The 248413-nt window shown below is 44.4% G+C and overlaps 1 protein-coding gene across 3 annotated transcripts; it reads left to right on the plus strand.

Annotated features, from left to right (window-relative positions):
* The first annotated feature begins 78327 nt into the window (after positions 1–78327).
* On the plus strand, positions 78328–242491 carry LOC311245112 (tumor protein p53-inducible protein 11-like). 3 transcript variants are annotated; one of them, XM_084334897.1, is made up of 8 exons: positions 78328–78437; positions 95395–95522; positions 173616–173751; positions 234465–234523; positions 234724–234772; positions 236478–236574; positions 238541–238642; positions 239484–242491. In XM_084334897.1, the coding sequence occupies exons 3-8, from the start codon at positions 173623–173625 to the stop codon at positions 239615–239617; spliced, it is 570 nt and encodes a 189-aa protein (XP_084191023.1). In that variant the 5' UTR covers positions 78328–78437; positions 95395–95522; positions 173616–173622; the 3' UTR covers positions 239618–242491. The 3 variants fall into 3 exon arrangements, with proteins under 3 accessions (XP_084191023.1, XP_084191025.1, XP_084191024.1); XM_084334898.1 differs by having other exon boundaries at positions 78416–78437; positions 95379–95522; XM_084334899.1 differs by lacking the exon at positions 95395–95522 and having other exon boundaries at positions 78353–78437.
* Positions 242492–248413: the final 5922 nt, after the last annotated feature.

Here is a 248413-nt window from a genome sequence, read left to right on the forward strand (position 1 = left end):
GGGAGTATGAAAGTATACAGTTCTCTGGGCAGCTCCCCAGTGGGTAGTTCCTCTCAGGCAGTATGAAGGTATGTAGTTCTCTGGTTTAGCTCCCCAGTGGGTAGTTCCTCTCAGGGAGTATGAAAGTATGTATTTATCTGGTTTAGCTCCCCAGTGGGTAGTTCCTCTCAGGGAGTATGAAAGTATACAGTTCTCTGGGCAGCTCCCCAGTGGGTAGTTCCTCTCAGGCAGTATGAAGGTATGTAGTTCTCTGGTTTAGCTCCCCAGTGGGTAGTTCCTCTCAGGGAGTATGAAGGTATGTAGTTCTCTGGTTTAGCTCCCCAGTGGGTAGTTCCTCTCAGGCAGTATGAAGGTATGTAGTTATCTGGTTTAGCTCCCCAGTGGGTAGTTCCTCTCAGGGAGTATGAAAGTATGTAGTTCTCTGGGCAGCTCCCCAGTGGGTAGTTCCTCTCAGGCAGTATGAAAGTATGTAGTTCTCTGGTTTAGCTCCCCAGTGGGTAGTTCCTCTCAGGGAGTATGAAAGTATGTATTTATCTGGTTTAGCTCCCCAGTGGGTAGTTCCTCTCAGGGAGTATGAAAGTATGTAGTTCTCTGGTTTAGCTCCCCAGTGGGTAGTTCCTGTCAGGGAGTATGAAAGTATGTATTTATCTGGTTTAGCTCCCCAGTGGGTAGTTCCTGTCAGGGAGTCCCCAGAACTGTTTGGTCAGTAAATTAAAATGCCTATACCAACAATTACCATCTGATTGATTGATTGATTTACGGGGCTGACTGAGTGATTGATTATCTGATTAACTGACCCCTGTCTGTATGTGTCTACCTGCAGTGTCTCCAGTCATAGCGATGAGTCCGAGCGTGTGCTCAGTGTCGTCGAGGACCAGCATGTGACTCTGCCCTGCGTCCTGCTGGCCGGAAACCCTCTACCCGAGAGACAATGGCTTCATGACTGGTCTACGTGCATAATGAATGAACAGTCGGCTTATTTGTTTTATTAGGAGATTGCAGATACTGCGCTGCCCTATAGTAGTCTACTAAAGTACAGTACAGTACAGTACAGTACACATCTTAGCGTGACATCTTAAGGCCACCACAGAGTCGGGCGTGAGCGGACCAGATTCCACAGAGGCGTTGCGCACCGGTGTCACACAAAAGGCTGCTCAGCGTGTTGGTTGACATCGACCTGCATTAAATGTAGTAAACTGGCATGAGAAATGTAGGAAATTGGTACGCAGTGGTACTCTTGACTGAAACCTCAAACGATTGCGGACATGCCGTGCAGAGTCCGGTCCGCTCACAGTACGCCCGACTCTGTGGCGGCCTTAAGATGTCATGCTAAGATGTGTAATGTACGTACTGTACGTACTACTATAGGGCAGCGCATACAGTATCTACTATCTCCTAATGAAACAGGTAATTAGAATAATATAAGCCTACTGTTCATTCATTACACGTAGGCTATACAGTGTGTGTGTGCGTGCGTGCGTGCGTGCGTGCGTGCGTGCGTGCGTGTGTGTGTGTGTGTGTGTGTGTGTGTGTGTGTGTGTGTGTGTGTGTGTGTGTGTGTGCTGAACAGGTGGCCAGGAGCGCGAAACAAGACGGTATAAATATGGAATATTAATACAGTCTATTCCACTATAGATATATCCACGCGATTAGCTTTAGTTCTTATTTATTTATCCACTGTCATTTGCAGTGTTGGTGTAGTGTTTTAATTTATTTTCGGACATCACGATGCCTCTTGAGGCATGACTGTAAATGGAAAACCAAATGTTTTATTATTATATTGTCATATTTATTATTATTTCCAAGGATGTTTGTAGAGTTGACATGAACGCAATCACCATGATTCCTCCCAAATAAAGCCCTTAAGATCACGGCACACAACAGTCTGTCCGACTTACGACTGCTCTTCAGCACTCCTAAATCCTGCTCTTAGTTAGGACCGAATCCAGAAGAAGGGACCGTTGGTGAATCCCAAAACCGGCCCAAAAATTTCTTAAGTGGAGCTAGGACTAATTTTGTCTGATCTTTTGTCTTAAGTCCGTTGGTGAATGAGACCCATTGACAACCAGCATTGGATGTCCGACTCTAGAATTTCAACCTCCTCCTCCTCCATGATGGGCCACACAATCTTTTCCATGATTGACTGCAAAAAATATTTTGTCTTATGGGCGGTCGGGTCGGGTGGCGTAGCGGAGATTGCGCTCGTCACCAATGCAAGAGGCTGCGGTCTCGACTCCCGGAGTCAGCATTGCCTGTGGGTTGGGTCGATCGTCATACTAACTCGTTTGGCTGAGTTAGCGGGTGGGAAGTCGTGGGTGGGAATCTGGCGTTGTGGACAGCGACTCCTACAGGTCAGGTCTGGGCGCCTGCTCAGCGAAAGGCAGGAAGTGGTGAAGGCAGCGTGACCTCCCACGTGTTACACTTCACCAATGAGAGTCCTCGCTGCCAGGTGAAAAGAGAGCCGCTGGCTGTCTCCGCATGTGTCGGAGGAAGCATGTGGTAGACTTCAGGGTTCCCTTGTACCGACCAGTAGGAGGAACATGCGCACAACAACCAGGTAGGGGAGGGGGGGAATTGGCATAATGACTAAATTGGGATGGGGAGAAAAGCATAGAAAATCAGGTGGAGAAAAAGAGGATAAAAAAAAATATATATATTTTGTCTTTCACCCTACCCTCTATGACCCACCATGGACCCATTTAGAAGCATTACATTATCTGAAAAATAGAAACCTGAAGATTAATTTTAGATTCAATTGTTTCTAGTCATGAATCTGTTAAACATGCACCTATTCAAATGTTGAATGTTTAGAGTGTATAAGGGCTTGATAAATGTTGAATGTTTACAGTGTATAAGGGCTTGATAAATGTTGAATGTTTAGAGTGTACACAGTATAAGAGCTTGATAAATGTTGAATGCTTGGAGCAGCTTTTCTCAGCTGCCTTACTTGACGGCTAGTTTGCCCAATAACATACAATCACAAATGTAAAAGCAAAAAAGCATACATGGAATAATTACAAGATAACAGATGAGTAGGCGGCTGGGTGGCGCAGCGGACATTGTGCTCGTCACCAACGCATGAGACACTGGTATCGAATCCGGCTGTCGGCGTTGCCTCCGGCTTGGGCCGTCCGTCATACTAACTCAATTGGCAGAGTTAGCGGGTGGGAAGTCGATGGGTGGTAATCTGGACGTTGTAAACAGCGACTCCTACAGGTCGGTTGGGGCGCCTGCACAGCAGAGACAGGAAAATGGCGGGGGCAGTGTGAGCCTCCCACACGTTACTCCTCGCCAAATGAGAGTCCGCGCTGGCAGGTGAAAAGATGTGACTGGCTGCCTACACATGTATCGGAGGGGACATGCGATGGGCTTCTATCCTCCCTACAACCGGCACATGCAAGCAACGATCAAGACAGGGGAGGGGAGAATTGGCACGGCTAAATTGGGATGGGAGAAAAATAGAAAAAGAGGAGAAAAAGTGGATAAAAAAAAGACAACAGATGAGTGGAACACTATGATTACTAAAAGTGTTTTATTATAATTCAGTGTTAGATAATACCAATATAAATTGTGTTCTTTGGCCTCTACAATAAATCATTCACGGTAGTCAATGTATTTTTGTTCTCTGCACCCTAGGATCTCTGCATTTCAACCTTCTCTATGCATACATGGAATAATGGCAGCTCCCGTGACAGAAGACACTTCTCTTCTCCTCCTCATCGGTCAACTCAGTATCGCCTTCTAGCTGGAAGACATCTGGAAATGTAACATCGACAAAAATAACTTTAGTTCACTGTTGTCACCAGCGACATTTATTTTAACCATCTTTCAGTTGTACAGTCAGTCACAGCCAGGCCCTAGTTGTTACGTCTCGGGGTATTGAACCCAATATGCAGATACAGAGCAAAGATAGACAGGTCTTGTTCAAACCAAGTTTGGGTATATTTAATAATAATAGAATGGTCAGGTATTCAGGCAGGGGTCGATACACGGGGGAGGCACTCGTACAGTCCAGGGGCGAGCGCGGGACAGGAGAGTCAGACAGGTAGGGGTCGTCAGCCAGGCAGAGATCAAACCGGGTGCAGGTCCTCATACGTTCCGGGAAAAAGGCAAGGAGAGTTGGCAGGCAGGCAGGGGTCAGAGCATGTCTTGTCGAGAGCCAGAGAACAGGGTGAAGAGCCAGGAAGGACTGCAGGGAAGGATGAGAACAAGGGTTAGACACGGCCGAAGAACAATGGGCTAGAGAACAATACGAGAGAGAGCAGAATAACACAACTAACTGGGAAATACAAAGTTACGATCTGGCAGCCTCATGACATCTGGGGCGGGGTTATATCACTGATGTAATTGGCCCACAGACGTCAATCAGCTGCTCCTCTGACAGCGGCACGCCTGTGCTCTACACCTGACTTAATGAGAGAGAGAGAGAGAGAGAGAGAGAGAGAGAGAGAGAGAGGGGCAAGGTAGGAGCCATGATACTAGTGTTCTCTGCTCTGTGTGTCTGCTCCCCCATCACAGCAGCTTCCTGTGACTATATATGGATATCTTCCTGTTCCTCTCCTCATCATGGTTCATCCCATTTACCTGCTCTGTATGTTTATCAAGCCAGACTCTTCATCCACTCCTTGAGTGTTGTTTCAGCTTCTGTGGTAGTAGCACTCTTTAGACCTCAAGTTAGCGTTCAGATTTTTGTGTTTTGTTTTAGCTTGAAATTATCTTCTCTGGTGTCGAGGACCACTCCTCACCTGTCTGCTTGATGCCTGCTGACCTCACCTGCCTGCTTGTTGCCTGCTGACCTCACCTGCCTGCTTCTTGCCTGCTGACCTCACCTGCCTGCTTGTTGCCTGCTGACCTCACCTGTCTGCTTGTTGCCTGCTGACCTCACCTGTCTGCTTCACTCAACAGTCTGAGGAAGGCCCACAGCATTGTCAAGGAAACCTCTCACCCCAATCATGGACTGTTTTATTGAAATCTCCATTCCAAGTCAACTAGGCTCAGGAACAACTTCTTCCTCTCAGCTGTCATCTCACTGAACTACAGACGCAGCGCTCAAAAATCAAACCAATTCTGCTGCTTGTCTGCTGCTTGTTGCTGCTTGTGTGCCACTTAAGTCTACTCAGGTGTTAATTTTCCGGGGGTGTTGGCTGGGGGAACAAAGGGAGGGTAGTTAACTTAAGTGCTTCCCCAGGGAGGGGGTCGGGGGCTACTGCCCTCAGACCCCCAAAATAATTTGTATAGTACCATGGTGACAACCCCTGTCCAACCTGCCTCTCTCTCTCTCTCTCTCTCTCTCTCTATCTCTCTCTCTCTCTCTCTCTCTCTCTCTCTCTCTCTCTCTCTCTCTCTCTCTCTCTCTAACCCACGCACTCACCATATAAACTCTAAACTCCATTGCATATGTCACGGGTGTGTGTGTGTGTGTGTGTGTGTGTGTGTGTGTGTGTGTGTGTGTGTGTGTGTGTGTGTGTGTGTGTGTGTGTGTACTGAATGTGCCTGCTGAACCCGGACGAGTCTACCTGGGAGGAGACGGCCAGCCTGGAGTGCTGGTCCTGTGAGGATCTATTCTCGAAGTCAACTTCCTGTCTGTTGTTGCTAGGCAACTGCAGCGTGGGGGGAAACTGCCCCGCCTGGTACATTGTGTACGGTTCATTTAGTGCAGAAACGGATCGTTAAAGCGTCAAATTAAAGACTATCAAGCGGAATCTTCTTCAGTCCTTCACAATGCCAAAGAGCTACTGTGTTACGCGTTGTACTAATGACAAAAACAGAAATCCAAATCGCAAGTTTTATACCATCAAGGAGGAAAAAGTGGCTGGTGGCTAACTTTCGGCTAACTCGCTCTGCTGTTGTGGTTGTGGTAGCTACATGCTAAGCTAACGTTAATTACATAATATCGAACCGATAGGAGCTTATCTTATCTAATCTTACGTGGATGTTTGATCGGGTAGTGGCACACGTGGTACCACCACGTAAGATTAGATAAGATAAGCTCCTATCGGTTCGATATTATGTAATTAACGTTAGCTTAGCATGTAGCTACCATGACCACAACACAGAGCGAGTTAGCCGAACGTTAGCCACCAGCCACTTTTTCCTCCGTGATGCATCAGCTGGTATTATATAAAACTTGCGATTTGGATTTCTGTGTTTGTTATTAGTACAAAACGTAACACAGCAGCTTCAATTTGGGTATTCGAGAGTTGGCCATGTCTGTATGTGTTTTGTATGGACATTATGTCAAGTCAATCAGGGGGAGATCTTTGACTCATATCTCGCCTTAGATTCACCAGAAAGGCTTTCGAAATAGTGAAATGCCATGTTGGCCTCAATATTTTCAAAACAAATCGTATGAAAATGTTATGAAATGAACAAGAATGTGATAAAACATGTAATAAAAACGGAACTCAACGCATGCATTTGATGGTAGAAATCCATATGGTCCCCCTATACCAAGATGGCGGCGGTCTCGTGACATCAGAGTGTCTTCGAGAATAGGCTTACTTGGCAGTGCGATCAGGCAAGTGCACATTCAACATATTAATAGATGGATATTTCCTGTAGCAGTACTGTGCTATGCTGTCATTCTCCTCTGGTTAGGCGAGGTCCATGGAGTTCCAGTGGAGAGGGGAGGAGCCGTCCTGCTGAGATTGTAATGCGCTATCAGAATACGGGCTGACAAGCGAACTGTTTCCCGAGCTGTCAGTGAATGGATTATGTGAACTGTAATATATGAAACTTTGGATTATACGAACTGTCATTACAACTGTGGAGAATTGGGAGCACAGTGTGCTGAAATGCTGCTACTCTTTGCACTGCCCCTCACTGTCAAGAGCAGTGAAGGTGCGCATATTGACTAGACACATGAACGTGGGAGCTTGATGTGTTTAATTAACTGTGCTATTTCCTTGCAGCCAGGAGGACACTACTGCATTGCGCTGGGAAGTGCCCTGTTTCCCGGTTTTAGACGGAATGCTTTTCAGCCTGAGGCCGTGGGAGAGAGGGAGGGGGGGGGGAGAAACCCTCCCAGCCCACACGCCTTCGCATTATATCCTTTTTCGTATTGTCTGTGACTGGCGCTTCCACTGCCCAAACCTAGGCTAGGATGTGGGAGGAGCATTCTGGCCCCAGGCCTAACCTCTAATAGTGCCCAACATCCACTACCCTAACGCCCTCTTGTTTTGCTGTGCGACACCAGTGTGTATTATTCCTAATATTATTAATTATGTGCTGTGACTCCCTGAGACCAGATGTGTGGTATTTATATTCTCAGGCCATGTCCAGACGAAACCGATTTCGGTCGTATCAGTCAAAGTATTTGATCGTATGTACCTTTCATCCACACGGAACTGCTTTCTGGCAGCCTGAAGACGCTACTTTCTGAGACCGGCTTCCAGAGTGTGCAATTCTGAAGACGGCCCCCTTGCATCACCATCTTTACAAGCGATACGCGTCTTCTCCTGAACCGATGACGCGATAGCCAACCTCTCCCTTAACCCACGTGTGCAAACGTCCACATCACAACAACAATGGCATCAGAGTAGTTGCGTTCGTGTTACAGAAGCTATTGAGCTTGATCGGGATGATGCAACTGTGTGTGATGCAATACACGATACTAGCTAGAGATTAGCGTCACATAGCTGGCCTTTTTCTGAAAACCACTAGTAGCCAAGCACATATTGTTCCATAGCATACCCCTTCAGTTGATCATGACAAATCCTCTCTTACCTTGATGATTAAAAAGCCAAAGCCGTTGCGCTCGCCACGAATGACGGAGACGCTGGGCTTGCCTGTTCGAGCCCAGCGCTCCACATTGCTTTCAGTTTAGCTGGCCGTCCGTACTAATACACATTGGCCGTATTAGGGGGTGGGAAACTGATGGGTGGGGATCGGGCGTTGTGGACAGCGACTCCTACAGGTCGGTTGGTGCGCCTGCGCAGTAGAATCAGGAAGTGTCGGGGGCAGCGTGAGCCTCCCACGCGGTACTCCTCGCCACTGAGAGATCGAGCTGCGCAGGTGAAAAGATGCGACTGCTGTTACCTCAAGTACCGGAGGGGACTTGTGCTATGTATGACTTAGTCCACATTGCAGCCGGCTTGTGGGAGGCAAGAAACAGCGTTCGTGACAGGGGAGGGTTGAATTGGATGATACGAAATTGGGATGGGAGAAAATATAGAAAAAATGGGAGAAAAAGTGGATAAAAAAAAAAGCCAAAGCCGTTGATGCTATCCAATGCTATAAACATTAGCTAACCAACTAAATACAATAGACAGTGGTATCCTGAGGTAAGGTTAACACATTGACCGCCATAAACGTTGTACGACGAGTTTGCTGGTCATGCGAATTCTGCCAAAGCACGGCGTACGACGTTATTGAGATCATATTTAATTTTTTCGCCATGGTATTCATAATTCCGCCACCCAGCCTCTGCTGAGACAGTGGGACTCTGCACAACAGTGCAACGCTTCAATACCGCCGCCTGGTGGATGATCGGGCGAGTTACAACCGGAAATGGATCTGGTGATCTTGGTGAATCTGGGAAATCCGTCCGGCAGTCACATATTGTTGCGGGACTCTAGACACACATCCGTGTATATGGATCGCTGCCATAACTCAATAATCGATATGATTTGGGGCGTTTATTGCGCCATACAAACCGGAAATGGATCTAGTCGATCGACGTCAAATAAGTGGGATCTTTTTCCTCCAGTCTCATCGGCGAACGGTAAGAGGACAGTAACGTTATTTTCAAGGCGATTGTACATTTCTTTATTTACAAACCATCTGATCAATAAATCAACCCATACTACATAAAGCATTTACTGACGATCACGGAATTATAAACGACCCCCCCCCCCCGTTCATCCGCGCATGATAAGTCATAACGTTTAGGATCATGTACAGTTGAAATTTTTTATATAGCGTGTATCGGCAATAAACGGCAGTTGATAATCTATATATGCGTTTATGCCTATAACTCACGTTCTAGGAATTACTGCAGAAAACGATAAAAACATACTTATATTCTAGACCAGGGGTGGCCAACCAGTCAGAGACTAAGAGCCACAAAAAAATGACTGTGGTACCACAAAGAGCCACACCATATACCAGCGTTTCTCAACCTTTTTTTTCAGTCACGGCACCCTTCATGTGTTTATAGGTCTCACGCTCTGGCCTCTGAAGTTGCTAATGTCTTTTTTATTTGGGCCTCACAGGGTTAAAAGTACCCTGTGAGACCCACGGTTGCAAAATTACAAAATCACTTTTAGCCATTTAAAAAAATAATGTTTATTTAAAAAATGTTAAAGGGGAACTATTTTACTATTTCTTTCACTATTTGGGCACTTTTACACAATTCCTGTGAGTCTATGGAACACCTAGGTTTTTTTCCAAAAAAATGCATTGTTTTGTATTTCTAATCAAGTACTAAAAACCGCATTTTTCTACCTCAAGATCTTAAGCCGTTTTGAGGCTGGGCTCCAACCACTGTGTGGCCTGGTGCCAACTGCCACATCAACTGCCACATTATTATGCAGCTGAGAAATCTCTGACATCACAGATATGCACATTTTCAGATGACTCAGTTCAGTGAGGGTGAATATTGTGAGAGGAGAATTGGAAGAATTCGCCAATATGAGAATTAGAGACATATATCCTATTAATATAAGTCCACATAGGGCTGGGCGATATGGCCTAAATATGATATCACGATATTTTCTGACCTTTCGGCGATACACGATACACATCACGATGTTTTTCTTTTTTACCCCAAACGATTCCAAGACAGTATTTGAGTTTGCAAGCTAACATTAAAGACAAAATAAAATACCCATGCATTTAGCATTTTTATATTATATATTAGATTTAGATTATTGGATTATTAGATTATAATATATTGCATATATTTAGCAATGAGATATTATATGATTTAGATATGAAATATGATTAATTGAAAATGGGGGACCCTGATGTAAACAAGACAAAAGTCTTTCTCTGGTCTGCATCCCCTTAACAATTGTATGTATTGAGCTGTACTGTACCCATTCTGCAATATGTTAATAAAGTTTTAAATCAATCAATCAATCAATCAATAGCATTTTAGCATTTTTATGAAACTACTGTATATTTGTATGTCTCTAAATGTTTTGATGAATTGAAAATGGAGGACCCTTATGTAAAAAAGCCGAAAGTCTTTTTCTGGTCTTCATCCTCCTGTACTGTATTGTACCCATTCTGCAATATGTTAATACAGTTTTCATTCATTCATTCTGACGGACAACAGCATAATTTTGATTGACAGTCGAGTCTGCCAATTACGTCACACCGCTTGCACCCGCCCTGCTGTTCTTAGCACCAATCGGCAAGCGCCATACGTTTTTGACTTCCTGAATGTCCGGTGTGCTGACATCAACAAAGCTACTTACATTAGCTCCCCGCAACCGACTAGTAGGAGACCAGTGCACCACAGGATTGACTAAATGAGCCATAATGATTTTACCTCAACGAATGTTATAATAAAAGCCTTTCCATACATCTGTCTGATTGAAAACTTTATTAACAGACCGCGGAATGGGCATATCTCAACACAGGCTGAGATATGAACGAGTAACGTGTGGACCAGATTGACGCGACACAATCCTATTGGGCAAAACATCACGATATCCACGATACGTTGAAAAAGTGTATTGTTAATGAACTGTACCCGATATTTATATAATATCGTCATATCGCCCAGCCCTAAGTCCACATAGCTAAGAAACAATGGTAAACACTGAAAAAAGCCATTTATAAGATAGTTCCCCTTTAAGCACATGTATAGTCAATTGGTCCTGTTGTTCAGCCTCACAATGCTATTTGATAGTACATGTGTTTATATGTCCCACCCTCTGGCCTCTGAAGTTGCTAATTTCTTTTTAATTTGGGCCTCACAGGGTTAACCTCTTAAGCCCGAGATATACAGTAAAAGTGTATATTTTCAGCATTATGTTTGTTTACCAATTATTTTAACTGTTATTAGTGAAATATAAGATTATAGAAATCTCAGGGCATTGAGTCGGAAACCGGCGCATATTGACAGGAGGAAGTGGCACAGCCAAAAGTGAGTGTAGTCTTTTGAAGGAAGAGACTCAGGGCTTTCAAATTTCGAAAAACTACCCTACCCAGCTCACACCAGCCCCTGTCAATCATCTGACTTCTGGATTTACTTTTTAATTTCTCTTATTTTTTGGGATTATCTCCCACAAACCTGAACGTTATTGCCATAAAACAGAACGCAGTTAGTTTCTCTACCTTTCTGTGAACGTCTTGCAAAAAACGGTGTTGCAATATGATGAAGAATGGTGGAGAAATTTACATTATAAAAAAGATGGCAGAATTCAGTACTGTATTTACAAAACCTTCTGTTTAATCATCTTCCCTTTATTCATTTGCTTAGATTTTTCAGGTCTGGTCAATTTTAGCATGGTGTTATTTACAGTCAAAGATAATTTTTTTTTAAATAGAATTGATATTCTCCTTTGGTTCATTACAATTTACTCAAGCCTAGTAACAGACACACTATTTCTGACACTGATCCATATATGTCCCTAGATTCAGATACCAAGAACATGCAAATGGACCATTTAAAAAAAAATTGTAAATGTTTATTCTACGTCCTTATGGAATGAGTGACATAAAAAAAAAAAAAAAAAAAAAGTAAAAAAAAAAAATATATATATATATATATTTTTTTTTATTTTTTTTTATGGATGGAAGAGCCGCACATTGACGGGCAAAGAGCTGCATGCGGCTCGTGAGCCGCGGGTTGGCCACCCCTGTTCTAGACGGTATTTTTGGAAGAATCTATGAATGAAAAAGTATAACGTTCCTACATCCTGAACGATAGATAATCGATGTTGAATGGGCCATAGTAATGTCAATTTAGCAATACAATTTAAAAAGTTATAGCCCTGCAAAGAAGGTGAACATCTCCATAGGCTTAGACTGGTGGCAGTGATCATACATTGATGGATAGAAGCGTGGCAGTCAATGTGTTAAATACAGACAACGTTTGCTAGTCGAAAGGACTGGACACAGGTACAAGTTAAACATCAATCAATTACTTTAATACAACACAGGTAGTTTGAGTCGTGGTCTCTCTCTCTCTCTCTCTCTCTCTCTCTCTCTCTCTCTCTCTCTCTCTCTCTCTCTCTCTCTCTCCACTCCCGGAGCGTTGCGCCGCAGTGTGTGTCTCTGGAAACTAGGTCAGCTCAAAAGCACAGAACCGGACGGCACAAGTAATAAAAAACAACGACACATTTGTGGCACACACTTATTATCTCGAGACATTTTCGTTTTTACGGAAACCTTTTTTTTAATGAAAACGAAACGAAAACGAAAAAGATCAAAATCGTTTTAGTCTGGACAAGGCCTCAGGCTATTTTGTAGTGAAGTGTGAGTAGTGTGTAGTGTGATTCTGGATTAGTGTGACAGTTTCCAGACCTGTGTGCAATATAAGCACTCTCACTGTTAGATCCTGATCAATCTGGCCAGTATCACGTCTTCTTGTGTTATCCTCTCTCCATCCAATTCCTCTGCGTTGTGTAATTTTAATGGTCCTGACCATAGGCGCCCACTTAACGGAGCAGACGATGCACGGGCTCCAGGACTATTGAACTTGGGGGAGCAAGCTTGTCTCTTTGCTCCCTCACTTTTTGATCATATCATATGATATAAATATCCCCCCCAATATATAAATCTTATCGAACCATAACTACGTAATTTCAATCAAATTAATAATACGCAATGACACTTAATAGCAAGTTTTTAAGTTTCCAAAGATTGTGTGACCCCCCCACTTTAATGGTTTGATCCAGTGCCACGGGCCACGGTTCGTCGGCATGACGTATACGACATGTTGGGGGAGGCGGCTTTTTCGAAAGCGTTTGAAAAATTCAGGCTGGATATTGGATAACATTGTGACTCGTGAGGATTATTCTTCGGCGTTTACATCAAAATGGAGCAAATCATCACGTAAGTCGAACACTGTGACTGTATACTAAATGCTCAAACAGATTGAAACTGAATATTTCTCGTATGGTGAGCCTCGGCGCTGCTGCACCGAGTGAATCCAGAGATACAGGATGGTGCGCAGGCGCTGTGATCACCCAACGGCGGAAATAATGCCGCTTTGAGCAGTTTATAAAAAAATATAAAAAATATTTATTAGCAACGCCGAGCTTTCAAACCATCCCGTATCTCTGTGCGAACCCCTCGTGCAACTGTGAGCACCTTTGTAATGTCTCTGATACTTGTATAACGAATGGTTCGGCCAGAACCAGTCCTTCATGGTAAATCTAGATTGGTTTCCCATTGAGGAGCAAGTGACTGTGGATTCACTCGGTGCAGCACAGTCACGAAAGGGGACCCTGATGTAAACAAGACAAACGTCTTTCTCTGGTCTGCATCCCCTTAACAATTGTGTGTATTGAGCCGTACTGTATTGTACCCATTCTGCAATCTGTTAAATAAAGTTTTCATTCATTCAGCCGCCGCGCTCACTGGGGCTATTGATAGTGTCAATTAGTTGTTCTTGTTGTTGTTGGTGCTGCGGATGTGAACGGGGCTGGAGGGGCTTTGGGAGGATGGGAAAGTTATTATTATTATTATTATAATAGTAATTGGCTATCATACGTGCCTAGCTAGCGTTAGCTAAAAGAGCCCTCGCAGTGAAGTTATTATTATTATAGCTATCATACTGCAATATAAACTGAGTTTTATAGTGAAAAGAGCAGCTTTATTTTGGTCAAGATTGAAGGCTCTATATTGCAGGAAATTGCACATACAGGTGTTCATTAAATGTAAAAAAAATCTGCCGTGGAGGGGGTCGTGCCGGACCCCCTCCAAACCACCCCTTGCAAAAAAAAAAAAAAATGTAAAAAAAAAAAAGAATAAAAAAAAAACTTGCACCCCCACTTTCAACTATAACTAGGCGGCCATGGTCCTGACGTCTCAGATACTGGCTGAATATAATCCGTATCTCTCCCCGTTAGTACGATCCGCAAACCATAATAATTCTCCACCTCCGTAAGAATTCGACACTTCGACACAGCGTAATACCTTATGAGGAAAAGCGTTGTTTATTGATATAAACAGAAACCTCAGCTCAGATGTTAACAGATTGTATTGTCCTTGAAGAGTCTATTCTAATGATCTTTCGGTGTGTTCAGTCTATTGTCCTTTTGCTATTCAGTCCACTGGTGGTCAGGCCTGGTCGTCAGCAAAGACCATCCTCGTGGTAGCCGAAGCTAATGATGATGTGGCATCCTTCCTCCCCCCCCCCCCCCCTCTGTGATAAGAGGAGAGAGTCTCTTCCCTCCTGTGGGATTCGTTTCTTTGGTCTGCCTTACACCCGGAAACACCGTTCGACTTATAGATCTTCGTCGTAGCAACGACGGCCCCGCCCCTCTCCTGGTTGTCATGTGATGCGCTGTCATGACAACCGCGTTTAACCTTTACACACATCAAAACACAGTTTCTACTGTTTTCATTAAGATGAACCTCTCTCCGCCCTGCTATGCTCTGGGCCCACACTCGCTATCAATGTTGTGTCTTCGATCGGAATTCAAAACAAACACCCTCCTAACGCGGCCTGTGCCTGTGAAACCACTGGTTCACCACCGTCAATATCATCCCGTGATGATAATGATATTACCCTCTTAAAGCGTCTCTTTATATCAGTTTATAAACCAAATATACATTGAAAAAACCACCATTTTCTCTCAATCCCCCCTTGATTCTTATCACCCCTTCAGAATCATAAATCATTATTTGGTTTTTTAATTAATCATCCCAAAAATAGACTGTGGTTGAAGCAACCCAACCTCATCTCTTGTGCACAAGAAATGAAGACGGCCCGCGGTCAACCCAGTGATCTTGCTGGCTGATGTCCGTTTGCGCCCCCCTTCATGCACAAAGGGAACCGAAGCAGACCACCAAAACCAACAACATCCAACGACTCATAACAATTAGGGCCCCCCTGTCTGCTCCCAATAATTATATCCTGTTGTTTTACTGTTTTCCCTCTTATCTACCTTCTATATATATATATCCTTCTATACATATATCTTATACATGAATCCTCCATTTATATCTCATACTCCTAATCAATGAACACAGGACTTCTCGCTGTTGTCTTGTCTCTCGATCTCCTGATTGACTCTGAAAGGAAGTCCCTGTTGGTCCATGATTCATTCAATACACCCGCCCATGCTCTGTTGTTTCAAAACGCCTCGAACAGCGTCTCCGCAGGAAAGCCCCCTCCGATGTCCGCCTCGTTCTCCCCTGGGCAACACCGCCTGCGACCGCTGGACTCCGCCCCGTCGGCCGCCTCTGCCCCGTTGGCCATCTCCGCCCAGTTGGCCGTCTCCGCCCCGTCGGTCATCTTGGTTGAGGCTCATCTCCACCGCCATCAGCCCTCTCCAGACTCTGAAAGCAGAAACACCACGCCAGCAGTTTTTCTGTACACTCGACCCTGTGTTTTCTATTAGTCTACCATGGCTTTGGGCCTGCAGCTCGTTCCATGGAGTTATCTCCAGTTCTCTATATATTTTTCCTCTGCAAGCCCCTGCCATGGCCACGCCCTTTCAGACTGTGGGACGGTGTGAGTGTCCTACAGCCCATGGTGCTATTTGTTCTCTATCAGTCCCCCACCTTCTCAACACCCATATCTATCCTACAGGGCTGTTCCCTGTTTGTTGTCTTCCGGCGTGACACCCGCAGCTAACCGATTCCCACTTCCGTCGCCCTATCTGTTCATCCCAGGTTGACCCCCAGTGCGCGCCAGTTCTTCTGGTGACGTGTCTTCTGAAGACTCTGCCTATTTATTAGGTGTGAGAAGGCCCCACTGGAGATCGAACTCCCTCTTATTTCATAATTAAACGTATTTAATTAACCGCATCTCATCTCTCTGTGCAATTCTATTCAACCCATTCAATAATTAAACAATTTAATTAACCCGTATATCGATATTATTATTATGATAATAACATCCAACCGAGCATCGCTCTAACATACAACAGAGCAGGTTGGTTCCCTGCCCCTAACTCACATACACATACTCGTACTATTATCTAACATACAACAGAGCTGTCCGTTGCTCTACCCTAAACGGGGCTGTCTCCGTCGCCCTGGAGCTGTACGTTGCTCTATACCCTACGGGGCTGTTTCCGTCGCCCTGGAGCTGTCCCGTCACTCTATACCACACAGGGCTGTCTACGTCGCCCTGGAGCTGTCCCGTCGCTCTATACCACACGGGGCTGTCTACGTCGCCCTGGAGCTGTCCCGTCGCTCTATACCACACAGGGCTGTCTACGTCGCCCTGGAGCTGTCCCGTCGCTCTATACCACACGGGGCTGTCTACATCGCCCTGGAGCTGTACCGTCGCTCTATCCTAAACACGGAGCAGTCCGTTGCTCTGGAGCGGTCCGTTGCTCTATTCTACACGGAGCAGTCCGTTGCTCTGGAGCGGTCCGTTGCTCTATTCTACACTTTGAGTTCCTTTACAAAGTTCTCACATAGACCACTGTGTATACACACAAGCAGTTGGTAATTTGAAAAAATTAAACTCCTTAATTAAATTAAACTCTAAATATTCCCCTATGGGTAATGGAAACTCCCCAGCACTACCCCCCCCTCCGCCACTAGGTGGCGACCTACTCCTCCTCCATTTGCCTGTATTATCCCACTGGCCCCCCTAGATGGCGGCCAAACTCAGTCTAGAGGATTGTAGCTGACGTGTCACTTCCTGGTTCTAATCTCCTCGTGGCTCTGCGGCCATTTTGTCTGCTCAATTTTGTTGACATTTCCTCTCATCTTATCTCGCCCATCCTCCTCGTGGCCCCTTTGCGGCCATCTTGTCTCTGTGCCTTTTTTCCTTTTTTTTCCACTGTCCCTTTAATGCCTCAAACATTCTCTCGCTACCGACCACACCTGTAACGTTTGCTCCCTTCACGTCACAGTCCCGCTTCCCGCTTTCTTGCGAGGAAAACAACCCTTATATTACAGACCAACAAAAATGGAATTAACCCCTTAGAACACTGCCTTCCTTCAACGGCCCGTTTGTTTTTCATTCCCTGTAGATAAAACCCATCTCGGTTTTTCAAAACAAAAACCGTGCCGCTCTGCACATATTATTACAGCTGGCTTCTCTGTCGCTACTTATTTACGGATGCACTATCTGTTCGTTTTTATTTGGCTTAAAAGATCAAAACAACCGTGTGTGCACAATGAACTCACATCTTTCTCCGGAGCGCTGTTTCTCCTACAGTGCTGGTTCGCCTCCTGACCGCTCGACTCGATGCTCTCTCCCAGGGCTGGCCGGCCTTGCTCGATCATGATTCTCCCACACACAATGACTGTTGTCCACTGTCGCCCCATTATTGAAAAAGTCTTTATCCGTTGTCCACTGTCGCCCCATTATTGAAAAAGTCTTTATCCGTTGTTCTTATCTCTTGCAAATCCGGCTGTCATCGGCAACCAACTGTTAGATCCTGATCAATCTGGCCAGTATCACGTCTTCTTGTGTTATCCTCTCTCCATCCAATTCCTCTGCGTTGTGTAATTTTAATGGTCCTGACGTCTCAGATACTGGCTGAATATAATCCTTATCTCTCCCTGTTAGTACGATCCGCAAACCATAATAATTCTCCACCTCCGTAAGAATTCGACACTTCGACACAGCGTAATACCTTATGAGGAAAAGCGTTGTTTATTGATATAAACAGAAACCTCAGCTCAGATGTTAACAGATTGTATTGTCCTTGAAGAGTCTATTCTAATGATCTTTCGGTGTGTTCAGTCTATTGTCCTTTTGCTATTCAGTCCACTGGTGGTCAGGCCTGGTCGTCAGCCAAGACCATCCTCGTGGTAGCCGAAGCTAATGATGATGTGGCATCCTTCCTCCCCCCCCCCCCACCTGTGATAAGAGGAGAGAGTCTCTTGGTCTCTTCCCTCTTGTGGGATTCGTTTCATTGGTCTGCCTTACACCCGGAAACACCGTTCGACTTATAGATAGCAACGACGGCCCCGCCCCTCTCCTGGTTGTCATGCGACGCGCTGTCATGACAACCGCGTTTAACCTTTACACACATCAAAACACAGTTTCTACTGTTTTCATTAAGATGAACCTCTCTCCGCCCTGCTATGCTCTGGGCCCACACTTGCTATCAATGTTGTGTCTTCGATCGGAATTCAAAACAAACACCCTCCTAACGCGGCCTGTGGCTGTGAAACCACTGGTTCACCACCGTCAATATCATCCCATGATGATAATGATATTACCCTCTTAAAGCGTCTCTTTATATCAGTTTATAAACCAAATATACATTGAAAAAACCACCATTTTCTCTCACTCACGTGTGTAGTGCCTTATGGGCAGGTAGTGTGGGTGGGTATAGCTCTGGGGGTTGGCCAGTAGTACAGGAAGCGCTTTCTCTTTTTAACATATCCTAGGCCTAAGGGCATTGTTTTAGTTTAGTCTAGTAGTTATTTATATTCATGAATTTGTATGCCATTATATGTAATAAAGTGTTGCCTATTTTTCTTAAAGCATTCTCTCCTTGTCTGTTTGTGGTCCTGGGGAAATCCATTTTGGTAGTTCAGCTGAGCCCTTTGGGAAGTACACCCGTGTGTTTGCACCTTCTAGTTGTAGACCGGGGTGCTTTCCATTGGGGTCTGGTGATCAATTTATACCTATCTACCGATATATATACTGCCTCTCCCCACTGTCTTACACTTAGAACTGCCCATATAACACTGTATGATAGCCATGTCCAATAATACTGTGCATGGTGTTTAGGCTTGACACGGACCAGAACAAACAATTTCAATGTCCACACAAGCACAATTTCAAAAAACTAAACCAAATTACCATCTTTTAAGAGAATTCCAAGTACAAGTTGACCTTGAAAACATCCTTTTCTCCCCATGTCCAGCCGCTGTCAGTTTGTTTTGTTTTGTGTATTTTGCTGGGACAGACCTACTACATGATCACTCAATCCCAAGATGTGTGTACATGTTTCTGAGTGGTGTTCTCGCAGCTGGGGGTTGGACGGAGGCCAGAGGGGTTGTTGAAGGCCCTGCCCCGTATGGGACAAACAGTCTTGCCACCTCATCTTCAGAATGTAAAAAGAAAAATTTAAATAAAACATTAGACAAATCTGATTAATTGGGTGCATTAGCTGTGCTTTGCAAACTTAAGCCCACTGTACATAATCTGGCTCAGTGCAACACCCAAACAACGCTGCACAAGGTCAAACAAAAGCTGAACATGTCAGGAAAGGAATAATTTTCAGAGGTCTGCCTGATGAATAATATAATGACCCTTCCTTTGTTTATAGTTTCCTTGGAACGCCAAGCATATGGTGTACTCGACTTCCCATGTCGAGACCGCAAGCTCACAAGTTCCATTTGAAGGCAGCAGGTGTCTCTTGGTTACTGCCCTTCTCCTGAAACTGTTATAACTTTGATTAGTATGCAATGAACAGTCTGAGTCTCGCAAATAATGAAAAGTCGGAGTGTGGGACATTATGTGATGGCTTAATGATTTGCTATGACTGGCATTCGCTCACACTTAGCCGCTCTGCTCCCTAGTGGAGTCCCACAAGCATTAGGTTGACATCACCGTCAATCACTCTTCCACATAACGTAGACACACAGTTTCCCCCCGGCATGAGCGCATTTGGTAGGAAAACACCATTACATTTGACTGAAATTCTGTTTATAGGGTAGCATTTTTCCATTTGTCCCAAACCAGGGTTAATGTGCACTAAGTATTTCTAAGTTAAGTTACTTACATACCCAAAGTGGGTGGTAAACTCCATCTAAGGCTAAATACCGGCACGAGACCGATAGTCAACAAGTACCGTAAGGGAAATTTGAAAAGAACTTTGTAGAGAGAGTTCAAGAGGGGGCGTGAAACCGTTGAGAGGTAAACAGGTGGTGTCCGCGCAGTCTGCCCGGAGGATTCAACTCGGCGACGGTCAGCCGGCGGGTGTGTCGGGATCCCCTCGTGGGACTCAGCCCCTGTCGCGCCCGTGCCGCCGCCGGGCGCATTTCCTTTGTTGCAGTGCACCGCGACCGGCTCCGGGCTCGCATAGGAAGGTCTGGGGGCGAAGGTGGCACGTGGCTCCGGCCGCGTGCTGTACAGCGCCTCTGGCTGGAATTCACCGCTTCTCGGGGCCGTGGAACAGTGCTCACTGCGCCCGCCTCCGGCGTGACTGTCAACCGGGTCGGACTGTTCTCAGTCCGCGCCCGACCGCGTCACGTCGCCCGGGCGGGGATCGGCTCTCGTAACATGGCGTCAGGGGTCTGCGGCGATGTCGGCTAGCCACCTGACCCATCTTGAAACACGGACCAAGGAGTCTAACGCATGCGCGAGTCAGAGGGTGTATCAAACCCTGTGGCGCAATGACTGTCATATTCCCAACACATTTAGAATAAGGGGGCCAGTACTCCGGTCTCGCTGGAGGTCGGGGGGAGCTCCTTTAGCTTGCGAGGCCCGGGAGAGTGCTTAAGTTTGGGGTAGTCGGGACGAGTGGAGGGCCTGGTGCTTCTGGGCCCAAGGGGAAGGCTGGAGCGCATGGTGCTCCTGGGCCCAAAGGGATAGCTGTGCACGCCACTTGGTTCACAGCTCCCCCTCTCATTGGGGGGCGCATGGTGCTCCCACTTAGGCGTCGGCGGTTGACCGAGGACGAGCGCGCGCCCGTGGGGTAATACGGGCGGTCAGAGCGTGGCACGGAGCCAATAGCAGTGACATGATGGGAATAGCCAGACTCTGAGGGGCGGTGATGGGCGAGGGCCCTGAACCGTGGGTGTGGTGGACCTGACCTCCCTGTGGTCCCGTCGGATACAAACAGGTCCCCCTCGCTGTGTGTGTGTTGGGGGTGGGTTAGGGTTAGGGTGTGTGTGTGTATGTGTGTGTGTGTGAGAGGGCATGCCCAGTTTGAGGCCCTATCTTGGGGGTTAGGGTTAGGGGGGGGGTGTGTGAGAGAGGGCATGCCCAGTTTAAGGCCCTATCTTGGGGATTAGGGTTAGGGGGGTGTGTGTGTGTGAGAGAGGGCATGCCCAGTTTGAGGCCCTATCTTGGGGGTTAGGGTTAGGGTTAGGGGGTGTGTGTGTGTGTGTGTGTGTGTGTGAGAGGGCATGCCCAGTTTGAGGCCTACTCTTGGGGGTTAGGGGGGGGGGTGAGAGAGGGCATGCCCAGTTTGAGGCCCTATCTTGGGGGTTAGGGTTAGGATTAGGGTGTGTGTGCGTGTGTGTGAGAGGGCATGCCCAGTTTGAGGACTACTCTTGGGGGTTAGGGACAGGGTGTGTGTGTGTGTGTGTGTGTGTGTGTGTGTGTGTGTGTGTGTGTGTGTGTGTGTGTGTGTGTGTGTGTGTGTGTGTGTGTGTGTGTGTGTGTGTGTGTGTGTGTGTGTGTGTGTGTGTGTGTGTGTGTGTGTGTGTGTGTGTGTGTGTGTGTGTGTGTGTGTGTGTGTGTGTGTGTGTGTGATGGCATGCCCAGTTTGAGGCCCTATCTTGGGGGTTAGGGTTAGGGTTAGAGTTAGAGTTAGGGTTAGGGGCAGGGGGGCTGTGTGTGTGAGGCTCCATCCCCGGTTTGAGAGCCTCTCATGGGGGTCAAATGTGAATGGAGAGCGGCATCATGCATGTTGAATGCATTTCAGCACCACGGACAGAGATAGATAAAAGTGTCCCCCAAAAGGAGACCCTCTTCCTGGGGTGAGTTTAGGGGGGTTAGGGGGGGTGTCCGTGAGACCAGTAAGGCCCACTCTCTTGTGGGTAGGCAGGCAGGCAGGCAACTCAGTGTTAGGGTTAGAGCACTGTCATGAAGCGCGGCTAAACTCTGGGAGTAACAATGACTCTCTTAAGGTACATAGTGACGGTCCACCTAACCTGACCTCCACATGGGTGTGCAGGCCCCCAAGGTCCCCTGACCTCCACTCGGGTGTTCATGGATGCAGCAGAGCGAGTAGCAGCGGCAGGAGTGCCCGAGACCCTCGTAAAGTGGCCAAACGGGGGTCCCCGGGGTTCCACAGGGGCATCCTTTCCCGGATCCACACGGGCCTTCTACCCTGGGTACCCCTGGGCGTGGGGAACCTTTTCACCAATCGCTTCTATCATCGAAAACGTCGGGAGAGGGCCGTGGGGGGCCAAACGGGGTCCCCGGGGGTCCTTATCGGCTACCTGGTTGATCCTACCCGTAGCATATGCTTGTCTCAAAGATTAAGCCATGCAAGTCTAAGTACACATGGCCGATACAGTGAAACTGCGAATGGCTCATTAAATCAGTTATGGTTCCTTTGGACGTTCACCTGTTACTTGGATAACTGTGGCAATTCTAGAGCTAATACATGCAAACGAGCGCTGACCCTTGCGGGGATGCGTGCATTTATCAGACCCAAAACCTATGCGGGGTCGCGCCTCCGGGCCGGCCCTGGTCCCTCTGGTGACTCTGGATAACAGTTAGCCGATCGTTGGCCCTCGTGGCGGTGACGTCTCTTTCGAATGTCTGCCCTATCAACTTTCGATGGTATCTTACGTGTCTACCATGGTGACCACGGGTAACGGGGAATCAGGGTTGCATTTAGACAAACATGTCAAAACACTCACACGCACTTGCTTTTTTCACCTTAGAAATATTGCAAAACTCCGCTCCATCATATCTCACTCTGAACTACAACTGTCCGTGCATGCTTTTATTTCCTCTAGGCTTGATTACTGCAACTCACTTTTCACCTGTCTCACTAAATCTTCCACAGACAAACTGCAAATGGTCCAAAATGCTGCAGCCAGGCTACTCACAAGGTCAAAAAAATCATGTCACATCACTCCCATTCTGGCATCCCTGCACTGGCTCCCGGTTCACAACAGAATTCACTTCAAAGTCCTCACTTTTACTTTCAGAGCACTCCACGGTCAGGCCCCTATCTACATCACTGAACTCATCCATCCCTACCCCAACACCCGCTCACTCAGATCTGCCGATCAGCACCTCCTGGTGGTCCCCAGGTCCAGGCTTATAACAAGGGGTGATCGAGCCTTTGAGGTGACAGCACCAAGGCTCTGGAACGCTCTCCCCCTGGACCTGCTAACTGCCCCCTCAGAAAACTCCTTTAAAAAACAGCTAAAAACACACATGTTCAGACAGGCCTTTGGTCATATATAGGCACCCTTTGTCCTCACTGTTCCTATAGTTTTTAGTTATTGACTGATGATTTTATTTAAATTATTTGTATTTTATTTTATTTGGTTCACTGTTTTTAACTGCTGTCTGTTATTGTTGTCATTTATTTCAGATGTTATGCTGTAGTGTAAAAAAGCACTATGTGCATTCGTGCTGTGAAGGGTGCTATATAAATAAAGGTCATTCATTCAAGATGGCGCCATCTATGGCAGCTGTGGCATTGCTGTGGCATTGCTGTGCATTGTGTTTTGTTTGTTTAGTTTAGTTTCAGTGTCCTGTGTCACTTCTTATTCTAAAGAAGAATTGCTGAACTTTGGGAAATCAATCCCACCTGACATTTTCCCTCAACTACTCACCCGCTCCACGTACAGTATCAGGTTCCATTGTGTTTTCAACATAATGGCGAATAAAGTAATCTGAATCTGAATCTGAATCTGAAGGGAAACGGCTCCCGCCTACCTCCGGTCAATGGTCTCGAACTACTCACTCAAGACCCCTCCGCTCTACATTCTCTGGCCGCCTCAGACCCACTCCTCTCCGAGCTCCGGGAGGGTCATCAAGGAGAAGTCGCCTATTCTCAGTCCTCGCTCCACAATGGTGGAACGAACTTCCCACCAGTTAGGACAGCCGAAATCGCAGTCGACTAAAAACACATTCTTACTGTCTTATACTATCATGCACTCTTCCTACTATACTAATATGTCTTTACTACTATGCACTCATCACTGCAGCACCCAAGTTTCATCACTCTTTGATGAACATTGTTACTCAGTTGTAAGAGTCGTACCCTTCGTGCTGACTTGTTGTACTGAACTTGTAAGTCGCTTTGGATAAAAGCGTCAGCTAAATGACAAAATGTAAAATGTAAATGTAGGAGTTGATTGCTAGTGTTCAAAACAACAGCTGAACTTGCTATTTTCTTGTCTGCTCTGATAAATGTGTCTGCTTTCCAAATCCCACATAGTTAAAAAAAAAAGCTTGGTACACTAAATTGCACCTCCACTGGCTTCTCTCTCTCTCTCTCTCTCTCTCTCTCTCTCTCTCTCTCTCTCTCTCTCTCTCTCTCTCTGACATATTTGTCCCCATGAAGCCATTTTGACTGAAATATTCACACCTCGAATTCATGCACCCAGTGAAATGTCAATAATGTCAGTCCGTCCCCAAGGCAGCAAACTGGTCACCTGACTACCTCCACCCCTTCGTCTTATTTGCATATTTAGCACATTTACACATGATTTACACGGTAGGTGGATTCTCGACACGCAAGATATAACCTAATACTAGTTTATGCAACCCATGGCAATGCAGCTGTTAGACGTACGGTGTACAATGCATGTGGCAGGAAGAGTTAAATGAACAATATGGTGGCTCTCTCTCTCACAGCCCCATTGTAATACTGGAGCAGCTGATTAGATTGACTTTGTCCTCGGTCTCAGTGTGTTCCAGGGGACTAGACACCCTGATTCACAGGTCACAGGAGGGGGCACACAGGGTGAAGTGTAAGAGAAGTCGCCTGTCCTTCAGTTTCCTCACTGCACGGCAAGCTTCAGAGGACAGCCAGTTTAGGACTTGTCTCACTTCCTGTCTGGGAGGGAAGAGACACCTTGTGTCCCCTTTCATCTCGTCGATGTAGCAACCTGCCCGTCGGCAGAATCCAGGACGAATCAATGTCAGCCTTTACATGTGGACATCTTTAATTAGCTGAGGCTCTGCTCAACCTGACTGAGTAGATGAGGAGCTGGGGGAGAGAGGACCTTCCAAACCTCTCACTCAGACCAGTATTTCCTTGAAGTCGTCTCGAAGTCGCCAACCTTTGAGTTCATTCTGTGAAGTTAGTCGTACTTTTTGTTCCACAGTAACAGCAGGCCATTATCTGAACAGAAAGTAAAAATGTTGCTTTGCTTTGATTTTTACAATTATGTGTTATATCTATTGGGCTCAAGAGAATTCACTCATTTTTTTGTATTTATCTTTCTTTGTACCCTTTTTTATGTGCCAGGACTGCTGGATGCGAGCCGATAAGGATGGAGGTATAGTGACCCCCTGGCTGAGTTCACCAAAGCATGGCTGCAGCTTTTATCTTTCAACTCACCTGAGATTCATCCCTGGGAGTCTAAATCTGTCTCCTTTATCACTGGCACCAGACCAGGCTCCACTCTAATCTATCTCCTTCCCTCCATTGCACACTAAAGACTATCTGTGCCCAGCCCAAGCTGTTTCTTAATGGATGGAACATCTTATGTTACTTCACTGCATTATTATTATTATTATTATTATTACCCTCCACAGTGATTCTCTATGGTTTATGACTACAGGCTCTGCAAATCCTTCTTGGCCAAATATAAATGGAAGTAGAATTTGGGGGCATTTCGTTTTCTAACTGAACTGTGCTGAACCGAAAATACCAAATGATTCCACTGCAATTTTTGTGACTGAACGATATTCCGTTGCTGTGCATGCAGTGGGCTGCCGTGTTGATTCTCTGCCCAACGGTGGAGGCGAGAAGCCACCCCACGTCAACTGTGAAATTTGTCACCTCTCTCCACTGTGCCATCATCTCCCCACGATGACAGAAACAGCATGAAAATTATGTGGTGACTGGAGACGTATGAAACAAAAATTTGGTGGGGAAATGTGAACAATGGACTAAAGGACTGATTGTAGAAACAGGGGAATAAGTGTATATATTGTGCTGAAAGAAGAGGGAGTAGGGGAGGGAATAGATGTTGTCGTCATTTTGACAAGCCCTGGTTCCTTTTTCTTTCTGCCTATGGCAACTTTTTATGGTATTTTCCTTTCCCGTTTACCAATAGATTTTTCTGTTAAATTGCATATGGGGTGAGAAGTAAACTTACCTTTTATAGGTTTTGTTAACTAGCCTAATTTTAAGAGCCACATTTCTAACACTAGATGAGCGGATGTTACAATTTCACGCCGGGTGACCTGATCCACAAGGCAAAGCTAGTTTTGGCTAGCGATTTTTCCTTTGCTTAAATTGCCGCTTCAAAATGTCGTATCTCCTGCTTTAGCAGAGAGAGAAATTGATATTAGAACAGAGACTTAGAGGAACAGAGACTGCACATACCACAGATGTGCCCTGTTCTCTTCCCAGCCCTACCACAGCGGACCCAAGAGGAGACAGTACTGCCCCCCGGAAGCACCTTACTAACTTGAGATGAAAGGAAAGATAAGAGATTCCTTTATTAATCCCCTTGGGGAAATTCCAGTGACACACGCATACAGCTCATCGTCTCATTAATAATAACAAAAAATATGTGTGATCAGACACTGTTGTCTAATCCCTACTCTGATACACCGCTCTCTAATCCCTACTCTGAGGGAAGTGCAAGTACCTTTTCAGGATTTCTCTGCAAGTGTGTATTAGAATGAGAATCGATTGCTGCTGAGTGCATTCTCTCTCTCTTGCCTCTATTCTTCCTCCCTCCAACTCTGCCAATACCGCTGTTGACGGAAGTCAGCCAAATAACTGTGTTCCCAAAACAAACCCAGTAGGTGGTAACAGCTATTAGGCAGTGGTGCATTTCCACTGCAGGGAGCAGGTCTAACCAGAAGTTGTGGGACATTATTCTGCATTTTACCCACCAAAAGTCAGTTGCCAGTGCAATGGGTGAAAAAAACATCTGTTGCACAGTCCACTTCAATGCGAGGACCAATATATGGCCAAATAGTATGCAGGAGGGTACTGTCTATTACAAAGATCTGATCTGATCAGATCACACACACACACACACACACACACACACACACACACACACACACACACACACACACACACACACACACACACACACACACACACACACACACACACACACACACACACACACAAACAGACACAAACACACACAAACACACACACAGACAAACAAGCAAACAAACAGACACACATACACACAAACAAACAGACAGACACACACACACACACACACACACACACACACACACACACAGATGAACAAACACACACGCACGCACGCGTTCAAGTCAGCTTGCTTTGATGCAGTCTCTCCTAGATTCTTATCAGAGTGTGTGTTGTTCATTGAATTCAGGTTGTGACGCTACTACAATTAGTCAACTGGTAACACCTGTGCCAATTAACTACCCCTGGCACTGCTCCCATGAGCCTCTCCCACACATAACGTTAGGTTATGACTATAACCAAGTTCTGTTAACACTAGTGGACGCTCTGCGTCTGTTGCATATATCTCGCTTCAGCATATATACACTGAATAATTTCACAAATGTACCTTTAAATGCCAGCATTCATCTGGCCACACCCCCATCTGCTTACCTATATAAGCAGGGGTGGTGCCACACACTCATCTCCTTCCCAACAAATTTCATCACAATGAAAAATCAAGGGCCGCAGCGGCGTCTAGACGCAGAGCGTCCACTAGTGTTAACAGAACTTGGTTATAATCATAACCTAACGTTCTGTATCACACTAGCTCCCGCTCTGCGTCTGTTGCATAATAGGAGCTGAGCGGGAGCTAGAAGCTCGACAAATACACCCCGCTGAGGCCCCCCACAGCCATCAGATCAGGGAGGGCCGAGCCCCCCCGACCCACCCTAATGGAGGGCACCCCCCCTATTGGTGGCCTCACGGGAGGGCGATGGACCCGACCGTGCGAAGAGGCACTCAAGCAACTCAACGCACAGGGTGAGCAGACCGTGGCTTGACCCCACGACTACACACACGCACAACCCGCATGCCACCCGGGAACGAACGGAGGCCCCAGAATCACGGGGTCAAGGGCAAACCCAACCCCGTGGCAAGGCCGTAGCAGCGGAGCGCGAAGGAAGACCCAGACCCACCAAAGGGACTGGACCCCCTGGAACGGGGGCCCGGAGAAGTCCATGATGCCAGCATCAAGACCCCACCAGGTGGGCACGTAGTGCCCCGCCCCCCACATCGCCAGCGTATTCGGACAAACGCCCCTCAGCCGAGCGGGCCCTGTCCCCCCAATAGCACACCGCCTGGCACACTGACCCTGCAACAGGCAGTCAGCATGGCCGTAAGCACACAAAAAAGGTTAACCAACGGAAGCAGGCAGCGCACCGGGGAAAAACCAGGCAACAGGCTATCAACCCTAGCCTGGAGACTGCGGACGAGACAGGCGCCAGAGGGGACAGCTGAACACAGCCGCCCCGGCGGAAGGAGCGGAAGCTGGCGGTGTTGCATGACCAAGCCTCCATTCAAAAACCCCCACCCAGAGGGGTTGAGGCAGAGAAGGCTGACACGATTGGCAGACGTCATGAACGTGCAGGGGCACCCTCAAACGGTGAACCCGGGAGTTGACACTGCTCCAACACACCAGGGAATCAACCACCTTGGTGTTACCCAATGCGGTGGTTGTTCCTATAACCCCTCAAGAAAAAACTCCAAAACACACCTGCGGGTATACACCGGCTATACCGCAGTACAAGTGTTTCAGTTTTCAAAAAAGGGTTAACCCAGGCCTACGGGTCGACGAAACATTACTTCGGACCGGGCCTGGCGATACGGGAAGCACAGGGTCACCAGAGGAGGTCAAAGACCACCCCAACAGGCCCCTCTTCGCCATGCGTGAGAGAGGAGCGAAAAAGAATGGAGAACCAGCCCCTAAGCACACCGTACTTGGTATTCCCAGGCGGTCTCCCAACCAAGTACTAACCAGGACCAACCTGTGTAGCGGCCGAGATCCGACGAGATCGAGCGTGTACAGGTCGGCATGGCCGTAAGCCATTACGACAGTGCTGAGTAAAAAACATACCCAACCAGGGTCTCCATAGCGCTTAACCCTGTGACACCCGGACCGACCTGGCATTTTTCCCCCTGAAAAAAGCCCAAGTCCCTCAGGGTACCAGAACAGCAGATCTGCATCCCCGGCGGACAACGGGTTCAACTGATCCGGACCAGCGTGACCAGAACCAGTCCCGTGCCCTAACCACGCCGACATGCCTACTCCAGGAGAAAGGGCAGATATGCGTGTCGATCTTAACATGAAAAGAAGGCGCCACCCAGACGTTCGGGCGAACCGCGCCTGGTGGCCCACCCCAAGGGCGTGAGACCCCTCTACATATGTTCAGATCCATTCCGTCATCATCCCCCAGACATGAACGAGAATCCGTCGATAACCAACCCAGGTCGTGGGATGTGGTCGTCGGAAGAGGAAAAAACCCCATCTCAGTCGCTTTATAAAAACGCCGTTTTAACCTCAAGCAACCAAGGCGTGCCAGTCAGTCGCCTGTTTACAGCGAGCTAGGACTATACGTGCGTCGGGACACACCCCCATCAATGAACAGGCTATTTAGACCTGTAATTGAATCCCCAAGGCGCCCAGGGGAACGACAAGAGGGGTGTGACACTTCCTAACTCCAACACTTTTTGAATAGAAAAGAAGGAAGCACCAACAGTATGTATCCCAGTCTACACAGCCGGGGGTAAAAAAATTTCACATTTTTACATCCCACCACCCTCCCATAGGAAGGAGACGGGGATCCCCAGAGAGACTTCCCACGCGAGCTGTACAGATTGAAAAGAATATATTGCACCTTGAGCCATGTAAAAAATTGGTTTTAGGGCTCTCCGGGGAAGAGGCACTGAACCCATACACACTCAATAATCGAATTGAATCGAATACATACACAATAGAATAGGACACCTTCTAGAGGGTCCACTCACTTTGACAATCTGAGGAGGAAGGCTCTGTACTCTGATGGAGGCTCCCTCACATGGAAGGAGGAGTCCGAACTCACAGAAGGCCCGAAAATGCGCTTGGTGAGGAGGAGCCCTGACCACCCCCCCGAAACAGATCCATCACATGGACCTGAACAGCACACGGAAGTCCTACCAACAGAGACGCGCACGGTGACGTACTCTATGGCGGGGGAATTTCTGCGGTGCACACGCCCAATATTCCAGGCCGTGGGACCAGGAAACTCCCCCCCCCCCCACCCCGTAACGTGCCGAACCGCAACGTGACAGGAACCTTGAAGGACAGGGGGTGTACCCCTGACCGACAGAAACAAGGGGGAGAGGAAAGGTTACCAGTTCACCCCTTTACGACCCCACACCCATGATACGATGTAATGACAAAAAGAGAATATGACACAGTCATAGTCAGCTCTATGAAGCGTTTGACAGCTTCACACAGCGCATGAGCTAACCTACTATCTGATTTTTACTAAGGAAAAAACACAGAATAGAGAGGGCTCTCTAAGAGCCCCGGTCCAACATACACATGTGCTTCTGTGGCCAGTCCAACCCAGTTGTAGGTCACATGACACACACAACCCATCATCACCTACAAAAAATGGCAAAAACACTCTACAGAGGAACGCCGTTTTTCATAATGAGAGAATACATAATTCTTGATTAGTATCGGCCACAGGCCTTGCTAAGCACACACGACAGCGACCAAACAATCTTTTCTTTTAGGAAAATAAAGTTTCTCCAGCTGTTTTAGCACAACCTCAGCAATCAAGCTAAGGGTTACATCGCATCCCTACCACACAAAAGACACAATGTAGTGCAACAACATGTCTGATAGGAGGATGAAAAAGTCCCAGGGAACCGGGGGGAAAACACAATCCTCCTGCTTTACCCTTAATACGGCCAGTTAAAACAGGAAAACCTGTTACTATGTGAACACACTGTTCATTGTCATCACAGGCTGAGAAAAGAAAATTCTTTACTCATTTGTCACTAAGCATAGCTTCATAGGTTAGTTACCCCTTAGTTGTGAGTACACGGTACATAACAACACACATGATGTTTCTCACACAACAACCAGATCATTTTCACATCTGTAACAACAACCCGATTTGCCCGGAGAAGCTATTTACCAGTGACAAGACAGTTCACACAAAACTCGCGTCGTATCCCAAATGTATTGCAGCAACACACGTTTTTGGAAAACAGCATTATTTACAAAACATATAGAAGGTAAAGCCAGAAAGACGCGTATAAGGTCTGGCCAAACCTTGTCCTACCCGGAGCGTAGATCAGCGAAGTGCAGTCTTAAGACACCGTAGAAAACACAGCCATCCTGTGTTGTTCGATCTGGGCAGCGTCGCCGCTCTACCCGTCGCAACGGTCCCCTTTGTTGACGCAATCCTTGCCGTCCTGGCTCAGGGCAGGATCGACGAACATCCCCTGTCAAAGATGACGTCGTAGTCAAGAGTGTAAAACATGTTATAATCAAAGCACGTTCAACAGAGTAGCATTAAGCTAACGGCCGCTCCAACCGTCGGTCGCTACTGCCCCTGCTCGCGAGACGCCGAGCGAACGGCGCCCGCGACCAGAGGGGAGCTCACGGCGGCGCGCAAGGAGCCGGAGCTACCCCGCGCTGGGCCTTGGCCGATAGCAGCAAGCTAACGTTTCCTAGTGATCACAGCAAGCTAGCGCCGCAGCTAACAGCTGACTGGCTAACAGTAGGCCCAACATATGTAGGCCACGCAGTGATCCCAGCAGGCTAACGCCACAGCTGACTGGCTAACCGTAAGCTAAGCAGCTATCACCTGAACTTGTACACAATGATATAACACTCACCCAGACAGGCCGCCGTTCTGAAACCCTCCTCACTTTTTAAGAGAAAAGAGAAACAAGATGTCAACACAGCTTTACAAAGGTGATTTTACCAACACCCGACGGAATCAGCACAATACCAAACTGGCCTGTGTAGCTGACTTGAACATAGATATTCCGCTATCGAACATCTTATGCACATATCTCCTCGTGAAGGAATACTCTCATTTGGATATGAAAGAAGGGGCTACACGGTGACAGAGAGATATCCACTCGTCCAGAAAACACAGGGATCACCAGTGTTAATGGTCGCGGCCCACTAGTTAAAACTACAATGGTCTTCAGACCAATGTCTTCTGTCGCCTAGGTGGCTGAACAAAAGACCCTAACCTGGGGCCGGTTTTCATAAACATTGTCAATTAGCCCCCATAGCACTAACAGACAAGTGAAGCCTGCCAGCGACAGTACTCACCCAACCTGAAACCCACCGCTCCTCACAACAGCGGCGCGTCTTACAGTTCAGCTGTGGCCTGAAAGGTTTCACCCCAACCAACACAGCAAGGAACTGCAGTTGAGAAGCATGCAGCGGCGTGCTCCCAATACGAAAACCGGTGGAGGGTTTTAGAATGATCACCATCTTCCAGACACTCCAGTGACGAAGACAACATCGCCATATTTTCTCGAAAATAGTGAGAGAGAAAATAAAGATATGATGTCAACGTATCTCCTTGTTCTTCCTCTCCTCGTAAACATTGCTTTTCCAGCCAATATTTTTCTCCACGTCAAGTGGGCATATGAGCAACACGTTGCTTGTGATGAAATTTGAGAAGGAGATGAGTGTGTGGCACCACCCCTGCTTATATAGGTAAGCGGATGGGGGTGTGGCCAGATGAATGCTGGCATTTAAAGGTACATTTGTGAAATTATTCAGTGTATATATGCTGAAGCGAGATATATGCAACAGACGCAGAGCGGGAGCTAGTGTGATACAGAACTCCCCTGCAGCAGAGCCCACAGCACACCTCAGTACCACAAGTGTGCTGTGCAAATTATTATTATGTAGTAGATGGTAGAATCTCCCTAACGAAGTGTGTAAAGAAGAATTTCTTTCATTGAGTGTATTTGTTGAAACGTAAATATTTTTCATTGTTTTATTAAAAATAAAACCTGTTATACCTGACTTGTATTGTGTGTGTTATATCTGACTTGTATTGTCTTGTTTGTTGTGTAATTGCTTGGGGATCCTACTAGGGTGACCAGGTGTCCCCCTTTTGGTTGTACTGTCCCACCATTTGACCGAACGTCCCACATATTGAGAGGATGTCCCTCTTTTTGAAGCAAAAAAAAAACATTGGTCTCGGTGAAGACCATGTTATTCTAATAAAAAGAAATTACATTATCTATCTGTCCCACTTTGTCCCACTTTGTCCCAACAAAATCTTACTGTTGTCCTGCTTTTGGACTTTTTGCATCTGGTCACCCTAGATCCTACTGACTACGCCAGTTGAATGTAGGTCGGAAATGGTGGAATAGATTTACCAACAAAAACGGTGTTTAAACTGCTCATACCTTATTAAAAGCGTGAGGCAGGAGCAGCACGGATAACCTGGTTCTGCATGTATCGTGCTTCCATTCAAACAGACGGCAACACACGTGAAGTCAAGTCTCACTCTCGTGAGACTTCCTCTCTAGATACTCTACCTGGCCAGGGTACTCCTGGGTCCTAGTGCGCCCCAAGTTACACTATATGTCATGCACATGTATTTTATATGTTAATACAATTGCATTTATCTTTAGTCCTAATTCTGTCATTGTTTGATGTCACAAAGAAGGGTGTATCCGAAAGCTGTCTACAACATTTGTAACATGTGATGAAAAAGTAAACAAATAATTAACTGTATTAGACATTTGTTAATGATGAATAGGCTTCACTTCAGATTGGCCCCCACAATAGCATCTGCAAATGATTTATAGATGTTTTATGAATGGAGATACGGTATAGTCGTTTTTTCATATCCATTTTTCAAAGCATCTACAAATGTGTTACTACACATTAAACAACATTATTTAATGATGAACAAATCAAGTACAAACAATGTTGATAATGAGTTATAAATAATGTAGAACTAATCTGTAAATGTTATACAAATGTAACCTGAGGTACACTAGGACCCAGGAGTTCTCTGGCCAGATACTGCTACTTTAGCCTTGAAAAGGAAAGTCCCGTGATACTTTGACCAAACTCACGTTTGTTCTCGTCAGCTGGCATACTCAGGTGATTACAGGTGCAGAGGAGGTCGTGCTGCCCCACTGGTTTTCAAGGTATGAGCAGGTTAAACACTATAATTTGATAAGATCTGTTCACCCATGCCAACGTCCATTTATCATTTATTGTATCTATCTTTTGTGTAGACCAGTGTGCGATCCATACCATGATTTTCGGGGGAGCTCCCGGGTGTGGGGGGGGGTGGGACAAAAAAAAAAGCTCAGAGCGCTTTTTCCTGGGTCTCGCGACTGCCGCAAAAACGCGAGGCGCGGCGCTGGGAAAAGGAACGCGCCGGCAGCGTCTGTGGCATAGAAATGAATGACAGACAGGAGCTGACAACTCATAAAACGTCCCCGGTCGACACGGGCCCTATTAGGCTATAGGTATGAGCAGAGTCATAGAATATGACTCTGGGTATGAGTAACGTTACAGAACCACACATAGTCCACACCACACAGGTCTGCAGGCATGATGGAGACGCACATATTAAAATACACATGCTCAGATTAACCCCTCTGATCCAACACTAAAATTCACACACAACAGTCCTATTTACACATAAACACACGGATGAACCAATACCGAACAACAAGTCCACGACCAAACACATCGAGTCTAACATTATTATAGTAGTAGGCAAATGCAACATTATCGATGGTGAAGATTTGCCCAATTCTCAAAATCTGCATGTGACAGAAGTAGTCCCCGCAGCAGGCTGCTTCGCATTCTTTGTAAAACCAGGCTTACTTCTTTGATATTTCATTTAACTTTCGACATTACGCTTGTTTGATGAAGTTTGATTTGTGCCTGCAGGCTGCAGCGCCGCCACGCTCCGAATGGTAAACGCAAGAATAGCATGTTGCCATCTATTACGAGTAGGGTATATCTGCAGTGCCGATATAGGGTATATCTGCAGTGCATATTTATGCTATTGTCTATTACAGTGAATTAGTGCGCAAATCATTAATGATACATCAAAATAGCATAATTGTATTATTATACACGATGATGATACAGATAATTACAGAAAGCTGATGTCTGATCTAGGGGAGCCATGGCTGCCCCAGCTCCCCCATGATTCGCACCCTGGTGTAGACGGTTGCATGTGGCCAACCACCCTTGCTGGCTGGCAATCAGGAGCTTGAGGTGGGCGTGACAACTTTAATTGATGTGTTTGTGTGACAATGGGCATGCTATGAGATGATATATTATGATGCCATAAATTAACACTTGTTTGTATTTTCAGGCTGTACTGACACGGCGTGTAGGGCAGCCACTGTTTTTCCTCTTTTTAACTACTCTGTGCGTCACGTGATTCCCTGTTTTAGAGTTTTTAATTAGTTTCCATTTTTACCTCTGTGCCATCTGACCGCTTTATTTGATTGTGTATTTTATCCAGCAGTGCAGTGATGTGTCATATTTATTAGACGTGCTGTGTGTGCTCTATAGAGGTGCAGTGTGGAGTTTGTGTGCAATCTTCTTTTTAATTATTAATGGTGGTCTAGCTTGGTCCAGTTGTGTATGATCCCTTTTTAGTGTTTTTATTTAATAAAGTGTAAAATCTTGGGAATACAAAAACCTCTGTTGTACGCCTGTTCTTTTATTAGAAAGCCTGTGTGGTCTGGGAACTCAGAACATAAATGTGTAACAATGAATGAGGGTCTCTCCCCTTAACGTTAGGTTATGGCTATAACCAAGTTCTGTTAGTTAGGGGTGACGCTTGGCATCACCTACTGCACTCCCTCGCGTACGTGCACGCGTACTGAATAACATTCCACAAATATACCTTTAATACCAGTATTAGTCTGACCACACCCCTCATCAGCTTACCTTCATAAGCAGGTGTGTGGTCACCTGCTCTCCTCCTTCCCAAGCTTTCACCACAAGGTGAGGTCAAGGGCTGCAGCGGCCGTCTGATGCCAAGCGTCACCCCTAACTAACAGAACTTGGTTATAGCCATAACCTAACGTTCTGTTTCGTTAAGGGGCTCTGCTTGGCATCACCTACTGCACAAGGGAGGCTAAGCGGAGCCGCTGGCTGACAAATACACCCCGCTGACAGCCCCCCACAACCATCAGAACAGGGAGGGCCGAGCCCCCCCGACCCCCCCTAATGGAGGGCATCCCCCCTATTAGGGGCTTCACGGGAGGGCGACGGACCCGACCGTGCGAAGAGGCACTCAAGCAACCCAACGCACAGGGTGAGCAGACCGTGGCTTGACCCCACGACTACACCCACGCACAACCCGCATGCCACCCGGGAACGAACGTAGGAACAACCTCGTCACTGCCCCCAGAATCACGGGGTCAAGGGCAAAACCCAACCCCGTGGCAAGGCCGTAGCAGCGGAGCGCGAAGGAAGACCCAGACCCACCAAAAGGACTGGACTCCCTGGAATGGGGGCCCGGAGAAGGCCATGATGCCAGCATCAAGACCCCACCAGGGGGGCACCTAGTGACCCCGCCCCCCACATCGCCAGCGTATTCGGACAAAGGCCCCTCAGCCGAGCGGGCCCTGTCCTCCCCAACAGCACACCGCCTGGAACACAGGCCCTGCAACAGGCAGTCAGCATGGCCGTAACACACAAGAGTTAACCAACGGAAGCAGGCAGTGCACCGGGGAAAAAGACCAGGCAACAGGCTGTCAACCCAAGCCTGGAAACTACGGACGAGGCAGGCGCCAGAAAGGACAGCTGAAAACAGCCGCCCCGGCGGAAGGGGCGTATGCTGGCGTTGTCGCATAACCAAGCTTTTAAACAGCACGTCAGAAGTGGGATCCATAGACCACTCGGCCCCTGACAGCTGCTCACAGAAAAAGCCCATACGATCGGCAGACGTCATGAACGTGCAGGGGCACCCTCAACCGGAGAACCGGGAGTTGACACTGCAGCAACACACCAGAGAACCAACCACCCAGGCATCACCCCATGCAACGGTTGGTCCCATAACCCCACAGGAAAGAAACCCCAAAACACATCTGCGGCACCGCCGCAGCCCGCGTTCCGGTTCCCAACAGGGCTATCCCGGGCCTACGGGTCAACGAGCATCACCCCGGACCGGGCCCGGTGATACGGGGAGCACAGGGTCCCCCGAGGAGGTTAAAACCCACCCAACAGGCCCCTCAGCGCCAAAACGCAAGAGAAGAGCGTAAAAATGGAAGACCAGCCCCAGCACCCCGCACTCGGTATTCCCAGGAGGTCACCCAACCAAGTACCAACCAAGACCAACCCGTACAGCGGCCGAGATCCGACGAGATCGGGCGCGTACAGGTCGGCACGGCCGTAAGCCATTACGACAGTGCAGAATACAACGCACCCAACAAGGGTCCCATAACGCTCAACCCTGTGACACCCGGATCGACCTAGCATTTTTCCCCCTGAAAAAACCCCAAGTCCCTCAGGGTACCAGAACAGCAGATCTGCATCCCCAGCGGACAACGGGTGCAACTGATCTGGACCAGCGCGACCAGAACCAGTCCCGTGCCCTAATCACACCGACCTGCCAACCCCAGGAGAAGGGGCAGATATGCGCGTTTGATCCCAACACAAAAAAGAAGGCGCCACCCAGACGTGTCGGTATGAACCGCGTCCGGCGGCCCACCCCTAGGGCGTGAGACCCTTCCCCATATGTCCAGACCCATTCCGTCATCATCCCCTGACATGAACGGGAACCCATCGACAACACACAGGATGTCGGAAGAGGAAAAACCCCCATCCCAATTGCTCCATAAAAACGCTGTTTCACCCAAGCAAACAAGGCGCGCTAGTCAGCCAATGGCCCAAAAGCACATCCTGAGCCAGCACTATGTGTGCGTTTGGACATACCCACATCAACAATAGGCCGTTTAGACCACCATATTGAATCCCCAAGACGCCCAGTGAAACGACAAGAGGGGCGAGATGCAATCAACTCCATGAATGAATGAATGAAAAAATTTACCCAACAGACTGCAGTACAGGAATACACACAATAGGATAAGGGGAGGCAGACCTGAGAAAGACGTTAGTCTTGTTTCCATCAGGGACCCTCATTTCCAATCCATCAAGACACATTCAACTCTTTATAAAAATAAAGAAAAGGCATCACCCGTATGACCCAACTGCACAGCTGGGAGTAAAAACCCTGTTTATCACATGATTTTAATCCAGTCACTCCTTTTAATCAGAGTGTAAGACCAGACCCTCCCAGAAACACCTTCCCACATGAGACTACGGTCAAGAAAAAAGATATGTAAACTGTGAGACACATGACCAATAGACTCAAGTTTGACACATAAACCGGGCGCAGCAGGCCCGTAAGCCCTGCGCCCAACCTCGACATCTTTAAGACACCAGCTCATGGAAGGCGTCGCCATAGCAACAACGCTACAACGGGTGGGGAAAAACCCACCGGATCCTGTCATAACAGGGGTCGGTAGAATACCCCTTCCCCCCCCCCCCCCCCCCCTGTCAAGCACTGGCTTGGCCCTGACTGGCTCAGCAGAAATGACCAAAAATCCCCTAAACCAATCAAGTGGGAAAGGAGGGGTTTATTCGACACCCCCTCCCGAAAACACACCCTTTATCCCTACACACAGAAACACAACCGTAGCCATCTTGAAAAACCTCCGGTAGAAAACAATGCATAGCATAAGCTAATACAATGCCTGCTACCCACAAAAAGTGTAAAAGGTTTTACAACAAAACATAAGTCGCCTGTGCGTGAATCCTATACCCGTTGCCTATGTCATACATAGAAAAAAAACGCCGAACGAGAGTAACGGCTATGCCGTGAAAAAGTGTGCGTACGAGCATTACTGCAACTAAACAACACAGCATTGTGAAAACACATATACTTAGTTAAAGCAATGGAATAACACCAGTTCTAATTGCATGTGGAGCATCAAGCTAAATAGAACCTATTACCGAGTGTAAGTTGCAGACCTTGCTTAACCTCGTAACACAACACAACTCACCCCCCAACGTAAACAGGGTAGATCCATATATACACAACCCCACCATATGATTTGTTTGAAGAAACACACAGTTTGTTCGGCCAAAACACAGTCCCCCTTATGTCGGGGAACTTTTTTTATTAAATAATAAAGTTTAAGGCACAAAATCATAGAGGGGCCGGGAAGGGTGTAGGAGAGGGGATACAGAGGGGAAAAAGTCACTCCTAACGGCGTCTGCCACCTCGCGCCGCTCGAGTCTTGCCACCCCGGGGAGCCCCGGAGGGACGGTAGGTTACAGTCTGCTGGACACGACGTTCCCTACCGTCTCCTCCGGTCTGGGATGGGCCGGCGGTGGCCGAAGCGCCGTTTCGTCCCCTGGCCCTCTTGGCAGGGCCAGCAGCGGCGGCGGAGGCAGTGGTAGCGGCGACGGAGACAGCTCGACGTCGCGGAAGCCTTCTGCCCCCACCGGCAAGGACGGGAGGCGGAAAATGGGGTTGGAGGATGGATCTCTCCTCTGCTATCTCTCTGCATGTTGAGGTCATCAATTGCAGGGCCTTCCCGAACAGGCCAGCGTCGGAGAGGGCGGCCGTCAGAAGAGGGGCTCTCTTCTTCTCTGGCACACGGGCCTGCTCCAGCCAAAGGTGACGCTGGCCCAGGGTGGCCAGGGCGCGCACTTTCCCCATGGCTATGGCCAGCACCTGGGAAAGGTGCAGGACAGCTCCCGCAGCCTGGGTGATCTGATCGCATTTTACCTCGTTCAGATCCGTGCCGCCCGTCATTATCCCCGATACAAATCTAGCCAGGTGGGCGATGTTAGACGCCGCAGCCAGCGATTGTGTACCAGCAATGAATGACTGGTCACCCCAATAAGCCAATCGCCTAGCCGACTTCCCCTGGAGGACCGGCTTGCATAGGGGTTCCCACACCATATCCGGACAGAGGAGCGCGGCCATCGGATTGTCAAGCCGAGGCACGCCCTCCCCCATACCTTTGACTAACCCCGACACCCGCGTAACTGGTACGTAGGCGGGAGTTAGTCCCATGATGTTGGACACCGCCTGACCCCGACGAACATAGGCCCCCATCGATGGGAAAAATGGGTAGACAACGTCCACCCCTCTCACTGGCGGACGCTGCCAGGGATGGCCTATGAGGTCATCAGGGACAGGTGCAGGCAATGGTAGCGGCAGCGGCACACCGTTTGCGGTGGCGGCTACCGCCATGAGCTCGGGAAACAAGGCCCGCAGTTCCCCCTGCGAACCTTCCTCCACCGACCCCGCATCCCTCGCATACAGCAGGCTGCGACTGGTCAAGGAGCCACAATCCGATGCGGCCGACAGTAGGGCATCCTGCTGATGAGGCCAAGGTGGTTCCTCGACATCCTCGAACAAGGCGCCCCATGGAGCCATTTCTCCCCCCTCCGGGGTCTCCGGAGGAGGGATACTCTCCTCCACGGGACCATCATACAAGAATCCGTCCGCCTCTTCCATGAAGTCCTCAGTTTCCATCAGAAATCCAGAGTCGGACGCATCCTCGCTGGTCTCCAGCAGCTCCCCAAACCCAGGCCGTTCGCGTCTGCACGCCACCATCTTGCGACGCGAGCGAGCAGACGCGAAAAGTTTGCGTCGCAAATCCTCCGGCTCCAAAACAATCCCCCGTTCATCAACGGGCGATTCCCCAGAACCAGAGGAACCAGAGTCGAGATCAGGCCATCGCCGGAGCGACGGCACCGAACCCTCGGCTCGTCGGTGAGGAAAACTATCCACCGGCAGTCTCCCGGGCTGGGTCGGCAACCACGAGAGTGGCAACAGCCCAGCACCGAAGCGCACGACGGAGGCGGGAATGGAGAACCGGTGGTGAAGAGTAGGTCTAGCGGGTCTACTCTCCGCGGAATACATTATGACCCAAACCTTTTCTTATACAACAAAGTGAGAGAAGAAAAGATTAAGCACAATGTAAACCAGTCACAACTCTTTTCAACTAACAACACGTCAAGTGGGGTACTACCGAGGCACTTCCTTGTGGTGAAAGCGAGAAGGAGGAGAGCAGGTGACCACACACCTGCTTATGAAGGTAAGCTGATGAGGGGTGTGGTCAGACTAATACTGGTATTAAAGGTATATTTGTGGAATGTTATTCAGTACGCGTGCACGTACGCGAGGGAGTGCAGTAGGTGATGCCAAGCAGAGCCCCTTAACGAAACAGAACAGAGAGTGGTGCAGTTTCTATAGTCAACCATTAAGGTTACACAAATATAGTTATAAATGATTTAATAATCATTTATGAATGTATATAAATGGTTTGTTCATGATTAGTTCATTATCCACTAATGCGTTATAAATACTTTGTAAATGTTATACAAATATAGTTATAAATGATTTAATAATCATTTATGAATCTATATAAATGGTTTGTTCATGATTAGTTCATTATCTACAAATACCTTATAAATGTATTATAACAGGGTGTTATTATAAAGTGCTACCGAATATTCTTTTTGGGGTACCTCCTAGTGAAGGTAAGGACTATATGACATCAATCCTGCTTTGATCCAACCATGATTTCACATCGATCGCAACGACCATGTGTAACGTACTCCAGAACGTATGGCGTTGGTGACGATCAAAGCATAAAAAAATTACCCCCCCCCCCTTTCATGCATTCATGATGAAACATAATACCTATTATATACATTTGATTTGGAGATCACTTTTAGTATTTGTAAATTCACATATTGCTCCATAGCGCCGTTTTCTGGTATTAGCAGGGATCACTCTGAAACTATACTTATATTCACCACGGTATAACATGCGAACGTATACATGATTTTATTTTTCACATATTGAACGATTTATAGTTGATGTAAATGAGCCATAGTATTGTATCCATAGCTATAATATAGAATATAGATACAGCCCTGCAAACACCGCCACGCATTCCTATCCCTTAGAGCGGTGGCGCAGTAGGAACAAAAATGGGAGAGAGATCATAAAAGAAAATATATACATTCGAGGGGGAAGAAACTGTACATTGGAGGGGGTTGGGTGGGTGGGGGGTGGTTTGGGCATTTACCGGGGCCAGTTCCGAATTGCAGCATTGTTGTGGCATAATTGCGAAACGTGTTTAGTCCCTTATTTGAGCCGAATCTGGGTTTAACATGATTTGTGGAGCTCCCTCTGGTGTTGGTACCTTGGTCGTGTAGTGTATCTTGTAGACCAGGCCCATTGCAAGTTGCTGTACTCTGTCGTCTACTCTAAGCCATCCTAGGTTGTCAAAGTGGGCAGGGGTGATCAAAGTCCTTTTAGCTTGGCCCTCAGAGCCCACCACTTCTAAATATTCTATTTATTTTTTAAAGTGACATATAAAAACGCCACTGTGCGTGCGTGCACGTGTATGTGTGTGTGGGGGGGCCTCCACAAGAATCTGGCCCAGGGGCCTCTGAAGTCTTAATCTGGCCTTGGGTTTGACGCTCAAGCGGCTGTTTCCTGGCGTCCATTGGAGGAGGAGATGGTGTCCCCGGCCACACAGACTTCAAGATGTCGTGTATACCAACATCTCAATTAAACAATGCAAATTACGATTTGGCCCTCTGATCACACATGTGATCCAGATTTGGCGTGACACCCAGAGAACTCGCACTAACCGCCATAAATGGCACACGCACTCCCCACTGTTCAATAACAATTTGCTCCTTATTGGACAACAACCCATTAGATTCCCCAGATGGGAGGGGAAAGGTATCCATGTATTGAGGGATATTTTCAACGACTCTGGTATCTGGTCTTTTCAGGACCTATCCAACGAATTTGATCTCCCCGGTAGCTCCTTTTTCTTTTATTTACAAATGAGGGCAGCTCTAAAGGCTCACGGAGTCCCATGGGACGCTCCACTAGAACGACACCGGTTTCACAAATTATTTTATGACAGAGAGACATCGAGAGGCTTCATCTCTGACTTTTATCGGCACTTACTTACGGCCTCATATAAAGACCTACCCTTAGATACGATTTGGAGAAAGGATATCCCTGAGTTGGATATAGATTTTGATTGGGATGCGGTATGGGAAAATATTAGGCTATCATCACGCAACCCAGATCACAAACAGATCCATCTAAATTTTGTTCATAGGACTTATTTGACCCCCAGGCGATTGAACCTAATGGGTCTCAGGCCTGACTCTCGATGTTCCTTGTGTCCAGACGGTGCCATTGGAACATATATGCATATGTACTGGGAATGCCCTCCTGTTGAGATCTTCTGGGAAAATGTCACCACTCAGTTATCAGAGATTTTCTCTCTAACCATACCGGCCTTGCCTTCTGTTTTGTTGTTAAATGATGTTTCTCAATTGCCGACCTCTGTACAAGTAAGGAGACTCATTTTGGCTGGTCTGACGGCTGCCAAAAAACTGATTGCCTCACGCTGGATACAACCAGATAAGTTATGTCCGAAGGTATGGATTCTCACCTATGTTATTTATTTGGAGATTTCCACTGCACGTGACATAGGTGTTAATGAAGCCAATATCGCGGTCTGGTGGGCTGTGGTGGAAAAACTAAAAGAGCGCATATGACTCTGGAAATTGAGTACTGACGAAATGTTATGTGGTGTCTCGCGTTGGGGTCCTGGGGCGAGAGGGGGGTGGGGGTGGGGGGAGAACGAGCGAATATTCATGTATGTTGGTGGTTATGGTGTTTTTTGTATTTTTGGTTTATTTATTATTTTTCATTCAATGTTGATCCTATGTATATTTTCTGACCCCCTTCCGATCTGGGTCTGGTGATCGTGGGCTCGGACTGGGGGGGGGGGGGGGGGGGGCGCGGTTTGAGGTCTCTGCGGGTCGAGGCACTAAAGAGGCGTGGTGCTTTGGCTCACAGGGGGGCCGGGCTGGGGGTCCTCCGGGGTTGTGGCGTGCGGTTGTCGGGCCTGGAGGTGGAGGGGGCTCGGTAAGCCCTTATTATAGTAAATATTTTATTTTATTACCCTTTTACTGTGTGACAACTTATTTTGACTGGTTGTGTATCCAATGTATAATCTGTCTAATTTATTGTCTAATCATCGTTGTGTTAGTTTATGTTCCTTTGTTATGTATTATTGTCATTATTGTGTTGTGTTGTTTCTTGTTTGAAAAAATTAAAATAAAAAAAGATTTGAACCAAAAAAAATAAATAATCTTGTTCGTTGGTTGACTTTTTTTATTACATTGGTTGCCATTTTGTCACAGTAAAGATTTGCCCCCAGCCATCCCATGCCCTAGGCCTCAGCCGGAACCAACCTCGGGCCCCCAGCCATCTCATGCCCTAGGCCTCAGCCAGAACCAACCTCGGGCCCCCAGCCATCTCATGCCCTAGGCCTCAGCCGGAACCAACCTCGGGCCCCCAGCCATCCCATGCCCTAGGCCTCAGCCAGAACCAACCTCGGGCCCCCAGCCATCCCATGCCCTAGGCCTCAGCCAGAACCAACCTCGGGCCCCCAGCCATCCCATGCCCTCAGCCAGAACCAACCTCGGCCCCCAGCCATCCCATGCCCTAGGCCTCAGCCAGAACCAACCTCGGAGCTGCAGCCGGACCTTGAACTCTTTGTTGTGGAGTCAGGCCCCACCTTGAACCCTTGAGCTCTTAGCTATAGACCCTAGACAGCCCCCAGCCACTGAACAGTCCAGCAATGAGCCACCAACTTCCAACTTCGCCCCTGCTGCTGTCGGAAGGAAGCCTGGTCAGTGACCAGTCCCCCCCTTCTTAGCCGAGGCCTCCCTGCGTCCAGACGAGGAGCTACCGAAGTAAAATTGTACGGATACACCGCTCTCTATTCTCCGCACGAAGAAACGCTATAAGTACCAGCCTGAAGAGGCCTGAATCAATATGGCGTGAATAAAAACAGCAGGCACTAAGTGCATTTTCTCCTCTCCCCCACTCTCTTTTGCTCTCCTCCCTTCCGCGCTCTCTTTCTCTTTGTCTTTGTCTCTACCCGAGTGAGGACCGTTTCTTTGTTTTTTGTTTTGTCATTTTAAAAGGCATGTTGTGCAAATAACTGTGCTCCCAAAACAGACCCAGTAGGTGGTAACAACAGCAGTGGTATAATGGTTTTGTCATTGTTGAGGGATATTACTAACTATAGCGTGTTGTGGAAAATGTTCTCTCTAATTGAGTGTGCTGTGCAAATCTTCATTTAGTAGATGGTATAAAATCTTCCCTAACCATGTGTGCTGTGATGATCATCTTTATTAAGTATATGGTTAACCAAGTGTGCAAAGAAAAAAGACGTAATTGAGTGAGCTCACCCCCCTCACTTTTTATTTATTTATTTCCCTTGTAGCCTGTTTTGTTGTTGTCCTTCTTGAGATTGACCCCTGCGTTGCCCTGTTGTTTTATTATTACACATGTTTATTACTGTTATACCTGACGTTGAGCTTGTTGTGTGTTGCTTGGGGATCAAGGTAACCCTCCGGGGATTTCCTCTCTGCGACATAAACAACACATGGAGCACCTGCACCAGCAGAGCAAGTCATATATTCATGCAGGAGGCTCCAGTGTGTGTCCATCTGGGCCACATCAAACAGTAACAAGACATGCATTTACATGTTATACCGTATGCAGAGCGGCAAGCAGGTGTCTAAATCAAAGAGACGCATTGCGTCATCTTTAATAACACTTGGTTGTAGTAAGTTTGCACTATGAAGGCGATTGATGTTTTACAGAGGTATAGAGTCTCATCCAACTGAACAACCAGGACCCTCAACGTCCCTCTTGTACCCAAGTAGACACCCGGCAGAATTCATTAGCCCTCTGTTTTCTATTGTTAGTGTTTGTGATAGCTTCCTATTCCGTACCCGACAAAATACCCTCTGTGTAATGCTTTGATCTACCTTATCTCACATGTAGCACCCCAGGAGGGCACCAGCTCATGAAAAATGAATGTTTACATCACATAAAGCCTGATTATGACCACATGGGTCTCCTCTCCTTTACTGCCTCCTGCGGCCAAGGCTGTGAGGTAAAACTGCCCTCAAACATCAGGTGAGCCTACGTTTGGGTTAATCATTTTCTCCTGCTCAGAACAAATAAGAGCCAGCGTGGTTCTTAAAATAGCCCTGTTGCATTTGGCGGAAACAAAGAGGAAATTAAATTATACTTGGAGAAAGGGCATCATTGTTTCCATAAGGAGACCAGATTAGGTGCTAAGTAGCCTATTTAATTTGATCCCACGTGGTGACAAAATGTGCCGAAGCCTCTGAGAGCTCCTGGAAACCACCTCCAAAAGGGATACGTCAATTTCTATTACTCTCCTTTTGACTACTCCAACATAAGCAATCTGTTGTGAAGGATCAGATTAAACCGAATATATATATTTATTTATGGATATATATTTAATAGTATTTGTATATCGTTTGATATCCCTTGTATATTCCTTGTACATATACACTGAATATCCCTTTAGTCTACTAACAGCCCATAATAGTTTCATTCTCTCATTGGACAAGAACTTGGCGCCAGCAGCCAAGCCCCTTGGTTCAAGTTCAATCGTGCCGACGAACATGTCGTTACTAGCCCGGTTCCGCGTAGGAATACGTCTGGCGAAATACGAATGGTACTATTTGTTCACAGCGCATATATATATGGCGCAAGTAAAGTAGAACTTTCTTTTAGTCCCTTAGCCCTTAGTTCTTTACCCTCCAACCTAGTGGCAAGACGTTAAGCCTCACCCACGATACACGTGTGGTGCAGTATGGTCAACTTGGCCTCAGAATGGCATTGAGACATCGTGTGGATTAATAGTTGAATTGTCATAGTTTGGCACTATACCGTCGAGTGGGACGTATTTCTATTAAGTTAATAATAGTCTATTATGTATGGTGCATCATTCGGTTAGAGTTATACAGTGAGTAGTACCCCCATCGTTTCCTCGCGTTATCTAGAGTCTTAACCAGGCTGGGCAGACCACGTGTGGTGCTTTCATCCGAGGAGTTCTGGGCTAGGACGAGTGGACCTGCACATTGGATTACCTTACCCGGACGACGGCGAGCCCTACACGGCTTGGATTATCTACTTGCTTTGGGTGCTTTGATTTATGCCATGGATAACAGCCAACACTGGTGAGTGTTGGAACTACCCCCCGAGAGGAGTCCAGGTGAGACGGCGTTCTACCCCGAGTGAGGTCGCCTCACGTCTCTTCGTTGTGGACCGGCAGCTACCGTCTACAAGAGGGCCCAACTGTATTCATCTGTGGACCAAGGTTCTGTGGGCACCGTGTTCAGCACTCTGAATTCTCCCAAGAAATCGTTGGCCAGATGGGATATCGCCGGCGGCTCTCCTAACCCCCCCCCCCTACTGACTTACAACCAGCAGGACCCCCCTTTAGTATATCCAGCTATAATCATTAAGTACCATCGCTATAGTTCCCTAAAGAACCAGGTTGTATACTTGCTTCCTGCGTAACCAGAGATTGGACATTCAATGTTGATTTGCCTACGAATACTCATTTGCCTTACAAGTGCATTCAAATCATAAATGTCATTAAGTGAACGTTGTATATACCCTTTGCTATATATTAAATATTCGACTTATACATTTGTGTGGACTTGGTTTCATGGTGGGAAAGTGTTCATCATATCTATATCATGTACTGTGTGGCCAGTAGTTAAAGTACATAAAGCGGTAGTGGTTTAATGATACCATACTTATCAATACAGTCAGGGAATTGTACCCCTCAGTTACAATTGGTCCTTCGAGCCGGAGGGTAACTAGTGTAATATTAATATAGTGTTATTAATATTGAAATGGCCTATGATGAACACTCCACGAAACGGTCCTCCTAACGTAGAACGCCCGCGGCGCAGACGACAGACACCTCAGTACTTAGAGGATTACGCTGTCAGTCAACTACCTAGCCTTCGACAAACGGTAAACGCGGTAAAAGTAGAAAGTAAAATTATGTCTGACCTTAACGACCAGGTTACCCCGACCACAGAGGCCCTAGTGGGTTCTAATGTAACTGACCAAGCTCACGGTGGGGACCAGGAGGGAGCTGACATGCCTTTACCCCCCGCCAATACCGAAGAAGTAGTCCCCGACCAGCCCCGGGAGGAAGAAAACCCTACAGAGAGAGAACTCTGCACGGAACAAGATGAGGAGAGCGCCGAGGAGATAGAGCTCCAGGACTCCCCAACGAGTACAGCCAGGAGCGGCTCACCTCTACAACCGTCTTCCCCCAGCGAAGCGGAGAGGATGCTATCACAGGCGTTCCTCGTCAGCCTGACAGCCTCTACCGAACGCGATCGACTCCAGGGTGAACGCGATCGACTTCAGGGTGAACGCGATCGACTCCAGACGCAGCAACGGAGCGAAGAAGAGCGCATACGCCTGGAGATGAGACGCCTTCAGACGGAAGAGAATATGGCAAGAGACCGAGCAGACACCCAGCGCGCCGCTGACGGTGCCCAAAGAGAGGCAGAGCGCGACCTCGCTCTCATCCAGCGCGAAACCGAGCGCGACAGACTACAGGGCGAGCGCGACAGACTACAAGCGCAGCTAATGGAGCAGCTGATCACCAAGGCAACACCCTCTCCCTCCGCCAGGGGTTCAAGGAACTCGTCGAGACAACAGTCAAGGGCAGCATCCCCTAACCGAGCAAGCGACCCTGAACTTGACCAACAGACCAAGCCTATACCCCCCGCAGACCCCCTTCCCCGACCGGTCCAAGCGAGACCCAGCTACAAGGAAGGAGCGGCATACACTGCGGAGAAGCTAAATAAACGACTACAGGATCTAGAGGACCTGATAGAAGAAGAAGAGGGAGAGGAGGAGAACCAAGCCCGACGACAGCACAGTACTCCACCGGACCAGGAGGTCCAGTACAGCCCAGGCTATACCCCCGCGGCGCTGCGCTACAGACCCCCGACTCTATTCACGGGTGAGCATGACGCACGACCAGCCCCGAGGAATAGCACCTGGACCAGCGGGCCATGGTACCCTGCCGGTACCAGCCCACAGAGAGGCGCAAGAGGAGACTCGCCTAGGAGGCCTCTCCCCCAACGCTCGCCGATGTATCAGCCATCCACGGCGTCATACATTGGCACACCGACATTTCCAGACTTCACCTATGAGAATCGAGCACAGTACACGGAGCTCCGGATGTGCTTAGAGACAATGATGGTGGATGTCGCTGATGAACGCCACAAGTATGCAATATTACTGAAGCACCTGAAAGTACCCCGAGCGCACAATATAGCGCTAGCCTATGCCACCTCTACGACCCCATACACCGCGGCTCTAGCAGCGCTGGACCAGAGATATGGACGTATATGGGATTACGTAATCCAAGAGATAAGGCATATTGACCGCCTACCCCCAGCAACAGACAATCGCTCATTAGACGACCTGTCTATAAAAGTGCAGTCCCTGGTAGGGATGCTGGGAGCGCAACGAGAAAAGGGTATGCACGAGCTATACGCCAACTCTAACGTCGAGAGGATTTTAGAGAAGCTGCCACCCGCCAGACAAGATCGCTTCAGGCGGCAGAGAGACCACCGTGATCCTAACGGTCCCGAACCATCCCTCCTCGATCTAGCCGACTTCCTGGCGAGAGAAGTCAGCAGCCTACGACTGGATACGTTCGTGCGGAGCACACCAAGCTCCAGAGAGGGACCCAGGAGAATAAACGATGGAAGAAGATCGGTGACTGTCATGCACCAATCAGAATCAGTACCGAGCAGTAAGAACCACAGTACCCCCTCGAGAAAAGAGAAGTGGAAGATGGTGTGCCCGTACTGCGAGAAGGAACACTGGCTGTCACAATGTGACCTGTTCACAAAGATGAATGCAGAAGAAGTGAGTCAATGGATAAAGTCCAACAGGCGCTGTTACCGATGTGCGCGCAGTCACATGGCAGCCGAGTGCCGCCTAAAGAAGAGGTGCAGTCGGTGTGACGGAGCCCACCTAGATGTCCTACACGACAGTAACAGAAGAAAGCCTGCACCTGCACCATCGAGCAGCACAAAGGCAAGTGTCATGTACATTGACCCCGCCAGCAGCAGCGGCGCCCAAGTGCTCTTAAAGGTAGTCCGTGTAACATTGAGCTACCAAGATAAAGTCATGGACACTTACGCCGTCCTTGATGACGGGTCAGAGAAGACCCTTCTGCTCGCGTCCGCTGCGGCCCAGCTGGGACTGCGGGGGAGCGAGAACCAAATGACGATTCGGACAATAAGAAGAGATTTAAAGACGATAAAAGGCGAGAATGTCTCCTTCACTATCGCAGCAAGCGGGCAGCCAGAGCGACGATATAGGATTACAAATGCTTTCACCAGCCAAGAAATAGGACTATCACAGTACACCTACCCCATCGCCAAACTGATGGATAAATATGTGCACCTGCGTCAACTACCTATCCCGCTCATAGACGGCGCCACCCCGACCCTGCTGATAGGCTCCGACCATGCAGACCTCATAGTCCCGATAGACCGGGTCCATACAGGACCCAGAGGCTGTCCTGCAGCAGTCGAGACCCGCCTAGGATGGACATTACAAGGCCCCCTCGCTAAATCTCTTAACCGAACAGCAGCCACTAGCTGCCTCCACTCCAGAGTGACAGAAGAAGACACCACTCTCCTGCAGCATGTCGAGAGGCTATGGACACTAGAGACAATGCCCTTTAAGAACGAAAAGAAAGACATTCGTTCTAAAGAAGACATTTACGCCATAAACCTCCTCGAGCAGGGGACAAAGAGAGTCACAGTCAGCGGAGTGATGAGATACGCAACTCCACTCCTGAGGCGAGAGGGAATGCCCACCTTTCACGCAAAGAAAGACGCTACGGAGCGGTATCTATTGAACACAGAGCGGCGCCTAGCCAAAGACCCCGCTCAAGAGAGTGTGTACCGCGCTGAGATTGAGAAGCTAATCACAGCGGGACACGTGACAAAGATTGACATTAAAGAGGCCGATCAGACGACCGAATCATGGTACGTGCCGCACCACAAGGTCCACCACAACGGCAAGGATCGCATTGTGTTTAACTGCAGCTACCAGATCGGATCCCAAAATCTGAATAAAGAGCTCTTGCCCGGCCCCACACTCGGCCCCTCTCTACTAGGCGTGCTACTACGCTTCCGCCAGGACAAGGTGGCTATCAGCGGGGATATCAAAGGGATGTTCCTGCAGGTGAGACTAGTGGAGGAGGACAAGCCCCTGCTGCGGTTCCTATGGAGAGAGAGGATCGGAGATGAGCACCCCGCCATCTATCAATGGGAAGTCCTCCCTTTCGGAACTACATGCAGCCCGTGCTGTGCTACATTTGCACTACAGAAACACGTCGCAGAGGACCCAGCAGCAGATGAAGAGGTCCGACACAGTGTGAAGAACAGTTTCTACGTGGACAACTGTTTACAAAGCGTTTCGACTCAAGAAGAAGCCGAGGCTCTCCTACTCAAGCTACGCGCCTCTCTGATCAAAGGCGGCTTTGATCTCAGGCAGTGGGCCAGCAGCGACCCGCACGTATTGCGCAGCCTCTCCCCCGCGGACAAGGCTGCCAGCAGCGAGACCTGGATGGCGACAATCCCAGGAGAAGCCCAAGAAATGACACTAGGACTAGTCTGGTGCTTCAAAACAGACTCGCTCCACTATAGACACAAACCCCTGACCACAGAGCAGGGAAGGTCGACGGCGATACCGACCACCAGACGGAGTGTGTACAGAACACTCGCCAGACAATATGACCCGTTGGGATGTATTCTACCTTACACCACCAGGGCAAAGATGATTGTACGAGCACTATGGGACAAGGACCAGGGCTGGGACGACCCAATACCCGCACACCTTGCCTCCACATGGAGAGAGTGGGAGACGGAACTCCGCTCACTCCCAGGCGTCAACATACGCCGCAGCTACTTCCCACCCACAGTGAGGCCAGAGACATGCAAGATGGATCTACACGTCTTCAGCGACGCCTCCGAAGTAGCCTATGGATCAGTGGCCTACTTGCGTGCCCAAGAGAAGGGAGGAGAGATACACACCGCCTTCATCCTGGCTCGCTCAAGAATAGCCCCACGAAAGCAACAATCTATCCCGCGTCTAGAGCTCTGCGCAGCCCTAGCAGGAGCGCATCTAGCCACGTTAATCCAACGTGAACTCACCATTCCGGTGCACAGAACAATCTTGTGGTCAGATTCCACGACAGTACTCACATGGATCAAGTCTGATTCATGCAGATACAAGGTCTTCGTGGGAGTCAGAGTCACAGAGATTCAAGAGTTAACAGAAGCAGCGAGCTGGCGGTATGTGGACACCAAACACAACCCAGCTGACGTCATCACCCGGGGAATGTCCCTAGATGACCTCACCCGTCACAACATCTACAGTGACGGACCAGAGTTCCTCAAGCTCCCGGAAGGAGAGTAGCCTACGCCCACCCCACGGGAGGCGAGTAAAGAGGAGGCTGAGAACAAGAAACCTATGTTCTGTGGACTGAGCACAGTCGCCTCCACAGACCCCAACATAGATGATTGCCTCACCCTACAGAGTGCGCAACTAAAGACATTCCTGTGGCACCACCCAGAGATTCAGCCCACTGCCGACATTTCAGCAGCTGACTACGAAGAAGCAGAACTTCTTCTACTACAACGAGCCCAGAGAGACTCGTTCCCCGACGAGCTAGACTGTCTACAGGGAGGAAAGCCCGTCCCATCAGACAGCAGATTGCTCCACCTGGCACCCGAGAGCGACGCCCATAATCTCATCAGAGTGGGTGGTCGTCTGCGGAGGGCCCCCAATCTACCGGATGACGTTAAGTACCCGATAGTCTTGAACAGCCGACACAAGGTCACAGAGCTGATCATGAAGAGATACGACGAGGATGTGCATCACGCAGGAGCAGAGAGAGTCTTTGCGGAGATCAGACGTCGCTATTGGATACTTCAAGGGAGAGAAGCAGTGCGACGCTTCCAGCGAACCTGTCTAGACTGCCGAAAGTGGCGCGCGCAGCCCAGCATACCCCGGATGGCTGACCTACCCCCCTGTCGCCTCCGACTCGGCGACAAGCCATTCCACTCCACAGGCATGGACTGTTTTGGCCCGTTGTATATAAAGAAGGGAAGAGGAACCGAGAAGCGGTGGGGTATTGTATTCAAATGCATGACCACCAGAGCGATACATATCGAACTCCTTCCAACCATGAGCACAGACTCATTCCTTATGGCCTTCCGAAGATTCACATCACGGAAAGGAAAACCGTCTACATTGTTGTCTGATCACGGGACAAACTTCAAAGGCGGAGAAAGAGAGCTGAGAGAGAGCTTCCAAGCTATGGGCCCAGAACTTAAGACCCACCTCGCTCCATCCCAGATTGACTTCCAGTTTAATCCCCCGAACGCACCCCACTTCGGTGGAACCTGGGAACGAGAAGTACGTTCTATAAAGACAGCCCTGTACGCCGTGCTTGGGGCCCAGACTGTAGCAGAAGAAGTCCTAATGACAGTCCTCACGGAGATCGAGGGAGTATTGAACTCCAAGCCCCTCGGCTACGTCTCCAGTGATATAGCAGATGTCGACCCAGTCACCCCCAACACACTCTTGATGGGGCGGCTGGACCCCGCGCTACCCCAGACAATGTACAGGCCTGAAGAAGCGAACGGCCGAAGAATGTGGAGGTACAGTCAAGTACTGGCCGACAAGTTTTGGAACAGCTTTCTACTCCACTACCTACCGTCTCTACAGACCCGCCAGAAGTGGGTAAAAGAGAGAGACAATTTGACAGAAGGAACAGTCGTCATGATTATCGACCAGTCACTACCCAGAGCTATGTGGCCGGCTGGCCGCGTAAGCAAAGTGATCACCGGTGCCGATGGCAAGGTCCGAGCAGCTGAGGTGCTCGTCCAAGGGCGAACTTACACACGACCCGTGGCGAGGCTAATAGAACTGCCCAGACTCCCAGACACTATCGATGACGACCATGACCCCACGACTTTGTGAGTTGACTGACCCTTACAGCGGACCTTGAGTGGTAGACAGTGCGGTTAATCTGTCTCTGCTTAGCTAATTAGGTGGGACTAATTAGGGGGCGGCTGTTGTGAAGGATCAGATTAAACCGAATATATATATTTATTTATGGATATATATTTAATAGTATTTGTATATCGTTTGATATCCCTTGTATATTCCTTGTACATATACACTGAATATCCCTTTAGTCTACTAACAGCCCATAATAGTTTCATTCTCTCATTGGACAAGAACTTGGCGCCAGCAGCCAAGCCCCTTGGTTCAAGTTCAATCGTGCCGACGAACATGTCGTTACTAGCCCGGTTCCGCGTAGGAATACGTCTGGCGAAATACGAATGGTACTATTTGTTCACAGCGCATATATATATGGCGCAAGTAAAGTAGAACTTTCTTTTAGTCCCTTAGCCCTTAGTTCTTTACCCTCCAACCTAGTGGCAAGACGTTAAGCCTCACCCACGATACACGTGTGGTGCAGTATGGTCAACTTGGCCTCAGAATGGCATTGAGACATCGTGTGGATTAATAGTTGAATTGTCATAGTTTGGCACTATACCGTTGAGTGGGACGTATTTCTATTAAGTTAATAATAGTCTATTATGTATGGTGCATCGTTCGGTTAGAGTTATACAGTGAGTAGTACCCCCATCGTTTCCTCGCGTTATCTAGAGTCTTAACCAGGCTGGGCAGACCACGTGTGGTGCTTTCATCCGAGGAGTTCTGGGCTAGGACGAGTGGACCTGCACATTGGATTACCTTACCCGGACGACGGCGAGCCCTACACGGCTTGGATTATCTACTTGCTTTGGGTGCTTTGATTTATGCCATGGATAACAGCCAACACTGGTGAGTGTTGGAACTACCCCCCGAGAGGAGTCCAGGTGAGACGGCGCTCTACCCCGAGTGAGGTCGCCTCACGTCTCTTCGTTGTGGACCGGCAGCTACCGTCTACAAGAGGGCCCAACTGTATTCATCTGTGGACCAAGGTTCTGTGGGCACCGTGTTCAGCACTCTGAATTCTCCCAAGAAATCGTTGGCCAGATGGGATATCGCCGGCGGCTCTCCTAACCCCCCCCCCCTACTGACTTACAACCAGCAGGACCCCCCTTTAGTATATCCAGCTATAATCATTAAGTACCATCGCTATAGTTCCCTAAAGAACCAGGTTGTATACTTGCTTCCTGCGTAACCAGAGATTGGACATTCAATGTTGATTTGCCTACGAATACTCATTTGCCTTACAAGTGCATTCAAATCATAAATGTCATTAAGTGAACGTTGTATATACCCTTTGCTATATATTAAATATTCGACTTATACATTTGTGTGGACTTGGTTTCATGGTGGGAAAGTGTTCATCATATCTATATCATGTACTGTGTGGCCAGTAGTTAAAGTACATAAAGCGGTAGTGGTTTAATGATACCATACTTATCAATACAGTCAGGGAATTGTACCCCTCAGTTACACAATCCATGTGCAATATTATTGGACAATTATTTACAAGTTACAGGCTATTTCAGACATTATCCAGTGACATTTCCGTCAATGAACAAAGCAGCTTTCTCACGAGTCTCAATCGTTTTACTGTGCCCATGGTCTCTCCCGGAGGTTCTCACGTACAAGTCATTCAGTGAAAAGGTAATTAATTCTAGGCTCTGTCTGATTATTATTGAATTAGCGGGTGTTCCTATTCTCTGCTGAATAGGATGAGGCAAATAATGATTATTCACAAAGCAGCTACAGGATGACTCAGACACATAATTAACTCAGAATGTGTGGTTGCCTTAGTCTGGCTGGAGCACAGTCCAACAGCATTGACATTCAGACAGAGTGGCGTGGAGAGGAGGAGAAGAGAAGAGAGGCGGCTGCGTTTAAACCAACACTTTACCTTTTCTCCTCTCTCCACATTGGAAAACAGTTGGGGTGAGAAGCAGAGCCTCAGGGGACATAATGGGTGTGAAGGTTTCGGCGTGGGTATAGGAGAGGAGACCCCACATGCAACAACACGAGCTGAGAGAGTAAAAGGCAGAGGCGACGGATGAAAGTGAACAGGCTTTTACTTGAACAGTTGCGACAAGGATACACGTTACAAAACGGTAGCAAAACAAAAGCGAACTGTAAACCCGAAGACAAACAATACACAGCAGAGCTGGAAGGATAAGGAACGGACTCACAGGGAAATACAGGTGACAAAGTGAGTATGTGGCCGAACACAACTGTGGTAAACAAATCAATGGTGCGACAATGAATGTGAGGAACGGGCAGGTCTAAATAGTGCCCCGTGATTAACAATTACTAATGAGTGCCAGCTGGTATGGGCCAGGCAGCGTGTATCACTTCCGCAACGGATTTAGTCGGATTTTGGTTTCCGGGTTCGCCTGATTGGCCGCGACGGCCACGTGACACGCGTGGCACGCCCCGCGGCAGCGAATCAGTCAGAGCAATATTGTCGCGTCAGCTTCTGAGTGCAGACGTGCTGCTGTTTAAGCAGGATGAGAGAGCGTAGATTTCAGTGTGTATCATTTAATCATTTATCATTTAACATTTGAAAGGCATACATTGTTGTCATACAGAAGTACAGAATACTTTTATCCAAAATGCTTCTTACTGTTACTGTTAGAGACTGTGCTAGACAAGATAAGTATGAAATAAAATAGTATAGCATGTAAAATAGAAGTAAAAATAGAGGTCACGCTGTTCAGTATAGACATATGTACAATGTTCGATGCAGAATAGAAGTAACTGAGTTACCATACAATATACAATATACTATGCAATGTACTAATATACAATACGCTATAGTGCAAAGCAGCAATGGGATGAGGTACAATTTACAGTAAAGTGTACGAGTTGCAGTGCAAATGCTTCTTACTGGCGCGCTCCAGAGACTGTTAAACATTTTGGATAAAAGTATTCTGTACTTCTGTATGACAACAATGTATGCCTTTCAAATGTTAAATGATAAATGATTAAATGATACACACTGAAATCTACGCTCTCTCATCCTGCTTGCCACAACGCGACAATATTATTAAACAGCAGATGGGCGCGACAATATTGCTCTGACTGATTCGCAGCGGCCACATTGCGGAAGTGATACACGCGGCCAGGCATGGCCAAGACAGGTGACACAAGGTATTTAGTAAAAGAAAACTCACATCATTATTAAAAGCATGTGTAAAGGGAATATCTTAAAGGAAAAACATATATAAAAAGAACAACCCTTAAGGAAACATATGTAAAGATGTTTAACACTATAAAAGACATGTGTAAGGGGTGAACCTTAAAGGAACACAAGTAAAGTTAAACACTTACAAAAACATATGTAAAGGAGATGAACCTTTTAAAGGAACACATATATAAAAAGAACAACCCTTAAGGAAACATATGTAAAAATGTTTAACACTATAAAGACATGTGAAAAGGGGTGAACCTTAAAGGAACACATGTAAAGTTAAACACTTACAAAAACATATGTAAAGGAGATGAACCTTTAAATGTAAAGGAGATGAACCTTTAAAAGGAAACATATGAAAAGATAAACCTTTTAAGAACACAAGCTAAAACGCACCATACAACATGAACAGATAAAACACAGCATTAAAGGAATGCAGCAAACCTAGACTAACATGCCATAGAGCAGGGGTGTCAAACTCATTTTCACAGAGGGCCACATCAGCATTATGGTTGCCCTCAAAGGGCCAAAGACTGTATACATGTTAATGTAATGTAAAATAAATGTAGCTACTCATTTACATATTGTTAAACATGTTGTTTCTGTATTTATTACTTATTCAAGTTATATATATTGCATATGCATTTGCATAGATGTAAAAATATATGTTAGCTTATGTTATTTGAACAAATAATTTTAGTTTATCAGAACCCCATATTACTCCATCAATCAATGATCAAACCATTCAAGTAAATAACAAAGAAGAATATCATCAAATACAAGCTATGACATTAAGTTGGTTCAAAACCTTTTTGTCACAGTCAAGAGGGGCAGAACTAACAACTGTGAGCTGCAAAGAACACGTGGGACAGATGTAGCAGATGTTACAAAAACAAATGGCTGCACACAACCTTGCAGAGGCCATACATCCAACTAATGGAAGATAGTTTAATTAACTTTAACAGATTGCAGAATGGGTACAGTACAGTACAGCTCAATACACACAATTGTTAAGGGGATGCAGACCAGAGAAAGACTTTCGACTTGTTTACATCAGGGTCCCCCATTTTAATTTCGTAATGAAATTGCTATTATGTGTCTGCATGAACACACAACTGTAACTGTACTCAAAAATAACAAAATAAGGGTTGTCTCAGTTCACAACTATATTGGTCAAGTTTTGGGTGGGACTTGTTTGCGTCCCTACAGCTTCTTATTCAATTGAGCGAGATGCTCGGTTATGTCACACAGCCAGTTTTCATCTGACATTTCAGACAATATTTCTTCAACCCTTTGTTACCTATTCCACCTGGATCTTTTTTGTATTTTGGGCTGTAAAATTGTCAAAGAATGTCTGAGGAATAAGTGCTTTTGGCTTTTTTCCTTTGTTACTTCATCAATACCTCAGATGTTCAACATACATGTATGTGTAAGAATGTGTAATAACCAAGGCTGTCAAAGTTAAAGCTTTATTAACGCATTAACCCACAATTCTTTTAACGCCGCTATTTTTTAACCCAAGATTAATGTTTAAAAAAATTTAAAAAAAAAAATCTTTTTTTCTTTTTTTTTAACCAGAGCTCTTGGGGGCCACATCAAATGACGTAGCGGGCCACATTTGGCCCGCGGGCCATGAGTTTGACACCTATGCCATAGAGAGTCCAGTACCTGGAGTTGCTGCGTTTGGCCACCAGAGGGCGGCCGAAAACCACTGTTCATATTGTTCGGGCATGATCCCTGGCTGGGACCATGACAATAGGTGGGGAAAAGTAGCCACACCCTGCCCTGGCCTGGGTACAGTTATGGTGAACGGACTGCATTTATAAAGTGCTTTACAACGTGTGCCTCACATTCACACATTGATGGCAGAAGCGACCATGCAAGGTGCCAAGGTGGGAGCAGTTAGGGGTTAAGTTACACTGGAATCGAACTGGGAACCTTCTGATATCCAGACGACCGCTCTACCGCCAGAGCCACTGTCCACCCAGTGTACTATATTTGTTTATGTTTATTTAACTGATATCACTGGCTACCACTGGAGGAGTAGTGCCCTCACTGCTCTCCACTGTGTCATGAACAAGATTACTGCCATAATGGACAATATTATCTGTAGAGAATACCAAGGTGTGCTGTAGGCTATGATTTCATGGTGGGCGTGTGACTGACTCGATAGTTGATTATTGCTCCACAGCCCTCCCCAGAAATCACCTCTATTGGTCCCCACTGTTTCACACCAGCTCATCCTCCACGTCTAATCACCTGGCATTTACCGGTCACACTTGACTAGATGATGACCGGCTTCCACTCTTTCGCAAGAAAATTGCTGTCTCTGTTGCGTTTCCCACACTCCTTCCTGTTGTGATAACTGGTGACAATTTCCCCTGCCCACTGGCGATGCACCCAGCCCCTCTGGTCCTTAGAATGAACGTACGGTTATGTATATAACCATAGTTATATGAGTGTAGCTCCGCTCTGCGTCATACTGCAATACTCTTCCATATCAGTATTAGCACTGAATACATTTTCACATGCACCTTTACATACCTCATCTGCCTGGCCACACCCCCATCCGCTCCTCTACATAAGCAGGGGTGTGGCCATACTATCAGCTCTTTCCCAAGTCTTTCACCACGAAGGCAAGACCACGGGGTCCTCAGTGAGTCCGACGCAGAGCGTCACTACACTCATATAACTATGGTTATATACATATCCGTACGTTATATTATCGTGTAGCTCCGCTCTGCGTCATACTGCAATACAGGAGCTGAGCAGAGCGGAGCTCGACAAATGTACCCGCTGAGGCCCCCCACAACCATCAGAACCGGGGATGACCCGAGTCCCCGGACCCCCTAGCGGAGGACGGGAGGGTATCGGATCTGACTGTGCGAAGAGGAGTTTAGCAACTCAAACGCACAGGGTGAGCAGACCGTGGGACTCACCCATGACTACACAAACGCACAACCCACATGCCACTAGGGAACGAACGGAAAGGAACAAAACCCCCGTTACAACTCCTAATATCACGTGGTCAAGAGCAAAAGCCCAACCCTGTGGCAAGGCCGTAGCAGCGGAGCGCGAAGGAGGACCCAGACCCAGGAAGGGACCCCCCCCGGAAAAGGGGGCCTGGAGAGGCCAACGACGCTGCAGCATCGAGACCCCACCAGGCGGTCACTAGTGACACCACCCCCCATATCACCAGCGTATTTGGACAGGGCCCATCCAAGAGCAGGCCCTTCCCCCCTACAGCACGCCGCCCCGAAGCACTCAAGAGGCTACACCCACAGCGGGAGCAGGCAGCGCACCGGGGAGACGACCCCCAAAAGAGGTCGATCCCTCAATCCAGGCAACAGGCCACTCGACCTGAGCCTGGAGCACTGCGGACTAGACAGGCGCCAAAGGGGTCTGCAGAAACAGCACCCCGGCGGAAGGGGTGTATGCTGGCATGTTGTGCACCATGTCACAGCCTCCACAAAAAACCCTCGACTCTCTAGAGGGGCAGAGGCAGAGAAGGCTGACATGATTGGCAGACGTCATGAAAAGTGCGGGGGCACACTCACAGGTAGACAGGGCCAAACCCGGCCTACCCCGAGAGTTGACTCCGCTACCAACACAGCAGGGAACCAACCACCCCCTTGGTTCTAACATGAGGCGGTTGTTCCTATAACCCCCCAAGAAAGAACTCCAAAACACAACTGCGGATATACACTGGCTATACCGCAGTACAAGTGTTTCAGTTTTCAAGAAGGGGTTAACCCAGGCCAACGGGTCGACGAAAACAATTTCGAACCCGGGCCCGGCGGACTGGGACGTACACAGGGATGCCAGAGGAGTTCTACAAGAACCACCTCAACAGCCCCCTCCCAGCCCTGCCTAAGCAGGAGAAGAGAAGGGCGAAAAAGAATGGAGAAGGACCAGGCTCCTTCAGCACAGCGCAAGGTACAACACAACATGGACCAAGCAGCAGTGAGGGGTAACACGTAGTAACATAACCACGAACATCTCCATAACGTCAAACCCTGCAACGCCCGGGCCGACCCGGCATTTTTCCCCCCGAAAAAAGCACAAGTCCCTCAGGGTACCAGAACAGCAGATCTGCGCCCCGGCGGACAACGGGTTAACTGACCTGGTCCGGCGCAACCAGAATCAGTCCCGTGCCCTAATCACGCCGCCATCCCCAGTCCCAGGAGGGGGGTAGCTACGCGTGTCGATCCAAAACATCATAGAGGGCGCCACCCAGACGGTCCCCTTCGTACCGCGCCCGGTGGCCCACCCCAAGGGCATGAGACCCCTCTACCAATGCTTTGATCTATTCTGTTAACATCCCCCAGATATGAACGAGAATTCGTCGAGACAAGCCTAGTACACTGGCGCTCGGAAGAGACAAACTCCATCCCGGTTGCCCCATAAAAACGCTGTTTCAACATTGCCAAAATCCGTCACTGCCTCTCCCCCCCTGCTGCTGAATCCCTCATACACGCCTTCATCTCCTCCCGCCTAGACTACTGTAACTCCCTCCTCACTGGTATCACCTCCCGCTCCCTCCATAAACTGCAGATGGTTAAAAACTCAGCCGCCCGCTTCCTCACTAACACCCGGTCCCACGAACACATCACGCCTGTCCTCCACTCCCTCCACTGGCTCCCGATCAAGGAACGCATTAACTTCAAAACATTACTCCTCACCTTCAAAGCCCTCCATAGCCTGGCCCCCCCCTACCTGACTGACCTCCTTCTCCCCTACCGCCCCACCCGTTCCCTCCGGTCCTCTTCCACTCTTTCCCTCACTGTCCCGTCATCCAAACTCAAAAGTTTCGGTGACCGGGCATTCTCACGAGCTGCACCCCGACTCTGGAACTCCCTCCCTCAGACCATCAGAGACTCTCCCTCACTCTCCACCTTCAAATCCAGACTCAAAACCTACCTGTTCTCCCAAGCATTCAACCTTCCTTACCCATAACCACCCTCCTCCAACTCGCCACCATTTCCCCCTGCCCCACGTTCTCTTCTCTCCTGCCCCCCCCCCCCACCCCCCTTGGTTTTCCCTTACTCTCCTCCCGACTGTCTCCCCTACTCACTCCCGCATTTGTTATCCGTTACTTGTGGTTTTATGTTTCCTGTGTATTCTTATTGTCCTCCGTTTCCCTCTGGTTTTTGTTTCTTTGTTTTCTTTGTTTTCTTTTTTTGCCTATTGTCAGTGACTTTGGGTCCTTGAAAAGCGCTATACAAAATAAATGAATTATTATTATTATGAGCAACCAAGGCGTGCAAGCCCATGCGTGGCTAAAACATATCAATGGACATTCTAACAAGAACCCAGATACCGTTCCTCCAAGCCGCCTGGGAGAACGACAAGAAGCCGCTTTTTTCACAGAAAAAAATACGGACATGGGTCCCATACGACACGGCTGAGGGAAAACAACACCCCGTCAACCATGCTCCATAAAAGAGGGGACGGAGACCGACGTACCCTATGACGGGCGGAAACCCATGACTCAACCGACCATTACAGGCGAGGAGTCAGGGAACTCCCTAAACAATACCCCGTCAACCTGCTCCATAAAGGAGGGGACGGGGAACCCCCAGAGAGACTTCCCATGTGAGCAATAAATTGAAAAGACATATTGCAACATTGAGCTATGTAACAATTGGACTAGGACTCTCCGAGGAGGAGGCTCTGAAACTCTGAGGAGGCTCCCTCACTGAGAGGGAGGCTCTGAACTCGCCGAGGAGGCTCTGAAACTCCCTGAGGAGGAGGCTCTGAAACTCCCTGAGGAGGAGGCTCTGACCCAATATACACACTACTAGTAGGGAGCAGAAGAACAAATCGTCTCTACTGCGTTGCATCACCCACCAAGCTCAATACACATACAACAGAGCAGAACTTCTTTTTAAGTTCTACTCACCTTGACAATCTGAGGAGGAGGCTCTGAAACTCTGAGGAGGCTCCCTCACTGAGAGGGAGGGTCTGAACTCACAGGAGGCTCTGAAACTCCCTGAGGAGGAGGCTCTGAAACTCCCTGTAACAGAGGTCCACAACATAACTCACGGAAGTCTAACCAATAGAAACGCGCCCAGTGACGTACTCTATGGCGGGGGGAATTCCGTGGCCCACCGCCCAATATGGCGTGGGACCAGGAAACTCCCCCCCCCCTACCCTGTGACGCGCTGATCCAGCAACGTGACAGGAAGCCCGAAGGACAGGAGGTTTTGACCCCTGACCAATCAGAAAAAGGGGAGGAAGGTTTTACCAGTTCACCCTCTCATGACCCCTGTGAGGGAAAATTATTTATGTATGATATCTCATTTATAATGTACAAAATTCACAATTAGATATATTTAATTTCAGACCATAAACACTCTGTCCCAAAACCTAGTGCAAAGGTTCGTTTATGCAAACAAGCCATTGTTTGCACAAGCTGACTGGCCCCAACTTGTACACCACTACTACCCCCCCACCTTTGTATTATCATGTGCCCCGAAGTAATTTCTATAAACCCTGTCTGAATCATACCACTATTATCACTGCCTTTGTCATCATGACCTCAAGATGACATGGCACATGTGTACCCCCTTGTATCGGCCCTGTGTAAACATTACACCACTGCTTTCCTTGGATGGGACTTCCTTAACGTGCATGTATTGGATTGGATGACACCGCTATCATCTATGTGATTGGATCAAACACTATCATCCTTGCCCACTTTTACTCTATATAAACTGTATTAAAATGTTCATTCAATTGTGCAACTCGGGGTAGAGCATTTGATGTGCTCTGCCTTGACTTGTCACCATTTGTATTCTGCAGAATATGATAATAAATCACTTTTAACTGTGAAAGACTCTGTATCCAAAGCTATATTCATTTCATGCATCACCAAGGGTTTATGACTTTTATATACAACACCCCTCACCCCTGATACGATGCAATGACAAAGCAGAGCCATGACACCAGTCATAGCATGCTACATGAAGCGTTAACAGCTTCACATAGACTCATGTGCGAACCTGCCATCTGAATTTTTCAAAGGAATAAAAACACAGACCAAGAGAGGGCCCCTTTAAGGGCCCCGGTACAAGAGCTTACACATGTGACTTCTGTAGGCCAACACCTAACCCAGTTGTGGATCTTAACGACACACACAACCCTCCATCACAACAAAAAAAGGCAAAAGTACACTCTCACTACCATAAGAGGAACGCCGTTTTTCATAACGAGAGAAGACACAAGTCCTCGATTAAGTACTGGCCACAGGCCTTGCTAAGTCCACATGACAGCGACCAAACAATCTTTTCTAGAAAAAATATTGCTTCTCTAAGCAGGAGCACAACCCCAGCAGAAGCTGAGGGGTTACACCGTATCCCCACAAACATAGTGAAACAATATATTGTAAACAAAATCATGTTTGAGGGGGGGGGGGGGCCCAGGGGAAAACCGGAGGGACCACCCCTCACCACCTTACCCCTGATACGACTCGGTTGAACAGGTACAGCCCTGTTAATATGTGAACACGCCACCTGTTTTAATTTCATCACAGGCTGAGAGAAGGACTCACCCCTCGATCCCATGCCACTATGCATAGCTTTGCAGGGTTATTAACCCAGCCAGTTGTGAGCTCAACTACGTTGCCTAACGTTACATGAACACACAATTTCTCATCATACAACAAACCAGTTCATTTTTACTCACGTAAAAAACAACGCCGATTTTCTAGGTAGAGAGAAAGCTATACCAGCGATCAAGACAATTCACACACAACACATGTCGCATCCCCAATGTAGTGAAGCAATATACGTTTTGGAAAAAAACATCGTTATTACAAAACATTCAGAAGGGAAGGAAGGAAGAGGCGTTAAGTGTCCAACGGACCCTTACCTGCACCAATGAACGCAGGCTGAGAGGACCGCAACAGGCTGGTCTCCTTACGTTGACTAAGGCCCTCGCTGGCGGGGCAAAGAAGCTCAGGCGAAACGCCCCCCCCTCCAACAGCCGATCATAGTGCAGGGTCGACTACATCTTCTGTCAAAGATGACGTTGTAGTCAGAGTGTTATGGCCTGCTATTCTCACGGCTAATGTTCAACGGTGTAGCGTAAGCTAACAGCCAACTCCAGGCCAACTGGTAGCATCAAGCTAACGTTCCTAGCCTAGCGAGCGTACAGAGCTAGCACCGCAGCTAACAGCTAACTGGCTAACAGGTAGCTCACGCAGCTAGAACGCAAGCTAAGCAGCTATTGTAGTAAAATCCCACAGACTTCCTACAATAATTTGTGGTTATTGTAGCACAATACAATGAGATTGATTGTCTGAAAGGAGGAGGAAAGATTCATACTTGATAGAATGGTTGGTCTCCTCATCTGGCTTAATGCAGATGAAGAATAAAACGTGTACGCCAGACAAACCAGAATTGTAGTTCAACTCAGCTGATTTATTTGATCAGAGCCAGGAGTTCAAGGTGAATAGAAGGTTGACTTCTACATACAACAGATGATCAGAGAATATTTAACAGCTGTCTGTTGTACAGAAATATCACAATCAGGTTTGCATCCCAAACCTAAATACTGCACATCAAACAGTCACTTGGTTAACATAATTTGAACATACATGGTTTACTGTACACATTGTACATGAGTAAATCTGGTTTACAGATCAGGGATCTGTACAACCTTACTCTAATCTATAAACAACCATTTGGTTGTTTCCCATGATTTTACTCACGTAAAATGCCATCAGCTCACAGTTGTTTCTGGGTGGTTTCGAAGCGGTGGGGGAGCCCCCAGACCCCTGGTTGGGTCCGAGAGCTCCAGAATAACCCTATGTCGGGCCCTATATACTATCATTTCTAGCCAATAATACATATGGCTGGTCCAATCCTAGCGTCTTCTTGTGGGGGGTGTCCGGTGGGCGCTGGCAGCCCCTCCCTCTGGGTTTCTCTGGGGGGAGGCTGGCTGCCCCCCCCCCTTTGATCTCCCGTGTGGATCTTGACTCAATACCCAGAGGGGGACGCTAGTGGCCCCCGTCAGTGTCTTCCTGATTGGGTCTGTCCCTACAGAAATCTCCTCTTAAATGAATAATATATAACTTTAACATTCCTTCTATATGGCTATAGATGTCTAATATCATCCAAGTACAGTCAGTGCTTTCTAAGACTGATACCAGACATCATATGATACTTTTTGATACTAAACAGTTGATTAATAGATTACTTTGTCTGTGAGTTAGTGTCCATGCCTCAACAAGTCTAAACTGGTCTGCCTTGTGGTCAACCCAGCTTTCTCTGATCAGCATTTACATATAGTCAGTTCGAGAAGGTGTCGTTTGTTCCCTAATTTAGTCATTGCTTGAGTGGGGGTTGAAGTAACTGTTGCAGCTGTTATCTGATACAGCTGTCTCAACTGACAGTTGAGACTGTAGCCACTGAGTCCACTCTGCTATTGAAAGGTACATCTGGCTTTACATTTATGGTTCTCTAATTTATTCACACATATTAATTATGAAATTCCAAGGCAATATTACCACATTTCCCCACTTTGACAATTCAATTGTCATATACTGTATATTGACTTGATTTTCTATACATACTAACCATACAATATAATAATAAAAATCATTTTTTCTTCGAATTTCTCAATTTTTCTTTTTTCTCATATTTTTCTTTTTCATTATTCTTTGGTACATATCATCAATTAGTTTCTTCTTGTCTTCTTCTTTTCTCCCCCACATTCCCCTGACTATGGCCCCCTCCCGGGGAATCCTGGTGACCCATTCATCCAGCTCCCCAATTAACATATTCTGCCTTTGATGAAACAGTGTTTACCACCTACTATCATCAGGCTCTGTTCCTCTGGGCTCACAGCCAGAGGCTTATTTGTTGAAAACAATTAAAACAATGTAATCTAAACATTTACACATTAAAGTAAAACACAATTTTTTAAAATTATGGTATCCGTTGACATGATCTGTGGAGACACAGAGATTATTCTTCATTCTTTCATACATTTTGCTTCTCCTCTCCTGTTAATTCTTTTTCCAAGTCAGCCCAATCACATTTTGCATAATCAACCCAGTTGGTCTTCTCACCTCTCCCCCCTTTTATGAACATCCCTATGGACATAAATCTTACCACCTCTGCGCACAGACGGACAGGGAGGGCGGAGCATCACGCAAGGGAAAAAAAAATTTCACCATATCGGCCATAACCTACACCTTACTTTTTACTCTACCTTTGTGTATGTGTTTAGTTTAGTACTCTTGCGTTGTGTCATAATCTATATCAGTCGTTACCGTTCAGTCACTTCCCGTCCAACACACCAATCAATCACACAGAGGCCCTTGTTCAACGCTTTGGTTGCACAGTCTCCGACCGTTTTCGCCCCCCCCCCTCCACCCCATGTCGGCCAGCCTCAGCTGAAGCCACTGTTTTTAGGCCTGGACCTCGTCATTTTCTGTCCCATGACTGTATTCCCATGGATCTACAGACGAACGACTCCGTCAGTCTGGAGGTATGTCTCAACCTCCGGCCTTTGTATTTGGGGCTATATTGAGGGAGGGGTAGAGTCCCAAGCGACCTCTCCTCATAATCCAACAATCTCCCACAGGAACTGACTGAACGGGTCACACCATCGTGTCATAATCTAATGAAATGTATTCCCACACATTTTCCCCATGTTCCCCCCACTCGTGATGGTCCATCCTCCCTCTCCGCCTGAACTGCAAGGGAACAAAAACACAGAACAAATTTTCCTTCAAATATTCCTCAAGAGAAACCAAATGTTTAATCATTATGCAAAACGTAATGGGACCACTTAACTGCCATTGATCTGTCCCAATGCATCTCATGCTCCAACAGTCCTCTCAGAGAAACAACAAACAAAAAACAAAAGGCAAATAATCAAAAAAAACATTCCAACAGATGTGACATGTAGACCACCTCAATGGTTATTAAAAAAGAAAAGAAAAAGAAATCTAAAACCTTTCAAGCCAGCACAGTCACCCTCTACAGGCTCCATTCACACCCATTCAGGCCACACAATCATAGATAAAAATAGAAAAGAAATCTAAAAATTTAAATTCAATACCTCATCCCTACAAAACATTCAACAGAAATCAAATCAAATGCAGTAAAACAAATGATATGAAACAAATGATAATGGTATAACCCAAGTGGTTCGATACACTCCTTACCTAAACACATTTTGTTATTTTTAAGACTAGTCTCACCTTAAGTGAAAGCTAAGTGGCGTGTGTGCATGCATGTGTGACCAAATTGTGTGAATGTGTGTCTGTGTGTGTCTGTGTGTGTGTGTGTGTGTCTGTGTGTGTGTGTGTGTGTGTGCGTGTCTGTGTGTGTGTGTGTGTGTGTGTGTGTGTGAATGTGAATGGGTGTGTGTGTGTGTGCCTGTGTGTGAATGGGTCGACAAAGCCTCCTTGCCCCCATCCCCCGCTCAATCATTCACTAAAGGACATCTCAATCTCACACATACATACAAAAATTAAATTTAAATAAAAACATTCATATTATAAACATATATCTCTCTCATACACTCGTTAATCAACCACAGACCGACAATGGGTTAGTTCCCCTGCGCTCATCTCTTCTACTCTCTCATCTGGCTACACTCATCCCTGGCTAATACAATTCACACTTAATTTCTACACTCCTACCTACTGCCAGAGAGAGTCTAGGAACTCTCCCTCAACGACAGAACCTCAAAGCAGTCCTAGTACCCTGAGAGTCTACCGCTATTCCTTCTAATCAAACAGGTAGCCCCCCAATGTAATTAACCTCATCTGAGCTGGCTATCCTAATTCAATTACTGTGCTCACTCCTCCATCAGCTGTGTCCTGTATTAGCACGCTTCCTGTCTCAACATTTCCCCTGTCATAAAAATAACTGCCAACTGTTCTCTCACTCTACAACTGTCTCCTGCATCTTCACCCCTCTCTCCTGTTGCATCTAATCTCACTCATCCTGTCATAAAAGAACAAACAGTCATTGTAAACAACAGCTGTACATCCTGACCCCCCTTGGGCCTATTGGCCCGCCTCAAAAGGATTCCTACCCCCCTGGGTAATACAACCCTTCATCTGTAAATCATTAAACGGTTAATCACACTTCTCATCTTCCCAAAGGCAAGCGCCCCCAGGTTTTTGAATTAATATAAAATTATTAAGGATTAATAAAACACTCATGTCAAAATTTGTCATCTTCAGCAAGCCTCCATCAATAAATTATCCTACTAGTCGAAGGCTTGTGTCAACACTTTAACACTATATCAAAGACTTCAACAATCTAAAACAAGCATAAACACATGTCCTAACCATATCAACAGTGTATTAAAGATTTAACAATCTAAAACAAGCATCAGTAAATTATCCTGCTCCACAACCGGGCTTGCATCAAATTTCACTATAAAACATTTAGCAACTAATATAAACATTCTCCTATTTAAATCTCCAGCGTTATTAAAGCTATAACAAGTATCTTACATCAAGCTACATAAAACACAACATTATTATCCCCAAGCTTACCATTGTACACGTTACACAAATTAAAAAACTGGAAATACGCTTTCAACTATAGAACATTTTACATGTAAGCATGTTTCATCTCAGCATAACATTTATAGTGGTTAGTCCTAAATTTGCACCAAGCCTCAATTGTTGTAAACAGGTTTAGGAATGTTCCTATATACAAACGTGACTATTTTTAATCAATCAACTACTCCTCCCCCCTTGGATAAAAATATTCCTGTGTCAAAATGTGCGTACGTAAACCAACCACTAACAATGTTATGTGTCTTAGCCCGTGCACTTGTATTAAATCGCCAATGCTTTCTTACACAGACAACAAGGCCCCACCAACAAATTATAATCTCCCCTAAAACTGAGACCTGTGTCCACATAATAACAGTGTACTAAAGATTTCCCTCATACAAACCTCTTAAAATAATCAAAACACACTTGTACATCCTAAAAAGCACATTATTTATCAGTTAAGTTCCCACCATGCTATGTCTGATAACTGTAAACAGGATATTCCGGGAACGCCTACCACTGTATACAGATGACATGTGACTATAATGTAGACGCTTTAATCAAAATATGACGCAAGCGATATGCCTTGGATAAGACCCCCCCTGTGTAACATATTTACTGCCCATTTATTACAAGTAAGTTAAGGGCATGTATTTTAAATCATCCCACCACATGCTTACACCTATATAATTTGTAGTAACACCACCAAACCCACTCCCAGAACATTGTTTACAACCCACAGAATGTACAATATACTTAATACAACCATTTTACATAACGCAGAGTCCATTATAATGTACAACATACAACTACCCACAATCCCTGGCTCCGAGCGAATTATGAATTACGAATGCATGGATCCACGCTGTACCGCGCATGCGCAGTGGCCAACGTTGCGACTGTCCCCATAACGTTGCTACGACAACCAAATTCTGCCACACATTCATAACCTGCCACGTTCTCTACCCCTCCCCAAACATCATTCTCAAAACTCGAAACGTAACATATGTCGCCCGCAAACGCCACACAACAACAGCCCGCAAGCTAACTAGCTTAGCCAGCTCTGATGCGACGTTCAAGGCCCTCACGGAAGCCGTGCTTTCCAAGATCCATTCATCCACGCAATTCGCTCAGTACCAATCAAAGCATAAACAACTCACACAAGCCTAAAATAACCAACCCCTATAAAAGAAGAATAATTTTTAAAACATTCTCACCAACCAACGCCGCACATATAGTCAACACGAATCCTTTCTCCTACCCTTCTCTTCTTCCGGCTCCATGGGCGCTTTCACACTCTCCACGCAACACCATGACGTCATCAAGCAGCGACTTCTTAATATCGTACACAATCGTTACCGCATTAATAATAACCCTCAAAACGGCCACAATTTCGCCACCCTGCGTCTCAATCCGCCTCTTACTCGTAATCGCCGCCACAGTGTTTAATCAATCCTCTCATAACGCCATTGTAACGTCCCCAGCTTCACAGCGGACTTTTCCACAGAGCTAGCCAGCTAGCCCCAACCAACAGCAGGGACTCGCCTCAAACATAATATGTCCGTTGGTCATTAAAATATCATAACAAAACCATTAAGTACTTATCAGTCAGTTCGACCGAATCGTTTTTGTATCACAGCGAACGTAATTAATCAACAGGCCGGTTTCGCTCAAGCTTAAAAAGGATAACGCACCCTGAACACGCCGGCACCCTACATTACCATTAACTACTACGTTTTAATCCTGCAATCGCACAGACCCCTGCGCTGATCATGCCAGGGTCAACAACCTTTCACCATACTTGACTCGTATGTTCTGAAATAGTAACAGAACCCTTAGCCCGACGCAATTCTGCCCATACTGACCCGTCACTCACGGTCCCCGTCCCGCTATCTGTGACTACAAGCAGGGACACAATGCACCTTGGACCCAGCTCCCCTTCCATTTCAGAACAGTCAAATCTCCTCGTCTTACCTGCGCCCTCTTCCTGAGAATAATTTTAGGGCAATTATATACTCAGAACGCGCCCCTGTCGTATACAACAGAATAACCGTGCTTCCTAGCAAGAAAAGCCTTTTACCTGCCGTCATGCGACGCTAGCTCCCACAACATGACCAGATAGTCTGTGCGCCACCACCCTTCCTGGTGCAACTCCCCCGTATAGTTCATAACGTACATTCCATACGAGTTAACTAACCCCCGTGGCCCGCTGGGCCGAGACCGGCCTCCTGTGTCTGAATGAACACACAAACACAAAAAGCCTACGTTTGCATGTTCACTGCACAACAAGCGCGATCGTCATACCTCCGGACACACAAGCTAAAATATTGTTGTTGTTGATATAGTCTGTTTTCAGTATAAAGCAGTTCTTTGTTGTCCTGGCTGACAAAACAAAGCAGTCTGTTTTTAATAATATTGCATTTACCGCTCCAGTTGTTCCCACCGCAACCCCCAACCCTGCATGCAGACGCCATATTCACCGCGGGCCCCAAACAGTGGCGTACACAACCAACCTCCATCCTTCTCCTCTCCCTCATCCATTCAGACAACAAGCCCATCGTTAATCACTTCAAACGCAGCAACACCCCAGCTCTTCGCCCCGTGTCCCCAACACACAGCAAGATCCAGATATGATACATATAACAAGACCCTACCGCACCTTTCCAGGGGGAGACACGAAGGGTAGGGCAAAACGGCACCATTTCTGTAGTAAAATCCCACAGACTTCCTACAATAATTTGTGGTTATTGTAGCACAATACAATGAGATTGATTGTCTGAAAGGAGGAGGAAAGATTCATACTTGATAGAATGGTTGGTCTCCTCATCTGGCTTAATGCAGATGAAGAATAAAACGTGTACGCCAGACAAACCAGAATTGTAGTTCAACTCAGCTGATTTATTTGATCAGAGCCAGGAGTTCAAGGTGAATAGAAGGTTGACTTCTACATACAACAGATGATCAGAGAATATTTAACAGCTGTCTGTTGTACAGAAATATCACAATCAGGTTTGCATCCCAAACCTAAATACTGCACATCAAACAGTCACTTGGTTAACATAATTTGAACATACATGGTTTACTGTACACATTGTACATGAGTAAATCTGGTTTACAGATCAGGGATCTGTACAACCTTACTCTAATCTATAAACAACCATTTGGTTGTTTCCCATGATTTTACTCACGTAAAATGCCATCAGCTCACAGTTGTTTCTGGGTGGTTTCGAAGCGGTGGGGGAGCCCCCAGACCCCTGGTTGGGTCCGAGAGCTCCAGAATAACCCTATGTCGGGCCCTATATACTATCATTTCTAGCCAATAATACATATGGCTGGTCCAATCCTAGCGTCTTCTTGTGGGGGGTGTCCGGTGGGCGCTGGCAGCCCCTCCCTCTGGGTTTCTCTGGGGGGAGGCTGGCTGCCCCCCCCCCTTTGATCTCCCGTGTGGATCTTGACTCAATACCCAGAGGGGGACGCTAGTGGCCCCCGTCAGTGTCTTCCTGATTGGGTCTGTCCCTACAGAAATCTCCTCTTAAATGAATAATATATAACTTTAACATTCCTTCTATATGGCTATAGATGTCTAATATCATCCAAGTACAGTCAGTGCTTTCTAAGACTGATACCAGACATCATATGATACTTTTTGATACTAAACAGTTGATTAATAGATTACTTTGTCTGTGAGTTAGTGTCCATGCCTCAACAAGTCTAAACTGGTCTGCCTTGTGGTCAACCCAGCTTTCTCTGATCAGCATTTACATATAGTCAGTTCGAGAAGGTGTCGTTTGTTCCCTAATTTAGTCATTGCTTGAGTGGGGGTTGAAGTAACTGTTGCAGCTGTTATCTGATACAGCTGTCTCAACTGACAGTTGAGACTGTAGCCACTGAGTCCACTCTGCTATTGAAAGGTACATCTGGCTTTACATTTATGGTTCTCTAATTTATTCACACATATTAATTATGAAATTCCAAGGCAATATTACCACACTATCACCAAACTGTACAACGAGAGAACACAATATAGGCCAACACTTCAGACAGCCGCCGTCTGTCCCCCTCCTCATCCTAAGAGAGAAGAGAAAAAGAAGTTAACACAGTTTTCAGAACGGTGATTAACAGATACAGCGGTGCCAGCACAATTCCCCATGGGCTGCAGCCGACTTGGGCGTGGAGAAATTCCGATAAAGAAACACCAAAACCCACTTCCCTCGCGCTGGGTAACTTTCATCTTGAAAGATGGGGCCATGCACGGTGACAGAGAGAATCTGTTCGTCCAGAAATCCGGGGGTTTGAACCGCAGATTCGGTCACGGTCCCACTAGTTTGACTACCGTGGGCGTCAAACCAGGACCCTCTCCCCGCCGTTTAAGGGGAGACACTACAGGTGAATAGGGTAAAATAATTAACTAATAGATATCACAATGAAACTTCCCCAGTTGATTACTTATATTAAGACAAGACTGTTTTGTATTACAAGTTTTCTGAAATTGTATGTTTAAATATGCAAATGAGGCATTATCTACTTAAATATGCACTAATTTGCATATAATTCCAGGACAGAAATCTGAACATTGGCTAAAGCCATTTTCAAATTTATAGTTTCATTTTGTTGACATATTAGAGCCAAAGGTTATTACAGAGGGGATTTTGGATATCTCTTTGTATCACTCCATAAATCAGAAAATACTCCATTCAGTAAATTTTTATGGTAAAATTCCATATTTCGCCATGTTTTTAGGAATGAAATGTGATATAAATCAGGGTATGAATGCGATATCAACAAACCCTTCTGTTAATACCTTCAGAACATAGATATGAATAGAACTGGAAGGTTTGGTGTATGTGAGTGCTACTGCAGTGGAGATTTCTGGCTCAGAGTATGAGGAAAAACTCTTAAAACTCATTTTTGGGAAAACGCCTTCAAAGTTCTGTATTGTAAAATGCCATACTTTTTTTTTTTAAACAGATATTTACAAACACAAAACCTAATCAAACCATTAGTAATAGACAACCTAAACACATGCCTGATAACTGAATAATAATAATAATAATAATGATGTTATTGAACTGAACAGAACTACACACAGGCTACAAACAGTGTAGTACAGTGTAGTACGCCCTAATAGGCAAAAAATATTTGAATAGATATCACTATGAAACTTTCCCAGTTTGTTATGTACATATAAACTAAGAAAAAATATATTGCAAGTTTTCTGAAATGTATGTTTATATATGCAAATGAGGCACTTCCCCATTAAATATGTGCACATTTATGGATGCAATAAGGCAAAATTAAGTAAAATAAACAACTAAATGTGTGTTATTGACGTTTTATTGTCACTAGTTCCATAGAAGACATGTTTAGGAAGCAAAATATAACAAAATCTCAAAATCAACAAAAAAAGGATATTTGCCTATTCACCTGCAGTGTCTCGCCTTAACTCTTTCAGTGCCACGCCTGGTTTTCCATTTTACCGCTTGAATGCCACCATCCGCGCCAATGTTAACGTTAATATCGCCTAATCTATGTTTTAAATTATGGCTATGTGTCTAATCTGCCCATCGCATTATCAAAGACTATTTTCCAGACAGTGCTGTGAAGGCAGATTGTTTTTTTATCGCGTCGTTGCCGTTTCAGAGCAGTTAGAAAAGCCCCCGTTTTGATATAAAAAACAGCTCATTCTGGAGCATTCTATGAAAATCGTCTTTTAGTGGAATATTCCACAACGTTGATATTCGTCGGCCTTTTTATGAATCGTTTTCAAATAAACGCTAGATGATCAATATTATACGTGCACGCACGCACATTACGGCCGCGCGCGGATAATCGCCTCGTTGATTTCCTCTCGGAGTTTTACATTGAAACCAAAAGAAGACATTTCACAAAACAGCTTATAACTTCATCAAACTTACTCTGATTATCCTACCACTGATAACATAGAGTCCTTACCTGACATCAGATGGTATCCAACTGGTATATTCCAATTCCTGATCACCATTCGAAAAAATCGATACGTGTATGGATCCAACGCGACACAGTGGATCTCCATGATCCGCGGGGATCTGAGGCTCCAGAATGAACTCTAGTAACCCCGGCTGGATCAGTGAACTGGAAAATGTGGAGTACCGGATTTTTTTCCCCATTCATTTTCATTGAGTCCATTCCAAAATCACTTATGTCATCTGGGAGACGACAGGGGGCGCTTTTTTCCACAGTGATCACCGGCGCAGCTCGGCAATACTCGGGTAGGCTCGGGTGATGCAATAATTTTTCAGATCGCAAAAAAAAAAAAATAAAAAAAATTCCGAGAAATCTCGTGAGTGGCTAGCAACCACCTATAAAAAAACACGAGAAATCTTGTGAGTGGCACTGAAAGAGTTAAGAGGCAGAAAAAAGGGTACCAGCCTGGGGCCGGCTTTCGTAAATCGTGTAGCTATTCCCCTCATAACAACACAACTGGCGCTCGCATATCAAAACCATCACTCACCTGGAGAGGCAGCTAGCTCTCACAACAGCCGATTGCCTCTCAACAAAATCCAGCTGCAGCAACGGAGGTAATACCTGTCCAGCTGCAGCTTGGAGGACTGCAGGTGGGGATTAGACCAGCGACGCGAGCCCCTAATACGAAAATGCCGGTGGAGGTCAGAATGATCATCATCTTCTAGACACCCCAGTGGCGAAGACATTATCGCTGTATTTCCTCGAAAAATAGTGAGAGAGAAAACAAAGATATAATGTCAACGTAGCTCCTTCATCATAGCTCCTATTCCCTTCTTCAATATTTCAGCAATCTCAAAGTGTGGTACATGCAGGCACTTGATGTGGTGAAAACTAGGAAGGAGCTGATAGTATGGCCACACCCCTGCTTATGTAGAGGAGCGGATGGGGTTGTGGCCAGGCAGATGAGGTATGTAAAGGGTGCATGTGAAAATGTATTCAGTGCTAATACTGATATGGAAGAGTATTGCAGTATGACGCAGAGCGGAGCTACACGATAATATAACTGTTACATCACACGTTCACCCTAGTTTAGTATATCCTGCCCTCCCAGGCCGTCAGAGGAAATAAGGCTCTCAGGATGAACTGAGCCTGCTCTCCGGAGAGTTTGTGTCGCACCTCGGAGCAAAGCAAATGCAAATCCCTTTTGCGACAGACAGGGCACTGCGTCTGAAGAATAGAAGAGAGGAGCATCTGGGAGTCGTTCCCTTATGCTGCTCTTCACCTAAACCCAGGGGTATGAAGTGAGACGCTGGCACAGCTGGGGCGGTTGGGGCTAATGTGTGGGGAAGGTTGTCTTAGAGGATTAGTGCGACAGAAATGATGGCTGGATGTGGGCTGATAACAGGCTTTAGCACCATCGCAGGCTACAGTATACTGTAAAGGACACAACCTCCACATAATTATTATCTAAGACTTTCCATGCCAGCATGGAAGGGACCGGCACCTTTCAATTATGACGGGTTCCCATCCCCAAATGATCTATGCATCATTATGGAAGAGAGGGTAGCAAAAAAAAAAAAAAAGCAAGGGAGGCAAAGACGAAACAGTTGAGTGGCAAGATAGATATCGAAGTCATAATTAATTCCCGCCTTTGTAGTCGGTGCTAAAATTGAGTGTTGTTGTTGTAATGAAGACCTGATTGGTTGCTGCAGGCAGGGGGCGGATGAATTGTGTTGTCTGAGAGTAGGTGGAGATAAAGCGCACATGACTCCCACACAACACCCCCATCCCTAAAGCCCATATTTCTAGTTCAGTGTTAAAAAAATAAACACTGCACACATCCACATTCCTGTGCATGGAGGCTAAAGATGCTATATTGATAAGTGATAGGAGATGAAATGTATGTGGAGATGGCATCTAATGTTGGTCGGTTAAAGGGGCACTTCACCCAAAAAAACAACAACGCTGATTTGTTTTGCACATAATATCACACACATCCAAAACTCTAAACAGTTTTGCACACATTCATTAAGTGTGACAGTGATGTCATCTGGGACATTGAATCCTTGTGTTGTGTTAATTACAGCTGCATGCAATAGATGAAAACGTAGCACCTTGTCTTATAGGGGCTGCTAACTTATCATTTCATTGGGCTGTAATTAACACAACACAATGATTCAATGTCCCTGGTGATATCACTGGTGGTAGCCATATTCAAACTCATTTTACTCTCAATAACTGCTGACAAACATGAATACAGACAGACTCCACTAAACACCTCTCTAACCTACATGGGGACTGCTTTATCATATCATTAATGAATCACTACAGTGAATGAATGAATGAAAACTTTATTTAACAGATTGCAGAATGGGTACAATACAGTATGGCTCAATACACACAATTGTTAAGGGGATGCAGACCAGAGAAAGACGTTTGTCTTGTTTACATCAGGGTCCCCCATGTTCAATTCATAGTGACTGACATTTATGACATACACAACATACATGACATTTATGGCATAGGGACATGCATGACATACAGGTATTTAGTACTGTGCAATACCACGGTGAGGATAATAAGGAGAATGGTAGCGTTTTTGACAAGGAAAAAAAGCATGTAAAAAAAAATCATGAAGTACAATTTGAAGGCAGATCATCTGTGTGTATTACGGTAGAGGTAGTCCGCGTTGCGCTTCTATGTGCGCACTTCACATTACGGTACGCTCCTCTCTCTGTCGGACTCTCCAGCAGCCAGGGTGCGTAGTACCTCTGAGCAGTGCGCGCACAGTTTTGCAACGCGTTTACAATTAGGACCAAAACTCCAAGGACTCTCTTCAGCGTTGTTCTGTAAGTAATACAGCGTTTGTACGATCTTTGTACTTTCTTTTCATTGAAAGAATTCCCTCGCAATTTTCTTCCCCGGCTTTTACATGAAGATTCGTCCTTGCCTTAGTTATAGATTTTGCGGAATTCTGATTTATTCCACACAGTTCCGTGACATTATATATAAACGTGACAAATAGTTTGAGAGTAATATTTTGCAATGCTTTTAATGTCGCCATTTGAAATAGTAGTGTCATGTGACTGTTATATTTATTGGGGTATAAGCTTATGTTAGGCTATAATAATATGAAAGCAAAACTGACGGACAATTACATAGACGTTCAGTGTTTTGAGAGAAAAGACTGCGTGTGACAGCAGGAGGAAGGCAATCATTTACTTTTTTCACACAATAGTGGCACACCAGGAAAATGATCAACAAACCTTCCGTTTCAGAACCATCCTTCACCCCACCCAGTTTAAAGTTGAAAGACAATGGTCTAGTGTCCAACTCTCCTCATAATGAACACCAGTAACTAAACGGAGACCTTTTAGGGGGGGGGGGCTGTCGATATGGAACACAGCCCACCTCGGAGTCGAGTGTTTTTAGTTCCATCACACCCTGAAGCATAACTTGCTTCCTTTGAAGTCATGCTTCATACATGACATGATGAGCCAACGACTGACCTTACGAGAGAACAATTGGAAGAGTAGGCAGACGCCTTGAATTGCGGAGAGAACTGGCTGTGACTGTGAGTGACATTGCTATTTAATAAGTCACAATGCACTGGTGTTGATATCGGGTCAGGAAGAGCGACACCAGAACTATTATCTATCGTCTTATGATGAATTGAAAATGGGGGACCCTGATGTAAACAAGACGAAAGTCTTTCTCTGGTCTGCATCCCCTTAACAATTGTGTGTATTGAGCTGTACTGTATTGTACCCATTCTGCAATCTGTTAATGCAATTTTCAATCAATCAATCTTGTCAGCATGAGGGATGTTACTTAGTTACCCAATCAAGGCAATAGTCCAGGCTACTTCATGAGAAACAAGTCATTTGTGCCAAGTATGTCATCATCATCACACATTCACACACCTCCAGAAGGGAGAAAACAGGGGAGGTGTGTGGTTTGCTGAAAGAGAAAATAGTCAGTGTACATTAGTTTGAATGGTAGAAATCGACTACTTTTTTGTCCTCACCCAGCAAGCTTTGTTGAGTCAGAGGCAGAAGTGGTTTCGGGGTGGCTGTTGTCCTTGTACCCATGGGAGCCGTAGATCACTCTGTGAGTGCATGGCTGACGCATACAGTTAAAGATGGTAGCTTGTACGTCTCAAGATTTAACCCCATATGATTGAACTGAGGTGTAAGCACAGACACTGTTACTGGTACCGAATGTAACCAGTACCAGGCTGAAACAGGCAGTGGAGAATTGACCCAATATACTAAAATCCAATACCAAGAGCCATTAATTATGTAACATCTGTTTGAATGTTACATATGGCTCTAGTACTTTAGAGTGGAATGTTGACTTTCCTGTTTGGATTCCTATCGGTGGTAGAACAGATGCCTTTATGAACACGCTTTGTTTACCCATTTGGAAATACAATTTCTTGAACTACAACACTGAGACCATGCTGGAGAAACAACACCAGCCTAGAACCACAACACTGAGACCATGATGAAGAAACAACACCAGCCTAGAACCACAACACTGAGACCATGATGAAGAAACAACACCAGCCTAGAACCACAACACTGAGACCATGATGAAGAAACAACACCAGCCTAGAACCACAACACTGAGACCATGATGAAGAAACAACACCAGCCTAGAACCACAACACTGAGACCATGCTGAAGAAACACCAGTCTAGAACCACAACACTGAGACCATGATGAAGAAACAACACCAGTCTAGAACCACAACACTGAGACCATGATGAAGAAACAACACCAGCCTAGAACCACAACACTGAGACCATGCTGAAGAAACACCAGTCTAGAACCACAACACTGAGACCATGATGAAGAAACAACACCAGCCTAGAACCACAACACTGAGACCATGCTGAAGAAACACCAGTCTAGAACCACAACACTGAGACCATGATGAAGAAACAACACCAGCCTAGAACCACAACACTGAGACCATGATGAAGAAACACCAGTCTAGAACCACAACACTGAGACCACGCTGAAGAAACAACACCAGGGCCCTGTTTCTCATACCTGGTTCAACTAAGTCGATCAAGATGTCATTATCCAGATTCAGTTAACCCGATGTTTGAAGCCGGGATTTTCCTGTTCCTCGAAGGTGGATTCAGTCTCGTTAACTCGATTCAGACTTGAGACCCAGGCTAAGTGCGCGCGGCCGCTTCAGGTGAAAAGCCAGCACGTATCGATGGCAGAGATCCTGATTCTCTAACGGCATTGATTGATTAATTGATTTAAAACTTTATTGACAGATTGCAATACGGCTCAATCGCCTCGCCGACAAGTTAAATGCGTTATCTATAGGCTAATTTTAAGTCCCTCATTACCTCAATCAATCAGATTATATTTCTTTAAACTTGCCTGCTGGATTGAATAATCAAATGAGATCTTGCTAGCGAAAATAATTAGTTAAACTGTTATACAGAATTACGATACGGCTCTCTTACCCATTGATTGATGTATAGTCGATCTTTAACTTATCTCCACTGTGGTCTAACGGGTTGTTCTTTTGACTTTCACGCAGACGACCGGGGTTCGAAACCCTAGTCTTTTCCTTCTTTTTGCAATATAGGAATAATTCAATTTGGTGCACGTTGAGAGCTATATAAAGAATGACATCCTCAATGCATGTAGATTTATAATATTTTAACTTAAAACCAGGCTACTTTGGCGTATAATCATTAATATTATATTCAAAAAAATTATATTGGAAACACGGGGTTTCGAACCCCGGTCGCTGGGTTGGCAGGCTTGAGCACTACCGCTGCACCACTGTGCCAGATGGGATAAATTCATTGTTTATACATTAATGAACGAGAGACCCGTGTTTAGAATATTCTTTATTTTGAATGAAGTTTTATTTCTTTATCCTCATTCATTAATGTGACGTCAACGGCTCATTCAATTTCTCAAATCCGTCAAACAGCGCATCTCATCAGACATCTTAATCCCAGTTACAATTAAAATAACCACGTCATAATGTGTACATCGCACCGAGCGAGCGCCACGGTATATATAACGTGCATTATTTAGGACAAAGTGAATTTAGTATCAGCATTTTGGGTCTATTTTACATTTCAAAAGCCCCCTCTGGAAGAATGGAGCACAAAAACGTAATTCAGAATGGTATAATGCAGATCGTAGACTGTGGGAATAATTTCAGGAAACGGGCTGTCACTTTTTTGCGGGGGCGTGGCGATGGTTCAGGCTAACTTGAACTTAAACTCTGCTTTCGACCAGGCTCAAACTTTTGGATCTGTTGTCATGGTGATTTGGAAAATCCAGGTACGGGGAGCCGGAAGGTCCGGCTTAAGTCAGAATTAACCGAAAGTTATCCGGCTAACTCAGTTAGCCAGGTACGAGGAACGGGGCCCAGGCCAGCCTAGAACCACAACACTGAGACCATGATGAAGAAACAAAGAACACCAGCACCTCTGGTCACTGGTGCCTGACAGAAATGCAGCATCAGTACACATTGCTGTGGCTTGTGAATTGTTATTCTGGCACCATAGAGACCATCCTGCTGAGTGGTGTTACTGTGTGGCAGGGCAACACCACTGCACAGGATCAGCCATCCAGAGGGCAGTGAGAAAATAATTGGGTGTGGACTTCCCGTTTTGTCACCTGAGACCCCGGTCACCCTGAGCATGAACTGTTCTCCCCCAATGTGGTCCGGTTGCCGCTACCAGTACCACAGCATCCAAACCAAGACCAGGATTGTTTCTTCCCATAGATTGCATCTACTGAAAACTAGGGGTGGGAATCACCAGAGGCCTCACGATACGATACTATCACGATACTTGAGTCACAATACGATAGTATTGCGATACTAAATATATTGCGATATGCTGAGTATTGCGATATGCTGAGTATTGCGATATTACTAGTGCGATATATTGCGATTTATTACCTTTTTTCAACTGCAAAGTAAAACTTTGTCAACATGTTTTATCTTTTATCTAATAAAATAAAGTTCAGTCTGTTCATCTCACTTCAATAATTTTTATTTCAGAACATGGTATTTTCTCAAGCAGACAGATGTAAACACACTGTAATCTGTACCTGACAAACTGAACTGTTTGTATTACAGTCATATTCCAACTTAACTGAATGCACGTGTGTGTGGACTACTGTACTATTACAGGTATTGAAATGAACAATGCAACTTCCTTATACAATTAAAAAAAATATATATATATTTAATAAATAAATATATAATTAAATATCGATACTTGGGGTCCCTGTATCGATACAGTATCGCCATGCAAAGTATCGCGATACTACTACGTATCGATATTTCCCCCCACTAACTCATACTGTATCATGAATTTGTACTTTGCACTAGGGCTGCAACGATTAGTCGACATAATCGACGACGTCGATTATAAAAAATCGTCGACGAGAAATTGTTGCGTCGATTAGTCATTAAAAAAAAAAAAAAAATTATTTAATTTTTTTTTTTTTTTTTTTTTTTTTTTTTGCACTACCTATCTTTGTGAGAGTGGCTTCTCAGGGTTCCAGACAACATCATAACATGATGATCCCATAGCAAATTTTGGACATTGAAAACATTGTTCCCCTGCAGGAGATGATGATCAGACTAGACACACAATACATTACACACGCACTCCTCTCACTCACACACAGCGATCAGAGTAAGACACACACATACACACTCCTCTCACTCACACACAGCGATCAGAGTAAGACACACACACATACACACTCCTCTCACTCACACACAGCGATCAGAGTAAGACACACACACATTCACACTCCTCTCTCTCACACACAGCGATCAGAGTAAGACACACACACATTCACACTCCTCTCACTCACACACAGCGATCAGAGTAAGACACACACACATACACAAATTACACAGTACACACCTCTCACTCACACAGCGATCAGAGTAAGACACACACAAATTACACAGTACACACACTCCTCTCACTCACACAGCGATCAGAGTAAGACACACACACATACACACACACACGGACTCCTCTCACACACAGCAAACAAAAGTTATTTAAAGTACACTTCCACTTTAATTTGTATTATTTAATTTATTTATCTTGTTATGAGTGATTGCTGTATTGTTCTTCAAATACATTTTCATTTAAAGTGGCTTAAAGATCCAAATTCAAATGTTTCATGAGTCATTATTTTAATTTGCTATGGGATCATAATGTTATGTTTGGTCCTGACAAGAGTCTCAAAGTCTGGGGTGATGGTAGACAAGCAACTCTGAGGTCATGCTCAATGTCCAATCTGTTCCTCTGCTCTGTCTTCAGCTGGACCAGAGCTGAGAAGCCACTTTCACAAAGATAGGTAATTAAAAAAATAAAATAAAAATCCTTTTTTTTTTGTTGTTGTTTACATTGGTTTTCGATTAGTCGACTAATCGAAAAAATTATCGGCAGATTAGTCGACTACCAAATTAGTCATTAGTTGCAGCCCTACTTTGCACACATCCATACTTATTACTGTATACCTGTCGCTCCATGCTGCATTTCTTAGCTATATATTTCTTCCCCACAGTATTTATTTATTTATTTGTATAATGTTATATGTTTTTTGTATGTTATTAAGGTGGAATGTTTACATTGTGTCTATTACTTACTGCTCTTCTTATTCATTTGATGTGAGTGAGCGGAGAGTCAGCATTCCATTGTACTTGTTACATACCACTAGGGCTGCAACTAATGACTATTTTGGTAGTCGACTAATCTGTCGATAATTTTTTCGATTAGTCGACTAATCGAAAAACAATTATATTAAGAAAAAAAAAGATATTATTTTTTTAATTTTTTTTTCACTACCTATCTTTGTGAAAGTGGCTTCTCAGCTCTGGTCCAGCTGAAGACAGAGCAGAGGAACAGATTGGACATTGAGCATGACCTCAGAGTTGCTTTGAGACTCTTGTCAGGACCAAACAACATCCCCAGTTATCCCATTAGTTCCCCCAAACTTACTGTCGGTCTGTTATGTTAAGCTAAGAAGTCTTCAGCTGGCTGGACCAGAGCTGAGAAGCCACTTTCACAAAGATAGGTAGTGCAAAAAAAATATTATAATAATTTTTTTTTAATGACTAATCGACGCAACAATATCTCGTCGACGATTTTTCATAATCGACGTCGTCACGTTGACATTTTTCTTATCCTGAATCTTGGACATGACAAGAATTAGAAACACTGCAAGTATAACACACAAAAGCTAGCCTGAGGCTTTAGCTTGGGTCAGTACAGTAGCTAATGACGTGCCAGATGCTCCACAGTGGCTGGACTGTCTGCTGTGTTAGTATAGGAGAACTGTACATCAAAGCAGAGACACTTGTGGCATTTTATCTCTGCTTGGTTGGTGATTCTCATAATTGAAACATAAATGGCAGGCTCAGGAGGTAGAGCGCGGTTGTCTGGTAATCTGAAGGTTTCTGGTTTGATTCCGGCTCCTCCTGGGCGCTTGTATGCTTTCTACAACGCAGTTGGGCGATTTGCGAATCTGATTGGCCAGGTCATTTCTGGTCATGTCATGTGACATGTACGCCCAATCCTGGGACCGCAAGTGTCTACACTGGTTAAGCTTAGGCGCTCTTTCGAAGTTGGTTAAGGTTAGAGTTTGTCTTAGAGCGTGGCGATAGAACGCCAGGTGCTTTGCAGGCTGTTCGACGCGGGAAATGGGCAAAGACACAGCTTGTCACGCTATTGGGCGCACATGTCACATGACCAGAAACGTCAGTGGCCAATCAGAATCGCAAATCGCCCAACTGCGTTGTAGAAAGCATACACGCCTCCTGGGCAGGGCGCCAAAGTGCCTTTGAGCAAGACACTTAAACCCCTGACTGCTACCAATGAGCAGGTTGGCACCTTGCACGGTTTCCTCCACCGTTGGTGTGTGAATGTGTGAGTGAATGGGTGAATGTGAGGCATAAGTTGTAAAGCACTTTAGATAAAAGTACTATATTAATGTAGTCCATTTACCATTTTGCTCTAATCATCCACTGATCAGGAAATAGTAGGCCTCTGGCATGCAGACAGTGTAGGCGGGCGCTTCTAAGTGGCTTTCTTCTTAGTTGGCCATGATGACAAGAAAATGCATATGGATTGATTTTAAGAGTGGGCAGTAGCTTGGCAGATTCATCGTAACGATATTGTGGCTCCGTTTAGTCATTAGCAGTGGTCTCAGTTCCAACTGCTTAGCTGCGTAAGCGTGGTTAATGGAGACAGATGAGATCTGTGTGTTGTGCTCTACCAATTAGATGAACTAACGATGACCTATGGATTGTGTGTTTTTCCATGAGAGCTTCTAACGCAATACAGGCCCCTCAACTAACCCTGCAAACAACCACTCTTTTTAAGTGATAGGGGATGTGGGCTCATCGTCCTATTGGCTCTCCTACTGGATGAAAGCGTGGATGATCTTGCTCGTTGTCACATAGACACAGGTCTAGGTCGATCAGAAGCCTTGTTTGTTTATTAAGTTTTCAAGTTTGTCTTTATTAATTGTCACAATAAAATACACATACTTTACAGTGAAATGCTTGGTTCTGTATGAGCCCCTGAGAGTGCTTCATACAGTGAAAAAAACTAAGTAAGTACAGAGGAATATACAATATATATACAGTAAAAATTAGTAAACAGTGAGGTACAATGCAGAACATGAGGTACAAAACTTTGAGATAAGGTGCAAATGAGGTATGAATGTAGTGTAAATCTCTTTAATAATAGATGCATATAATGTAGTGTTAAAGTGTCTAAAGTGAGTGTTAAGGTATGAGTGTTTGTTTACCAACCTACCACCAACCTACCACGTGAGTCTGTATTGACCATATTCAACGGGTGGAAAGGAATCCCAATCTGAGCATGTCATTAGAGCAAAATGGCCACCGTCTGAATATGGTCAATGAGATATCACAGTGTTCTTGGTGACCAACAGTCAGTAGTATCCGACAAGAATTAATAGTATTCTCCTGTGACGTGCCGTGACGACCAATATAAGACTGCTCATTTGATTTGATTTGATATGTTTTTGGAACAAAACTTCAATGCATTATAACAATATTACTGTATTGCAAAAAAAAAGCTTGTAAACAAGCCAGATTTTACCCGCCTGGAAAGTGTCCTTGGCATCACTGGTACCCCCTTGTCCTGGTTCACATCCTACCTTACCAACAGGTGGCAGTATGTTTCCCTCGGGGGTCCAGGTCAGCTCCAGCACCTGTTAAACAGGGTGTTCCCCAGGGTTCGATGCTAGGTCCGCTCCTTTTTATGATCTACCTCCTCCCACTCTGTGATATCATAAGGAAACATGGCCTCCACTTCCACTCTTATGCAGACGACACGCAGCTTTACCTCCACACCAAACCCTCGGCTCCCCTTCCTCCCCCCTCCCTCACTGCCTGCCTCCAGGACATAAAAACATGGATGACCACCAACTTCCTTCAACTCAACAGCAAGAAGAATTAATAGTTGTAGCCTCCCCAGCCCTCCTCCAAAAGATCGACCACCTTGTTCTCTCCGTGGATGGCTACTCCATCTGCCCCTCCACGGAGGTAAGGAACCTGGGCGTAATACTGGACTCAACCCTCTCATTTCACCCTCACGTCAAGTCTGTCACCAGATCCGCCTTCTTCCACCTCAGAACCATTTCCCGCCTCCGCCCCTCACTCTCCGACACCTCAGCGGAAACACTCATTCACACTTCATCACTTCCCGCCTCGACTACTGTAACGGAATCCTTCTTGGTGCTTCCAAGAAGGTTCTGGATCGCTTACAGTACGTCCAAAATTCTGCTGCGAGGGTCCTCACGCGCACCAAACCCTGGCAGCACATCACCCCCACCCTGCAAAAACTCCACTGGCTCCCCATCAACTACCGAATCCCCTACAAGATCCTCCTCCTCACCTACAAATCCCTGCACGGGTTGGCCCCTTCCTACCTGACCAACCTACTCCACCCCTACACTCCAGCACGAGGCCTCCGCTCCTCCAACTCTGACCTCCTCACCATCCCCCGCACCAGGCGTTCCACACTCGCTGTAGCTGCCCCCAGGCTAGTGTTGTCACAATACTGGAATTTGGACTTCGATACGATACCTTGAAAAGTATCGATACTTCGATACCATTTCGATACCAAAAAAAAATATATATATATATATATTTTTTTTTATAAACAAATTTTGCTTTTGTTGCTGGTTGATTTTCCTCAGCTTCTCTCTGGTACTATAAGAGAAGATAAATATAACACTTTTAAAACCCTTTGTTTATCTTTAGATCACACATTTAAAAATAACTGTTCATCTCACTTCAATCATTTTTATTGCAGATGCAGAACATGGTATTTTCTCAAGCAGACAGATGTAAACACTGTAATCTGTGTTGCATGTACCTGACAAACTGAACTGTTTGTATTACAGTTAGTAACAGTTTCGATTTTTATTTAAAGATAAAGAGAGAGAGAGAGAGAGAGAGAGAGAGGTAGAGAGAGGGGTAGAGCGAGAGAGAGAGAGGCTATGCTCGGAGCATTTTAGTAACGTTACATTTTCAACAAGATTGCTGCTATTTAAACACTTCATGGAAACGGGGTAACGTTAACCTTATGTCGACTGTAGTATTGTATGACCTCGACATAACGATTAAACGTTAACGTTACTCCGTTTCCATGCAGTAATTATAAAAGTGACCAGCTAAGCTAAGGGAGCTAACGGCTAGGAGTAGCTAACGTTAGCTGATAGCTGCCTGTAACGTTACTAACAACTTACAGTATCAGCTGTTGATATTATGTGCCATCAGTAGACAACGTATCATGTATTAAACTAGAGTTAATGGTTTAATGCTTCAGTCACAGTGACGTTGAAAGAGCAGCTGTCACGAACCTCTCATTTCTTTATGGAGATCCGCGTTGGCCAGGGTTTCCGTTAGATTTTTTTTTTGCAGGTCTGAGTGTCCGGTAGATTTCAATCTACCGGACAAATGGGATAAATTCCGGTCAGAGTTTATTGAGCTTAAAAACAATTGATAGGCCTATATAAAGAATGACATCATCAAGGCATTTATAATATTTTAACTTAAAACTAGGCTACTTTTGCGTATATACAGTCATTAATATATTCCAAATAAAATAAGTCCCTCGAGACTTCGTGCTGCTGCCGACTTGAGGTGTCGGTGGGCAGTCTGCCCGACCTTAATAAACAGCAGTCTGTTATAATCAAATTTTTATGAGCTAACGAATTCCGTTATATTGGACATTTGTATTAATTATATCAAGCGAAGAACTGAGAAATTTGGCAGAGAGAGACGGCAACATTATCGTGGGTTTGCGCCGTGATGTATATCTCCACCTCCCAACGACTTGGTGCTGCTCATAATGTCCGGTGAAAATAATTCCCTCTAAGCACAATTTGATTATTTGAATTGTATTAAAATAGGCTAAAATTAAATAGCCTATGCGATGAACGAAACAATCATTACATTTGTCGTTGCTTCACCAAGCAGCCGGTCTAATAATGACAACCTGTTGTCAGCGCGAGCTGGCTGCTGATATATTTACGTGAAGCATGGAGCAGGCAGAGCAGAGCAGCGGTGTCAGCAGCGCCCCCACCCAACAGCTGAATTGCCAATGGCTGAATTGGAGTACTGCACCCTGCCAAGCCATGCTTCTCGCAAATATATCAGCAGCCAGCTCGCGCTGACAACAGGATGTCATTATTAGACCGGCTGCTTGGTGAAGCAACGACAAACGTAATGATTGTTTCGTTCATCGCATAGGCTATTTAATTTTAGCCTATTTTAATACAATTCAAATAATCTAATTGTGTTTAGAGGGAATTATTTTCACCAGACATTATGACCGGAGAGATTAAATATGTCGGACTTTAACAGATTTTGCCGGTCAAATACCGGTAATTACCGGCTAACGGAAACGCTGGCGTTGGCACTGATCTGTAACACCGCTTGCAAATAGCATTGGGGCATCTTCTTTAGCTTGTCCTTCGTTGTTTACTTTAAACCCGAAGTACCTCCAAACAGCACTTCTGTTTTCTTTATCCACAAGCACAAGTTGCGGATGCTCTGCATTTGCCATCTTCAGCTAAAATGTTTGTCGGCTCTGTGAGGGGGAGGGCTGGAGGAGCCGGAGGGGCAAGCGTGCTCTGAACAGCGTGTCAACAACTTGCGGTAGAACACTCGCCAGCTGCAGTATCGGTATTTCGGGAAATGAGTATCGAAACCATTTTAAATATTCGGTATCGATATGTATCGATACTTCGATATTTTTGACAACACTACCCCAGGCTGTGGAACTCCCTCTCCCCCTCCATCCGAGGCTCTGACACCATCAACCTCTTCAAAACCCACCTAAAAACACACCTGTTCACACTTGCCTTCACGCAACACGGCCCCGCTCCCAAGTAGCCCACCCCTGACTCTTTTCTTTTAAGCCACAGATCCTGTTGTTTTGTTTTGTTGTTTGTTTGTTTGTTTGTTTGTTTTTGTTTGGTTTCTGTTTCTTTTGTTTGTTAATTTCAACCACTTCATCAAATTGGACAGCACCTTGCTTCCTTTTTTTATCTTATTTGTTTTTTCCCGTTGTTACTACTATACACATATATTCATAATTTTTATTTGTATCTTTTATTTTTTCAAACATTTAATTTTTCCACCCTTTCCTTGTACAGTGTCCTTGAGTCTGAGAAAGGCGCTTCTCTCTTAAAATCCAATTTATTATTATTATTATTATTATTATTATTATTATTATTATTATTATTATTATTATTATTATTATTATTATTATTATTATTATTATTATTATTATTATTATTATTATTATAGCCACAGCTACAGTAGTTTCCATCTGTTATCCCTTAACGATGATCAACTGGTAATTGGTTACAATCACCTGTTGTCTGCCAACCAAGAAGTCTGCGATGGACTACTACTATGGTATGAATACTAGAAGGTCACATGCCTATTGAACTAGTGGCCCGCGGGCCAGATATGGCCCTTTTGAATGTTTCTATGCAGGAGGCTGCCTGCAAAGCACATGTGCTGTGATTGGCTGTAACTTTTTGCACTTCTGTATTTGAAGCCATTAATTGGCTAATTATTCTCTTTGGCCCACGAACCCCCAATGTGTTTCCTATTCGGCCCATTTGCTATTGAAGTTGAATGTCCCTGCTCTACGTGCTCCTGTTTTTTTTTTTTTATCCACTTTTTCCTCCTTATTTTTCTATTTTTCTCCCATCCCAATTTTGCCTCGCCAATTCTCCCCTCCCCTGTCTCGAACGTTGCTAGATTATGCCTCCCACTGGTCGGTTGCATTGAGGATGAAGCCTTGCATCACGTGTCCCCTCCGGTACACGAGGAGGCAGCCGTCACATCTTTTCACCTGAACAGCGCAATCTCTCAGTGGCGAGAGTCTGCGTGGGAGGCTCACGCCGCCCCCGATACTTCCTGATTCTGCTGTACAGGCGCACCAACCGATCTGTAGGAGTCGCTGTCCACAACGTCCGATCCCCACCCACCAGCTTTCTCACCCTCTAACACTGCCAATTGTGTTAGTATGAACGACCAGCCAAGCTGGTAGCAACGCAGAGAGCTGGGCTCGAACCCAGCATCTCCTGCGTTAGTGGCGAGCGCCTTGCCCACTGCGCCACTTAGCCGCCCTACGTGCTCCTGTTTTAAATGTTGTTTTCTCTCTCCTAACTAAACGACACACAGGAGCGTCATGAGCTTAGGTTTTTTCTTCTTCGGAAAAAACCTAATTAAAATGTTTTCCCCTCCTCACACATTGCTATGAGTGAGTAACCGTGCAGTGCAGTTTGCCAGGCTTGGATCATCGATAAGAGAGATAATATGGTCCCCGCGGAGCTGACGGCCGACAGACCGGACTGGGCCTTTGAACAGCAGCATGGGTGCAGCTTCTCTCTATAGACTTGGTGATGGAGGAGCACTGAGGCGAGATTCAAGAGATTCAAGAGATGTATTCGTCACATACAGTACATGCATACATACATACATACATACATACATACATACATACATACATACATACATACATACATACATACATACATACATACATACATACATACATACATACATACATACATACACGAGACATGTAGTGAAATGAAGGTGGCCATGCCCGCCTTGATTGTGCAAAAATACAAATAATAAAATAGAATAAATAATAAAATAGACATGATAAAAAGTTATAAGAATAAAATACAATACAATGCTAAGCTTAACACTTTGAGTGCCACGCCGGGTTTTCCTTTTTACCCCCTGAATGCCACCATCGGCGCCAATGTTAACGTTAATATCACCTAATCTATGTTTTAAATTATGGCTATGTGTCTAATCTGCCCATCGCATTATCAAAGACTATTTTCCAGTCAGTGCTGTCAAGGCAGATTGTTTTTTTATCGCGTCATTTCCGTTTCAGAGCATTTAGAAAAGCACCCGTTTTCAGATAAAAAACAGCCCATTCTGGACCATTCTATGAAAATCGTCTTTTACTGGAATATTCCACAACGTTGATTTTCGTCGGCCTTTTTATGAATCGTTTTCAAATGAACGCTAGATGATCAATATTATACTGTACGTGCACGCAAGCACATTCGGGCCGCGCACGGATAATCGCCGCATTGATTTCCTCTCGGACTTTTACAGTGAAACCGAAAGAGTCCATTTCACAAAACAGCCTATAACTTCATCAAAATTAGTCTGATTATCCTAACACTGATAACATAGAGTCCTTACCTGACATCAGATGGTATCCAACTGGTATATTCCAATTCCTGATCACCATTCGAAAAAATCGATAAGTGTATAGATCCAACGCGATACAGTAGAACTCCATGATCAGCGGGGCTCAGAGGATCCAGAATGAACTCTGGTAACCCCGGCTGGATCAGTGGACTGGAAAATGTGGAGTACCGGATTTCTTTCCCCATCCATTTTCATTGAGTCCATTCCAAAATCCCTTATGTCATCTGGGAGACGACAGGGGGCGCTTTTTTCCACAATGATCGCCGGCGCCGCTCGGGTATACTCGGGTATACTCGGGTAGGCTCGGGTGATGCAATATGATTTCAGATCGCTAAAAAAAAAAAAATCCGGGAAATCTCGTGAGTGGCTTTCAACCACCTATAAATAAACCCGAGTATTCTCGTGTGTGGCAGTGAAAGTGTTAAGAATGAAAGGTAATGAGTGCTATATACAATAATATACAGTTTTTTTTAAGTGACCTTTTTTGTAATGTGTTTGTGTTTGTGTGTGTGTGTGTGTGTGTGTGTGCTTGTGTATGTGTGCTTGTGTGTGGAGAGATCAGTGTTCACCAGGCAGTAGCACAGAGCACAGCTCCGGGGCCATATCCCTGAGGCTCTTTGCACGTTGTACGCTGGGCAGTCCAAGCAGACTAGCTTTGGTAATCGGTTAACGGTTCACAATGCTTTGCCCTTTCCTCATGGCACACAACCAAGAGAACAAGGAGTTGGGAGGGTTTTGTATTCACGAGTGGTATAGTGTAAGGGACCGGGTACAGAGTAGACCAGTTAGATCTTAAAGGGGCACTTCACCGAAAACATTCCACAGATTCATTAAGTGCTCAAGTGGAGCCTTCTAAAGATATCAGCACTGTCCTCCTGAAGCCTCGAGACAAGATTGATTTGATTGAATGAAAGTTTTATTAACAGATTGCAGAATGGGTACAATACAGTACGGCTCAATACACACACAATTGTTAAGGGGATGCAGACCAGAGAAAGACTTTCGTCTTGTTTACATCAGGGTCCCCCATTTTCCCCCTGGCGAAAACTTGATAATAAGGTGCTATGTCTTTATCTTTATCTTTATCTCTTTAAATAAGGTGCCATGTTTTGTGGCAAAATGACACGTGCATTGAGAGGTAGGCCTGTTTCATTGCAGAGCCAGAGAGCAAGTGTGTTGTACACAGATGGGTTACAGATATGTTTTAAGGGCCACTAAAGCTGAATTTTATAGCCCGTTAATATCGTTCAGACTATCTTGAGTTTCTCATTCTGCCGATTCGTCAAGCCAGGGTCCCCCATTTTCAATTCATTGTGGATCTAGCCCTGTGTGTTACTGGGCTACACCTCTTGCAGCCTCTGAGGATGAACAAGTCGTTTATTTTTCATTACTGCCAAGGGTGAGCTTTGGAAAACAAGTCTGTGAGTTCCTACAGATCCCATACAGTCCTGCGTGCCGTAAACGCTTCGAGTCATCGGAGGACACTCAAGTCCTTGCGTTGTGTTAATTACAGCTCAATGAAGTGAAGGAAATGAGAGAATGTAAATTCCCGGGGGACATATTAAATCTCATTAACTCTCAATATCCGTCAAACTAAATGAATGCGTGCGAAACTGTGCTACAGCTTTGGGATATGGGTGAGATTATGTGCAAAATAAACTAGCGGTTTTTGCATATTTAGCTTTATCTTTCTTTCTTGCCCTTTGGTTTCTCTTGGCAAGCAAGGCTATTCCTGGCAAGCTCCCTTTTTAATTTCCTCACTGGTGTGTCAACAGGCTATAGCCACCGGCTTTAATAATAATGACCCCCGCAGCAGATGTGCTTCTGTTTACTTCCAATGGACGTGATTAGAGAAGCCATGTTGCGTTTCAAGCATGGCCATGCCCTCCTACCTCAACTGTGATATCCTCGGAGGATAGGAAAGCAATTATTATTCGAGGGAAAAATCCACCCTAAAACCGAATTTACATTGTGCTTATTCTAATGATCTTGGACGGCCCGGGTGAGGCAATATCTATGAATTTAAGACGACTCTCCCTTGAATTTAAGACGACTCTCCCTCGAAGATGGAAACCAAGAGCCCCAAGACTTGAATTTGTGCTGTCATCAAGTGACACGTTTTATACTGGTACATGTTTACATTGGTGCATTGACTGTGACATTTTTGTGGGCTGACGAGACATTTTCATGTAGTGGGCTACTACATCCAAATTAGTTTTATTTAAACGGAGGGCTTATGGCTCTGAATCGGAATATGTACCCATATCCCACCATGGGTCATAATGTTCTAGGAGTTGTTCCACTATTCACTGTCTTTTGAGTAGCTCTGGAATTTGTCTCTTGATTACATCAAGTTTTCTTTGGTGTTCAGCTTCAGGAGAGACTTGATCGTCAAATAGAAACTGAGCTGTGCAGTATAGAAATGGCATGTGTGGATTATATTTTATGGTGGATTTAAGTGGTGATGAAAAGCTGTGATACATGTTTCTCTGTAAATGGAAACCGTGTTGAATGATGGTGTCCACAGAAACAACAAATGATCCATGTGGTTTGTTTTGTGCTCTTATCTTTAGATTTGTCCTTTTCTCTTTTTTTCTTTTTATAATCCTTTGACTACTGGGTTTAGAAGTAATCGAATGGCTCTACTGCAGCAAATCCCAGCTATCTTGCACCTCGTTTCATGTGTTTGTCGACAATAGATCAGTGGCTGTGTCGGTGAATACACTGTTGCTTGTCCTATCTGTTTTAAAATAATATCCAACAAGACAGCAAAATAAAACGATAATGGTTGTTGTTGGGGTAAGATTTGCAACGATAATAACATTGTGAGCATTTGAGGATACTATCATTAAGTGAGGTCCATCTTTCTTTTAGCTAAAACCAGAGGATGGGCTTTGTAATGTTGGTTATTTTTGAAGTTTTGTAAATAGTTCATCTTATTTTATACCCATGTTGCCCGGCCTGATGTCCTCTAGTCTTTCCTCTTTACAGGCCGTCTCTTGAGGGGATCCCACCAGAAGCTTGGCTTGAGAGGAGCATCAGCGTCGCTGTCCTCCGCTGGGGCTAGGAGTCAGGCGTGAACCCCACATCCCTCTGCATTTCAAAGCTTTTTATATTCAGTAAGTTAATAGCTTTTGTTTTTTGTTCTTTCTCAGTTCCTCTGTGGCCATTATCTAACAGTGCTTGGTATGTCTGTGGTGAAAGGGCATTGACAATACGTCTTGATTCAGAATGTCTTTGAAATTAGGCATGGGTAGGGTACCTTGCAGGCACGTGCACACATAGAGCCCAAGGGGTGCTTGAGCACCTGCCTTTTTGAGCCTATCTATTTTTTTCCCGTTACGCATATAGACTGCCCTTCCAACTGAAAATGTCAGGATAGAATAAAAATATTAGGTAAAGAGAGAGAGATGCCCCATATTCCATTGCAGCGTGCCTCTCGCGGACCTATATATTTTATGCATAGCGTGGGTGGTGATCAGTGATGTACCTGAACGCGTTCAATGAACGATCGTTCATGACCGCGTTCGTATTTTGGGCGAACTTGAACTGAACGTACTGTATATCCGCTAAATGAACGTAATTGAGAACGCGTTCATTCTCAGCCCTGTGTAACGGAGTTCAAAAGTGCGTTCATTCTCAGCACTCTATTATAACGGCGTTCAAAGATGTGCCATATTTCATAATGCATTTCAGCCGAAAACTCAGTTAAAACACTGTAAACAGGCTTAAAAATTATGCGTAAAACCACCCGATCTGGCAACCAGCCTGTCACCCCCTGCCACGTCATCAGACTCCTCCTCACAACAAGCAGTGGAACAGGAATCTGCGCACAGAGCCGCAGAAGCAGCAGCACTCGCTCAGTCGGAGTCAGACTCTACCTCTAGACGTCACGTCGGCGTATGCATTTAAAAGAGTTTACAATTCAAACTATTTGATAAACTTCTACTTTCAGCCCGGAAATGCATTCTGATAAACTGGATTAAGGATAAGCCTACATTTTTACAAATGTGGTATAGAGAGATCTTCGGTGTGCTCCTACCCCATGAAAGACACTGTGCAATGCATAGAGTCAACAACGCTTCCTTTCAGGAGGTGTGGGCCCCACTATTAGACTATTTTCCTGCTGAAATGTATCGGATCCTTCTAAAGGCCCAGTGCCCCATTGTATGGACAGACCTAGGATAGGAAAAAATAAATATATGTATGTCTACATGTGAATGGGCTCGAGGCAAGTGCAATACTGTACAGTGCCTGTCTTGGTCTGCTTTCCTTTTTGCTTGTTTTTTTTTTTGTTTTGTTTTTGCTTGCTTATGGTGTGGATGATGGCATAGAGATGAACTGGAGGACCCCCCCCCCCCCCCCCCCCTTGTCCCAATGTGTGTTTTTGTAATGTAAGTAACTGTACGTGAAAAATCTATAATATTTTTTTTTAAAAGAACTAAAAAGAACTAAATTCGTTCATTTTTGAAACCATGAACTTTAGTTCAACATTTTGAATTATGAACTATGAACTGAACTAGTTCCTTTTAAAAATTTTGAACTGTGAACTGAACTAGTTCATGTAGAAAGTGAACTTTCCCAACACTGGTGGTGATGATGATGATGATAGAAACCGTTGTGGCCCATACAGTTGAATGCTGGTATTATACTCACTGAGGGACACGAAGAAGTCAAGTCCGATGGGATTTGGGAATCTCAAATACAAATCGAGATTGGAATAAAAAAGGCATTTATATTAAACAATACAGAATATACAGCACTTCTTGGAGTCTGTAGGGTAAGCACTTATTCCCTCCCCCCTGAACATTTATGGAGATGTATGGGCCTTTTAAGTCGGTGATAAAAGTGTCTTTCAAGGATAAGTGAGCTCCTGCACTGATTATTATAGCATAAAAAGGGGGGCCCCCCAAAAAGGGCCCTTAAAAATCGGGCTTGTGCGCTATGCATGCTCGGTTAAAACACACACGCAGCCTTTGAGCACCTGCCCCTCTAAAGTCCTGTGCACGTCCCTGGTACCATGGCCCCTTCTGTAGTGCACCGGGGGTCTAGTTTCTTGGAGCCAGTGTGTATTAATTTAATCAACGAATGCAAAACATGTTTGAAATTATGCCAAATAGGGCAAGGGATATATTTAAATCGATTTAAAGTGATTTTAAGCCGGTTGTCCAAATTCCAAATTGGAGTCCCCGTTCACTTCTCATCTGGCATCACTCATTATCACTAATTCAACCACATTTTCAACACTTTACTATCGACCCTGGTTGACCTCAAGGCATCCTTTTACCTGAAAACCCTCATCTCCGGTCTTTTATGACGAGGTATAATAAAAGGAAATCTATATATCTCCAAACTGACTTAGTATTCCCTCATGTGTCACAGTGTACAGCAGGGAGACCTGCCCGCTCACCTCGGAGATGACAAAGCCGGCAGTTCTATCTCTTCCCTGACAGACCCAATCGCCACGGAGATATCCCTGCAGAGGCTGCCTGGCGGCAATCCAAAGCCCACAGGACCGCACACGATTGCCTAGTGACTTTCATTACTCTCTTAAACTGAATTCATTAAGACGCGGGGGCTCGGCGGCGGATCATCATTCACGCTTCCACTGAGTGATCAGGCCACTTTTATAGATCACCTCACGCTTTGGGTCTGTGTGGGTAGCTTGACTAGCTTCTGCAGAGTTAGTCTTTGCATGCTGGGAAACGGCATACTTACAAAGACAATTTCAGTAATGCCTTATGGGAATCGAAATACAATGTTATTTTTGTGGAGTTCTGCAAACTCGCTGAGGCACACAAAATGAGTTTCAGAGGAGCGGAGAGAAATGCTTTTAGCGGATCAAAAGGTCTTATTTTTCACAATTCATCCGTGTTCTATAAATGGTTCACAAAAAAGATTTTCGGTTCAGCTTTGATGAGGATGGAATAGCCTTAATTGCTGTTAAATGTGTTTACTGCCACATTACGTCCAGGCCAGATACATTTTTGCTAAGCAAATGAGCTGCTTTTGTCATTTGTTTTCTTTTTGTTGTCCGTGTGTTTGTCTGTGCCAGTCCTGTGGAGCACAAATAATGAGCAGAGCGTGTATAACCTGTCTTATTTATTTATTTATTTATAATGAGCAGAGTGTGTATAACTTGTCTTTATTTATTTATTTATTTGCTTTTCATCAGTTTGTGGAGAGATATGAAACACACAGCAGCATGATTGAATCGTATGACTTCTTTGCTTTGTCGTTGGCATGTCCGTCGTGTCAGTTTGAGTCCCACCGTTTCCCTTTTCCCTCTCCACAAAGTGTGCAGGCCCACATTCAAGAATGTGCTTTTGGAAATCTGTTTCCTGTTGGTAGTGGTTTAGTTTAGATAAGGAGGGTAATCGCGCTTGTGTGACGCAACTCCCTAGCTCAGATCAGAGAATTTATGGTCTGTTGTTATGACCATGTTCTGTTGATGTTCTGTGAGGCCTTTGGTAGTTCCTGTCCCAGAAACGCCAGGTGAATGGCTCACCAAGTTGGATAAACACTGGGAAAGTCGGAGAAGGTTTAATTACATAGAAGGTTTTGTTACCCAAGTTGAATGGTGACATCATGGTCTTTGACTTGTGGTGATATGTGCCACCATTGCCTGGGTCTGCCATGAGACAAAACCACATTTGTGGGTTTTTTTACATTTTGACTGTATAAACCTGATTTTGACACGTGGATGCCAGCAGGTCTGATGAAGAAGTCACAAAAGAAGTCACAAAATTCACTAACTCTGAACTTCTGCCCTTCTCAGGACAGAGCATGCAAACATAGTATAATTCTGTATTCCAATCAAAGTCAGAGGTTGGAAGTTCCATCCCACTGTATTATTATTTGTATTCTAATTAGTGTAAACTGTATGTGATCTATGTGTTTACACACCATCCTGCAGCACCTGGAGGCCTCCACCACTTATGTAAGAATTCTGTTTATTGATTTCAGTTCAGCGTTTAACACAATTGTGCCTTTTAAATTATTTTGAAAAACTTGCTGTGCTATTTGATTCTAGATTTTCTCTCAGATAGAGAACAAGTGGTTAAGTGGTATGTTCTCTAGATCTAGGACCTTGAACACCGGGGCCCCCCAGGGCCGTGTGTTATCTCTCCTTTGCTCTATTGTCTATATACTAATGACTGTGCCTCCCACTCTGATTCTTTTAGATTATTTAAATACGCGGATGACACAACAGTACTAGGATTAATTAAGAACGGGGAAGAATTGGTCTATAGAGCTGAAGTTGATAGCTTTGTTGTATGGTGCAAGGAGAATGACCTGCTCTTAAACATCTCTAAAAGACGAAGAAAATTCTAGTTGATTTCCGGCGCGGAAAGGGGAGAAGGTGATTGGTGAGTGGTGACCCCTCTCACCCTGCTTACTACCTCTTTAATCCCCTTCCCTCTGGTATAAGACTCCAACGTCTCAGGTGTAGGACATCTCGTTTTAGGAATAGTACATATCCCAAGGTTGTCCATCACCTGAACTCAAGCCCTAATGCACAGGCACTTTGTACTAGAAGCTAGCACTTTAAGGCAATATGCACTCTAAGGGAGCACTGAGCTCTTTTATGCACTGTAGCACTGTTGCATTTTTAGGAACTCACGGGTCATTAGGGGTGGGACGATACATCGATCCAGATCGATACATCGATGTAATTATCAACAATCGAATCGGATCGATGCGATGTAATAAGATCGATTCATATCGATACTCTTATTTTGAAAATCCTGTGGCGAGTCTCATATCTGCCCAAGAACAACAGCAGTAGCTCCGTGTGTGTAGATGTTACAGCATAGCATTCTCCCTTTCTGTGTGTGTGTGTGTGTGCGCGCGTCTTTGGAAAGACAAGATGAGGTCAGAGGAGTTTGATGTTTAAATGTTATTTAAACATAAACAATATAATACATAATAAATGTAGGCCTATACATGATCATGCAACATCAACAAATTGTTGTAGGAACGGTTTGGGAGAGGGAGGTTGTGAGTTTTGAGTTCCAAAAAATGTAGCTTAAAGTTTAAAGCTCAATATATAAAAACGTGGCACTTTACAGTGAACAGGAGGTCTATTTGTATTAAAAACAATAGATTGATTTTCCTTTAAATGTCTGGAAGAGCTCAAAAATACAAATGTCAAATGATATTTTCATTACCTTTTTTTTGTTGATCTAAATGTTACCGATTGTGTTAAATGGGCATATGATATCATCTCATATCGATCGCAGGCACCTGAATCTAATCGTATCGTATTGTATCGTGAGAGACTTTGTGATATCGGCAAATATCGTATCGTTGTCCAAAGAATCGATATCATATCGTATCATGATGAAACTGGTGATTCCCACCCCTACGGGTCATATGAAATGTTTGTGAAATATTTCTTCTACTTCAGGGTATTCTTGTATGTTTTTTCCTCTGTTTTATGCTGAAATGAGCATTGCACTGATACAAATCCCAATCAATGTGTTGAAATGGCAATAAAGTATCTATCTATCTATCTATCTATCTATCTATCTATCTATCTATCTATCTATCTATCTATCTATCTATCTATCTATCTATCTATCTATCTATCTATCTATCTATCTATCTATCTATCTATCTATCTATCTATACTTGACCACATTGTGCACAATTGTACATTTACTTGTACAGCCCTGGCCTATTTTATTTCATAATTCTATTCTATTTATTTTATTCTACCTTAATTGTTTGTCCGTGTTAATGTCGCACCAAACGACCAAATCAAATTCCTTGTATAACTTGGGCAAAAAATACCTTTCTGATTCTGAAAAATGCAATGAAACCCTGTGTAGTCGAAATTCCAAGTAGGAAACATGGGGCATGATTTCTCAACAACAGCTTTGCTAAGATGTGGTATCGTCAACTTGGCGGTGTACACTATAAACTATATACACTATAAACCCTGAACACAAACACTGTGGGGGTCCGTGGTTCTACACTATAAACCCTAAACACAAACACTGTGGGGGTCCGTGGTTCTTCCATAGAGAAACTACATAGCCATGGTTTCGCCCCCTGTATTTACTGAGCTTGTTATTCCAACCTCAAAACTAGGCTCATTTTCTTTCTTTCTTTCTTTCTTTCTTTCTTTCTTTCTTTCTTTCTTTCTTTCTTTCTTTCTTTCTTTCTTTCTTTCTTTCTTTCTTTCTTTCTTTCTTTCTTTCTTTCTTTCTTTCTTTCTTTCTTTCTTTCTTTCTTTCTTTCTTTCTTTCTTTCTTTCTTTCTTTCTGTCTGTCTGTCTGTCTGTCTGTCTGTCTGTCTGTCTGTCTGTCTGTCTGTCTGTCTGTCTGTCTGTCTGTCTGTCTGTCTGTCTGTCTGTCTGTCTGTGTGTCTGTCACTGACTTCTTGGTTCTGACTTCACAGTACTGACTTCATGGTTCTGACTTCATGGTACTGATGTCACAGTGTTGACGGTACTGACTTCATGGTTCTGACTTCATGGTACTGACGTGACGGTACTGACTTCATGGTTCTGACTTCATGGTTCTGATGGTACTGACTTCAGGCTTCTGACTTCATGGTTCTGACTTCATGGTACTGACGTCACAGTTCTGACTTTATGGTACTGATGTCACAGTTCTGACTTCATGGTACTGACGTCACAGTTCAGTACGTCCAGCCATACGACAAATACTTCTTAGGGGGGACTATAGATACTAGGTGGAACTAGGGTTGAATACGTCTCAGGGGGGACTATAGATACTAGGTGGAACTAGGGTTGAATACGTCTCAGGGCGGACTATAGACACTAGGTGGAACTAGGGTTGAATACGTCTCAGGGGGGACTATAGATACTAGGTGGAACTAGGGTTGAATACGTCTCAGGGGGGACTATAGACACTAGGTGGAACTAGGGTTTAATACGTCTCAGGGCGGACTATAGACACTAGGTGGAACTAGGGTTGATTACGTCTCAGGGCGGACTATAGACACTAGGTGGAACTAGGCTTGAATATGTCGCAGGGCGGACTATAGACACTAGGTGGAACTAGGGTTTCACATTTTACAAAATTATGCTCAATATCTGTAGAGGCTTTGAACTTTAACGTTGAATATAAAGTTTGTATTGCCAAATTCAGATGATAAAGAAAAATGTTGACGCTTGTAAAGGCATGACGACAAGCTGACGGAGCAACTTAACAACCGGGCACTGTACACTAAGCTGTTTCTCCCCTCCTCCTCCCCTCCCCTCCCCTTTCTTTTATTGTCCCTGAAACAAAACCATGAATGAATGATACGCTTGTAAGTAACACAGCGGGGTCATTACAATAGGCTGAAAAGTCAGTACCGTTGGTACCGAATTTTTTTCTTTTCTTGTTTGCCCAATAATGTTAACTGCTGGAAACACACACACACACATACATATATTATACACCCACTGACCCATGAAGTTAAATCTATTCTAGAAGTGAAACTTAAACTTAATACTCTGTACTGTCTCCACCTATATAATACATATAGGTCTGAAATATCTCCGCTCTCCTCACTGATACTTTCAGTTTATAATGTTGTCTGACTAAGTATTGACAACACGCTTGGTATTTTACAAATGATAGTTTATCTTTTGATGAATGTTGGCAGTGATATGCAAAAATGAACTAAAAAAACGGTGGGTGCGGTGGGCAAGTAATTTACTTGGTGGATGCCTGAACACTGAGTGACACTGGTATCACAGACTAGTGGCAAGCCTACATGGAACTAAGTATAACTTGTACTACTGTCTGTTAAAAATGTGTGAAAAGAAACCTAGCCTTATACATTTGCGATTATTCTTCCATTGTACCGAACTCGTACTGAACCGTGACCCCAAAACCAAGGTATGTACTGTACCAAACCATCACTTCTGTGTACCACCCTGTAAGGGACCAAACAGCTTAGACACGAGGAGTCGTAGGTAGAGTGCTCAAAAGGAGGGTTATTTCCCCCAAAATATAAATACAGGGAACAAAAAAACACAAAAAAGTGCAACAATAAGAAATAACCATTACCAAACTATACAAAGCTGTTCTTGGGCCCAGCAGAACTCGGGTCAGCTTAAACAGAACAAACTAAAAATACATAACACAAATATCAACTGAACCAAACAAAACTGACCTCCAGACTGAGACAAGAGGGGGGTATTTATACCGGTTGACCAAACCAATACAGACACATGGGGAAAGACAAATCATCAATAATAAATTACATTAACCTTAATCACCTATAATTTATAATTAACAAATGAGTTGGAATACTATGTATTTATGTAGGGTTACAATAACTAAGTCAAGCTAAAACATACATAAATCATAGTAGACCATCATTCTCTGATAAAATCCCCCCCCCCCCCCCCCCCCCCTCTTCTCAGGGAGTTGGTATCTCCCAGCAAGCCTCTCCTGGTATTTAAATCCAGCCCCTCCCAATTACTGGTCCGACATTAGTGCTGATGTGCGGCAAGTGGTGTGGCCGTCACACACCCCTATTATTTACTGTACTTATTACAATTGGTTGTAGTATGCATATGCTTTGTAAGGAGCTCTTGTAGGTGTGTTGTCCCACACAATAGCTAAAATTCTGTAATATAAGTGTGCACTGTAAGGATAGACATAGGCTTTGTTTAGAGAGAATTAGCAGACTAATTACACCTGCTATGTTGTGGTGATTGCCACATGCTGATGGAATATATATACCCATATATGAAATGCCAACTATGCCACATGCAGCCTGCAGAAAGAAAATCGTCCAGTTATTTAGCTCTCACGTGTATGTCTTCATCTTTATTCATTGACGAAAATGAACTACATTAATCAAGATGACCTATATCCTTCCAGTCTGTGTATTTCTTCTTCGTTTCCCCCACCCTTTCTATTGATACTGTAGGCAAGTTAATATAGCCAGATATGTAATTCACTTTTCCGCAAGATTTCACCCACCCAACTCTGTTAAGTGAGAATGAGGAAGCAGAAGACTTGAAGGATGGGGCACATTTAATGCAGATGTATGCAAATTCATGCTTAACAACCTCGAACCCCTGCTGGGCAAAATTATTCAGACTCAGGGAATTCTTACATAATTCACCCTGGGAGCCAACCAAGAGAAGGCACCACATCTTGACATGTCAACAATGTGTGAGCGTGCATGCGCGTACTGTACAGCTACATGCAAACACTGTGCCTTGATGCTGCCAAGGAGAATCCTGGGATAGGGGCTGCTGTCTCTGGGTGCTGTAGCAGATCTGATCCTTTCTTCCCCTCTCTCTCTAATGCCACAGCTCCACTCCACCACACAGAGCTTTACCACTGAAGCCTTGCGCTGGTATAGTACTGGGGGATAAAATCGATAAAGCAATATATTGCAATATTTTCCATGCCGATATTATATCTATACAGTGATGGCAAGTATCGATATAAAAAATATATGTATATTTAAAATCAAAATTTACTGCAATAAAAATGATTGGCATGACTGAAAACATTATGTTATTAGAAAAGAGATGATGTATATATATCTTTATTGCAGATGTTACAATAAAAAAAAATCAGTTGGGGACATGATTTGCAGTAATGAATTTTGAATGATTTTGCATGATTTACGGTAATGAATCTCAGTATAATTATGGCAATATCGTGACTCGAGTATGGTGATAATATATCGTGGGGCCTATTTAGTACAACTCATGCTGTTTGTCCCACCTTGTGCAATGCTATATTAACTGCTCAATAACACTCTGCACAATTTCCCCTGGCTGTGTGTATTGTTGTCAGCATGAAACATTATCTTTGATAAGTTGTGCTGCTTATCTTGTTTCTCTTTGAGACTATATCCATTACTGTATATATCATTAATACCACAGCTCTGGAAAATAGCTTACAGTCTGGCAATATCGTTTTAAGGAATATTCACATTTCAGATATAAATGTTCTGTTGTGCGTCCCCTCCATCGTCATTGTTCCATGATTCTACTGTCATATTTTGATTCACCGTTTGGTTTTAGGAAAATCTGGAGGATGTCATGGGTAGAATTGTCACATAGCAGCAGCCTGCCTAAAGGTCTACCTGGTGTCTGGTACATAACTCATGTATTATTGTGTGCGGTTGATTTAGAGGCTCTGGCAGGCTTCCTTTTCTTTTTTTACTAGAACAAGTCGAAAGCTTCAGTCACAAGTGTTAGTATTTTAAATAGAATGCAATCAGTGCTCAGACAGAGTCTCTAATAGGGACGGGAGACAACTAGACTTTTCCCTGATTTAGATATCCACCTCATCAGGCTCTAACGTCAACCGTGCTGTGCAGCCACTGATTGGCCGCTGGGCAATTTTGTTTTCAAAGGTGGGGGGGGGACACATTTGGGTCGTGGTCCGGCGAAAATGTCGAACATTTAGAATTTTAAATGCATCAACTTGGTGCACTTTGAGGGTCAAGTAGAGATCAACATATGTATAAAACAACAGCCTAGAGGCTTTTAACCTCTTAAGCCCGAGCCCTATTTTCTGAAAATCTGCCTAAAAATACATACCTAAGCAAATGGAAGATTGCTCCACTTCTACCAGGTCCATTTGCATGTTCTTGGTATCTAGGGACATCTATGGACCTCAGGGAATGTATTCCCAGTGTCAGAAATAGTGTGTCTATTACTAGGCTTGCTTAAATTGTGATGAAACAAAGGAGAATATGAATTATGACTTTTCTATGCTTCTTTGATAGTGACACCATGCTAAAAATGACCAGACAGGTCTGCCATTTTGAATCCATTTTGAATCCATTTGGAACGCGGATTGTTGCTAAATGTTCACAGAAGGGAGACAAACTAACTGCGCTCCAAACTATGCCAATAACGTTCAGTTTTGTGGTATATAATCCTGAGAAATAAGAGAAATAAAAAATTATAATCAGGAGGTCATTTGCTAGTTTTTCGAAATTTCAACACTCATTGAAAGCCCTGTCTTTCCTTCATCATAATGACTACAGCAAAATGGCCGCTCGGATTTATTGCCGAAATTCACGATCTATTGAATACAATTCCTAAACTCATATTTCATTAATAACACTTTAACCTATTGGTAAACAAATGTATTGCTGAAATTATACACTATGACTGCTGTTGTGACATGGTTAGGATGTTTACTGTTGGATACATCTGAAAAAAAATGAACATTATGTCAATAGAAAAGTGCAGGGGACAAAAACTGCCTTCTGAAAAAGTGCCTGGGACATGTCCCGCTGGGTCACGGGTTGATTCCTTCTGTTTGTTTCTGTGTAAACTCACCTGAGCCCGCATTGGCATTTGTTGTGCTCTCGTGAAAACCTGATTAGCGAGCTGCCATGTGGTGGGTGGGTGCATTCGCACACTCTTTGAAGAGTTTGGCAACGGCATTAGTGAATGAATCATCGCTGCAGACCTTGACATTAATTGGCAACAATGAAACCAATGGTTAAGAAGCTTTACTGGGCGTAGCGCCGTAGAGCATGTGACGGATAACCATAAATATGTCGGCACGAAAATACCCTGAGAAAGAAAAGATGGTGATGGTGGCAGGGTGCTCGCTTGACACGTTTAAATAGACGCACACACATCCTGGTACACGCACGCGCGCGCACACGCACACACACAGCCTAGTAGTACAGCCACCTCTTCCTCATTCACCAACATGGCCTCAGCAGTTCAGTTCATTATTGAAAGGGGTCTAATTAGCAGCCCGGCCTCTGCTGATTGCTGCATTAGTGGGCTATTGAAAGGAGGTTGCCACCCAGCAGGCGGCCAGGACTCTTTCCTAAGCCTTGTGGTTTGAGCGTAGGGTATGTGGGCAGTGTGAGACGTCCCTTTGATCAAAGGACTGACTCATACGCACACTTCCAAGCAAGGGCCCCAGGCGGCTACATCCAGTGCGTCTGTCCGTTTTTTACGAGTGTCCGTTTGTTGGACAGGGCCCTGACGATGTGTCTGTCTCCGCCGGATTTGTCTCCATTTCGACGGACGGAAACATTCAGAGAAGATTAACTCTTGGAGCTGACGGATAGCTCATCGTCCATAGCAAAGCTGTTGCTTCTGTAAACGCATGCACGATTACATTAGGTTCTTCTGATAAAAAAAATTAAACAACAACGGACAGTAATGTATGTATGATAGGATGTAGGATGTAACACTGAACGGCACAGGAAGTCCTTCATTCCGACAGCCGTCAGATTCTATAACGCATCACTGTGCCTCACTGCATCCCTGAGCACAGGGTGACAGTACTATCAAATCTTCCTGGACTTTTACTTTACTTTCAAATCGACACTGTACAATTCCACACTTTTTACTGTATATTTCTGTATATTTTTTACTGTATATGTTATATTCGAATGAATATACATAACATAGAAAATGTATATCCCGGAACCCGGACCATATTTTATTCGTAGTCTTATTTTTATTCGTATGCACGTGATTTTTGTTTTTAACCACCTAAATGTTTACTGTTTACTGTGAGCGACCTGTAGTGCCAAATTTCCCTCTGGATGAATAAACTATTTCTGTTCTATTCTATTCTATTCTAGAGAAAAGTGAAATCCTTTGACGGTTGAAATGGAGGGTTTGTTTTTCTGAAAGAAATGGGTCGTTTCTCGGCTCCTTCTCGGCTAACTTCAGGCCACATTCCTCGTCCTCTATAAGAATGTCATGTTTTCGTGAAGTGATGAAGCCACAAAGGGAATGTTAGAAATATTTTCTTTGCTCTCATCTGAATATTTCACATAAGTCAATAACGTCACTACCAAACTATTTTAGTCATGTAAAAGAAAAGAAGAAATGTATATTATACAGTATATGTACAGTATGTTCTGTTGGAGTCAATGGTGTGCCATTCAGAGGCATTTGCTATACAGTATATACATGTTCTGTTGTAGTCAATGGTGTGCCATTCAGAGGCATCTGCAGTATCCATGTTATCCCTCTACACTGAGCTTGTGTCAATAGTCTGCTGACAGACGAGCTGACACTGTGCTCAGAAAGAGGTAATAACATGCAACATTATTGATTTTGTGTCACCCAGAACCTTTCCTTATTTGCACTCTGTCTTCAGAGGGAGAACACCTTGCCAGAGGCTGAATTGTAACAAGTGTGTACTGGTGCTGGTGTGTACTGGTCCTGGTGTGTACTGGTCCTGGTGTGTACTGGTGCTGGTGTGTACTGGTGCTGGTGTGTACTGGTCCTGGTGTGTACTGGTCCTGGTGTGTACTGGTCCTGGTGTGTACTGGTCCTGGTGTGTACTGGTGCTGGTGTGTACTGGTCCTGGTGTGTACTGGTCCTGGTGTGTACTGGTGCTGGTGTGTACTGGTCCTGGTGTGTACTGGTCCTGGTGTGTACTGGTCCTGGTGTGTACTGGTCCTGGTGTGTACTGGTCCTGGTGTGTACTGGTCCTGGTGTGTACTGGTCCTGGTGTGTACTGGTGCTGGTGTGTACTGGTGCTGGTGTGTACTGGTGCTGGTGTGTACTGGTCCTGGTGTGTACTGGTCCTGGTGTGTACTGGTGCTGGTGTGTACTGGTCCTGGTGTGTACTGGTCCTGGTGTGTACTGGTCCTGGTGTGTACTGGTCCTGGTGTGTACTGGTCCTGGTGTGTACTGGTGCTGGTGTGTACTGGTGCTGGTGTGTACTGGTCCTGGTGTGTACTGGTGCTGGTGTGTACTGGTGCTGGTGTGTACTGGTGCTGGAGTGTACTGGTGCTGGTGTGTACTGGTGCTGGTGTGTACTGGTCCTGGTGTGTACTGGTGCTGGTGTGTACTGGTGCGCGTGTGTACTGGTCCTGGTGTGTACTGGTGCTGGTGTGTACTGGTGCGCGTGTGTACTGGTCCTGGTGTTTACTGTACATGTACTGTAGGTGTGTGTATTGGTTGTTTTCCTTCTCCCAGTTTTGTTTTCACCCTCAACAGTTAAAAACAGTTACCAATGGCAACGGCCAGGTAGCGCAGCGGACTAAACGTCTGTCTACCACCGCAGAGACACTGGTATCTAATCCGGCTGTCAGCGGTGCCTCCGGCTTGGTCGCTCGTCCATACTGACACAATTGGCAGTGTCAGCGGGTGGGAAGCCGGTGGGGTGTATCCTGGTCGTTGTAAACAGCGACTCCTACAGGTCGGTCGGGGTGCCTGCACAGCGAGGGAGGGATCTGGGGGAGGTAGTGTGATCCTCCCACGCGTTACACTTCCCCAGTGAGAGTCCTCGCTGTCAGGTGAAAAGAAGCGGTTGGTTGACTCCACATGTGTCGGAGGAAGCATGTGGTAGTCTTCACCCTCCCAGACCGACGGTAGGGGGTAAGTGCGCAACGACCAGGAAGGGAATTGGCATAACGACTAACATTGGGATGGGAGAAAAAGTACGGAAAAAGGAGGGGGGAAAAGGATTTTTTTTAAACTATGACACGTGCATTGAGAGGTAGGCCTGTTTCATTGCAGAGCCAGAGAGCAAGTGTGTTGTACACAGATGGGTTACAGATATGTTTTAAGGGCCACTAAAGCTGAATTTTATAGCCCGTTAATATCGTTCAGACTATCTTGAGTTTCTCATTCTGCCGACTTTATGGGCAATCAGGCTGTGGTTATGTGTGTGGAGCTGTGTCCCTTGCATACACTGAGTGGTTTGTGTTATGCAACGATATAGATGGGTCAAGCCAAAGCTTCTATTGCATCTGGAATGATAATGATTCTTTCATGACTAATGTCTTCTGGTTAAAATAATCACAGATGACATGACAGTGAAAATGAAATCCTGTAGAAGAAGACGGTATATTAAAACAAACGATTGTGGAATGTTGCATGCGTTGCCAGGCCAGAAAAAAAGCTATCAAAACACAACAGAATTGAGTCTGTGTTTCTGACCTTTATCAAGCAATTAAGACCTTAATGAAGACATCCTTAGTGACGCAGGTTGAGTCACCCAGCTGGGCTGCCTAGCAACCAGGTAGAGCATCAGCAAACAAGACTGATTGAGCTGGGAGGGACAAAGTCAAAGACATGATGAAATAATGGAAGTGTGCCACCTCAGGGATTCCTGCCACTTTCTGCTTAATTATTTGTAAAGGAAAATTGACATTCATTGATTGACACTTGTTCTGCCAATAGTGTGGCCAGCCTGACAAACATGGCGGCAATGATGGGTGCTGGGTTGCACCGCATGGTCAGCAGTATGGCCTAGAGGCTTATAGTTCTGTTTCTGATGGTAACCTCAGATTACAGGTGGTCGAAAAATGTTGTCGATCGGTGACGTGCTTGATAAGAGTTTTTCCACTGGGCAAGTGTGACTGGATTTAAAAGATCAGCCTCTTGTGGTGAGATGTTTTCGCTGAAGGTTGAACTTGTTTACTCAAAGACGAGGCTAGGAAACAGACAGCCACTGTTCCCCACTGCGATGTGGTAGTGTTCACTACATCATTAAGTTGGCCAACCTGATGGCGGCTAAGTGGCGCAGTGGGCAAGGTGCTCGCCACTAACGCAGGAGATGCTGGGTTCGAGCCCAGCTCTCGGCGTTGCTTCCGGCTTGGCTGGTCGTTCATACTAATACAATTGGCAGTATTAGGGGGTGGGAAAGCCGGTGGGTGGGGATCGGACGTTGTGGACAGCGGCTCCTACAGGTCGGTTGGTGCGCCTGTACAGCAGAATCAGGAAGTATCGGGGGCAGCGTGAGCCTCCCACGCGTTACTCCTCGCCACTGAGAGATCACGCTGTTGCGGTGAAAAGATGCGGCGGCTGCCTCCTCGTGTACCGGAGGGGACACGTGATGCAAGGCTTGGTCCACATTGCAGCCGACCAGTGGGAGGCATGGTCTAGCAACGTTCGAGACAGGGGAGGGTAGAATTGGATAATACGAAATTGGGATGGGAGAAAAATAGAAAAATGGGGAGAAAAAGTATATATAAAAAAAAAAAAAGTTGGCCAACCTGACCCAGCAAAAACAAATTGTTGTACCACACCTAGGAAAAGACTGGCTCACCCTTGTTACTAAAGCCTGCTCTGCCAAGCCCTCCACCTTGTTCCATGATTTCTCTACATAAATCCTCATTATATGACCCACTACTCTGTACTTCCAGTGCATTTACTAATAATGTCTGAGCTTTTACAGAAACATGCTCATAGCTCCAACATTAATCCACAACTTGGACTATAAATCTCCTTTTTCTTTTTTTCATTCATGCCCCCAAGGCTCTCAATCGGTTTCAGAGGATTCCTGAGATGCCCCATTGGTCTGTGTGATGCTGTGTACAGTATGCTTTGTGTGTATGTGTGTGTGTGTATATATGTTAGGATGTTAGCTACATTTGTTCCTCGCTGCAGTGCTCTTGGCCACACACACTAACCAGTACATTAGCATCACACCTAGTGTCACAGTCACATGTGGCAGTGTTAGCTCTCATGACACCTGTTATCATGTTAATTTTGTAGACAGAATTCACATGAACAGTTAACATTGCAGGTCATAGGAGTATTTGTGGATAAGGAAATGTGTTTTATTTGGAGTTTTATAGCAGTTAGACTTGGCTCTCATATCTTTGTATCAGGGTTTCCGTTAGCCAGTAATTAGGTGGTGCAGTGGGCAAGGCGCTCACCACCTATGCAGGAGACGCTGGGTTCGAGCCCAGCTCTCAGCATTGCTATCAGCTTGGCTGGTCGTTCATACTAATACAATTGTATTAGGGGGTGGGAAGCTGATGGGTGGGGATCGGACGTTGTGGACAGTGACTCCTACAGGTCGGTTGGTGCGCCTGCGCAGCAGAATCAGGAAGCGACGGGGGCGGCGTGCCTTCCAAACGCAGACCCCCGACGCTGAAAGATCGAGCTGTGCAGGTGAAAAGATGCAACTGCTGCTTCCTCGAGTACCGGAGGGGACACGTGATGTAAGGCTTAGTCCACATTGCAGCCGGCTTGTGGGAGGCATGGCCTAACAACGTTCGAGACAGGGGAGGGTAGAATTGGAGAAAAATAAGAAAATGGGAGAAAAAGTAGATCAAAAAAATAATAAAGTTTGAATGGTAATCCATTTTGTCAATACATTTGTTGAAACAACATCTTTGTAGTCAGACGGCTCCTTCTTATCAACACTTCTATCTAACGTTAGCAGGCAAAGCGTGCATAGCTCGACCTGTGTAATGTAAAAGTAAATTGTGTTCCGCTGAGAAAGACCGCTCATCATCCCTGTGGTGCATGTGATGTGTCGGGAATGTAAACAAACACGTGACCAGCCCCCTCAGGAAATCAAAGTAATTATGGTAGGCTGCTGGGGTCAAAAACGGTAACATGATTAATTGTTACGCTTTTAAAATTAATAAAAAAAAATGTACAGTACGTGTTAATACTGACAGCCCTAGTCAAGTGCCGTCCTGTCAAAAAATCTGCCATTTAATGAGTGGAGAGAGAGAGAGAGCTGTTGCACTCACTTGTCCGGGACACTGAAATCTTCCTGGACAGGTGGACCTGCACCAATCTTTTCTAGCGGCAACCCTGCTTTGTATGGAGTAGGGTTACACATGGGTCTGAATAAATGATGGTAACTCTTTTCAATGGAGACCACTTTTCTAATGTATTATTAAGACTTGTACTATTATACTGTATATGCACAGGGAATTATAATCAGTCACACTGCTTCATGAACCTTCTAATAGGCACATATAATGTGTAATACAAAATAAATCCACATTATGTCTATAAAGTATTACCAGCATTGTTTTATGTTGTAAAGTGAACACAGTATTTATTACTGTCATATGGCAGTGGTTTTCAAACGGTCTTATAACTGACCCATCTCTAAATGTTTCAAACATTGTTGTCTTTCTATATATGAATGCAGGAGGACCTCACGCCAGAGCTGCTCTATGCCTGTATAATATGTCACACAACCTGCGGAAGCGGCTTTATGATATCCAGCATAGGGAGAGACCGTTGTCTATGGTTATAGATATTGACATAACCATCCAAGATCATTGGAATAGCCCAATGTAAATTCTGTGTGTAAATTCCCGTTTACACACACAATGTGATACCGCATTATGATACTTTACAGCACTTTATACTTAATCCCTTTTTATGACAGTATACATCTTTATAATAATTTAGAATCATTATAATTGCCCTTACATTGCATTATACATATGGTTTTGATGGAAAATGTTACTGAAATGGCTATCCACAGTATGAAGTTACTATAATGGTCGTTTTACATGGGGCAGGGTATATATTTACCATGCTGTATGGCAGTGGTTTTCAAACAGACTTTTTCAGGGGACCCACTTTTTCAGAATAAAAAGTGATTTGACAAGATTATTGTGCAGACTAATAGGACAAATAAATATCCAGTTTTTAGACTGCTAAACTGTTAGCCTACAGTGTTTTATTCAACATGTCTTATTTGGCTTTGGCTTCATAGGATGCTACCAGATAATCATTTTGGGATCCTTTCGAATGTTACCACGACCCACATATGGGCATCTTATTTTAAGCATAAAGCTTTTTATTTATTCAAGACCCTTGTCTTAGTTGTGCTAAATTACAAAAGTAAAAATGTCTAAATTAACAAAGTAGGGATATTTACAAGGAAATGTAAATTGTCTTTTTATAAAACAGTATATTGGCATACATATTTGTTATTGGATATTTAAAGGTGCACCGGGTAGTTTTTTTGGTGGTGGGGGGGGGGGGGGGCTCATTTCTGAAAAGTCTAAATCAAATATGATATATACTAGCGGTGTAACAGTACGTGTATTCGTCCCGCGAATTTACGGTACGGGTGTCACGGTGCGGTGGGCGCAGCCATACGGAGAATACGTCTCATACCACTAGGTGAAACTAGGGTTGCACATTTTACAAATCTATGCTCAATATCTTTACTTTACTTTACACTGGCTTACATTGATCTTTAACGTTGAATATTAAGCTTGGTTTGCCAAATGTAGATGATGAATAAAACGTTGAAGCTTGTAAAGAAAGGCACGATGACAAGCGGACAGAACAAATTAACAACGCGCACTGACACTCTGCACTGGGCCGTGTCTCCCCTCCTGTTTACTAGTCTAGTACAGCCTAGGTGTCCCTAAAACAAAACCATGAATGAATCCTCTCTACAAGTGAAACTGAAACTAAGTTGTTGCATAAGTTGTTATGGGGGCAGTAGGCAATTCATTTACTCTTCTTCTGTTTCTGTTTGTTTATTTACACATATAAAAACAATTACATATATAATACAATATAATCCACAAGGGATGTGTAGGAGAATTGCCTAAAAACCCTCAAGGGGCTTGCATGTGACATTCACCAGGAAGCAAAATTACATTATATCAAGATAAAATATAAAATCCCCCCCCCCCCCCCCCCCCCCCCAAACAAACAAACACACACAAGCAGGCCTGCATAGACACCGAAGCAGGCACCCATGCCATACGATTTCTGGTAGAGAAAACAATTAATGACAGGAAGAATATATAATAAAACGAAAATGCAATAACAAAATACAACAAGCCATCAGACCACAGTAAAGGAAGTCCAGATGAGATTTCAGTGCTCTTTTGAATTTCAGAAAAGAAAATTCCAAAATATGTGGAGGCAAAGAGTTCCACAACTTTGACCCTCGGTAGAGCAAACAAAACTGAGATTGGGAAGTGCGGGAAAAGGGTGGTCTAAGCAAACTGGAACTACGTGTGGGGTAATTATGAATTTGGTGATTGTGGGCAAACATGTCATGAAAAAAAGGGGGAAGGGCTCTGTTTAAAGAACTATGCACAAATAAACCAGTCTGAAGATGATTCACTTGATAAACACTGAGTATACCTAACTTATGGAATAGAGGCTGAGAAGAATGACTTCGTTGAACACAGCTGATTATTTTTAGAGCTTGTTTCTGCAGATGGTGTATGGGCTCAAGTTTGGTCTGATGAGTACTACCCAAACTAAATTACAGTAATTGATATATGGGTAAACCATAGAGTAATATAACATTGTGGCAACCTCGGTGCTCAGCAAGTGATGTGTTTTTCCAAGAATACCAATACTCTTGGCCATTTTTGTAGTTATGGCTGTGATATGAGGTTTCCATGATAGGGATTCATCAAGCAGAACACCAAGGAATCGTGTAGAATACACCCTAGCTATGGGGATGTCATTGATCACTACTTTAGATGAGGAGTTAAAAATCACAGATTTGAGACCAAAAAAAATGAAATTCGTTTTTTTAATGTTTAGTGATAATTTGTTGCATTTAAACCAAATTGATAGTTTGTTAAGTTCTTCATTTATGACCCTAATGATGGTATCAGGATCTTTATGTGAATAGAATACACTTGTGTCATCTGCAAATAAAATTTTCGACAGCCTATCTGAGACGTTAGGGAGGTCATTGATATATAACAAAAATAACAAAGGCCCAATAATTGAACCTTGGGGCAGACCGCAAAGTAAAGGAAGAAAAGGAGAATTTATCCCATTATAGGATACAGACTGATGTCTATCTTTAAGGTAACTGGTGAACCATAGCAGTGCATTGTTTTTTATTCCAAGATGTGAGAGCTTCTGCAGGAGGATATTGTGATTGACTGTATCAAATGCCTTTGATAAGTCTAAAAAAATACCTATAGTGTTTTCCTTTCTGTCTTTAGCTTTGTATATTTCATTAATTAGATGTGTTATTGCCATATATGTTGCATGTTTCTTTCTGAACCCGTACTGGTGAGTGTAAATGATATTGTGCTTATTAAGATGTTCAATTAATCTTTTATAGACAAGCTTTTCAAGTATTTTTGACAAGGTAGGAAGGATGGATATAGGTCTGTAATGGTTGAAGACGGCTGGGTCATCATCTTTATAAATAGGGATGATCTTAGCTATTTTAAGTTCCAGTGGGACGATTCCCTTCTCCAGTGATGTATTAAAAATATGACATAATGGCTTCACAATGGATTCTTGAATGGATATCAGTAATCTGCCTCCAATACCATCATAACCCGGAGAAGAGTCCCCCAGGTTGATCAAGATCTCCCGAACCTCATCCTCTGTAACCGGCAAGAAATTAAAACTGTCATTGATTGGAGGATTCATAAACTGAAGGGGACTATGGTTACTAAATGGAATCTTTGCAGCCAGTGTTGGACCAACTTCTGAGAAAAAGTTATTAAAGTTATTGGCAATTAATTGCGGGTCAGTGATAATATCCCCATCAACCTTAAATTCATTAGGCAACTGATTACGTTTATTTTTTGTTGTTGAGGATAGAGTTAATTGTTCTCCATAAGAGAGTCATGTTATTTTTGTTTTTAGATAATTCCATATTGTAGTAATGCTTTTTAGCTCCTCTGATAATGTGGTTTAATTTATTTCTATAGTTCCTAAATTGAGCAAGATAAAATGGAGTGGGATTGAGAAGATATTTTTTATACAATCTACGTTTAGTATTTAGGGATTTGATAATAGCTGGGGTTATCCATGGTTTGATCAGTTTATGATGAGGCTTGGGAGATGCCTGTACAAGGGGAAAACATAGGTCATAGGCCTGGGAGATACGTTCAGAAAACAAAGTAAAAGACTTTTTTGCATCAACAGAGTGGAGGATATCTGTCCATGGATACTCGCCGACCACTAGTCCAAACCTGGTCAAACTAGCTTCATTAAAGCTTCTCTTATATTTAGGATATAGCATTGATGGAGAATTATCCTGTTCCCTATATAATATGAGAAAGATTGGACAATGATCAGCAATATCCATGCACAGAACTCCTGATTTCATGCGCTTATCCAACACATTAGTAAAGATATTGTCAATCAGAGTGGCAGATGTCTGTGCCTGAACACAGAATGACACCAGTATCACTGACTACCACGGCAAGCCTATAGAATATTATTCTATTTAATAATAATAATAATTATTATTATTATTATAAATATATAATAATAATTATAAATATTTGTTCCCTGTTGTACCGAACTCGTTACGAACCTTGACCCCAATACCGAGGTACGTACCGAACTGTGGCTTCTGTGTACCGTTACACCCCTATTGAATACATAGTGTTACAAAAAACTGGATCCCTGGAACACTGTTGGAAACTAGAAATTACCTGTGGTGCTCCTACCCTCCCACCACCTTTACCATACAAAGAAGCATCCTCTAAGCATAATGTTGGTTCACTTTGTTTCAAAGAAGCATCCTCTTAAGAGCAACGTTGGTTCGCTTTGTTTCAACAAAGCATCCTCTAAGACCAAAGTTGGTTCACTTTGTTTCAAAGAAGCATAATTTAAGAGCAAAGTTGGTTCACTTTGTTTCAAATAAACATCCTCTAAGAGCAACGTTGGTTCACTTTGTTCCAAAGAAGCATCCTCTTAGAGCAGGGGTCAGCAACCTTTTTGACATGGAGTGCCTGTTTGAAATATAGTTGTAATAACTATTGTGCCTCAACAATATTCCATGCATCGTAATTTTTTTCTTCTCATAATCAGGTATTTTTAATGATAATTTTTACATTATTACATCATTATTGTTATTGTTATTATTAACAATATTATTATGATGGTTGTATCAACCCTAAATCTGAGTTGGGGGGGGGGGGGGTGCAATTCAGACAAACAGCTGCATACAGTGCGACCATTTCACTCACATTTGCCCATTCATTTTTGGACACATCACACACCATCGGTGTGTGTACTGTACGTGTGCTGTCATAGCTCCACCTACAGGCCTAATGGAGAACACCAGGATGTGAATGGAGGGTGAATGTGAGGTATATCGTGTAAATAAGTTTTGATTGATCGCAAGACTACACTGTAAAAAAATAAATAATAATAAGTTACCAGAACTTTAAAATATTGAGTTCAGTTACTGTGCATTAAGGTTTTCAGTTTTCAATCCATAATAAATTAACAGAAAAATAAGTACACAACCACATTATTTCAACCTAATAAAACTATGTTTATTGTCATTGTTTTAAGAAGACAAGTTGACTTGGTAATACTCACATTTTGAGTAAAAAAAATTGCTTTTAACATGTGCAATGTTCAATGAAATAGAAAAATAAATAATACAATTTGTTGATTAATCCCACTGGTCACAATGGTGACCGTAATAATGTTTTTGTTATAAGGCTCTGCAAATGTTACTGAATGATGTAGCAATGTATTTCCAGCTAAATTGAAATAATAAACAAATAAAGGGTCTCAATTAAATATGTGGTAGTAAAAAGAACCTGTGGGAGTATTTCAACAAGATAAATGCGACAACAGTGCAAAATATTTCACTATAATATTTAAAAAAGAAGAAATTATATATATATTTTTTTATTTTTTTATTTTTTAATGCTGCCCCCTGTGCCTATGAAAATGCCCCCGCGTGCCTATGCAGGCACGCGTGCCTAGGGTTGCCTACCCCTGTCTTAGAGCAACCTTTTATGTTTTTTCAGTGTTAGATGATGCACACTGACTGTAGCTGAGCTCAGGAACGCAGGCTGACCCTGAAGAATGAGGTGGTCATATGTGTGTGATGAGGAGACTGTTGGATGTTAGGTGTGTGTGGAGGAGACTGTTGGATGTTAGGTGTGTGTGTGGAGGAGACTGTTGGATGTTAGGTGTGTGTGTGTGTGTGTGTGGAGGAGACTGTTGGATGTTAGGTGTATGTGTGTGTGTGTGTGCATGTGCGTGCGTGACACACGTCAGTGGAACTAGCAGTGTCATTCATCGCTGTTAGATGCAGAAATCCAATCATCTCAATGCTGCAAAGGAAAATATTGTTTTCACATTTTCATATAAAGGAGGAGATATTGTGCTTCATATCAACCTTCACTGTGTGCCTTTTCTCAAAGATGCAACTTTTGTGTTTGCAAAGGTAACCGCACACTAACAATAAACCCATGAACTCTCCCATAATGATTCCTGAATAAACTAACCGGTAATTCCATAGGATTGCATGTGAGATGGTGTTCCTTTACACACCGCTGCAAAGGAACCCACAGAATCAAGATGGCTGACTATCAGAGTCTAGGTTAGGAGAGATGGTTTTATAGTAATGGAATATAATCTCTCGACTGTTTCCACTTCACACTGCTGCTATCTTATGTAGTCATCCTAAATCTTTAAATCATAGATAATGTGGTAAAATTGTAATTACAGAGACCAGTAAATGAGGGTGGCACTGGCACTTGCCTTTATGGTCTCACAAAGTGTTAGCATATAATCTGTTAGCAACATATAGGCGGCAGATCTGTGTATGATTAGAATTCCATCTTCTCCAGCATTGCTCTGTTGAACAGCACATTTCACAAACAGAAAGAGGTTCTGTTGATCTGCACCCTCCGGCGGCGTACTGTATTGGCTGCTGGACAGGCTGCTTTTGTATAAGAATTTGTTCTTAATTGCTTGCCTGGGTAAATAAAGGTTAAATAAAAAATAAATAAAAGTATAGGTGAGAAAGGAGCTTTTCTCTTTGGCACCGCCCTCAGCTTTGTTAGCAGGGGTGTAGTGGAGGGTAAACTGAACTCACCTAAACTCACTTCACCCACCACCTTTGGATTCCTGAAATAGTTTACCCACCTTTTTTTAACCCCTTTATGCTGAGCGCACATTTAGCATAAAACGCCTGACGATTGCATACCCAAAGTATTTAGCCATTTATTACTTGAACCACTTTAGCACATTAATGAGTGTTACGTGCCCCCGTGGGGAGACGCAACACTAGGCCACAGACAGGATAGGTGAGGATGCAGTGACACAAAACACCATAGACGGGTTGTAAAATAACAATATTTATTTTACACAAGTGAGGATCAGCAACACAGAGAGCAAAGAGGACCTACCAGTGAGCACCAAATAATATCAAAATAAAACAAAGCCCCCCCCCCCCCCCTTTACAGGCGCGGACGCCCCAAAGTACAGGAGGTGGTGCTCACTCTAAGCTGGTGTCTTTAACAGTGGTTCTCCTACGTGATGCAGGTGTAGACCCCAGGGTATCTTCACTGCCCTCAATGTCCCTGTGTGCGAAACAAAAGGTTAATATATAAGAAAAACAATCACCATAAGCTGGGTGACGAGAAATACATAAATACAGAAACAGGTTATGGGTAAAACAGAAATGTACAACAGGCAGGATCACAAAACGGTACAATACTATAGGGAATTGCTAGAAAACCAGAGCCTTGACCAGCTCTCACACAAACAACAGCTCCACAGAGCTTTCTACTAGCTCATGCACCAAAACATGAGCTCAACAGAGCTTTAACTAGCTCATGCACCAATCATGAGCTCAACAGAGCTTTAACTAGCTCATGCACTAAACATGGGCTCAACAGAGCTTTAACTAGCTCATACACAACAACAACAATGAGAGCTCTACCACAACACCACCAGATATAATTACCCACATACACCGACAGAGCTCTGGCTAACAATGCATACACAGGGATTATATGAAGGGTGGTGGAGGCCAATTAGGCTGATGAGCCTCAGCTGTGGTTGCTGCTGCTTCTTCTGTTGGTTGGAGTGGAATGGTGATTGACCCTGAGAGGTAGATAGATTATATAGGAGGGAGACAAAAAAAACACTACAACCTGCCTACATACATAACACATATTATATATATACATAATAACCCATACAATATAATATTACATGCATACATAATGAAATAAGGAATGAAATAAGGACAAGAGTCCGTAACACTTCCCCCCCCAAGGAGTCAGCCCATGGCCGACGAAAACACACACCATCAGTCACCACAGAACAAATAAAACAAACACCCAACCATCCCGAATAGCAAAACACCTGTTCCAACAGGCTACCCCCGAGAAAGGGCATCGGCAAACACATTCTCTGTGCCCTTCTTGTGCCGGACCACCACGTTATACCCCTGCATAAGCAGAGACCACCGCATCAACCGCTGGTTGTGGTTATACATGCGGTGCAAAAAAACAAGTGGGTTGTGGTCTGTGTGGACCACCACAGGCTCCACACTCGATCCCACATACACCTCAAAAAATTGGAGCGCCAGCAGCAATGCCAACGTCTCCTGCTCTATTGTTGAGTAGCGTGTCTGGCTGCCACTAAACTTCTTTGAGAAGTAGCCCACAGGATGGACCAAACCCTCGGAATCCACCTGCGTCAGAACCGCACCAGCACCCACACAACACGCATCAACCTCAATAGAAAAAGGCTTACTGAAATCAGGAGCATTTAGAACCGGAGCACTACATAAAAGGGCCTTACAGCTCTCAAAAGCCGCTTGACACATGGCCGTCCACTGGTATGGCACCAAGGGACTGATTAGGTCAGTCAGAGGGGCTGCAACCAAGGAAAAATTCTTACAGAACCCCCTGTAGTAACCTGTCATCCCAAGAAAACGACGTAGCTCTCGTCGTGTGGTCGGTACTGGGAACATGGTTATGGCCTCTATTTTGGCTCCTAGAGGACGCACCTTACCACCGCCCACCTGTTTCCCCAGGTAGGTCACTGTCGCTTTACCGAACTCGCATTTTGCCAAGTTCACTGTCAGAGAAGCGTCTGCCAACCGCTGGAATACGGTTCTCAATGAGCTCACATGAGCAGACCAACTCACTGAATGCACCACCACATCGTCCAGATATGCTGTGCAGTTGGGCACATCCCCCAACACTATGTTGACCAGTCTCTGAAACGTAGCCGGTGCGTTACGCATCCCGAACGCCATCACAGAATACTGCAGGAAAGCATCGGGCGTAGCAAACGCAGATATTTCAGAGGCCCTTGGCGAGAGTGGCACCTGCCAGTACCCTTTTAAAAGATCCAATTTCGTCACATACCGGGCTGCCCCAATGGTATCTACACAATCGTCGATGCGCGGCATAGGAAAAGAATCAGGAATGGTTACTGCATTTACCTTTCGATAATCAGTGCAAAACCGATGAGTGGTATCTGGTTTCGGAACCAGCAGGCATGGTGAGCTCCACGGGCTCAAACTGTGATGAGCCAAATCATGCTCCAGTAAATATGCCACCTCCTGTTTCATTATTTCCCTTTTTACCGCATTTATCCTATAAGGATGCTGTTTGACTGGCCTTGCATTACCGACATCAATGTCGTGTTCCAGAACTGTAGTGCGGGTTGGGACATCCCCAAACAAAATAGGATAACTGTTAATGAGCGCCACCATGTCAGCTTCCTGCTCCTTACCCAAGTGTGGCATCAGGGAGGGAAGGATCAACAACATCTCCGAGTTGCATAAGCGAGGAGTCTGCTGCTGGACCTCACAACCATTCAAACCATCCTCATCACTCAGTGGCAGAGTAGAAGGAACAGCAACCACAGTTACTGGTACTCCTCTCACTCCTGCTACTGCAGCTCCCACAGCGGCCCCTGGGGGCGTACTTTGTTTCTCCAGCTGCAGGTTGTCCCTGGGAAGATAACGCTTCAACATATTAATGTGACAAACACGGGTCTTCTTTCGCCTGTCAGGCATCCTGACTACATAGTCAGTATCACTCAACTTCTGCTCGATAGCATAAGGGCCAAAAAAACGAGCACTCAAAGAAGAGCCAGGGATGGGGAACAGAACTAAAACCAAGTCCTCAGACTGGAAAGAACGTGGAACCGCTTTTTTGTCAAACTGCCGTTTCATTGAACCCTGAGCAGCAGAGAGACTCTCCTTAGCGATACTACACGCCTCATGCAGCCGCTCTTTAAACCTACACACATAGTTCAAAACCCCTCTCTTTGGAGGTACGGTGTGCAGAGCCTCCCCCATTAACTGATCCTTTAATACTCTTAAAGGACCCCTCACTGAATGCCCAAACACCAGCTCTGCTGGGCTAAAACCCAGTGACTCCTGAACTGTTTCTCGCACAGCAAACAGAGCTAGGGGAACACCTTCATCCCAGTCTCTGCCGCTCTCCATACAATACTTGCGCAACACCGACTTGAAGGTCTGATGCCACCTCTCCAGGGCACCTTGCGACTCAGGGTGATACGCACTTGAGATCCTGTGAGAAATAGACAATGATGATAACACCTGCTCAAATATTCCTGAAAGGAAGTTAGTACCTTGGTCCGTTTGCAAGACTTTTGGCAGCCCGAACGTAGAAAAAAACTTGATCAGAGCTTTCACTACAGACTGAGATGTTATCTTTCTAAGAGGAATAGCCTCAGGGTACCGAGTCGCTACACACATAATTGTTAAAAGGAACTCGTTACCAGACTTCGTTCTCGGCAGGGGACCAACACAATCCACTATCACATGCTCAAACGGCTCCCCCATCGCTGGGATTGGGTGAAGCGGGGCAGGTTTAATAACCTGATTAGGCTTCCCTGTAACTTGACACACATGACAAGTATTACAGAATCTGGTCACATCCCCCTTTAACCCGGGCCAAAAGAAGTGCTTCAAAACCCTGTCATTGGACTTGGTGATGCCTAGATGTCCCGACCAAGGATGATCGTGAGCTAAAGACAAAACAGACTGTCGATACGGTGTTGGCACAACAATCTGGGTAACATAACTCCACTCATTACCAAAATCCATCCGTGATCTCCACCTCCGCATTAGCACATCATTCTCAACAAAATAGGCTACCTCCTTGTTCTCAGCTGTCTCTGGGGCAAGAGCAGCAGCAAAACATTTAGCTAAACTAGCATCCTCCTTCTGAGCAACGATCAGATTACCTCTAGTCATGGGTAAATGCGTTGTCTCAGAGGTGAGCGTATCCTGCTGAAGCGCATTACTGTCACTCGTCTCTATAGCAGGTGGAACAAACATAAGTGGGGAAATAGGCGCGCCAGACAACTGTGTAGCTAGCACAGACTCCGACAGATCAACTACCTCACCCAACTTACGTGCTTGAGCACGGGTGACTGCACAAACTGTAAATACCTGGGGGAACTGTTGCGCCAACACATCTGGACGCAAAACCTCAGGGCGCTCTAAAACCTCCAAAACGGGCATAACTCGGCCACCCGCGATGTCGTTACCCAACAGGAAAGTGACACCCCGTACCGGTAACGACGGGCGAATGCCCACTTTGAACACCCCCTGTGCTAAACCACAGTTTAAGTGTATCAGATGGAGGGGCACCGACACAAAACCCATCTCGATCCCCTGCACCAACACACTCGAGCCATTTGATGACTCATGATTAAACTGTAGCACGTCCGACAAGATAAAAGACTGCGCCGCCCCAGTATCCCTCAGTATGCGCACCGGACGCTGGTCCAACTCACTACCACTGAGAGAAACCATGCCGTCCAACATAAACGGTTCGTAACTGGGCTCCAGGTCACCACACATCTTTGTGGGGACTACTGACTGTGGAACTATCACCGTCTGCACCAAACCAACCTCCTTTGGCCGACCACTGGGCGTAGACTGTGTGCGTTTATACGCTTGACAGTTCTCTCTAATATGACCCACCCGGTGACAATGATAGCATTCCCGCTCCTCCCTGTAGCGGGGAGATAACAAACGTGGTGGGCTAGTGTGCACTTTAGCTGGAGCCCGAGCAGAGGGATAAAAACCTCTATCCTCCTGTCTTAGTGTACCAAATGACTGTTTATGAGTAAGCACAAACTCATCAGCGAGCACCGCCGCCTGTGCCAACGACTCAACTTTATGCTCATTGAGATAAGTCACTAAACGGTCATTTAGGCTATTTTTAAACTCCTCCAGTAACATTAATTCAGACAGAGAATCAAAATCAGCTACATCACAAGCCCTGCACCACCGATGAAATAGAGATTCTTTCTCCCGAGCAAACTCCACAAAAGTCCGGCCAGGCAACTTTCTGTGAGTTCTAAACTTTTGCCTGTACGCCTCTGGCACTAACTCATAGGCTCTAAGCACAGCCGTCTTGATTAAGTCATACGACAAACTGTCAGTCAGAGGGAGGGCAGACAGAATTTCCTGGGCTTTTCCCGTTAGCTTACATTGCAGTAAGAGAGCCCAGACCTCTTTAGGCCACCTTAAAGATGTAGCCACCCGCTCAAACGCATTAAAATAGGAGTCTACCTCCGCCTCACGAAATTGAGGAACTAAAGAAATCAGTCTACTCACATCGTAAGCCCCCACAGCCGTGGAAGAGGGTTGAGTAGGACTCCCAATCTTAGCAGCTTCAAGCTCCAGCTGCTTCATTTTAAGCTCGGCGTCCACCCGGTGGCGGTCAGCATCCAGCTGGCGGGTTGAGAGTGAGACCTCAGCCTCCAGCTCCATTTTTCTAATAGCCAACCTGTGACTATTCTCCTCCTTCTGCGCCTCGAACTGCAACCGTGCTAAACCCAATTTTAGACTGGCCTCCTCAGCACTCCCACTAGGGACAGATGCTGCACGTCCGTGCACTGGAGACGTGACACCCGAAAGGGGAGGCTTATCCTCTACCCCGTCTTTAACCGGGTCCAGCACCGGAGGATCCTCGCCCTCCTCGTCTGTGACTATAGGGGAAGAAACAAAAGACGCTCCCTCACCGACACCGAGCACCTTGTTCCACACCAATATGCGCACCACCTCTTCTCTCAGGTCAGCCTTTGCCAAACTTTTAGAAAGGGCGACCTGAAAATGCGAGGCGATGGCAAACAAGTCTTCCCTCCTACACTGATCCAAACGATCAACCGAGGGATCACCCAGGAACTCCTCCACCCCAAAAGACGACATCCCTACCCAGACCAGTGCACACACACACCAAAAACACACCTAATAAACTACCACCCAAAACCAAAACCAAGCAACGTGCCCACCGCACACCAACACCAAATGTCTGTCGCCCAACTACCGAGCCCCCATTTATGTTACGTGCCCCCGTGGGGAGACGCAACACTAGGCCACAGACAGGATAGGTGAGGATGCAGTGACACAAAACACCATAGACTGGTTGTAAAATAACAATATTTATTTTACACAAGTGAGGATCAGCAACACAGAGAGCAAAGAGGACCTACCAGTGAGCACCAAATAATATCAAAATAAAACAAAGCCCCCCCCCCCTTTACAGGCGCGGACGCCCCAAAGTACAGGAGGTGGTGCTCACTCTAAGCTGGTGTCTTTAACAGTGGTTCTCCTACGTGATGCAGGTGTAGACCCCAGGGTATCTTCACTGCCCTCAATGTCCCTGTGTGCGAAACAAAAGGTTAATATATAAGAAAAACAATCACCATAAGCTGGGTGACGAGAAATACATAAATACAGAAACAGGTTATGGGTAAAACAGAAATGTACAACAGGCAGGATCACAAAACGGTACAATACTATAGGGAATTGCTAGAAAACCAGAGCCTTGACCAGCTCTCACACAAACAACAGCTCCACAGAGCTTTCTACTAGCTCATGCACCAAAACATGAGCTCAACAGAGCTTTAACTAGCTCATGCACCAATCATGAGCTCAACAGAGCTTTAACTAGCTCATGCACAACAACAACAATGAGAGCTCTACCACAACACCACCAGATATAATTACCCACATACACCGACAGAGCTCTGGCTAACAATGCATACACAGGGATTATATGAAGGGTGGTGGAGGCCAATTAGGCTGATGAGCCTCAGCTGTGGTTGCTGCTGCTTCTTCTGTTGGTTGGAGTGGAATGGTGATTGACCCTGAGAGGTAGATAGATTATATAGGAGGGAGACAAAAAAAACACTACAACCTGCCTACATACATAACACATATTATATATATACATAATAACTAGGGGTGCACCGATATATCGGTCGGGTATCGGTATCGGCCGATAAGTGCCTTGTTGACTGCTATCGGCCTATCGGCCGATAAGCTCAAATGTGCCGATAGCAGTCGCCGATAAATACCCATCAATTTGTGTAGCGTCAAAAGGCAAAAAAAAAAAAGTTCACTCGAGACCTACCTGCACAACGCCCGCCGTCCCCCACACACACACACAATCTACTGCATCAAAGTAACTACTTATGATTAACAAGGCATTCGTTTTGTGGCATTAGCGTTATATAGTTAGTGTTACACGGACAATAACATCAGCATATTATTATTACCCATAGCAGCAAGGCATTACTCCGAGTCCGTTCATTAGCTCGGTTCCATTCCGTTGCTCATTCCGTACCCAACTACACATTCTGCAATCTGTTAATAAAGTTTTCAACCAGACAAATGTATAGAAAGGCTTTGTTTTATTATAACATTTGTTGCAGTAAAATCATTATGTCTCATTTGGTCATGCGTGGAGCGCCGGTCGGCGGGCCGGGCAGCTAACGTAGCTACGTTATTAGCTATTAGATGCAAGACTAACGTTACTGGTGAAAATGTGATTTGCGTTGGAATACTCCTTTGTCAACTTGCTGTACTTTGCTTGCAGGTCTGCAGTCATTATTGCTGCATTAAGAATAGCCCCAACTTTAGCCAAGGTAACGTTATGGCTAAACCTTTAACAATAGTTAACGCTAGCTTTCGGTTAGCTGTTCAATGCTATTAATAACACAACTCCCCGTCAACACCCTCTCTCGGGAAGATGGCATTTAAGAAAGTATCTGCTGTTAAAATGAAGTGTTACACGTAGGCCTGCCACGATAACACATTTTGCTGGGCGATTAATTGCCCCCGAAAATATCGCGATAAGCGATATTATTGCGACCGGTTAGAGAATTTTTTTGAGAAATTTATTTCCCAAAACTTTTATTTTGAAGCCCACCGCTCCGTCTTTTCCGGTGTTTAAGACTTTTATTTTGAAGCCCACCGACCGGACCGGAAGTATTGTTGCGATTATCCTAGCCGACAACTTGTCTCGTCCGGTTGTGTTTTTTAGTTTTAACGTTAGCTACTAACGTTAGATGCAGCTACTACAGGCAATCAACGATGAGGAGGAAGCGTCAAAGCAGTATTATAATAGAATAGCTGTGGTGCGTAGGCACTGCAGCACGACTCGAAAACGACCTGCTATAATAAATTAATTCATGTTTAACTTGTCCCCGTCTCCAGTCCTTTGACTAGCCCCACCCGTTCATTGTAAACAATGATGCATGTAATTGTATTAAGGTTATTCTGTGTTATTCTAACGTTACACTACAAATAACGCTACTTGGTTAAAAGGAGCAACACTATTGAGAAATGTAGTTAAGCTATGTGGTGTTGCCCCACGGAGCTCCTGTGCTGTGCTGTAGTAAAGCCAGCGGCCCGCCTCCCAACACGGACAGTGACTGACAAGGGGCACTGGTTCCGCCTCATTAAAACAAACGCGCAAATAGCAATTAATCGCGCCCGTCAAAATCACTGCATTCATTTTAATTATCGCGGCAATTAATCGATTTATTGCTTATCGCGGCAGGCCTAGTTACACGTTCAATAACAAGCATATTATTTACCCGAACATAGCAGTAAACAAGGCATTACTCCGTTAGTCCGTTCATAGCTCGGTTCCATTCCGTTGCTCATTCCGTACCCAACTACACATTCTGCAATCTGTTAATAAAGTTTTCAACCAGACAAATGTATAGAAAGGCTTTGTTTTATTATAACATTTGTTGCAGTAAAATCATTATGTCTCATTTGGTCATGCGTGGAGCGCCGGTCGGCGGGCCGGGCAGCTAACGTAGCTACGTTAAGTGTGTTCTGCAGCTGCTCTCGCAAACAGAACAATGGCGGCATGCCCGGAAGTAGAAAAATTTATAAACGCTTGCCGATTGGTCGGCAAGCGGGAGGTGGGTGCTAGCGGTGTGGCGTAATTGGCCGAATCGACTGTCAATCAAAATGGTTCCATTGCATTGGTTGAAAGCTCTGGTTGAGAGAATAGTATCCCGCTGCAGGCCGCAAGAATGGTTCCATTTCATTGGTTGAAAGCTCTGGTTGAGAAAATCGTATCCCTCTGCAGGCCGCAAGACGATACTGGGAGAGAGATAGTGATACCATAAACATATTTCTTGATGTTTCCTTTTTTTAAGTAAGTAAAGAGGCCTACAAATACAAACATACACATACAAATATACAGTAGTTTCATTAAAAAAAAAAATAAAAATTTTTTTTTTTTACAAATACGTATATACAAATATACAAATATCGGTATCGGTATCGGCCGATAGTGTTAGTTGAACAATCGGTATCGGTATCGGCGGCCAATTTTCATATCGGTGTATCCCTAATAATAACCCATACAATATAATATTACATGCATACATAATGAAATAAGGAATGAAATAAGGACAGAGTCCGTAACAATGAGTCTGGTCTCTTTTGAAAGGAAACATTCTGAACTTTCTTCCACAACAGGAGAGGAATCACTCTGAGTGAATGAATGAATGAATGAATGAATGAATGAATGAATGAATGAATGAATTTGTATTCACACGCACACACACGATACATTTTACATGCGAGTATCCTCATGTGATAACATGTCGCAAATTGTGTGCATGTGCCAGGTCTCCCAAGAAGCTATTTAAAGCTTTTGGAGGGAGCCTGAACACAGATACAAACAGAATATGAACAACAAAACAATAACAAAAAAACAAAAACAAAAAAACAAAAACAAAACAATACAACGTGGGTAGGTTTACACACCTACCTACTAACTGACATATAACAGAGATACATAATACAGACAATTTTATTCCTAAGTTATAATTTTAATTAGAGATATGATTTTAGCAGTTCCTCTTTCAGTGATTTTTTAAAGGTTTTAAAGGTATTAGTCATTTTTAGATTTTCATCAAGCTTGTTCCAGATCTGTGGACCCCTGCATGCTATGCTTAGGCTAGCACAATTTAGCCTTCTCCTCTTGCCAGATATAAGATGCTTGTTTCTTGTGTTGTGGATGTGCAGTGGTTGGCAGACTGGGACAAGCTCAGACAGTCTGTGATTCATGTTGTTGACAACTTGATACATAATTGATGCGTTTTGATGAATGTTAAATTCAGCGAGCCTCAGGAGACCAAAGCGATGGAAAAGAGGCTTTGAGGGCGCTCGATACCCGGACCATGACAGCACTCGTAGTACCCTCTTTTGTAGGCTTTCTAGTTTTTTGAGATGGCTGGGGTATGTGTTGCACCATATGACGTTACAGTAATTAATGAGGGGTTCAAACAGGGTTTTGTATAAAGTGAGAAGGGCAGGCAAGGGAAGAAAATTACGTATTTTGCAGAATAAGCCAACATATTTGGACAGTTTTGTTTGTAGGTATTTTATGTGGCATTTGAAGTTGAGTGACTCATCGATGATGACCCCCAGGAATTTTGTGGACGCCACTCTTGACAGCTCCTTTCCATTTATTTTTATGCACATGTGATGTGTGTGAATCCGATTTGAGTGGAAGACAATAAAGTTTGTTTTGCTGAGATTTAGTGATAACTTGTTGCATTTGAACCAGGTGTCCACTTTTTGTAGTTCTGTATTGAGTAGATCTTGTAGCTCGAGTGCTAATGTAAGAGGTTTGAACACACTGAAATAAAAATAAAAGTTACTCACGTTTTGTTTACTTGTTGCCAGATGCCTGTTTTTGAGTTCCAGCTGAGAGGTGCAGGAGCTGGGAAACATAACGGTTCCATAGCCTGAACTCTTATCTACACTGTACAGGCCCAAAGTTTATAACAATCCTGCAATCCCAACAAACACAAAATTTGTGTTTTACAGATGATTTTGTAATCCTTGTATCAGTAATAATTCGTCCAAAATGGCGACCGCTCATTCATTTGGACGGCGAGTGAGAAATTATCCAAACAAACAACTTCTTCGTCTTCTTGTCTCCCTTTACCGTAGGAGTCAGCCCTCACGTAAGATACCATTAGCACCAGGATTTCAGGACCAGCCGAAACCGGACGTGGTCACTTGTCTGAAACCGACGCTTGTTGGTTGTTCGGCCTTGTAACCCGAGATTGGAAGCACCTAATAGGTTGAGTTGGGTGTCAATCAAACAACTGCCATTTTAGCTTTTCCAACGATGTGTATATGTTGCTTGGCAAAAAGACATCGCTAGGCCGACAGACGAGGCCAAAGTGCCACGAAGTGTGCGCCACAGACCATTGTGGTCCCCCGAACGTTAACGGGTTAAAGCAGATGATAACATAAAAAAATTCTAAATTCGAATTATGGAGATTAGTAGCAGCATTGATGCAGAATGCAGGAGAAGGTTTTCTTTTGAGGAAATTTAAAGAGAATAATACCCTTCTCATAGGTCAAATGACCATAGTATTGTATCCATAGCTATAATATAGAATATAGATATAGCTCTACAAACAAGGTGACGCACAGTGAAATTATGTAATGGAAACCTGGCCTGGGCCTAACAAAAATAATAGTTGGTTTCAGGTTGGTTGTCAGGTCACATGGGTAGGTAGGGAATTTTTTTTTTTTTTTTTTTTTTTTTTTATTCTTTCCCACGGCGACTATGGATAGGGAATTTCTTTATTTAATTAACCCTTTCACTGCCACACGACAGAAGGTTAGCCCTTTACTATCACACAACCGACGGCGATGCTCCATCATTAGCATCATTAGCTCCGCGGATGCGGAGCTAATGATGCTAATGATGGAGCATCGCCGTCGGTTGTGTGATAGTAAAGGGCTAACCTTCTGTATTGTCACAGTGAAAGGGTTAACCGGCTGTCGTGTGGCAGTGAAAGGGTTAAAATGTTCACAACAACATGGATGCATGTACTCTGCCAGCATGTTTAATATCCATAATACTAAATGTTTGACTAAGATTTCTATGAAACTTTATTCTAAAAAAAAAAAAAAAAATGATTTTTTTTTTTTTTAATATATAATTTTTTTTTTAAACTCATAAAATATATTGGGTCGCACCTAAATCGGCAGGGTCGGTCGGCAACCTGAAACCAACCATTATTTTTGTTAGGCCCCCAGTGGCTAGAACAGGATGGGGAAAGGCCTCGGCCCTGAATGAGTTAACAAATGTCTAATCTTTTTATTATTTGTGGACATTTATGAATAAACACACCAAGCAATTACCAGACTTGTCTTTTCATGTTTAACACATTGGGCGCCAGGCCGCCAGCCATTAGCCGGGTCCCGTTGTAGCTAGGCCTAACAAAAATAATGGTTGGTTTCAGGTTGCCGACCGACCCTGCCGATTTAGGTGCGACCCAATATATTTTATAAGTTTAAAAAAAAATTATATATAAAAAAAAAAAAAAAATTTTTTTTTTTTTTTTTTTTTTTAAGAATAAAGTTTAATAGAAATCTTAGTCAAACATTTAGTATTATGGATATTAAACATGCTGGCAGAGTACATGCATCCATGTTGTTGTGAACATTTTAACCCTTTCACTGCCACACGACAGCCGGTTAACCCTTTCACTGTGACAATACAGAAGGTTAGCCCTTTACTATCACACAACCGACGGCGATGCTCCATCATTAGCATCATTAGCTCCGCATCCGCGGAGCTAATGATGCTAATGATGGAGCATCGCCGTCGGTTGTGTGATAGTAAAGGGCTAACCTTCTGTCGTGTGGCAGTGAAAGGGTTAATTAAATAAAGAAATTCCCTATCCATAGTCGCCGTGGGAAAGAATAATAAAAAAAAAAAAAAAAATTCCCTACCTACCCATGGCCAAACTGACAACCAACCTGAAACCAACTATTATTTTTGTTAGGCCCTATGCCACGCTTTAAAGAAAGGAGTGCGTCACCTTGTTTGTAGAGCTAGATCTATATTCTATATTATAGCTATGGGGACAACAATACTATGGTCACTATGGACAGTGACTTTCTTCCGGCCAAGATGCAAAAAAGAGAATTTTTCCATGCATACGTTCGAGCGTTATCCCATGGTGAATATAATGGGATAATATAATATAATTTCAGAGTGGTCTGGGGTAATTCCCGTGTGTGTGTGTGTGTGACTGCGAGCCCTAACGTGTGTGTGTGTGTGTGTGTGTGTGACTGCGAGCCCTGTCTGACTCCAGATCAGCGGAGGCGTCACAGTTTTCAGTCGGTGGTAGGGTGACCACCAGGTGTCCCCCTGTTGGTTGTACTGTCCCACCATTTGACCGAATGTCCTGCATATTGAGAGGATGTCCCTCTTTTCGAAGCAAAAAAAAAGCCCTCCCTACAGTAAACGTAGCAACCCACACACATTGCTCTGCTCGTGGCGCTACCTCATATTGCAGATCTGATTGGTTAGGTAGTAATTTAGCGCTCTGCTCGTGAGAGTCGTGACTCACTTCCTATATTTGGTCCGCGTTTGGTTCGATGAAGCGAACCGAGACCTACGTTTTCAGGCGGACCAGAGTTTGCGTGTTTGGTCCGCACCAGAGTTCGACTGAGCATTCACACCACCCCAAAAAAAGCGGACTATCCGAGAAAACGAACTCTGGTCCGATAGTCCGGACCAAACTGCTCTGGTGTGAAAGCACCCTAACACAGGGTCTGGAACAGGGTTTACTGCACTCTCGATACTGCCACCTGGGGAGATCTGGTCGGTACTGCACCCTCGGGGTCGCAGTATGCCTTCTAACTGTAACATATGGGTCCCTGACATTGAATAGAATATTACAATTGAAAAAAAGGAAAACGATCAAATAACGAGTATACTCGTTGTTGGCGTTCAAATGATGGCGCCCAATAACGAGTATAATCATTGTTGGCGGGGAATGAGTTAACAAATGATTTATTAAGACATTCATAAAACATCTATAAATAATTTGCAGATGCTATTACGTGCCCTAATCTAAAGTGAAGACTATTCATCATTAAATGTCTAATACAGTTAATTATTTGTTGACTTTTTCATCACGTTACAAATGTTGAACTTGACAGCTTTCGGATCCACCCTTCTTTGTGACATCAAACAGTGACAGAATTAGGAGGACTATAGATAAATGCAATTTATTAACATATAAAATACATGTGCACACATAACATATAGTGTAACCTGGGGGACACTAGGACCCAGGAGTACCCTGGCCAGATATTGCCAGAGTATGTAGAGAAAGCATCAGGCGAGTGAGACTTGACTTCACGTTTGTTCCCGTCTGTTTGAATGGAAGCTACATACGCACTGGCGTAACTCTCTCTCAATGTGTGCCGGGGACAGATTTGGGGGCGTGGCGAGTGACGTCGATGGGGGGGGGTTAGGGCCCGTAGCCGCATTTCTGCAGACCCCTCTCTGATTGGTTGAACTCTATTTCTGCAGACCCCTCTCTGATTGGTTGAGCGAAGCCCCTCTCTGATTGGTTGAGCGTGCGCATGCGCATGAGCCGCGACAAGCTCCTCCAGAAACTCCTCCAGAAACTCCGTTAAGCTCCAGAGAGAGAGGCTGAAAACCCACAGTTCTTGCCCGACGGATGGGAGCGAATCCCGGATCCGAGGTTTCTGATGACTACCCCCAAAACACGGAGGTTGCGAACGCAATTTATACGCATGGAAGTATTGATTACGCCATAACGAATCATTAAAAAAATATACCGTTAACTGGAATATGTTGTGTGTGTGCCTTTCTGAATATGATTTGGGAGGGTTATAATAGAAGAAAGACAGTGTAAACAATATAACGTTATGTGAATAAACTGCGAAATAATAACTAATTCCTTGGTCAATAGAAGTCTCTGTGATACTTTCTGAATATGATTTGGGAGGGTTATAATAGAAGAAAGACAGTGTAAACAATATAACGTTATGTGAATGAACGCGAAATAATAACTAATTCCTTGGTCAATAGAAGTCTCTGTGATACTTTCTGAATATGATTTGGGAGGGTTATAATAGAAGAAAGACAGTGTAAACAATATGTTTGACGTATTTTAACACACACCTAGGCTGACGACCCGAGCTATTATTATGCAAAGACAAGTACTTTAGCGAGTGGGTACTTGGCCCTTGCAGGGCAAGAATGCGACCCCCATCTACTGCTCTTTGCATAATAATAGAACAGGTAGTCAGACTCAGCTCTTTGGACGGTAAAACGTGGGGGGGACACTATCCGCCGTCCCCGGCGTCAAATACGCCCCTGTACATACGTTATACATTAGCAGAGCCAATGAATTTGTGCTGCCCCACGCTTTTAAGGTATGAGCAGGCTAAACACTTTTTTCGTTGGTAAATCTATTCCATCATTTCCGACCTACAACTCTTATATTTTGTGTAGACGTACTTGATGTGGTGGGCACTAACGTTACATTTGAACGTTACATTTGTTCCTAATGTGTGCTCAGTATATTGCGGTATGTGATGATGACATGAGGGTAATAATTATTTGTATTTTCAGGCTGTATCAGCGCCTATACAGCCTGAAAATACGAATAATTATTACCCTCATGTAGCATACACGTTGGCCCACATACTACATACATATATACCCTATTCGGAAACCACTTTATTTTACCACTGCATCACTGTTTGTTAGTTTGTAGATTTAAAGTCGGGGACTTGTTTATTCTGCCGTTGTGTTTCGGGAGGCGATACATCCCACCGCAGCGAGCGTCGGCTCTGCTTTACCTCATCAAGCCCCTGCTGCTCCTGCTCATGGCTTCACACCGAGCCGTCTGGAGATGGAGACGCTGAACAATCACAGCCTCAGTGACTCCGTCCCTGGGGGCCCCCCACAGGTGCAGCTCACTCAGGGTCCGATAATGGAACAGGCAGACATGGATCAAGAACATAAAGGTAGAGTCTGTAATGCCAGCATCAAATGGGGGCGACAGTAGCTCAGGAGGTAGAGTCTGTAATGCCAGCATCAAATGGGGGCGACAGTGGCTCAGGAGGTAGAGCAGTCGTCTGGTAATCCGGAGGTTCCCAGTTAGATTCCCGCTCCTCCCAGGCAGCCTGTCGAAGTGTCCTTGAACAACACTTAACCCCTAATTGCTCCCGATGAGCAGGTTGGCACCTTGCATGGTCGCCTCCGCCGTCGGTGTGTGAATGTGTGAGTGAATGGGTAAAACATTTGAGGAAAAATTGTAAAGCACTTTGGATAAAAGCGCTATATAAAATGCAGCCATTTACCAAATGGCGACCTCTAGGCAAAATAGCCCCTCTTGGTACTTTACTTAAGTTTATTTTTTTGGTTTTAGTCTGATGTGTGGGTTGGAATTGGGGAGGGGGGGGTTGCTATTTCTGGCCACACCTCAGGCTCTGCCAAGAGCGGTCTGGAGAAATTCACACTCAAATTATAATTCACATTCATGTATGGCTATATAGTAACTAGCTAGTAATTATATAGTTACAAAGTAACTTATTGCAGCTCAGACTTCTACCGTAAACCAACATTCAGCAGCTATCCGTGTCTTACTGTTGTTGGCAGCGGAGGAGGAAAGAGTAGTGAATGATAGTGAATCAATGTACTGTTGCTTCAGAGAGTACTTTTCCATTCGGTGTCTCGAACAAAACTATTAACAGTTCAGTCAAGTACTTAATTACTTTAAAGTGAAAACATTTGTGTCCCCTACTTCAGGGGTTCTCAACCTTTCTGCTGCCAAGGCACCCCTGTGTTCAATATAATATTCCAGGGCACATATGATAAAAAAAATTCCGGGCCTGTCTTTTTTGCTACAATGATGACAAAAGTGCTTGCTTTCAAAATAATGTTTATTTAAGAAACCGGGAAACACATTTGTGTGTATAGCAGGCTATATAATGCATTATTAACAGGTGTTTCAGGTCTAAATGGCTTAGTACTGTTGACATTACACTGCTTGTAGTAGTAAATCAAATAGCATATTTCTTTAAATAAAATTTGAGAAAATTATCACTAAAGTGCTATCTGTTGCAGCTGCACACTTTTCCATAAAAATAGCATATTTGGATAAGTGTGACCATTTCTCAAAAACTGAAAATCATGTATTCTTTTTTAAATACAGAAAAGGATCACTAAACGTTAAGTGCTATCTATTGCAGCTGCACTGTTCTCCATAAAAATTGCATATTTGGATATGTTTGACCATTTCTCAAAAACAGAAAATCATGTATTTTTTTTTAAATACAGAAAAGGATCACCAAGTTACCATTTCTCAAAAAATATAAATAAATACAGAAAATAAGCACTCGTTCACTCAGTGGACATTTCTAGCTCAATGCGAGGTCTGCTGCTGGCTAATAATACGGTCAATACGTGGGGAGATCTTTGACAAGGCAACACGCATGTCATCCTCAAGGCTCAACTTGGCCCTATATTTTGTTTTCGGAGCTGTCATGGATGAAAAGCCAGCTTCATACAGATATGTGGTGCTGAATGGTATCAACACCTTAACTGCTGCATCATGAGATACTTGGTACTCAGCACCACACTCTGAAACTAGCTCTCCAGGTGGTATTAGATGAGATTTCAATGAGTTCTTCCAAGAGTTTGGATGGAGATGTGTCAGGAAGCTTTGTCTCAATGTTGTCTGTAAAGTTTTTTTTTTATCCAGAGTAACTTGGTGATCCTTTTCTGTGTTTTATTAAATAATGATTTTCAGATTTTGAGAAATGGTCAAACTTATCCAAATATGGTATTTTCATGGAAAACAGTGCAGCTGCAACAGATAGCACTTTAGTGATAATTTTCTGTAATCCAATTTTTTTTTACATTTTTTTTTATTTTTTAATCTCAAGGCACCCCTGGCAGCTCTCTGCGGCACCCTGTTGAGAACTGCTGCCCTACTTGACTCTAAGAAATGTGAATTTACAACAAAACTATGATAAATAGTTGTACGGTCAACACAATGGTATTTTGACTGTATTGTACTGTAACTGAGTTATTTCACTCATTACTTGTGATAGTTTAGCAGTCTAGAACAGAAAAGAACAAACTTGATACCCAAAAAGCGGAGTGACTCAAAATATTTCTGGTAGTAGGTAGAGGTGTTTTAACTGTTATTTCCCACTTTTGTGGTTGGTTTGTTAGGAAGAATAGTGAAGACATTACATTACATTTACATTTAGTCATTTAGCTGACGCTTTTGTCCAAAGCGACTTACAAGTTCTGTACGATAAGTCATCAGGAAGGGCACAACTCTATCAGCTGAGTAACACTGTTCATCAAAGTGTTGAGTGCTACAGTACAGGTTAGTTTATTAGGACAAGTGCATGACAGTAAGGTTAGTTATGGTTAGAATTATTTTTTATTTATTTATTTATTATTATAATTTTTGAAGAGGGGGATGAGAAAGGATTCAGTCCACTAGCTCGAAGCACAGCCAGGGGGAACGCAGAGACCCAGCTGGGCCGCAGCAGTGCAGTCTCGCGTGGGGTTATTCGTCCCCTGTCACTCCCACTAAGCTTACTTGACAGCCCATGAAATTCTTGTCCAGGGATTTGGACATTCCTCCGTTCAACCAAACATACAGTGTTACTATAAGAGTCCCTTAGTGTTTTTAATTTGTAAACCAAAGCAGACGGGTAACATCGGCACTTACAGTATATTATCAGTATCATTCCTGTAAGGTACCATTGGTCTTCATCGTGTGACCGCTGCGATAGTTTAATTTACTACAACAGGCGATATTTCCCTTTAGCTCAGGGTTCCACTATCAGCAGGTAACATGGTAAATGGTGCATTTATATAACGCTTTTTTCCAAAGTGCTTTACAATTTTTGTTCCTCACATTCACTCACACATTCACACACCGATGGCGGAGGCAAAAATGCAAGGTGCAACTGCCAACCTGCTCATCGGGAGCAATTGGGGGTTAAGTGTCTTGCTCAAGGACACATGGACACGCTGTCAAGGAGGAGCGGGAATCAAACCAGGAACCTTCTGACTACCAGACGACTGCTGTACCTCCTGAGCCACTGTTGATCCCTATCCTATTCGATATTGGATTCTTTTTTTTTTTATCCACTTTTTCTCCCCATTTTTCAATTTTTCTCCCATCCCAATTTTCATATCGTCCAATTCAACCCTCCCCTGTCTTTGAACGCTGTTTCTTGCCTCCCACAAGCCGGCTGCAATGTGGACTAAGTCATACATAGCACAAGTCCCCTCCGATACTCGAGGTAACAGCCGTTGCATCTTTTCACCTGCGCGGCTCGATCTTTCAGCGTCGGGGGGTCTGGGCTTTGGAGGGGCCCCGCCCCGCCGCTTCTTGATTCTACTGTGCAGGCGCACCAACCGACCTGTAGGAGTCGCTGTCCACAACGCCCGATCCCCACCCTTCAGTTTCCCTCCCCGTAATACGGCCAATGTGTATTACTGTGGACGACCAGCTAAACTGAAAGCAATGTGGAGAGCGGGGCTCGAACAGGAGGCATCCTGTTCGAGCCTAGTCTCCAGCATTCGTTGCGAGCGCCTTGCCCACTGTGCCACGTAGCCGCCCCTCGATATTGGATTCTTATGGGCCATTGTAGCATGCCTACTGGGCTTGCATTTCAGCTGTTTTCAGTTATTTCTCAGGGATCCGCCACCCCTTCGGTAAACCCGTTACATAATCATTAGAGATGTTCCGATACCATTTTTTCCTTTCCGATCCGATTCCGATACCTAAGCTTTGGGTATCGGCCGATACCGATTGTTACAAAGGATCAGATTAAACCGAATATATATATTTATTGATTGATATATATTGCATAGTATTTGTATATCGTTTGATATCCCTTGTATATTCCTTGTACATATACACGGAATATCCCTTTAGCCTAGTACGGACCATGATGTTTCGTTCTCCTATTGGACAGCGGTCCACAGGCGCCAGGGCCATGCCTCCAGAGTCAGGTTCAAGGCTACCGTCAAGACATGTCTGTACATGCCCGGCCTTGCCCAGGGATACGAGACAGAAATGAGGTTGGCACTAGATTGTTCGCCGTGCATATAAATATGGCGCAGGTGAATACAGAAGTAGAGTTACCCAATAAGTTGAAGCCTCACCCACGATACAACGTGCGGTGAAGTATGGCCTGTTTGGCCCCAAATAGAGCATTGAGACCGCGTGCGAATTAATAACTGAATTGTCAGAGTTTGGCGCTATACCGTCGAGTGCGACATATTTCTATTAAGTCAGTAATAGTCTATTTGTGTATAGTGTATCGTGCGGCTAAAGTTCTACAGTGACCAGCATCACCAACGCTTCCTCGTACCAGCTAGAGTGCTTATCCAGGCTGGGCTGCTTTCATGGCGCTTTCACCCGAGGAGACCTAGACGAGAACCGTGTGGACATGTACACTGGATTAATCTACCCGACGACTACATAGCCCTTTGCGGCTGGATTATATTTGTTTTGGTCCTGTGATTTATGGAGCGGAGAATCGCCGACGCCTACATGTGTGGGATTTACCCTGTGAGGAGCCACGTCGAGTCTGCGCCTCAGAGAGCCTGAGGCCGGCTAGCTTTCTTCACTGTGGAGCTACAGTCTACGGAGAACAGCTGTATTCGTCTGTGGATCAAGAGACTATTGCACCGTCTCCTGTACTTGGAGTCTCCTTAGTCATCGTTGACCAGACTCTCTACTACCGACAGATCCTCTACCCCTGCTGGCTTACAACCGGGGGGACCCTTCCAGTATCTCCCGCTATATATTACTAGTGTACCATAGATATAATTCCCTAAGATTCAGGTTGTATAATTACCTCCTGCGTAACCAGAGAATGGACATTCATTATTGATTTGCCTACGCACATTCCTTTGCCTTATAAGCGCATCCAAAGTAAAATAGAGAAGTATATTATGTACCTTTTGCTGCAATAAATACTTAATTACCACTTTGTGTGGAACCGATTCATTGTGGGAAGTGTTCATCATATTTATATATCATGTACTGTATGGCCAGTAATTAAAGTACATAAAGCGGTAGTGGTTTAATGATACCATACTTATCAATACAGTCAGGGAATTGTACCCCTCAGTTACACCGATACTTATCCGATACCAGTGCATACATTAAAAAAAAAAAGTATAAAAATGATATATATATATATATTTTTTTTTACAGATACTGTTTTATATATACTGTTTTTTTTAGTAATAACTAGAAAGTAATGGTATTTATTCAACAGGTGATTGTATAGATTTGTATTAGTATCATTAATCAATGAGTATGGGGCTGCAGCACTGCAGATATACCCTACTCTAGATCCACTCGCTTTGCACTCGCTACCCAGTGGCTCTGCAGATATACCCTACTCAGTCTACAAGCTCCGTTGAAGTAGCAGAGGAACTGTTGTGATTTTTGCACAATAAATATTCAACATTCTCTTTTGAGACTCCGCCTCAGACTCTTATCATTTGGCACTAAAAGCTAAACATTGTCGCCGATATGGCTGTCCGCAACATGTCATTAATTGTGTACGCGACGTGCAATTGTGCAATGACGACATTAACGTGAGCTACTGTAGGTTAGCTAGCATGAGCTACCGGTATACGGAAAGACCATAGAAGACTGTAACGTTACTGGTGACATTGTGATTTAACTTGGAATACTCCTTTGCCAACTTGCTGTACTTTGCTTGCAGGTCTGCAGCCATTATTGTTGGATTATGAATAGCCCCAACTTTAGCCAACGTAACGTCAAAGCTAGCTTTCGGTTAGCTGTTCAATGCTAATAACACCAGCCACCAAGCGAACTCATCAGAGCTCCCTGTCAACAGCGCTCTGTCGGGACGATGGCATTTTAAGAAAGTATCTGCTCTGCTGTTAAAATGACAAATGGCAATTGACACTTTAATTCACGGTCGATTAAGCACACGTTTGTTTTATAATGCTCACTCAGCGAGTAGGGTATATCTACAGAGCCCAACGTCCGCAGTGTTGTTGATAAATTACGTCATATGGTATCGGAGCGCAACATTAGAGGGTACTCGCCGATACCGATACCAGCATTTTAGGCAGTATCGGCGGCATTTCCGATACTGGTATCGGTATCGGAACAACTCTAATAATCATTGCCATATATGAGTTCACCGGCCTACAGCGGTGTGAAATCCCAGGCCTCTGTGTCGAGCAGTAGTTTTAATCAGAGGAACCCCCTAACCCCCCGAGTTCATTAGGTTTAGTTCATCATACGGTTGTCGGCCTCTGTTGATTGTGTTTTGTTAGTAATCTAATCTACTGTGAACAATAGCCCAGTCATAGCAACCGAAGACACCAGTTCCCTCCACGAACCAGCCGCATACGCTCAGATAGTGTTTAGTGCTGGTGTACAAAGCAGGGTTGCCAGGATATGTAGCGGTGGCCTGTTCTAACTCAAGATGGTCTTCTCCATTGTCCTTTGTGTATAACAGGCTGTCAGAGGCGCTGCCTTGTTTTGTTCTTCTGCTTTCTCTGCCCTCTTGCCACCACTGCTCAGTCTCATTGGCAATTTCCATTGTGTCACAGCGGATCTGCGGCCATTGGAGGGGAACACCTGTTGTAGGTGACAGAGCTTCAACACCCCCAGGAGTATGCAGGCTTCCTGTGGCTAGTGGGGAAGGTATCACTTTATCACCATCTACTGTATGAATGAAGGAATCTCTGTCCATCTGCATCTGTATGTCTGTCCTCTCTGTCCTTTGCATATGTGGATAACTGTTCATCCACTTCACACTTGGCACGTGTATTGCTGAGGACCCAAGAGAGTCGAGTGTCGAGAACGCTGGAAGCAGATATACCGCCGTTCTTGAGAATGCAGCAAGTAGCACTTCTGGGGACCAAGCAAACACCAAGCCCACTCTAAACGGGCAAGCGCTCCAACCAGGCACGGCACTAGTTGATTTGAAGCTGTGGAGTTGTGAATGTAGCGCTGAGCACTCACTGCAGGCACTTGCAGGGTCCAACAACAACCCTGGTCCCTCTACGGCTTGTAAAAATGCCTCTTCCCATGTGTGTGGTTGCGGTCACACATACTCTGGAATTCCACAGTTTAATGTAACTGATGACTTCAGTTTGATTCCACTTGTTGCATTATAGCTCCAGCCCTCGGACCATTAGCTCATAAAATAATGAAACCACTTACCCATCCACGATCTGTAGCTGGAATTGTCTTATTGAATCACGCATGAAAGGGGTATATAAATCACATTACTACAGATGTACAGTTTAATCCAAGCCAATAGAAATAGTCTCGGCCTGTGTGTGATTTTTTGTGTGGGTGGGGCGGGGGGGGGGGGTAGCTCTCGCCAGCCCATTGCTGCTCCCCAAGACCAAGGCTGAGAGACGGCTAGCTCTGGTACTCCAGGAACACAGAGAGACAGCACCTAACACTGTTAGGACATCTGCAATCCAATAAGGCTCTCAGATGCCTGTCCTAATTCCATCAGTACACTGGAGACTGGATCTTCCTGTCGTCAACACCCACTCTCCTCCACTGTAAGGCAATGACAGAGAAAATGAAGTTAAAATGAATATGAATTAGACTGCTGTGAATGCTCCGTGGCATATACTGTAGAAATTGAACAAGTTGTGGTCCTGTTTTTGTAAATGTCAACAATGCTACTGTTGAGACCAAACGCACTAGAGTGTCTTCACGATGCACTGATCTGGAACAGGAAATAATACGGAGAAATAATCTGGCACAAAGAATTGTGTGTGGGGTTGAAAAGATTGTGTAGAATTTACGGTACGGCCATTACGGTGCGGTACGTGCAGCAATACGACGAATACGCCCCACAGCGCAAACACACAAGTCCCACATGCAGGCACTTGCGAGGTTCCGTGCGAGAACAGCGCGCGGCACACCGAGTCCGACTTCAGTTCAGAGCGGGCGAAAGTGCACGGAGAAAGGCACATTATATTGGAACAGCTGCAGGGGCATTACAATTTTACAGTTTTCTTTCGTTTTCTTGTTCGCCCAATAACGTTAACCAAATGAAACCAACACACACGCATCGCCGACAAACACATCAACATTCTCCCCCGCCGAACTCACAGGCACAGCTCATAAAAACATACTTTTCCGGACAGATCATCTGAGCTCCACTGTGTTTAAATCCAAATAATCCTCTGCCATTGTTGTAATAATGTCATCTGTTCTCTAGTATTCAGTCTCATTGTGAAGTTAAATTCTCTCTAGAAGTGAAACTGAAACTTAGCAAGGATAAGTTGTTAAAAGGGGCAGTAGGCAAGTGGATGCCTGAACACAGAATGACACCAGTATCACGAACTACCACGGCAAGCCTATAGAAAATGATTCTATTTAATAATAATAAGTATAATAATTATCATAAATATAATATATAAATTTAAAAAATAAAAGATTATATGAATAATAATTATTATAATTTTTTTTTCTGTTGTACCGAACTCATACCGAACCATGACCCCAATACCGAGGTACGTACCGAACCGTGGCTTCTGTGTACCGTTACACCCCTAGTAGCAACCATCCACTCGATACCTCAAATGTCGTTCCTTTTGTAAATCTCTGTCTTACACACAGTATTTGCACACTACACAGTGTGTGTGTGTTTATGTTTATGTTTATTTAGGATCCCCATTAGCTTTTGCACTTGACAAAAGCTATTCTTCTTGGGGTCCGGCACACACAACGATACAACAATATTCAATACATTACATCATTATCAACATCAACATCAATTACATCATCAATTACATCATTATCAACATCAGTTAGGATGATATTGTACAAGATATTTATTAGTAAAAAGTATTAAAATAAAATAATTAAAATAAAATAAATAGTGCTTCCTAGTGTGTGTGTGAGAGTGAGACAACAGAGGGATGTCTGTCTATTCATACAAATCTCACACATAGTATTTGCACACTACACAGTTTGTGTCTGTCTGTGTGTGTGTACTATATGGTGTGTGTGACGTGTATGGTATGTGTGGTGTGTATAGTGTGTGTGTGTGACGTGTATGGTATGTGTGGTGTGTATAGTGTGTGTGACGTGTATGGTATTGTGTGGTGTGTGTGTGTGACGTGCATGGTATGTGTAGTGCGTGTGTGTGTGTGTGTGACGTGCATGGTATGTGTGGTGTGTATAGTGTGTGTGAGACAGAGGGCTGTAGTTAATGGATGTCTAATCCACTCGGGCATGGTCTGGTCTAGTGGTGTCTGCCTCGTTCTTTTCATTCTCTGTTATACTCACACACACACGCAGTGCTCTGCTAATTCTTGGCAGGTTCGGTTTGACACACCTCTCGATCAGGGGTGTAAAGTACTTGAGTGATTGTACTTCGTTACAATACTTAAGTACTGTTTTGGGGGATTTGTACTTTACTCAAGTATTATTAGGTTTGTATACTTCAATTACATTTCACAGAAAAAAAACATACTTTTTACTCCTTACATTTTAAATGCAGACCTACAAAGTACAACTCTCGCAGGTTCAACCATTTTAATTAGTATATTTGTTTCTCTGGCCGAACTAACGTTAACGTTATTAATCCTGCGGCCGCACTTTATTTAAAAATGGCTATTCAGCATTGCAGGACTGCTATTCAGCCCCAGAAGGGCAATAGGATGGGTACCTTTCACATTTGAACCGATACCGGTACCGGTACCTGTGAATCGATACCGGTACCCAACGGTACCTTTTTTCGGTACTTTAGTCTCAAGAAATTTAATTGACCTACCTCAGTCGTAAAAAAGAAAAAATCCAAACTTCAAATAACTACAATTTCGACAGTTTTCGGCTTGTCATTGCTCCGACTGCTTTGTTGTTGAATCAAGTCAAATCCTAGGTAAGCATATATTGTGCGTGTGAACGTTGACATGAAAAGAAAAAAGTAAAACTTTTTTCTCTCTCTCGGTATCTCACTTGATTCGATACTCGGTAGTACCGACGTGTTTCGGTTCGGTACCTCAAAAGTACCGAATTCGGTACCCATCCCTAGGCAATACTAGACTCAAATCAGTTTGAGCATCAGCTACTGCTGAAGTTAAACCGAAGGTTTTACAGTTTTGAGTAAATACAGCTACTGCTGAAGTTAACGGGGAACGTTCTGGTCTTGTGAGCAATTCTTTTTATGTGTATTTTTCTATGGCAGTGGTTCCTAAACCTGTCTTCGAGGCACCCCATGTATTTGTTTTGTTAAATTCCACCAACAGCACACTTGATTCAACTTAACCCTTTAATCGCCAAGGACGACTTTAGACGTCATTCCTCGCCATGCGTAATCTGCCAATGACGTCGTACAGCGTCTTTGAGATCAATATTTCAAAAATCTGTCATGGCAATCATATTTCACCCACGGAGACTTGAGACCTGCTGTTGATCTCCTCTCAACTCTCCAACGGTTCAAGACCGCCATCTGGTGGCCAATCGGCGAATCGCCAAAACCGGAAGTGACGCGCCGGAAGTGGTGCTCACCCATATTTCGTCCGGCCACTCGATATCGCTAGCGGGACTCCAGCTTGATACACTGGATAGCGATCCGTTGCCAATAACTCGATAAACAACATGATTTGGACGTATATATTATTATACAACCTGGAAATGGATCGCATATATCAACATCCCATAATAGCGAACTTTCTGCTCCACGCTGATCGCCCAACGCTACGAGGAAGCTGCGGTGAGTTTCAGCGTGTTTGATTATTATTAAACATACACACTGCTCCGATCAACATATCACCCATACTAAATAAATGATTTAACGTCGGCCATGGACTTATAAACCCCCCCCCCCCCTCCGGTCACCAGCAGATGATGAGGCATGACGTGTAGGACCTTGTACAATTGAAATTTTTTATCTGACGTCAATCGGTATCAAACTACATTTGATGATCTAATATATGTATTTAGGGCTATAACTCACGTTCTGCAGAATGCTGCAGAAAACGATAAAAACATATTTATACTTTAGACCGTATTTTAGTATGAATATGTGAATGAAAAAGTAGAACGTTGCTACATCCTAAACGATAGATACTTGACGTTGAATGGGCCATAGTAATGTCAATTTAGCAATACAATTTAAAAAGTTATAGCCCTGCAAAGAAGGGGAACATCTCCATAGACAAATAGAGCTGGCAGAGGACGGTATAAGGATGGATATAAGCGTGGCAGAGAAAAGGTAATCAGGTCAAATAGTTGAAAACCATTTTAAATTCTGCACTACGCTTACTGAGAAATGTCCACTGTAAGCTTGTTACCATTTTGTAGCAATGCTAGTGGAGGTGAATGGGGTCAGCTAGCCAGTATCTGGTTTTGGTAAACTGGCAAGCTGAACCCATTTGTTACCATTAGCATTGCTACAAAATGCTAACAAGCTTTCAGTGGATATTTTCATTAACCACTAACCAGTGCAGATTAAAAAATTATTTTCAACTAGGGCTATACAGAACCTTAGGATGTGCAATGTCGAACCCACATATAAAATTTAAAAAAAGAACTAAACCCTTAATTTCTTCCAAGGCTGTAGTTCGGCCAACTTTACAACTGAATGCTGTGATGTGAATGCCGTCCATGTTAGTTTACCTTGACATGTTTTTTCAAATTCGATGGAGAGGTGCATTAAATCATTTTAATGTAATGTAAAAAGTGTCCTCTGTTTCAGCATTGTCTATCGCAGAACACATTCCATTGTGGGCTGAGTGTATGCTTGGTTACGTGTGCCTGCTGACCACCGCGGGATCAGAAGTCCAGACGGGGGAGGCACTAGCGTAATACCCGGCCTGGCGAGGGCGGGGCTGGGGGGAACCCACGCTGCGACTTCCTGGGCCTAGAGTTCCCCCTCCGACAAATTTTTTTAGATACAGGGAACCCTGCTCCGTCGACAGATACAACACCAGGCTCACCAAACACAGACGCAGGAGGTGTGGTGTGGGAGCCGCTTGACAGCACAGCATTCTCATAGACAGACCCAGGCCTAGCTAGCAACTGGGTGTCAGCCCCTGTCTCCATGAGAAGCGAAATGTGGGTCCGCTTGCGCTTCACTGGAAGAACGCGGCCCGCAGCCAAAGGGAACAAATCAGAGCCCTGTGTCCCGTAGTGTAGCGGGGGGGAGTAACCGGACTCCCCTCCTCCCTGGCTGGGGCTTACGGGCCCTCAGGGGGTGCATTTGACGTGGCCACGCGTCCGCTCTGCTCTTTATCTCAGTAGACAGAGCGGGACGCGATAGCCAGTTGATATATAACGTAAGGTTATCCTATAACCCTAGTTATATGATACTGGCTGAGCGTCCCGCTCTTAGCGCCCTGCGGTCCCTTGGATGTTTTCCGCTTATGGAAATCGAACTGGGAAGGGTGAGGCGTGACCACTTCCGGCGTAATATAGGGCGCATGGGAGTGGCGTGGTCACGTGCAAGTGGGTGCATTTGTTTTGTTTCCTGGAGCACACTAGGTGCGTGGAGATAAGGGGTTATCTCAGTAGGCAGAGCGGGACGCTCAGCCAGTATCATATAACTAGGGTTATAGGATAACCTTACGTTATAGCCCTATACGTCAATTCCACTAGACATTGCCATTTCTTGCCTGTATACACTATTATCCCGAAATCAAATCTATATCATAGGTATTATGTTCCATCATGAATGCATGAACGGGGGGGGGGGGTGGGTCGTTATTATTTGATTGTCAGTAACGGCATTCGTATTGAACACTAAAAACGCTTATCAGCCCGATCGGTATAAAAGCATTGCAGGATCAAGCAAAAATGTACGTCAGATCGTTCTTACCTGTGATTGGGAGTATTCCAAAAATAAAATTCCAATTGTTTGATCGCCATCTGGTACATCCAATGTCCATTTGGCCCACGGCATAATCCACCACAACATATGGATCTGGGATATTTGACGCGCTTCAATGGAACCGGCAGAACGGCTGCCCTCGCCCAACAAGGAAACATGAAACCGGAGACGTTTGGCCATTACACAGGCCAAGATACAAGGTTTCAAAGGGTGCTCGATACTGCCATCTAGCGGGATGCGGCCGATATTGCACTTTGGCGACTTCAGACTCATTCTCTATGGTAACACAGAGGTCCGTGGATGAATAATGAATAAAAATATCGAATAAAGGAATAAACGGGTCTTGGCGCCCAACGCACGGCGAGTTAACCCGGGATATCTCGGGTCTGGCGCAGAATGTGTTAAGAGGGTAAGCCTCCTGCTTCTTACACTCATAGTGGCATTGTGATGGTCCAAGGCTTCACGTGTCTTGATTTATTCATCGCTCAAGGTGGACTCACCCGGCCTCGCCCCACTCCCACTCACTGATTCATATGCTCTGCTGTGATGAGTCTGTCAAATTGTTCATTAAGTCCCACGGGGAGCTACTGTAGATGCATTGACATCCTGCTAAGACCAGGGGTGTAAAAAGTACCCACCAACGGAATACGTTACACACACACATTACACACATACGGTCGGATCGCAGTGAATGGATTCTTGGATCAACGCAAGATTGATACAATATAGCCCTTACCTTGACTAGGATGTACTCCAAAAAGAATATTCCAATTATCTGATCGCCATTCCAAGTATTGATGTCGATCGTATTGCCAACATAATCCACAAAAGAACATGAACCGGGAGTGCTTGATTCTCCTCGATCCATGAGTTATAAACGCTTCTCCTGCCCGACAAGGAAAACCCGGCCCGGATTTTTTAGATAGACGCGCAGCCCAAGCCAGAGAGTTTCAAAGGATGTGCAATAGCGGCCGCAAGGCGGCAGGCGGCGTATTGGACGTTTGCGATCTCAGACTCATTCCCAATGATAACACAGGCTCCCTCGATGGATTATGAATGGGAATATCGAATAAAAGAAATAACGACCAAAACCTCTGGCGCCCAACCGCTGGCGAGTTAACCCGACTTATCTCGGGTTTGGCCTCCATTGTGTTAACACATTCAAAGCCGGCCGGATATGACCAAATTAGGGCTTGTAGGCCAATGGGAGGACGGGGAAATTTGCGAGTCCTTAAAATATATCTTAAATTATAGCTATGGATCTAATACACCCGTCGCTTATCAATTACTTGCTTGCAGTCAACATGTACAAAACGGATAGTTTTTTCATCAGTACATTTCCGTTTTATACCGTTTTGAATACGAGTATAGTTTTTGAGATTTCTAGTAATTCCAGAGAAAGACACGATAATAGCCCTTTAGTGGAATACACAAAACACGTTGTCATTTTTCGGCTGATTCCCGAATCTTCCTGAAATCAACGCTAGATCATCATTATTATCCTTGCTCGTGCATACATGAAATGGCCCTCGTAGCGCGCCCCCCCCCCCCCACCTCCTGCACCCAACGGAAAACAGCCACACATACACACACAGATACAGCGTAGATCGGGCTAGAAATACATATCAGATCAACGATCAAATTTATATATAATGTTCTTACCTTGTATCTGATGTAATGCAAAAAGATTAATCCAATTCCTGATCGCCATTCCAAATATTGATCACATTTATTGATCCAACGTTATAGTCCAAAACACATAATCCACGCTCCTCCCAGCCTCCCCAGTCAATGTGGTAACACGATACTGCGTGCCCGAGAAGGGAAACCCGGACCGGAGTTTTTTTTCTGATGCACATTCCCAGCCAATCCAATCCAATGATGTGCAATACCATCCGGGAGACGATAGGCGGCGGTATTTGCCCTTTTGTGAGCTCAGACCCATTCCCAACGATAACATCAGGTTAAATGGATGAAAATGAATGGATATCACTAATAAATGAAATAACGATTAAAACCAGACTATACTCGTGATTGGCACGCAAGCGATGGCGAGTTAACCCGACTATCATCGTGATTGGCATGGAATGGGTTAAAGGTCCCATGCATTATAAATGGCCTTTTCCAGTGTTTAGCATTGTATCCTAGCAATTCGGGATTATATCAATGTGGTCTGTGTCGTTAATTATCATATTGACTCATCAGTCTAGTCTCGAGTTCACGAGATCTTCCCTCACTCAACTAAGCCGTTCTGATTTGACTGTCTTGCTGACGTGAATAAGGCACTGATTGAGCTGATTGTGATCTGATTGGCTCTGTGGTTGTAGTCACCGCCCACAATTCGCTCAACAGAGCGAGCATAATTACTTCCTCAAACAGGGTGCCGAGTCCGACAGACAGCAGAGAACGAGCGAGGGAGAGAAAGAGATAGAGAGGGAGAGAGAGATAGAGGGAGGGACCGTAAAGATTTGATAAAAAGAAAAGAGAGGGAGGGACCGCACGCAGGAGTGTGTGTAAAAATGTGTGTGCGCCGCGGGGATGGGTCTTCTCTCACACATGCATGAGAGAGAAGCTCCTGCCCCACGCGCACGGTCGGGAGGTTGTGTGTAAATGCTCCGTGTGTCCCCCTCTCTCTATCTCTCTCTCTCTCTCCCTCGCAGTCGGGAGCACTCGCATATCACTGTCAAAATATCTTTGCGCATGCTCCCACGCGTACGCCCGTATTCCGATCCGTGCAATAATATTCACAGAGGTATATATTGTCATTTGAAACAAGTTACCAATGCATTGTCCCATGGGATTATGCCCCCCGCGGTGAAATTAATTAGTATCCCCCTCAATCTTTCTATATCTCTGTCTGCCAGTCGCAGACTGTGTGGGTGACTGTCACTCAAAGCGCTTATGGGCGGAGCCCATCCAATAACAGCTTGAAATCCTGAGGTAGAAAAATTATGCTTTTGAGTACTTTATTAGAAATATAAAACAATGAATTATTTTGAAAAAAAACCTTACAGATGTGTTCCATAGACTCACAGGAATTGTGTAAAGTTGCCCAAATAGGGCAAGGAATAGCAATGCATGTCCCCTTTAACATATTGAGTAAGCAATATTATATTATTTAGAGAACAATGCTTTGTTCAATGCATTGTTCTCCCCATATTGTTAAGTATTTTTTTATAAATAAAATAAATAAAATGTATTTAATTTCACAGCATAAAGGTGTGGTTTCCTTGTGCAGAAAAGACAGAACTATTGTCCGTTTACTTTTATGTTCAGACATGGTTAACTTTGGGTTATCTGTGATACTCTGTATACACCCAATTCAAAGTTATAGCCACATTTTCTTTCAAACTCATTTTGTCGCAGATGTCCGGATTTGGTACAGATTTTTGCTCTTAGGCAGAGGTGTTTATCAGGCTGTGACATACAGGCGTAGAGACAGCTCTGCGTAGGAGTGTGGTACTGAGTAAAACTCGGGAAACGCAGCAGCGAGACACAATTATCTCTCTCTCTCTAGCTCTCCCCAGCTGATTTTAGCTTGATGTGTAGCTCCACACAATACACATCCATCTACTGGACGCCCGCACAACATAGGCTACACACAGCGATCATCCATGATTTAACTCAATAGACAACCCCCCCACCTTTGTTTCCCCTTTCAAAACACATTTTGTTCATTCTGGCATACTCACTTTAATTTTAAGTTTATTATAACTGCTCCCCTATGTGTAACTTTGTAATATTGTGTTTTTACTGTGTAGTTGTATTTGTTTAACCCTGTACGGCGACCTTGGGTGCTTTGAAAGGCGCCTTCAAATAAAATGCATTATTATTATTAGTCCTCTAGGCGACAGTGGCTCCGGAGTTGAGCGGTCGTCTGATAATCAGAAGGTTCCTGTGTGCCCTTGAGCAAGACACTTAACCCCCTAACTGCTCCCTGTGAGCAGGTCGGCACCTTGCATGGTTGCCTCCGCCATCGGGGTGAATGTGTGGGTGAATGTGAGGCATAAGTTGTAAAGCGTTTTGGATAAAAGCGCTATATAAATGCAGTCCATCTATTCTATATCATCACAACAAGGACTGGTGCTTTACTGTTACATTTGCACTCTGGTTGGACGACAAACGTATTTTCGTTGTACTGTACTGTATAATGACAATAATATACTGGATTTGTCCAAGGATCCACGAATGCTTACATATTGTGTAATTGTTTTGAAACATTGAATCAGTCTATAGCCTAAATGTGGCTGGTGCCCCATCCAGATAGAATAAGCTCCTGTCTACTATGGGATCATAAAGCTGGGTGAACATAGCACTATCTTGTCTCTATATCTTAGTTTTCAGCATCGACTCTTATCATGATCCATCCTCTAGCCATCTCAATAATTCATTGGTTCACACAACCCACCTCCCCTCCCCCCATTCTTAACTCTACTATCCATTTCACTCCACCCCATAGAGAGAATCTGGAGTGCTGAGGTAAATATTTATGCTCCTAAGCAGAAAAACTGAGATCACATGATGCCATGGGCCGCCATCACAATGCCATATTTTATTTACTACCAAGAAGATAACATTAGCATTCCTGATTGCTTTTCACCTTAAGAGAGACGTGTTTTATTTACTACCAAGAGGATAACTTAAAGGGGCACTTCACCAAAAAAACATACCAATTTATTTAGCACATAATCTCATTCATACATATCCCAAGGCTCTAAACTGTTTGGCACACATTCATTTCGTTTGACAGTTAATGAGTTTGAATATGGCCACCGGTGATGTCATCAGAGGTTAATTACAGCTCAATGAAATTATGTAGATGAAAAGATAGCAATCCCTAGTGCAATCCTTATCTCTATTTGTTTCATTTCATTCATTTTTATCATTTCAAGAATGCAGTGTCCTCTGATGACATCACTGGTGGTTGGCATATGCAAAGAGCCTTGGGCTATGTGTGAGATATGTGCAACATAAATAGTTTTTTTCTTTTTGGCATAGTACCCCTTCAAGAGAGTCGGCCCCTCTCCAAGCCTTTCCCCCTCTGACAAGAAGCCACTCATTGCGAGAAGACATCTCCTTCTGCATTCACGGAAAACATCATTCTGACAGCAAAGAACAGCGAAGGAGCCACCTGTGGCTCTGGAAAAAAAAAAAACTCATCATCAAGGCTAGGTTCAGTAATGAAGAAGCCGCTGCTCCATTGGTGGTTGCTAAGCAACTGCATCAGCATTACTCTGGTAAGTCGAAGAGCACCAGCAGGGAGATGTAGGGGGAAAGATATGCACTGGTCTCTGACAACATCTGGGAGCAATGTATAGATCTCATTTGCTGCTTCGTCATGGCTTTTGATGGGGTCGTGGTGCTGGAGCAGAGAAATAATGACCTGCAGTGTCATTACTGGAGTTTCACCTCATTGCCAGGGACTCCTTTTGTATCTTTGGTCAATGCACATTTAGCCTCCTTCCCCGTAGAGGCCTAATGGTGTGGCAATGACAGAGGCCACTGCCAATTTTTCCTGTTTAGTTTTCTGTGAACACACCAGGCTGTGTGGAGCAAGATTAGACTAGGGATGCACCGAAAATTCGGCCACCGAAAATTATCGGCCGAAAATGGTTAAAAAGGCTCTTTCGGCTTTCGGCCGAAAGGGTTTTTAGCACCGAAAATATATCACCGAATGTCAAAGAACAGGGATACGTAACCGAAAGTGTTGTTGTGATGACGTAATCAAAACACGCAACGTGTAACGTGAGCAGCTTGGCAGCTCTTACTGCGTTCTGCAGCCTGTGATAACTAACTCCTCTTGCAAGTCGCGCTGTTTCTATGTAAACTCCGCAACCGCGAGCAACGCATCCAATAAATGCGTCTTTAACATGCTTTATATCCTCGCCATTACTATATGCCCGTCGCGGTTAAAACATTTTGAACTAACGTTAGCGTTAAGCTAACGCTTCCATTCCTCCTTGACCCGTCTCTCGTAAGCTACGTCATCCCCCGCTAAGAGTCATGGGAGATGTAGTAAATACAACAGTCCTGTGTGTGTGTCTTTATGCAGATCGTTATGCAGTTTTAAAGCACCTTGGCTTTGTTCTGAATGCACTTTGTTGTAGTTATCCTACAGAGAAAAGAAAATGCACTTGACTTTAATGCACATTTTGTTGTATGCAAAGAGAAAATGTTTAAATTGTACAATCTTTCAGCAGTCAGTCTGGAATTAATGTATGCATTCAAAAGTGCTGAATAAATGTTTTATGGGCCCATAATAGTGATTATTAATATTATTTAAGTTAAGTTTAGCCATAATCATGTCTTTTGCCATAATCCGGTAGCTAAAAAAATATATATACATTATATATATATTTATATTCATCATTTTCGGCCTTTCGGCATTCGATTTTCGGCCAAGAATTTCGCATTCGGTGCATCCCTAGATTAGACAGATGTGTTCCATAGAGACTGATTCATCAATGTAGACAGGGGGGTGGGGGTGGTACAAGGCAGTAGAATGGACCCTCTACTTCTTGGAAAGAAGCCGGGGGCGAGAGTGGGGGTTGGGGGCGGCTGGGCGTAGAAGAGTGAAAGCTGACGTCCAGCAGATTGCATTCCCTGGGATTAGGAATGGGATCACCTACAGGAGGACTGGTGTTTCTCTACTCATTCCTCCTAACCTTCTACGGGTCTCCTGCCTCCTGATAGATCGGTGAGAGGGCAGGCCTGGTGCCCCAGTGTCTCTGTGGGGAAGTATGAATAGCATCAGTTGGCAGCAGAAGCCCAAACACATGCTGTGTGACCTCCAGTGACCCTTGCACCTCTATGCATGCACGACATTTACAGAGGAATGTCCATTAGCAGTCATTCAGGAGGAATTGCACCAGGTTCAGCAGACCCCCCCCCCCCCCCCCCCCCCCCCCCCCACCTCTCTCCACTCTGTGTGTACTGTGTTTTTGCTAAGGCTGAGCGATATGAACGAAATATCATATCACCATATTGTTCTTGGTTTTGATGGTGTAACGGTATTTTATGGTATTTAGTTTTGCACTACAAATTACAATATAATATGACATGTCTATTTTTCTTTACTTTTTAATATACTGCTGCAAGCTTATAATACGAATATAATAATATAATAATGTGTATATATCATGGATGACGTTAAAGTAAAAATCCATACCTTTGCATGGATCCATGATGGCATACTTTCATATTCAGTGTACCTCCCAGCCCTTGTTTTATCATATGACATCACTACCGCAATCTAGGACTGGGCGTTATGGAGGAAATGTAAGTTATGCTAATCGTGAGGATTCCCCCCCTCCGAGTCGATATCGATATCGCAGTATCTGCTTACCCGTGCGGAATCACATGTAGAGTAATCCAGTTGATGATTCATCACATTGAACTGCATGGTAAAGAGAGTCGGGAAGAGAAAACAATTGACTTCTTTATATGAACAAACATACAAATGTTTTTGGCACATAGTGATGAATAGATGTGAACTAGGTGCAGACAAAAGGGGTAGAATTAAGGAAAACACTTCCTTTCATGGGATGATTAAGAACATGGCAAAAGAAAACGTACGTATACTGTATATCGCCCTCTTCCTCAGTTTTCGGATGCAACCCTGGGCAAGTGCTCTTCTTCCTCTCTTCTTCCTTTGTGTCTCTAACTGGGTCCATTTAAGCTCCTCTGTAGAAAATGTTGCACTGTGCAGTTATCCAGTAGTCCTGATCGTTTCTCTCATGGAGAGAGCTCAGTATTTACAGTTACTAGTGTTTGTTACTTTGAGGGAGGAGATCAATAATTCCTCTTATTTGACTCCAATAAAGAGCTGCCCTGCAGAGTGTAAATAGTGTGTGTGTGTGTGTGTGTGTGTGTGTGTGTGTGTGTGTGTGTGTGTGTGTGTGTGTGTGTGTGTGTGTGTGTGTGTGTGTGTGTGTGTGTGTGTGTGTGTGTGTGTGTGTGTGTGTGTGTGTGTGTGTGTGTGTGTGTGTGTGTGTGTGTGTGTGTGTGTGTGTGTGTGTGTGTGTGTGTGTGTGTGTGTGTGTGTGTGTGTGTGTGCCAACTGAGAGGAGCAAAGCGGGCTGCTGGAGGCCAAAAGAGACGTTTTAAGGACTACACCAGGGACCTCCTAAACTTTCCTAAAGTGTGCAAACATCACGCAGCTTGAAACTCTGGCACTCGACAGATCAGCCTGGCAAGTCACTTGTGCCACTGCAGTTTCCCAAATACACCAAACGAACCAAGACCGAAGATCTGAGAGGCGCACGCAACGACACCAGTGGGCGGCTGGCATCCCCCAGGTATCTGGCTTCCCTTGCGCCATCTGTGGACGAGTGTGCGGCTCAAGGATCGGACTCAACGCCCACGAGAAGTGGCACCAGCGGCAGCGTCGCTAACCCCCCCCCCCTCACCCCATCCCTGGAGAAAGCGTCATCATCGAACACGATGGACAGCTAAGAGAGAGAGAGTGTGAGTGTGTGTGTGTGCGTGTGCGTGCGCCTCTGCAGGGCCAGACTAGAGGTCACACCACTGAGTCGATGCCTCTTTTCTTGATCCTTGTGGCAACAGTCATGATTGGTGAATCAAGAGAAGAGGGTGGGCACTGGGGCTTGAGATAGGTAAATTCCCTCTTCATTCCACTGCCACTTGTTCCCATTGGGTCCCTATTATCATTAACCCTGATCAATAGGAACATCACAACATGTCACTGCCAGCATTAGCTGGTCTCTTAGACAAGAGACAACAACTACAAAACTACATTGATTGATTGATTGATTGTTATTTTTCTTTATCTCGAACACAACAAACGTACAAATCATAGTAAAGACAAAATGTGAACATAAACAAATGAGTCCAAACAAGGATTAGTTTGAGAGAAAGCAAAACTAGTCCTGCCCCTTTCTTACAATATCATAACATTTAACCGAAAATTCTCCTACTACCTAAAAGAAAAGGTCATCATCAATGGTTGTTAGATGGATGATGTAGAGGGAATTACAGAGAACTTTGATGAGGTGTAATGAGTGATTGCTCCAGGTGTGGCCAATGCCTCTTTAGCCTCTCTGGCATTGGGAGCCACTTAGCTGACTGCCAAGTGGCTCTCTAATCGCTCCCCTACAAATGTATTGATCTGTAGTGTAGATCAGGGGTTCCCAAACTTTTCAGGCCAGGGCCCAGAAAATAAGGCGTCAGAGAGCCGCGGCCCAATGGACATCGTCAGGCTTTTTTTTTTTTTTTTTTTGCCAGGTGACCGATTTTTTAAGCCAAATATCACTTCAATCCTATTAAGTTAGTTCAAGTTAGTTATTCATTTATATGTGCTATTTATGAGAGGGCTAACTTGTTGCAAAATAATAATGATAATAATAATAGCCTCATTAAAATACTATTGTTGCTTCGGTTGTTTTCAGCGTTTTATGTGCATAATCTGTTATTTAGTTTAAAATGTTCGTTGAAATAAGTAGATTTTTCGTTTTTGTTTATTTATTAAGTTAATATAAAACCATATAGTCACATTTTAGAATACAATAGAATAGAATTTTAGAATACAACTAGAAACACTGTCCTGGCCTGCTTCTAAGTTCAGTGGCATGACAAAAAAATTTAATAAAATAAAAAAAAAAAAAAAAAAAAAAAAAAAAAAAAAAAAAAAAAAATTTATTTTTTTTAATTTTTTTTAATCATCTCGCGGCCCACCGGTGGCTGCTCGCGGCCCACCTTTGGGTCGCGACCCCGACTTTGGGAACCACCTGTAGATGATAAGCGGGCGAGATTTTTTTTTTAGATATTAATCAAATAAAACCGAGGAAAAATATATAGTAATAGGAAGCTCCTTGAATGCAGCAAAATGTTTATTAAAGCTATAGTTTATATAGCTTATATAAATCAGAAACGACCTTCGATCAAAACAAAATGGACACATATCTCAATCAAATTATTCTCCCTAAACTTTCAGAGGATGACGCTAAACAGTTAGAAACTCCGATCACACTAGAGGAACTCAAGAAGGCCATAACCGCAATGAAAAGTGGTAAAGCTCCTGGAAGAGACGGTATCCCATCAGAAATGTACCTTTCTTGTTGGGACATAATTGGACCCTTATTACTAAATATGATCTTATACTCAGTCAAGGAGGGGAACTTCCATAAGAATGACAATATTGCACTCATAACAGTCCTCCTTAAAAAAGACAAAGACCCCAACGAGTGCGGTAGTTATAGACCTTTAAGCCTCCTCGGAACCGATATCAAACTGTACTCTAAGGTATTAGCCATCAGATTACAAAAGCATATGACGTCTTTAGTTCACCCGGACCAAACTGGCTTCATAAGAGGCCGCCTGATCACTGATAACATAAGACGAATACTGCACGTACTATATGCCGACAAGGATGACACCATACCTAAGGCGATGCTTTCCCTGGATGCTATGAAAGCCTTTGACAGGCTGGAATGGTCGTATCTATGGGCAGTATTAGAAAGGATGGGGTTAGGAAAAGGATTCATTGATATGATTAATGTAACTGAGGGGTACAATTCCCTGACTGTATTGTTAGATATGATACTTACTACCACTACCTCTTGTACTTTAGACTCTGGCCACCCAGTACTAGGCATAAATAATTATGGTAAACACTCCCACGTAGATGAAACGATCCAACACAAATGTACCAAGTCGAAAGTCTGCGTTTAATAATAATTAATACATAGCAACGGTATGTAGAGCAATCACTTAATTACATTTATGATTTGAAATAGGATGCACTTTTATGGCAAATGAGTATTCGTTGGTATATCAATAGAGAACGTCCAATCTCTGGTGGCGCAGGCGGTAAATATACAACCTGGAATATCTAAGGAATAATAGCAATGATACTTTAATGATTATAGAACTGGATACACTAGGGGGGAATTCCGGTCGCTTGTAAGACAACTGGAGAAGGGGGGGGGGGGTAGAGTCTGGCTGTATCCGTCTGGCCGAGGGTATCCTGGGAGAACCCACGGTTGTGCGGCTCGGTGCCTCAGCGATCCTCGATCCACAGATGAAAGCAGTTGGACTCTCTGTGGGCCGGCTTCCTCCGGTCCACGATGGAGAGACGTGAAGCGACCTCGTCGTGTAGAGCGTCTCCTCACCTGTCGTCCTCTCCGGGGGGGGGGTTTCCAACACACGGCAGTGTTGGTCTTTATCCATAGAATAATCACTGTATACAAAGCATAATCCGTGCCTGGGAAGGCGGGCTGTCGTCGGTAGAATAATCCGGTATGCAGGTCCACTCGCTCGTCGGCTCTGGGGCTCCTCGGGTGCAGCCTCACATGGGGTCGGCCACCCTGGATAAGCAGCCAGTTCTACCCGAAACGATGGGGGTGCTGACTACGATAGTATTCTCACCGCACGAAGCACTACATATGAATAGACTATTATTAGCTTAATAGACTACGTCCAACTCGACGATATAGTGCCAAATATGACTATTCAAATATTAATATACACGATGTCTCAATACCGATGGTAGGCCGAACTTGGCCTTACTCCCACACGTGGCGTCGCGGGGAGGCTTTACGTCTGTCACTCTATTGGAGGGTAAGAAACTGGACTAAAAAGAAAGTCCTACTTTAGTAGCGCAGTATATATACGCACTATGAACAAATAGTACCATTAGTGGTGCGGTAGCCAGATTCCTACGCGGAACTAGGACTTGTTCGTACATGTTGAGCGGTACGTTTGAACTGGGTCTGGGGGGTATGGCAGCCTGGCACCAAGGTCTCGACCAATAGTAGAATGGAGACTATTATGGGATGTTCAGTAGGCTAGAATGGATATTCAATGCATATTGTACAAGGAATATACAAGGGATATCAGGGAATATTAGAGAATATACAAATACAATTAAATATATATATATAAATAAATATATATATTCGGTTTAATCTGGCCCTTCACAACAATTAAAGTATTATACAAAGACCCTTCGGCCATGATTACAACAGGCACAATCATCTCCAAAATCTTTCCGGTATCACGCTCTGCCAGACAGGGTTGCCCTCTTAGTCCCGGTCTATTCAATTTATCATTAGAGCCTTTAGCACAATATATAAGACAATCCCAATCCATAGAACCAATCGTAATCAAGGGCACACAACAACAAATTTGTTTATATGCGGACGACGTAATACTGTTCATGCAAAACCCCAACACCACATTGCCTCATCTGCTCAAGTTGATTGAGAACTTTGGTGATTTATCGGGATTTAAGATAAATTGGCCGAAGTCGGCTTTCCTTCCACTTAACACCCCTGCAAAAAAAGATATAACCCTCCCAGGAGAGATACCGATGGTAAAACATTTTAGATGCTTGGGAGTGGAAATATTCCCCACCATAAGACAAACGGTGAAGCACAATTACACAAAAATCCAAAACAAAATCAAAGACGACCTTGATAGATGGGCAAAACTTAAAAACACAGTACAAGCACGGATATCAATAGTTAAGATGGATGTACTACCTAGAATCAACTTCTTCAGTTCAATGCTACCGTTACCCCCTCCAGAGGGTTACTGGAAAAGATTACACTCCTCCACATTTATTTGGAATAACAAACCACCACGTATAAAAAGATCCACCGCACAGAGAAATAAAGCAGATGGTGGCATGGCATTTCCAGATTTTTTCCAATATTTTAAGGCGTACACATTAAGACCATTGACAACATGGTTTGACCCCCAAGCATTAGTATCCTGGAGAAAATGAGAAGAAAACATAGTAGCCCCACATAGACTGAAGGACATAGCACACACTAAACTACCAATCAAGCACTGTGAACGGAAATTTGGCCCCATAATTACTCATGCGATCCGGATATGGCGTGAATCACACAAAAAAAATCCTAACCCACACAAATGGCACAATCATACTTCCTTATTCAATAACAATGCACTCTTAATTAAAAAACGACCTATAAGATTCCCTATCAAGTCAAGAGTCAAGTCAAGTCAAGAGTTTTAATTGTCACGGCATACAGGTATACAATGAAATGCGGGTGGTCTTGCCCGCAACGATGTGCAATACAGTGGTACATATAATAGAATCAAAAGAAGAAACAACATTGTGCAGTAACAGGTAGCAGGTAACATGGAGTGACATCTCGGTATCTGTACATAGTTATTTACAGAGCATGTGTGACATGCTAGTTAGCTTTGGTAGTGCAATACACTGTTCCTGTTATTCTAATTTAAAGTGTCCTTTCCTTTGGCCATAAGTGTGCGTGTGTGCGACATGAGTGTGTGCCCGCTCATGTTAAAGTGTTAAGTGGCTGCTCGTGTGTGAGCGTGCACAGTGTGCGTGTCGTGTGTGTGTTCATGTGTGCTTGTGTGTGGACAGTTCAATGTTCTGAGCACTCAATGTTCATTGTTCATGGCTCTGATGGCCTGGGGGAAGAAGCTGAGCCTAAGCCGCTCTGTCCTAGTAGCTGGGGTTCGCAGGCGTCTGCCTGACCTCAGCAGCTGAAACAGGCTGTTATTGGGGTGGTGAGGGTCTTTCATTATCCTGCAGGCTCTGGATTTGCACCTCTTGTTGTATAGAACCTGCAGGGGGGGTAGTGCAATACCTGTGGTACGCTCGGCTGAGCGCACCACTTTCTGTAGGGCCTTCTTGTCCTGTGCCGTGCTGTTTCCATACCAGGCAGTGATGTTTCCGGTCAGGATGCTCTCTACAGCTCCTGAGTAGAAGGACTGGAGTATCTTCCCCGATACTCTGAACTTCCTTAACTGTCTCAGGTGGTAGAGACGCTGTTTCGCCTTCTTTACTACTGTGTCTATGTGTGTTGACCATGTCAGGTCCTCTGAGATGTGGACCCCCAGGTACTTGAAGCTGCTCACCCTGTCCACGGTAGCCCCGTTTATCATCAGTGGTGTGTGTGTCTCCTGCTGTCCTCTCCTATAATCCACGATCAGTTCCTTGGTTTTGCCAATGTTCAGGAGCAGGCTGTTGTCCTGGCACCAGCGTTCCAGTACCTCAACCTCCTCCCGGTAGGCCTTCTCGTCGTTGTCCGAGATCAGCCCCACCACCACCGTGTCATCTGCGAACTTCACTATGGAGTTGGAGCTGAACTTGGCCACACAGTCGTGTGTGTAGAGTGAGTACAGCAGGGGGCTCAGAACACAGCCCTGGGGGGACCCGATGCTCAGGGTGATGGTGTTGGAGGTCTGACCCCCCACCCTGACCGCCTGGGGTCTTTCGCTCAGAAAGTCCAGTACCCAGGCGCTCAGGGCGGAGCTCAGACCTAGCTCGATCAGCTTGTCCACCAGTCTGGTGGGGACTATGGTGTTGAACGCTGAGCTGTAGTCAATGAACAACAGTCTCACATAGCCCCCCTTCTGACGGTCAAGGTGCGAGAGGGTGCTGTGCAGTACCTGGGAGACCGCGTCGTCGGTGGACCTGTTTGTCCTGTATGCAAATTGCATAGGGTCCATATCACTGGGGAGGGAGGCACAAATGTGGTCCTTGACCAGCCTCTCGAAACATTTCATGACCACAGAGGTGAGTGCCACCGGTCTGTAGTCATTTGGACATGCTGGGGAGGGTTTCTTCGGCACAGGGATGATGGTAGACATCTTGAAGCAGGCAGGGACCACTGACTCCGCCAGTGATTGATTAAATATGGCGGTGAACACAGGGGCCAGCTGGTTGGCACAGGTCTTGAGTATACGTCCTGTTATGCCATCTGGGCCAGCAGCCTTCCTGGTGTTCACCTGCATAAATGCTCTTCTCACACTGTGTTCCGACAACGAGAGAGCGTCCCCCCCCCCTCGCGGTTGCCCCCCCCCCTCCACAACAGCCGGCGCGCCAGTGACGTCCCTAGCCGGAGAGCCAGCAGCGCCACTGTCTACACCAAACCGAGCGTAGAAGGTGTTGAGCTTGTCCGCGAGGGAGGCGTCGTCGCTCCCCATTGAGGGGGCGCTGACTTTATAGTCAGTTATTGTCTATATGGGAAGAGCAAGGCATACACTCATTAGGGGATGTTTTTAACAAACAGGGTTTTTGTAGTGATAAAGAAATACGCAAAAAATTTAATCTCACCAAGTCCACATGCCTTTTTTACATACAGTTACAGCTATGTTTGAAGTCTCACGGTGTTCCATTAGACATACCAATTGAACACCACAGATACCACAAATTCTTCTACGAAAGAGAGACATCGAGAGGTTTTGTTTCAGATTTTTATCATCAATTACTAACGTCCTCGTATGAAACCCTCCAACTAGACTCTGTCTGGAGGAGGGATATACCAGACCTGGAAAATGACTTTGATTGGCAAGGAGCCTGGGCAAATGTCCGACTTACATCAAGGAACCCGGATCATCAACAAATCAATCTTAACTATATTCACAGGACATATTTGACTCCTATAAGACTGTGCAGAATGGGGCTTAAACAAGACTCCAAATGCTCCCAATGTACAAATGGGGACGAAGGGACATTTATGCACATGTATTGGGACTGCCCACCAGTTAAGGCATTCTGGAAAGATGTGACCCAACAATTATCAAAACTCGTATCTTGGAATATACCTGTACACCCCTCGGTATTACTATTGAATGATGTTTTTGAGTTTGCAGTGAATCCACAGCTAAAGAGATTGGTTTTATCGGGTATCACAGTAGCTAAAAAGCTGATCGCATCACGCTGGTTTCAACCGGAAAAAATGTGCCGGAAAGTTTGGTTTCTTACATATCTCGATGTGATTTATCAAGAAATATCTACAGCAAGAATTCTGGGTCTCAATGAATCCAAAATGTCAATGTGGTTAGAAGTGGTGGAGAGAATAAAAGCTAGCTTATAATGGTAGTGTCTGGTTAGGTGCGAGGGATAGTGGAGGTACTTCCCAAGGTGGGGTCCAGGAGGGGGGGGGTTCGAGCTGGAGCATATGTGTGTAGGTTTTTAGATAACAGGTATTAGGGGTATATCTTATATAAGACAATTAACTAAAATGTGATCTCATTGGATGTGCTCTGACAATTAATGCTTGTATATCTTATCGTGTGTTGTCATGTTTGTTTATGTGTTTGTTTAAAAAATAATAAAAAAAACAAAATACAAAAAAATAAAGCTATAGTTGTGCACAGAATCAAATAGGCACTAAGAGGCCAGGAACACACGTGGCTGTAGATATGCATGTAGTTGTAGCAATACGTTTCAACGTGTGTTCTTCCTCAGGCAGCATTGCATTCATATTATTGGGCCTGCTTCGAAGCCCTTTCCACAACTGTTTTTGTGGTTAAAATAAAACCCAACGAGGAACATGGGCCAGGTCATTTGGTAGATGTTGGCATAAAATAAATACATAAATAATAATAGAATAGGTACATGACAAGACAGGAGTCACTCATTTAGATGTATTTCTTCTCATGGCAACCAGAGCACAGATTTTACCCAGACGTATAAACAACCCAGCTATGGATGTACTGGATGAACTTTCCGATCGGCATCATGCTTCACTCTACAGCACCCAGACACCCCCTGAACTTGTGTTCACTCTGCTCCCATCTGGCCGCAGAAACAGATCTCTGATCAGTAAAAAAAACTAAAAAAGAAGCATGTTACATTAAGAGCTTCCTACCATCACTGCCCTCAGCTAATTGTAGCAATAACATTTAATGGACTGTTGTTCTTGTGAATGGATTGTGTTCCCTGTGGCTATGTTATTGTGTTGGATTGATGTTCCTTAATTGGTTTTGTTTGTACTGGCTGTGGAAACACTTTTCCTCTTAGGAGGATGCTGAATTATCTATCCATCTAACCCGGTTGCAAAGAAGATTAGCCCCGTTTGGAGATACGAGTCATCTGGACTCAAGGAAATGTGAACGTGAAATGCGTATTATAAGTTGATAAATCTCATGATCTTCCATCAAATCTCTTAGTTACAAGAAGATTATATAAGCTAAGCATCTGAAGTGTTAATTGCAGGTTAAATTTAGATTTAAAGATTGCTATTGCCTATTACTAGGCAACTTGGGCACAGAGAAGATCAACAACCTACTAAACCCCCGTTTGAAAATACGAGACTCATCTGGACCAAACCCCCGTTTGACTCTGGACTCCTGTGAGCCGCCAGTGCATTGAGCGGTCTGTTGCACGTTCCTGTTCAATGTGACGACCAATGTTATTATTTAATTTATTTAGCAAAAAATTGGCTTCCTATACAGAAACAGAACCAGCTTTCATTTGATTAGTAGAAAGCGAAGCAGTTTTCTTTTCAGTCCTGGACTATGGTGATGTAATTTATAGGCATGCTGCGGCCTCCACCCTTAAATCCTTGGACTCGTATATATGTATATCACCCTCCCTGCAGATTCATCACTAATGATAGATACAACACTCATCACTGTGTCCTTTATGAGAAGGTTGGTTCGTCCTCGCTGATGGAGAGGCGCAACAAACACTGGTATTTTTAATTGGTTGGCTTATTGGTAAGCTACCTCCTTATACTACATCATTATTGGAATGAAATTTTGTTCGGAAAAGGGTAAATCTGCATTTTGCTATGATGCCCCTTGCGCCAACCATTGTCAGTGAAGTTGTACATGTTTTAATTGATTGTTATCCTTACTTGTCTCATTGTTATGATTTTATATACCGTGTGATTTTTATATGCCTTTTTTCTGTATGTACACTCGACGTGACTGTAAATGAGGGAAACCTCAGTTGCCTTTCGAGTTTAAACAAAGGTTTGAAATGAAATGAAATGAAATTGCATCACATGTCACAGTCAGGATCAGAAACAGGAGCAAACATCTTGCATAATATTTGCCAATGATTAGTTTGAACTGGGTTAAAGGAACATAGTCATCAATCAAGCTGAAGCTTTGACTGAAGATTGTTCCAGGACCAGGGTGCAAAATAAACAAATGCCTTTTCACCAAAGACAGTTCTGACTCTGGGGACTTTTAAGAAGAATGCAGGCCTGTGATCTTAATCCATCTGTGTAGGTAGATATGTGTAGAGTGGTCAAGTAAGAGGGCAGTTTACCAATGATGGCATTGTAAATAAAAACTTACCACTTTATGACTATTTTGGTGGCTAATGAGTTCCAGTGTAGTTTCTGATACAGGACGCGTGAATATTTTCGGCAACCAACTTGTGTTTAGCGTTTCTCTGATTGGCCACTACGCCCATGTGACCGCGGCAGCGCGAGAGAGCTGCAGCGCGGAAATAGGCTGTCTATTGCCATTCTCTAAGACAAACTCTAACCTTAACCAGCTCCTTAACAGCGCCTAAACTTAACCCTTCTAACCTTAACCAACTCCGAAACAATGCCTAACCTTAACCTTAACCATAACCAACTCCGAAAGAATATTGCCATTCTCTAAGACAAACTCTAACCTTAACCAGCTCCTTAACAGCGCCTAAGTGTGTCACTCCATCCTCCTCCAAAGGCTGCACCAACTGGGTGTTGAGGGCACAGCACTTGGCTGGTTCTCCTCCTACCTCACAGACCGACACCAATTCATCTCCCTCTCCGGCCACACCTCCTCCCCCTCCCCAGTCACACAGGGGGTCCCCCAAGGCTCAGTCCTTGGCCCCCTGCTCTTCATCTGCTACATTCTCCCCCTTGGTCACATCATCCGTAAATACCACCTCAACTTCCACTGTTACGCTGACGACACCCAAATCTACATCAGTACACAATCCCCCCACAGCCCACCCCTCAGTCACATCGAATCCTGCATCACCGAACTCCAAACTTGGATGACTCACAACTTCCTCAAACTGAACAGTGACAAGACTGAACTTCTCATCATTGGCACCAAAACCACCCTCACCAGATCCGGACCCATCACACTCACCATCAACGACTCCACCATCACCCCCTCCCCCCTAGTCCGCAACCTTGGTGTCCTCCTTGACCCCACCCTCTCATTTGACCCCCACGTCCGCTCCATCGTAAAAATATCCTACTTTCACCTCCGCAACATCGCAAAAATCTGTCACTGCCTCTCCCCCCCCGCTGCTGAATCCCTCATTCACGCCTTCATCTCCTCCCGCCTGGACTACTGCAACTCCCTCCTCACTGGTATCACCTCCCGCTCCCTCCATAAACTGCAAATGGTCCAAAATTCAGCCGCCCGCCTCCTCACTAACACCCGGTCCCGCGAACACATCACTCCTGTCCTCCACTCCCTCCACTGGCTCCCGATCAAACACTGCATTAACTTTAAAACACTACTCCTCACCTTCAAAGCCCTCCACAGCCTGCCCCCCCCCCCTACCTGACTGATCTCCTTCTCCCCTACCGTCCCCACCCGTTCCCTCCGGTCCTCCTCCACTGCCTCCCTCACTGTCCCGACATCCAAGCTTAAAAACTTTGGAGATCGGGCCTTCTCTCGCACTGCACCCCGACTCTGGAACTCCCTCCCCCAGTCCATCAGAGACTCCCCTACACTCTCCACCTTCAAAGCTCGCCTCAAAACCCACCTGTTCTCCCTTGCCTTCAACCCCCCCCACCCCTAAACCCCCCCCTCCCCTCCAACCTGATTGATGTCTGTCTCCAGTCTTTTTTGTGCTATCAGGCTGTCTCCCCTGTTCCCCCCATGGTCTCATGATCCTTTTGTTTTTGTTTCTTTGCTTTCTTTGTTGTTTTTGTTTTTGTTTCTTTGCTTTCGTTTCTTTGTTTGTACTCCTGCTCCCGACTACTGTCAGCGACTTCGGGTTATTGAGAAGCGCTATATAAATTAAATTAATTATTATTATTATTATTAAACTTAACCCTTCTAACCTTAACCAACTCCGAAACAATGCCTAACCTTAACCTTAACCAACTCCGAAACAATGCTTAAAGTTAACATGCCTAAACTTAACCGGCGAAAGAATGCACGTTAAAAAAAGAAAATACAAAATTTAAGGGAATCGAACTTGTCACCAACGGACCGCAGGATGCCTATTCCTTAATGACAGGTCAGTAGTGCTGCTTTTGCTTCCGCGTTTTCCCTGATTGGCTGCGCCATGCCCCGCGGCAGGCGCGGCAACCGCAGAGCAGAGCGGCGGAGCAGCAGAGCGCGAGCGGAATTAGGTAACCGCCGCAGGAATCCGCCATGATTTTCATTCGGCGCTTCAGCTCACCTGGCATAGCAGCGGTCCGCGGTCCTGCGGTTCGTTGTTGACGCGTTCGAATCCCATGATTTTTCTTTTTTTAACGTGATTTTTTTTTTAACGTGTATTCTTTCGCCGGTTAAGGTTAGGCATGGTTAAGGTTAAGGTTAACCTTAACCGTTAGCCTAGCTTAGCGTCAGTCACTGGAAGTAGGTTCCTCCATTAGCCTAGTTCCCAACGTCTTCCTACTCCTACTGCATGCACAGAGAAGAAAAAGGTATGCATCTTCTTGTCTAACTCCAGGGTAGATGGCAAATAAGCTAATTTCCCAAAATGTTGGAGTTTTCCTTTAAGGTAACAAATATACAAACATTTTCACTACATCTACGGTAGTAGTCCAACAGTGTCCTTTAAGGAAGGTGCAAACCGTGCCAGAAACAGGCAGGGTTCTCCTCGACGTCCTTAATTGTGCCAGAAACAGGCGGGGTTCTCCTCGACGTCCTTAATTGTGCCAGAAACAGGCGGGGTTCTCCTCGACGTCCTTAATTGTGCCAGAAACAGGCAGGGTTCTCCTCGACGTCCTTAATTGTGCCAGAAACAGGCAGGGTTCTCCTCGACGTCCTTAATTGTGCCAGAAACAGGCAGGGTTCTCCTCGACGTCCTTAATTGTGCCAGAAACAGGCAGGGTTCTCCTCGACGTCCTCAGTGTGGGCAACTCCCAACGTGTCGGTCACGCATGGGATGGCCAATGGAGACAGGAAACCTCCGGGGTCTCCGCTGGGGCTTGTATGTCCCAGCAGGACTGGGTATTGCACATCAACCACGTGTTGACGTTCTGTCATTGTCGATGCCTCCCACTTTGCCGGCGTAAGGGCCGGTGTATGGGCTCTCTTCTTCAGGGCCTCCTGGCACCTCACCGCCATCCAGAACTTCACTGCTCTTCTGACCACTCAGGAGCTTGCTCCCGGCGCCTCTAGCAGCAGCAGCTTCTTTGGAGGCTGACTTCTTGGGCTTTTTGCCCACAGGATCGGCGGGAAGGTCAGGCCATGTTGCCTCGTAGACCTCCCTCCGAGCATTTCAGGGGTGCAGCAGCCTCTTGTGGGGCTGGGTAGCACCCGGCGAGTCAAGGGGCCTGGGTCTGGTGTCCTCTCCACAATCTCTCCTTTGTCCAGGTTGGCTTCCATCCTCATCTTCTCCACTCTTCCAGAGAAGTGGATGGACGCTAGTGTTGTCAAAAAATATCGATTTTTTGATACATATCGATTCTGAATATTTAAAACTGTTTCAATACTAATTTCCCGCAATATTGATATTTAATTATTCATAAAGAATGTTTTTGTATAAGGAAGTTGCATTGTTCATTTCAATACCTGTAATAGTACAGTGGTCCACACACACATGTGCATTCAGTTAAGTTGGAATATGACTGTAATACAAACAGTTCAGTTTGTCAGGTACATGCAACACAGATTACAGTGTGTTTACATCTGTCTGCTTGAGAAAATACCATGTTCTGCAATAAAAATGATTGAAGTGAGATGAACAGACTGAACTTTATTTTATTAGATAAAACATGTTGACAAAGTTTTACTTTGCAGTTGAAAAAAGGTAATAAATAAAATTTGATAAAAAAAAATGTATATGTTATGAGGAATTGAAAATGGGGGACCCTGATGTAAACAAGACGAAAGTCTTTCTCTGGTCTGCATCCCCTTAACAATTGTGTGTATTGAGCTGTACTGTATTGTACCCATTCTGCAATCTGTTAATACAATTTGCAATCAATCAAGCTTAGCCACGTTAGCCTCCTTAGGAAGCTGTGGCTAGTTTGCGTTAGCTTATTAAACAGTGAAATTCGCTCAGAAAACAGTCAATTTAACACTATAATGTTCCAACAGTCTTATCCTATCACTGAGGTTATAAGCACAGCGATCACTTCCCTTGACTGCGTTCCTTGATGTCCAGCATCGTGAAAGGTCCCTCCGTCGTGGTCTTTGTTACCACGACTTCCGTCAACAATTCACGCGTGGGTCCTTTCTCTGTTGACCGTCTTCAATGGCAGTTCCACGGTTGATTATTGTCATTGTGAAGATCCTTCCGTTGTGACTTCGCCACGACGTTCTTCCACACTTACAAATTTTGTACGACAAGTCGGCACTCGGCAGGAATGGTCAGACTCAGCTGAGTAACAATGTTTATCAAAGTGTTGAGTGCTACAGTGTCGGTTAGTATATTAGGACTAGTGCATGACAGTAAGACGTTTTATTTATTTTATTATTTTTATATATATATTGATAGCCATATTTGATAGGCATATAGATATTTTGGGCTTATCGCCCCGACCTTACATCTTATCTTATCTTATGGGGAAGGGGGGAGGGGAGGTACAGGGCATGGTAATAGTAGAAAGACATAAATATAGGCAATAGAATTTGATCTGAATTAGGGCTGGGCGATATGGTCTAAAAATGTAATCTCCAATTTAAGATCTTTTATCGACTTTTATCTCTTAAAAACTAGAAACACCAAGGAAATCATTCAAATAAGCTTTGTTTTTATTTGACACAAAAATTATCAAACCAAGATGAATTTCCCTATTGGGATTGAAGTGCAAACCTAACTTTCACCAATCTTCACTTAAAACAAATAAAAGGTGCCTCTTGATCATCAAACAAGAATGAATTTCCCTATTGGGATTAATAAAGTGCAAATCTAACTTTCACCAAACATACATTTTTGTAAAATAAAAGGTTACTCCTGAAAAAAGAAAAAAAATCGATATACATTTTTTTAAATCGTCCTAAATCATGAATTCGAATTAATCGATATAATCCTAATCTGAATATAAAAAACAGGAGAAAAAAATAAACGGTAAAGCGGCGAGTACGTGAATAATCGATTACTCATGTCCATCCCTATTATCCAACCAAACTTCATGTTCAATATGTGTGAAATTCATACGCTGTAAAGGGCTGAGTTGCAGGGGTACGGGACTTTGTGCGAAAATGTCATAACCATAATCTTATAAGTATTCAGCACAAGACGGCAAAAGAGTAATGTATGCAGGGAACATTTAACCGTGATCTCCAAGATCTGCTCCTTCCATGTTCTAGTGAGACACTGGAATGCCTAGAGACCTTTTTCACAAATCTGTGGACTAATTCGACTCATCTTCGCGGGTCTTTGCACCGCACCAAATGTTCAGGGTAATTTCAGCCGAAAAGGGGCATATTCAGTATTTACTGGTGTGTGTAGGATTCCCTTGGGCTATTGGGACTAGTGCTGTTGACAGTGGAGCATAATCAATGGTCTCTGTCTCTGAAGAGCCCCTTGTCTGCTCCATTTACACCCTGTCTGTGATGTAATGCAATAGCCTGTGCCACTACAAAGCCACCAGCTCTTTGACCAGACACCTGATTCTATTGGCCTCTCACCAGACATAAAGGACAACTGACTGCAGGTCACAGACTGGAGGCAGAGGAAGTCTTTTATTGGTTTTCCTGGCATGTATTAGTTAGCTCCATGTTATATAATAGTGTTGCATAAGTCGGCACAGCTGCCCCTCAGGGGTTACTACCGTTTGATTCGTAGATGCCGCACCTCTCTCTCCTCATCTCATTTAATCTCTCTCTCTCTCTCTCCCTCTCTCTCCCTCCATGTGCTGTAGGCAGGCGACTGCTTCACACAGAATTAAAGTCGGGACACAAATGTCATCGATGTGAAGCGTTCGTAGTGACAACATGAGACGTTCAATATCTCCATGATGGCATAGGCTCTGCGTAGTCCTACTTTTAGATGCAGTATGTATAACCTAAATATTGAACATAAAGTTAGATGTATAAGAATAACTTTGCACAGCATCAAACGTCCCAACTTTAAATCAAACCTGGACAAGAGCTTTTTAATTTAAATTGGCATTATTATGCCATGGAAATATTTGAGATATTTCTTATTTATTTATATACACAACAGTTATGATTTCAGTTGGTAATTTTCCAGATGTACGCTACCTGTATAAGACAAGCATTTGCTCGCTTGCCATAGAAAAGGAATCGAGGCCTCATAGCTTGTCATGGTCAGGACGGCTCAGTAGAAGTGGTTTACTGTCTGCCACGGCTGAGGAAAATCATTGGGGCAACAGTGGCTCAGGAGGTAGAGATAAGATCAGATAAGATATTCCTTTATTGATCCCCTTGGAGAACTTCAGGATAATGGTTCTCTCCCCGTCGGCGTGACAGGCAGGGATACTCACCACTGAACCGGTAATCTGAAGGTTCCCGGTTCGATCCCGCTCCCCCCGGCAGCGTGTCGATGTGTCCTTGAGCAAGACACTTAACCTCTCACTGCTCCCGATGGGCAGATTGTTACCTTGCATGGTTGCCTCCACCGTTGGTGTCTGAACGTGTGAGTGAATGGGTGAATGTGAACCACGGATAGGCAGTGAGTTGAGTGAAATCCTGACCCTATGAAGGGCTTATAATAAAAAGCTCTCTCCGCTGAACATCTTCTGAAGTTCTCTCAAATGTACTTTTCTCTCTCTCTCTCTCACATGTCCTCCATATCACTCCCACTCTCTCTGTAAAACATTCAAACACATCCTATCTCCCTCTCATCCCCTCTCACTCTCACTCTCACACACACACCCATATCACGCCTACTCTTTCTCTGCACACACACCCTGGCTAACCTCCCGCTCTCTCTGCCAGGTGTACCATGACTAGTAAGCCCCACCCGCCCCTGATGAAGAAGCACAGCCAGAGCGACCTGGTCAGCCGCCTGAAGACCCGCAAGATCCTGGGCGTCGGAGGCGAGGATGACGACGGGGAGGTGCACCGCTCGAAGGTCAGTTTCCTCCCCCCAAGTTAATATCCCACTCATTGGAATGCATTAGGGGGAATTATGCCCACGATGAGCACAAACAACTAGCATGGCAAGCATCTTTAGTCGTGATGGAATCAATGTTGCTCTGGTCGTATGTTATCATCAATTAAAGTTATGCCATACTACATAGGCAACAATGGCGCTGTACACCAGATGCATTTATTAATGGCGCTGGAGGGTTATAGATTCCTTTTTAAAAAGTCACTCGCTATTGGCTGTTAATTGGTTCATTATTCTCATGGCTTGCCATTGTGTGCATTTGGCTCCTCATGCTCCAGTGAATCTAGATCACTTTATCATACGGGTTCAGGCAGCGCCGCGGAGATGCAGCAGCCTCCTTTGGGAGAGTCCCTGCTCATCGCATCTCATGCTCACATGTTTGTGTTACACACACACAGTAGTACAAATGCCGGCTCTCGTGCACTGGCACAAGCATGCTTGTCAGATGTGTGCATACAGAGATGCGTAGTTGCAAATCAATATTAAATCATTTTATTTGCATCGAATCAAACTAGATTAACGTCTCAAGATTGATTTTTAATCTATGCCTTTTTTCGGTGGATGTGGGAAGATTTTCACTAAACGTTATTTCTAGTGCACCTTCTGTCTTGCATGTCTCTAGTTTGCCTTGCGTGGGTTTTATGCTGAACTATTACAGAATACTCAGTCGACCAAATTCTCTTTTGACAATAATGGCAGGTGCTGCTGGCCCTCTGAAACCAGCGGCCATCAAGCCTGACTGAATTGATATAAAATCAAATCGCCCTAGTTGTAAACCGATACTTTTTGGTCTACCATGTGGAACTCTTGAGAGAAGAAGATACTGTAAAGGGTACTGTGGTTGGGAGCATGTCTATGTTCCCCGGGTTCTATGTTCCCCGTTTTTTTATTTTTTTTGAAAAATTGTTCTATGTTCCCCCTTCCGCTAAAGGGTTCTATGTTCCCCCTTCCGCTAAAGGGTTCTATGTTCCCCGGGTCCTATGTTCCCCGGATCCTATGTTCCCCGGTAGCCGCAAAAGGGTTCTATGTTTCCCGGGTCCTATGTTCCCCCTATGTTTCCCCGGTAGCGATAAAGGCTCGCCCCAGGCTTGCCACAGCAGTGGATTTCAAAGATAGCCACTTTTATAGATAATTAATTTGTATCGCAACTGAGTCACGGATCTAGTCGGGCCACGTAGCATTATGTAGAGAAAAATCGAATACAATAAACAAGTGTAAAATAAAGAATTTAAACGAAGTTTAGCCTATTAAATCGTTTTATAAGCGTTAGTTCTTATTTGCGGTGTGAGAAGCATCCATCTGAAGAACGTCAGCCCAGCACTCTCTGTCCCCACGCTGTCAGGCCATCACAGGCCCTCTCAGCAGCGCCACCCACCCAATGGCTGAATTGGAGTATTGCACTGTGCGGGATTGATTGATTGATTGAAAACTTTATTAACAGATTGCAGAATGGGTACAGTACAGTACAGCTCAATACATACAATTGTTAAGGGGATGCAGACCAGAGAAAGACTTCCGTCTTGTTTACATCAGGGTCCCCCATTTTCGATTCATCATAAATGTACAGTTCCCTCCCCCTTGTATATATTTACTGTATGTCACAAATGTAACAGTACTGCATTGAGTATGTCATAAATGTCATTATGAATTGAAAATGGGGGACCCTGATGTAAACAAGACGAAAGTCTTTCTCTGGTCTGCATCCCCTTAACAATTGTGTGTATTGAGCTGTACTGTACTGTACCCATTCTGCAATCTGTTAATAAAGTTTTCAATCAATCAATCAATCCCGCACAGTGCAATACTCCAATTCAGCCATTGGCAATTCAGCCATTGGGTGGATGGCGCTGCTGAGCGGGCCTGTGACGGCTTGACAGCGTGGGGACAGAGAGTGCTGGGCTGACGTTCTGCAGATGGATGCTTCTCACACAGACCGCAAATAAGAACTAACGCTTATAAAACGATTTAATAGGCTAAACTTCGTTTTAAATTCTTTATTTTACACTTGTTTATTGTATTTGATTTTTCTCGACATAATGCTACATGGCCCGACTAGATCCGTGACTCCGTTGCGATACAAATAAATTATCTATAAAAGTCTTTGAAATGCACTGCTGTGGTGAGCCTTTATCGCTACCGGGGAAACATAGGGGGAACATAGGACCCGGGGAACATAGAACCCTTTTGCGGCTACCGGGGAACATGGGAAACATAGGGGGAACATAGGACCCGGGGAACATAGAACCCTTTTGCGAAAAAAATTAAATAAAAGCGGGGAACATAGAACCCGGGGAACATAGGGATGACCCCCTGTGGTTCAGGGATAGTTGGCTTCAGCAGGCACACTACCTGTTGCGCATTGAGGTTAAATCTGATATCCCCATTCCACACACACACATGAGGGAGAGCTTCTGTCATGATGAGTTTCCATCTGCTCTGGCGTGTACCATCTTGCCTGACAGCATGGCTAGATGGGTAGAGCTCTGGACTCAGAAGATCACCGGTTCGAGGCCGTTGTCGGAAAGTGGTGTTGTTGTCCAGCAGGGAGCACTCTGTCCTTAGGACTTGGCAGTAACAATGGCCCTATTATGGGGATAGGGACACTGTACAGTTGTTAGTGCCGTCCTTTGGATGAGATGTTAAACCGAGGTCCTGACTGAATTTGGTCGTTAAAGAACCCAGGGCACCTATCGCAAAGAGTAGGGGGTTCGCCAAAATTCCTAGACAAGTTCCAAATCAGGTCTCTCACGTCAAGACCACGTAATCATCCCTTCCCCTTAATTGGCTGGTATCAATCCCTGTCTCCTGAGCCTTTCAGCCATTGTGTAGTGTGATGTGTGCCTGGTGCCAGTGTATGGCAGCCATTGAGCCTGCGTAGCCCAAGGTTGTGTGCTACACAGTGGTGGTGAAGGAGGACATTTCCACCATACATTGTAAAGCACTTTGAGTGTCTACAAAGGCGCTATATAAATGCAATTACCAGTCATTCATTCATTCGATAAACTGGTCTGCTGTTTATACCATCTCTGCATGTGTCCCTGTGTCAGAGGAAAAAGCCAGGTGACTTAGGTGACATGTGACCAGTTAAATCTCATGAAATTGCATTAGACGTTAGACACATTATAAATGATGTGGAACAGGCTTCCCCTATAGCTGACATATTCATCAGGCAGGAGGGAACAGAGGGAAACGGCAGAAGGGAGCAGACGTGTGGTGGTGGTGGTGGCTGCTGGCTTCTCTCTCACTGTTTTAGCAAGGATGCCGTAGCCCCGGCATCTGTCACTCTGATCCGTCTTAGTCCCTGAGAAACGTACTGAGAGAGACGCAGACCAGACAGACACTTGAAAGATTAATGTAGACAAGAGATACTGTCGGGGTGAGGACTATGTTGGCACGTGCTGACTGTGCCACGGTATAAATAATAAATGAGTGCACTGTGATGTCATACAGAAGCACAATGCAAGGTAATAAATAAGGCAGGTGAGTGTCATCCGTTGTTATGTTGTGGCCTGACCAACCAATTTTTTCCCCTATTTATTTATTTATTTATTTATTATTTATTTATTTATTTATTTATTTATTTATTTATTTATTTATTTATTTATTTATTTATTTATTTATTTATTTATTTATTTATTTATTTATTTATTTATTTATTTATTTATTTATTTATTTATTTATTTATTTATTTATTTATTTATTTATTTATTTGTATCACGTTTGTTCATCTTCAGTGTTGTTTTACTGGAGATGTTTTGCCACAGGTGTTTATGGTAACAGAGGCCCATGGGACTTCACATTAAGACTCGCTACAGAGCAGGAGGTGCGTTGGAAGATAAGAAGGGAAACTTGACTTGAGCCTTGCGGTTAGTCTAAAACAAAGGAGGGAAGTTCTCCTGCAGTCTGCTGCCGGCTTCTCTTCCTGCCTCGCTCTCTCTGCCCAGAAAAAGACAAGGAGGGCTATTCCCGTTTCCTGTAGAGAGGGAAAGAGAGAGAGAGGACAGGGTTTGTAGTTATGTGTTCCTCCAGCAGTGTGCCAGGGATATGGTCGCCCCCCCCCACCCCACCCCACCCACTAACTGACCCAGTGGAGCTGTAGAGATAAGGTAACACAGGATGAAGCAATGTGCATTGCTCTCAGGCATTAAAGCGTTCCGTCTTGAGACTGATTTCCGTCAATTTGATTATATTTATATAATATTTTGATTTATATATTTATATTTTTTTTAAATTAAAAAAAAATTACTTTTTTTTTTTAAATATAAAGTTTACCAATAGGGATTGATCAGTAGTATTGGCAGTGGTAGTAGTCATAATAGTAATCCAGTCTATTTTTATTAATTTTTTTCAACACAGGTAACCACTTTTGCTTAATTTCTTTGATGGCTCAAATGTATGCTCTAGTGTCTAGTCGATTTTGTGTTTTGAGCACAAAGTTCATCATAGATCTAGCCTCTTAATTTAGCTCTCAAAGTGCACCAGATTGATGCATTTAACTTTAAAACTTAAAAAAAATAAAAAGGGGCCGAGGTTCACCCACCACCACAGTCTCACTAAATCCTGTGGGAAACACTGAGGGATTCAAAAAATGTTACGGCTGTGGGTAGGGCGTTCCACATTGTTGTGGCATAATTGCGAAACGTGTTTAGTCCCTTGTTTGTATGATAACAAGCTTTTTAGTTCATGGTTCAAAGTAATGGGAAAAGGGTGCTAGCTCGCCATCAATCAGTAGCCACAAGACTTGCATTCACGCTCTCCAGCACACAGCCTCCCTGCCTGGCACAACAACCACAACAGTAGGGTCTATAGTCACAGTCAGGACAGTAGGCTCTACAAGTAGGCTCCCTTAAAACGCTAACGCTATTAAAAAGAAAATACTGTGAAGGTTAAAATAAGAATATGACTTGGCCTGAAAAAAAAGTTCAGTCAGGAGATTTTTTTTTGCTTTAATCCCTGCACTCTGACTCTGTGTCTTCTTCATACTCTCGTAAAATAACAGATTTCTTCACATTCCTGTTTTGTGTGCTCGCTGAAGATCCCTGTGCCGATTTCAGACGGAGAGACGCAATCATTGAAATGGTGATTGTTATCTTGCCAATCTTGTGGTCTCGCATTGCAAGTGATGGCAAGACGTGAATGGCAAGAATGATTGAATAGCTGAATCTTGAGGATTATGGATAATGTGGTGTATTTCTGTCTATCAATTTTTACACTATCTCGCTGATGGCTGGCCTTTGTTTGCTGTGGCTGACTATAAATGATTGATGCTATAGCCGACAAAGGCTCCAATTATGCAGCTTTCTCCACAAACAGCATTGTGCATTTCTTCCTTTTCCTGTCCCTCCCCTCTCTTTCTTTCTCTCTCTCTCCACCTCCCCAGCCACTCTATCCATCCCAGGCTAGCCTCATGCCATCGTTTCAGCCCGGGTTCTCATGCCAGTCATGAATATTTATGTGTTCCTATCAGCAACAGCCTTGGTGGCACAGGAAGCCTGATTCACCTGGTTACATGACCATTGTACCACTGTCAGCACAGGGAGAGTGAGACAGATATGTGTGCAGGCGTAAACCCCCCCAAGGAAGGGTCTGTAGTGGAGCTATAGTTTATCATTTGAGGCAGTAGGGTTGTACTCTGAGATCAAAGCTCTTAGCAGCCGCAGGCAGAGGAAACATTGGGAGAATCTCAGGAGACATGAGCAAAATAGCCTGGACTTTAGGCTGCTATTAAAGAGTCTGGACTTTAGGCTGCTATTAAAGAGTCTGGACTTTAGGCTGCTATTAAAGAGTCTGGACTTTAGGCTGCTATTAAAGAGTCTGGACTTTAGGCTGCTATTAAAGAGTCTGGACTTTAGGCTGCTATTAAAGAGTCTGGGCCCTCATTTATCAACTTGACTTACGCACAGATATGTGCGTAACCCGTGCGTACGATCATTTCTAAGCAAAGTGTGGGATTCATCAATTTGAACTTGTGCTTGACTTTGTGCGTATATTTAAGCACAGGTCGGACCAAGCTGTAAGCAGAATACAAGTCATATGAACACCCTTGATATAAACGCATTGCAACGAGAACAGACAGAGGTTATTTGTTGAGTGTATGTGTATACAAAACCCTTGCAATAAATGTGTCTTAAATGAATGAAAAGCATACATGCTCTGGACACAGAGCATATATCGTGTGGGTGATATCATGACTTGCATTCTGTGTCAAAGCCTAAATCAAAACGTCCCCGTATTTCTGCAATCTATGCGCAAATTAATAACGAGTTGAGTTCTAACAAAGAACGTATTACATGCTGGTAGGCTGATAGAGTAAACTATGATATGAATATGAATATGATATGATATAAAGGTATACTGGTCCGTCCGCGAGGATATCGAGGACTCGAGTTGGGGGACCCTGATGTAAACAAGACAAGTCTTTCTCTGGTCTGCATCCCCTTAACAATTGTGTATTGAGCCGTACTGTATTGTACCCATTCTGCAATCTGTTAAATAAAGTTTTCATTCATTCATTCATTCAGCCATTAAATGCAATTTGAGAATATAGGCTAAAGCGACGGCCTAGCCTATACATATTATTTAATGTTTTCATAAGCGTAAAGATACAACAGCTAGATTAATGATCAAGTTAGTTTACTGTATGCAGGCTTCGCAGGGCTGTGTTATTATATGCGCAAGTTACTGTTGCATAATGTAGGCTATGGGCTGGCTGCTATTATATGTACTTCATATAGGCTGCCTAATACCAACAACAAAATAGATTGTAGCATATGCCTCTACACACATATTATACACATCATATTATATCTTGGTTCGGCAGCGCCTCTGTGAACAATCTCTCAGAGTTTGCTCCATCAGTAATCAGTAATGTGAACGGGATTCCACTTGGTCAATGTACAGATAATCTGCGATGCGCATTTTGGCTGATAATGTGCCGGTGGCCGGAGTCTCATTCATATTCACTTAAATGCAGATCATAGTTATCCACTGAAGCCATATGACTCTGACCAGAACGGGCTCATGACGAGCGCACATAATAGGCATTAGAGCGCAGAGTTGTCTGTGAACTTGGCAACTTCATTGGATTTATTTATTCTCTAAAGATATCTATAATCATACGATTAAATATTGTTTAAAATAAAACACTAAATACTATTATTCTGTGTGTCATGTTTCCAAATAAGATTGTTCACAACGGGAAATGCTGTATACGTTCAATTTGTTGGTTGGAGGACCTCGGTGATGAATCTCGCTCTCAGTGAAGTCTCTCAGAGTTCGCTCGGTTAGTCCACTTTTCCACATTTCATGGGGGTGTTCCATTACCGTATATGGTTAATCGGGGCGGTTCTGGTATGCAAATACTTAAAACAGTGCACGAGCTCAAACGTAGGATCAAAGTCATATTTATCAAGACAGGTGTGCGTAGGACCTGTGTACGCACGTGTGATAAGTCCCGTTTTTTTTGTGCGTGCGCACATTCTAAATTCTGTGCTTACGTATGAAAATAGAATACTTTCTGAGAAAAATTTATGAATGAGGGCCCTGGACTTTAGGCTGCTATTAAAGAGTCTACTTTAGGCTGCTATTAAAGAGTCTGGACTTTAGGCTGCTATTAAAGAGTCTACTTTAGGCTGCTATTAAAGAGTCTGGACTTTAGGCTGCTATTAAAGAGTCTGGACTTTAGGCTGCTATTAAAGAGTCTGGACTTTAGGCTGCTATTAAGGAGTCTGGACTTTAGGCTGCTATTAAAGAGTCTACTTTAGGCTGCTATTAAATAGTCTGGACTTTAGGCTGCTATTAAAGAGTCTGGACTTTAGGCTGCTATTAAAGAGTCGGGACTTTAGGCTGCTATTAAAGAGTCTACTTTAGGCTGCTATTAAAGAGTCTGGACTTTAGGCTGCTATTAAAGAGTCTGGACTTTAGGCTGCTATTAAAGAGTCTACTTTAGGCTGCTATTAAAGAGTCCAATCTGCACAGAGACTTATCTGTCTCTACGCACTCCTGATTCTCATTTCCTGTCTTCTTCCTGTGTGTGTGTGTGTGCGCGCACCTGCGTGCCTGCCTGCTCTCATAGCCTCAACCGCTCAACACATAGGCTCACACCAGCTCCTGCCACTATTGTCATTATTTGGATGAAGAAAAGGTGTGTCTCAGTCCCATGATGCCCCCCAACGGAGAGAGCCTAGTATTCCATAACGAGGTTGAAACCTTGCAATGGTAGCAGCCCCTTGGTGTAAACTCACTCCCCAACGTTTAATTCTCTCCACTTCGCCACCTGAATTGGATCCTCTTCAGGTGGCAGAATGGATAAGACCATGGTGTTTATCAACACACGTGGTTCACATGGTGCTGGTGAGTGGAGGGTTCGCGGTTTGAGGCCGTCGGAGGACAGGTGCAGAGCGCAAAGTGCCTAGTGACCACCGTTACAAATGGTGCCCGCTGACTCTGATAACATGGTTGAGCACAGCTCCCTGTTCCAGGCTGTCGGAGGACAGGTGCCGAGCGAGAAGTGCCTGCTAGTACCTAGTAGGGCTGCCACTTTAAGAGGAGTGCCTGCTAGTACCTAGTAGGGCTGCCACTTTAAGAGAAGTGCCTGCTAGTACCTAGTAGGGCTGCCACTTTAAGAGGAGTGCCTGCTAGTACCTAGTAGGGCTGCCACTTTAAGAGAAGTGCCTGCTAGTACCTAGTAGGGCTGCCACTTTAAGAGGAGTGCCTGCTAGTACCTAGTAGGGCTGCCACTTTAAGAGGAGTGCCTGCTAGTACCTAGTAGGACTGCCACTTTAAGAGGAGTGCCTGCTAGTACCTAGTAGGGCTGCCACTTTAAGATAAGTGCCTGCTAGTACCTAGTAGGGCTGCCACTTTAAGAGAAGTGCCTGCTAGTACCTAGTAGGGCTGCCACTTTAACACTTTGAGCGCCACGCCTGGTTTTCCGTTTTACCGGCTGAATGCCACCATCGGCGCCAATGTTAACGTTAATATCGCCTAATCTATGTTTTTAATTATGGCTATGTGTCTAATCTGCCCATCGCATTATCAAAGACTATTTTCCAGTCAGTGCTGTCAAGGCAGATTGTTTTTTTATCGCATCGTTTCCGTTTCAGAGCAGTTAGAAAAGCCCCCGTTTTGATATAAAAAACAGCTCATTCTGGAGCATTCTATGAAAATCGTCTTTTAGTGGAATATTCCACAACGTTGATATTCGTCGGCCTTTTTATGAATCGTTTTCAAATAAACGCTAGATGATCAATATTATACGTGCACGCAAGCACATTACGGCCGCGCACGGATAATCGCTCCGTTGATTTCCTCACGGAGTTTTACAGTGAAACCGAAAGAAGACATTTCACAAAACAGCTTATAACTTCATCAAACTTACTCTGATTATCCTAACACTGATAACATAGAGTCCTTACCTGACATCAGATGGTATCCAACTGGTATATTCCAATTCCTGATCACCATTCGAAAAAATCGATACGTGTATGGATCCAACGCGATACTGTAGATCTCCATGATCAGCGGGGATCTGAGGTTCCAGAATGAACTGTGGTAACCCCGGCTGGATCAGTGAACTGGAAAATGTGGAGTACCGGATTTTTTCCCCCACATTTTCATTGAGTCCATTCCAAAATCACTTATGTCATCTGGGAGACGACAGGGGGCGCTTTTTTCCACAGTGATCGCCGGCGCCGCTCGGCTATACTCGGGTAGGCTCGGGTGATGCAATAATTTTTCTGATTGCTAAAAAAAAAAAAATCCGAGAAATCTCGTGAGTGGCTAGCAACCACCTATAAAAAAACCAGAGAAATCTCGTGAGTGGCACTCAAAGTGTTAAGAGGAGTGCCTGCTAGTACCTAGTAGGGCTGCCACTTTAAGAGGAGTGCCTGCTAGCACCTAGTAGGGCTGTCACTTTAAGATAAAACCCTCTAGAGTCTAAGCTATTTTCTTCTACTTTTTTTTTATCACTTATATGACCTGACTGTTTGTTTTCATACTGTACATACATACTGTATACGCTGCATACTGTACAACACAAAACACAAAAACCATTTTAGAAGATGTGTTTTTCTACTATGAGGCTGAGCAAATGTAAACATGCTCTATGAAGCATTAGAAACAATGAAAATGTTGCCTATCTATGTACAAACATTTATATGTATAAACTAGGGATGCTCGATATTGGCTTTTTTACCTACTGTATACCGATATTGTCCAACTCTTAATTTCCAATACCGATATCAACCGATACCGATATATGCAGGGTTTCCCACACCTGTCACAGATATCGGGTGTGTCTGGAAAAAGGTTGTTAAGTCTAGCTTTTGTAAAGTGGACCCTGTGCAAGATCTTAAACTGAATTAAACTTAGAGGAGCACACAATGATGTGTTATTGACTGTTCTGAAGGATCAGATTAAACCGAATATATATATTTATTTATATATATATATTTAATTGTATTTGTATATCCCCTGATATCCCTTGTATATTCCTTGTACAATATGCATTGAATATCCCTTCTAGTCTACTGAACATCCCATAATAGTCTCCATTCTACCATTGGACGAGACCTTGGTGCCAGGTCGCCATACCCCTCAGACCAGGTTCAATCGTACCGCTCAACATGTATGGACAAGTCCTAGTTCCGCGTAGGAATATGTCTACCGCACCACTAATGGTACTATTTGTTCATAGTGCGTATATATACTGCGCTATTAAAGTAGAGCTTTCCTTTTAGTCCAGTTCCTTACCCTCCAACAGAGTGACAGACGCAAAAGCCTCCCCGCGAACCACGTGTGGGCAGTAAGGCCAATTCGGCCCAGTATCGGCATTGAGACATCGTGTATATTAATATTTGAATAGTCATATTTGGCACTATATCGTCGAGTTGGACGTATTCTATTAAGCTAATAATAGTCTATTCATATGTAGTGCCTCGTGCGGTAAGAGTTCTATAGTAATCAGCACCCCCATCGTTTCGGGCATCAGCTGGACGCTTATCCAGGGTGGTTGACCCCACGTGAAGCTGCACCCGAGGAGCTCCAGGCCAAAGAGCGAGTGGACCTGTATATTGGATTATTCTACCGACGACGGCTAGCCTTCCCCGGCTTGGATTATGCTTTGAGTACTTTGATTATTCTATGGATAAAGGCCAACACTGCGGTGTGTTGGAAATACCCCCCCCGGAGAGGACGACAGGTGAGAAGACGCTCTACACAACGAGGTCGCCTCACGTCTCTCCATCGTGGACCGGAGGACGCCGGCCACAGAGAGTCCAACTGTTTTCATCTGTGGATCGAGGATCGCTGGGCACCGGGTCGCACGACTGTGGGCTCTCCCAGGATACCCTCGGCCAGACGGGATACAGCCAGACTCTACCCCCCCCCCTCCAGCTGTCCTACAAGCAGTCGGAACCTTCCCCTAGTGTATCCAGCTATATAATCATTCAAGTATCATTGCTATTGTTCCCTAAATATTCCAGTTTGTATATTTGCTTCCTGCGCAATCAGAGATTGGACATTCGATATTGATCTACCTACGAATACTCATTTGCCATAAAAGTGCATACTATTTCAAATCATAAATGTAATTAAGTGATCGTTGTACATACCTTTTGCTATGTATTAAAACTCAAACTTTCGATTTGGTACATTTGTGTTGGATCCGTTTATCAGGTGGGAGTGTTCAACATATTCATACCTAGTACTGGGTGGCCAGAGTCTAAAGTACAAGAGGTAGTGGTAGTAAGTATCATATCTAACCATACAGTCAGGGAATTGTACCCCTCAGTTACAATTGGTCCTTCGAGCCGGAGGGTAATCAGTGTAATATTAATATAGTGTTATTAATATTAAAATGGCCTATGATGAACACTCCACGAAACGATCCTCCTAACCAACAACGCCCGCGGCGCAAACGACAGCTCCCTCAGTACCTAGAGGCTTACGCTGTCAGTCAACAACCTAGTCTTCTACCAACAGTAAACGCGGTAAAACTAGAAAGTAAAATTATGTCTAACCCTAACGACCAGGCTACCCCGACCATAGAGGCCCCTATGGGTTCTAACGTAACTGACCCAGCTCACGGTGGGGACCAGGGGGAACCAGACATGACTTTACACCCCGCCAATACCGAAGAAGTAGTCCCCGACGAGTCCCGGGAGGAAGACAACACTACCGAGAGAGAACTCGGCACGGAAGAAGATGAGGAGAGCACCGTGGAGATAGAGCTCCAAGACTCCGCACGGAGTACCCCAAGGGACGGCTCCCCTATACAACCGTCTTCTCCCAGCGAGGCAGAGAGGACACTACAGCAGGCATTCCTCGTCAGCCTGAAAGCCTCTACTGAACGCGATAGACTCCAGGGTGAACGCGATCGATTGCAGATACAGCAACGGAGCGAAGAAGAGCACATACGCCTGGAAATAAGACGCATTCAGATGGAAGAGAATATGGCAAGAGACCGGGCCGACGCCCATCGCGCCGCCACCGGTGCCCAGAGAGAATCGGATCTCACCAAGCGCGAAGCCGAGCGCGACAGAGCACAAGCGCAACTAATAGACCAGCTGATCAGAAGGACAACATCCCCTCCCTCCACCAGAGGCTCCAGGAACTCGTCTAGACATCACTCCAGGGCGGCATCCCCTAGCCGAGTAAGCGACCCTGAACTTGACCAACAGACGAGGTTTATACCCCCCGCAGACCCCCTTCCCCAACCGGTCCAAGCGAGACCCAGCCACCGGGAAGGAGCAGCATACACTGCGGAGAGGCTAAATCAGAGACTACAAGCCCTGGATGACCTAACGGAAGACGAAGAGGAAGAGGAGGAGAACCACGGCCGACGACAGCACAGTACTCTACCGGACCAGGAGGTCCAGTACAGCCCAGGCTATACCCCCGCGGAGCTGCGCTACAGACCCCCGACGCTATTCACGGGTGAGCACGACGCACGACCCGCACCGAGGAACAGCACCTGGACCAGCGGGCCATGGTACACAGCCGGTACCAGCCCACGCCAAGGAGCAGGAGGAGACTCGCCTAGGAGGCCTCTCCCCCAACGCTCGCCGATGTATCAACAATCCGCGTCATACATTGGCACACCTATGGTACCAGACTTCACCCAGGAGAACCGGGCCCAGTATACGGAGCTCCGCATGTGTCTGGAGACAATGTTGGTGGATGTCATTGATGAACGCCATAAATACGCGATACTACTGAAGCATTTAAAGGTACCCCGCGCGCACAACATAGCGCTCGCCTACGCCACTTCCACGACCCCATACACCGCAGCGCTGGTAGCGTTGGACCAGAGATATGGACGTATATGGGATTACGTGATCCAGGAGATCAGGCACATCGACCGCCTACCCCCAGCAACAGACAATCGAGCACTGGACGACCTGTCCATCAGAGTGCAGTCCCTGGTAGGGATGCTGGGAGCGCAGAGGGAAAAGGGTAGGCATGAACTATACGCCAACTCAAATGTAGAGAGGATCTTGGAGAAGCTACCGCCCGCCCGACAGGAGCGCTTTAGGCGGCAGAGAGACCACCGAGACCCTAATGGCCCCGAACCGAACCTCCTCGATCTAGCCGACTTCCTGGCGAGAGAAGTCAGCAGCTTACGGCTAGATACATTCGGACGGAGCACCCCTGGCTCCAGAGAAGGAACCAGGAGACTAAATGATGGAAGAAGATCGGTGACTGTCATGCACCAATCGGAGTCAGTGCCAAGCAGTAGGAGCCACAGTACCCCCTCAAGAAAGGAGAAGTGGAAGATAGTGTGCCCCTACTGTGAGAAAGAACACTGGCTGTCACAATGTGACTCATTCCCCAAGATGAATGCGGAGGAAGCGAGTCAATGGATAAAGTCCAACAGACGCTGTTTTCGCTGTGCGCGATCACACATGGCAGCCGAATGCCGCTTAAAGAAAAAGTGCAGTCGGTGCGATGGAGCCCATCTGGACATACTCCACGACAGTAACAGACGGCGGCCTCCACCCGCACCATCAAGCAGCAAAGCAAGCGTCATGTACATCGACCCCGCCAGCAGCAGCGGAGCCAGAGTGCTCCTAAAGGTAGTCCGTGTGACATTGAGCTACCAGAATAAAGTCATGGACACTTACGCCGTCCTTGATGACGGGTCAGAGAAGACCCTTCTGCTCGCGTCCGCTGCGGCCCAGCTAGGGCTGCGGGGGAGCGAAAACCAAATGACAATTCGGACAATAAGAAGAGATTTGAAAACGATAAAGGGCGAGAATGTCTCATTCTCTATCGCAGCAAGCGGCCAGCCCGAGCGACGGTACAGGATTACAGACGCTTTCACCAGCCAAGAAATAGGACTCTCGCGGTACACATACCCCGTAGCCAAGCTGATGGAGAAATATGTACATCTACGCAAGCTACCGATCCCACTCATAGACGGTGCTACCCCGACACTGTTGATAGGCTCCGACCATGCAGACCTCATTGTCCCGATAGACCGGGTTCATACCGGACCCAGAGGCTGTCCTGCAGCAGTCGAGACCCGCCTAGGATGGACTCTCCAAGGCCCACTCGCCAAATCTCTCAACCGAACCACAGCCACTAGCTGTCTCCACTCCCGAGTCACAGAGGGAGACACCGCACTCCTGCAGCATGTAGAGAGGCTATGGACCTTAGAACAAATGCCCTTTAAGAACGAAAAGAAAGACATTCGCTCTAAAGACGACATCTACGCCATTAACCTCCTCGAGACGGGAACAAAGAGAGTCCCAGTCAGCGGCGTGTTGAGATACGCCACGCCACTCCTGCGGCGGGAAGGGATGCCTACCTTTCACGCAAAGAAAGACGCCACAGAGCGGTACCTACTAAACACAGAGCGGCGCTTAGCCAAGGACCCCGCCCAAGAAAGTGTATACCGCGCTGAGATTGAGAAGCTCATCACAGCGGGACACGTCACAAAGATTGACATTAAAGAGGCCGACCAGACGACTGAATCGTGGTACGTGCCCCACCACAAGGTTCATCACAACGGCAAAGACCGCATCGTGTTTAACTGCAGCTACCAGATCGGATCCCAAAATCTGAATAAAGAGCTATTGCCCGGTCCTACACTCGGCCCCTCCCTACTAGGCGTACTACTCCGCTTCCGCCAGGACAAGGTGGCTATCAGCGGGGATATCAAAGGGATGTTCCTGCAGGTGAGATTAGTAGAGGAGGACAAGCCCCTGTTGCGGTTCCTATGGAGAGAGAGGCCAGGAGATGAGCACCCAGCCATCTACCAATGGGAAGTCCTCCCTTTCGGAACTACATGCAGCCCATGCTGTGCTACATTTGCACTACAGAGACATGTCGCAGAGGACCCAGCAGCGGACGAAGAGGTCCGACACAGTGTGAAGAACAGCTTCTACGTAGATAACTGTCTACAAAGCGTTTCGACCCAGGAAGAAGCCGAGGCTCTCCTACATAAACTCCGCGCCTCTCTGATCAAAGGCGGCTTTGATCTCAGGCAGTGGGCCAGCAGCGATCCGCACGTACTGCGCAGCCTCTCCTCCGAGGACAAGGCAGCGAGCAGCGAGACCTGGATGGCCACAATCCCAGGAGAAGCCCAAGAGATGACACTAGGACTAGTGTGGCGCTTCAAAACAGATTAGCTCCACTATAGACACAAACCCCTGACCACGGAGCAGGGAAGGTCGACGGCAATACCGACCACCAGACGGAATGTGTACAGAACACTCGCCCGACAATATGACCCGTTAGGATGTATACTACCGTACACCACCAGGGCAAAGATGATTGTACGAGCATTGTGGGACAAGGACCAGGGCTGGGACGACCCCATTCCCGCACACCTTGCATCCACCTGGAGAGAGTGGGAGATGGAACTCCACTCACTCCCAGGCGTTAATATACGCCGAAGCTACTTCCCACCCACGGTGAGGCCAGAGACATGTAAAATGGATTTACACGTCTTCAGGGACGCCTCCGAGGTCGCCTACGGATCAGTAGCCTACTTGCGGGCCCAAGAAGAGGGGGGGAGATCTACACAGCATTCATCCTCGCCCGCTCGAGAATAGCCCCACGCAAGCAACAGTCTATCCCACGTCTAGAGCTCTGCGCAGCCCTCGCAGGAGCGCATCTAGCCACGCTCATCCAACGTGAGCTCACCATTCCGGTGCATAGAACAATCCTGTGGTCAGATTCCACGACAGTACTCGCCTGGATCAAATCGGATTCATACAAATACAAAGTCTTCGTGGGAGTCAGAGTCACTGAGATTCAAGAGTTAACCGGAGAGTTAACCGGAGAAGCAAACTGGCGCTATGCTGATACAAAACACAACCCAGCTGACGTCATCACCCGGGGAATGTCCCTAGATGACTTAACCCGTCATAACATCTACAGTGACGGACCAGCATTCCTCAAGCTCCCGGAAGGAGATTGGCCCACGCCCACCCCGAGGGAAGCAAGTGACGAGGAGGCTGAGAATAAGAAACCCATGTTCTGTGGATTGAGCACTGTTGTCTCCGCAGACCCCAACATAGACGATTGCATTACCATAGAGAGTGCGCAGCAACGGACATTCCTGCGGCACCACCCAGAGATTAAGTCCCCCGCTGATATGTCAGCAGCTGACTACGAGGAAGCAGAACTGCTTCTACTGCAACGAGCCCAGAGAGACTCGTTCCCCGATGAACTAGACTGTCTACAGGGAGGAAAGCCCGTCCCATCAGACAGCAGATTGATTCATCTGGCCCCCGAGAGTGACACACATACCCTCATCAGAGTGGGTGGTCGCCTGCGGAGAGCCCCCAATTTACCGGATGACATTAAGTACCCGATCGTATTGAACAGCCGACACAAGGTCACAGAGCTGATTATAAAGAAATACGACGAGGATGTACACCACGCAGGAGCAGAGAGAGTCTTCGCGGAAATCAGACGTCGTTACTGGATACTTCAAGGAAGAGAGGCGGTGCGACGCTTCCAGCGAACCTGTCTAGACTGCCGAAAGTGGCGCGCGCAGCCCAGCATACCACGGATGGCTGACCTACCTCCATGTCGCCTCCAACTCGGCGACAAGCCATTCCACTCAACAGGCATGGACTGTTTTGGCCCGCTGCACATAAAGAAAGGAAGAGGCACCGAGAAGCGGTGGGGTATTGTATTCAAATGCATGACCACCAGAGCGATACATATCGAGCTCCTTCCGACCATGAGCGCAGACTCATTCCTTATGGCCTTCCGAAGATTCACATCACGGAAAGGAAAACCGTCTACATTATTGTCCGATCACGGGACAAACTTCAAAGGCGGAGAAAGAGAGCTGAGGGAGAGCTTCCAAGCTATGGGCCCAGAACTTAAGACCCACCTCGCTCCAGCCCAGATTGACTTCCAATTCAACCCCCCAAACGCACCCCACTTCGGTGGAACTTGGGAACGAGAAGTACGTTCTATAAAGACAGCCCTGTACGCAGTACTTGGGGCCCAGACTGTGGCGGAAGAAGTCCTAATGACAGTCCTCACGGAGATTGAGGGAGTATTGAACTCCAAGCCCCTCGGTTACGTCTCCAGTGATGTAGCAGATGTCGACCCAGTCACCCCCAACACCCTCCTGATGGGGCGGCTAGATCCCGCGTTACCCCAGACAATGTACCGGCCTGAAGAAGCGAACGGCCGACGAATGTGGAGGTACAGCCAAGTATTAGCCGACAAGTTTTGGAGCAGTTTCCTACTGCACTACCTACCGTCTCTACAGACCCGCCAGAAGTGGGTAAAAGAGAGAGACAATTTGACGGAAGGAACAGTCGTCATGATTATTGACCAGTCACTACCCAGAGCTATGTGGCCGGCTGGCCGCGTAAGCAAAGTGATCACCGGTGCCGATGGCAAGGTCCGAGCAGCTGAAGTACTCGTCCAGGGGCGCATTTACACCCGTCCTGTGGCGAGGCTCATAGAACTGCCCCGACTCCCAGACACAATCGATGATGACCATGACCCTATGACTTTGTGAGTTGACTGACCCTTACAGCGAACCCTTGAGTGGTAGACAGTGCGGTTAATCTGTCTCTGCTTAACTAATTGGGTTGGGACCAATTAGGGGGCGGCTGTTCTGAAGGATCAGATTAAACCGAATATATATATTTATTTATATATATATATTTAATTGTATTTGTATATCCCCTGATATCCCTTGTATATTCCTTGTACAATATGCATTGAATATCCCTTCTAGTCTACTGAACATCCCATAATAGTCTCCATTCTACCATTGGACGAGACCTTGGTGCCAGGTCGCCATACCCCTCAGACCAGGTTCAATCGTACCGCTCAACATGTATGGACAAGTCCTAGTTCCGCGTAGGAATATGTCTACCGCACCACTAATGGTACTATTTGTTCATAGTGCGTATATATACTGCGCTATTAAAGTAGAGCTTTCCTTTTAGTCCAGTTCCTTACCCTCCAACAGAGTGACAGACGCAAAAGCCTCCCCGCGAACCACGTGTGGGCAGTAAGGCCAATTCGGCCCAGTATCGGCATTGAGACATCGTGTATATTAATATTTGAATAGTCATATTTGGCACTATATCGTCGAGTTGGACGTATTCTATTAAGCTAATAATAGTCTATTCATATGTAGTGCCTCGTGCGGTAAGAGTTCTATAGTAATCAGCACCCCCATCGTTTCGGGCATCAGCTGGATGCTTATCCAGGGTGGTTGACCCCACGTGAAGCTGCACCGAGGAGCTCCAGGCCAAAGAGCGAGTGGACCTGTATATTGGATTATTCTACCGACGACGGCTAGCCTTCCCCGGCTTGGATTATGCTTTGAGTACTTTGATTATTCTATGGATAAAGGCCAACACTGCGGTGTGTTGGAAATACCCCCCCCGGAGAGGACGACAGGTGAGAAGACGCTCTACACGACGAGGTCGCCTCACGTCTCTCCATCGTGGACCGGAGGACGCCGGCCACAGAGAGTCCAACTGTTTTCATCTGTGGATCGAGGATCGCTGGGCACCGGGTCGCACGACTGTGGGCTCTCCCAGGATACCCTCGGCCAGACGGGATACAGCCAGACTCTACCCCCCCCCCCTCCAGCTGTCCTACAAGCAGTCGGAACCTTCCCCTAGTGTATCCAGCTATATAATCATTCAAGTATCATTGCTATTGTTCCCTAAATATTCCAGGTTGTATATTTGCTTCCTGCGCAATCAGAGATTGGACATTCGATATTGATCTACCTACGAATACTCATTTGCCATAAAAGTGCATACTATTTCAAATCATAAATGTAATTAAGTGATCGTTGTACATACCTTTTGCTATGTATTAAAACTCAAACTTTCGATTTGGTACATTTGTGTTGGATCCGTTTATCAGGTGGGAGTGTTCAACATATTCATACCTAGTACTGGGTGGCCAGAGTCTAAAGTACAAGAGGTAGTGGTAGTAAGTATCATATCTAACCATACAGTCAGGGAATTGTACCCCTCAGTTACATTGACCCTAAAGACTGCCTCGTCCCACTGTCCATCAGCCAGGTCGAGCTCCGCTTCCCATTTACCTCTAACCCCTAATTTCAGGTAATTAACATTGCATATCTCTTGTTGTGGAATTAACACAACAATATGCATACTTTTGACAATAAATAAAATCTGAATTTGTTCTTACTTGCTTGCCTGGGTAAATAAAGGTTATAGAAATGTAAAAAAAAAAAGAAAAAAGATTAGAAAACCAATACCGATATTTTCCAATATCACATTTTAATGCCGATATCGGCCGATAATATCGGTAGGCCGATAATATCGGACATCCCTAGTATAAACAATAATTTTCTTACCTTGCCTCATAATCCTCCTCTGAAACGGCACAAAACAACTCCAAACGCACTCCAAAAGACTGACAACTATAGTGTGATCACTAGTGTGATCAAAAACGATAATAATACAAATGGAGTACAATTTACGAATGCGTAAAACCTTATTTAGCATCGAATTGAAATTATCCTGTTTCAATTATTATCAATTATCTTCTTTATTTCAACACCCAATCAAAACGAACTACTGTGTAGTTTCAGGCCTGCTCTTTCGATCAGGAAATTCTCCGCTAGACCTCGTCAAACAAATGACGTCACTTAGTCACGCCGGCGTTAATTCGAAATTAAATTTGAACATCAAAAATAACGTGACAGCCCTAGTACCTAGTGACCACCGTTACATAGGGAGACCTGGAAGAGGTTCACAGGAGGTAGAGGTTCTAGTGATTTGAGGTCTGAGAGAACGGAAATAAAGATAGAACTTGACTTTGTTGTCGGAGGGCATTATGTAACAAACATTGAAACCGTAATGCAGTCTTTCCTTTCTTCCTTACTTGCCTTTATGTTTATTCTATTAGAAATGCTTTCATAAATGAATTGTGGAAGAGTTCCTTTGTTGCCCTTTTTTTTATATATATATTTATATATAAGATATATATATATATATATATTTTATTGGTGAAACATAGGTGGTACAGAGAAGCAAAAGTTAGTTATCAATGTATAACATAGGGCTGGGCGATATGTTTTTTTAAAACAACAGATGTATGCTTATTTTGCAGCAATTCTTTGTCGTTGCCGCCATCTTTAGTGTTACATCCCCTCACACTCCATTTCTCAGGCTGCAGCTGGTTTAAAAGCGAAAGTAAACCGGCTTCTCTGCTGGCTGTGGCTCCAGGGGAGTTGAACAGTTCTGTAGAGCTGCCGCGGTATTGATGTTTTCCTTACCGCACAAATTTGCGAAATATCTCCTACCGCGGGGATATTATCACAAAAAAAAAAGAAAAAAAAAGTTTGAATGCATTTTTTTTTTGTACCATATAAGTGTTCTATAATTATACTTGTAGTTGTATTATCTGCGAGACATCGCCACCACGCAACAAGTCAAAATGCTTGCTATCTGCAAACAGCTCCAGCCTCCACTGTCTGTGTGTCAAATCACATTCAGCATTGCCATCTTCCCAGTGTTGTTATGAAGCATGATAGCTAATTAGCCAATGTTTAGCTGCAAAAACGAATAATGTCAATTATGTTATAAGACATTGATATCAAGCCAGTTAGACAACGCCTCATCATGTATTAAACTAAAAATAGTTGACTGTGAAGTTTTGTTTAAACAGTAACGTTAGCTCGGTAGCTCATGAGCGATAGCTAGTTAGCCAACGCTAGCCAGCACTTGCGAAATGAATACCAAACTGATTATATCAGACGTTGATATCAGGAGCTATCAGTAGCTAGATAACACTAGACAACGCGTCGCCTCATGTATTAAACAAAAGTGAATAGATGACTGGGCCATTTTGTTTAATGCTTGTTAAATGTTGAAAGGAGCTCTGAGGACGGTGCCCATGCACTCGAGGGTTTGTTTACAATATGCCACGGGTCTGGGAGGAGGAGGAGGAGGAGGAGGGGCAAGACGGTCAGCACAGTGTGGCTGTGAGAGAAAAAAAATCCTCCGTCCCCGTTTGTGATGCGGTATTCAGCTTAACGCTGCGGTGGCCGTGATGTAACAGCGATACTGCAGTTCTGGCTCTGCTAGTTTCTTTTCTATCTTTTGGCGTTTCTTTGGTGGACAAACCACCGCACATGTGCACCGTGACTCGTGACTGGAGTCTAGCTCTGCTAGCACACATAGCCTACTGTGTACAGACGGTTTCAAACTGTATTTTAAATTAGAAAGCAAACAAAATAAATGGACAAGAGAAAAAGAAATCTCAATTTGGTCAGTATTGTCATTTGGACAAGCAAAGCCATTACTTTAAGTTGCAGGCAAGAAAGACAAGTCTGTCCACTGTCTCTGGTTTTAAAACGGCCCTGTTGCAGGTCACACAAAAAAAATATATATATATATATATATATATAAAAAATCCGATATATTTTTTTTTTCGATATCGATTATTAAAATGTATCGCGATAATTATCGCTATATCGCCCAGCCCTAGTATAACATATCACCATGTTTCTTTTTTTGCTTTTATGGGACATGGCGAGACACGGACAGGACTGAAATTGAACAGGGACGACAAAAAACAATAAAGACAAGAACTAAACAAAGTCGAAAACAGGCAAAAAGAAAGCTAAATAAAATTAAAATAATAATGATAATAAAAGAAATAAAAATAATAATGGTGATAATAATAATAAATAACCAGGATAGAATATACAGTGGGGCAGAGTTTACAACAGGGTATCTAAGGTGCTCACCTCAGAGAAGAAGTGTTTCTTTAGGATCAGTATTTCTCTAGGATCAGTCAGGGTCAAGGGATGTGAGAGTGTTTGTGAATGTGATTAGAGGTTGCCATCTGTCATAGAAATTGGCAATTGAGCCTCTTAGAGAGTACTTTACCTTTTCCGATGAAAGATATGACATCAAGTCCTTGAGCCAGGAGGTGGTGGACGGTGAGCTTGGGCTTTTCCACTGCAGGAGGATACGTCTACGGGCTATGAGTGAAGCGAAAGCTATGACATCTAGTTCCTTCCTGGAGAAATCAGCGGGTGTAAGGGGCACCCCAAAGATGGCTACCAAGGGGCATGGCTCTAGGTTGATGTTTAGGGCTTTGCCTAGCATGTCAAAAAAACAAGACCAGAACTCAGCCAGCTTGGGGCAGGAGAAGAACATATGGGTGTGATTGGCAGGTGACAGGCCACACCTGTCACAGATATCGGGTGTGTCTGGAAAAAGGTTGTTAAGTCTAGCTTTTGTAAAGTGGACCCTGTGCAAGATCTTAAACTGAATTAAACTTAGACGAGCACACGATGATGTGTTATTGACCCTAAAGACTGCCTCGTCCCACTGTCCATCAGCCAGGTCGAGCTCAAGCTCCGCTTCCCATTTACCTCTAACCCCTGCAAGTGAGAACACTTCCAGTGAAGATATGAGATCGTATAGAGTAGAGATCCCGCCTTGTGACTTGGAAGGACCACTGAGCCTGTTGGGGACTGAGGAAAAGGTACAAGGTGGGTACGAGCGTAGTCACGGGCCTGAAGATAGCGGAATAGGTGAGAATGGGGTAAACTTAGCTTGGAGATCTTCAAAAGAGGCAAATGAGCCCTCTAGATATAAGTCTAAAAAACGGGTCAAGCCTCTCTCTCTCCATAGGTTAAAAGCTGTATCTGAGCTGGAAGGTTTAAAAAGGTGATTGTTGCAGATCGGGCTGTGCGTAGAAGCTGTCTTAAGCCTAAAGTGTTTCCTAAACTGGTTCCAGGTTTTCAGTGTGGAAAGTACTACCGGGTTTTTTATGTGATCAGGACAACGAGAGGTCAGGGGGGCACAGACAAGCGCCATTAAATATGACGGACATGCAGAGTGGCTCTCCATTATACACCAGTTGAGATTAGGGAAATTGTACCATTTTTGAATTCTCTGAAGGTTTGCTGCCCAGTAGTAGTGTAGAAGGTTGGGCAGTGCAAGACCACCTTCACTTTTGCTTCTCTGGAGAAGCGCTCTGTGTGCCCTTGGGCTCTTGCCCGCCCAGATGAAAGTAGAAATAGTTTTGTCTAACATTTAAAAACATTATTTAGGTAAGAACACCGTGAGGGATTGAAAAAGGAACAAAAATCTTGGCAGAATATTCATTTTAACAGAGTTAATTCTGCCTGCCAAAGAGATAGGGAGAGAGTCCCACCGTATCAAATCAGATTTAATATCCACAACAAATTTTGTGATGTCCCTAATTAACGAAGAGAGGGAGTGAGCTATGTTAATACCCAGGTAACGGAAACCATTCTGCGACAAAGGAAAAGGTAAAGGGCTTTGGGGGATTTGCTCAGCTGCCTCATTTATAGGAGAACACTCACTTTTGCTAATGTTTAACTTATAACCTGAGAACGAGCCAAAAGATGTTAGGATTTGTAAGATATTTTCTGCAGAGTTGCACGGATCCGAGACATAGAGCAAGAGGTCGTCAGCATAGAGAGATACCCGGTGTTCCCGTCCAGCTCTATAAATACCAGTGAAAAGCAGGGAGGACTTGAGGGCGATTGATAGTGGTTCAATTGCTAAGGCAAAGAGCAGAAGAGAGAGTGGGCAGCCTTGTCATGTTCCTCTCGTTAAGGGGAAATAATCAGACCTCTGAGAATTGGTGATTACACAGGCAGTAGGGGCGGAGTATAGAAGTTGTATCCAAGAGATACATTTCGGCCCGAAACCAAATTTCCTTAAAGGTGCTATGCATTATAAATGTCATTTTTCAGTCTCTAGCATTGTATTATAGTAATAGGAGTTCGTATCAATGTGTTTTTGGGCCTAAATACTATATTGGCGAATTCCTCAGCTACAGCCCATCCCCTCTTTGCCTCTAGTAAATCAGGTCATGTTGATTTGACGACCTGGTGCACGTCACAGGGCGCTGTTTATAGCGCACGGTGATGTGATTGGCTCTGGTTTTAGTAATGCCCGCCTCCATTCTTGCTACCTGCAGGGTGGAAGGCTTGTCCAGAAGATCACTAATCAGCTGAAGCCTGATGCGGTTCCCTCGGTCTTCGACAGACAGACCGGCGTTAGCTCTCGGGACTCGGGAGCGATCGCTAGCTACTTAGCACCAGCCGGGGCCGGCGTTAGCAACCGGGAGCGTCGTTGAGCATTCAGCCTGCTGGCTACCTAGATCCACTTCAACCAGCGTCGCGGAGCATTCAGCCTGCTGGCTACACAGCTTGTCGGTGTGCTAATAGCCTCTGCAAGCTAACGGTAGCTGGCTCCAGGCTATTAGCACATCGACAAGCTGCTGGAGCTCCCGACGCTCGGCTGGTTGAAGTGGATCTAGGTAGCCAGCAGGCTGAATGCTCCGCGACGCTCCCGGTTGCTATCATGTGCAGGTCCTCTTCTCAGACCTGTGTGGCAAAGCACTGCACACGCATCATGCAAGCTACACATCGCTGCATGTTGATCAATGGTGGCCCACTCGGTGCATCACAGTGGGCTACTATTGTGCTAACAACAACCGCGGTGTCCGGCTTGTCGGCCGGCATGAGTGCTCGATTTGGGGTGGTTCTCTCCTCCTTGTGTGCCCCCGTTCTCGCGGGTGTCCTGCCGGGGAGCTTGTGGACGCGACAACAGCGGCGGCCGTAGCGTTAGTTAGCTCATAGCTATTGTGTACCACTAGCGTTACGGCGGGCTCGAGCACCCTACGGCTGCCGCCGTTGTCGCGTCCATGGGCTCCCCGGCAGGGTACCCGTGGGGACGGGGGTGTACAGAGAGGAGAGAACCATTTTGTGTCGGGCGTGCATGCCGGCCAGCGAGCCGGACGTCGGGATATGTTGTTAGCACAATAGCTACCAAGCTAAGCTATGTTAGCTTCTAACGGTGTATACACAATATGTACAACGACACAATGATTTACATTATTACAAATATGGTAACGTGGTTGTGGCTTTTACAAATAGTGGTAACATATATATAGATAGACAGTACTGCTACATCTCTATATTTATGACATACCATATTTGTATGTAACCTGAAACCTAATCTCTGACGGGGAGATGGGCGGAGCTATTTGGTGGGTGGCTGTCACTCAAAGCATTCTGCTAGTATGGTTGGAGCCAAGCCAATAATAGCCTGCTTTCATGAGGCTGAAAAATGCTGGTTTTGAGTACAAGATTAGAAATATAAAACAATGATTATTTTTGGAATAAAAATTACAGATGTGTTACATAGACTCACAGGAAGTGTGTAAAGTTGCCCAAATAGTGCTAGGAATAGCAGTGCATAACCCCTTTAAAACCGAGAACAAATACTCCCACTCAACGCGGTCGAAGGCCTTTTCTGCGTCCAGTGCAATAACCAGTTCCGCCGTTTGCAAGTTGTCAGGGGAGAGCACAATATTTAACAGCCTACTGATATTGGTTGATAGTTGCCTTCCCCTGAAAAAGCCTGTTTGGTCTTCAGAAATAATATCTGGGAGACAAGGGTCCAAACGGTGTGCCAGAACTTTCGCCAGCAGCTTTACGTCTGAATTCAACAAACTTATTGGTCTCCAGCTGCTTTGTTGCCTTTTAAGCAATGGTATTATCAGCGCTGATAAAAAATACTAAAGGTTTTATTTTACTGGGGATGCACCGATATGAAAATTGGCCACCGATACCGATTGTTCAACTAACACAATCGGCCGATACCGATACCGATATTTGTGGCAAAAAATAAGTATTTGAAATTTTTTTTAATATATATATATATATATATTTATTTATTTATTGTCATTTTTTTATTTTTTTTATGAAACTACTGTATATTTGTATGTGTATGTTTGTATTTGTAGGCCTCTTTACTTACTTAAAAAAAGGAAACATCAAGAAATATGTTTATGGTATTAATTCCACCATGCCATGTAGCACTATCCCTCTCCCATTATCGTCTGGCGGCCTGCAGATGGATACTATTCTCTCAACCAGCGCTCTCAACCAATGCAATAGAACCATTTTGATTGACAGTCGATTCGGCCAATTACGTCACACCGCTAGCACCCACCTCCTGCTGTTCTTACCACCAATCGGCAAGCGTTTATTCATTTTCTACTTCCGGGCATGCCGCCATTGATCTGCTTGCGAGAACCACAACAAGCTAATACGTTAGCTGCCTGCCGACCAGCGCTCCACAAGATGACCAAACGAGACACAATGATTTTACTGCAACAAATGTTATAATAGAACAAAGCCTTTCTATACATTTGTCTGGTTGAAAACTTTATTAACAGATTGCAGAATGGGTAGTTGGGTACGGAATGAGCAACGGAATGGAACTGAGCTATGAACGGAGTAATGCCTTGCTTACTTGCTATCTTCGGGTAAATAATATGCTGATGTTATTGAACGTGTAACACTAACTATGTAATGGATAATGTATAATGTACGAGGTCATTGTCGCAAAATAATTGACCGACACAGAGTTTAAAATACAGAGGCGCAGCACCGAGGTGTTTTAAACGTCAGTGAAGGTCAATTATTTTGCGACAATGATCGAGTATAGCTATACATTATCCCGCTTATTACATGGCTAACTTACTATCAAATATACCTAATTCATTGAACACCATCGACAAGACGAGATCAAATGCAAACGCAGTTGTTCTGTGGCTCTGTCAGCCCAAATAAAGTGATTATTATTATCGGCAGTCGGCAGGTCTGTGGTCTGATTGCACTGATGACTGAGTGCAGCTGTGCATATGCTGAGCAGCACTGATACAGTGTTGTAGTGGGCTTGATTGCGAACAGCTGCGCACAGCGGTCATTATTGCTTGTCACACGATAACGGACCTCTGACGCGCGCTATTGACCAATCACAAGCAAGCATTTCGGCGATTGTGAAAACGCCATGTAATAAATAACGTTAATGCCACAAAACGAATGTTTGTGTCATTTTAACAGCAGATACTTTCTTAAATGCCATCTTCCCGAGAGAGGGTGTTGACGGGGAGCTGTGATGGGTTCGCTTGGTTGTGTTATTAATAGCATTGAACAGCTAACCGAAAGCTAGCGTTAACTAACGTTAAAGGTTTAGCCATAACGTTACCTTGGCTAAAGTTGGGGCTATTCATAATCCAGCAATAATGGCTGCAGACCTGCAAGCAAAGTACAGCAAGTTGGCAAAGGAGTATTCCAACGTAAATCACATTTTCACCAGTAACGTTAGTCTTCCATCTCCCGGTAGCTCATGCTAGCTAACCTAGCACATGTTAACGTAGTCACTGAACGACCACCTCGCGTACACAATTAATGACATGTTGCGGACAGCCATATCGGTGACAATGTTTAGCTTTTAGTGCCAAATGATAAGAGTCTGAAGCGGAGTCTCAAAAGAGAATGTTGAATATTTAGTAGTAACTTTGATGCAGTAGCTTGTGTGTGTGTGGGGGACTGGGGGCGGTGCCGTTGTGCAGGACGCGACTGAATTTATCGGCTACTGCCATCGGCACATTCGAGCTTATCGGCCGATAGGCCGATTGCAGTCAACAAGGCACTTATCGGCCGATACCGATACCCGACCGATACATCGGTGCACCCCTAATTTTAACCTCTGAATGTACAGTTGTATTCAAGACATGAATAGATGGGAGTTATAGTACAGACTGCCATTGCTTTTGCATGTGCTCCAAATGTTGTGTCCAATAACATTCACATGTTGGGAGATCTTCATGGCTCTAGCGTATCGCATGCATCATTCCGGTTCATTCACTCGTGACATTTCATCGGCCCCTCATGCAGAAAATGACTTTCCAAATGATGGTGACTTCACTCTAAACACTGGCAATTTTGTTATTTGTGGTTTTCATGCTTCAATATGTCTTAGTTTCTGTGGTTATGGGTCTCTAATTCCAGTGATATAATGTGAAGTGTTATTGTAAGGGGGCGTGGGATTGTTATTAAATGATAAAGAAAGGTTGTTCAGTTGGAACTCAACTCAATCGCAGGAGGGCCACTTTTGACATTTGAAAATGTAATGTATGCCAGATTGGGACTTCATGGTGATTCTGTGGTTCACAGTGATGCCACTAACACGTTACTAAGTAACGCGTTATTGTAATCTGATTACTTTTCCCCGAAAATAGTAATCTAACGCGTTAATCTTTACAAGCCAGTAATCTGATTGCAGTTACTTGTCCAAGTGGCTGTGCGTTACTATTTCGTTACTATCTCATCATAATGCAGGCGGAATGCAGTATTTTCTTTCGTTTTCGACAGTCAAATATACGTTTGGAGAGCTTTTCCTAGTATTGGGCAGTGACGTCACAGCACGCAACCTCGCGTGTTGATCCATGCTGGTGGGCGCGGCTGTTATTGTTATTATCAGGCTGACCTAAACTGCGAGCTAGCAGGGAGACGCTCGCGCTGGTAACGCTTTCTTGCACTGGAAGTTCACTAGTCTACTTAACGTTTGTGTCAGCTAAGCCGGGTGAAAAAAACATTCACTTTGCGGAGGAAACAAAATACTGTCTACCGCATATGGAATATACAGCACAGCACGACCATCGACTTCTACAGGACTCGGAGCGTCGGAGGTGCACCAGCCAAACAGTATGTTCCACCTTTGAGTTAAACATCTTTTGCATTGCACTATTCATGAACATGGAACACCATACTGCAGTATGTAGGTTGTCAGTACAGCTACATATCAGCCTACATGTGGTGTTATTGACCATTTATCTTTTGTGAAATCTATAGATCTATAGATTGATTGATTGATTGAAAAGTTTATTAACAGATTGCAGAATGGGTACAGTACAGCTCAATACATACAATTGTTAAGGGGATGCAGACCAGAGAAAGACGTTCGTCTTGTTTACATCAGGGTCCCCCATTTTCAATTCATCATAACGACACACACGACATAGAGATAGACAGTACTGCTACATCTATACATTTATGACATACCAGATTTGCAAATACAGTACTGTTTGTGATACAAAAAGTGTCCAGAAAAGAGTGTATCATCTTCATCAGTCTCCTCCCTCCCTCTGTCCATGCATTCATTTGGGGGCATTTGAGTGGCTCAGTGTTCTGGGGTGCATTTCAAAAGTGTCTCATGACCCCTCGTCACCAGGATTGGTAGGGTTACTCTATTTAAATGTATTCCGTTACAATTACAAATGACCTGTTGAAAAATACATTCAGTCCTGCAAATTTTGCATAAAACGCCTGTTGATTGCATACCCAAAGTAAATTGAAAGCTATTCTTGAACCATTTATAGCACATACCTGAGTCTGGCCTCTTTTGAAAGGAAACATTCTGAATTTTCTAATAGTTTGATTGATTGATTGAAAACTTTATTAACAGATTGCAGAATGGGTACAGTACAGCTCAATACATACAATTGTTAAGGGGATGCAGACCAGAGAAAGACTTTCGTCTTGTTTACATCAGGGTCCCCCATTTTCAATTCATCGTAACATATATGACATACATGACATACAGATAGACAGTACTGCTACATCTATACATTTATGACATACCAGATTTGCAATTACAGTACTGTTTGTGATACAAAAAGAGTCCAGAAAGATAGGCCTACATGCCCTATTAGTACATTTTACTCAAACTGAGTACATTTTACTAAAAAAAAATTGTCATTCTTATGTTGTGGCAACAGCAGGGGGGACGACTTCGTAACCTAGTTACTTTCAAAGTAACTAAGTTACTCTGATAATCAAGTAATCAGTAAAGTAACTAAGATTACTTTTTAAAGGAGTAATCAGTAATCAGTAATCAGATTACTTTTACAAGTAATCTGTGGCATCACTGGTGGTTCAGTATATAACATTGCAGTCTTAGCTTTACAGGTAGGTAATAAAGAAACAAGTGAAATGGTTTCAACCCTTAACACTTTGGTTGCCTAAGGTTAAATTAATGATATACCATAGATTGCCAGCGCTATTTGTCTATGGAGAAAGTCCCCTTCTTTGCAGGGCTATAACTTTTTAAATTCTATTGCTACATTGTCATTATTAGGGCCCATTCAAAGTCCTATATGTATTGTTCATTGTGTAGCAACGTTAAACTTTTTCATTCACATATTCATAGTAAAGTATGGTCTAATGCAGTGGTTCCCAACCTTTTTCCCCCCAGGGACCCCCAAACATCTCTGATGAAATTCGCGGACCCCCTCCTAATAAGATACCATAAAATACGTTTTTTTTTTTTCATTTTAATAACAAACTGCTTATACACAGGCATATGCATCACAATTAGACCCACTATGCTTCTTTGACTTGTGCCTTCAATCAACAAATCTCATCTTGCACCATATGCATTTCAAAATGTTTGGCCAATATTCAAATGCTGTATTCATCCTCTCAAATCAGGCCCTAATGGTGAACGGTTTGCATTTATGGAACAAATCAATGCAACAAATTAAACTAAATATGAGACAGGAAATTCCAATCAGTAGCAGAGAGAATCTGTCCTAGCTGGGTTTAATACCTTTTTTTTGTCATTTTAATAACAAACTGCTTATACACAGGCATATGCATCACAATTAGACCCACTATGCTTCTTTAACTTGTGCCTTCAATCAACAAATCTCATCTTGCACCATATGCATTTCAAAATGTTTGGCCAATATTCAAATCCTGTATTCATCCTCTCAAATCAGTCCCTAATGGTGAACGGTTTGCATTTATGGAACAAATCAATGCAACAAATTAAACTAAATATGAGACAGGAAATTCCAATCAGTAGCAGAGAGAATCTGTCCTAGCTGGGTTTAATACCTTTTTTTTGTCATTTTAATAACAAACTGCTTATACACAGGCATATGCATCATAATTAGACCCACTATGCTTCTTTGACTTGTGCCTTCAATCAACAAATCTAATCTTGCACCTTATGTATTTCAAAATTTTGGCCAATATTCAAATCCTGTATTCATCCTCTCAAATCAGGCCCTAATGGTGAACGGTTTGCATTTATGTTGAATGAAGTAAGAATCCACTGCAGTAAAAATATCCTCACCTCGAGTGGTGGTAGTAAGGTTGACTGACATGAGAATGTCCTGCTTCAGATCCTCATTTTCAATATATTGCACATAAACGATGAGCACAGCCTCGTCTGCGACAGTTGTAGTTTCATCAAGTTGTAGGGCAAATGGACCCTTTCTAAGCTTTTCTGACAGCTGCTCGCAATCACTTGACATCTTATCAATTCGGTATTTCACTACATTGTTCGAGAGTGGTACTGATTTTAGTTTATCCGCCACCTGTGGGCCGCACAGTTTCTAAACCATTTTGATGCAGGCTGGTTTGATGAGCTGCTCGCCAATATTGTGCGGTTTCTTTGCTTTTGCAATTAAAAGCGAACACTCAAAGGAGGCTTCGGTAGCCTTCTGTAAATCACTGCCACCCCTGCTCCACGCTACTCTAACATCAACAGGCTTGTTCGCCTTGAGAGACTGTTCTTTCCTCCGAAAAAAGTCTGGATCCTTCCCAACGGTTTCTGGGTGCTTAGACGCCTGATGTCTCTTCAGCTTGCTGGGCTTCAGGCTCGAGTTTGCCAACTTTTCTCCACAAATCACACACTCGGGTCGTTTGTCTGGTCCCTCAGTGAAGCCCATGGTGATGTAATTTTCGCGATTGCTGTAGGTCCTAACTTTTTTTGCAGATGAGCTGCCATCATCTCCTTTTCGTTTGTCACACATTTTTGCCTCTGGCGGCTGACTGCAGACGAGCCGAGAAAGTTAACTAGCGTGCTAGGCTAGCTACAGAAAGTGATACAGTCAACTGATTCGCGTTTTAGCGGCTACCCGGTAGCCTACTGTTAACATTCAAAAATCATGTCTAGATGTTTATTTATTTATCTTTATTTTTTTATTGTAGTGGAGAGACTATTCATGCTTCTGATGATAAAAAAAAAAAAAAAAAAAAAAAAAAAGACCTCAAATCATCTGTGGTCTGGCGGACCCCCTGCGCCCCCTGGCGGACCCCCAGGGGTCCGCGGACCCCAGGTTGGGAATCACTGGTCTAATGTATAAGTATGTTTTCATCTCTTTCTGCAGCTTTCTCCAGAACGTGATATATAGCCCCAAATGCATTATATTGATGATGAAATACAGTTTGATGGCAATCAGCGCGATATAAAAAATTCCAACTAGACGTACTTCTAGAAGTTACTACACGTCATCTGATGTTGACCGGATGGGCGAGGGGGCGTTTATAATTCCGTGGGCAGCGTTATACCAATCATCTAATGTGGGTCAAATGTTGATAATATCAGTTATTATCGAAGACGGTAACGTTACACGCTGAAACTCACCCCAGTCTCCGCGCGCCGTTGGGCGATCATCGTCGAGTAGAAATTTTATCATTATGGGATATATTATTACCCGGTCCATCTCCAGCTTGTATAATGGTATATACGTCCAAATCATGTTGTTTATCGAGTTATTGGCAATCGATCGCTATGTAGAGTGACGAGCTAGAGTCACGGGACATGTACCGAGTGGCCGGAAGCAATACGGACGTCTAGCAAAACCTCTAGTGCGCTTCCTGTTAAGCGCTTGCGCCGATCGGCCACCAGATGGCGCTCCTGAACCGCCAGAGAGCTCAGTGGGTCCTGCTGGTGGATCTCAGGCCAGCGGAGGGACATTATGAATCCGATCGCAGATTTTTGAAATATTGATATAAAGACGACGTACAGCGTCCCCCGGCAACTTTAGCATGGCCAGCAAAGACGTCTAAAGACGGCTCCCGGCACCCAAAGTGTTAACTGCATGGAACTAGCATTACATTGGATTGTGTGTGTGTGTGTGTGTGTGTGTGTGTGTGTGTGTGTGTGTGTGTGTGTGTGTGTGTGTGTGTGTGTGTGTGTGTGTGTGTGTGTGTGTGTGTGTGTGTGTGTGTGTGTGTGTGTGTGTGTGTGTGTGTGTGTGTGTGTGTGTGTGTGTGTGTGTGTGTGTGTGTGTGTGTGTGTGCGTGTGTTTGCCTGTGTGCCCTCCCATAAAACGGAGTGTGATTGTTGTCTAAATGTATCTTGTGTATCTACCCTCTGTACAGCACTTTGGTTGACACGCGTCATGTGAAATGTGCTATATAAATAAATCTGATTGATTGTGTGTGTGTGTGTGTGTGTGTGTGTGTGCGTGTGTCATCATAGGAGGTAGAAGCCTCGGAATTTCGGTAGGTGAATTGCTTTCCTAGATGTTACTTATGTGTCAGTTATGTTTTTACTTTTAACCTTTATTTATACAGGTAGGTTATTGCTAACAAATTCTCTTTTGCAATAACGACCTGTTGAATGCAACTACAGTTCAATAGATTAAATTAGTTCTCAAATACATTATTTTATTTAAGTGTATAGTTAATTTCTTTTTTACAGTTTTTGGATTTTTCTGACATGGGGGCTCAACAATAAATGATAAATGACAATCAGAAATGTCAAGTTGCATGTTGTTATTCTAACCATCTTAGTTCTGTTGCATTTCCAATTTATTTATTTAAATTATAAATGTATCCGGAATCGATAAGGGAATCGATAAAGAATCAGATCGATAAGCAGAATCGATAATGGAATCGTATCGATACAATCTTATCAATTCCCATCCCTGGTCACGGGTCACTGAAAAAGTGAGTATTAATGATATGAGAATGATATGAACTGAAGGCTCGGAGTGAAAGGGGTTCAACCTCACTGAAACTTACAGTACTGTAGCAACAGTTGTTTTTGTTCTTTGTTCGCTACAGTATCTGGCCATGCAGAAAATCCCTTCCTCCACGAACCCTACATGGAGTGTGTTTTCTCTGGATGAGTATATCTATCTGCTTGTTGGTTTTCCGGTCATCTTGTCTTTGGGCGGTAACACATTGTCTGTCCTGAAGCCTGAACTTTTACGGACTCCCACACTATCCAGTCGGCAGCATCCAGGCTCAAGGATGCCGGTTTGATTTGGACAGTGGTGGGGACGTAGATTTGGTGGGGGGTCTGACAAATGTCACAATTCTGCATTGCATTTCCTGCAATTCTATACAATATACTTTTTTTTTTTTTTTTTTTTTTTGTATTTTTTTTTTTTATTATTTTTTAAACAAACATATAAACAAACATGACAACACACGATAAGATATACAAGCATTAATTGTCAGGGCACATCCAATGAGATCACCTTTTGGTTAGTTGTTTTATATAAGATATACCCATAATACCTGTTATCTAAAAAAAAAAACCTACACACATATGCTCAGCTCGAACCCCCCCCTCCCGGACCCCACCTTGAGAAGTACCTCCACTATCCCTCGCACCTAACCAGACACTACCATTATAAGCTAGCTTTTATTCTCTCCACCACTTCTAACCACATTGACATTTTGGATTCATTGAGACCCAGAATTCTTGCTGTAGATATTTCATGGTAAATTACATCGAGATATGTAAGAAACCAAACTTTACGGCACATTTTTTCCGGTTGAAACCAGCGTGATGCGATCAGCTTTTTGGCTACTGTGATACCCGATAAAACCAATCTCTTTAGCTGTGGATTCACTGCAAACTCAAAAACATCATTCAACAGCAATACCGAGGGGTGTACAGGTATATTCCAAGATACGAGTTTTGATATTTGTTGGGTCACATCTTTCCAGAATGCCTTAACTGGTGAGCAGTCCCAATACATGTGCATAAATGTCCCTTCGTCCCCATTTGTACATTGGGTGCATTTGGAATCTTGTTTGAGCCCCATTCGGCACAGTCTTATAGGAGTCAAGTATGTCCTGTGAATATAGTTAAGATTGATTTGTTGATGATCCGGGTTCCTTGATGTAAGTCGGACATTTGCCCAGGCTCCTTGCCAATCAAAGTCATTTTCCAGGTCTGGTATATCCCTCCTCCAGACAGAGTCAAGTTGGAGGGTTTCATACGAGGACGTTAGTAATTGATGATAAAATTCTGAAACAAAACCTCTCGATGTCTCTCTTGAGTAGAAGAATTTGTGGTATCTGTGGTGTTCAATTGGTCTGTCTAATGGAACACCGTGAGACTTCAAACATAGCTCTAACTGTTTGTGAAAAAGCCATGTGGACTTGGTGAGATTAAATTTTTTGCGTATTTCTTTATCACTACAAAAACCCTGTTTGTTAAAAACATCCCCTAATGAGTGTATGCCTTGCTCTTCCCATATAGGGAATCTTATAGGTCGTTTTCCAATTAAGAGAGCATTGTTATTGAATAAGGGAGTATGATTGTGCCATTCTTGTGGGTTAGGATTTTTTTTTTGTGATTCACACCATATCCGGATCGCATGAGTAATTATGGGGCAAAATTTTCGTTCACAGTGCTTGATTGGTAGTTTAGTGTATGCTATGTCCTTCAGTCTATGTGGGGCTACTATGTTTTCTTCTATTTTTCTCCAAGATGCTAATGCTTGGGAGTCAAACCATGTTGTCAATGGACTTAATGAGTACGCCTTAAAATATAGGAAAAAATCTGGAAATGCCATGCCACCATCTGCTTTATTTCTCTGTGCGGTGGATCTTTTTATACGTGGTGGTTTGTTATTCCAAATAAATTTGTATGTGGAGGAGTGTAATCTTTTCCAGTAACCCTCTGGAGGGGGTAACGGTAGCATTGAACAGAAGAAGTTGATTTTAGGTAGTACATCCATCTTAACTATTGATATCCGTGCTTGTACTGTGTTCTTAAGTTTTGCCCATCTATCAAGGTCGTCTTTGATTTTGTTTTGGATTTTTGTGTAGTTGTGCTTCACCGTTTGTCTTATGGTAGGGAATATTTCCACTCCCAAGCATCTGAAATGTTTTACCATCGGTATCTGTCCTGGGAGGGTTGTATCTTTTTTTGCAGGGGTGTTAAGTGGAAGGAAAGCCGACTTCGGCCAATTTATCTTAAATCCCGATAAATCACCAAATTCCTCAATCAACTTGAGCAGATGAGGCAATGTGGTGTTGGGGTTTTTCATGAACAATATTACATCGTCCGCATATAAACAAATTTTTTGTTGTGTGCCCTTGATTACGATAGGTTCTATGGATTGGGATTGTCTTATATATTGTGCTAAAGGCTCTAATGATAGATTGAACAGTCCGGGACTAAGAGGACAACCCTGTCTGGCAGAGCGTGATACCGGAAATATTTCAGAGATGATTGTGCCTGTTGTAATCATGGCCGATGGGTCTTTGTATAATACTTTAATCATATCGATGAATCCTTTTCCTAACCCCATCCTTTCTAGCACTGCCCACAGATACGACCATTCCAGCCTGTCAAAGGCCTTCATAGCATCCAGGGACAGCATCGCCTTAGGTATGGTGTCCTCCTTGTCGGCATCAAGTACGTGCAGTATACGTCTTATGTTCTCAGTGATCAGGCGGCCTCCTATGAAGCCAGTTTGGTCCGGGTGAACTAAAGACGTCATATGCTTTTGTAATCTGATGGCTAATACCTTAGAGTACAGTTTGATATCTGTTCCGAGGAGGCTTACAGGTCTATAACTACCGCACTCGTTGGGGTCTTTGTCTTTTTTAAGGAGGACTGTTATGAGTGCAATATTGTCAATTTTATGGAAGTTCCCCTCCTTGACTGAGTATAAGATCATATTTAGTAATAAGGGGCCAATTATGTCCCAACAAGAAAGGTACATTTCTGATGGGAAACCGTCTCTTCCTGGAGCCTTACCACTTTTCATTGCGGTTATGGCCTTCTTGAGTTCCTCTAGTGTGATCGGTATTTCTAACTGTTTAGCGTCATCCTCTGAAAGTTTAGGGAGAATAATTTGATTAAGAAATGTGTCCATTTTGTTTTGATCGAAGGTCATTTCTGATTTATATAAGTCGGAGTAGAATACTTTGAATGTATCGTTTATTTTTACAGGATCTGTTACAAGTACTTGTTGTGCTCTAATGGTAGTTATATCTGCAAATGTTGCATTAATTCTTAATCGCATGGCTAATAGGTGGCTGGGTTTGGAACCATGGGAGTACTGCTGTTGTCTTGTGCTGCGTATTTGTATTTCCGATTGTTGTCTGTATATGGCATTGATCTCTATTTTTAGTACGTTAACTTGATTTTCTAGTCGAGTTGAGTTGTTGTATTTCAGAGAATTAAATAACGTTGAGTAAAGCGTTTCCAGCTCATCCAGTTTTGTGCTTTGATTCTTGCGCATTTTGGAGGAAAAGCTATCCGTGAAGTCTTTGATCATTCCCTTTACCGACATCCATATTATTCTGGGGTCTTGCACCGAGTTTGCATTCTCCCGTTGGAATACTATAAGAGCTTCTTTGAGTTGTGTAATGAATTCCTTGTTGTTAAGCAGCAACGAGTTAAATCGCCATCTTGGGGCTCGGGAGGATAGTATACCAAATGTACCTTTAAGGAGTAAATAACAGTGATCTGATAGTGCGTTGGGTATCATTTCCACTTCATAATTATCAAATAGTCTCTGTGATGCAAAGACATAATCTATTCTGGATAGTGTCTTATGTCTCGCAGATCGACAAGAGTACTTTCGGGTCGTGGGATTAAGTAACCGCCATAAGTCCTTTACACCTGTAATCTTTGACCAATCCTTTAATGCCTTCGATGAATTCTTTTGTTCGCTGGAAAAGGCGAGGTAAGATTTGTCTATCCTTGGGTTCCAGATGGCATTAAAATCCGCTCCTATTATAAATGAGTAATCGGGAATGTCTAACATTGCATTGGTTAGTGTAGTGAAGAAATCTTCTTCGTACAAATTTGGGGCGTATACCGCTATCAACGCTATTTTCCTGTTCTTATGTTCAATCTTAGCTATAGTTATCCGACCTTCTACATCAGACCATACTCCCTTTAGTACAATATTCAACTTACGTTTAACGACTATTGCTACACCCCGAGTTCTCGTACCAATAGAGGAGTGACTGATATTATGGTATATGTTGTCCGCTAAGTTACCTATGTCTTTCCCTAGAATGTGTGTTTCGCTTAGCAGAGCAATGTCCACATGTTCTTTTTTCATCAGTGTGAGCACGCTTTTGCGTTTGAGTTGGTTATTTATTCCCCCGGTGTTCCATATCATTATATTCAAACTAGCCATAGTCTATACATGTTGCATTGTAATTTTTGGTAATGCTTCTAGAGTGCGAGGCAATAATAGATATACATCCCACTAGTGAGGTCCCGTTGAGAGCCGAGCTTAAAAACATACATATATACAAATAAAAATCCCCTACCCTTCCCTCCCACCGAGAGTCGTACAGGATTGTGTTCCATGAACACAACCTTTGCGTATGACTCTCTCCCTTGCACCACCGGATATCCCAGAATGATCCAATTATCCTTAACATTCCTATGTATACCATAGGATCTAACACTCTAAATTCTACCATAAGTAGAATGTCGACTGTGGCTTGGCCACTTACCCGTAAAAAATAAATAAATAAAAATTTAAATGAGATAAACTAAAAATAAAGACCAAAAATAAGCTTCAATTGTCATGCCTTAATCACTTACATTTTATATGAACTTGTAATTTATAGTAATTTATAGTAACCCATGAATAATATGAAGGTATTGAACTGAAGAGAGAGCCTCAATAAATCAGAGAGAGCGGATGAAAAAAAAAAAAAAAAAAAAAAAAAAAAAAAAGTAAAAGGAAGAGAACATTAACTTAGATCTTACAAGAGCATTGCTATGCTTAAACATCTAAAGTATTAATTGGAGAAGTAGTGAAATTATTTCCCATTAATAAAAAACAGTTTTTAAATACGTATATGCAGCATTTCCCCCGACCGGGGTGGGCGATGATCGTTGTGTAGAGTGATCTTTCAGCCGGCCGGCTATGATGGCTCTGTGGTTCTGCATCTAGATAGCTGTTGATTATTCCCCCGAGGGGCTTCTGGTAGAGTGAATGACCACGTATTGCTGATATTCCAGAATGCTCCATATATCAAAGAATGCTTCGATGTTCTAGATTATTCCAATATGTCATTTTTACATTGTCTGAATGTTCCAGTATGTTCTGGAGTGTTCCAATCTTAAATCCAATATGTCCGCAATAATATAAACCCGACGGGGAAAGCATTCAAAAACTCTGAGCACGTAGGTCTCTCTGTCCCAAATCCTCGGTTATTAAAGGTTGTACTATATGGTGACCTTGCATAACTGAGATTTAAAAGGCCATTTATACACTATTCTGCTCCTGTTCAGACAGGAATTTGGCTGCATCTTCAGGCGAGTTGAGGAGAACCTTTGCTCCTTGTTTGTCGACGACGCGAAGTATTGCAGGGTATATTAGTAGGGGTCTGTATTTCCCCAGGTATAGTTGAGACATCACCGTCTTGAACTTGGCACGCAGATCCACTACCTCACGACAATAATCTTCAAAGCAGTGTATTGGTACCTCCATGTATTTCAGATTGCCTTTCATCCTGCGAGTTTCACGCATAATCATTTATTTTATTCTGACTTGGCGCAGTATAACTAATATCACTCTGGGCTTAGCGTTATTGCCAATGGAGCGGGGACCCAATCTGAAGCACTGATCCACCTCCGGTATTTTAGGAAGGATTCCTGTTCCCAAGATTTTCTGTAATTCTGTGGCAAACTCTTCAGGGTTTTCACATCTCACTGATTCGTCCAGACCGACAATACGAATATTCAGCCTGCGTTTTTGATATTCCATCTCGAATATTTTGGCTTTCTGTTCTTTATTGATTCGCGTGAGCTCCAACGTTATTTCGCTGAGCTCCGTCTTGATTTCATTGTAGTTCCCCTTCATCTCAGCAGTTAGGTTAACTTTGTTAACCTCTACTTCATTGTAGATGCGAACGAAATTTTGTTGGTGTGCTTCCAAGCCAATTTCCAGTGCCACGGTGCGCTTAATATGTGCCTCGGCATCCACCCTTAGCGCTTCTATTTTGCCTTCGATAGATTCTTTGATAGCATCTACTTTTTCGGTTATTGTTTCGGTTATTGACTTCTCCATTTTTTTCATTTCATTTTTCATTTCCCGGATGATATATTCCGAGTCTGAGGAGGTGATTATAGGGGTTGAACTTGGGGTGGACATCCCGTCAATATCCTCTGCGATTTTGCGAACGTGTCCCGCGGCCATAGGGGGGTCTTCTGCGCTTGGTTTTGGAAGCGTTTTATGATCTTTCCTTGTTGTTGGCATCTCGAATCTTTCAGTCAATATAGTTAGTTGATAATCTCTGTTGATATATGCGTCAAGTTTTAAACGCATTGGTGGTCTATAAATATGTTTTTAAAACGGAACAAAAAATAACGGGTGAGCAGCTGTGTCACATGCGACTTACTCCATTCTATAGCTGACCGGACAATATACTTTCTTGAACACTATTAAAGGTGAGAAATTATCAGTAAAGTAACTGGTAGATCTGCCGCTGGCGTCTGTGCTCCTGAATCGTGGATAAGCCCTACAGGCCAGGGCACATTGAAACTAAGTACACACGTGTCCATGGGTCGATTTTAGAGCACTGATGACGAGGGGTGAGGACTTCACGGTACGGACGTCACGGTTCGGTACATCCAGCCATATGACGAACATGTCTCATACCACTAGGTGAAACTAGGGTTGCACATTTTACAAATGTATGCTCAATATCTTTACTTTACTTTACACTGGCTTACTAACAGTCGTAACACAGGTCATTCATTTAGCGTTGAATATCAAGCTTGTATTGCCACATTTAGATGATGAATAAAACGTTGAAGCTTGTAAAGGCATGATGACAAGCCGACGGAACAAATTAACAACCGTGCACTGGGATGTTTCTCCCCTCCCCCTTTACTACAGGTGTCCCTGAAACAAAACCATGAATGAATGATATGTTTGTAACACAGCAGGGTCAATAAAATAGGCTGAACATTTTCATCGTTTTCTTGTTCGCCTATTAATGTTAAGCAATGGAAAGACGCGCACACACACACACTAACGTTCCATTCCTACTTTACCCTCACAGCTCATCTGAGAAATAATTTTAAAACACGCAAACATACTTTTGCTGATATGGACTGGTCCTCTGAGCTTCTCTCCAGTCCAGCTGCAGTGTTTAAATCCAAAATATTGATAAGAAAGGTTTCCTGAACACAGAATGACACCGTTATCATTGACTGACTACCACGGCAAGCCTAGGTGGAACTAAGTATAACTTAATAAAAAAATATTATATTTAATTATTATTATTATTATAAATATATAATGATCATTATAAATGTTTTTTTTCCTGTTTTTCCCAAAACCGAGGTACGTACAGAACCGTGGCTTCTGTGTACCGTCAAACAACCCAGAATGCTTTCCCCCCCTTGATTCCTAAATAATAATGAGTTCTGCCAGACCTTTCTGACACAGTGCGGTACATAGTGTGAAGAACGGTCTGGGCAATAGGATGCTAGGTGTGGACTGGCAATGGTAACGTGGAAGGGTAAAAGCGAGGCCTCCAAGCAAAGCCACATTTAGGGGAAATGCTAATGACCATTGGAACTCAAATTCACTTTGGGCATTAGAAAACTTTGCTCACACAAATTCAATAGTATTTCATTTTAAATCAAAGATATTTTAGCCAGACCCAGGGCAGCGTGGGGGTAGCGGCCTACAATAGCGAATGTCCCTAACTGACTGGCTGACTCCCCATTGTTGAAACATTCATGCGTGACTGTCTGGCTTAACTAGGCTTGCCTAGTCTGGTTCCTCTTCCTCTTCCAAAACAATCATATGACTGAGGGAGTTGAATAAGTGTCATTGTTGCAAGTAAATCCCTCCCAGCCTTAGCCAGTCACTACAGGAGAGTTTGAAACATGGTGGTGAGAGAACACAGCGCTGCCTGGAAGTCCCCACTGGCAATCTAGTCAATTTAATTCCATCAAGAAAAGCAAGTACTACCGCGTTCAATGGTTGTTTGAAAGTGAAAAGAGTTGGGAAGTGTGCTACTAGGATGTTGGGTACTTTGAGCTCAGAGGCTGCCCTCTGCAAACAAGCCTGAAATACAGAAGGAGAGGGAGGATGTTTAATGACTGTATATTTTAAGTTGAAGGAGACTGTGGGTCTGTGGGATCAGAGGAGACGCTCCAAGCTGCACTTGAATGCACAGACTGGAGCGTGTTCCGCGAGAACACAGACAATATTAATGACTACACTGAAACAGTGCTGGACTTTGTCTGTACTCTGGTAGAAGAAACAATCCCCTCTACCACAATTAGAGTTTACCCAAACCAAAAGCCCTGGGTGGACAAATCCATCCGTGAGGCTCTGAAAGCGCGCACCTCGGCCTACAACGCCGGGCTTGTGACAGGCAACATGAATGAACACAAGGCGGCAAGATACAACGTAAGGAGGGCAGTAATAGAGGCAAAACGGCGCTACAGGAATAAAGTTGAACTTCAGTTTGAACAGGCTGACTCTAGAGGTATGTGGCAGGGCCTCAGGACGATGACAGATTACAAAGGCACCTCCCTCAAGCTGAACAGTGACATCTCCTTGGCAAATGATCTCAATACCTTCTATGCGAGGTTTGAGGCTGTGAATAACAACACCAGCCTACAAACCACTGCAATGGAGGGGGGGGGGGGGCACTGCCGATGGAGACTCAGTGTTCAGGTTAACAGAACATGAGGTGAGGAGAAAGTGAATATCAGGAAGGTAGCAGGACCGGACGGTATCCCCGGCCACGTCCTAAAAGTCTGTGCCGACCAATTGGCCCCGGTATTCACTGACATAATTTACCCTGTCCTTAGAACAAGCTGTCATCCCCACCTGTCTGAAGAAGTCCACCATTATCCCTGTACCCAAAAAGTCTACGCTCGCTTGCCTCAACGACTACCGCCCTGTAGCTCTCACCTCCATAGCCATGAAGTGCTTTGAGAAGCTTGTGAAGGGATACATCTGTTCCTCCCTCCCCATCAACCTGGACCCCCTGCAATTTGCATATCCCCCCAACAGGTCCACGGAGGAGGTCATAGCCCATGTGCTGCACACAGCAGCGTCACACCTGGACAAGAGGCAGAACTATGTGAGAATGCTGTTCATCGACTACAGCTCAGCATTCAATACCATAGTCTCCTCCAAACTCATAGCCAAGCTCAGGGACCTGTGCTTGAACTATGACCTCTGCCAGTGGGTCTTGGACTTCCTAACTGGTAGACCCCAGGTGGTGAGAGCAAGCAACTGCACCTCCTCATCCATCACCCTCAACATAGGGGGCCCCCCAGGGCTGTGTTCTGAGTCCCCTCCTCTACTCGCTGTACACACACGACTGTGTGGCACAGCGGAACAACAACACAATCATCAAATTTGCTGATGACACAGTAGTAGTGGGCCTGATCTCTGCAAACGATGAGTAGGCCTACCTGGAAGAGGTAGAGAATCTGTTGCATGGTGTCAGGAGAACTGCCTCTCCCTGAACGTCAGCAAAACAAAAGAGCTGATTGTGGACAAAACAAAAGAGCTGATTGCATCAGCATCGACGGGGCACCGGTTGAGAGAGTGAACAGTTTTAAGTACCTCGGAGTCCACATATCCGAGGACTTGACATGGACCACACACATTGACAGTGTTATCAAGAAGGCACGGCAATGCCTCTACTTCCTTAGGCGCCTAAGGAAGTTCAAAGTGAGTCAGAAGATCCTTAAGAACTTCTACTCATGCACAATAGAGAGCATCTTGGCAATATCACCTCCTGGTTTGGGAATAGCACCGCACAAGACCGTAGCAGACTACAGAGAGTGGCCCGTTCAGCCGAACGCACAATTGGAGGTGGGCTTCCCACTCTCCAAGACATTTACAACAAGCGTTGCATGGGTAAGGCTGAGAGAATAATCAAAGACTCCAGCCACCCAAACAACTGCCTCTTTGAACTGCTGCGGTCAGGCAAGCGATACCGGAGTCTCATGGCAAGCACAGAGAGACTCGGAAGGAGCTTCTATCCCCAGGCCATCAGGATGCTCAATGACAATAACACTATGTAACAAACCATCAAATACACTCACAGCACACACATCCACACACACACACCCACTTTAAATAAACAACTCACTGCAGCACCCACTTTACCCTCTTTAGACACTTTAACACACTTTATATTTATTGGTAAAGAGATTTGCACTACAACTCATACCTCATTACACCTTACCCTAAATTGTACCTCATCCCATTTCTGCATTGTACTGTATATTGTATTAATAATAATAATAATAATAATAATAATAATAATAATAATAATAATAATAATAATAATAATAATAATAATAATAATGCATTTTATTTATAAGGCGCCTTTCAAGACACTCAAGGTCGCCGTACAACAATTTAAAAAACAGTTCATTAACAATCACAATACATTTAAAAAATAAAATCAGACATACGCCTGCCTAAACAGGTGGGTTCTGAATGGGACGATGGAGTCAATGTTCCTGATGTCGGGGGGAGGCAGTTCCAAAGGCGGGAGGCAGAGCAGCTGAAGGCTCTTGGCCCCATGGTGGACAGACGGGCTGGGGGGACGGTCAGGTTGATGGAGGAGGCAGACCTGAGGGACCGGGTGGGAATGTTGATGTGTCGGACAGGTATGGAGGGGCGAGGTTGTGGATGGCCTTGAATGTATGGAGGAGGATCTTGTAGTCTATGCTGTGTTTAATGGGAAGCCAGTGTAGTTGGCGTAGGACGGGGGTGCAGGGTGCGAACCATGGGGGAGCTAGGGGAGCCATGGCTTCCCTAGATGAGACATCAGCTCCCCTGAAAACATGATTTGTGAATTTTTGGGGGGTCTCTAAAATACTGACAATAATCTTGCGTTTACCATTCGGAACGTGGCGGCGCTGCAGCCGGCAGGCAGAAATCAAACTTCACCCGCCGTTTTAAAAGAAAGAAAATACAGGTATTCAGGATAATGTCGAAAGTTAAACAAAAAATCAAAGAAGTAAGCCTTCTAACCAATTTTAATAATAGTTAATAATTTTAATACTGTAAAAGCAGTCTGGAATAACTACCCTGCTTTAGCGCGCCACTTTAAAACAGCAAGTGAGGACGCATCTCGCAGGCAGCTGATCCCAGGCCTTTGTGGTCGCTTCTGTGTTAAGGTAAGACCTTCTTTTCCTAATTACAGTAACTGTATTATTATCATTATTGCTCATTTATAAAATGTCTATGTTATGATTATTGTGCGTTGGTGGTTACATGCGCAGCTGCGCTTGTCTCGTGTGTGGGTGCGTGCGGCTCTCACCCTGTCTTTTAGTACTGACCAGGGTGCTGACTGGTGTGATAATGTTGCATTTGCCTATAATAATGTTAGACTTGATGTGTTTGGTCGTGGACTTGTTGTTCGGTATTGGTTCATCCGTGTGTTTATGTGTAAATAGGACTGTTGTGTGTGAATTTTAGTGTTGGATCAGAGGGGTTATTCTGAGCATGTGTATTTCAATCATAGCTGTCAACATTGGGATTTGAAAAAACTGGAGATTTCGCCCCCGTTTTCTCAGCAACAGTCTTCCGGTCTGCTTCCTGTGCTAACGTTCTAATCTACACTGCTGCCATCTGTCGTCACGGAGGGGAAATGCAGCCATTTTGTATAAATAAAAAAAAAAAGGAAAAATACGGAAAAATATTTAAACGGAGGACGGCGGGAAAGAAGGCTGAAATATGGGAGAATCCCTGGAAAAACGGGAGGGTGGACAGGTATGATTTCAATATGTGCGTCTCCATCATGCATGCATGCAGACCTGTGTGGTGTGGACTATGTGTGGTTCTGTAACGTTACTCATACCTATAGCCTATGTCAGCATTGCAAGCGTCACAGTAAATTCCTCCCTGTGAGGCATGCGCGCAGCACTGCTGACCCCTTACTTTACAAAAGTTATACTGGCACATGGGTCTAATACAGCAATGGATTATGGGCAAATGCAACGTTAAAGCAGTGCCAATGTAAGATAATATAATAAGATAATATAGTATAAAGTAGGGTATTTGGACTAAAGAATGGTGAACTTAATGAACTTAAAACACAGTTTGGGCTGAAAGACACAGAATTGTTATCTTATTTACAAATTACAATCTGTTATTAAATCATTGTTGTCTAAAGGCATAGCTATAGGAACAAACAGAGTCTTGGAAGAGACATTAAGGGGAATTACAGGCAGGAAAGGCATTGTCTCTGCAATGTATAAACTATCATGTTCAACCACCCCTGATACCAATACCCAAACTAAAGTCCAATGGGAGCGAGACATGGGTATACCCATATCTGAAACACAATGGGAAGCAGCACTTAGGAATAGTACTAAAATATCAAAATGTGTTAGATGTAAAATTATACAATTAAAGATACTACACAGGGCCTATATAACACCCTGACCCTGTACACTGAATAAAATGAATCACACCCTACCCAAATTGTGCTGGCATGGGTGTGGAGTAGAGGGTACGCTCATGCACTTGCTGTGGCACTGCCCGCTTGTTAGGACATTTTGGTTGGACATTGCTGAGGACCTGTCAGTTACTCTCCAAATTGACATTAATCCTTGCCCTATAACGTGTATATTGGGTGTAAAAATGGACACTGCTCAAGCAAAGATTGTAAATAATATTGTAGCACTGGCTTTTCTAGCATGCAAACGGATTATTTTAATGAACTGGAAAGAATGCAAACCGAACTGCTTCAGTTTGGAGAACTGGCGCAAGGACTTCATGGACTTGTTATCAATGGAACAGGCTGCTCTATCTCTTCAAGAGAGTGATAGGCCCGATGGCCTTCAAGGTCCCCTGAACTTTATTAGATCACTATCTGGAATATGTTTGTGTACTGAACCTTTGTAACACTCTCACCCCTTGTTGTTATTATTATTATTATTATTATTATTATTATTATTATTATTATTATTATTATTATTATTATTATTATTTTTGTCTTAGTTTGTCTTGTCATGTATGTATTGTCTTGCTTGTGAAAAATAAAAACTTTAAATATGAACAAAATAGCAATTAGGCATAAAAAAAAGTTTAGAAATGCATCAGAGTATAGCCAAGACAGCCTATAATACAACATCAACATACTAGGGCTAATTCGCAAAGTTTGTCCGAGGTAAGCGACAGTTGTGATTGGAGGATCAAGAAAAGAGGGCAGGGTTTGAGATAGGTCTATTGGAAATATTAGGCCTATGTATTTTAATGAGGCAGACCATTAAATAATTTTTATCATAGACAGACAGTTATTCTGCTTAGATGCAGCCAACATGTAGAAACAAGTCCGAGTAGCCTTCCACAGGGGAAAAAAAAGAAAAAATAATGGTGTTGTCTCACCCTACTCGCATGTTGAGGGAGAGCACCATACATTATACACTGAGAAACCACGGCAGAGAGTGAGCTCTCCGGGAACAACCCCACTTTGCCCGACAGTTTCTCAGCAACCGTCTTCCGGGCTGACTTCCTGTGCTAACGTTCTAATCTACACTACTGCCACCTGTCGTCATGGAGGGGAATTGCAGCCATTTTGTATAAATAAAAAAAAAACAGGAAAAATACGGGAAAATATTTTAACGGGAGGACGGTGGGAGAGAAGGTTGAAATATGGGAGAATCCCTGGAAAAACAGGAGGGTGGACAGGTATGATTTCAATATGTGCGTCTCCATCATGCATGTGTGATGCCCACTAGAAGTGGTATCATGTTAATATCTTTAGATTATGTGTAAAAACAGTGTGAACATATTGGTACAGGATTACCTCCATCAGAAACAAGGTAGAACAAGTCATTTATATGTAATGGGAGACATTAACATAATCTGGTCAATAGGTGGCGGTATAGGACTGGTGTTTAGTGACTTTGCCTTCCAGGGACCCGTTACTGTGTGCTTAGGAACGCACAAGGCGATCTCAGCCTCACAACCGGGAGGAGCCAGAGTCAATAACATCGTGTCTGCACCTTCCTTTGTCAAATGATTAACTACAACCTGTTTCATAGGTGGGTAATATACTACAAAACACACATAAAGGTTAACAAGGATACATGCAATGTCGAGGGTTCAAATGAAGTAACTATTGTCGATGTTTGAGTCAAGTTTAAGAAGTTTAAGACGACAGGTAACGTGGTTGAGAAGCAGACCGTCTATTGATGGCGCCACGTTTCGTTGGTACATTTAAATAGTGTTGGAACACAATTGTCCATTTAAGCACTAACGTGTCGAAGTTAAGTATCTCCAAGGGGATTATAAAGGTTTATGTTTTGAAATACATACTGTGTTGGGTTGAATTGCTGTGTAGTAAATGTGTATATTGTGTACAAGATGGTTAGAGGGAAAGTACTTTAGCTTTCTCTCTCTCTCTCTCTCTCTCTCTCTCTCTCTCTCTCTCTCTCTCTCTCTCTCTCTCTCTCTCTCTCTCTCTCTCTCTCTCTCTCTCTCTCTCTCTCTCTCTCTCTCTCTCTCTCTCTCTCTCTCTCTCTCTCTCTCTCTCTCTATTGCGCCCTCAGTTAAATGTAAATATAAATCTATTCCCTTGAGTTATACCATGGTCACGGTTTAGCAAATTCCTAGTAGGGTTGAGAACGGCCCGATACAAATATATATATAAATGTACTATCAGTGCACATTTGAGTTTCAATAGAACTTGAGACCGGAACACAACTATGGATAACACTGAGGTGTGGAGGTATTTCGGTATACTAGAGAATAGTGGATATGACTGATGATAAGTGACTGATGATAAAGGTAACACTTATTGGTGATTTAAGGAATTGTTTGACAGACAATGAGAATGACAGTGTTGGTTAAAAGACATACTATGGTCCCTTCCAACATGCCTAGACATGTCTAGACAGAGGTTAACAGGATAATGTTTCTCTTCTCACGTGCTTATATTTAAGACGCCAAATATGTATAAAGACATAAGTAATCACAATGTACAGTATATAATACTGGATAACTACATTTAAAAGGAAAATGCTATTGAAGTGAACCAGGGTATCCTAAAAGGGTAGAATGTGTGTTGCAATGATGAATATGCTTTTGAATTAATAACAAGTATGGGATTATAATTGAATGTATTGAAGTAATGTAACTAAATGATACAATGATGATACAATGATGATACAATGATTATACAATGATGATACAATGATGATACAATGATGATACAATGATGATACAATGATGATGATGATTGGTTGATTATTCTATTGCATGAATAAATGTTGTTGAAATACACAACCGGGAGGAGCCAGAGTCAATAACATCGTGTCTGCACCTTCCTTTGTCAAATGATTAACTACAACCTGTTTCATAGGTTAAACATATATCTGCTATCAGGTGCCATATCCTGGTACCTGTAACACATGCATGCAGACCTGTGTGGTGTGGACTATGTGTGGTTCTGTAACGTTACTCATACCTATAGCCTATGTCAGCATTGCAAGCGTCACAGTAAATTCCTCCCTGTGAGGCATGCGCGCAGCACTGCTGACCCCTTACTTTACAAAAGTTATACTGGCACATGGGTCTAATACAGCAATGGATTATGGGTAAATGCAATGTTAAAGCAGTGCCAATGTAAGACTGACTTTACATTAAACGAATGACAATAATTAGAATTTACCCAAATCAAAAGCCCTGGGTAGATAAATCCGTCCGTGAGGCTCTGAAAGTGCGCACCTCAGCCTACAACGCCGGGCTTGTGACAGGCAACATGAATGAACACAAGACGGCGAGATACAACGTCAGGAGAACAGTAATAAAGGCAAAACGGCGTTATAGGGATAAAGTTGAACTTCAGTTTGAACAGGCTGACTCTAGAGGCATGTGGCAGGGCCTCAGGACGATGACAGATTACAAAGGCACCTCCCTCAAACTGAACAGTTACATCTCCTTAGCAAATGATCTCAATACCTTCTATGCGAGGTTTGAGGCTGTGAATAACAACACCAGCCTACAAACCACAGCAATGGAGGGGGGGGGGCGCTGCTGATGGAGATTCAGTGTTCAGAATAACAGAACATGAGGTGAGGAGGACCTTTAAGAAAGTGGATATCAGGAAGGCAGCAGGACCGGACGGCATCCCCGGCCGTGTCCTAAAAGTCTGTGCCGACCAACTGGCCCCGGTATTCACTGACATATTTAACCTGTCCTTAGAACAGGCTGTCATCCCCACCTGTCTGAAGAAGTCCACCATCATCCCTGTACCCCAAAAAATCTACGCCCGCTTGCCTCAATGACTACTGCCCTGTAGCTCTCACCTCCATAGCCATGAAGTGCTTTGAGAAGCTAGTGAAGGGCTACATCTGTTCCTCCCTCCCCATCAACCTGGACCCCCTGCAATTTGCATACCGCCCCAACAGGTCCACGGAGGACGCCATAGCCCATGTGCTGCACACAGCAGCATCACACCTAGACAAGAGGCAGGGGAACTATGTGAGAATGCTATTCATCGACTACAGCTCAGCATTCAATACCATAGTCCCCTCCAAACTCATAGCCAAGCTCAGGGACCTGGGCTTGAACTATGACCTCTGCCAGTGGGTCTTGGACTTCCTGACGGGTAGACCCCAGGTGGTGAGAGCAGGCAACTGCACCTCCTCATCCATCACCCTCAACATAGGGTCCCCCCAGGGCTGTGTTCTGAGTCCCCTCCTCTAGTCACTCCAAGCAGTGCTGGGAAGCACAGAATGGAGTGTATTCCGTGATAACACAGCCAATATTAACGAATACACCGAAACGGTGATTGACTATGTCTGTACTCAGGTAGAAGTAATAATCCCCACCACCAAAATTAATATCTACCCAAATCAAAAGCCCTGGGTAGACAAATCCGTCCGTGAGGCTCTGAAAGTGCGCACATCAGCATACAACACCGGGCTGGTGACAGGCAACATGGAAGAACACAAGATGGCAAGATACAACGTCAGGAGAGCAGTAATAGAGGCAAAACGGCGTTACAGGGATAAAGTTGAACTTCAGTTTGAACAGGCTGACTCTAGAGGCATGTGGCAGGGCCTCAGAACAATGACAGACTACAAAGGAACCCCCCTCAAACTGAACAGTGACATCTCCTTAGCAAATGATCTCAACTCCTTCTATGCGAGGTTTGAGGCTGTGAACAACAACACCAGCCTACAAACCACGGCAATGGGGGGGGGGGGGGTCTGCTGATGGAGACTCAGTGTTCAGGGTAACAGAGCATGAGGTGAGACGGATCTTTAAAAAAGTGGATATCAGGAAGGCAGCAGGACCGGACGGCATCCCCGGCCGCGTCCTAAAAGTCTGTGCCGACCAACTGGCCCCGGTATTCACTGACATCTTCAACCTGTCCTTGGAACAGGCCGTCATCCCCACCTGTCTGAAGAAGTCCACCATCATCCCTGTACCCAAAAAATCTACGCCCGCTTGCCTCAACGACTACCGCCCTGTAGCCCTCACCTCCATAGCCATGAAGTGCTTTGAGAAGCTAGTGAAGGGCTACATCTGTTCCTCCCTCCCCATCAACCTGGACCCTCTGCAATTTGCATATCGCCCCAACAGGTCCACGGAGGACGCCATAGCCCATGTGCTGCACACAGCAGCATCACATCTGGACAAGAGGCAGGGGAACTATGTGAGAATGCTGTTCATCGACTACAGCTCAGCATTCAATACCATAGTCCCCTCCAAACTCATAGCCAAGCTCAGGGACCTGGGCTTGAACTATGACCTGTGCCAGTGGGTCCTGGACTTCCTGACGGGCAGACCCCAGGTGGTAAGAGCCGGCAACTGCACCTCCTCATCCATCACGCTCAACATAGGGGCCCCCCAGGGCTGTGTTCTGAGCCCCCTCCTCTACTCCCTGTACACACATGACTGCGTAGCACAGCGGAACAACAACACCATCATCAAATTTGCTGATGACACAGTAGTGGTGGGCCTGATCTCTGCCAACGACGAAAGGGCCTACCTGGAAGAGGTAGAGAACCTGTCACAGTGGTGTCAGGAGAACTGCCTCTCCCTGAACGTCAGCAAAACAAAAGAGATGATTGTGGACTTCAGGAGGTCGGGGGTCAAGGACTACAGCCCCCTCAGCATCGACGGGGCACCAGTTGAGAGAGTGAACAGTTTCAAGTACCTCGGAGCCCACATATCCGAGGACTTGACATGGACCACACACATTGACAGTGTTGTGAAGAAGGCACGACAACGCCTCTACTTCCTCAGGCGCCTAAGGAAGTTCCAAGTCAGTCAGAAGATCCTTAGGAACTTCTACTCATGTACAATAGAGAGCATCCTGACCGGCAACATCACCTCCTGGTTTGGGAATAGCACTGCAAAAGACCGTAGCAGACTACAAAGAGTGACACGTTCAGCCGAACGCACAATTAGAGGGGGGCTTCCCACCCTCCAGAACATTTACAACAAGCGGTGCAAGGGGAAGGCTAAGAGAATTATTAAGGACTCGAGCCACCCGAACAACTGCCTCTTTGAACTGCTGCCGTCAGGCAAGCGATACCGGAGTCTTATGGCGAGCACAGAAAGACTCAGAAGGAGCTTCTATCCCCAGGCCATCAGGCTGCTAAACGAACAATAATCGCTAAACGAACAATAATCACTATGCAACAACCATCAAATGCACACAGCACACACATCCACACGCACACACTCACTCAAACAAACAACACACTGCAGCACCCACTCTCCACACTTTAGATCACACAAACACACTTACACTTTATATTTATTGATAAAGGATTTGCACTACAACTCGTACACCTACTGTGAATTGTACCTAAACTGCACCTCGTCCATTTATGCCTTGCACTATATAGTATTGTATATTAGTACACTGCACAGTATTGTATATTGTATGGTAACTACGTCTACGAACATTGTACATATGTCTAAACTGAACACTGTGACCTCTTTTTTTACTTCTAATTTTTACTATTTTTACTATGTTTTTATTTCATACTTATCTTGTCATGCACAGTCTCTGGAGCGCAACAGTAAGAAGCATTTTGTACAAAAGTATTCTGTACTTCTGTATGACAACTATTAAAGAAACTTGAAACTTGAAACTTGAACTCCCTGTACACACATGACTGTGTGGCTCAGCGGAACAACAACACAATCATCAAATTTGCTGACGACACAGTAGTGGTGGGCCTGATCTCTGCAAACGACGAGAGGGCCTACCTGGAAGAGGTCAAGGTCCTGGCGGGATGGTGCCAGGAGAACAGCCTCTCCCTGAACGTCAGCCAAACAAAGGAGATGATTGTGGACTTCAGGAGGTCGGGGGTCAGGGACTACAGCCCCCTCAGCATCGACGGGGCACCGGTTGAGAGAGTGAACAGTTTCAAGTACCTCGGAGTCCACATAGCCGAGGACTTGACATGGACCACACACATTGACAGTGTTGTGAAGAAGGCACGACAACGCCTCTACTTCCTCAGGCGCCTAAGGAAGTTCCAAGTCAGTCAAGATCCGTAGCAGACTACAGAACCTTAACCAAATTCGAAAGAGGGCCTAAACTTAACCAGTTGGAAACAAGGCGGACAGTAATAAAATTAGCAATCAATCAATCAATCAATCAATTCAATAACCCACACTCACTTAAAACAGCGCACCTCCCTGCAGCTGCTTCTATAGAAAGTAGGTTTACAAAAAAATATATATATCTTATAGGGCAAAGAAAACTTTTTTTAATTTGTTTTACCTACTTTCTATAGAAGCATCTAAGAATGAAGTTCTATAGAAAGTAGGTTAAAAACTAAAGAAAAGTTGGATGTGTTACTGTATTTGTAAATCTGGTATGTCATAAATCTTTCTCTGGTCTGCATCCCCTTAACAATTGTGTGTATTGAGCCGTACTGTATTGTACCCGTTCTGCATCTGGTAATAAAATGTTCAATCAATCAATCATTCCAATAACACACAGTTGGATGTGTTAGTTTGTTGGATGTCTAGGTGAAAGACAGTTGGATGTGTTAGTTCGTTGGATGTCTTAGTTGAGAGACAGTTGGATGTCTTAGTTTGCTGGATGTCTTACTGAGAACAGTTGGATGCACTTCCAAGCTGCTTCCACATGGAGGCAACTTCTCTTTTTTGTTGTTGTGGGAACTACTTTTTCTGGCGGATGGTTTTTTCAATAAATCTTCGATTAATGTGTGTTTATTGTATAGCAATAAGGTTGGATGAATGTGCCAGTTGTATAAAAGCATTACACCACTTGTAGTAGTGGTTTGTGAAAATTAAACCATGCCTAGGGGTGGTTGTTGACACCCCTAGGCATGGTTTAATTTTCACAAACCATTCCTGCGCGTGATGTAATGCTTAATTATCTCACAACTTGTAAACTCGGGTACTGTCCGACTAGTTGTATTTACAACTTGTACAGTCATTTGAGCGCAACTTCCTGATGGTAAACGCAGAAATTGCCGACTTTACGAGGACCGGCTGAACACACACCCATCAGGTGCTTCGCATCTAATAGAAGGAGTAGAACATGGGGAAGCTGAGTAGTGTAGAAGTCTAAAACACTCGCCTACCACGGCAGAGACCAGGATTCAGTTCTCGGTAGCGGTACTTTTGGCTTGGTCAGACGCTCCAATGAACACAAATTGGCAGTGTTTGCGGATGGGAAGCCGATGGGGTATTAGTCCAGCGCAGTGTGCTCAGAGAGCACGAGGCGGCTAGAGCACAAGACAATCCCAAGACAAAACACGTTAATTGTTCTGTGATATGAAAGACACAGCTGTCCTGGGCTGGCTAACTCACTACAGACCAGGGATTGTAATAGTCTAGCTAAGGTTAGCACTGTACACACACAAATATGCTAGTAGATACAGTAGTATATTTAGCTAACATTTAGCTAGGAAACTAAATGTAACAGGGTGTGCTGTAAAGTGATTTTCTGCTTTACCTTTGACTTGGCTAACATTAACGGTTCTTGTTCTTCTCATGTTGACATTTTTCTTGTTGGACAAACAAGAGGAGCATTAGTCATTCTTACAGGATTACTAGTTTGCTATTTTGTCTTTCCCAGTTTCAAATCCCATCTGTGTGGCTACAGGGTTACTGTATTAAAGGTTACAACAATGAATTATTTTCTGATTGAACCTCCTTCAGATTCAGATTATTTTATTGTCACAGCTTTTTTCTCCTTTAAATATACATAGGCCTACATTCAGAAAAACGTGAGATGCTTGTTTTTCCCGGCTCCTCAACCGTAGTAGTTTTGTACAACGTATTCTATCTATACAAACTATACTATATTAACTGTATAAATAAACTATGAATTATAACTATAAACTAAACATACAGTAATACACAACGTATTATTCTATCTATACAAACTATACTATACTATATACAAGGTATATGTTAGCAGCAGTGTGTGCGTGTAATAAGTGTGCTTGTGTGGTGTGTACTATGTAAGTCACTAAGGTGCACTAAGGTTTCCTTTTAATTTAGCAGTCTGGATTAGCATCATGGACGATAAGAAAAGGAGACATAAGGTCTTGCTTCTTGGTGAATGTAGTAAGTAGCCATGTATGCAGTAAAAGGCTGAGTTAGCTTTTTGCACATGTAGCACACAGCATGTGATCCATAGCAGATGCGTTCTCACGGATAGGAATACTATGCTTGGTTTAGGTGACGGCTGGCATCTACTAGGAAGAGCGAAGGCATGACACAGAAAGGAAACTCCTCCGCCTGTGTACGGACGATCAAAATATGAACTGGCATGCAACTCAACATTATAGCAAAAGAAGCATTTTTGATGTTAAAATAAAGGTTTGAAATTAAATTTAAAAAGGGGTCAACGGTATTCAGTAGAGTGAAATAAGCGACCAACTGTGTTCTGTACAGTGGATTTTACGCAGTGAAACTATATTAAACTGTTAATTTATTTACAAGAAAACAGCATTTAATATCAGACAGCCGAGAAAACTGGCCAGCATATCATCTGGACTTGATATTTAAAAAATGTCAAAGCATTATTGAGCAAAAGCTGACCTATTTAACAAATGATGTATTAATTAATAATTTCATACAGGCATTTCATACACTGCAATATTTGCACATGGGCTCAGTTGGTCAATACCTGGTAGGGGTGTAACCCCCCCCAAAAACGGAATAATTTCAGGTAATTAACATTACATATCTCTTGTTGTGGAATTAACACAACATTATGCATACTTTTGACAATGAATAAAATCAGAATTTGTTCTTACTTGCTTGCCTGGGTAAATAAAGGTTATAGAAATGTAAAAAAAAAAGAAAAAAAATTTAAACCGATACCGATATTTTCCGATATCACATTTTAATGCCGATATTGGCCGATAATATCGGACATCCCTAGGTGTAACGGTACACAAAAACCACGGTTCGGTGAGTACCTCGGTTTTGAAGTCACGATTCGGTACGTGTTTTCGGTACAGTGGGGGAAAGTTTGGCTTTCCATGTTCCACTCATGGGTGATGTACCGGTAGTGCAGTAACTAATTGTACTTGTAGGGCTGTCAACAAATATTCTATATTGAAATGAATAATCGACTTGTAAAAAAAAAAGATAAATTATAATAATAATTATATTATATTGTGAAAAAAACAGCCCCCGGTGGGCGGTCGTTAGTGGTTAACATACCATTGTATTCGTTCGGTACACAGCCGTTCGGTATGGTACGGTACACACTGAAGCGGTTCGGTACGGATACGTGTACCTTTACACCCCTAGAGTCCACATATCCGAGTACTTGACATGGACCACACACATTGACAGTGTAGTGAAGAAGGCACGGCAGCGCCTCTACTTCCTTAGGCGCCTAAGGAAGTTCAAAGTGAGTCAGAAGATCCTTAAGAACTTCTACTCATGCACAATAGAGAGCATCCTGACTGGTAACATCACCTCCTGGTTTGGGAATAGCACCGCACACGACCGCAGCAGACTATAGAGACTGGCTCGTTCAGCCGAACGCACAATTGGAGGGGGGCTTCCCACTCTCCAGGACATTTACAACAAACGTTGCAGGGCCAAGGCTAAGAGAATAACCAAAGACTCTAGTCACCCAAACAACTGCATCTTTCAACTGCTGCGGTCAGGCAAGCGCTACTGGAGTCTCATGGCCAGTACAGAGAGACTCAGAAGGAGCTTCTATCCCCAGGCCATCAGGATGCTCAATGACTCCATGTAACAACCCATCATCTACACTCATTGCACACACATCCACATGCACACACTCACTTTTAAACAAACAATCACCGTAACACTCACTTTAGACACTTTAACATTACATTATATTTATCTATTATTAACTCTTTGAGTGCCACGCTCCTTTCCCATCTTTACTCAATGGCGCCAGCGTTATTGACCATTTTAGCGATGTTTGCAGACCCATTGTGTGTTCTGTATTATAGCTATGGAGGCAAATAGTATGGCTCATTTGACAGGCATTGTTTATAGTTCAAGAGTGACTAACCAGTTCATTTCTACGTACTGTAGTTTGTGCGCTATTACACGCTAAACATCGCCCCTTTCCTAAATAATCCAGTATTTTTTCATAGATCGCAAGATATGACGCTTTATATGCATTATGCCCAAATCGTTCTGGTTGCTCGCCCGAAACCCCAAATACTTCCAAATCAAAGGTATATACCATATACATATGTGTCTTCACAAAATCATCAAGGGGGGGGGGGGGGGGGTCGTTTTAACTAGAAACTTCGATCGTTACAAAAAGCATGTTTTACGTCCGGTAAACTACACTGTGATCGGTACAGAAGCATGTTTTACGTAAAAGAAATACCAGCAGGTTACCTAAGATAGACCTTACCTCAGTCAGAAAGTACTCCAAAATGAATAAATCCCAGTCGATCCCATGGCGATCGTGTATGTTGGGCATGGCTACCATACGGGAAATAATAGCTCTGAGGCATCAAATCTTCCACCGATTGCTATGTTGGTGATCCACTCCTAGGCAGAAACAGCCGGAGTGGATCACAAGACAAGTGATATCCCCAGTTCCCAGTTCAAAAGGTAGGCGATACTGCCACCTGGTGAGATTCGATCGTCATTGCAATTCCAACATAGGTATTACATTACCATTGACTGAAGGAGTGCTTGTTCTCTTTGTCAATGTAACATGATGAGGAGACGGTAGCCAAAGTAACCAACAAAGATATTTAATTTATAATTACCATGGTTTTTGTAATGAAAGGGTACATAAAGTAACGAACAAACAAAACACAGGATGGTACAAACAGGATCAGCAGCTCACGCAGGGAAGGACAGGACAGGTATACAGGAGGGGATGACGAGACAAGACACACCTGGGTTGATTACAAATGGATACACCTGGGAGGGACATGATAAGAACTACAGACCAGGACAGGGAACTACAACTAGACATAACACATCACACACTGGGAACACCTGATCACGTAACAATAGGCAGATGAGGGCGGTCAGGTGGCTTAGTGGAGATTGCGCTCGTCACCAATGCAAGAGACTGCGGTTTGGCTGGGTTAGGGGGAGGGAAGCCATGGGTGGGAAACTGGCGTTGTGGACAGCGACGCCTACAGGTCAGGTCTGGGCGCTTGCTCAGCGGAGGCAGGACTTGAGGAAGGCAGCGTGACCTCCCACACGTTACACTTCACCAATGAGAGCCCTCACTGCCAGGTGAGAAGAGCCACTGGCTGTCGCCGCACGTGTCGGAGGAAGCGTGCGGATACTTCAGGGTTCCCTTGTACCGACCAGTAGAAGATCATGCGCACAACAACCAGGTAGGGGATGGGGAGAAAACAGAAAAATCGGAGAAAGAGAGATACAAAAAATTCAAAAAAACAATAGGCAGATGAGCCAGGGAGACCTAGGGAGCTCTGGCTGAGTGTTTAGAACGGGGATCAAAGGGAAAATATCAAAGGATCTCAAAACGAGTATACTCGTTATTGGCGCTCAAGCGTTGGTGGCGAAACACGAGTATACTCGTTATTGGTGCAGAATGAGTTAAAGATATTTGCATTCATACCTCATTTCCAATTGCACCTTACCTCAAAGTTTTGTACCTCATTTTCTGCATTGTACCTCACTGTTTACTCATTTTTACTCACTGTACTTAGACTGTACCTAGGTTGTACTTTAGATTGTATATTGTACTGTTGTATATTGTATATATATTGTATATTCCTCTTTACTTTTTTTTTTTTTTACTTACTTACTTTCTTACATACTATTTTTTACTGTATGAAGCACACTCTCAGGGGCTCATACAGAACCAAGCATTTCACCGTAAAGTACGTGTATTTTATTGTGATAATTAATAAACAAACTTGAACTTGAAACTTGAAACAGACTGCCAATGGGAGAGTTATACACCCATTTGCAACACCCTATAGGTCAGACTAATACACAACTGGCACCATTGCAGGGGTGCCCATATCCCAAGTCCTACCTAGATGAATGACCATGAATGATACAAATCAGACAGAGGGAGTAGAGTCATACTGCAGGTTTGGATGCTGTGTGAACCAGGCTATGTTTGTGTGTTCATGAAGCGGGTCAATCCACCGGCCAATCGCTGGCATTTCATTACTCCAGGGTCTGTGACAAATGATACTGCGGCACTGTAGATATTACAAGGGCTACGTGTGCGTTTCTTCATAATAATCACTAGGTTAGGATGATTCATATCGTAACTCGTATGTTGCAAATGTTGTTAGATATTAATTGTACTGTGTTATTGCATTGGCACAAGCACTAATTCATTTACAGTATGACAAAGCCTCCGGACTGTGGAGAGATTCTCTGACTAACTGCTTCAGGCTTTGTCCATGACACGTTTGTGAGTAGATATTCAGGTAGCTGACGTAAAAATAGATTTCTTAATCTTCTGGCTCCGGATATTAGTCGGGGAGTGGCTGGAATGTCTAGCTAATAACTTGTTTGCTTCCTTTTAATCTTGTAACAGTGATTAAGATGAAAACATTAACAGTCTCTAATTAATGTCTTAATGATAGACACACACACACTTTCTCTCTCTCTCTTCCTCTCTCTGCTTCTCTCTCTTCGGCCATGTTAACTGCCCCCCAGTCCATTAGCTCTATGCAATAATGTGTCCGAAATATCAGACGGATTCAATTTACTTTATGGGACACTTCGCGTCTGATGATTTATGGCTCATATATGAAGTATGCTGAGACAGTGTTGTGTAAGTAATTGAGAATGTCTTTTAAAATTATATGATCCTTATTGAATGCCTTACTTGCCACTCCCCTACCCCTCCCTCTTTCTCACAGATCAGTCAGATGTTGGGGAACGAGATTAAGTTTGCAGGGCGAGAGCCTGTTGGCCTGAGGTGAGACCTCTGAATGTGTGGCACTCAGTATTGTCCACCAGGGGAGCTGTCTGTCATCTCTGATTGAATTATGCAACTTTTACACTATGAAGTGAAAAATGTTTATTGTATCTCTCTGTCTCTCTCTTTCTCTCTCTCTCTCTCTCCCTCCCCCTCTCTCTCTCCCTCCCCCCCCCCCCCCTCTCTCTCTCTCTCCCCAGGGTGTGGATTCTCATCTCAGCAGTGGCATTTACAGTCATGGCGTTAATGGCAAGTGTTACTTTAATGATCGACAGACCGTAAACTGAGAGATTATTCAAAGTGATGCTTCCAGAGTCAGTGACCTTCATGGCTGGTTCACTATTGTTAGATGCATCAGCCTTTCTGCCCATAGTGGTGGCTCACATGGTAGGCTCACACTTTGCTCTTATGTCACTGTCACATACAAAGGTCTAATAATAATATAAATGTACCTGAACCGGGTTGTTATGAACCTCCAACCTGTTCAGTGAGTGCATTTAGCACAGATCCCGGTAGGAGGAAATAATAAAGTGTTTTCAAAGTAAATTATATTTATTAACATAAATGGGAAACACGCAAAACAGGGATAAGGTAAGGGAGAACAAAAAAAAACACAAACAACCTTACCTGGTGGACACACCAGTAAGGATACAATGAAGCTACTACGAGTAGCAGTGTGACCCGAAATACTCACAACACACAACAGTGGTAATAAGGCCAACACACAATCCATCCAACTCAGTGGCAATGGCAAAAGGCCATGAGTGGGCGCAGCATCTCAGGTTTTATCCACCCACCCCTTAATGAGTGATTGCCCTCAGCTGTAGTCATCATCGGGTAATCAGCACACTCTACAGGAAAGGGCGGGTGGCACCTGAGAAGGGGAAACAAAAAGGGGGGTTATCATCAGGGTACGTCACAGTCACGCTCGGGTCATGCTCAGGTTGGGTTCCTTTCAAGGCATGACATAAGAGTAAAATGGCCGACATGTGAATATGGTCAATAGACCCTTTTATCGCCAACATCATCTTGTATATATGTAATGGTAGTCATATCATCACCTTAAACTTCGATGCCCCGAGGGAGTTTCGAACCTGTGGTCTCCCACACCATGGGCAACAGCACAGACCGCTATACAAAGAAGTGAACTCACTGCTTTGTAACGTGTCTGTGTCTTTTAGGGTGAGCGTGAGTTTAACCCATAGTACCGCTACTCGCCACAGTCACTTCACAACATCTGAAGTCCATCATGACTGTGCTTCGCGGTACCATCCGTTATATATAGACAAAACTCCGCTTCTGAAACAAAACTGTGCACACATATCTTTATGGGAAGCGACTCTAGGGACATTGTGGATGAAAGCGTTCATGCGGAAAGGTCATCGGATATCGCTTGGTTGCATCCGGAGACTTCCAAAACCAAATTGCACATGCGTCGTAAAACGTCATCATTGTTAACAAACAACAAAAGGGGTCCATGCTTGGCATCACTGTGTGTCCTTGTTATCAATGAAGTGTCTCTCGCTCTAGTTTTTCAAGACCGTCGGTACACGATAGGATACAGTAGCACAGTGACGAAGGACAAAAGGCGCCCATTCTGGAAGTTTAGGAAACAGCGTGACCTCTGTGTGGGTGAGGACTGCAGTAAATAAGTTGGCACTGTAGTATACTGTAGACTCCAACTTATCTGCGGAGGACATCTGGTGTTAACAGCTCGGCCTTTGTCTGCCTGGCTACCTTGGGGCTCAATGTCTTCTGTGTTGGGGTGAAGCAGGAGGGGGGACACGATACAGCCGGGCTGAACAGGAAGGCGTTGTCCTCTGCTGTCAATGCTGCTGTATTTTGAAGGGACAACAACGGTTTTGGGAGGATATTTCGGGGAGAACAAAGTGGTAACTGTGTGTGCGTGAGTCGTTTTGTGACAGACTGCCGTTGTGTTCCCCCTCCTACCCAGGCTCTGGTGTTCCCCAACCAGCTCTATGAGGTGATGTTTGAGGAGGAGCTCTTCACCACCAGCATCGCCATCCGCCTGTATGGAGGAGCACTGCTCAGTGAGTTGTTGGATCATATGGATGCATTAGGCAGGCACACACACACGTAACTGTCATATGAGCACACTCAAGCACAGCTACATTTGCTTTATCCCCCCCCCCCACACACACACACACTTTATTTATCTGCATGCTATTCCATGTTGAATATCCTATCACTATATACACAACATTCTCTCTCTCTTTCAAGGCCAATAAATACATTCATTACAGTGCGTACACACAACAAGCATTCAGAACATATACAACAGGCTCTCTCAGAGGGAACCCTGGCTGTATGACTGCAGACTACATAAAGGAGCCATGCGATCTGAATTAGTCCTGGGTATACCCAGAGTTCAATCTGAGAACAATCCTCCCCAATGTTCCACAGCAACAGTTCCAGTAGCCTTGCACAATAGTTCAGTCCTATATCCTATGGGGATACAGGGGGTCAGATGAGAGTGTGTGGGGGTGGACCTGTGACTCAGAGAAAGAACCAGAATATTACTCTGCATTAATATGAATTACAATGCTCATTTAAATGAACATTAGCTAGAGAGCTTTATTTTATTTTCTTGCCCTGGGGGCCGCCATGGCAGCAACAGGAGACAACAAATGCTCTCAACAAGTGCGCTAGGTAATTACCACCTTTCTGCTCAGGTCCCCCTGCCAGAGAAATTGGATTGAAGCGAATTTATTTTTAGTGGCCATCATCCGAACACTAGGCGGTCAGGCAGATGGGTGAGTGAGTGAGTGAGTCAGTCAATCAGTCAGTTAGCGCCAAACGTTTTGTGATGATGATGATGATGATCTGTGTCTCGTCTGCGACAGTATAGCTATAGCCCCCCGGGGCTCCACATAAGCAGGGAGAAAACAGCCAGGCGGCACGTTAGGGATTCGGTAAAGCTTGCCAGGTTGTTGCCTGTCAGCACAGTCAGGGGGTTGCTGCTGCATCTGTTTGAACTTAGCTGTTAGAGCCTTCCTTCCATGTTGCTAAATTTAGACACCCTGGCACACCGGGGAGTGATGGAGGGGGTGTGGGGGGGGCATTGTTAACACAAAATATCATGCATTCTCCTGGTTAGCTATTGATTTTAGGGGGATTTTTATTTTCTTCACCAGTGTCCTTGTTAAATCTGAAAAAGAAAATTGCAAATCTCGCTGTATGATTAATTAATTGCGATGCCCAGGGACTGAAGAAGAGATAAAACCTTTACTGTAGCACTATAGAGAAAAGGCAGCATACATTTAGTTAAACCATCTCCCACCCTCTCCTGTCGCCAACAAGAGACGGGCTCCTGTTATTGTAAATGTCAGTGGGATTGTTGTAGGGGATTAGCAGGAGCCTCAGGGTGAAGAGGTGAGGGAGGGAGGGAGGGAGGGAGGGAGGGAGGGAGGGAGGGAGGGAGGGAGGGAGAGAGGGAGGGAGAGAGGGAGGGAGAGAGAGAGAGAGAGAGAGAGAGAGAGAGAGAGAGAGAGAGAGAGAGAGAGAGAGAGAGAGAGAGAGGGAGGGAGGTGAGGGAGTGAGTGAGCGAAGGAGGAGAGAAGGGTCTCATCTGCTACACAGATGGAACCTGGCAGGCAGAGGATACAGCTCTTCAGTCCTCCCACGTCCCCCAGCCCACCTCCCATCCCCTCCCCCTCACCCACGCAACCTAGATAGGTGTTCACGTGAGTGAGTGGAAGGAAGGAAGGAAGGAAGGTAGGTGGAGGAGATAGATAGAAAAGAGAAGCCTGGAAAACTGGTGGAGGAAATAATTGAACATCCTTATCAGAATACAAAGCCTTTTCATTATTTTTTTTTTATCTTCAAATAATTTTTCAATTTGCCAGTGCTCACTTTAATATGACATTTTCTACAGTAAAAAAAAACATATATTTTCATGTTCCAATGCCTCAAGTATTTTGCCCTGCTGAACTCTCCTCTCTCACCCCTATAACCTCTGATCTATCTTACCCCTATAACCTCTGACCCCTTTCTCAGGCCTGTCCCTCATCATGTGGAATGGGTTCTACACTGCAGAGAAGGCTATCATTCAGTGGACGCTGCTCAGTGAAGCCTGTTACTTTGCTGTCCAGTTTCTAGGTGAGTGATTCCTCCCATCAGATTACAGTCTCGAGTCTAGACTCTACTACCAGCTCGAGGCGCGGCTGGCCATCTATCTCCCTTTGAGGGGGAACATCAAAGATTTTCCTCATCGTCTGTCATTAGAGATCTGTAAAATGAATGAGAATAATCCGGGGAGACAATTCTTATCTTTTCTTTGTATTGACTGAAGCTACCCAACTCTTATCTAATCCATCCTAGGCCCGACTGCTCTATCTGTAGATGATCGCTGTGGGAATACTGCCCTCTAATGGTCAAAGTGTAGAAATACAGCTTTGCCTTGCATTGAGAATCACACACCAGTGATGTGCATGGTGGAACCATGCATCTCGAGGCTAACGACTGAAGGAGGACCTGGCGCGTCCCACCGTGTCATTTGATGCATCATGATATTTGCTTTGCTCCCTTTCAATGCATTGTGATTTTACTTAACTTAAATGTACAGGGTACACAGGAATTTGACTTGGCAATCACTGCTGGAACATACAACACAACATATAACAATTTACTGAATTAGTACCGAAGAACATACAACATTCTTGTTCTGTATTACTACCTACTATGCTAATCTGTCTATACTTCTATGCACTCAAGACTGTGGCACCCAAGTTCAACACTGTTTGATGTTACTTAGCTTCCAGAGTTCTACCCTTCCTGTTGACTTGTTGTACAGAACTTGTAAGTCACTTTGGATAAAAGCATCAGCTAAATGACTAAATGTAAATGTAAACATAGTTGTTACACTCATGGTGAATCACCCTGTTGAATCATAGTCCCAGCTTTGCGGGTAAAACAGGTGTGTCTCCCTCTGTTGTTTCAGTGATGTCTCTCACCCTGGTGGAGATGGGCTACATGCCCAACGCCGCCGCCGTCCTGCTCCTGAGCCGGGCGGTCTTCCTGGTGGTCACCCTGGCCTACTACTACCACCTCGGTCGCAGGCCGAGGAAGGCCTGAGACGTGTCCCGTGTGGCAGACGTGGGGTCAGAAGGTTCGGGAATCCTGTTATCGGGGCTCGGTGCATCAACGTTCTATTGGATGATGCACCCAGACCCGTGTCACGACACCTGGCCTGTTCTAACCCCCCGGCCCCCCAGCATTCAGCAGATGGGGAGACGAAGAAGGAGAAATGGTCTCGCAAGTGAAAGTTACTGACTCTTCATTGGACTGTGAGATTGAGTCCCTTTCCACACATGCACATACGCACAGACACACACACACACACACACACACACACACACACGCACACGCACACGCACACGCACACACACGCACACACACTACTCTCATGTCATGGGCAGTTCTGAATGCTGTCATTGAAACGGATGGGATAGCAGTTTGTGGTAGTTGTCCTTGTAGCTCCTATTCAAGTGATTTGATATGTACAGAGTCATTTGAAACACTAGGCTGTGTTTTTCTTCTTTTTTTTTAATGTAGTTTGAGTTCGTTTTCCTCTTCCAAATTCAGTATTTAACGTGGTCTCTTAGTGTGCTTCTTGCGTCCAGGACCAAACCAGGACCAACGGTTTGTGCTTTAGATTTTGTTCTACTTTTACTGTGTTTATTCACATGTTTATTCACTGAAGTGAAACCTGAATTATCTGCTCCCACATGTATCTCACTCTTTAGGAAAACCATCGTCCCGCTCTGTATATCCAAAATGTAGACAAGAGTGAAGATTAAGGGACTGGTCAGTCAGCTAAGGCTAAAAAAACACGGGATTGATTGACCCTGTCTGCTTTTAGATTTCGGAAATCATTCTACATCGGCACACCAAGGGAACTCGTACAAGATCGTTTTTTTTCTTTCCATCCAACCCTTGAAATCTGATTCACACTAAAAATAGAAAAGAAAATTACACCGCAACAAGGAACGCCGAAGTCAAGAAATTTTTCAGGGATTACACACTTTTATATTCTTTTGAGTATCAGTCGAGTGGTTCAACCAAAGTGAAAGAGTCCAAATTATATTGTACAGTATATTTAAACTGAAGAGACAGTTATGTATATATATCTCAAATAGACAGGCGCGTGTGCATTGATTCTTATGGTAGAGACAGTGTTTCTCCCTCTATGAACCCATGTGTGCACACTCAGGCAGGTCTTTGCCAGTGAGTAGTTAGCACTCTGACCTTAACTGTAAGCTAATGTCACACGGCGAGCATGTGAGTGTAAGCGGGTTCCTCATTAGTGATGTAGCGCAGCTTTGTTTTGTTTCACACGTGACATATCCTAAGTCTTGCCTTAAAACGACTTAATAAAACAGTCATTAGCACAGCATCCTATTTCTTGTATAAATGTAAATAAAAGTATTTACTACCATTCGGTGTTTATTTGAACGGAACAAAGAACGTCTTGTTCTGGTATTAGCTCAGTCGTTTTCAAAAGGTTAACGTTTCTCCGGGAATTTAATTTCTTTTTTTTATCAGTAGGCTGTGTCTGGAGTCCCTTATTTATTTAGTCTTATTTAAGTGATATTGGTATTTTGATATCACAATACTTGGCAACTGCATGCAATATGGGATAAAGTCCAGTGTACAGAAATATAGCATCTTTGTAGCGAACTGCCAACAACACTGTACACACAGTATATTAGTATGCAAAGGTGATGAACATCTAAATGTAATGGCAGTTAATGGATATATTAGCCAAACAAAAATGAAGTATTAGCCATAGCTTGGAGTAAACATTTTTAAAGTTATTATTTGTGTACACTGTATGTGGTTAAAATCAGAATTTACCCAACGACCTACGGTGTCCGTGCACTGTTTGGATCAGTATGTCTCCCGTTATAGTATGTTCTCTACCTCCCTGTGCCTGGACACACCCTCTGTTAGTAGACTTTACAGCCCCATGTTTTAAACTCTCGCCAACAAATGCTGTGGTCAACTTTGATCTCTGCAGCACAAATCTTTGGTACTTAAGGCCAGTTAAAAATACCTACTACAGTTCAGAGATAGACGTTATGCCTTCTATCTCGTGGCATCATTAAGAGTTGGAAAGGGGACAGGTTTCCTACAAAGGTGGTCCACATTGTTGCAAAACGACCGTATTCAGTCCTGTTCTTAAAGGGAGGAGTCCCGAGCTGCTTGTGGGTTTGTGGCTGTGCTCGTCCAGAGAGGCAGATGTTCTCGTTAGCTGGGTTGAGTGTTCAGTGTAGATAGGGGAGGGCGAAATGTGGGTGAGGTCTCCCATGCTCCTGTAAAATAGTAATTATCCTTTTTGCAGCGTTTAATTAGCCAGCCAGCTCTCCTGGCTGCCCGTGTGTGCCCCAGCCTACCGCTCTGCCCTCGCTAGCATGGTAATTATGGAGCTGAAGAAAAATATTCCATTTCCGCAGAAAGAGGAGGTCTCAAATCATCAGCCCCATGAAACGTTGAAATGACGGTGGAGCGGTTTATTTTGGGAAAGATGGGCAGTTCCACTACAGAGGGAACATGCAGAAGAAAGGAGGCATAGAAATGATGACTCCAGTATCCTCCCTCCACTCTGCCACTCTTTGATGTCAGCCGTACAGCTCTGGTTCCGCGTCGACACTAAACACGGAGTAGACTGGGCCACTGAGTCATTGCGCAATGGAAAACGATTATAAGATATTACTGCAATAGGCCATGTCTCCACAGACATGTAGAGGAATGGTGGGCCGTGCTATTCTTTCCCTCCGATATTGCACCACTGCGGATTACAAACGACATGGTCACTTTCATTTTAAGCTGTAGCATAAAGGAGTGTTTTCATGTGTATTATGTGTGCTATATTGTACCTCAAAAGAGAATTATTGTTATGGACTTCCACTGTTTAGGTTGAAATAAAGAATACTGTTTTATTTTGAAGACTCCAAAAGTGGCGTATTGTGCGTTGTCCTTTCTACCGTCTCTCTGCTACGCGTGTTCCTCCTGCCAGAGTAATACACCAAGAACTTGAATGCACACCTGAAATCAAGTCTGCTGTAATAGCCCCTTGTACACATATAAAGTCTGTCAAGGGCCGTAGAACTTAATACACAGGCAGACATACTTGCATATACACACACACCTGAAATCAAGTCCGCTGTAATAACCATGTACACATATGTTTATATGAAGTCTGTCGAGAGTGCAGTAGAGCGTAATACACGTATACACACTGACCACATGCAACATGCACTATCCACATTTTCTATTTTTCACCAGGGGCAGTAACTGTGCCAACCCCTTCATTATTTGACCTACAACGATGTTTTAAAGCACAGCAGTGAATGTTGTCGTAAGCCACTATAGATCATACACAAGCCACCTATATGAACTCTCAAAATCCCACTATAGGTGAATAAAGTATTCAATGCTTTCACTCTAAACATCAACATTGACATGTCTGGGATGATGACATGCCAAACAGCCATTTTACTGTATAGCCGAGGACTTAGAAACCAAAAAAGAGGTAACACCCAGTAATGATCACTGTGTCAAGTCACACAATGGTAATAAGTAAGGATGAGAAAAGCTCTGCACACTATAAATACTGTTCTATCCAGCTACTCTTTCATTCTGAATACAAGGTAAGCTCATATTGTATCAATGATGCTCATGCCCGCAGGGTGGGACCAGGTTCACACAAATAAAGACTTAAGAGTTCTTCAATCAAGGGTACCGAAAACCTGGCGCAGACAAACACCCACATGAACACAAACAGTTGGGAGCCCGGACGTTTTGCAGGACACTATAGGGCTGTCTGCTTATAGTCAATTAGTCGATTCAGGCCATTTTTATGCTTTTTTTCCATGCTGAATTAGTTATTTTGTGAACAATTATAAACATGTCTGGTAAGCACTGGATTTAAAGAGTTCCCTCTTCATTATCGTATGTGGGGAAAGTCGAATTTAGAAGAATTTCTTTAGTTGAGGATATCCCTAACCTCACACTAAGAAAATAGGTTGGGGGGGGGCTACAGGAAGTCAGCCAACAACCCACATAGCACTCCAAAACATATCTCTTCAAACTGGTCTTTATTTTGACATGTCCCAACAGATCAAAAAAGCCTCCCTGCAACCCTGTTTGCATTCTCATCATACTTTGTGTAATATTATATTGGCTTGCTGGTTTGTTTGTTTTTCAGTCGTGATGAAGAAACAGTAACAAGGTTCTTGCAATACATGCATTGGTCTTTTTAATTAATGGTCTGGCTGAAACTGAGCTCTAACTTCCCACCACAGTCAGGACAGCCGAAACCTGCCCAATGGACCTGTCTCAAACCCTGCCCTCTTTTCTTGATCCTCCAATCACAACTGTCGCTTACCTCGGACAAACCAAGTTTGTCCGAGGTAAGCGACAGTTGTGATTGGAGGATCAAGAAAAGAGGGCAGGCTTTGAGACAGGTCTGTCAGACTAAAAATACACTTCTTCAACTAATATCTGAAATGGCTGTCCCCGACTTAAGGATTTGGATGGTCGACTATGATTGGCCAAAATTTGCCGTTAGTCGACTATTGGTCGACAAAAACAATTTATAATATTTTTAATATTAATATTTTTTTTTTTTTTTATTACATTTTTTATTATTCCATTTGGGCTGTGGGGGGTGCTTAATGTCTGAAGGAGTCGACTGAAGGCTTCTTGTAAGTAAGTAAGTAAAGTTTATTTATATAGCACCTTTCACAGACCAGGGTCACAAAGTGCTTCACATAGTAAAAACATCAATAAAATGCAAAAGATAGCAGCATGGTAAAAAAAAATTTAAAACGTGAAAGATCAGGAAAAGCCAAAACAGATAAAAAGACATAAAAGATTTACATAGAGCATAATTCGCCAAACGCCTGTTTAAACAGCACAGTCTTTAGCTGCTTTTTAAAAGTGTTTACAGAGACCACAGATCTAAGGTCCAAGGGCAGAGCATTCCACAACCTGGGGGCCACGGTTTCGAATGCTCTGTCCCCTTTTTTCTTCAATCTAGACAGGGGGACAGCCAGCAAGCCCCGATCAGACGACCTGAGCGATCTGTTCGTGGTGTATGGACGCAGTAGGTCGCAGATGTAGGCAGGTGTCTGACCAAGGAGTGCTCTATAGGTGATGACCAGAACCTTAAAGTGAATTCTGAATTTGATGGGGAGCCAGTGAAGGGAAACTAAGATGGGAGTGATGTGGCAATATTTTCTGGACCTAGTCAGCAGCCTAGCGGCTGCGTTTTGGACCATTTGTAGCCGGCCCAAAGTGGATGCATCGAGGCAAGTGAAAAGGGAGTTACAATAGTCCAGGCGGGATGAAACAAAAGCATGAATAATCATTTCCAGCTCTACCTGGGACACAACAGATCGGAGTTTGGCAATATTTCGTAGATGGAAAAAACAGGTACGTGTCAGAGATCTAATGTGGTGATCAAAGCGCATCTGCTGGTCAAAGATCACACCAAGGTTTCTGAGCTTGGGCCTCAGATTTGTTGAGAGGGTCCCCATGCATGTGGCAACTTCTGAGGTGACTTTTTCTGAGCCTATAATAAGAACCTCAGTTTTTTCTGCGTTTAACTGAAGGAAGTTGTTTGCCATCCAATCCTTGACAGCAGTCTGGCAGTCAAAGATGGCAGATAATTTGTCAGTTTGTTCAGGCTTGAAAGAGACATATCGACTGTATCGACTGTATCAAAAGCTGCAGTTAAGTCCAATAGCACCAGCACAGAACATTTTCCCTCGTCAGATGATCTCATGGTGTCATTTGAGACTCTGAGGAGGGCTGTTTCGGTAGAATGCTTCTGACGGAAACCAGATTGGAATTTGTCAAAAATGGAGTGTGCATTTAAGGCAGCAGTGAGTTGAATGGCAACAACCTTTTCAGTGATTTTTGAGATGAACGGCAATTTTGATATGGGCCTATAATTTTTGGGGAGGGACGGATCAAGGTTTAGCTTCTTTAAGAGAGGCTGAACAACTGCTTGTTTAAAATATACTGGGACACAACCAGTTTGAAGTGAGCAGTTTATAATGGCAATCAGACACGGAGCAATGGAGGTGAGTACGCCTTCATTTTTTAGCATGCATGTCGGTATGATGTCTAATAGGTTTTCATAGATCCCACTAGATTTATCAGGTTCGTCAGGGAGATGGGAAGGAAATCATTAAGAATTGATGGGCGGGAGGGTGTGGTTGGAGGGAAAGTGAGGGAGGGTCCACTGCAAAAGCATGCAATTGGTCCACTGATGGATACATCTTGATATTTGTCTAGGGGTCCCAAAGTCGGGGTCGCGACCCACAGGAGGGCCGCCGCGGGGGGTCGCCAAATTTAAAAAAAATCTTTTTTGCAGTCAGGCCACTGAACTTAGAAGCAGGCCAGGACAGTGTTTCTAGTTGCAGCAGCGCAATAGTTAGATAACCTAGGTGGGGAACAACCAGGAGAACACTGCAACTCACACAAGTTGGAGAACTCTCTCTCTCTCTCTCTCTCTCTCTCTTGCTCTCACACACACACACAAAAGGAGCCGCATGTGATTGGTGGAGGCGGGACCCTTACAAAAAACTGTTGTTGCTAATCATTGACACATGCCTGTAATAATCCCCCCCAGAAAAATCTACTTTGCATTTGATATATTGCAAATATATGCCATCACACACACTGGCATTTAAAGGGTTAGAATTATAAAATTAATGTGGTGTTATGATCAGGGCTGAAGTTGAATAAAAGATTGTATTATTTTCAATCTGACATTACAAAAAAACTGAAAATCCATCAAAATCAGTGTTGTTGCTAATCATACATATGCTAGCCTGTTTTTTAACAATAATTTGTGATGCCATCACAAATAACTGGCATTTAAAGGGTACAAATAAAAAAAAAATGCCTGCACCAGAATGCAGGAAATTAAGTCTTTGTAACAAGAAATGTCCTGGTGGGAGGACCCCCTGCTTAAAAAGTGGCCTGACTGGGGCTATATTTTGCACTATATTTCCTGGCCTGAATGATTTCCCCAGTCCGGCCCTGGTTAAAAGCCTCCAATGCTTATTAGTGTGTGTGCATTTGAACGTGTGCATGTTTCAACCATACATTTCCATTTATAAAAAAATATATATATATTTTAAAAAAAAATTATATATTTTTTTACCTCCTATAATAGTGGGGGTCGCGGCTCTCTGACCCCGTTATTTTTGGGTTGCGGCCTGAAAAGTTTGGGAACCCCTCTAGTCTAGTGTGTTCATTAGATGGGTGAAATCCTCTTTCAGTGCCTCTGTGCCTGTTTTTGTAGGCAATTAGCCTCTGGTATGGGTGCAATTAGCCTCTGGTATGGGTGCCATTAGCGTTAGCCACGCTTCTAGGCCTCTTTTCTTTTGGAAAGAATGATACAAAATATATATATTATAAATATATATATATATATATATTTTTTTGTATTCGACTAAGAGGTTGGCTAGTCGACTACGGCTCCTTTCGACCGATTAGTCGACTAATCGACTAATAGGGGTCAGCCAGTAGGCACTCAAGTCTGTAGCACTCAAGTTCGATACTGTTTGACGAACAATGCTACTTACCCTTAGCTGCCAGAGTTGTACAACTGGGAACGAGGTTACCTTCCTGCTGACTTGTTGTACAGCACATGTAGTCGCTTTGGATAAAAGCGTCAGCTAAATGACTAAATGTAAATGCAAATGTAATGGTCTCACAATTGAATGTGCCTCATCATTACTTAGAATGTAACTACAAATGTACACATGGCTACTATGAACACCAGGTTACTTATGAAGCATCTTGCAGTGTTAAAAAGGTAATGAATTTGCACAGAATGATATGGTCATATGGACATCATTTGGAATGGACAGGAAATAGTTAATGGAGTAACTCTGGCCTGCCGCATGGTGGGGTGTGAACACTTTCCCAGGCAACGACACCAATAGGGTCCAGCTGCAGCGCCGGAAATCCTCTCACTGGGCAAGCCTGTGGCAGCCACGAACCTAGTGTACGAACCTACTTTCTATAGAAGCAGCTCGGAGATGCGCTGTTTTAAGTGAGCGTGTGTTATTGCCTTGGATTGATTGATTGATTGATTGATTGAAAATGTTATTAATGTCCGCCTTGTTTCGAACTGGTTATGCTTAGGCCCTCTTTCGAAGTCGGTTATGCTTAGAGTTTGGAATCAGGGCTGGTGGTCTTCTATCGCCCTGCTCTAGATAAACTCTAAGCATAACGACTTCGAAAGAGGGCCTAAGCATAACCAGTTCGAAACAAGGCGGACATTAATAAAATGTTCAATCAATCAATCAATCATTCCAATAACACACGCTCACTTCATTCTTAGATGGCATGCACCTCCGAGTACTTCGAGAAACTTCCGTACTTTACGCCAGTGGCTGAAGCCCCCCTAAGATTAAAAAAATATATAGATATATATTTTTTTGTAATAAATTTTTTTATGTTTTATTCTTGTTTTATTCTTATTCTTCTTCTTCTTCTTCTTATTATTATTATTATTATTATTATTATTATTATTATTATTATTATTATTATTATTATTATTATTATTATTATTATTATTATTATTATTATTATTATTATTATTATTATTATTATTATTATTATTACATGGATTCCCGGTAGTAGCCTGTTGACCTCATTGGTCAACTATAAATAAAAAAATAAAAAATGTCAAAGACGTTGGTAATGTCATGTCAAGTCCCAGTCCGACATTCAACACAAGGCGTGGAAGTAGATGTATAGCTATCTACCTACTGTAACTAGTTTAGTAATAGATGTAGCTAGCTACCTACTGTAACTAGTTTAGTAATAGATGTAGCTAGCTAC

Source organism: Notolepis coatsorum (genome assembly GCF_963971535.1).
Source record: "Notolepis coatsorum genome assembly, chromosome: 18".
Lineage (NCBI taxonomy): Eukaryota > Metazoa > Chordata > Actinopteri > Aulopiformes > Paralepididae > Notolepis > Notolepis coatsorum.

Excerpts from the sequence above, each read along its gene's own strand:
- LOC311245112 (XM_084334897.1), top strand. The coding sequence starts at position 173,623 with ATGACTAGTAAGCCCCACCCGCCCCTGATGAAGAAGCACAGCCAGAGC. Across the intron at positions 234,524-234,723 it reads CGAGAGCCTGTTGGCCTGAG|GGTGTGGATTCTCATCTCAG; the intron begins GTGAGACCTCTG and ends CTCTCTCCCCAG. Across the intron at positions 236,575-238,540 it reads GTATGGAGGAGCACTGCTCA|GCCTGTCCCTCATCATGTGG; the intron begins GTGAGTTGTTGG and ends CCCCTTTCTCAG.